Source organism: Macaca thibetana, chromosome 3 (assembly GCF_024542745.1).
Source record: "Macaca thibetana thibetana isolate TM-01 chromosome 3, ASM2454274v1, whole genome shotgun sequence".
In the NCBI taxonomy this organism is placed as follows: Eukaryota; Metazoa; Chordata; class Mammalia; order Primates; family Cercopithecidae; genus Macaca; species Macaca thibetana.
In genome coordinates, this window is record NC_065580.1 from 28,414,508 (window position 1) to 28,674,968 (window position 260,461).

General features: G+C 41.0%; 4 protein-coding genes, 2 long non-coding RNA genes and 1 pseudogene across 12 annotated transcripts; 5 read left to right on the plus strand and 2 right to left on the minus strand.

Annotated features, from left to right (window-relative positions):
* The first annotated feature begins 14,867 nt into the window (after positions 1-14,867).
* Positions 14,868-15,454, plus strand: LOC126949727 (60S ribosomal protein L24-like). Its single transcript, XM_050782510.1, has one exon. The coding sequence runs from the start codon at positions 14,910-14,912 to the stop codon at positions 15,381-15,383; it is 474 nt and encodes a 157-aa protein (XP_050638467.1). The 5' UTR covers positions 14,868-14,909; the 3' UTR covers positions 15,384-15,454.
* A 16,029-nt stretch (positions 15,455-31,483) lies between these two features.
* TSGA13 (testis specific 13) lies at positions 31,484-48,881 on the plus strand. Of its 3 annotated transcripts, none has more exons than XM_050782508.1 (8): positions 31,484-31,787; positions 32,689-32,861; positions 34,400-34,478; positions 37,057-37,128; positions 38,394-38,606; positions 44,566-44,708; positions 45,722-45,849; positions 48,344-48,600. In XM_050782508.1, the coding sequence occupies exons 2-8, from the start codon at positions 32,839-32,841 to the stop codon at positions 48,511-48,513; spliced, it is 828 nt and encodes a 275-aa protein (XP_050638465.1). In that variant the 5' UTR covers positions 31,484-31,787; positions 32,689-32,838; the 3' UTR covers positions 48,514-48,600. The 3 variants fall into 3 exon arrangements, with proteins under 3 accessions (XP_050638465.1, XP_050638464.1, XP_050638466.1); XM_050782507.1 differs by having other exon boundaries at positions 31,485-31,605; positions 48,344-48,881; XM_050782509.1 differs by having other exon boundaries at positions 31,508-31,787; positions 45,722-45,834; positions 48,344-48,881.
* Positions 48,808-214,606, plus strand: COPG2 (COPI coat complex subunit gamma 2). Of its 3 annotated transcripts, none has more exons than XM_050782491.1 (25): positions 48,808-48,895; positions 49,979-50,031; positions 50,589-50,669; positions 55,382-55,453; positions 67,041-67,120; positions 103,504-103,579; positions 106,941-107,033; positions 108,367-108,453; positions 109,487-109,644; positions 148,505-148,537; positions 151,534-151,667; positions 152,574-152,641; positions 154,662-154,850; positions 162,483-162,578; positions 162,891-163,134; positions 165,175-165,250; positions 166,255-166,358; positions 166,950-167,075; positions 168,221-168,283; positions 169,041-169,180; positions 169,739-169,910; positions 212,487-212,584; positions 213,320-213,458; positions 213,757-213,855; positions 214,326-214,606. In XM_050782491.1, the coding sequence occupies exons 1-25, from the start codon at positions 48,859-48,861 to the stop codon at positions 214,454-214,456; spliced, it is 2,649 nt and encodes an 882-aa protein (XP_050638448.1). In that variant the 5' UTR covers positions 48,808-48,858; the 3' UTR covers positions 214,457-214,606. The 3 variants fall into 3 exon arrangements, with proteins under 3 accessions (XP_050638448.1, XP_050638449.1, XP_050638450.1); XM_050782493.1 differs by lacking the exon at positions 48,808-48,895 and adding an exon at positions 49,244-49,320; XM_050782492.1 differs by lacking the exon at positions 148,505-148,537.
* Positions 69,840-84,517, plus strand: LOC126949747 (glutamyl-tRNA(Gln) amidotransferase subunit C, mitochondrial-like; annotated as a pseudogene).
* Positions 177,692-190,259, minus strand: LOC126949728 (uncharacterized). The gene is made up of 2 exons (XR_007723901.1): positions 188,624-190,259; positions 177,692-179,684 (listed from the first exon to the last, which is right to left on the minus strand). It is a non-coding gene; the product is annotated as an uncharacterized LOC126949728 (long non-coding RNA).
* Positions 192,749-199,346, plus strand: LOC126949731 (uncharacterized). The gene is made up of 2 exons (XR_007723952.1): positions 192,749-193,559; positions 197,898-199,346. It is a non-coding gene; the product is annotated as an uncharacterized LOC126949731 (long non-coding RNA).
* MEST (mesoderm specific transcript) lies at positions 209,888-235,358 on the minus strand. 3 transcript variants are annotated; one of them, XM_050782504.1, is made up of 13 exons: positions 229,259-229,505; positions 226,254-226,351; positions 226,000-226,154; positions 224,286-224,365; positions 223,427-223,504; positions 223,167-223,303; positions 222,956-223,014; positions 221,534-221,574; positions 220,609-220,679; positions 220,247-220,348; positions 218,401-218,477; positions 217,119-217,182; positions 209,888-216,180 (listed from the first exon to the last, which is right to left on the minus strand). In XM_050782504.1, exons 3-13 carry the CDS (start codon positions 226,151-226,153, stop codon positions 216,063-216,065), a joined length of 981 nt encoding a protein of 326 aa, XP_050638461.1. In that variant the 5' UTR covers position 226,154; positions 226,254-226,351; positions 229,259-229,505; the 3' UTR covers positions 209,888-216,062. The 3 variants fall into 3 exon arrangements, with proteins under 3 accessions (XP_050638461.1, XP_050638460.1, XP_050638459.1); XM_050782503.1 differs by lacking the exons at positions 226,254-226,351; positions 229,259-229,505 and adding an exon at positions 235,141-235,358; XM_050782502.1 differs by lacking the exon at positions 226,254-226,351 and having other exon boundaries at positions 229,259-229,539.
* Between the last annotated feature and the right edge of the window lie 25,103 nt (positions 235,359-260,461).

Here is a 260,461-nt window from a genome sequence, read left to right on the forward strand (position 1 = left end):
TAAAATTTTTAGGAAATATGGGGGAAGGCAGACATGGTGGCTCATGCCTATAATCCCAGAACTCTGGGAGGCTGAGGTGGCTGGATCATTGAGGTCAGGAGTTTGAGACCAGCCTGGCCAATATGGTGAAACCCCATCTCTACTAAAAACATAAAAATTAAGCTGCGTGTCATGGCACATACCTGTAATCCCAGCTACTTAGGAGGCTGAAGCAGGAGAATCTCTTGAACCCGGGAAGTGGAGGTTGCAGTGAGCCGAGATCATGCCACTGCACTCCAGCCTGGTGAGAGCCAGACTTCATCTCAAAAAAGAAAAAAAAAAAAAAAAAAAAACAAGAAAAGAAAAAGGAAAAGAAATATGGTGGAATGACCCACTGACACTCTTAAAGTAAATCACTAATTGAATCTTACAATTGAAACATACCATTTCTACCTCAGCTGTTTAACTATTGCACTGTAACAAAATAAAATATTCTTTTTTTTTTTTTTTTTTTTTTGAGACAGAGTCTCGCTCTGCCGCCCAGGCTGGAGTGCAGTGGCGTGATCTTGGCTCACTGCAAGCTCCGCCTCCCGGGTTCACGCCATTCTCCTGCCTCAGCCTCCCGAGTAGCTGGGACTACAGGCGCCCGCCATCTCGCCCGGCTAGTTTTTTTGTATTTTTTAGTAGAGACGGGGTTTCACCGTGTCAGCCAGGATGGTCTCGATCTCCTGACCTCGTGATCCGCCCGTCTCGGCCTCCCAAAGTGCTGGGATTACAGGCTTGAGCCACCGCGCCCGGCCACCAAAATAAAATATTCTTACAAGATAATAGTTGCCTAAAGGGTTAGAAGCACAACAAAGAGGGATTTTCCTAGGGATCCCTATCCATTTCTCAAGGGTCTCTTCCTAAGCGGTAGACTTCTGAGAGTGGGGTTACTGCTTTATCCAGCAATGTCAAAAAGAGACACATCCTTCACCTTAATGGTATTGCTTCTTTTCCGTTTTGTTTTTTCTTCCACTAACACACAATAATTCACACATTACATATATTATTCCTATAATTGCAACCACATATTATATTTATTGGCAAAAAGTCCTGTCAGGTAATATAGAAGACAAGAATTGTGTGAAAAGCAAAAAAGTAACCTTGTACTATTTCTTTGAGCAATAAATCGGCTGCCCCCAACACAACAAACATCCCATTTGCTCCAGTGATTTATTTATGCCTCCGTTTACTGGAGGGAGATTCAGATTTCTTCTCTATAAAGGCCTGCTGTGTGTTACAGTGGCCCCTAAGTCACTCAGTTTCTAGTCTCAAACCCTTGATGGGCCATTCATCTTTCCCGAGAAATTTCCAGGTTGGACAGTACAAAGAAAACATCTACCAAGAATTCTGAGGTGTTAAGTTCTGATTTCCAGATCATATACACCATTCTCTTTAGATTGCTAATATCTCGTGATTTCTTTTCCCAGCACCGTTTTAAAGTGTGATTGGAGCATTTTGATCTCCTTTATAACTGGAGTGACTGAGACAGGCTGGCTCTTTTACTTCATTGCGGTGACATTAATGTCCTGCCACAGGCGACCTTGACTTATTGCTTAGGATGCCCAGGACATGTATTCAACCCTGGTCACAGGCCCACTGTGATTGTGCTCACACAGCAGCCTATCCTGATGTAGTTCCTGTGGTACAAAGATGATTTTTGCTCTAAAGTCCCAGAAAATCTACCCTCCCATCTTCCCAGGTATTTGTATAGATAAAGCAAAACACTTTTCACAGATTATAGTTAGCTTAATGGGTTTTTGATCATTGACACAAGGGCATAGTGGTAATCCCAAGGCATATATATCTATTCAGATATCTCTCTCTGTCTCTCTCAATAGATAGATAGATAGATAGATAGATAGATAGATAGATAGATAGATAAATAGATAGATAGATAGATAGATAGATAGATAGATAGATAGATAGATAGATAGATAGATAGACAGATAGAAAAAAATATATATATAGAGAGAGAGAGGGACAGAAAGACAGAGAGAGAGAGAGAGAGAGACAGAGACAGACAGAGAAGAGAGAGTATTGCTCTGTCACCCAGGCTGGAGTGCACTGGTATAATCATGGATTCCAGCACCCTCAACCTCCTGGGCTCAAGCAGTCCTCCCGCCTCAGCCTCCAAGGGCTATTTATGAGATACCTCCTTAGTCCTCACTGTGGGTTGTGTAGATGTGCAGGATTAAAGGGCCTCAGCATCTCTGTTTATACTTTGCTGGAGACACAAGGTACAAGACACTTACTGACCTGGGAGTGGTAGGTCAACCCTCCTGATATTGCCCAGAATACTGGACTCATCGTCCTCAGTCATTCAGATTTCTGTCTCAGATCTTAATTTTATGCAGGTCCCTTTAATCCCTTGAGTATACTTAGGAAAATATGCTACATGAGAGTAAAGGAAAATCATGCCTTAGTTCCATTTAGTACCATTGGTTGGGCAGTTTGGCTCCAAGAAGCCCAGAAAACCTTATTGAAGACTTTCTCTACCTTCCTTAGTTTTGTTAAGCAAATAACTGCAGGATGAGGTTGCAGTTACTGTGGTCACCCAGGACAAAAGTCGTTCTCTTCTCTCTGGACCACCAAGCTACTGAGTATGTGCCCAGACTATGCTGCCCAGACTAACTGCCTCTCTGAGAGGCACCACCCTAATGCACCTCTCCCCAGGGCACTCTTAGCACAGATCACAGATCAAATTTTACTAGGAGTGGTTGCTGTAGGGGAAGGGAGAATCCAGCATCTTAGTCCCATACAGATTTTCCATGGTCCGCAACTTGGAACTTCAGGCAAATTTAAATTGGGTACTAAGGGCCAAGCATGGTGGCTCATGTCTGTAATTCCAGCACTTTGGGAGGCCAAGGTGGGTAGATCACCTGAAGTCAGGAGTTCGAGACCAGCCTGGCCAACACGGTGAAACTCTGTCTCTACTAAAAATACAAAAAAAATTAGCTGGGCACGGTAGGGCACATCAGTAGTCGCAGCTACTCAGGAGGCTGAGGCAGGAGAATCACTTGAACCCAGGAGGCAGAGGTTGCAGTGAGCCAAGATCACACCACTGCACTCCAGCCTGGGTGACAGAGAAAGACTTTGTCTCAAAAAACTTAAATTAAATTAAATTAAATTTAAAAATAAATTGGGTTCTAAGGGTAGAGACCAGCCTTGTTATCTCCCAGTTGGAAAACTGGAGTGTGATTGTTATTGTGTGCCAGCATTTTATACTTAAAACTGTTTGACCTTCATAAAAGAGAGAATGCAGTTCCCTGTCTAGGTCCTATCAGTATTTAGGGTATCCTTGGCCATCTCACACAGCCAACTTAGGATCTGGATCCTGGGTGGGGGAAGATATGAGAAGCTTCTGTCCCCCTAGTGAGAAAGATACATATATTTAAATCCTTTAATTCTGCTAAAGCACCTGTATAAGGTAAAATTGCTTTGGCGGGAAGCAACAGAAAACTGTACAGTAACTTAACAAATAGAGTTTTATTTTTATTATATAACAAGAAATTTGGAGGAAAGTGCTGCTATGATTTGTTCAGTTCACTCTACACAGACAGGGTCAGCATCTCTTAGTCTGCCATATCGCGGCCACAGAACAATAGGGCCAGCTCTAGGCATTTTACACATGTTTAAAGCAGGAAGAAAGGTAAGGTATAAGTTGAGCCACAGTGCACAAGTAATCCCAGCTACTTGGGAAGCTGGGGCGGGAGGGTCACTTGGGCCCAGGAGTTTGAGACCAGCCTGGGCAACATAGCAAGACCCCATCTCAAAAAAAAAAAAAAAAAAAAAAAGGAAAGAAAGCTGGAACCACTGGCATTCTCTCCCTTTTACTCAGAATACGAAAGCTTTCCAGAATTGTTGCCACCCATTCCAAGTGATGAGTGGCATTTTCTTTCACTTCTCAAGGGCCAGTATATGTGCCATCTCTAGCTGCAAGAAAATATGGGAAAATGCTTCAAGGACTGTTGTAATGAACTTAATCTCATTGTGGTCCATATCCTGATGCCTCCCTGTAGAAAACTGAGGTTTGCTTTGCAGAGAATAAAGGGAGGATATATATTTTGGTAGAAAATTGAGAGCATCTGCCATAGCATCCTACTGACCTTTCAGTGTCATGTGCCATCCTGAAATAGTCCTTTACTTTTAAAGCTTGGGGAGTAGACTAGTGACTACCGGTTGGAAAACTTGAGTGTCTACCCCCCAAGCTTTAGGCTTCCATATACCACAGTAAACTACTGACCCACTGAAAAAATATGAATATATCATAAATAAGTAGGGGCAGAGATTCAGCCATTTGATTCCCCAGAATGTTTAATGAATCTATTTTTACATATTTATAATTACTCCAATTACCCTTACAAATTGAAGCCCAGGACTTATTAGAACTGGCAAATCAAACAGGTGATATGCCTGCTATTCGATTATTACAAACATTAGCATCTGGCCTCTCTTTGAAATTGCACATACCAATCATTGCTACAAATATCAAACAACATTGTCTTTTCCCTGCCCACACTCTCCTAAACAAATAAGGAACAGGAGGACAGGAAGGAAGAGAAAATACTTTCCTTATTTTTAGGGGCTTGTGAGTCTTAAATTGTAAGTAGCTGTCCCTGCTTCTGACAGCCTGTCAGTGCTGCCTTGACCTTTAGTAAGAACCTCCTGCTTTGGGGGGCCATATTTTAGACTCTTAGAGCTGAGATTTATTACTTTCTAATTGCTGATTGACACAGGATGATCTTTGACTCATTAAGGTTTGTAAGAAACATTATTTCTCTTGAAGATACTTTCTCTGTCAGAATGTGGCCAGGCGCGGTGGCTCATGCCTGTAATCCCAGCACTTTGGGAGGCCAAGACGGGTAGATCACCCGAGGTCGGGAGTTCGAGACCAGCCCGACCACCACGGAGAAACCTCGTCTCTACTAAAAATACAAAATTAGCTGGGCATAGTGGCACATGCCTGTAATCCCAGCTACTTGGGAGGGTGAGGCAGGAGAATCGCTTGAACCTGGGAGGAGGAGGTTGCGGTGAGCCGAGATCACACCACTGCACTCCAGCCTGGGCAACAGAGCGAGACTCCATCTCGAAAAAAAAAAAAAAAAAAAAAAAAAAACAAGGGGAAAAAGTAAAATTCTTCAGGCCAATCAATGCACCCAAAAGGTGACTAGGCATGGTGTTTTTGACAGTGACAGTTATGAACGCTCTTACCAGCAAGGTTTGGAGGTTACTTAGCTTCAGAATCTGAGGGAGCACAGTGACAGGCAGGAGTCACAAAAACATAGAGCTCAAATTCCCCCTTTGACATAGATTGATGTGCAGAAGAATGCTGGAAGAAACCAAGCCAAAAAGCGGGTAGCCAAATGGGTCTCCACTGTGTGGACAAGAGGCACCACCCAGTGGGCCAGGAAGCTGGTGTGACTGAACAAACCCTTTGACCATGAACAATGCTGAATGCTAGAGGGGTCAACAGGAAGTTCACTGGATACCCTTGCCTCTGGCCCAACGCTGAATAGAGGCAGCAGTGAAATGAAATCCTCGTTACTAGAGGGAAGGTACAGACAGCATGGCACGTAATGAAATGAGATTGCACAACTCTGATGGTATGAAGGGCAGGCACTGTCTGAGAGGGAAAATCAGTATTGAACCCAGAGAAAGAGTCTTCCAGGGACAGTATATTAGTCCCTGTTCTCCAGAGAAAAAGGAACTAATAGGAACAAATAGGGCACGTGTGTGTGTGTGCGTGTATGTGTGCGCGCAGAAAGAGATTTATCATAAGGAATTGGTTTACCATTATAGAAACTGACAAGCCCTAAGATCTGTGGTTGCAAGCTGAAAACCCAGGAGAGCCAATGGTGTAGTTCCAGTCTGAAGGCTGGCAGTCTTGAAACCCAAAGTCTGAGGGCTGGAACAACATGGACGTCCCAGCTTGAAAGCAGCCAGGCTGCAGGAGTTCCTTGCACTTGTAGGAGAGTCAGTCTCTTTATTCTATTCAGGCCTTCAGCTGATTGGATGAGGCCCACCCACATTGCAGAGGGCAACCTGCTTTATTCCATCTACTATTTCAAACGTTAATCACATCCAGAAACACCTTCCCATTCAAACTGAGTCAATGGAGGAGAGTTTAATAGAGGCACTATCTTCAAAGATGTGAGCAGAGATTAAGCAAGGGACAGTTCTGTATCCTAGAGAAGCTAGTAACTTGGAGTGTCATTACCATTCTTAACTTGAAGGAGAGACCTTTGTGGAGAGGGTGGCCTGACAGGTGCAATATTCCTCAGTTAAGGGATAAAGCCAACTATAGGAAGACTGCAAGGGTGGAATCAAGAAAAAAGTTACCCAGATCTCAGTCTCCTCCCTCCCACGGATCTTTTACTCTTGTTCACCATTGGCCGAACCCAATGAAAGCCAGAGAACAAGAGAGCGTTTGCTATGTCAGACTTCAGAGGAAGAAGAGAGGAGGAGAGGAAGGCGGTAAGTGGATCTGGAGAAGTATAAGAAGACATCCAGCAAAATGTCAATAATTGTGGAAGGCTGGAGGTGAAGGAATCACAGTGGTCTTTTTTTTTTTTTTTTTTAAACTTGCTTTGATCACAGAACAAAACGTTTTCTATTCACTCAAAACAGGAGATGTAGACCACACGTTACAGAACCGTATGTCTAAGTTACATCCCCAAGAAGAGCAGTAACTATCATGTGGTTAGCATGCCAACAAGATCAACTTTGAAAAATATTGCCTTTTACAAATTGTAGTGCAATTGTAATGCTCCTTTGTCCTTAGTACTGAGCAAAAGCAATACATTTCCATTGTAGAACATTTATAAATATAGATAAACCAAAAGGAGAAAATAATGTGAACCCATATTCTAGCAATAATCACTGCTAATACTAGGGATGTGTTTTTAAAGTTTCTTGATCATACATTGTGTATTTGTATATTTTTGAACTTTTTATTTTGACATAATTTTAGACTGACACAGACATTGCAATAATAATACACAGGATTCCTACATACCTTTAACAGTGATTCCCAAATTTTAAGCATTTGCCGTATTTGCTTTATCCATCTCTTTCTTTCTGTATGTATGCATGTGTTTATATGTGTATATGCACAAACACAAATATAATTTATATACATAAGCATACACTTTTATTCCTGAATCATTTGAGAGTAATCAACTTTAAAATTTTAACAGAGCCAAAAAAAAGTTTTTAACAGAGGCAAGTTACATCAATATCTGTATACCATCACTATCTCCAATTGTACTGGGCAATCTTCAAAGTTAAGAGTAAGAGATTAATAGCAATAACAGAACCCTTATTAAAACATTTCTGGCTGGGTGTGGTGGCTCATGCCTATAATCCATACACTTTGGGAGGCTGAGGTAGACTGATCACTTGAGTCTAGGAGTTTAAGACCAGCCGGGGCAACACGGCAAAGCCCCATCTCTACAAAAAACTAGCCAGGCATGGTGGTGCATGCCTATATTCCCAGCTACTAGCAGGGCTGAGGTGGGACGGTCGCTTGAGCCCGGGAAGTTGAGGCTGCAGTAAGGCATGAATGTGCCACTTCCCACTGTACTCCAGCCCGGGCGACAGAGCAAGACCCTGTCTAAATAAATAAATAAATAAATAAATAAATAAATAAATAAAATAAAAGAGACTTTCATCAGATCAAAATAGACTTAGCCAGAAAGAGAGCACTCACCCACAGACTTTTGTAAGTTCCCCAGAGTCTTACTGCAATCCTGAGACAGACTGATGGGTCCTGGTTGACAAATATCCAGCCATGCTCTTATTTGTGGGGATGAGATTTTCTAAACTAGGCTAGCCTGAAAGATATTGGGTAACCCTTAGTGGGCTCAGAGAGAGACCTCAGCAAGTTACCTGCAAGGCAGTGTCTGGAGGCACTGCACCAGGTCATGAACAGCAGGTTAAGGGATGCTGGATTTCAAAGATATTGTTGCTTGGCATCCCATCTAATTTAGAATGCAGTAAATCATTTTGGAGAAGTCAGTTCCAGGTGTCCAATTGTAAATGCTTGGTATAGAAGATAGAAGGAACAGGTTTGAAATTAGTCATTCTGGCCAGGGCATAAGCAACCTCCCTACAGTGAAATCACCAGGGAAAGAATAGAAATGAAGGCCTTCTGTTACCTGTCAGGTGTTGATTTAAGCAGAATAATGTGTTGGGATTGGGTTAAATAATTTTTCAGGCATTGCACATCACCTTGAGTCTTGGCATAAAATAAAGCCAGATGCTAAAGTGCCTTCCTGGATTGTTTTCCAGAGTTGGGTTTGTTCCCCAGAGGTGTACAGTTGAGATTTTCAAGTTGTCTATGCTTCCAAAAACCAAACAGGAAAAACCCTTGACAATAAGGCTAAAGCACAACAGAATGACATTGAGCTGTGTGTCAGTAGACAGTGAGCTAAGAGATTGCAACTCAGGCTCATCAAGGAGGAGCACATGCCTATATGATCCCTGACTTGGCCATTTGGCCCTATTTATTTATTTATTTATTTATTTATTTATTTATTTAAGACAGAGTCTTGCTCTGTCACCAGGCTGGAGTGCAGTGGCACAATCTCAGTTCACTGCAACCTCCACCTCCCCGGTTCAAGCGATTCTCCTGCCTCAACCTCCCAAGTAGCTGGGACTACAGGCACTCACCATCATGCCCAGCTAGTTTTTGTATTTTTAGTAGAGGCGGGGTTTCACCGTGTTAGCCAGGATGGTCTCGAACTCCTGACCTTGTGATCCACCCGCCTCAGCCCCCCAAAATGCTGGGATTACAGGTGTAAGCCACCACACCTGGCTGGCCCTGTTTTTAAAGAGAGATTGCATTTATTATTTTCTTATAAACTGCGACTTAACAGGTTTCAATTAATTTGGGAGACTGCCTCTTGACCAAAAAGAGAAAGACTCATTGTTAACATCGTAATTCCTGACAGAGTGATTTTCCTGAAGATTCCTACCAATGCCCTGTAAGGGATGCTGGCAGTTGGCACTCCAAGGGAAGGTCTTCTTAGCCAAAGGACAATTGGGGGACCTGCCCCTGTGCTTTGAGATCAGGAGAAAATTATGGAGAAGAAATTATGTGGCAAGGCTAACGAAGAAGAGAGACAGCCGAGATGACTCCCTCACCAAGTTCCCAGTTTCTGGGAGAAATTGTATGTGGGTTCTCCAAATGCCTGGGTACCCAAGAGTTAGCTGCAGAGGGTGAATGGCATTGGGGGCCACAGGATCTCTCTCTGTCACCCAGGCAGTGGGGTGCCTTCATAGCTCACTGCAGCCTCAAATTCATGGGCTTAGCGATCCTCCCACCTCAGGCTCCCAAGTAGCTGGGAGTATAGGCACGCACCACCGTGCTCAGCTCATTTTAAAATTTTTTTGTAGATATGGGGTCTCACTATGTTGCCAAGACTGGTCTCGAACTCCTGGCTCAAGCTATTCCTCCAGTATGGCTTCCTAACGTGTTGGGATTACAGTTGTGAGCCATCATGCCTAGCCAGGAGTCACAGTCTTGCTGAGACTGCCATAGTGGGGCAAAGATGTACACACATAAGGGGAATGGAACATGAGGCCCTGAAATGAAAGTTAGCCAAGAGGGAGAATTGCTTGTGAGTGAGTCTACTGCAGAGCCTGTTGAAACTAGCACTTTGTCCACACCGTACCCATAGACAACGAGCCAAAGAGATGACCTTAATCTCTCCATGGGCAATCCCAGAAGAAGCATTTTACCTTTGCTGTCCCTCTTCTCCACTCCATCATCAGAAGGGTATGTGCCAGAGGAGAAGAGTGAGAGCCAGACTGTAAGCCAATAAAAACTAGGGTGAATAAGGGGCTTACTGGGAGAGACTTCGAAATTACATATGAGAGGGCTGGGCACGGTTGCTCACACCTGTAATCCCAGCACTTTGGGAGGCTGGGGCGGGCGGATCACAAGGTCATGAGATCGAGACCATCCTGGCCAACATGGTGAAACCTCGTCTCTATTTAAAAACAAAAAACAAAAAATTAGCCGGGCATGGTGGTGGGCACCTGTAGTCCCAGCTACTTGGGAGGCTGAGACAGGAGAATGGCATGAACCCGGGAGGCAGAGCTTGCAGTGAGCCAAAATCATGCCATTGCACTGCATTCCAACCTAGGCGACAGAGCAAGACTCCATCTCGAAAAAATAAAAAAAAAATTACATATGACATTTAAGTTGTGAAATTAACAGCAAGAAGTTGTAAAAACTGAAAATGACCATTCTAATAGTTGAAAGTTACTGAAAATTATTGAATTGCTAGAAAAGGGAGTTTCAAAAGAAAACAGATAATAGCAGTCACTGGGAAAAATATTTCATTTTATACCTAAGAGTTGAGATTTTTCTCTAAGATAATTACATTAGACATTTCAAAATTTATCTCTTCTCCCTCCTAAGACCCTTGGATTACGTTCATACCCCTCCCTACATTCTTGCCCAGTTAGTGCAGTAGCAACCTTACCAAGAATCAAAGGCACACCAGCCAATGTCATAAACTTGTTTCTAGCCTGTTTTCCTAGTGGCATGCAGAGCAGTGTCCAAAATGTCCAGGAGGTGGATCAGCTTCCAGTTCAATGGCACCATTGTAGACTTCCTGGTGGAGGCATTCCTTCCTTTGGTATTAAGAGCTTTAAACAGGCCAGGCATGGTGGCTCACGCCCATAATCCCAGCAGCCAAGGTGGGAGGATCACTTGAGCCCAGAAGTTTGAGAACAGACTGGGCAACATAATGAGACTCCATATCTCCAAAAATTTAAAAATTGGTTGGGCATGGCGATGCACACCTGTAGTAGTCGTAGCTACTTGGGAAGCTGAGATGGGAGGACTGCTTGAGCCCAGGAGTCTGAGGCTGCAGTGAGCTATCATTATGCCACTGCACTCTAGCCTGGGTAACAGAAGGAGACCCTATCTCTTAAATTTTTTTTTTTAAGCTTTAAATAGGAGTGATCTGAGAATAGCACTCCAACATTTATCCTGACCCATGCCTTCTGGTTTTGTGAAAAACAGCACCATATGTAAGTTCTGCTTCAGACCACATGCCCTGCTCATCAGGATTACAATCTTGCAATCTCGCAAGTGTTGTCAGTCAGCTGTCATCAAAACTGAGTCTTCAGAAGGCCTTTTCACCCCTCTACTTCTGGATAACAGAATACATGGTAAAACCAGTAGAAGTTAAACAAGACTTTAATCCAAAATTACCATTGGAAGAAGCAATGAAAGCAACATTTGTAAGAACAGTTTTAGTTGAGTGTTAAGGATGTCAGATGGCTTGAAGTGGGCCTAAAACATGGAAGGAGAAATATTGGAGATAGCAAGTGCAGACAAACCTTTCAAGGAAGGTTGTTATAAAGGAAAGGAGAGAAAATGGTGTGCAGCTAGAAGGGGAAGTGGGTTCAAGAAAACGCTTTTAAAGAAAGGAGAAATTTTCAAAATCTGTTTCCTAAATCTCATTGTCACCTGTCCTCTAATCTGATGCCTTGTCAGTCCCTGGTTATGTGGCCAAACCATTAGGCTCTACCTATAAATCAGTATGAATCTTCCCCTCACGTATTGTTCATAAATCAGCAAGGAGTCTTATGCCAGATCATCTCACCTTCAACAAACAGTAGACAATAAGACAACAGGCCATAATGCTTCAAGTCCTACGCCATGGGAGTATTTTCCTACTCCATTTTCTTTCATGATTATCTCTGATAGGGGTTACAATGCCACTACATTCTGTTTCTGGCCATTATGAAGAGCCATCTATAAACAAGGGTCAATTTTCCCTTCTTAGTCAACTGTTCATTGGGAATTCCTCAAGAAGAAGCAGGTGTGAGCTGAGGTAGTTTCATCAATGTGGTCAAGAAACAAACAAACAAAAAAAGTTGGTCGATTTCCTTAGTCATCAAGGAAATGCCAATAAACACAACCAGACGCTACTGCAAACTCACCAGAATAACTAACATGAATCAAGCAGAAAACACCACAATGTGGAGCAACTGGAACTCTCGTCCACAATGATGAGAGTATAAATGGTACAACCACTATGGAAGATTGTTTGGCAATATTCACTAAAGCCTAACATATACATTACCAGGAATTTCCACTCTTGGATATGTAAGCAATAGAAATGAATACATGTGTTCCCCCAAAAAAATTGAATTAGAATGTTCATAGCAACACATTCTGTAATTGTTCCAGACTAGAAACTATCTAAATGCCTAATCAACAGTAGACTGGATAAATAAGTTGTGCTATATTCTCGCAATAGAATACTCTAAAGCAATGTCAATGGAGAGCATACAACTACATACAAAATATGAATGACTTTCCCCAACATATGGTTGAGCAAAACAAACCAGACACAAATGGATACATACTTCATGACACTGTTTATATAAAATACAAAACCAGACAAAGCTAATCTATGCTGTTTTAAGTCAGGAATAGTGATTTCTCTTGGAGGTGGATAGTAGGGAAAAAAAATACATGAGCTAAGTAGAAAATTCAAGAAGTTGACAGAAGAGTGATAGAGTAAACCCAAAAAATAAGAAGGGAGAAAATAGTAAAGACAGGGTCAGAAATCAATGAGTTAGAGGACAAAACCAAAAGCTGCTTATTCAAAAGCATTAATTACATAAATCTGTGGCAAGAACAATGCAGATAAAAAGACTTGAAAGAGTGTAGTCGCAGTGGCTCACACCTGTAATCTCAGCACTTTGGGAAGCTAAGGTGGGTGGATCACCTGAGGTCAGGAGTTCGAGACCAGCCTGGCCAACATGATGAAACCCCATCTCTACTAAAAATACAAAAACTTAGCGAGGTGTGGTGGTGCACGCCTGTAATCCCAGCTACTTGGGAGACTGAGGTTGCAGTGAGCCAAGACCATGCCACTGCACTCCAGCTTGGGCAACAAAAGTGAAACTCTGCCTCAAAAAAAAACTCTGCCTCACATAAAAGATACAGAACAAAAAAAGGGGAAAATGACTAGAGACATAAAAGATTTTTGATGTATTATAAATGGTTTGTGCATTTATTAATTCCTAGAAATATATAAAAGTCAATATTAGCAGCAGAAAAAATAGAAACCTTGAAGAGATGAGTAAATATTAAACACTTGAAAATGACCCTGCTTTCCCCTCTCCTCCTAAACCCACAAATCCACATGTTATTCATGGCTTATTTCTACCAAAATTTCAAAGAACAGTTAATTTCTGTCCTGCATATGAAACCTAATTTTATGAGGTCATTTTTATAAAAGGATGGGTAAAGTATAGGCTCATTTCATTTATAAACATAAATGTAAATAAAATTAAAAATAGTTCCTTGAATCTAACAGAGAAATTTAAAATAATACATCACAATCAATTAATATTTTTCTCAGAAATTGAGATATTGAGGTATAATACAAAATCTGATATGTTGAAGTATATACAAGAAAATCCATCAACAAAATTTACCTCATGGATTGATTAAAGAAAAAAATGCAGAAAAAGAATTTACAGTAGTAGTAAGTAGTAGTAGGCAGCAAAAATATTACGCTTCAAGACTTACTTATAATTTAAAAAACCTTTCAGAAAACTAAGAATAGAAGAAAATTCTTCGACTTGATAAAGTTTTACATCAAAAACCAATGACAAACATAATTAATGGAAAAACTGTAAATCAGGAGCAAGGCAAGGATGCCCCCATCTCTGCTATTGTTTATACTCAAGGTCCTAGACAGACTTATAAGAAAAGAAAATAGATAGAAGTGGCCGAAGGGAGTGGAAGGGAAGAGATAAAAACTGTCTTTTTCTGTAGATGATATGACCATTGAACTAGAAAAACCAACAGATTCAACAAACTGTTAGAACTAAACCAATAACAACCACGTAGAAGATGTAATAAACATAAAATACTATTCACATTAGCAACAAAAAACATAAAATAGCTAGAAATAAATTTGATCCCAAATGCATACGATGTCTATGAAGAAAAATTTAAAACTTCGATAAAGGATATAAAATATATCTAAAAAAATTTTATGCTCTTAAATGGTGCAACTTGATGGTACAAACTTATTTTGAAGAAAACTTTAATAAAGATATGAAAAAGATCTAAATAGAAAAAAATTATGCTTTTGTATGGTACAATTTTATAATAATATTTTTTCTAAATTAATGTATAATTTTAATGTAATCCAACTCAAAATTAATTACAGCTGGACCTTCAAGGAAGATGATAAACTTACTCTTTTTGGTTTGTTTTTTTCATTTTTATTAGATATTCTTGTATTTTCAATTTTTTTCCACATGTTCTAAAAACTGATGCTTAAATATGAATAAAAGTCAACTTTAAAAACATTAAACCTTAAAAAAAAAGAAGAGTATAGTGAAATTTGCCCTGCCTGATATTAACAGAATTAACATGTGATTTTAGCAGGTTTGGGCTCAAGAACTAACAGACCAGTGGAATAGAATCACTTAGAAACAACCATTTATGTATCAGAATTTAACATATGTTAAAGAAGACACGAAAAATCCACTGAGAAATTAAATATTTTTTCAGTACATAGTGTTGATGAAATTGGCTATGTGGAGCAATATTAACCAGATTATTACCTAATATCATCATTTTGTTGAGAAATGCAAACTAGATCCTTAACTAATATCAAATACAAACGGGGATTCTAGACAAGTTAAAGACTTAAATGTGAAAAAATGTGTCAGTAGAAGCAAAAAACAGAGAATACTTTTATATCCTAGGAGCACAGACAGACTTTTAAACAAGACATAAAAAACACAACCATAAGTCAAAACATTAATTAACCTATTTACATCAAAAAACTTTCCGCTCTCTTCGCCATCTCTTCTCTTCCCGTGAATCCGTCGCCATGAAGGTGGAGCTGTGCAGTTTTAGCGGGTACAAGATCTACCCCGGACACGGGAGGCGCTACGCCAGGACCGACGGGAAGGTTTTCCAGTTTCTTAATGCAAAATGCGAGTCGGCGTTCCTTTCCAAGAGGAATCCTCGGCAGATAAACTGGACTGCCCTCTACAGAAGGAAGCACAAAAAGGGTCAGTCGGAAGAAATTCAAAAGAAAAGAACTCGCCGAGCAGTCAAATTCCAGAGGGCCATTACTGGTGCATCTCTTGCTGATATAATGGCCAAGAGGAATCAGAAACCTGAAGTTAGAAAGGCTCAACGAGAACAAGCTATCAGGGCTGCTAAGGAAGAAAAAAAGGCTAAGCAAGCATCTAAAAAGACTGCCATGGCTGCTGCTAAGGCACCTACAAAGGCAGCACCTAAGCAAAAGATTGTGAAGCCTGTGAAAGTTTCAGCTCCCCGAGTTGGTGGAAAACGCTAAACTGGCAGATTCGATTTTTAAATAAAGATTGCATTATAACTCTAAAAAAAAAAAAAAAAAAAAAAAAAAAAAAACTTTCCAACACCAAGGTACTACTTCACACCCATTAGGATGACTACAAGTGAAAAAAAAAAAACAAAAAACACCAGAAAATAAATGTTTGCAAGGATGTGGAGAAATTGGAACCTCATACATTGCTAGTGGGAATGTAAAATGGTTAGCCATATGATCAAGCATTTACACTCCTAGGTAAATGCTAGCAGTGTATGCCCCAAATAATAAAAACAGGCACTCAAGTAAGTACATATACACACATGTTCATAGAAGGACTATTGATAATAGTCAAAAGGTGGAAACAGTCCAAATGCCTATCAATGGAAGAGTAGATAAACAAATTGCGTTATATTCATAAACATATTTTTCAGTGATAAAAAAAGGATGAAGTACCGTATCTAATACATGCTATAACATGGATGAACCTCAAAAACATTATGTTGAGTGAAAGAAGCCAGACACCAAAGATCACATATTGTGTGATTCCATTTGTATGAAATATCCAGAATAGATAAATTCATAAAGATAGAACACAGATTGGTGGCTGCCTGGTACTGGGGGGTTAGAGAGAAAGGGGAGAAACTGTTTAATGCGCAAAAGGTTTTACTTTAGAGTGATGAAAATGTTTTGAAACTAGATAGAGCTAGTGGTTGCACAAAGCTGCAAATGAACTAAATGTCACTGAATTTAAAATAGTTAATTTAAAAAATCTTGGTGGAGGCACACACACACACAAAAAGCTTTCTATACAGGGAAAAAATTAATGGACAGCTAATAGAATTAAAGAAAATTATTCATGCCATTTAAAGCTGACTATGAGTTGATATCTAGCACATGCAACAAAATCTTGCAAATTCACAAGAAAATGTCAGCAACTTCATTAAAATAATAAGCAAAAGATATGAACCAGCATTTAAAGAAGTAAGGAACCAAAAGTTGATAAATATGAAGAAATGTTTAAACTCATTAATAATCAAAGGAATGCAAATTGAAACAACAGTGAAATAGGAAAAAATTGGAAAATTGAATGATACTAAGTGTGGGTGGGGCAATGTGACTTAGCTCATGTTCGCCAGAAGCCAATCTTGAGACATAGATTTAATTTCAAATAAGTTATTAAGAAAGTTATCCCAGCATAAACTGGTAAGTAAGTTGGGAATGAAGGACAGAAAAATAGAAGAAACTAAAGAAAGATGTACTGTATTTCTTTTTTTTTTTTTTTTTTTTTTTTTTTTTTTTTTTTTTTTTTTTGAGACCGAGTCTCGCTCTGTTACCCAGGCTGGAGTGTAGCGGCACGATCTCGGCTGACTGCAAGCTCTGCCTCCCGGGTTCATGCCATTCTCCTGCCTCAGCCTCCCGAGTAGCTGGGACTACAGGCACCCGCCACCACGCCCAGCTAATTTTTTGTATTTTTAGTAGAGACGGGGTTTCACCATGTTAGTCAGGATGATCTCGATCTCCTGACCTCATGCTCCACCCGTCTCGGCCTCCCAAAGTGCTGGAATTAAAGGCGTGAGCCACTGTGCCCAACCGATGTACTGTATTTCAGACAGTCCTAGCCTTAATCTGATCCTGTAAGGGAGTTCTGGAGAGGAAATTATGCTTCAGCCTGAACGAGTCTAAGGCAAAGGAGCTGGGCTTTCATCTTTATACTGCAGTGGCCCATTGACTAGGGATGTACTGGGGATACCTAATCTCCCAGACACTTCCTATTCTCTGGGCTAGGTGGCTCCAATAGCCCAAGAGCAATCCTTTAAAGCAGATATTTAAAAGAGGCAGCCATTGTGGAGTGCAAAATTTGGCATTTCTCAGACAAATTATATGAAACAAATATATCTTATGACCCAGCATTTTTATTTTTTGGACATATATCCCCCCAAAATATAACACGAGGTTCATAAGGAGAATATTTAGCTGTCCATAGGGCATGGCTTTTTCCACAGAACGCTGCAGGTCACTAATGTGATCCTACCTACTGAGGAGTCACATGGGCTGCTTTCATCATCTTGATCTTTTTGCGTCATTGGATCTACTGAATCATAAGAGCCAAGTGACAGAGCTGCTTGCTTACAGCCTGAACCAGCTGAAGGAACTTTTCTTGCTCTAAGTCCCACTAAATTTGTCGGGTTTTCAAAGTCACCTATTGGATTTGTCAGTGTAACACACCCAAATGTGCCATTGGTTGCCACCAAAAATTGTACATTTTTCTTACTGTTAGGCAGGCCAGTCCACTCAGGAGGAGATAACCTGTATACTCCTAAACGGGGCCCTTTAGAAGACACATTAATGTAAAAGCCCTCGTATTTTCTTCTTCCTGACATTTTGAGTTTTTTTTTTTTTTTTTTTTTTTTTTGAGAGGGAGTCTGGCTCTGTCGCCCAGGCTGGAGTGCAGTGGCCGGATCTCAGCTCACTGCAAGCTCCGCCTCCCGGGTTTACGCCATTCTCCTGCCTCAGCCTCCCGAGTAGCTGGGACTACAGGCGCCCGCCACCTCGCCCGGCTAGTTTTTTTTTTTTTTTTTTTTTTTTTTTTTTTTTTGTATTTTTTAGTAGAGATGGGGTTTCACCGTGTTAGCCAGGATGGTCTTGATCTCCTGACCTCGTGATCTGCCCGTCTCGGCCTCCCAAAGTGCTGGGATTACAGGCTTGAGCCACCGCGCCCGGCCGACATTTTGAGTTTTACCAAAGTTTTTAGGCTATTCCCTGCTTTCTTAGCCCTCTCTGTAGTGGACCAGCATAATTTTCTTCGGAATGGTGAGAGAATCAAGGTTCTTGTTTCAGTCAGAGTCTAATCATAAGGGTGTAAACCACACTAGATATTTTGAAAAAAAAGGGTATTTAATAAAGGGAATTGATTATGCAGATATTGGAACACTGAACAAGCAAAAATGAGAGGTTGAGGCAACCCACAGATTAATCTCTTTAGAAGGTACCACGTTAGACCTGGGGGAACAAAATGGAAGAAGTTATTATTACCAGAACATACAGAAGAGGATACTTTACTTCTAGTGCTCAGACTGCTGAGGGACTGTAGGCTGCATCACTCAAGGGGCTATGGCCAAATGGATAAAAGTGAATGATGGACTTGGCTGCTACTAGTATCTTGATGGGGCATAGTGAGATTACTGCTGGGAATAACAAGCTGAAGGCTGGAATCAAATCATAGCTGTCTGCTGTAGCTGGAGAGTATGCAAACTCAAACTGGAAACTGAAAGACACTACTTCTTACCTCCTCCACTTTATGGTTTTTGGAAGTGCCTCCAATTGGCAGAAGCTAGCTAGCAAGGGACTCTGGAACATGAAGTTTGCAGTGTCTAGTCACAGTATCATAGTGCAGAGTATAGAAAGATAATGGGCAAATATCTGACACACTTTCAGAAAAATGATAAAGGTGTATTGTTGTCCCTGCCAGATGAAAGTGAATAGTTTCTGGTATTTTTTAATCCCAGCCAAAGTAACCCAATACCTCCTAGATTTACTTGGACATCTCCAAGCTGCTATTATTGGCCCTCTTGTTTGGTAGGAGGCTCTTGGATGTCACCTGTAACATAGAGATATGGTAGCCCAGGAGGCAAAGTAGATGGGGGTGAAGAAATTTTTTAAAGAGGAGATAAAGAATGAGAAAAACTCCTAGGGCTATCTTTTTCAGCCATTATGTGTTACTATATTTTTGATGTATCTAGGCAAATAGTACATGGCCATATTTTTAAAATCCACCCTGAGAATGTCTTTCTCATAGGTGAATTTAATCCATTTATGTTTAATGTGATTATTAATTTATTTGAACTTTTCTTTTTTACCATCTTATTTTGTGTCTTCAATTTAACATGATTTTGTTTTTGTTTTTATTCTTATTATTTTTTAACTTGTGCTATATCAGTTTTTAACATTCATTTCTATTTGTTTGAAAATTATAAATATATGTTCAGGCATCTCCCATTTAAGTCAATAATACTTTACTGAAAACCAGATGTTACATATAAAAATGCTAACTAAGGGTGCACTTACTATAATTTTAAATGGAAATCATTATAATGGGCTACATATCAACAAAAGTCCCCCAATCAAGTTCCTAAAACATAACTTAAATGTCCATATATCATTAACAAATTTTCATGTTAGAAAGGAAAATGCTTTAGAGTTGCTTTCTGATGAAAAACAATGAATATAAATGTTAACAAACAGTTGATTTGATGCAATACTTTGGCTTCTCAATACCAGCAACATCTGAAACTCATATGACCCTTTGTCAATACTTGTGCTTTATAAAATGATTACATATGATTTCCATACTCTGCTAATTGTATTTGGAATGTGAATCAAATGATTACTTGCACATCTTTAAAATGCACATTTTTAAAGTGGTATTGAGTTTTAAGGACATGAACATAAACTCTTCTTAGACAAATAGTGGATGAAAAATATTGTATTGAGAAATATATATCTATAAAATTATTATTTTTTAAGATGGAGTCTCACTATGTCACCCAGGATGGAGTGAAGTGGCGTGATCTTGGCTCACTGCAACCTCCGTGTCCGAGGTTCAACTGATTCTCCTGCCTCACCCTCCCAAGTAGCAGGGACTACAGGCACACGCCACCGTGCCTGGCAAATTTATTTATTTATTTATTTATTTATTTATTTATTTATTTATTAGTAGAGACGGGGTTTCACCATGCTGGCCAGGCTGGTCTTTAATTCCTGGCTTTAAGTAATCCACCCACCTCAGCCTCCTAACGTGCTGGGAATACAGGCATAAGCCACCACACTCAGCCTATAAAATTAGTATTTAAAGCAAGAAAGGCTGGGTGCGGTGGCTCATGCCTGTAATCCCAGCACTTTGGGAGGCCCAGGTGGTGGATCACGAGGTCAGGAGTTTGAGACCAGCCTGACCAATGTGGTGAAACCCTGTCTCTACTAAAAATACAAAAAAATTAGCTGGGTGTGGTGGCAGGCGCCTGTAATCCCAGCTACTCAGGAGACTGAGGCAAGAGAATCGCTTGAACCTGGGAAGGGGAAGTTGCAGTGAGCTGAGATCACACCACTGCACTCCAGCCTGGGCAACAGTGCAAGAATCTGTCAAAAAAAAAAAAAAAAAAAAAAAAAAAAAAGCAAGAAAACATTCACAATACTGCATTTTTTTTTTTTTTTTGAGATGGAGACTAGCTCTTGTCACTTAGGCTAGAGTGCAGTGGCACCATCTTGGCTCACTGCAACCTCCGCCTCCCAGGTTCAAGCGATTCTCCTGCCTCAGCCTCCAGAGTAGCTGAGATCACAGGTGCACGCCATCACGCCCAGCTAATTTTTGTATATTTAGTAGAGATGGGGTTTCTCCATGTTGACCAGGCTGGTCTCAAACTCCTGATCTCAAGTGATTCACCCGCCTCAGCCTCTCAAAGTGCTGGGATTACAGGTGTGAGCCACCACATCCAGCCCAAAATGCAATTTTTATAAAGTTAATTTCGGGTGAAAATGGGAGACCTGGGTCAGAGTTTGCCTATAATGGCCTACACCTATTCTGTCGTGTTTCCGTCTGGCTCATGTTGGTGTATCGCATGTCCTTAGAGACCTAACCTTGTACATTACCTTAATGTTCTCCTCGTGGCATGTGCTAGTCATGCTTTCCCACCTACAAAAACCACATCGCCTTGAAACCCACAAGAGAATACCTAGGGCCAGGCGCAGTGGCTCACGCCTGTAATCCCAGCACTTTGGGAGGCCGAGGCAGGTGGATCATGAGGTCAGGAGATGGAGGCCATCCTGGCCAACATGGTGAAACTCCATTTCTACTAAAAATACAAAAATTAGCCAGTCGTGGTGGTGTGCACCTGTAGTCCCAGCTACTCGGGAGGCTGAGGCAGGAGAATCACTTGAACCCAGGAGACAGAGGTTAAGGTGAGCCGAGATTGCACCACTGCACTCTAGCCTGGGTGACAGAGCGAGGCTCCATCAAAAGAAAGAAAGAAAGAAAGAAAGAAAAAGAAAGAAAGAAAGAAAGAAAGAAAAAAGAAAGAAAGAAAGAAAGAAAGAAAGAAAGAAAGAAAGAAAGAAAGAGAGAGAGAAAGGAGGGAGGGAGGGAGGGAGGGAGGGAGGGAAGGAAGGAAGGAAGGAAGGAAGGAAGGAAGGAAGGAAGGAAGGAAGGAAGGAAGGAAGGAAGGAAGGAAGGAAGGAAGGAAGGAGAAAAGAATACCTAAAGTACTCCCAAATCATGTTTCTGGCCTTCTTGTCTTAAACCTAAGTTTTCTGTAACCATCTTGGGGAGTTGTCCCTATCATCAAAGGAATGTCCCCCAATTGTTCTTGTTAAGGAATTTCTATCTGTCACCATCAGAGGGCGACTTTCAATAATTTCCTGGATCTAGGCTCCCTCTTGGGGTATAATTCCAAATTGCTCCTAATATCATTTCATTCCTCTTCCATTAAATCTCTTGGGACCCAGGAATTTTCCCAGGTCCTCCATCATTAAAAGCATGTCCCCAACCCATTTCTAGCCTCGTCCCCAAATGGCAGTTAGGTCCAGATTTAAATTAAAGGGACACCCATATTTTTCTCTTCTATGACTAGCTTTAATGTTTCATATCTCATGTCTTCCCCAATTATCAGTCTCTCTTCATTCATCTGATGATATATCCCCAGTTTGCTTTCTGTCATCTCTAAAGCTATCCTTCTCAAGTCATTGTTTTCTGTTTGTCTGAAAGATAGGTTGGCCTTGACTGCTGATCAAAGCCCTTCCACTGTTTCTGGGCCAGCCTGACTCCATAAGCAAAGGCACGGCAGATGCAGGCTCCCTGAAGTGATTTTTCAATCTTTGGGATGGGGCTGTTTTTTGTTTTGTTTTGTTTCCAGAAGAATCTTCTTTCTCTTCATTTAGCCATTGTTACATTGCTATGGTGGTAACAAGTGTGATTGGGTCATCAATAATGGACATGTCAGGGCCACATTGAGAGCACAGAGCAGAGGGTGAGCAGGTAGGGAAATGCCTCAGAGAGGCTGTGGATACACCATATAAATGATATTGGTTCAATCTGATTTTTCCTTGGATCTAGTATGTCTTCTTTCAGAACAGGATAACAAGAAAGAAAATTTGGGATGAAAATCAAGTCCCACCAACAATGACCAGAACTAATAAATCAAAACCAAAAATCTCACATACTGTACATGGAACCTTTCAGATGAATTTTCAATCACTCATTCAATCAGCAGATATTTGCTGAGTGTCTACCTTGCTTCAGTCACTGGGAGTATAGTAAGCAACCAAGGTCCTTGCCTCATGAGAGGGTACATCTCATGATGGAGATGAATAATAAATAAATATATGAGGGGTAAGTCTAAGGGCTTTAAAAACAATAAAACACAATAGGCTGGGCCTGGTGGCTCATGCCTGTAACCCCAGCACTCTGGGTGACTGAGGCAGGCGAATCACCTGAGATCAGGAGTTCGAAACCAGCCTGGCTAACATGGTGAAGCCCCATCTCTACTACAAAGACAAAAGTTAGTAGGGCATGGTGGTACACACCTGTAGTAGTCCCAGCTACTCGGGAGGCTGAGGCAGGAGGATAGCTTGAACCCAGGAGATGGAGGTTGCACTGAGCCAAGATCAAGCCACTGCAGTCCAGCCTGGGTGACAGAGCAAGACTCCATCTCAAAAAAAAAAAAAAAAAAGCAAACTGAAAACAAAGACCATGAGGAATACTACAGATGGGCCAACTGCCTTTGTCACAGAAATGCTGACAAGAACTAGAAAACCCTAGAAAACCAGGAGGATTTTTTTATTCCTTTTACCCTCAAATCTCCCACTAGCCGTTCCTTTTGCCAGAACCTAACAGGAAGTGCATTGGCCAGAGGATGTGGGGAATGTAGTTTGCATCTCAGAGTGGAGATTAGAATGAGGGGCTTAAAGCTGAGAGACAGTAGGTGAATATCTGTCAGAGGAGGCTACTCGCAAGAAGTACAGAGTCCAACGGGCTCATCTCCACTCTGAATTCAAACCTGAATTTCTCGATTGGGCTGACATACGCAAGAAAGGAGAATGAAGAGAGTGGAGGGTGAGAGCCTGAGCAGAGGAGCAAGTCAAATCCATTTATATGAACTTTGAATATATAGAGACTTCCCCCAAAGAACCAAAGCCCAAATAGTGATAAGAATTTCCCTCTTGAGAGAAAGCAAAGAGGGAGAGTGAGACAGAAGAGATTCCTGAAGAGCTTCCTTCTCACCCCTAATCCCCACCACCCTAACTCTACTGATATGGATGTTGTTAAAGCTTTGGCCAGTATTATAATTCAATGGATAGTCTGCTGTGGAATTTTAATATATGGGAAGATATACAGGGTAGTACAATTATGTATGATCCTGTATTGCTGTTGCTGGCTATCACACCATGTAGAGTCTGGAGTTATTTGGAAAAACTAAAAGGACCAAGAAAATTTAAAAAATGTGAGGATGATGGGTACAAAAACAATAGGTAGAAAGAATGAATAAGATCTTCTGTTTGCTAGCACAACAGGGTGACTATAGTCACTAATAATTTAATTGTACATTTTTAAATAACTAATAATATAATTAGATTGTAACACAAAGGATAAGTGCTTGAGGGGATGGATACCCCATTCCCCGTTATGTGATTACTTACTATGCTTTGCATACCTGTATCAAAACATTTCATGTACCCCGTAAATATATATGCCTACTATGTACCCACAAGAATTAAAAATAAAAAATTTAAAGAAAAAATATGCCAGGCGCGGTGGCTCATACCTGTAATCCCAGCACTTTGGGAGGCCAAGGCAGGTGGATCACGAGGTCAGGAGATTGAGACCATCCTGGCTAACACAGTGAAACCCCATCTCTACTAAAAATACAAAAAATTAGCCAGGTGTGGTGGCAGGCACCTGTAGTCCCAGCTACTCAGGAGGCTGAGGCAGGAGAATGGCGTGAACCCGGGAGGTGGAGCTTGCAGTGAGCCGAGATCGCGCCACTGCACTCCGGCCTGTGCGACAGAGTGAGACTCCGTCACACAAAAAAAATAAAAGTATGAGGCTGGGGAGAAGCTTCAAGATGCCAATAAATTAGTGCTAGATGCTGGGCTCCACCTTTTGTGGGTAGACTCAATTATGGCATTTCAATTGTGACTCAGTTGTCACATCACATGTCCCCTATCAGGGTAGAAACTTGTAATATTAGCAAAGTGCCTTCTTTGTTAGACAGAGGCATCTGAATTGATCATATCTATTTTCCTAAATCAGTCTGTCTTACAATTGAGTCCTTGATACTTGAACTTAAAAGCTAAGAATTTGCTACTTTTTTTCCATATGATTGTTGGCCGGATGAATGTTTTCTTTTGCAAAGTGTCTGTTCATGTCCTTTGTCCACCTTTTTTTTTTTTTTTTTTTTTTTGAGACGGAATCTCCCTCTGTTGCTCTGTTGCCAGGCTGGAGTGCAGTGGCACCATCTCGGCTCACAACCTCCGATTCCCTGGTTCAAGAGATTCTCCTGCCTCAGCCTCCCGAGTAGCTGAGATTACAGGCACGCGCCGCATGCCCAGCTAATGGGATTGTTTGTTTTTTTTCTTGTATATTTAAGTTCCTTATAGATGCTGGGTATTACACCTTTGTCAGATGCATAGTTTGCAAAAATATCTCCCATTCTGTAGGTTGTCTGTTTACTAAACTCAAAATCACTTAGCGTTAGAGAAATCAAATTAAAACCACAATGAGATATCATCTCACACCAGTCAGAATGGTTATTACTAAAAAATCACAAAATAACAGATTCTGGCAAGAGTGTGGAGTAAAAGGAATGCTTATACACTGTTGGTGAAAGTGTAAATTAGTTCAACCATTGTGGAAGACAGTGTGGTGATTCGACAGAAATACCATCTGACCCAGCAATCCCATTACCAGGTATATACCCAAAGGAATATAAATTGTTCTATTATAAAGACACATGCACATACATGTTCATTGCAACACTATTCATAATAGCAAAGACATGGAATCAACCTAAATGCCCATCAATGATAGATTGGATAAAGAAAATGTGGTACATATACACCATGGAATATTATGTAGCCATAAAAAAGAATGGGATCATGTCCTTTGCAGGGAAATGGATGAGGCTGGAGGCCATTATCCTTAGGAAACTAACACAGAAACAGGAAACCAAAAACAGCATGTTCTCACTTATGAGTGGGAGCTAAATGATGAAAACACATGGACATACAGAGGGAAACAACACACACTGGGGCCTATCAAAGGGTGGAAGGTGGGAGAAAGGGGAAGATCAGGAAAAATAACTAATGGATACTAGGCTCAATATCTGGGTGATGAATAATCGGTACAACAAACCCCCATGACACATGTTTACCTATGTAACAAGCCTGCACATCCTGCACATGTATCCCTGAACTTAAAATAAAAGTTGAAAAAAAAAAAAAAAGAGGAGGAGAAGACATGGGATTTCTCTCTGCTGTCTGCAGAGAATGTCTGAATGGGGATGCTTATCCACTGCTCCTTCATATATCATCCTGCCATGTTGGAAACGTTCAGAAATTTGCCATGGTGGGCATCTTCAGTCCCAGAGTTTTTCCTGAGACAACCTTCTATCCCTTACTGTCCATCTCATATATTTAAAACCTCATTTCCCCCCCATTTTTGTTTCTCCTTTGGTCCCATTCTCCTGACACTCCAGTGCTAAACTGAATGGAAGTACTGAGTGGAGAGACAGCCTCCAGTTTTGTAAGCAGATTTCCCCAAATTTTTAATAGGCAGATCTACAAAAAAATTTCATGGCCTTGATTCCTAATTCCCAGATTCCCAGTCTCCTGCTCTTCTCTGTATTCCTCCACTTCTGGCAGTTTCTTAGCTCCCTATTCTTGCCAGAGAAGCTATTGCTGCTGCTATGTTCTACTCCTCAAAAAATGCATTAGCTCTAAAAATCATTTTCCATTCATTCATCTCTGAATAATGCTAGCTTTGTTGAGTCTCGGTGTTGGTCAATACACGAGATGAATGAATTTATAAACTCTGGTCCTGCTTTCTGGACCAGAGTTGGAGGGCAGGTTGCTAGGCAAACCTCCATGCCCAGTGCCCAGTTTCTATCTGGATTTCACTTTTTGCTTTTCTGGGGAGATAACTTTCTTAATTCCTACTTACGTATTCTCTGGTATCTGAGTCTATGTAGAACAGTAAAATTACAGTTGTAACATTCACTGTAGCCAGGATGTTGATTTAGGTTGGTGCAAAAGTAATATTTGAGGTGCAATTACATCTCTTTCCCTTACTGGTTCTGAAGCAGTCAGTAAACACATGCAAAAATCTGGTAAGTTCAAAATGTCAGCTTTTTGCTAGAAGTTGGTTTGGAGACTGGCTGGGGCCTGAACATAAATTGGGCTTCCTAACACATCCCCCTGAACTGGAAAGATTTACCCAGCCACTGATAAATGATAGGCCTCTCCCTAAGAAAGCAAGAGCTTCATGTGTCGCCAGCAGGCTGTTTAAGAAAGAAAGAGTGGGCCAGGCCCGTAGCTCACGCCTGTAATCCCAGCACTTTGGGAGGCTGAGGCGGGCAGGTCACGAGGTCAGGAGATCGAGACCATCCTAGCTAACATGGTGAAACCCTGTATCTACTAAAAAAAAAATACAAAAAATTAGCCAGGCGTGGTAGCAGGTGCCTGTAGTCCCAGCTACTTGGGGGACTGATGCAGGAGAATGGTGTGAACCTGGGAGGCGGAGCTTGCAGTAAGCTGAGATCGCACCACTGCACTCCAGCCTGGGCGACAGAGCGAGACTCCATCAAAAAAAAAAAGAAGGAAGAAAGGAGAGAAAGAAAGAAAGAAAAAAAGAAAGGAAGGAAGGGAGGAAAGAAAGAAGGAAGGAAAGGTGGCTAGGCATAGTAGCTCATGCCTATAATCCCAGCACTTTGGGAGGCTGAGAGAGGAAGATTATTTGAGGCCAGGATTTCAAGACCAGCCTGGGCAACACAGTGAGACCATGTCTCTTTAAAAAAAAAAAAAAAAAAAAAAAAAAAAAACTGGGCACAGTGGTGCATACCTTTAGTCCCAGCTACTCAGGAGGCTGAGGTGGATGGGTTGCCTGAGTCCAGGAGTTTGAAGCTGCAGTGACCTATGATGACGCCACTGCACTTCAGCCTGGGTAACAGAATGAGATGCCGTCTCAAAATGCAAGAAAGAAAGACAGAAAGAGAGAGAGAGAGACAAGAAAGAAGAAAGAGAAGAAGAAAGAAGAAAGAAGAAAGAGGAAAGAAAAGAAAGAAAGAAATAAGCAAGCCAAAAATGGGGCAAACTACCCTTGCTCAGCATTCTGTGCCCCTACCTTTTTTCATACCAATACTTCCATAAAATAGCCATTTTTATTTTATAAACAGTTAGAAATGAGAAAAGAGGACAAAACTGTTCAAAAAAACAGCTCCTCCCATCTTGTGCCCTTCCTCCTGCTCTTTGCTCCTGAGGTCACATCTCTCAGAATGCACTGTGCCACCCTAGCACCCTGTCCTCCCTGCCCAGCTGTCACTGGGGTGTGAAGTCTCCATCTGAATGTGGAAAGTTATGTAGGTGAAGGGATAAGAAGGAGCTGTTCTTAGGCTCTGTCATAGATCAACACCCAAGGAGTAGGAAGGGAGATCACCCTGAGTTTTGATCAATGCAACCCCTGTATCTCTGAAAAAAGAAGACAACCAGTGGGGATTCACATTCTCTTTTACAAGATGGTCTGTTTCTTCAAGCAAATCCTGGCATTTCTATGAACTCAAGTCTTGTGGGTTTTCTTCAGTCTAGATTTATCTGCCTTATAAATGGCAGCATTGTATTGTTTATTAAGCTTTTGGTCATTTTTACAAGTTTTAATCTTTTTCTATACCTTCACAAGTTGCTGCTTGAAGCTAAAGAGTTTGTTTCCTTTTTCATAATAGCATCCCTTCCAATGATATCATCCCACCTGTGACCACTTCCTCCTAGTTCTCTTTCAATCTCTGGCCACTCCTTTGCCGTGTTCTTTACAAAATTCATTTATGATGCTTTTTTTCGGATGTTTGCATAGTCTGGGGCATGGTTCTATGCTTTAGTCTCTTGTTAGTCCACCATTTTTCCTACTTGATCTCATCTAGTTCAATGGCTTCAATTATCACATAATACTTGAGGCTGACTTCCAAATATATAATTCTACCCAAATGGCTTAGTCTGTTCAGGCTGCTATAACAAAATACCATAAACTGGGTGGCTCATAAACAACAGGAATTTATTTCTCAAAGTTCCAGAGGCTGGGAAGTCCAAAATCAAGGTGCTGGCACATTCAGTATCTGGTGAGGGCCTGCTTTTTGCTGTGTCCTCACATGGTAGAAGGGGCAAAGATGTGCTTTTGAAACCTCTTTTATAAGCGCACTAACTGCCCCCACAAAGGCTCCACATCCTAATACTCTCATATTTAGGGACTCAGTATCAACATATGAATTTAGGGAGGCAGGGGACATAAACATTCAATCTATAGTACCAAACCTGTCTCTCCTGAGCTCCAGACCCATATTTTAAACCACTTACTAGACAATATCCTCACCTCTGCCTCATTATCAACTGACCAAAAACAAAATCATCATTTATCTCCCAAACTTGCTCCATTTCCTTTGTTCTCTAATTTAGTAACTTGCCCCTCCATTAACTCAGCTAACCAAGCTAAAAATGTGATTATATTCCTTTTCTCATGTATTCAACTAGTTACCAAGTTCTGTTAATTCTACCCTCCTAACATCTTTCAGGTATCCTTTTTAAACCCTCTTCACTGCCACTACCTCGCTTTAGAGCAAGCTTGTCCAATCCATGACCCACGAGCCACATGTGGCCCAGGATGGTTTTGAATGCAGCCCAATACAAATTCAAAAACTTTCTTAAAACATTATGAGTTTTTTTTGTGATTTGTTTTAGCTCATCAGCTATTGTTTGTGTTAGAGTATTTTGTGTGTGGTCCAACATAATTCTTCCAACGTGGCCCAGGGAAGCCAAAAGATTGGATACCCTGCTTCAGAGCCCATATTAGTTTAAGTGTTGTTTTTTTTTTTTTTTGTCATAAACTGCAGAAATGAACCCTAAGAAAATAAAGGATTTATTTGAAAGAATATTAGGAAAGCTCACAGAACTGAAGGGAAAATTTTATAGTCATGTTTTAGGAAGGACTAGATCAGGGGCAGCTCTGGGGCCCTTAGCAGGTAGAGCTCAGAGCTCAGAGTCTTCTAGCCTGGGACACCACATGAGGTGGCTCAGGTGCAATCATCTTTCAGCTCTGTGTGTCTTTATCAAACTTTCAAATTCTTAGTATAACCTGGTTGGTCACCTTTGAATCTGTCATCCAGGGCTGGGAGACAGGAGTGAATGGCACTAATTTGTGATGGCTATGGACCCTTATAATTTCTCAACCCCTCCTCAGTACTGTCATAGACTTCTCAAGGACCTCTTTTCATCTTTCCAATGTCTAGTTCTTGTGTCTTTCCAATCTATAGTTCACATGCCACTATTTTTGTATTTCTAAAATATATATTGTTCAATAAGGAGATTATATCTCATTTAAAATCTCCTGATAGCTCTTCATTACTCAGAATAATCCACAAACTTCCTATCAGATAGTTCATTTTAGGATTTGGATCCTGTCTACCTCTCTAGTCTCACCTCTTACTACCCTTCCCCTAAATCTTATGTTCCTGGCGTACTGCAATTACAGTATTTTCAATTCCCCTAAATAAGCCAGGCTTTGTTGTATTCTTATGTTTTTGCCTGTGCTTCTCTCTCTTTCTCAAATGTCTGTTCTCTCACCACCTGGTTAATTCACACTCAATCTTCCCCAGCTCAGTTTAGGCAGTAGTTCCAAATCTCTCCCAGTCTCTTCTCAGTCTGGGTTAAGTCCCCTTCCTCATTCCTTCCATAGTACCCTAAACTTAGATCTAATTTGGCATTCCACTCTGTTGCAATCAATCGTTTCTTTTTTCTTTTTTCTTTTTTTTTTTTTTGAGACGGAGTCTCGCTCTGTTGCCCAGGATAGAGTGCAGTGGCCAGATCTCAGCTCACTGCAAGCTCCGCCTCCCCGGTTTATGCCATTCTCCTGTCTCAGCCTCCCGAGTAGCTGGGACTACAGGCGCCTGCCACCTTGCTCGACTAGTTTTTTGTATTTTTCAGTAGAGATGGGGTTTCACCGTGTTAGCAAGGATGGTCTCGATCTCCTGACCTCGTGATCCGCCCATTTTGGCCTCCCAAAGTGCTGGGATTACAGGCTTGAGCCACCGCGCCTGGCCTCAACCGTTTCTTTATCTCTCTTTTTGGCTAAACTGTGAGCTCCTAAAAGAGCTCAAGAATTACATCTGATTTATGTTTTGTTCTCATCACCTAGGAGAGTGTCTAATATGTCATAAATGTTCAGCAAATATATTTAAATAAGCAAATACTAGTTTTGAATGCATAAGATACAAAGCACTTGGTGGGGGGGCAAAAATATGTTTAAATTTTACATTTCCACTTTTAAGGGACTCACAGCTTAAGAGGCAGACAAGACCCACACAAAAGAAAAGTGCAAGTAGAGCTACAAGATACTATACAATGACATGCACAAAACCCAATGACTATAGTCTAGAGATTGGGATTGCATTAATCTAGAAAATCTTCTGTTTAAAGGAGCGACCTGAGTAGTAACATAAAGAAAGAAGATGCAGGGCTTGGCGTGGTGGTTCGCACTCCAATCTGGTGACAGTGCGAGACTCCATCTCAAAAAAAAAAAAAAAAGAAGAAGAAGAAAATTCAAATGGCTGAAGAGATTGGGGACAGCATTTTGAGTATGGGGAATAAGAAAAAATGCTCACTGTTTTTGAAGAATGCAGTGAAAACATTGGCTTAGGTAGAGGTAGATTAAGAGATGGTGAAGGGGTGTGTGTGTGTAGGGAAGTCATAAGCTGGAAAAATAAGAAATTGACAGATTTTGTTTAAGTATGCCTTTAAGTTTTGGCCTTTTCATTCTCTGTCTCCAACACAGAACACCTCAGTATTCTAGATTGCCTATTCATCACAAATTCTCTCTGTCTCCTCCAGAATCCAGAAAAGAATAAGATATTTTCAAAATGGAAAGTTCCCATGCCAAAGATTTTTGCCTTCTTCACCAAACTATGATTTCCTGATGTTCTTAAAGGTAGTGTTCACCAGGTTTTTCCATTCTTATTTTGAATGTAGTTTTTGTGTTTGTGTGACTTGTTTTTCAGCCTGGGCTGCAGACTAACAACCCAGGACTTATACTGCCCAATTTGACAGCTCATTTTTATTTTAGTTTCAACATATACCTGAACTGGACTTACAATTCCAGAAAAATTAAAGGTGAGAAAAGGGTGAAAAGCTTATTAGTCTATTTCCCTAGAAGGGAACTTTAAGTGTTTAGCCCAGTCTTGTCATAAACTCTAGAAATCATCTTTAGGGTTTGTCTAGACAATCAAGTTAGACATAAACCCCTCTCTATGGGCTTTCCACTAAACCTGTGGGCTTCGTAGGAACTTGGGCTGATGTAGGTCTTTTCAAAGTTCTACTTAATTGTCAAGGCCCCTATAATGTGATTCCATTCTACCTACCTGCTTTTATTTCTTCCTACTTAACAACAACAAATAACCTTCCAATTAGACTACTTCATATACCATCCTGCGAGGTTCTGCTCAAGCTCCACATCCTTTAGGAAACATCTCCAAGGCTCATTGACCTTTCTTTTCTCTAAATGGTAGGTTCTACATTATCAGCTTGTATCTTCCATTTCTAATGGTCTATATCAAAAAGCATAGCAATCCTCCCACCCCCAATATATACACACACTTTTCCCAGGTTCTCAGGCCTAATCTATGGATGAGCATGCCTTTGTTGAGAGGAGAAGAAAATTGAAAGATGGCTGCTTCTCCACCTTTAGCCTTCTACAGACACATGTGAATTAATTTTATTCAGATCTTTTTATATTTAAATCTCATCACTATCATGGAATTAGAATGTCACCTTTAAATCATTTAGTTAATACTTTCCGTTCTGCAGATAAGGAAATTGAGACTCCAAGAGATAAAGTGACTTACCTAATATATGAGCATGTATTTGTCATTATTGCTTTACATTAGATAATTGCTTTCTCCCACCTCCCCCCATTTGTCAAATAAACTTAACTTCTAAGAGCAAGCATCACATGTCTTGTGAATTTTCTACATCTACAATAGCACATATTAGTCTTTTCTTATTTCCCATACAGGCTCAAGAATGGGGCTGAGTACACACTGTGTGCTAAGCAAAGAATATTTGGATTGAATTGAACCCCTGCAGAACGTGGACTATTCAGAGACACTGAATTTGGCCTTGGGTGAATACCTGCCTTGGGTTGGCCAACTCGCAGTCAACAGCAATGAGCCAAAAGAGACAAACCAAGTATGTAGTCTTGTTTGCCTAACTAAGTTATAAATACCACTTTATATTAACTTATTGCATAGCCCACAGCACTTTGAATGGGGCTGGTCACAGAGTAGACTATCATTAAACATATTTTAATTGACTGGTTGTTCCTGGATCAAAAACCAGATCTTGGTCTGTACTTCATGCAACAACTAAAGGAGCTTTTATCAAAAAGAAAGCACCAGCTTGTTCCAGATGGACGCTGTTGGGCTAAAGAAGCGCTTTTCATATAGTTCTATGCCTTAAATTGGCCCTGAAGAAGAGTGTCCAAGATTCTGTGCTTCCTTTTAGGTATCAAAGAATCATTTTGAAAAGTGCTACAATAAATATTATATTGTATTACTAATTATTAGATAACAATGCAATAAGACCATTTAAAAGGGCACAAACTTTAAGATGTTAAGTTGGGATAAATTTTGGTCTCTCCATCATGGGTCACCTACTCCACTTGTGACCATTTTTAAGACCTCTGACCTGAGTTTAGGACAACTGGTGGCCAGCAACAGATGGAAGATAGCCATCCTTGAATGGGATTTAATCATGGATTTGGGGATTATTTGTAGCGTGCTATAGCCAGTTGACCTACAAACTACATAGTTTGGCTATTTCTACCTTTATTTTGGTCCTTATTCTGCTATCCTCATTTTTAAAGGAGAGAGGTCTAGTTGAGATAGTTGCATAATTCTTAATTTGAGCTAATTTAACCCCCCAATGGAACTATCTCCAAGGAAGAAGCAGGCCATTCATCTTAATCATTAACCAAATCTTACTGAGGAGTATTTTACATTATGTTCTGGCAGCAAATGGGTTTAAAAAGAATAGCAAAGAATAGAATCTGTTTCACCCTATTTTCTGCAAAGAGAATTGGTATTAGGGTGAGGGTAAAAGAGCAGAGTACAGAAATATTTGCCATTGTTGATTATTTTTACTACTCTAGTTCTAAGAAGAGAAGTCTTCAGAGATGTGGTTAGGAAGACACGAGAGCCAGTAATCCAAGCAAGGTCAACAAGAATTGGAAACTTAGTTGTGTGGTTCTATTAACTATATTCCTTCTCACAGATTCATTGGCTAATCATTGGCCAATCACTGGCAAAAATAGGGCAATTTCCATGTGGAAGAAGAATAGGCAGGTAAATATTCAAAACAGTAGGTGGTTTTTAAGGGTATTGTGAGGATCTAACTGCCCAAAATAATTTCCTTAAGCAGTCTGTTAGAGCACTTCTGTGAAAGGTCTAAAATCCTTATTTTTAGAAGAAACCAACTCAGTGGATGTCATTGAGTCATCCAAAAGGTGCCACTTGTTTAACTCTCTAAACTGAAGTCTTGCTTTTCCCTAGCATGCAGGCTGGATAATGAGTCCAGTTTTTTTACTACTTAGTCAATTAGTGATGTGATCACCTAAATTGGACTTGCCTGAGTCAGGCCTCCAAACTTCGTTGAGGGAGACTGACAAGATGCAGAAGGCCAGGCCTCTGAGCCAGAAAGTGCAACCGGATGTTCTGCCTCTTTTGCAGGTTTCAAAACGGCAAATCAAAGACATCAGAAAATAGCTCAGCTAAACGTGAGAAAGGAATGGTTGTCAATGGCAAAGAGGTAAGGAGTGTTATTAAGTGTTCAATTTTAATTTTTCTTTGGAGTTGCTTAGTGTACTTAGTAAGCTGGGTGTCACAGACTTTCCTATTGAAAAGCAAAAAGGAGTAAAAATGTATGTAGAAAACAAGGTTAACTTGTCAAATGTTATTAAAGACAAATAGAGCACAGAAAAAGAAGGAACAGGACACATCGGCAACAAATTAGGACATAAAACCCAGGAAGCAGAAACCTATCTTAGGGAGTAAGAGCGTGTCAAATCCTAACTTATGCAGACTTTAAACTACCTCTTGTAGCAAAACTCCAATGCATATCTTGGTTGTTTTCCTATGTTTACCACATTCAAGTGAATTTTCCAGGCCAACTTTTATTTAATCAGCCACAGATAGTGAAATTCAACATAACAAAACTAAAAACACATTCCAATTTGGACAATCTTGTGGGTTTAGTCAACTGCTAGAGGCTAATTTGGAACAGACATGCAATACTTCAGAAAACTTCAGGAGTAAAAACATTTTCACCAGGGACTTTCCCCCTAAAATTATTTTTAAAAACAAAACAAAAAACAAAACAAAACAAAAAACCTATAAAGGAAAAGGTCTTCATACCTTTCTCCCAAATAAGTTTTTGCTAATTTCTGTGACTCTAAATATGTCATACATTTCATAGTTGTAAAGCAGGTTTTTCATAATATATTTCTGTTTTCAACAAATGAATTTCAGTTTTCCATAAGGTGGTAAAAATTAAATAATTGAGTCTTTGGATCCATCCCACCATCTCATAGTTCATCCCACCCTCTCTAAAGGAATTTGTGGAGTGGCTTTGCTATGCTTTTTCCTGCTCCTTTTCCAACTGCCAAGAATTGCCAACTTCTGGCCTTTTCTTCCTGGAGCATAGCAGGATCTCCTCTTACCTCACAGTTCTGTCCCATTCTGACTGCTTCCCACTTCTCCATTAGCCCTCTTGCTTTATTCACTTTTCAGTGCATGTTCCCTTTCCTCTGTACACACCTTACCATACTGCCTCCTGATGGGGGAGGTATGACAATCTTTAGAAATGCTGAGCCAGGCTGGGCGTGGTGGCTCACACCTGTAATCCCAGCACTTTGGGAGGTCAAGGTAGGAGGATCACTTGAGCCCAAGAGTTAGTCAACACAGTGAGACCCCCATCTCTACAAAAAATTAAAAAATAGGCCAGGCATGGTGGCTCACGCCTGTAATCTCAGCACTTTGGGAGGCCAAGGCAGGTGGATCACTGGAGGTCAGGAGTTCGAAACCAACCTGGCCAATACAGTGAAACCCCGTCTCTACTAAAAATACAAAAATTAGCCGGGTGTGGTGGTGGGAGCCTGTAATCCCAGGTACTCAGGAGGCTGAGGCAGGAGAATTGCTTGAACCCAGGAGGCAGAGGTTGCAGTGAGCCAAGATCATGCCATTGCACTCCAGCCTGGGCAACAGAGCGAGACTCGGTCTCAAAAAAAGAAAAATAAATAAGCAAATAATAATAATAGCTAGGCATGGTGGCACGTGCCTGTAGACCCATCTATTTGGGAGGCTGAGGCGGGAGGATCACTTAAGCCCAGGCGTTCAAGATTACAGTGACCTATGATTGCACCAATGCACTCCAGCCTGGGGGACAGAGTGAGACCCTGTCTTTAAAAGAAAAAACAAACAAAAAAAGAAAAGAAAACAGAAATGCTGATCCAAACACAGGATTATGAGGCACTCTTCTTTTTTTCTGATTTCTGATTATGCCAAACCAGAAGAAGATAATTCAGAGCTTTTATCTCCTTGTATTCCTATCTCCTTGATTCATCCTTAGACAGGGCTATGCAAGAGGAGAAGCAAGAACGCTAGGTCAGCAGAAAGGGAATGGAAAAGGCTCAGCTCCTCCACTACCAGATATGACACTCAGATAATCCACTAACATCCAGGACTACCACTAGTAAAAAAAAAAAAAAAAAAAAAAAGCAAAGTGCTAGACAGAAGTGTTACCAAAATTCAATTACTTTTTGCAACATTTCTGAAAGAATTTCATACTGCAGAGATGTTCAAAATTGCAACATGCACTGCTCTTCCTTTTTCTGTGAGTAGGCTGGCTGCCAGCTCAGTTGGCAGAGTTGACCCAATGGCCCCCTTGCACCCATAACTTTTAAGTTAATGCCCCTTTGAAACTTGCTTTTCTCCTTAAAGATTTGTCCTCCGTGTTGATTTTCACCTCATTTCACTCCTATAGCTATGGAAAAGGCAAAAAAAAAGAGGTGACTCCTTAGAAAGATTTGTCCCAGTCTGAACTGATGCTGCCCTACTCTACTTCCCCTCCTAACGGCTTTCCCTGACATTTCATAAGGCTGGCCCCATTTCCGCTGACAAACGTCACGGTCAGGAGGTCTTAGAATCCAGGTCTCCTTGCTGGGGCCCTTGTTCTGGAAACCTAGAGTACAAAACCTGAAGCACACTGTACTTCTCACTTAGTGTAAGTTAGAGACCAGTTCTCTAGTGAGACTAAGGTGAGGTAAGGAATGGAATACTGTTTAGGATACGTGCAACTTCAAACCACTAACTTTGATTATCCTCTTTAGATTTATGATGCAGTCGGGCGATCAAAATTTGTTCTAGAAAACCTTCGGCATTACACAGTCCATCCAAATTTGGTAGGTAGGAAAAGCATTCCTCCAAGATCTCTAAGGGGAAGTTTCAGCAGTAGTGCAGATGCCCACTGCGAGTGTCCCTAATGCCTCCAAGTGTCCCCGGCTTCTGTGAGTGGGCATACTCTCAGGACAGGCAGGCAGAGCTGCATTTAGGTTACGATGCCAGAGGCAGGGCTGAGGATTGGGGTGGCAAAGTGGGAGACAAGAACTGGGAAGAAAGTGGGTCCCCACCGCTGATTTGTTTTAAGTTGAGAAAACCTATTTATGACTAGGAAAAAAGGTATTTATAATCCATTTTCTCCCTTTCACTTCCTTCCCCCCTAACCCTCTGCCTTTCTCCTATTGAAAGAAAGGCAAATTTAGTGGGAATGCCCCTTCTTCACCCATACCTTAAGTGACATGCTATCTTTTGTGGCTGCTTTTCCTTTAACATTGTGCTTGTGAGTACATGTCAATGTGGTTGGGCCTGAGAAATGTTGATGTGTGGAAGATGTAAATATGGGAAGGTGTTGCACTTGGCTGTGCCTACTCCTGAGGAATTCCTTGAGCAAGATTTGGTCCTTGGTAGCTTTCCCCCTGTACCTTAGAGAGAGTTGTAGAGACAAGGCCAATTCGGTTTAGCCATGTAGAAACTTCTCTGCTTGTCCCATTATATTGGAAGAATTAAGTTACCTGACTCCTTTTACCATGGAAACCTTTCCATCGCATTGCCCCAGCCCCTTAGTGTATTTTCAGGGGAATGCCCCAAGGAAAGAGAGGGACTGAGAACTTCAGATAGTTTCTGATAAACACATTTTAGGGCTGCGTGTGATGACTCACTCTTGTAATCTCCATACTTTGGGAGGCTGAGATGGGTGCATTGCTTGAGCCCAGGAGTTTGAAACCAGCCTGGGAAACATGGCAAAACTCCATCTCTACAAAACGAAAACAAAAACAAAAACAAACCCACAAAAATCAGCTGGACAGGGTGGCATGTGCTTGTAATCCCAGCTACTTAGGAGGCTGAGGTGGAAGAATCACTTGAGCCTGGGAGGTCTAGGTTGCAGTGAGTCATGATCATGCCACTGTGCTCCAGCCTAGGCACCAGAGTGAGACTCCGTCTCAAACAAAACAAAACAAAAACAAAAACAAAAAACCCCACAAATTTTGCAGCAAGTTTGTCCAACTTCTGTTCTTACCTCACAGAAGCTAAGTATTAGCCAACCGATTTGTTAACCTGCTCTTGGCCTAATCTCTTTTTCTTTCTGGAAACCCTTCTGTCTGTTCAGGCCCAGTACTATAAGCCTCTGAAGGCCACTGCACTGCAGAAATTCCTGGCTCAAAACAGGAAAACCACCAGCTTCATGTTAAAAGTAACAGAGTATGACCAGGATAAGACCTTACTGATTATGACCAACAACCCACCTCCCTGCTCAATCACCCATCAGGACAAGGAGAGTGCACCAAAATACTTTTCCAAGGACTTACTGCTCAAGGTCATGGTAAGCAGAAGCCTCCTGGAACCCGAAATGTGAACCCTGAAGAATTAGGAGTTAGCACTGAGAAGGAAGCTAACTTAACATGAAGAATAGTACTCAGAAAACCAACTCTTAATTTGTTTGTTTGTTTGTTTGAGATAGGGTCTCACTCTGTCACCCAGGCCGGACTGCAGTGGCAAAATCATGGCTCACTGAAACCTCGACCTCTTGGGCTCAAACAATCTTCCCATCTCAGCCTCTTGAGTAGCTGGGGCTACAGGTGTGCACCACCATGCCTGACTACACTTTTTAAAAATTGTTTTTGTAGAGATGGGGGTCTCACTATGTTGCCCAGGCTAGTCTCAAACTCATGGCCTCAAGTGATTCTCCAGCCTCGGCTTCCCAAAGTGCTGGGATTATAGGTGTGAGCCACTGCACTTGGTCTATCCCTTCCTTCTTATTCCTGATCCTATGCTTCACAAAACAGCATCTGGAGAACCTGGGATTCAGAATTCAATAAGCTTGGGTACTGAAACTTCATTGCAGGGAGAAAATGGGGTCTTCATTGGAAAGTGTTCCTCTTTGGTCAAAGATATTTAATTTGTAACTAACAAAAGGTAGACTAGCCACTGACTTTCTAGTTGAGAATAAAGTAGTAAAAGATGAGTCAGGAAATGAGGAATAAAAACGGTGATGAATATGTAAATGGGAAAGGAGTAAAGAATGACGCTTTGGTACACATTACTTTTGGGTTTCAGAGAAGGGAGTTTACCATCACAGTAGTCAAACCTTTGAAACTCCTTTATAGACTAAAGAAGCTCAAATTCCATTCAACAAGCAATTGCTAAGGATACAGTAAGCTAAAAACCAGAATATAAAGATGATTACAGGACAGTTTCTATCTTAAAGGAACTTGGAGTCTAATAGGAGAGAGATCAATAAATGAGATATGTAAAAGTAATAGAAGAATATACAAAATATGGAAGTAATGTAGAATACAGTATTTCTGTTGGGAAAAAGGGAGTGAGTAGGGAAGTGACCCATGACAAAAGAACAGGAAAATATCAAATCAGAGGAAAGTGCAAAGGCATGAAGACATGGGAAAATGAGGTGTATTCAGGAAGATGTAAGAGAGTAAATGGCAGGGCCATGTGCGGTGGCTCACACCTGTAATCCTAGCACTTTGGGAGGCCGAGGTGGGCAGATCACTTGAGATCAGGAGTTTAAGACCAGCTTGGCCAACATGGTGAAACCCCATCTCTCCTAAAAATCCAAAAATTAGCCATGTGTGGTGGTGCATGCCTGTAGTCCCAGCTGCTCAGGAGGCTGAGGGAGGAGAATCGCTTGAACCTGGGAGGTGGAGGTTGCAGTGAGCCGAGATAATGCTATTGCATTCCAGCGTGGGCGACAGGGCGAGACTCCATCTCAAACAAAAAAAAAATAATAAAATAAAAAATTTTAAAAAACAGAGAGTAAATAGCAGGAGACAAAAAGATGTAATCAAACAAATTTGCATTTTAGGAAGACTGTTTTGGAGGTTGAAGAAAGGTGCATTAGTAATTGTGGAGAAGACAAAACCCAGAAAGATAAGTTATGATGTTACTAAAATAGTCAAGGTGAGAGATACTGAAGACTTGAACTACATCATTAGCGAGGAAGTAGAGAAAATTGAATTAAGAAATATTTAAGAATCAAAACCTGGCTGGGCACAGTGGCTCACGCCTGTAATCCCACCACTTTGGGAGGCCGAGGCGGGTGGATCACGAGGTCGGGAGATCCAGACCATCCTGGCTAACATGGTGAAACCCCGTCTCTACTAAAAATACAAAAAAATTAGCTGGGCGTGGTTGCGGGCGCCTGTAGTCCCAGCTACTCGGGAGGCTGAGGCAGGAGAAGCACTTGAACCCAGGAGACGGAGGTTGAGGTGAGCCGAGGTTGCACCACTGCACCCTAACCTGGGTGACAGAGCGAGGCTCCATCTCAAAAAAAAAAAAAAAAAAAAAAAATCAAAATCTAAAAAAGGTCTTGACGGCCCCAAGAGCGGGTCTAATCTAACAAGAATAAATTAAATAAATGAGTTAAGTGAAAGTGCAAACAAAGGATTCTAGCAGAAATTTTATGCTGGGCATGGGATTACCCAAGTGAGACCCTTATAATAAAATGTGGTGAATTTGGGGTTAGTGTTTCCATAGTTGCTAGATGGATGACAGTGAGAGATTCTCCTTCAAGTGGAAGATAAAATGCTAATATCCAATGGCACATACTAACAAAGGAGTTAATGAATTTACTGCATGTGGTCTCTTAGGTCTCAGAATTTGTGCCCTTTTAAGGTAAGCTCAGTGGTAGTTTCTCATGGCAGTGGGTGAACCATACATTGAGAAAGGGATAAATGCCAGGCCAGGATTGCCCTGCTTAATGTGCAGAAGGAAATACAAAGCTATCATGTAAACTGGGTGCAGGAAGAGCTTTCTTCCAATAGCCTGTGCACTCTGTGAACCCTCCAGCTCAGATGCGGAACCTAATCATATTGATGAGGAAATTGTGGTACCAGTTAAATTGTACTAATGGATAGAGTTAAGGCTCAAAGACCAGCACCATGGTACTTTTATGGGGCTATCTGACTGGAACAAGCCCAAGAAGATTGAAACGTCTGATATCTACCATGCCTCTTTAATATTCCTGCAGCATCCTTTCCTTCCCTTGATGGACAAATGTGATAATCTTTTGTAAACCTAGAATCATATACAAGAAAAGCATTCTTTGCTATGCCCAGGTATGCATCCAAAAAGAGAGTGAGTTCTAGTAGGCAAGTTGTGGAATGTACTAGATAGATCTATTACAGTGATTGTTATACTAACAGCCCCTTCTAAGTGAAACTGACCCTACCACAGTCTCCTGAGTAAGGGAACGTCCTAAGAAGTTCTAGTTGGTACAGTATAACCCTGTCCCCACTCCTAGCTGAGACCAGAGGAGAATATGAGACTGAGCAAAGCAAACTTCATAGGCTGGATAGTGACCTGTGATGTGGATTGGTACCCTAAAACCAAAACAAACAAAAAACACATCAAAACAAAAACCAACCAACCTACCAACACCCAGAATCCCCGAGCTAATCAGAGTCTTGTTTCCAGGCCTCTGAATTGAGAAATGAAAAGATTGAAGCAGTAGCAATGAAAGCTGAAAGGACACACAGAGTGGGACTAGAAAAGCCTCAAACCGGCCTGGCGCGGTGGCTCACACCTGTAAGCCCAGCACTTTGGGAGGCCGAGGCGGGCAGATCACGAGGTCAGGAGATTGAGACCATCCTGGCTAACATGGTGAAACACTGTCTCTACTAAAAATACAAAAAATTAGCTGGGCGTGGTGGCACATGCCTGTAGTCCTAGCTACTCGGGAGGCTAAGGCAGCGGAATTGCTTGAACCTGGGAGGTGGAGGTTGCAGTGAGCTGAGATTGCGCCACTGCAGTCCAGCCTGGGCAACAGATTCTGTCTCAAAAAAAAAAAAAAAAAAAAAAAGACTCAAACCATGAGGAAGAAAGGTAGTGAAAAGGCCATGAAGTAGAGTATGGGAAGGCTGAAGTTATAGGGAAGTAGGAAATAGAAGTAAACAAGCAGAAGCTATAGATAGAAAAAAACCACATACATATATATATATTTATTTATGGAGTAAAGGTGAGGAGTGAACAAGGTAGAGGGAGGAGAAGGAAGAAGATGGGAAGAAAGTAGGAGAAACATGTGAGTGATGTTTGCATTAAGACAATGGTCCTTCGCTAGTGTTATCTTGGATTCCAAATAACTTTTCAGTTACTGTTTTTCTGATACGAGGTCCAGCTCTCCTAGAGTTTTGCTCTTCTTCTGGCTGGATAGTTATCTATATCTTAGTTATTAGGCACATGTGCTCTTATGGTAAAACACCTGTTATTTAAGATAACTCAAACGGATTTCTTTCCCTTAAAATTATTAGGTTGGTGCAAAAGTAACTGCAGCTTTTGCTGTTATAATTGCAAAATTGCAATTACTTTTGCACCAACCTAATACAAGAGCTTAAAGAGAGTAAGTTCAGAATTGAAAAGACATGGTTCAGAAGCAGCAAGTGTTAAAGACAAAAAGGCTTTAAGATTCTGATAGCAAAAGCTCAATATGTTAATCAATTAGTTTGGTCATTTATTCATTCAACAAACATCTATTGAATATCTACTATGTGCCAGGTACTATTGGGGTGCTAGGGATATATTAACGGCTAAGACTCAGTCTTTGCTCTAATGAAGCTTAATTCCAGTGACTTAGACCATAAACAAATGATCACACAGATAATGTATAATGTGCTGAATGCCATGACAAAGCAGGATAAGGAGATGGAATGTGACGGATGTGAGTGGCAATGTTAGATAGTGCAGTTAAGAAGGCTCAGCTGGGCATGGTGGCTCACCACCGCCTGTAATCCTAGCGCTTTGGGAGGCCAACGTGGGGAGATCACGAGGTCAGGAGTTCGAGACCAGCCTGGACAACATGGTTAAACCCTGTCTCTACTAAAAATACAAAAATTAGCTGGGCGTGGTGGCATGCACCTGTAATCCTAGCTATTCGGGAGGCTGAGGCAGGAGAACCGCTAGAACCCAGGAGGCAGGGGTTGTAGTGAGCTGAGATCACGCCATTGCACTCCAGCTCTGGGTGACAGAGCAAGACTCTGTCTCAAGAAAAAAAAAAAAAAAAAAAGAAGGCTCTCAGAATTGATGACTTTTGGTGGTTGTTGTTGTTTTATTGAGACAGACTCTCACTCTGTTGCCCAAGCTGGAGTGCAGTGGCGTGATCTTGGCTCACTGCAACCTCCGCCTCCTGGGTTCAAGCAATTCTCTTGCCTCAGCCTCCCGAATAGCTGGGAAAACAGGCACGCGCCACCACGCCCGGCTAATTTTTTTTGTATTTTTAGTAGAGACAGTGTTTCACCATGTTGGTCAGGCTGATCTTGAACTCCTGACCTCAAATGATCCATCACTTTGGTCTCCCAAAGTGCTGGGATTACACGTGTGAGCCACCATTCCCAGTCGACTTTTGAATAGACACTTCCACGGGGTCAGGGGATATGCCATGCAATTACTACACCTGGCATATTGTTTTCATTTCAGATTGCCGCACATCAGTTAGAATATGAATTGTAGCTTTCTCAAATGGGATTAAAAAAGAAAAAGGAACCCAACGCCATGTCATATGAAAAAAAGTTCAAGACATTGGCAATGTTTAGCCTGGAAGAGACAGAGCTTAGGAGGAATGTGATGGATTTCTTCAAAATGTTTAAGGACTCTGTGGAAGAAGGACTAGATTTGCTCCTTCTGGACTATAGGGTAAAAGTTACGGGGAGATATCAATTGGCTGATCAAAGGTGAAATCTTTTTCTTTTTTTAGGTATAGAAAGATTGATCACTTGATAGTGAGATTATGGAGGGGCTAGGAGGGTCAGGCAAACAGACTGGATGACATAAGATTCTTTCTGAAAGACTGATTCTATGACCTTTAGTAATGATATAATTATTACTTCACAACATCCCATTCCATGGCCTTCTCATTAAGGAGAATGGAATGTGGATGAGGTAGCCATCTCCAAGAAAGGAAGGTAAAGTCCCATGGATCTATTTCCCAATTTATTGCCAAATGTTTAGTTTCCCAAGGACTTCACTGGTTGAATCCTTCCCCAAAGCGGGTCACTTTCTCTGCCATTCACTTCCAAGGGCCAGCAGGCAAATTTAATCAATTACTTAGGAAACTGAACAGGCTTTGGACAAGTAATCTGTCCATGAAAAGAGTGTTTTCCCTCCCAGGGAATGGCTTCCTCTGATTCTGGTTTCTGAGTTCCCACTTGCCCCTCTGATAGGTTTTGTTCCATCATTGTAGGGGAATTGGAACTTAGTCCAGGAACTCGGTCCAAACTTAAAATCCCAAGAGACTCAGCTTACTCCCTTACTCTTCTTCCCTCGTTTCCCTACAGGACAGTCATCATCAGCACAAACCCACTGAAGACCTCTGGCTGCCCCGTATGCCTCAGAAAAAAAAGTTAAGATCTAAGTTGAAACCAATCTTCCCTTTGACACTGTCGGACGATCCTACATCCAAGAGAGAACAATGGTTTAGGTGAAATCTTGCTTCTTCTTGTACTCACTTTCTTTCCTATCTTTTCCCTATTCCCGTTTCTGCTCTAAAAGGGAAGTCTGTGTGTCTTAGAGGTATAAAAGTCTCTGGGATTGGGGTAGGGAATGGGGTAGAAGGGGGTAGGGAATGGGGTAGAAGGGGCTTGGAATAAATTTAATGACATACTCTTTGGTTGTACAACTGCATGATAAGATACAACTTCCCCTACATGACCCTAACCTCACTTACACTCGAATCAAAGAGAAACAGTCATGCAAAACCAAGGTTTTGCATTAGCAATGGTTTCGAGATTGAGGGGAAATATTCCAAGGTCTGTGCTTTGAAGAAACAGGAAAAAAAAAAAAAAAAGTACCCTCAGTACAAGTTAGGCGCTATATCACAGGAACAATGTGCTATGAGAACACATTAGACAAAAGAGGTTTTATTTGAAACTACTTACAAGAGCAGCCTATGTGTAGTTTAGAGAGGAGAGAAGAGATTCTGGAGTTCCTCCAAAGGTTTATTTACAGTGCTAAGTTCAGAAGCACCCCTTGCCATGGAACAATACTCCTACTTGGCACCAATCAACAGCCTCCAATCATTGTCTTGTCTTCTCCGAGAATATAGCCAACTTTAAAGTGAAGGCCGGGCACAGTGGCTCATGCCTATAATCTCAGCACTTTGGGAGGCCAAGGTGGGCAGATCACTTGAGCTCAGAAGTTCAAGACCAGCCTGGTCAACATGGTGAAAACCGTCTCTACTAAAAATACAAAAATTAGCCAGGCGTGGTGGCAAGTGCCTGTAATCCCAGCTACTTGGGAGGCTGAGGCAGGAGAATTGCTTGAACCTGGGAGGCAGAGGTTGCAGTGAGCCAAGATCATGCCACTGCACTCCAGCTTGGGTGACAGAACAAGACTCGTGTCTCAAAGTAAATACATAAAATAAAATATAAAGTGAATGGTTCCATGAATCCGCCCGCCCTAGGATCTACTAAACAAAGAACTTTCTTTGTTAAGGTTTTCCACCGACAATGATTTCAAGAGCGAAGGGAAGTATTCAAAAGTCTACGCTTTGAGGATGCAGAAAAAAACGTACCCTCAGCTCACCTTTGCTCCAGTCCATGAGAGAGGTATGAGGAAAGATGGTAAGCTTCTCTCTTCCAAAGCAAAGGCTTACTGGACTGAGATGTGGGCTGGAGATACAATCCATGAGGATTATAGATGTGGCAAACTGGCTTCTCTCGTGGTAGTCCTGGAGACTATTTTTCCCTATAGCATGGAAGCTAATAACAAATAGAGGCTCAAGAGGTGCAAAGCTTCCGACCCTGTTTAAATCCTCAAATTACAAGAAAACTCTAGCAGTGTTTACTAAGCTATATCACCCAGCACTTTAAGAGTTTTTGCCACATTGATGTATTATTTGCTCTGTTAATTTACTTAGCATTTTTCTTCAAAAGGATTTTAAAAAATTCTTGTCCTAATTAATACTGTATCATTGACATCATGGTTTTGATGTACAAATTATATGTTTTTCTGAAACACTTAAGTCAAATTTATAATAATGAAATTTTAGAATGTTTATCTATGTATCACCTAGAACCACCCAGTGGTATGCATATTATACTTTGAAGAAGAAACTGCTCTAAAGGGCCAAAGGATAAGTCTGTGCGTCTTAGAGGTATAAAAGTCTCTGGGATTGGGGTAGGGAATGGGGTAGAAGGGGCCTGGAATAAAGTTGTATGGCAGAGGGTACAATGAGAATCCTCCTCATGTATTATCATTTATTTAACAGTATTTCTAGGGTTCCTACTAAGTGTTAGACATTTATCAAGCACCAACAATAGCACTTTCAATATGTGAAAGAGATGAAACAGATTATAAAAGGCCTTGAGAGGCTGGGGGTGTCTGTAATCCCAGCAGTTTGTGAGGCTGGGGCAGGAGGACTGCTGGAGGCCAGGGGCTTGACACTAGCCTGAGCAACATAGTGAGATCCTGTCTCTACAAAAATTAATTTTAAAAAATTAACAGGGTGTGGTGGCATGCACCTGTAGTCTGAGCTACTTGGGGGGCTGGAGGAAGGAGGATCGCTTGAGCCAAGGAGTTTAAGGTTGCAGTTAGCTGTGATTGTACCATTGCACTCCAGCCTGGGTAACAGAGTAGACCCTGTCTGAAAAACGAACAACAATAACAAAACATAAATAACAAAAATAACAATAACAAAATATCAAAAATACCACAATGCCTTAAATTTATTATTTAAATAAGGGTTTGGACTTTATTCAGTAGGCAGTTTGGACCCAATGAAGAATTTCAGGGCACTGAGTACACATTTGTGATTAGATACATAATTGGTGGGTCCTCAGACTTCACCAGCTCATGGTTTTAAGACAAGGTTCATTTCTCCTACTAGCTTTCTCTCCTCAAGCAATTTCGGAGACTCCCTAAAGTATCCTTGCCTTTCCCACAAAGCCATTGTAGTGATTGCTCAACCCCTTTGCCAGCCATCCTCAGTCCAAATAGTCCTGATACCAAAGACCTGGAGTCATATTATACCATCCCTTAACTGGCTTCTTCAGGCTTCTCTGCTCCTGCTATACCTATTTGCCACCACACCCCACCCCATTTTCACCTACTGCTGCTCTTAATTCCGTAAACACTGCACAGCTAAAACCAACCTGTGGTATTAAACAAAACTTCATAGATACACAGAAAAGCTGAAGAACAGCAGAGAATGATTTATCTTGCTTTACAAGGGGCTAGTCTTAGGGTCAGCTTCAAATGTGAACTCAGGTCCTTCTACTTCCCAGCAGGTCTCCGGGGCATTACCCATTCTTGGGAACCTCTGGGCCTATTATCTACACTGTGTCTGCCTAGGTTCCCAATACTCTTGGGCCAAGGAAGAGGAAGAGGATGTTTCCTTCCCCAAAGCCTATTTATTTTCACCTCCAGAATAAATGCGTGCAGACTTCTATTTCCTTCAAGGAAAACTCCACCTACAAAGTATAACTTGAACTTTACAAGCCATATAAAGCAAACATAGTAGTTAATAATAGTACATTTAGCCAAGCCGGAGGTAAATCTTAAATGATACCATATGTAGGATATCAACAGTTCATCTTAAATCTATATTTAAGGGAAAGAATTTCCCTAGGATGTAGAATGTAATCTAGGTTAGAATTTCTCTAATTTTGCAGGGGCACGATCCTGTTGAGTATAGACTCAATTTACATTTCTAAACAGTAATGCCACTGAAGCCAAAGGCAAAGTTTCTTAGCCACGCTCTTACACAAGAGAACAGAAAGCCAGCATACACTCAGAAAGAGGAACATGAGTTAGGAATGAATGCACGTTAATTTAGAGTTTCTTAAGTGTCAATATGGTGTCAGACGGAATCACTGAAAGAAGTAGGCTTGAACAAAGAAGGCTCTAAACAGGCAGTGTGTTTTACACTGGGTTTTGATGAAATGAAGGAATCCAAAAACTATAAAATAGGTTGGGAATGGTATTACACGGTCCGAAATCTTTAAAGACCAGCCTTTAAAGGTCCCTTCAAGTGGGTCTCCTTCATATCTCACATTAAGCATCCTTCGAGTACTTCTGAAAAGCCACGTTCACCAGGGTGCCTGTGCTTTGTCGTAGCTTCCAAGAAGTCAGCGAGTGAAAGGCCGATTTCCAAGGTGATTCGGGAACCACTGACACTCGCATCGCTCCTGGAAGAGATGCCCACCAGAACCGCGCCCGGGGAGAGCGCCTTCCGCAACGGGAGGGCCCCGCAGTGGATTATCAAAAAGGCCACGGTCATCGGGTGAACACAGAACCCTCAGTCCTCCCGCCTCGCTCTCCTGAGACTGAGGGGTCCGCAGAGGTCGCCAACCAAATAAAACCACATTCCTGCTGCTGCGGGCGTGGGCTCCCGGGTCACGGGCCGGGAGGGTCTGGCCCAAGCCTCCGGCGGCTGCGGAAGCAGGAGAGGGCGTGGTTGCGTCCCCGGGGGACGAGGGAGGCCGGGGAGGGCGGGCCTTGGCCCCGAGTGACGGCGCGGCGGCCCAACCGGCGTGAGAGCGCGGGGCCGGCCTTCCTGCAGCCTCTTCCGCTCTCCGGCTGCGGCGCCTGGGACGGTTGCGGTGGGTCTGGGCGTTGGGAAGTCGTCCAAGATGATTAAAAAATTCGACAAGAAGGACGAGGAGTCTGGTACGCGCGGGGCTTCCGAGGCCCACCCTCAGCCGCGGGACGCCCCTTCCCCCGCCCGCCGCCACCTGCTTTCGGGCCGGCGGGGCTGGGGGCGTGGGCGCCGGCGTGCCAGGGGGCCGGAGCTGGAGCCGGCCCCTCCCCTCCCCTCGCGGCCGCCGGGGGCCTGCCCGTAGCCCCTCCCCCAGGCGCCGGAGCCTCCCTTCGGGCCGCGCGCTCCCGCCCCGGCGCCCGCGCGCGCCCCGCTCCCGCTGCGGCGCATCCGCTCCGAGCCGCCTCCGCCCCTTCGCGCGGGCCCCCGGCGGGGGCGAGAGCGTGCGCGCGTCTCCGCGGCCAGGGGTACTGGTAGGGTCGGACCCCGAGTGGGAGCACCCTGTTCTTGGGGCTGGGGTCGACGGCACAGGGTGTGTGTGTGGAGGAACATTCAGGTGCCTGGTACCTTATCGTTTTCCTGGGACCCCAGGCTCTGTCCGGTTCCCCGGGGGTAAGACTGTGCCTTGGGACACAGCTCGTTGAATGCTCAGGCGTCCAGAAGTGACCTGCGTTTTGATACCCGTCTTTGGTCCAGAGCAAATGGGGAAGATGCCAAGCATCCTCAAAAAGAAAAAAATCCCAGTGTTTGGTAGCATCTCCCACGGTGTGAGAGGGGGTTGGGTTAATCAACCTCCACGACCTCTTGAAGGTTTACGTCTGCGTGATTCTCTGGGAAACTTCGTTTCTGCCTCTCCTTAAGTGTTAGAAACACACAAACTAGTGCTTACCTAAGGAAATCAAAAGCACCCTACCACAATCTCATTAATCTTCGTTGTGGAAATGACACATTTGTAACATTCATGGAAAAAGAGGGCAGGGAAAGAAGACACTCATTTTGGAGAGGGTTGCTGCAAAAGAGAAGTCTCAGCTCTTCGAGTGTGGCAGTGACGGAGCCAGGATCAGAATGATTTCATTTAGTTTGTATGCATATTAGCAATGATTATCACTGTGCCATCCAAGTGTTCACTTACCAAGCATTCAGTACCCTTTTCTGGAAAATACATAAGTTTGTGTAAAACAGCTATTCAGGACATTTTTTTGTTTTATACATAGGTAGTGGCTCAAATCCTTTCCAGCATCTGGAGAAGAGTGCTGTTTTACAGGAGGTATGACTGGGAAGCTTTTTGTGCCTTTTCTTTTCTATTCTGTTTTAGAGTGGTGGGCAGCGAATTCCTGGGCTACTGTGATCACAACACCCAAAATAAGGAACGTAACAGAGTTTAGGGAATATAGATTTAAGGGAAAAGGAAGAGGGGTTACTTGTCACACGAGAATTTAGAGCTTATAGAAATGCAAAGACATGAAGACTGTTACATGTTGGGAATTTTAAATGTAAGAAGGGGTGTTTAGTGCAAGGTTATTGAAATCAGTTATCTGTATTAATGTCATTGTATTAGTATGATACAGATCAGTATTGTGATCCTTATTTAACTGGTATAGCCCGTAAAGTTGAAGTAGTCAACCTAAGGGAATGAGTTAGAAATAAATAGGATGGAAAATCAGGGCCACAAGTAATAATTTATCAGATGCTTTAGTAAATTGAGAACTATAGACCATGTTCTTTGGATACTGTGATTAAAAATAGTCTGTATTAAAGTTGATTTGCTATAATCTATGATAGAAAAGGTAGAAAAATAACAGTGTTTTTTATGTTTTTTCATAGGCTCGTATATTCAATGAAACTCCAATCAATCCAAGAAGATGTTTGCATATTCTTACGAAAATTCTTTACTTACTAAACCAGGTAAATTACTTTTATTTTCCTCAGATAAGTGTGTCCTGGAATACAAATACTGAAGATTCAATGAAATACTTTCTGGAAAGTGTAAATATTTATTTATTTTAAATTCACTTAATTTTAACATATATAACATTTGGTTAACAAAATAATATGTAAGACTTGAGTATGAGGACTATGACATATATAGGTTGAGTATACCTTATTTGCAATGCTCGGAACCAGAAGTGTTTTAGATTTCAGATTTTTTTGGATTTTGGAACATTTGCAGAATACATACTGGCTGTTCCTGCTCTGAGTATCCGAAATCCAAAATGCTCCAATGAGTGTCTCCACTGAGTGTTATACTGGCACTCAAAAAGTTTCTGATTTTGGAGCATTTCAGATTTTGGATTTTGAGATTAGAGATGTTTAACCTGTACTTCTTTTTCATTCTTGAGATCCTAAGGTAGTGATGCACGTAGTAGATTCTCAATAAATCCTTTGGTTTCAGTTTAATGAGTACTAGTTAGAACATATTGTTTACATGTGTTTGGAGATCTTCATGTTTTTCTGAAAATACAGTGCAAGATCAGGCAAATTCCAGGTATTTTCTTTCTTTTGTGTGTAATCATGATGTTTTAAAGCTTTGATTTTTAATATTCAGATTTTATATTTATTATCCCTACCTCACCATTGCTATTAAAATAATTCAGGGCAGTAGCTTAACCATTTTATGTGCCTTGATGTCCTTTTCTCTACATGGGGATTATGATAATACCTGTTACAGAGTTGTAATGACTAAATGAGATCATTAGTGTAAAGCACTGAGAATAGTACTGAACACATAGTAAGCATTCAGGAATAGTTTTCCTTCCATCATTCAGCAAATATTTATTGCATAGCTGCTGTGTCCTGTGCACTGTTTTAGGTGTTGGGGATATAGCAGACAAAACCAGCAAAAAATACTTGCACTCATGAAATACAGATTCTGCTTGCTACTATTGTTATTAATTTTCTTTTTTTTTTTTGCCCCAGACTTTAAAAAAAAAAACTCATGTAATGTCTAGGGCCTTAGAAAATATGATTTTGTTTCATGGATTCATATTCCCTCAATAACAGTGGGGAATTGGTTCCAGGACCTCCATTGGATACTAAAGTCCATAGATGCTCAAGTCCCTCATACAAATGGTGTAGTATTTGCATATAACCTACACATATCCTCCCATATATTTTAAGTCATCTCTGTGATTATAATACCTAGGTTATAATCTCTAGATTATAATACCTGGTACAATGTTAGTGCTGTGTAAATAGTTGTTGTGCTGTATTGTTTAGGGAATAATGACAAGAAGAAGACATCTGTACATGTTCAGTACAAACCCAGTTTTTTTTTTCCTTGAATTTTTTTTTTTCAGGTCTGTTATAACTTTATTGATTTTATTTTTGCTTATCTTTTTTTTATTATTATTATACTTTAAGTTCTAGGGTACATGTGCACAATGTGCAGGTTTGTTACGTATGTATACATGTGCCATGCAGGTGTACTGCACCCATTAACTCGTCATTTACATTAGGTATATCTCCTAATGCTATCCCTCCCCCCTCCCCCCTCCCCCCAATAGGACCCAGTGTGTGATGTTCCCCTTCCTGTGTCCAAGTGATCTCATTGTTCAGTTCCCACCTATGAGTGAGAACATGCAGTGTTTGGTTTTCTGATCTTGCGATAGTTTGCTGAGAATGATGGTTTCCAGCTGTATCCATGTCCCTACAAAGGACACGAACTCATCCTTTTTTATGGCTGCATAGTATTCCATGGTGTATATGTGCCACATTTTCTTAATCCAGTCTGTCACTGATGGACATTTGGGTTGATTCCAAGTCTTTGCTATTGTGAATAGTGCTGCAATAAACATACGTGTGCATGTGTCTTTGTAGTAGCATGATTTATAATCCTTTGGGTATATGCCCAGTAATGGGATAGCTGGGTCAAATGGTATTTCTAGTTCTAGACCCTTGAGGAATCGCCACACTGTTTTCCACAATGGTTCAACTAGTTTACAGTCCCACCAACAGTGTAAAAGTGTTCCCATTTCTCCACATCCTCTCCAGCACCTGTTTCCTGATTTTTTAATGATTGCCATTCTAACTGGTGTTAGATGGTATCTCATTGTGGTTTTGATTTGCATTTCTCTGATGGCGAGTGATGATGAGCATTTTTTCATGTGTCTGTTGGCTGCATAAATGGATCTTCTTTTGAGAAGTGTCTGTTCATATCCTTTGCCCACTTTTTTCCTTTTCAATCTGAGGCTGGTTGAATCCACGGATTCAGAACTCATGGTTATGGAGGGCTGACTGGAGGGCTGACTATATGTGTCTATACACGTATAGAGGGACACATAAAACATACATGTATGCCATATACCTCAGGTGGTTTACATATGGTGCTAGGATAACCATGGTTTCCAATTTGAATTCTAAGAGAATATTTTATCTTTACTTTGTTTTGTGACTGAAGACCTCATTCAGAGATTTAATAAAGTTTTCTTGTTTACAAATGAGGACTAAACAATGAGCACATAGTTTTTTATTTTTTTTATTTTTTTGAGATGGAGTCTCGCTCTGTCACTGGGCTGGAGTGCAGTGGCATGATCTCAGCTCACTACAAGCTCCACCTCCCTGGTTCAAGCGATTCTCCTACTTTAGCCTCCGGAGTAGCTGGGATTACAGGCATGTGCCACCATGCCTGGCTAATTTTTGTATTTTTAGTAGAGACGGGGTTTCACCATATTGGCTAGGTGGGTCTCCAGCTCCTGACCTCAGGTGATCTGCCCACCGCAGCCTCCCAAAGTGCTGGGATTACAGATGTGAGCTACTGTGCCGGATCATCAAGCACATAGTTTTAAATAAAATGTATCTGTTCACAAACAACATAATCCCTCTGTGTTGGCATATAAGAAACATTTAAAGCATAGTCAATTGGGTTTAACTTTTCGTAGCACACATTGTGTCCAAGTTGGCTAAATCCATTGTATAAACAAAAGTTCTGAATGGTCAAAGTTGATTGAGAGTAACATATATTTTTATGTTGGCCATTACCTTTTCGATGAAGCAACTCATGTTGAAACATTTAATTATCTTGATAAGGAAATTACCAAGCACAGCATAAACACAATTAACTATATAAACAAGTTTGGGAACATACATTTTATCTTTGCCTAGTCCTTGGTAGAGCTTTATAGAAAGATACTTTTGAATTTCTGTGAGAGTTGACATATCTATGTGTTTTCTGAGTTTCACGTAAAAAAGTAGGATGTAAGGTTTTCCTATATAACTAAAAAACACACAGACTTCTGGGTATTCAGTAAATAGTTATGAAAGAGAGATAAATCTCTTGCTGATGAGCAGGCTGGATACACTAATTTTTTAAGTAAGTATAAACTTACTGTACTTTATCTTTCATCCTAAACTGTCAGTATTTTTCACCAAAATTTATTCTTATACCTATGGCAAATAGATTGAAGACTAGTTATATTTTATGTGGAATCTGAAGCTCTGAAAAGTGATTGAGTGTAACATATTATTATATAGGATTGCTTTTATTGAAGACATTAAATATTGAAATGGGTAATCTATGATCTGAGATGTTTTGAAATACGTTATCTAACACTTTTTCATTGCTCAGAAAATGTAGTTCCCAGATCAGCAGCATTTGCATCACTTGTTAGAATCACTTGTTAGAAATGTCAAATCTCAGGCCAGGCGCGGTGGCTCACGCCTGTAATCCCAGCACTTTGGGAGGTCAAGGCGGGTGGATCACGAGGTCAGGAGTTCAAGACGAGCCTGGCCAACATGGTGAAACCCCGTCTTTACTAAAGACACAAAAAATTAATCAGGCGTGGTGGTGCATGCCTGTAATCCCAGCTAGTTGGGAGGCTGAGGCAGGAGAATCACTTGAACCCAGGAGGCAGATGTTGCAGTGAGCCAAGATTGCGCCACTGTACTCCAACCTGGGCGACAGGGTGAGACTCCATCTCAAAAAAAAAAGAAATGCAAAATCTCAGGCTTTACCACAGAGCCACTGAATCAGAATCTGCATTTTGGCAAGATCCCAGGATGAATTGTCGTGCACATTAAAGCATTTGAAGCTCTGATCCAAAGCATGTTTTTAGGGGCTTGAGCCAATATTGAGCTACATAGCAGTCCCTTAAGCCTAGTTTTTTTATACGATGAATCTGGTTCCTGCCCTTTTGGTTGGTCCCCTTCTTGCCACTTTGCTGAGATTCCTAATAGATGGTTCCTTACATTTTAATATTTATTATGCTCCTGTGACATGTTAGGCATTGTGCTGGGCATTAGATTATAGACGTGATCTCTGCTCTTAGGCAGTGTAATAATAACGTCCTATTGTGAGTGCTATAATTTTCTGCCTCCTTGTAAACTACAGTACTTCAGGGAGATTTAAAATAGTTTCTACTAAAAGGTTAGAGACTACTATGCTAGAACTTTTAAGCGTGGTATGTGATACTGAATTATTTTAAACAAGGGGGGATAAATGACCATGTGGGTTTATAGATTGAAAGCCAGAAAAATTGCAGAGGCAAAATGTTTACAAAGAGATTCTTTTTTCTTGAGTTCTAAAGGATTTTTGCAGAAATAGAAAATCCTGTGTGTGTATGTGTACATATATATGAATACATATATTTTAAAGTTTAAAAATTGTTTTAAATTTTACTTAGGGTGAACACTTTGGAACAACGGAAGCTACTGAAGCCTTCTTTGCAATGACGCGATTGTTTCAATCTAATGATGTAAGTCTTTTTTATTTTTTTTACGATGAGAAAACTCCTTTTATTTATTTTTCCCAGGGAACTAAGAGTGTTCTAAATTAGGGAGTATTGCTTGAAATGTTTTAAATTATTTGACTGCTTATAAAACTTATAAATGTTCATTATAAGACATGAAAATGGAAGAATTAAAGTATGCAGTTGTAAAACTCTCCCTCTGCAGATCTACTGTGAAGTCATAAAGACTGTTAATACCTAGCTTCTGGCATGACACTGTAAAGGTGGACTGATAAAGAAGTCAGTGCACATAGCTACCACATTTGTCAGTTCTTAGTCAAGTTTCTGGTGGGCCTGGGATTGCTGTTAGTCAGTGGGGCTGGCAGTTGAGAAGAAGAGATGGATGTGGAGTGGGGAAGGGGAATAAGGAATGGAATAAGGAAAAAGAAAAATGAGTGCAAACTAAACCTGCCTCTCATTACCTTAGACCACCCTGACCTTCAGAACATATGTCTGCTGCTTTTTGTCTGTCTTCTAAGTGTGGTGTACATTTTTCTTTTGCCTAGCCCTAAGGTAGAACCATACAGGGAAGGTAATTCTGGAATATCTATTTTCCAGCTTTCCATTAACATAAATTGGCCAAATCTGCCAAATCTTGCAGTTTTTTGTATGTATTGCATATCATCACACGTCACATTTTGCGTCAACCCCCAGAACCTCCTGAGATTTGAGTCTTGTTACAGATCTAAATAATGAGAGGTTTTAGGAGTAGATCTTCAGGAAGATCAGTAGTCCCCTGTAATGCAGCTGTGTCAGGGGAGGCCATTATATACTCTGTAGGCAAAGGGAGACTAATTTCCTCACATATGGGATAAAGGACTGACGCTTCTACTGGCAAAAGATGTGGCAGAATTTAGGAGTTTGGGGTACTTGGCTTCATCAGAGTCTGCCTGTGTATCCTCATTCCACTTTTCAGGGCCCCATTCCTTGCCAGTCAAGGTCCTAACTTTAACATAAGATGTCCTGCAACAGTGTGAATTGAATTTGAATTGTAACTGAGCCACTGCAGGATATGCTTTGTAGAAATCTCAGCCCTGTGGCCACATGATATAAGGCTTTCTTATGAAGGCAGTTAATAGATTTCTGGTCCCTTACCCAGATTTGAGTGGTGCATTTAAAACTCTGAGCTCATCATTTTCTTTTCTTGAGAAAAGAATTCTCCAGTGTACCTAGAAACAACTAATTAACCCATTATACAACTTATTTTTACTAAAATCTTCTATGGCATCATCTACTTAGTTACTCAAAGTTTTGTCTTCTATAGGTCCTTGTCTACAGATGATAATTTTAAATATTTTGCCACTGCATGCCATGGACTACTAGTAGCCCCTTTATCATTGGAAACTGGTCATTAATACCTTCAATCAACTCAGAGAAGCAACTTCAGGTTCATATCTTTAAGGTCTTCTTTCCCTTTAACCACTTCCTGTACCAGAAATTCAGGGTTCAAACAGGGAAACAGAACTACTATGAGTATTGTGGAATTAGGTGTTTATTAGAGGAATTAGACTAGAAAACTAGGCAGGTTGAGCTGCTGGAGTGGGGTTCAGAGGGAGGCTGTTATACAAGTCATGGAAGGCTATTGCCTCTTTTGTGGCTCTGCTTTTGCTGCCAGGTGTCTTCCCAAGGCTGCTGTTACTCAGAGGGCTGGCAGTTGGGAAGAAAAGCTGGACATGTAGTGGAGAAAAGGAAGCAGAGTAAGAAAGAAACAGAACGAGGACAAACTTTTGAAGCCTGTAGCACAGAGGTTTATATTAAGAAGATGTGAAATTTTTTTTGTAGGAAATGGATTAGGGAAATGTAGGATTGTTCGAAGGGACTAATAGCCTGTTGAAGTTAGTGCTCATGAATTTAAAGTATTACCAGGTAGCATGGTGAATGTTTTTCTCCAACTACAGCCTGCAGGTTAAAGCGTTGAAGGCTTAGAGATAGGATTTAATCAGGATTGAAGTTTTGCCAGGTTAGTAAACAGAGGGAGAAGCAAAGAAGTTGAGTGGTTGAAACATCGACTGTGAAATCTTTGGTTAGGAGGGAAGCAAGAACGGGGCTGACAGGGACAGCAAAAAGTTGATAGGATCAGTAGATTGTAGGTCAAGAGAGAGTGAAAAAATTTTGGAGTCAGGAGTGTGAGTGCTTGGAAATGAAATTAGAAAAGGAAGCTGTTACTGTTAGAGGCTGTGGCAGTGGAATTGGGTGATCATTGTAGGGAGGATGGCATCATTGGAGAAGAGGAGGTCAAGGAATGAAGAGGTCAGAGGTTTAGAGATACCATCTGTATGGATATTAAAATCACCAATACTTATTACTGGGATTGTATTGGAGAGACAGTGAAGAAGGTACTGGTATTTTTTAAAAATAGGGGAAGTAACCTGGGTTTAATAGACAACCAGCAATGGTAGCAGGTGACATAATATAAAGGCATAAGCTTCCCCACCTGTAGGCCTCGTGGTATGAGGGTTATGGGAGAGAAAACAGCCGCTGTTTCAGAGGGTTGCCGGAGGATCCCTGGGAGAGAGCCAGGTTTCAGTTAGAGAAAAAGATGGGAACATTCAGAGAAGAGTTTGAGAATATAGGGGATTTTGCTGATGAAAGTGTCAGAGAATATAATGGCGCTGATTAGAAGGATGGAAAATGGAGTGAGACGAGGTGCTATACCCGGATGCAAGGAATAAGTCTGCAGGTTATGAATAATGACCAGAATATTTTAGGCTTTTTGAAGTGACTGAGGTAAGTAGCCATGTACAGCATGATGTGATTAGTTTTAATGGTTCCTTAGGCAAAATATGGAATTGAGGGAGTGATTGTTTTGGGGCAAAGAGAGGTAGAGATTTTGCCAGAAGCATGTGGAGCTCCTTCCATTACCAGCATTCCTTTACCAGAAGGTTGGTATTCTTCTATCGTTGTTTATATTAATACATGAGGATTATGTATGTTTTTTTCTATAATCAATACTTTGCATTTTTGTGTGTCTTTAAGTATAAAAATAACATCTTCATATTATTTTGCAATGTTGTTGTTGTTGTTTTTGAGTTGTCGCCCAGGCTGAAGTGCAGTGGTGTGATTTTGGCTCACTGCAGCCTCCACCTCCTGGGTTCAAGCGATTCTCCTGCCTCAGCCTCCTGAGTAGCTGGGACTACGGGTGCGCGCCATCATGCCTGGCTAATTTTTGTATTTTTAGTAGAGATGGAGTTTCACCATGTTGGCCAGGATGGTCTCAATCTCCTGACCTCGTGATCTGCCCACCTTGGCCTCGCAAAGTACTGGGATTACGGGTGTGAGCCACCACGCCTGGCCTGCAGTGTTTATAATTAATACATTTTTAAGATTTACCTGCTTGTTACATGTAGTTCTACTTTATTTACTTTCACTACTGTATGGAATTCCAATATGTGAATATACAGTAATTCTATTCATCCATTCTCCCATTGGTGGATATAAGTTGTTCCCACATTTTACCTATTACACATGATACTGCACATAATGTTTATGTACAGAGTGAGGCTTTTTCTGGAGTAAATATGTACAAGTGGAATTTCTAGATAATGCTTGTTTTTTGACAGTCATGTCAAATTGATCTGTTAGATTAGAGGTTGTATTAAATTATACAGACACTGCTCCAAATCCTCACCATTTCTTACTGCCAGGCCCAAGTACATGCCATTTGGAAAATATGATATGGCATCTTTTTGTGGTTTTAATTGCATTTTCATGATCATCGCTGAGGTTGAAACTCTTTTCATATGTTTAATAGTCATTTTGCTTTTGTCTCTGAATTGCCTGTTGATATTCTTTGTTTATTAAATTCTTCCCACTGACCTATAGGTTAAAGTTTTTAAAACCTTTATAGTCTTTTTAAAAATAAAATAAGCTCTATTGAATATAACTTATATACAATAAAATTCACCAATTTTAAGTGTACAGTTTAGTGAGTTTTGACCATGTATAGAGTCATGGAACCACTACTACAGTCATGATATAGAAACTTTTCACCATTCCAGAATATGTCCTTATATCCATTAGTTACTTGTTCCCTCACCCGAACTCTAGCACCTGTTCTACTTTCTGACTATGTAGTTTTGCATTTTCTAGAATTTCATTTAAATCTAATCATATAGTATATAGTCTTGTGTGATTTTTATGTCTTGTTTCTTTCACTTAGCTTATGGCTTTTGTGATCCAATTTCTTTTTTTTTTTTTTTTTTTTTTTTTTGAGACGGAGTCTTGCTCTGTTGCCCAGGCTGGAGTGCAGTGGCGCGATCTCGGCTCACTGCAAGCTCTACCTCCCGGGTTCACGCCATTCTCCCGCCTCAGCCTCCGAGTAGCTGGGACTACAGGCGCCCGCCACCACGCCCGGCTAGTTTTTTGTATTTTTAGTAGAGACGGGGTTTCACCATGTTAGCCAGGATGGTCTCGATCTCCTGACCTCGTGATCCACCCGCCTCGGCCTCCCGAAGTGCTGGGATTACAGGCTTGAGCCACCGCGCCCGGCCTTGTGATCCAATTTCTTATATGTATCAGTACTTAGTTCCTTATTATCACTGAATAGTATTCCATTTTATGGAGATCATCTGAGTGATTTATCTGTTTGAAGTATATGGATTTTGGTTTGTTTCCAGTTTATGGCTATTGTGAATAAAGCTGCTAAAAGTATTCCAGTACAAGTCTTTGTGTGAACCTGTTTCCATTTCTCTTTGATTAATATCTAGGAGTGGCATTGTCGGATTTGCATTTCCCTAATGATGAGTATCTTAAGCATATTTTCTTTTCTTTTTTTTTTTTTTTTTTTTGAGACAGAGTCTGGCTCTTTCAGCAGGCTGGAGTGCAGTGGCGCGATCTCGGCTCACCGCAAGCTCCGCTTCTCGGGTTTATGCCATTCTCCTGCCTCAGCCTCTCGAGTAGCTGGGACTACGGGCGCACGCCACCACACCCAGCTAATTTTTGTATTTTTAGTAGAGACGGGGTTTCACCGTGTTGGCCAGGATGGTCTCAATATCTTGACCTCGTGATCTGCCCACTTTGGCCTCCCAAAGTGCTGGGATTGCAGATGTTAAGTCTCAGTGCCCAGCCTAAGCATATTTTCATTTACTTATTTGTCATCTGTATATCTGCTTTGATGAAGTGTCTGTTAAAATTTGGTACCATTAAAAAAATCAAGTTGTCAGCTGGGCGCGGTAGCTCACGCCTGTAATCTTAGCACTTCGGGAGGCCGAGGCGGGCAGATCATGAGGTCAGGAGTTTGAGACTAGCCTGGCCAACATAGTGAAACCTGTCTCTACTAAAAATACAAAAAATTAGCTGGGCGTGCTGGCAGCCACCTGTAATCCCAGCTCCTTGGGAGGCTGGGGCGGGAGAATCCCTTGAACACAGGAGGTAGAGGTTGCAGTGAGCTGAAATCATGCCACTGCACTCCAGTCCAGGTGACAGTGCAAGCCTCTGTCTCAAAAAAAAAAAAAAAAAATCTTGTCATCTTACTGAGTTATAAGTTTCTTTATATATTCTGGATAGAAGTCCTTTATCAGATAGGTGTTTTGTAAGTATTTCCTCCCACTCTGTGGCTTGCCTTTTCATTTACTGGACTGTTATTTTTTTTTTTTAAGTATAGTTTTACATGCAGTAATATTCATCCTTTTGAGGGTATTGTTCTATGAGCTTTGACAAACACATACAGTGGTGGTATCACCACCACAATTGAGATTTAGAGCATTTCCATCTCCTTAAAAAGTTCCCTCATGTTCCCTCTTTATCATCTATTCCTCGTTGCCTCCCTCAGCCCCTGGCAATCCGTTATCTCCTTTCCGTCCTTGTAAATTTGCCTTTTCCAGGAAGTCATATGAATAATATCATATTGTATGAAGCCTTTTGTGAGTTTCTTTTCAGTTACTTAGATGATGCATATGAGATTCATCCATATTATTGTTTGTATCAGTAGTTTATTTTTATTTTGTCATCCTATTCCATTGAATGGATGTACCTGTCTTTATCTGTTTGCCAGTTGAAGGATATTTGGCTTGTTACCAGTTTTTGGAGATTATAAAGAACATTGCTATAAACATTCATGTTTTGATTTTTGTATGAACATACATTTTTATTTCTTTTGGATAAATGCCTGGGAGTGGGATTGCTGGGCCATATGTAGGTGTGGTACATTTAACTTTGTAATAAACTACCAACTCATTTTTCTAAAATGTTTGTAATCATTCCCACAGTCACTGTATGAGAGCTGCAGTTTGCTCTGCGTTCTGGCCAGCACTTTGTATTGTTGTTTTTATTTTTGTTTTTAATTTTAGCCATTCTGATAGGTGTGTAATGGTATCCCTTTGTGTCTTAAATTTGCATTTTTCTAATGGCTGATGATCTCAAACATCTTTTCATTTGTATTTTTACCTTCCATATGTCTTCTGTTGGTGAAGGATTTGTTAATGTCTTTTGCCCATTAAAAAAACTGGATTGTTTATTTTCTTATTGAGTTTTAAGAGGTCTTTATGCATTCTGGATACAAATCCTTTATCAGATATGTTTCACAAATATTGTCTCTCAGTATGTGGCTTATGTTTTTATTTTCTTAAAGTCTTTCAAAGGGCAGAAGTTTTAAATTTTGATGAAGTCCACTTTATCAAATTTTTTTCTGTTACGGATTGTGCTTTTTATGTCATATCATAGAAATCTTTGCTTAACCGAAGGTGACAACGATTTTCTCCTGTGCTTTTTTTCTGGATGTTTGTGGTTTTATATAAATTATCTTATGATCCATTTCATATTAATTTTTTTATATAGTATAAAGTAAAGGTTGATTTATTTTCACCTCATTCCTCTTCCTCCATCCACTCCCTCTTCCTTTTCTTCTTTCTTCATTTTCTCAACACATGGTTCTGGAACATTGCATATTCATATGGAAGGAGAAAGGGGAGGAGGGGGAGGATATGATGAAGGTGATTTTGTTTCATTGACCTATATGTCTATTCTTACTTTAGCTCTATGCTGTCTTGATTAACTATAGGTTTAAAATCTACTATAGTAAGTTTTATAGTGCATATCTTTCTATTTTTCAAAATTGTTTTGGCTCTTTTGGGCCCTTTGCATTTCCATATGGATTTTAAATATAATATCTATGTTATGTATAGATAATATAGAAATATGTAGATATATAAAAATAGACAAATTATATTATATATAATATAATCTTTTTTTTTTTTTTTTTTGAGACTTAGTCTCGCTCTGTCCCCAGGCTGGACTGCAGTGGCACTATCTCGGCTCACTGCAAGCTTCGCCTCCCGGGTTCATGCCATTCTCCAGCCTCAGCCTCTCTAGTAGCTGGGACTACAGGCACCCGCCAACACACCCAGCTAATTTTTTGTATTTTTAGTAGAGACAGGGTTTCACCGTGTTAGCCAGGATGGTCTTGATCTCCTGACCTCGTAATCCACCCACATCAGCCTCCCAAAGTGCTGGGATTACAGGCGTGAGCCACTGTGCCCGGCCTAATATAATCTTTTTATATAGATATAAAAAGCCTGCTGGAACTTTGATGGGGCTTGCATTAGATCTAAAGAGCAATTTTAGGAGAATGGACATTGTAGCACTATTGAGTTTTCTTCTTCACAAACATGGTGTATATCCCTTTTTTCAAGTCTCTCTAACTTCTGCCAGCAGCATTTTACAGTTTTCAGTGTACAAGTCTTGCACATATTTTGTGAAATTTGTCCCTAAAGTAGATAGTATGTTTTGATGCTCTTGTATTTGTATTGTTTATTGGTAGTCTCTAGAAATTAAATGAACTTTTATATATTGACCTTTTTCTTGTGATCTCCTTAAATGTTTGTTAGAGTTCACTATTGAAGCGGTCTTCTTAGTGGGAAGGCTTTTCGGGGTTAATTAACTTCATTAAAAAAATGTATATATGATGCCATTCAGGTTATTTGTTTTCTTGAGTGTGCTCTGGTAGTTTGTATCTTTCAAGGAATTTCAGCTAAATTGTTGTTTGCATAAAGCTCTTCATAATATTCCTCCATTCTTTTAATGTCTGCAGAATCCTTAGTGATGTCTCTTCCTTCATTCCGATATTGGTAAATTGTATCTTCTCTCTTTTATTCCTAGGAAGCTTGTCTAGGGATTTATAAACTTTATTGATCTTGTCATAGAACCAGCTTTCTGTTTCATTGATTTTTTAAAATTATTTTTCTCTTCCAAACTAATTGTGCAAAAAGAAAAAAAAAAAAAAGCTAAAAAACCAAACCAAAAGAAGGCGAAAAAGAGAGGAAGAGAAACATAGATCAAACAGGACAAACAAATCATATAATGACCTGGTAGATATAGACCCAAATATATCATTATCCACATTAAATGTAAATGAAGAGCACAAAGATCATTTATGAAAAGTTGACTGTATATTGAGCCATAAAGCGAGACAACAAATTTCAAAAGATTGAAATCATGTAGACTGTGTTCTTTATTTACAATGGGATAGTGTTAGAAATTAATAATAAAAGAATAAATCAATCGCCGTTTATTTTGATAGTAAGAACATTTTTTTCTGTTTTGTTTATAGCCATGGTAAAGTAAATGGGCTGGATTTACCCTGCTACTATAAATACCTAGAAAATCAAACAAAATTTATGATGTAACATTTTCAGACATTGGATAATAGGTATCCCAGGACTGTGATCTGAAGAAGGGAAACTAGGTCAGTCCTAGGATTGTGCTAGATCATGGCCCGGAAACAGATTACAGGCCTAGCTCTCTCTCAGAGCTGAGAAAACGAATGTAGGTTAGGAGCCAAGAAAGCTCGAGTTTGTGAAGCAGAATACCAAAGAAGCCAAAGAAGAAGGAGCAGGAGAGAAAAAGAGGGCGGGGGAGAGAAGGAAGGAGGAGAGGGAGGGATTCCATGATCTGCTGAGGACTGTCCCTTGAGTCTTTGGTTAAGTAAAAACTGATCTGTGTATGTAAAAAAGGAAACTACTGAAAGCTAAAGAAAGAATCTGAAAAACAGGGCTCCGAATAGTTTGTATTCCCACCAGTGAAAGTGGAAAGACCTTATATTGCGTAAGACATCTGGTATAGTTCTCAAAAGGAAGCCATACATAAGTAATTATTACCTAAGTAATGGGAATATATTATAACCTTACACTAAAACTTTAAAAAGCCCATAAGTAAGCCTCAAAGTGAGGGGGGGGGAAACAAACCGCTAGTCCTGGGTAACCTTCCCTCACGACAGAATAGAGTTCAATACTATGTAAGATCATGCAACAAAATAATAAACTTCACAATGTGCAGCATCTAATAAATTATCAGATATGCAAATAAACAGGAAATATTATCTATAAACAGGTGAAAAATGGATCAGCATACACAAACCCAAAATGATAAAGGTGATGGAATGAGCAGATGATGTCATTAGAACAACTATTAACATGGTCTATATGCTTAAGAGTGTATAGAGAGGCATAACAAAAATAAAGCATAAAATAGGAGAGATACAAAGAGATCCAAATACACTTCCCAAAAATTAAAAAAAAGAAAAGAAATATATAAAATGAAAACTACACTACATGGGGTTAATAGCAAATTAGAGATGTAGGACAAACAAACAAACACACAAACAAAACCCAGGGTTATTGAAGACAGCAGTAGAAGTGGTCCAGAATAAAGCAGAGAGGAAAAAAAGACAGACTAGAAATAAGCAGAGCGTCAGCAACCTGTGAGATAATACTTTGGAAGTTTATTTTATTGTTTATACTCAAAATTGCAGTGGGTTTTTGACTTATCAAAATCGAATACTCATCTCTGTGTTTTCCCTACTCATGGGAAATTCGAGAGTCTTAGGATACTCTGATTCCTTATACATATATATCAACATATGTATGTGTGTATATGCATACACACATGCACATTTACATTCATATATTCTATGCTATCATTTTCTTATGAGTCTTGTTTGTTCATTGTGACTTACTCATGTCTTTAGCACTTTTTAAAAACTCTTCATTCCTTGCTCTATTTCTGAGTTATCTGGGATGATTTTCCTCGTGCTTGAAGAATATAACTTTGAGAATCTTATTTTCCTAGACGTTAGATACTATATCCCACAGAAGTAAGATCCTTCTGTGGCTATGAATGTTTGGTTGTGTTCATTTCTAGCATCTGTGAATTTATCTTAATTTTGTCCTTGGCTACACGTTTAAAATTTTTGTTTCTATTTTATTCAGCATTTCTGTGTATTTGTTTATGCAGTATGTTTTAGTGATTAAGAACACATTTTTTGCCAACATTTTGTATTGTTTGTCTTTTGAATTTTCACCATTTTGGTGGGTGTGAGGTAATTTCTGAAATGTGGTTCTAATTTTTCATTGGATAAGTAATTTTCATTTCCCTGATGACTAATAATGTTCAGCCCCCATTTTTTTGTGTTTTAATGAAATTTTTTTTTTTTGTATCTCTTGTTTTTTTCTGCTTCTCACAGAACTTTTTTTTTCTTTTTTTTTTTTAATTGGGGTGGGATGTTCTTGAAACTTTGATTCTTATTTTTTGTTTTCTTCTCATAGTAGCTTTGATCTGCCCCATGTGTGTGCCCATACTGACTTTCTGTGTGTGTGTGTGTGTGTGTGTGTTTTATTTGTTTGTTTGTTTGTTTTTCTGTGTTTAATCACCGCGAGGATCCTTGCTCTCTTCTCTTTCCTTAATGGGTTCAGTAGTATCAAGGTTTTCTCCATAGCTTGGCCTCTGGAGCTGCGTCTGATGTATTTGGGTTTCTTTGCTTAAAATAAATTTGAGGTTACTCAGTAAGGACAGACTAGAGGAACCTGGCGTCTGACCGCTGCCCATTTATCCGTAGTGTGTGAATAAATCAGAGATCCAGTTGTGTCGGGGAGAGTAGATGGAGCATTGTTAGCTTAGTACTTACTTGGATCCAGGTATTCATCTAAAAATCTCATTTAGGGTTCAGGAGAAAACATTGGTATACACTGAACTGAGGAAAGTGCAGAGTTTGCCCATTTAGCCCTACATATTTTTTAAAAACTTAAAAAATATGTTTTCCAGGAATAAGCCTTTAATTAACACTGTACACTGTCTCTACTGAAAATACAAAAATTAGCCAGGCGTGGTGGCAAGCACGTGTAATCCTGGCTACCTGGGAGGCTGAGGCAGGAGAATTGCTTGAACCCAGGAGGCGGAGGTTGTGGTGAGCCGAGATCGCGCCACTGCACTCCAGCCTAGGCAACAGAGCGTAACTCCATCTCAAAAAAGCAAAACAAGACAAAACAAAAAACCTATGTCTTTGGACTCAAGCTATCAGAGTCTAAGTTTGTATCTCTCTGTGGAAAGATCCATATAATTGAATTTTTAAGTTTTTACCTTTTGTGTCAGTGCATCCGTTGTGTTTAGGAAATACTAGTATTCTGAATATTTTCTCACCCAGATATTAATTTTTTTTTTGGTAGATGAGACTCTTTTAAGAATATCTTTCTAAATATATATCTACTTGGGTTCCTCACTTCAAATAATTTTAAAAACCATTTCCTTATGAATAATCTGTTACCTTTTATAAATAATTTTTCAGCAAACATTGAGGAGAATGTGCTACCTTACCATCAAAGAAATGGCTACCATCTCTGAGGATGTGATAATTGTCACAAGCAGGTATGTGAATGGTCAAAATCTAGGATGAGATACTTATATATTTAGTGAAATATTTGCTGTTTGCTCTCTGTTGATTTTATTTTTTGACCGTAAGCCAATAGGAATTTAAAAGAACATAATATCTTAAAGCATTCTTTTCTAAAATGAAGTTTTCATCATGTGAAAGCCATCCTTATCTGATAAAGCAAAGGAAGAAGTTACAAAAGATAATATTGATAGATTTGAGTGCATAAAAATGTTCATAAAAATAGATAAAACTGGCTGGGCGCGGTGGCTCAAGCCTGTAATCCCAGCACTTTGGGAGGCCGAGACGGGCGGATCGTGAGGTCAGGAGATCGAGACCATCCTGGCTAACACGGTGAAACCCCGTCTCTACTAAAAAATACAAAAAACTAGCCAGGCGAGGTGGCGGGCGCCTGTAGTCCCAGCTACTCAGGAGGCTGAGGCAGGAGAATGGCGTAAACCCGGGAGGCGGAGCTTGCAGTGAGCTGAGATCTGGCCATTGCACTCCAGCCTGGGCAACAGAGTGAGACTCCGTCTCAAAAAAAAAAAAAAATAGATAAAACTAAAAAGTAAGTGATAACATGTACACTGAAATAAAATATTTACAACAGATACATCAAAGGCTAGCATCTGTAATATATAAAGAATTTTTAAAAAGAAACAAGTGATAATTCATCAAATAACCAATAAATATTTGATGATAATTCATCAAAAAGGATCTAAATGTCTTTAGATAGTCTCACTAGTAACCAAAAAACATAAATTAAAAATTCAAGAATGAGGTATAATAGTTTTTATTCATCAAACTGGCAAAAAAGCAAAAAGGCAGTATTCAGTACTTGTAAGGGAGACATACTCTTGTACAAAGGAGACGGAGTAATAAATTGATTCAGTTTTTCTAGAAAGCAGTTTAGCAACATTTGTTGAATAATTGAAAGGTTTTATCCCTTTGACCTAGTAAGGCCATATCTGTGGAACTATCCTTGGAAAATAATCAGACATAACACAGAAAAACTTACATATATTGATGTTTGTTGCAACACCATTTACAGTAGCAAAAAGAACAAAACAACTTATGTGTCTACCATTGATAAAATTATTTAACCATATTGTCATGTTATAAAATATTTTAAATTTTGGAGATATTTTTGAAACATCTGATATTAATAAGTTTTCATAAACTGCTAAATGGAGATTGGAGTCAATCTACGTATTCCATATAGTCTCACTTTAAAGAACATTTTATGTGCCAGATGTGGTGGCTCATGCCTGTAATCCCAGCACTTTGGGAGGCTGACGCAAGTGGATCATCTGAGGTCAGGAGTTCAAGACCAACCTGGCCAACATGGTGAAACCCTATCTCTACTAAAAATACAAAAAAATTAGCCAGGCGTTGGTGGCGTGCTCCTGTAATTCTAGCTACTTGGGAGGCTGAGGCGGGAGAATCGCTGCAGCCTGAGAGGCGGAGGTTGTGTTAAGCCGAGATCGTGCCACTGCACTTCAGCCTGGGTGATAGAGTGAGACTCAGTCTCAGAAAAAAAAAAACGAACATTTTGTGTGTGTGTGTGTGTGTGTGTGTGTGTGTGTGTGTGTGTGTGTGTATATATATATACACACACACATAAAGTATGGATAGAAGTTACACAGACTTTGGATGGTTGGGATTGTGGCTGATACTTGTTTTCTTTAAACTTTTTATAATTTGCAAATGTCCTAGAATAAGTATATATAGTTTATAGTTCTAAGTGTATAATAAACATTATTTTTAAAGTAGTTGCCTTCTTAATTACTATAACTCATTGAAGTGAATCTGGTTTTATATAACAGAATAGATGTTTAGAGGAGGGTGCTTGTGTTTAACCTGTAGTGGTGTGGAATGTAGTTTCAATTAGGAAAACTTTCAGCTGAAAATAACAGAAAAGCAGATGTAAACAGTGACATAAACAGGATGGGAGTTTGTTTTTTCTCATATAACCGTAGGTCTAGAGGCATAGAGTAGCTGGTGTTGGCTCAGTCATTCAGCAATGTCAGGGGTAGTGTCTCTTGAATTCTTTGGACATTCTCCATTATTGCAAAATAGATGCCCGAATTACTGGCAGTATACCACATTCAAGGCTAGAGGGGTACTGGGAAGGAAGCCAGGGAAGGCCACGCCATCTGCCTCTTTTATCAGGAACGCAGTATCTTTTCCCAAGGCAATTTTTAGATTTCACTGGGCACAACTGTGTTATATGACTATCCTTAGGAAGCCAGGAAAGTATTTAGTATTTTATAGCCCAAGTATTAGGGACAGAAAAGGGAGAAGGGGTTGAAAATGGGTGTTATCTAATGGTATCTACCACAAGTAAAACAAACAAACAAACAAAAAAAACAGAAAACCTTCAGTTAGATTGCTAGATTCACTAATATTTTGAAAAATTTTAAATAAATTAGTCATTGAGAGTTTTTTGTTTGTTTCTTTTAGCTGTCAGTACTTCGCTCTGAGTTTTGCTAGGCTACCTTGAATTATGGTGTATTTCTATTAATAGTTCATTTTAAGTGATCAGTAGATGTGGTAGGCAGGATAATAGTGACCCAAAGATGTCCATGTTCCAATTCCTAGGACCTGTGAATATGTACATTACATGGCAAAAGAGAATTATGATTGCTAAACAGCAGATAGAGAAATTATTCTGGATCATTCAGGTGGTCACTTTAAGGACTACACTTCTTGAAAATGAAAGTGGGATGCAGAAGAGGTGTCAGTAAGAAATGTGATGATGGAAACAAGGTCGGAGATGCAGTGTTGCTGTATTTGGAGATGGGGGAAGAGGGCCATGAGTCAAGGAATGTGGTAACTTCTAGAAACTGGAAAAAGCAAGGATTCACCCTTCTAGCCTCCGGAAAGGACTGTAGCCCTACTGATATCTTGATTTTAGCCCAGTGAGACCAGTTTTGGACTTCTAACTTACATAACTGTAAGATAAAGAAATGAATGTTGTATTTTCCTCTAAGTTTGTGGTACTTTGTTACAGCAGCAATAGACGACTAATGCAGATTTTGGTACTGGAAGTGGGGTGCTGCTGTAACAAATACCTGAAAATGTGGAAGTAGTTTTGGAACTATGCAGTGAGCACATCTGGAAGAATTTTGAGGTGCATGATAGAAAAAGCCTAGATTGCCATGACAATAAAAATATGGATGTTAATGACTCTATTAGACTTAGAAAAAAGTGAAGAGCAGAATAGAGAAAACATTTATCATCTTAGAGAATATCTAAATCATTGTGAACAGATGGTGAAAATGCATTAAAGGTGCTGGCTCAGAGGAAAATGTTGGGAATTGAAGGAAAAGGGATCCCTATTATAGTGGCAGAAAGCTCGGTAGGCTTGTGTACTGCAATTAGGTGGAAAGGAGGACTTACAAACAGTGAACTTGGATGTTTAACTGAAGAGATTTCCAAGCAAAGTGTTGAAGGTATGGCCTAGTTTCTTTTTGCCACTAATAGCAAAATTAGAAAGTAGAGACATAAATCAAGAGGAGACCTGTTAAACAAAAAGGAACCAGGACTTGATGATTTTGGAAATTCTTAGTCTACCCAAGTGGCAAAGGGTGCTAAAGTCAGGAGTTTCACTGTCAGGAAAATGTGCTCTAGAGAAAAAGCCAAAGGAGTCACTGCACAACCTTTTGCTGAAACCTCAGAAAGATCAAAAGGTCAGAGCATTCACTCACACGAAAGGCTGAAGAGATCAAGAGGTGTGACTTGTAGATTCCCTTAGCATCTAAGTAGAAGCCAGAAATAGAGATGGGATGATCTAGGCAAGATCTGTGGAGGAGCCTCTTGTCTAATGGAGTGAGTCTCTGTACTTATACAGTAGACCCACAAGGTTTTTGAGAATTCTACGTCAGCAGCAACTCAAAGGGAGAGAGAGAGAGGATGAAGTGAAAGACTCAAAGAGGAGGCAAAATTCGTCTTCATTTGTGGATGTATGGAATTAGAAAAGAAATGAGAGGATGAAGTGAGAGAAGGCTATCAGAGCCCCAAAATTCTACAGGCAGGAAACAAGCCAGTGGAACTACTCAGCTTTAAATACATGCTGGTTACTCTTTTTGAAAAAGGAAGGATGACTCTGAGGGCAAAGGGGCAGTCCTGTAGGGTGGAACTGAGAACTTTACAGAATTCTGCCCATGCGGAGACGTATTCCAGGTTGCCTAACTGGATTTCAAAATTGCTTGGGACCAATGACGTCTTCCCTTTCACTTTCTTTCATTTTGAATGGGAATATCTGTAACTATATTCTACGGCAGTCCCGTCCTTGTATGTTGGGAGCAGGGGATTTCTTTTCTAATTCCATAGGTCCAAAGATGGAGAGGAATTTTGCCTCAGGATGGATTATACCAAGAGTCTCACCCATACCAAATTTAGATTTTGATAATAAGATTGAGGTTTTTGAATCCATGAGATTTAGATGAGACTTTGGACTTTGAATTGATGCTGCAGTGTGTTGAGACTTTGGGAGGATCTTAGAAGGGGGTGAATGAATGTATTTTGCTTGTGAAATGGACACAGCCCTAATGACGCAGTGATTTTAACCCAGTGAGACTTATGTTGGACTTCTGATCTACAGAACTGAAAATAATAAATTCATGTTGTTTTAAGCTACTAATTGTGGTAATTAGTTTCAGCAGGAATAGGAAACTAATGTTATAGATGACCTTTCTGTATGCATAGAAAATTTGTTGGCTTGGCAAGAAACCATGGAGATTAAAAAAACCTGAAGGCACATACTTCACAAATGAATATATGCAAATGGCCAATAAGCACAATGTTCTCAATATTATTAGTCATCAGGAACATGCAAATTAAAAATCTTAATGAGATAGGCTGGGCGCAGTGGCTCATGCATGTAATCCCAGCACTTTGGGAGGCCAAGGTGGGCGGATCACAAGGTCAGGAGAACAAGACTATCCTGGCTAACACGGTGATACCCCATCTTACTAAAAGTACAAAAAATTAACCGGGCGTGGTGGCAGGCGCCTGTAATCCCAGCTACTTGGGAGGCTGAGGCAGGAGAATCGCTTGAACCCGGGAGGCAGAGGTTGCAGGGAGCTGAGATCATACCACTGCACTCCAGCCTGGGCGACAGAGCGAGACTTCGTCTCAAAAAAAAAAAAAAAAAAAAAAAAAATCTAATGATAGCATACCCACTAGAATGGTTAAAACAAAAAAGCTTGACAATACCAACATAAAAAAGCCTATTCCAGTACTGAACATCTGGAACAACTGAAACTCCTATACACTGTAGATAGGAATGTAGAATGATACAACCACCTTGGAAAAGTTTTGGCAGTTTCTTATAAAGCTAATTATATACCTGCCCTGTGACCAGTAATACCCCTTCTAGGTATTTACTCAAGGAAAATGAACACATATATGGCCACAAAAAAGACTGTACAAGAATGTTGTAACAGCCTTATGAGGGTTCTTCAAAAAGTTTATGGGAAATGTGTGTTATGAAAAAATATCCATGGAGTTTATATTAGTCCATTTTCATACTGCTATAAAGATACTACCTGAGGCCGGGCACAGTGCCTCCCACCTGTAACCCCAGCACTTTGGGAGTCCGAGGTGGGGCAGATCACTTTAGGTCAGGAGTTTGAGACTAGCCTGGCCAACATGGGGAAACCCTGTATAAAAATACAAAAATTAGCTGGGTGTGGTGGCGCACGCCTGTAGTGTCAGTTACTCAGGAGGCTGTGACAGGAGAATCGCTTGAACCTGGGAGGCAGAGATTGCAGTGAGCCAAGATCACACCACTGCACACCAGCCTGGGCGACAGAGTGATACTCCATCTTAAAAAAAAAAAAATATATATATATATATATATATATAAAATATACACACACACACACACACACACACACATTATATATATAATCCGAGACTGGGTAATTTATAAAGGAAAGGAGTTTAGTTGACTCATAGTTCCCCGTGGCTGGGAAGGCCTCAGGAAACTTACAATCATGGCAGAAGGGAAAGCAGGCACATCTTACATGGCGACAAGAGAGAAGAGAGTGAAAGCACAGTGAAACTGCCATTTATAAAACTATCAGATCTCATGAGAACTCACTATTACGAAAACAGCATGGGAGAAACTGCCCCCATGATCCGATTATCTACCTCCCTCAACACGTGAGGATTACAATTCGAGATGAGATTTGGGTGGAGACAACAGAGCCAAACCATATCAGAGTTCAAAATTTTTTTGCACTAAAGTATAAACTCATGACTAACTTGTTAATAACATGTCCGAACAGTATCTAGCTTGAGACACTAATACATCTGTTTGAAAAGAATCCATTTCAGAGCAGCATCAATTCTGCTAAAATTGAAGCAAGAACAAACATTACATTTATGGTGAACTTTGGGTAGAAGAATGGTGAAATTATTGACGTGTTACAAAAAAGCATGGCAATAGTGACCCAAAGAACTCAGCAGTTTACAAACGGATAAGTTGTATTGAGAAGGGAAGAGACAGTGTTGACCACGAAGCCCTTCATCTTCAGCAGCAGACCATCTATATCAATTTTTGAAACTGATGATTAACAGCAGCAATAGCCAATGTATAGACACCTCATTTGGTTCAGCCTTACCAAATTCTGACTGATAAAATTAAAGTTGACAAACTATTTAATGGATGTCAAGACTATTGCATCTAGATTGGCTACAGGCAAGAGCAGAGCTTTAAGTGGAAGTTTTAAATAAGTGAGATCAAGATGATGAGGCATTTCCTTGAGGAACTGTAATAGGAGAAGAAATGTGACTAGCAGTCCAATCCTGAAGACAAAGTGTGATCAAAGCAATAGCTACCAAGAGGTGGAAGTGGTGCAGTCAAAGCAAAAGTGGACCTGTCAAAAGCAGAAGCCATGGCAATAGTTTTTGGGGATGCTTGAGGGATTTTGCTTGTTGACTTTCTGGAGGGCCAAAGAATGATAATAGCTTATTATGGGAGTATTTAGAGAAAGTCGGCCAAAGCTTTAGTAGGAAAACACTTGGGAAAGCTTCACCAGAGAGTCCTTCTCCACCACAACAATGTGTCTGTTCATTCCTCTCATCGCACAAGGGCAATTTTGCAAGAGTGTCCATAGGCATCCACCTTAGAGTTCTTATCTGGCTTCTTCTGACTTTCTTTTGCTTCCTAATCTTGAAAAAAATCTCTAAAGGTCACCCATTGTTCTTTAGTTAATAATGGAAAAAGGGTGAGTGTGGGTGTTTGTGCCTGGATGGGTGCCGGGGCTTCACCTCCAAGGCAGATCCTCAGGGCAGTGGCTGGATCATGGCTGAGGTGATTGAGCCCCTGGAGCCTCTAGTGCCTGTGGACTTGGGAAGTCACGAGGCAGTGGTGCAGCTGGAGAAAGCCATCATCTTCGCCCATGGGCTCCACGCTGTGGACACTGACAGGTGGAGCCCATGGAGTCGGTCCTGGAGGGCAGATGTCTGTACCTGAGATCCGACAATGTAGTAGAAGGCAACTGTGCTGAAGAATTACTACAAAACTCCCATTGCGTCGTGAAGGAGTATTTTGTGGCTCCCCAGGTAATATCTCTTTGCCAAAGCTGGATGAACAAGAGGCTTTCTCACACAGCCGAGTAGCTCATTCTGGAAAGGGGGTACTCTGAATACGTGGAAGCATAATGACAACATTTTCTTACCATGAACACTAAATTTTCCTGCTTTTTCCAGTCACTTGAAAAAATGGGTGCTTAAGCATTTCTTTTTTTTTTTTTTTTGAGATGAAGTCTCTCTTGTCCCCCAGGCTGGAGTACGATGGTGCGGTCTCGGCTCACTGCAATCTCTGCCTCCTAGGTTCAAGCAATTCTCCTGCCTCAGCCTCCCTAGTAGCTGGGATTACAGGCACCTGCCACCATGCCCGGCTAATTTTTGTATTTTTAGTAGAGAAGGGGTTTCACCATGTTGACCAGGTTGGTCTTGAACTCCCAACCTCAGGTGATCCGCCCACCTCGGCCTCCCAGAGTGCTGGGATTACAGGTGTGAGCCACTGCGCCTGGCCAGCATTTCTTAATAACAGACTCTTCTGAAGACAGAATTGGGAAATATCTGGCGCCAACAAGGCAATGAGTTCCTGATGCTAACTGAAGTAAAAGGAAAGCAAAAGTCAGCTTCCAAGGAAATAGCTTCCAGGGTATTCAGTTAACAGGCCTGTTCAGTATGGAAGATACTATTTATCCCCCTTTAACTCTCACCAAAGGACTATACCAACTGCATGAAAGTGAACTTTTACATCTATGTAAATGGTAGGCAGAGCATCTTGATCACTATGTGACAACCTTGGCTATCATTTTCAGTTGCTATTTGAATTGATTTGAGTAGCCCTATCTTCACTGAACATACCTGAATTTGTTCCTAGGTACCCACTTTGTTTCTAGAAAAGGGCTAACTTTCCAGTATGGTTTGAAGAGTGTTCAAAGTAGACTAGAGCTTGGAAACTCCTAACCTAGAACCATCTGCCATCCCACAAAGTGATTATATGCAAAAGGGATACTAGTCATACCTAGTGTTTCTCTTTCTGAAAAGAGAACTTATCCTAAAAGTAGCCCTGGGCCTGGGACAGAGTAGCCCTTTCCACCCCCAAAATGATTATTAAATTGACATGAATCCAAGATCGTGGAGTTTTTTTGCTTTTTGTTTTAAAACTCAGATACCAAGGATAAATGAAACCTATTTCGGGATTCATTCTCTAATAGATTCTAAGTAATAGAATCAGAGAGAGACTTTTCCTCTAACCAGACTGCCAAAGTTGGTTTTGGCTAAGAATTTCCCAGTGATCTTTGTGCTGCTGCTCGTTTCTTTTGTTTTTCTGAGACAAGGTCTCTCTCTGTCACCCAGGCTGGAGTGTAGTGCTGTGATCATAGATCACTGCAACCTCCAAACTCCTGGGCTCAAGTGATCCTCCCACCTCAGCCTCCTAAGTACCTGGGACTACAGGTGTGTGTCACCATGTCCAGTTAATTTGTGTGTGTGTGTGTGTTTAAGTAGAGGTGGGGTCTTGTTATGTTGCCTATCTGGTCTTGAACTCCTGGCCTCAAAGGATCCTCTGACATGCCTTGGCCTCCCAAAGTGCTGGGATCACAGGCGTAAGCCACGATGCCTATCTTGTTGCTCATTCTTAAAAGTCTGTGTTTGTTTTTCCTATACCCTTCTTTCATCTGCAGTGCTTCTTTTTTCTTTAAGGCAGCTTAATTTACAAGCCTGGTCTTGAATTAAAAGAGAACCCCGAACCTGCTCTTGGAGTTGAAGTTCTCAAACCAACAGCAGAGCAACTATCTTGATCCCCATACAAACAAAGTTATCTACTCCTGCTCCTTAAAAAAAAAAAAAAATGTAAAAATGACTGCATTGACATGCTTACATTCCCAGCAACTTCAGTTGTTTCGGGATGGACTAAATGACTGGTATCATCACTTTAAAATGTGTCTTGAACTTGATGGAGCTATGTCGATAAATAAAATTTATAGTTTTTAAATTTTTTTATTTTATTTTTATTTTTTTTAGACGGAGTCTCACTCTGTCGTCCAGGCTGGAGTGTGGTGGTGTGATCTCACTGCAAGCTCCACCTCCTGGGTTCACGAAATCCTCCTGCCTTAGCCTCCTGAGTAGCTGGGACTACAGGCACCCGCCACTACACCCGGTTAATTTTTTTAATTTTTTTTAGTAGAGACGGGGTTTCACCGTGTTAGCCAGGATGGTCTCGATGTCCTGACATTGTGATCCGCCCGCCTCAGCCTCCCAAAGTGCTGGGATTACAGGCGAAAGCCACCGCGCCTGGCCTATGGTTTGTTTTTGTTTTGAGATGGAGTCTCATTCTGTCACCCAGGCTGGAGTGGAATGGTGTGCTCTTGGCTCACTGCAGCCTCCGCCTCCCAGGCTTAAGCCTCCCAAGTAGCTGGGATTGCAGCTGTATGCCACTACGCTCAGCTAATTTTTGTATGTTTAGTAAAGATGCATTTCACCGTGTTGGCCAGGCTGGTCTCAAACTCCTGACCTCAAGTGATCTACCCGCCTCAGCCTCCCAAAGTGCTGGGATTACAGGCATGAGCTACTGTGCCCAGCCATTAGGTTTATTTTTTAATTCCATTTTTCCACAAACTTTTTGAAGTCCCCTCATATTTGTGATAGCCCTAAACTGGCAACAACCCAAATGCTCATTAAAGAAGAATGAACACATTGTGGCATATTCATGCAATAAACTATTACTCAGCAATAAAGGGAAAAAATTGCTGATTCAGGCAACAACATGGATAAACTCCTAAAACATTTATGTTGGAAAGAAAACAGATACAAAAGAATATATATGCTGGATGATTCTCTTGGTGTAAACTCCAAGAACAGCCCAAACTCATCTGTGGTGATAGAAATCAGAAGTCTGTTGGGTTAGAGGAAATTGATTGGAAATGGGCATGAGGGAACTTTCTGGGGTAATGGAAATATTCAGTATTTTTGTTTTGGATGGAGGTTACATAGATGATCACAATTGCCAAAACTGATTTAACTTAATATTTAAATTGTACATTTTATTGTATAAATTACAACTCGGTTAAAAAAAAAGAGAGATTTAGTGTCTTAACTAACTAAACGTATATTGACAACCTGATTATACTGTTCTACTCATTACAAGAAGGCAAACCCTTATGTGATGGGACCCATCCAGTGAAAGTCTGTCTCTGAAGCTAGCATAGAATTCTGGAATTGAGTCCTGAGGAATGATCCATCACTCACATGAGGGAGTACTCGGGGGAGTGGGCATCAGTATGTGATAAGTTACATCCTAGTTTCAGAAAATCAAATGAAAAATTCAAAGACCATGGTTTAGAAAGAAAGAAATGGGTTGTAGAAGCTGTTATCAGCTAGGCAGTTTTGAAATCAATTGTGGGGATAATGTGTGGATTTGGGTAGAGGGAGAAAAATATTTTGCGCCTTCTAAGGAAACTAAATGTTAAAAGTTCATCCACTTAGTAAGAAATATACAAGCCTGAAACAGCTTTTCTATTTGAATGGTGCAGCTGTTCCTGAATAATTACTTCTGAAGATTTACTGCCAGGAGGTGGTTTAGAACAAGAGGGGAAATGAGATACTATTATGACTTAACCACCACTGTAGTGAAACTCCTCTCAAAGATTTCCAGTAAATTCTTACTTAGTTAATTTTAAAAGTTAATTTTCTGTCCACATTTTACCTGACCTCTCTCCCAGTTTTAACATGGTTAAATACTTCCTGGAGTTCTACCATCTCTGGCTTTCAGAAACCATAGTCCTGGATTTCCTCTCCTCTTTGATTTTTCCATTTTATTCTATGATACCTCAGAAGTAAATGGCTGGTTTTCTTCTGCCTGTCATCTAAATGTTGGTATTCCCTGGGGTTCATATCAGTGCTGTAGCTCTTTCCCAGACTCATCATGCTCTTTGATACCCTTTATATTTGTACATGCTTCTCCCCGTGCCTGGAATTATTCTGTTTCCTTTTCCACATAGCTCAAATACATGTCATTATAGGTACTGACTTCCTCCTCCTTTCTTTCTTTTTTTTTTTTTTTGAGACGGAGTCTCACTCTGTCGCCCAGGCTGGGGTGCAGTGGTGTGATCTCCACTCACTGCAAGCTCCGCCTCCCGGGTTCACGCCATTCTCCTGCCTCAGCCTCCCGTGTAGCTGGGACTACAGGCGCCCACCACCTCGCCCAGCTAATTTTTGTATTTTTAGTAGAGACGGGGTTTCACCGCATTAGTCAGGATGGTCTCGATCTCCTGACCTCGTGATCCGCCCGTCTCGGCCTCCCAAAGTGCTGGGATTACAGGTGTGAGCCACCGCGCCTGGCCTCCTCCTTCTTTCTTAACAGATTAGTCATTGTCTTCTCTGTTGTTCCTTTTTTTTTTTTTTTTTTAGAGATGGGGTCTTGCTATGTTGATTAGGTTGGTCTTGAACTCCTGACCTCAAACAGTCCTCTCATCTCAGCTCCCAAAGTGCTGAGATTATAGGGGGGAGCCACTACACCCAGCCTCAGTTGTTCTTATAACACTTCTTTTTTTTTTTTAACCTCTTTTCTGTTATTTTAATATATTGTACTATAATTATTTGCATAGTTTTTCTGCCCTGTGAATTATTCATTCCTTGAGAGAAAGAACCACATATAACTTTTTTCATCAATACCTGGAAAAGTGCTTTGTATTATTAGACATGCAATAAAAGTTTGTTGCATGAGTTAAACAAAGGATAATCCATTTTCTGTCTTCAAGCAAGGGAGCTGAAATCAAAAGGTTTATTTATTTCCCTCTCTGCCTTACGAAAGCAGTCACACAGGCAGAAGTGGAGAAAGGTGGGTTAATGCGTGTTGAGAAACCTTTCAGTCTCCTACTTCCCTTCTCTTTTTCCTGCCCAGTTTGCAAGCCAACTTTCCTGATTTATTTGGATTAACACTTATTTTATTTTAAAATGAAATTGTGGCAGACTTTTCAGGAAAGATGATGAAGTGATGCCAAATCATAAAATTTCCTTCTCCAAAGCCTAATGAAATGAACAACAGTGAATAAAAGTGAAAGCCAGGAGACTTCTAATTCTAGCAGAGATAAAATAAGGCTACTGGAGCCCATCTTTCCCAGTGGTTACAAATAATAATAATGATAATAATAAATAACCCCAAACAAAAAAACAAAAACAATTACCTGAGGCCTCCAAACAGTAAATATAGTAGGTGAAATAGGGAGATAAAACAATACCTAATGAGCGACCAGTATAACAACAGTGAGTTTCATGGTTAATTTTCATCTTTATACCTTGAGTTTGACCCAAGGGCAGTCTCAATCAGGGAACTATATAGTAGGTGTGGTCAACAGAGACTCAGAAAGAAGCGCATCTCTCTGGCCTGAGCACAGTTTCCAAATAAAAAAGGTTGGTGGTGACTGCAAGCTGGAGAGCTGGGGGAAAATCCTTGTTTGTTTGTGTTTTTCTCATTTTCTTTCCTACTCCTGTCCTGAGGTCAGCCCTAGTTGTGGGACAACTTTACTAGGATACAACAGCAATATTGTGGGCACTTAAAACCCTGAGAAGAAACTGACCACTGAGAAAAGGGACGGCTGTTAGGTGAAGAGTGGGGGAAAAGCCACATTATTTTTTTCTTTCTATCTTTTCTTGCCTCTTCATCATGAGGGTGGGCCCACTTGCATAGTACAGGGAGCTGAAACTCTGAGAGAACCCCATATTTCTGGCTGACGAGCTGGGAAAGGTGTCTTTGACAGCCAGAGGGTATGGGAGAAATGACATGAGGAGAGACATGGAGGAATGGATACCTTACCAGAGCACTACATGTATGGAATATTCCTAAAGAAGCATAGCAAAAGCTTTGAAGTATGAACTGACATTGGAACCAATATGCACAGAAGGCCAAGCAGAACTTGTAATCTGAAACTAACTGGGTTGATTCCTTGCTAAAACAAAAAAGTCAATAGTCCCCGGAGGCTTTTAATAGGATCCAGAGTCTCATGACCTAATATTCAAAATGTCCAGGATGCAATCCAAAATCAGTCAACCAGGAAAGGAAATTGGTTCCCTTGAACCAGTGTTAATCCCTACAACTGCGTCATTTTGGGGTTGGTATCTATTGATTGGAAAAAACTTGGAAATTTGCAAGGGAAAAGATAATGATACCCCCAAAATGACCCAGTTGTAGGGATTCTTAAATACTTTAAAGTAGCTAGTACAACCATGTACCATAAAGGTGGACACTCTTGAAATAAATGGGAAGAGGAATTCTCAGCAGTGAGCTATATGTAAAAAACTAAATGAAAATTCTAGAAATGACAGACTATAATATGTAAAGTAAAAAAATTCGTTGGCTCAGACGTGGAGGTGTGGCTAGCAAGATGGCCGAATAGGAACAGCTCTGGTCTGCAGCTCCCAGCGAGATCAATGTGGAAGGTGAGTCATTTCTGCGTTTCCAACTGAGGTACCCGGCTCATCTCACTGGGACTGGTTAGACAGCGGGTGCAGCCCCTGGAGGGCAAGTTGAAGCAGGGTGGGGCGTTGCCTCACCCGGGAAGTGCAAGGGGTTGGGGAACTCCCTCCCCTAGCCAAGGGAAGCCATAAGGGACTGTACCTTGAGGAATGGTGCACGCTAGCCCAGATACTATGCTTTGCCCATGGTCTTCAAACCTGCAGACCAGGAGATTCCCTCAGGTGCCTATGCCACCAGGGCCCTGGGTTTCAAGCACAAGACTGGGAAGCCATTTGGGCAGACACTGAGCTAGTTGCAGTTTTTTTTTTTTCATACCTCAGTGACACCTGGAATGCCAGTGAGACAGAACTGTTGACTCTTCTGGAAAGTGGGGTGAAGCCAGGGAGCCAAGTGGTCTAGCTCAGTGGATCCCACCCCCACGGACCCCAGCAAGCTAAGATCCACTGGCTTGAAATTCTTGCTGCCAGCACAGCAGACTGAAGTCAACCTGGTACACTTGAACTTGGTGCAGGGGGAGGGACGTCTGCCATTACTGAGGCTTGAGTAGGTGGTTTGCCCCTCACAGTATAAACAAAGGCACCCAGAAGTTTAAACTGGGCAGAACCCACTGCAGCTTGGCAAAGCCTCTGTAGCCAGACTGCCTCTCTAGATTCCTTGTCTCTGGGCAGGGCATCTCTGAAAGAAAGGCAGCAGCCCCAGTTAGGGGCTTGTGGATAAAACTCCTATCTCCCTGGGACAGAGCACCTTGGGGAAGGGGCGACTGTGGACGCAGCTTCAGCACACTTGAATGTTCTTGCCTGCCAGCTCTGAAGAGAGCAGCAGATCTCCCCGAACAGCACTCAAGCTCTGCTAAGGGTCAGACTACCTCTTCAAGTGGGTCCCTGACCCTTGTGCCTCCTGACTGGGAGACATCTCTCAGCAGGGGTCAACAGACACCTCATACAGGAGAGCTCCAGCTGGCATCTGGTGGGAGCCGCTCTGGGACAAAGCTTCCAGAGGAAGGAACAGGCAGCAATCTTTGCTGTTCTCTGCAGCCTCCACTGGTGATACCCAGACAAACAGGGTCTGGAGTGGACCTCCAGCAAACTCCAGCAGACCTGCAACAGAAGGGCCTGACTGTTAGAAGGAAAACTGACAAACAGAAAGGAATAGCATCAACATCAACAAAAAGGATGTCTACACAGAAACCCCATCTGAAGATCACCAGCGTCAAAGACCAAAGATAGATAAATCCACGAAGATGAGGAAAAACCAGTGCAAAAAGGCTGAAAATTCCAAAAACCAGAATGCCTCTTCTACTCCAAAGGATCATAACTCCTTGCCAGCAAGGGAACAAAACTGGACAGAGAATGAGTTTGAATTGACAGAAGTAGGCTTCACAGGGTGGGTAATAACAAACTCCTCGGAGCTAGAGGAGCATGTTCTAACCCAATGCAAGGAAGCTAAGAACATTGAGAAAAGGTTAGAGGAATTGCTAACTAGAATAACCAGCTTAGAAAGAAAATAAATGACTTGATGGAGCTGAAAAACACAGCACAATAACATCGTGAAGCATACACGAGTATCAATAACCAAATTGATCAAGCAGAAGAAAAGATATCAGAGATTGAATATAAATGTAATGAAATAAAGCGTGAAGATAAGATTAGAGAAAAGGAATGAAAAGGAATGAACAAAGCCTCCAAGAAATACGGGACTATGTGAAAAGACCAAACCTATGTTTGATTGGTATACCTGAAAGTAATGGGGAGAATGGAACCAAGTTGGAAAACACTCTTTAGGGTATTATTCAGGATAACTTCCCCAACCTAGCAAGGCAGGCCAACATTCAAATTCAGGAAATACAGAGGACTCCACAAAGATACTCCTTGAGAAGAGCAACCCCACAACACATAATCATCAGATTCACCAAGGTTGAAATGAAGGAAAAAATGTTAAGGGCAGCCAGAGAGAAAGGTTGGGTTACTCACAAAGGGAAGCCCATCAGACTAATAGCAGATCTCTCTGCAGAAACCCTACAAGCCAGAAGAGAGTGGGGGCCAATATTCAACATTCTTAAAAAAAAGAATTTTCAACCCAGAATTTTATTTACAGACAAACTAAGCTCCATAAGTGAAGGAGAAATAAAATCGTTTACAGAGAGGCAAATCCTGAGAGATTTTGTCATGACCAGGCCTGCCTTTCAAGAGCTCCTGAAGGGAGCACTAAGTATGGAAAGGAAAAACAAGTATCAGCCACTGCAAAAACATACCAAATGGTAACGATCATTGACAGTATGAAGAAACTGCATCAACTAATGGACAAAATAGCCAGCTAGCATCATAATGAAAGGATCAAATTCACACATAACAGTATCAACCTTAAGTGTAAACTGGCTAAATGCCCCAATTAAAAGACACAGACTGGCAAATTGGTTAAAGAGTCAAGACCCATTAGTGTACTGTATTCGGGAGACTGATCTCACATGCAGAGACACACATAGGCTCAAAATAAAGGGATGGAAGAATATTTACCAAACAAATGAAAGCAAAAAAAAAAAAAAAAAAAAAAAAAAAGCAGGGGTTGCAATCTTAGTCTCTGATAAAACAGACTTTAAACCAACAAAGATCAAAAGAGACGAAAAAGGGCATTACATAATGGTAAAGGGATCAATGCAACAAGAGCTAACTATCCTAAATATATGAAATATATATGCACCCAATGCAGGAGCACCCAGATTCATAAAGCAAGTCCTTAGAGATCTACAAAGAGACCTAGACTCTCAATAATGACTCCCACACAATAATAGTGGGAAACTTTAACACCCCACTGTCAGTATTAGATCAATGAGACAGAAAATTACCAAGGATATTCAGGACTTGAACTCAGCTCTGGACCAAGCGGACCTAATAGAAATCTACAGAACTCTCCTCCCCAAATCAACAGAATATACATTCTTCTCCATACCACATTGGACTTATTCTAAAATTGACCACATAATTGGAAGTAAAACACTCCTCAGCAAATGCAGAAGAACAGAAATCATAAGAAACAGTTGCTCAGACCACAGTGTAGTCCTGTTAAAATTCAGGATTAAGAAACTCACTCAAACCACGCAACTACATGGAAACTGACCAACCTGCCCCTGAATGACTACTGGGTAAATAAAGAAATTAAGGCAGAAATAAATAAGTTCTTTGAAACCAATCAGAACAAAGACACTGCATACCATAATCTCTGGGACACAGCTAAAGCAGTGTTTATGGGGAAATTTATAGCACTAAATGCCCATAGGAGAAAGCAGGAAAGATGTAAAATCGACACCCTACCATAACAAAAGAACTGGAGAAGCTAAAGCAAACAAATTCAAAAGCTAGCAGAAGACAAGAAATAACTGAGATCAGAGAAGAAATGAAGGCGATAGAGGCACAAAAGACTCTTCAAAAAATCAATGAATCCAGAGCTGTTTTTTTGAAAAGATTAACAAAATAGATAGACCGCTGGTCAGACTAATAAAGAAGAAAAGAGAGAAGAATCAAATAGACACAATAACAAATGATAAAAGGGATCTGACCACTGATGCCACAGAAATACAAACTACCATAACAGAATACTATGAACATCTCTATGCAAATAAACTAGAAAACCTAGAAGAAATGGTTAAATTCCTGGACACATACACCCTCCCGAAACTAAATCAGGAAGAAGTCAAATCCTGGAATAGACCAAAAACAAGTTCTGAAATTGTGGCAGTAATTAATAGCCTACCAACCAAAAAAAGCCCAGGTCCAGACGGATTCACAGCCGAATTCTACCAGAGGTACAAAAAGGAGCTGGTACCATTCCTTCTGAAACAATTCCAAACAATACAAAAAGAGAGACTCCTCCCTAGCTCATTTTATGAGGCCAACATCATCCTGATACCAAAACCTGGCAGAGACACACCAAAAAAAGAAAATTTCAGGCCAATAACCCTGATGAACATGAATGTAAAAATCCTCAATAAAATACTGGCAAACCGAATCCAGCAGCACATCAAAAAGCTTATCTACCACGATCAAGTTGGCTTCATCCCTGGAATGCAAGGCTGGTTCAGCATACACAAGTCAATAAACGTAATCTATCACATAAACAGAGCCAATGACAAAAACCACATGATTATCTCAATAGATGCAGAAAAGGCCTTTGATAAAATTCAACACCCTTCATGCTAAAACTTTCAAAAAGCAGGTGTTGATGGAACGTATATCAAAACAATAAGAGCTATTTATTACAAACCCACAGCCAATATCATACTGAATGGACAAAAGCTGGCAGCATTGTCTTTGAAAACAGGCACAAGAGAAGGATGCCCTCTCTCACCACTCCTATTTAACATATTATTGGAAATTCTGGCCAGGACTATCAGGCAAGAGAAAGCAATAAAGGGTATTCAGATAGGAAGAGAGGAAGTCAAATTGTCTCTGTTTGCAGATGGCATGATTGTGTATTTAGAAAACCCCATCATCTCAGCCCAAAATCTCCTTAAGCTGATAAGCAACCTCAGCAAAGTCTCAGGATGCAAAATCAGTGTGCAAAAAATCACAGGCATTCCTATATACCAATAATAGACAGAGAGCCAAATAATGAGTGAACTCGCATTCACAATTGCTGCAATTGCTACAAAGAGAATAAAATACCTAGGAATTCAACCTACAAGGGATGGGAAGGACCTCTTCAAGCAGAACTACAAACCACTACGAACCACTTCTCAAGGAAATAAGAGAGGTCACAAACAAATGGAAAAACATTCCATGTTCATGGATAAGAAGAATCAATATTGTGAAAATGGCCATACTGCCCAAAGTAATTTATAGAATCTATAGATGCTATCCCCATCAAGCTCCCATTGCCTTTCTTCACAGAATTAGAAGAAAACTACTTTAAATTTCATATGGAACCAAAAAAGATCCCACATAGCCAAGACAATCCTAAGCAAAATGAACAAAGCTGGAGGCATCACACTACCTGACTTCAAACTATACTACAAGGATACAGTAACCAAAACAGCATGGTACTGGTACCAAAAGAGATATGTAGACCAGTGGAACAGAATGGAGGCCTCAGAAATAACACTGCACATCTACAACCATCTGATCTTTGACAAACCTGACAAAAACAAGCAATAGGGAAAGGATTCCCTATTTAATAAATGATGTTGGGAAAAGTGGCTAGCTGTATGCAGAAAACTCAAACTGGACCCCTTCCTTACACCTTATACAAAAATTAACTCAAGATGGATTAAAGACTTAAACGTAAGACCGAAAACCATAAAAACCCTAGAAGAAAATCTAGGTAATACCATTCAGGACATAGGCACGGGCAAAGACTTCATGACTAAAATACCAAAAGCAATGGCAGCAAAAGACAAAATTGACAAATAGGATCTAATTAAACTAAAGAACTTCTGCACAGCAAAAGAAACTATCATCAGAGTGAACAGGCAACCTCCAGAATGGGAGAAAAATTTTGCAGTCTATCCATCTGACAAAGGGCTAATATCTAGAATCTACAAACAACTTAAACAAATTTTCAAGGAAAAAAACCACCCCATCAAAAAGTGGGCGAAGGATATGAACAGACACTTCTCAAAAGAAGAGATTATGAAATAAAGCTCATCATCACTGGTCATTAGAGAAATGCAAATCAAAACCACAATGAGATACCATCTCACACCAGTTAGAATGGTGATCATTAAAGTCAGGAAACAACAGATGCTGGAGAGGTTGTGGAGAAATAGGAATGCTTTTACACTGTTGGTGGGAGTGTAAATTACTTCAAACATTGTGGAAGATAGTGTGGTGATTCCTCAAGGATCTAGAACCAGAAATACCATTAGACCCAGTAATCCCACTACTGGGTATATACCCAAAGGATTGTAAATCATTCTACTATAAAGACACATACACACGTATGTTTATTGCAGCACTGTTCACAATAGCAAACACTTGGAACCAGCCCAAATGCCCGTAAATGATAGACTGGATACAGAAAATGTGGCACATATACACCATGGAATACTAGGCAGCCATAAAAAAGGATTAGTTCATGTCCTTTGCAGGGACATGGATGAAGCAAGTAAAGACTTGCTCTGTTGTCCAGGCTGGAGTGCAGTGGCATGACTCCTCGTGCTCAAGCAATCTTCCTACCTCAGCCTCCTGAGTAGCTAGGACTACCGGCGCACACTACTATGCCTGACTAATTTTTTATTTTTGTTTTTGTAGAGAGAGGTCTCATTATGATGCTCAGGCTGGTCTTGAACTTCTGGCATCAAGTGATCCTCCTACCTTGGCCTCCCAAAGTGCTGGGATTGCTGGGATGAGCCACTGTGCCCAGCCTAAAGACTTTCTTACACAATAAAATCTGATAATTTATTGGTAGCTGTCTTACTCTGCAAGAAATGTTAAAGGATATTCTTCAGATAGAATACGATACCAAGCAGAAACTTGGAGCTACACAAAAAGAACATTGGAAACAAGCCAAGGCAAAATCACATTCACTTTTTTCTTTTTGAAAAATTATTCTGGACAATATATGTCTAAAACAAAAAATAGTAGTGTAATGTGTTTAAAGCATATGTAAAAGTAAAATATATTAGAACAATTGCACAAAGAATAGAAGGAAAGTATTGGGAATGTACCCTTGTGAGGTTCTTATTCTAGCCACGAAGTGATACTCCGTTAGTTGAAAGTAGACTGATTAAGTAAAGATATAAATTATAAACCCTGGGGCAACAACTAAAAAATAAAGAGGTATTAACAATAAGCTAGTAAAGGAAGTAAAATGGAATAATAAAAATAGTTCGTACCAAAGTTATTAAGAGAAAAAAGTGTTCAGTTAACTGAAACTCAGGCAGAAAGGGGGCGGGGGTAGAGGAGGTGGGCAGAGAAACAAAGACCAGATGGAACAAATATAAAACTAGCAAGACAACAGACTGATTTAGTAATAATAAAACTCTAGTCTCCTGCAGAACAACAACAACAAAAACAAAAAACAAACTAGCAAGACCACAGGTTTCAATCCAGTCATAATCAGTAATTAATAATGAATTGTCTAAACACACCAGCTAAATGACAGATACTGACTTCTAGTTAGTTGAAGACGATGAAGGCTGTATACTAATCAATGACTCAAAATCTCCCTAAATGATAAGGAACAATTTTATAACTACAGTTGTTTTTGGTAAAACTACACCCTCAGAGTTATTTCAATTCAGAGAATACTCAAAAGTACAAAACCTTTTTGAGTAAAAAGAAAAACTGACAAATACCAGTGTGGTAATTCCTCATCCCTCCCCTGAACCGCACCCCCCTGCACCCCCAAAGTCTTTGGGGCAAGCATTGGCCAACCACTAAAGTTGTAGATAGGTAGAAGAGGGAGGTTAGCAACCACCAAGCGTGAACAACAACTAGAAAGATTAAAGTTGTTGCTGTGAGTAGTAACTATCTGAGGCTGGTATCATGAAGACGGTAAAAAAAAATTGACCAAGGCAGGTGTAGGTAAAGAAAGACAGATTCTTTAAAAAAGTGAAAACCTGTTGCTAGGGTGCAATGGCCCAGTCAGCAAGAGCAGAGCTGACTTCAGGGAGACAAAGGCTTGCTGGGGATTTTATAGGATGGTGCTCGTGCTGTGCTGAAGAGGGCTTTGTGCAGTACTGATAACACCAAGGTTGCAGTTAGCTAACTTGCATTTTTCTGTTAGCTGATGGTCTAGTGATAAGTTGGGCACAGGAAGATTGTGAGTTATTTGTGCAGGAGGGCTGTGTGTCCTGGACCATGAAGAAAGGCCAACTTACAGCTTATCTGCGTTCTCTTTTTGCTTTTCCTTGGTCCTGGCAGCCTGACTTTTCCCTGATTAGGACTCCACGGTTGTAATTCAGAAAATACTAAAAAGTTAGTGGGGAAGATAAGATCATTTACTATAAGAAACAGATTTCAAAGTATGCTTGATTTAAAGATTTAAGCACAATAGAAAAGCTTGGGCAACATGGTGAAACCCCATCTCTATTAAATAGGGAAAGTACATAAATTACATGGGCATGGTGGGTGTGCTTGTGGTCCCAGCTACTCAGGAGGTTGAGATGAGAGAATCACTTGAGCCTGGGAGGTGGAGGTTGCCGTGAGCCAGTATCATGCTACTTTACTGCACTCCAGCCTTGGCAACAGAGCGACTCTGTCTCAAAGGCTATACACACAATTTGAAGAGAAATATTCAACATAAAAGAGCAAGTAATTTAAAAAGGCCAGCACAACATAAAGGGACAGTGTTCCAAACATACACTTCTCCAGGAGAAAAAAGGCAAAAAGGAAAAAAGTAGTGCCTTTTGGCAATCAGGTGGTCAACGGGTAAGAGGAGGAAAGGTAGATAGTCAGGGTTCTTCAAGGTCTTAAGTGTAAGAGTTAAAGAAAGAGGAAAGAAACATGAAAAGCAGCTCAACAGTCAAAGACAGGTTTATTTTGGAGAATAAACATGAGAGGGGCTTCTGGCTGATTTTGGTCAGGGGCGCTCTCTCTTACAGACTAAGTATTTATTAGCCAGGCATGGTGGCTCATGCCTGTAATCCCAGCACTTTGGGAGGCCGAGGTGGGTGGATCATGAGGTCAGGTATTCGAGACCATCCTGGCTAACAAAGTAAAACCCCGTCTCCACTAAAAATACAAAAAAAAAAAAAAAGCCAGGTGTGGTGGCAGGCGCCTGTAATCCCAGCTACTCGGGAGGCTGAGGCAGGAGAAACGGTTGAACCTGAGAGGCAGAGGTTGCAGTGAGCCAAGATTACGCCACTGCACACCCATCCAGGCTGGGTGACAGTGCGAGACTCAGTCTCAAAAAAAAAAAAAAATGAGTATTGATTTTTTTTTTTTTTTTAGGGTGAGAGGGCTTATCACAAGCTCTGAGTTTCTTATCATAATTCTTAACACAATGTTTCTGTGTGGGGGAGAAGTTTATGGTAGAGTTGGAATGTCTCTGGTCAGAGGGGAGGTTATCTTGGGGCTGACATCTCTCAGATTAGAGGGGAGGATGTCTCGGGGCTGGCGTGTCTCTGGTCAGGGAGGGGTTTATTTTATGGTTGGAATGTTTCTGGTTGGAGGTGTCATTTGTGATTTTTGGACATGCTGACCTTAGCCGTTAGGCTGATGCCCTTTGGATTTAGGCAGTTTTTGATCAAAGTGAACTTTAAAATGGCAGTGCTTGTCCAAGATGGCGATGCTCCTGCTCTGTCACTGAGAACCACAAAATCAGAGGTTCTTGTAACCCCTTCGCTGTCAATAAAACACATACAAATCCCTCCAAAGGCCTGGATTTCCCTAGGCAAAGAAAAGTGTGCCATTAAACTAAGAAGCTTGAAAATATCCAAGTATTGTAAAAGTGAACCAAAAGAAAAGTCTATAACGATTGCAGAAAACAGGGAAACAAAATTTCACAGAGGTCAGTCCTCCAACCTCCCAAACAAACATGAAGCAGAAAAAAACAGTAAGTTTTCACTCAAAACGGAAATGAATGTGCTCAAATTAGCATTTGAAGATATGAAAAGCAATCTTGAATTTCACACACACAAAAACGGAAAAATGAAAAAGAGTTCATTGAATTCAGGGAGGAAATGGAAGAAAAATAAAAAATTACCTCAGAAATGAAACATAATATGAGATGCACAAGAGAGAATAGATTCAAATGAAAATTTAATAAAGGCCACCAAAGAAAAAACAACCAAAGAGAATGAAAAGGTCCCAAAGAAAGAAGTGATGAGAGGCAGAGAGAAGTAGTGGAAGTGGAAGACGGGAAACAAAGGACTCAGAGTCTCTGAAGAAGAAAAGCAAGAGCTAATATTTAAAGCCATTATCCAGGAAAACTTTCCAGAACTAATGAGAGACCTGCTTCTATACACTGAAAGATTTCATTAGGTAACTGAGAATATTAACCTAGAATAATCAACTCTGAGACATACTGTAGTAAAACTATCAGAATTTAAAGATAAAATTATTAAGACTTTCAGGCAAAAAAAAAAAAAAAAAAAAAAAAAAAAAAAAAGATCAAACAACTTACAAAGGCAGAGGATTCAAACCAGCATCAGACTTTTGAAAAATCAACATACAAAATACGGCAACAATGCAGCAGTATTTTAAAAGTAACCAGTGAGGCTGGGCGCGGTGGCTCATGCCTGTAATCCCAGCACTTTAGGAGGCTGAGGTGGGCGGATCACAAGGTCAGGAGTTCAAGAATAGCCTGGGCAAGATGGTGAAACCCCATCTCTACTAAAAATACAAAAATTAGCCAAGCATGGTGGCAGGCGCCTATAATCCAGCTACTCAGGAGGCTGAGTCAGAGAACTGCTTGAACCCAAGAGGCAGAGGTTGCAGTGAGCTGAGATCACACCACTGCACTCCAGCCGGGGCGATAGAGTGAGACTCCATCTCAAAAAAAAAAAAAAAAAAAAAGTACCCAATGGAAGTGTGAGTGGCTGATTTTTATCTAAGGAAGCTGTCTTTCAAATATAGGGAATTCTGCACCCATTAGCTCTTTCTGAGGAACTTTCTAGAGGATTAGCTTTATCCAGTGAAATGACATCTGGGAAAACTTTATTGAAAAGACTGATGGTAAGTATTGTAAAATATAAAAATGTTTATGTAAGAGCAAAACAGTGGAAATGTTTCTACAGTGGAGTGTGGAAGACTAATGTAAAAATGTTATACACTGACAAATAATATGATGAAAAAATGGGAGGAGAAGGGATAGGAAAAAAGTAAAATGGGAAAACCTTTTATAGTCAACAGGTGGGTGCTACAAAATACTGGGGGAAAAATCCTATTAATCCAGACGTAGTAAAATAAGTGAGAAAATGAGGGAACTAAGGTCATCAAAAAAGATTTAATCACAAAGGAATTCACTAGAAAAACACACAAATCTTCCTAACTACCAAAATTTAAAATATAAAGGCAAATAGCATGTATCTTTTGGAGACAGAAGCTGCAAATATAATATAATACATATCTTTATAGATTATTGTGATAGAGCCAAAATCAAGCGTATCAGTTATAACAATAACCATGAATAGGCTTAATCCATATATTAAAAGAAAAAGTTTCAGTTTGGCTTACAAACAAAACAATACTGTATGCAAGAGACACACTTAAAGTGATACAGAGAGGCAGAAAATAAAGGGATAGACAAAATTATAACAGGAAAATGGAAACAAAAAGAAAGTAAAGTAGATGCCAGGCAAAGTGGAACTCAAGGCTAAAAGCATTAAATGTGACAAAGAAGGATACTTTGTAATGATTAAAGCCACAATCCACAGTGAAAATATATTATTCAGTATATGTGTAAGAGATAACACCACAACAACCTTTATGAAGCAAAAACCATGGAGATGTAGAGAGATATAGCTAGAAACATATGAATAATACATTTTATTAGCTCACTTTTAGTACAAGAGAGATAAAGTAGATAAATAAGTAGGGAATATGCAATCTAAATCACCTATTAATAGAGTAGATCTTTTATATATATGTCAAGTTCTTCACCTTTATAGTAGAGAATACATATTCTGAAGTACCCTGAGCACATTCAGAAAAAATCATTATTAGATGACAAAGTATCAATAACTCCCTTAAAGTAGAAATGTTACAAACCACATCTCTGATCACAGTACAATAAAACTAGAATTTGTTAACAGAAAGAAAAAGACCCTTCCATCAGAAGACTTTAAAATCTTTATTTCTGGGTGAAAGAGGAGATGCAAACTTAAATAACAGAATTTTGGGGAAAAAAGGCAAATCACTTCATAAACTACATATCAATCTATAGACTATATAGCACTGTAAGATGACTGTAGTTAACAATTATTTATTATGTATTTTCAAATAGCTCAGAGAGGATTTTGAATGTTCCCAGTAAAAGAAATGTTAGATGTTTGAGGAGATGGATATGCTAATTACCCTGATTTGATAACTATGCATTGTATGTATCAAGACATCACTGTGTACCCCCTCAGTATATACAATTGTGTGTCAATTAAAAATAAATCTATATGGTGAATTAAAGCAGTGATCAAGGTAAAACTCATTGCAGTGAATACCTTTTATCAATGAAAAGGAAGGAATAAAAAATGAATTAAATTCTTAGCTCAAAAAAACTAGGTAAAGAACAACAAAGTAATTCAAAAGAAAGCACATGATAGAAATTAGTATAGATAAAAACAGAAAATAATGAGGAAAAAATAGAAAAACATCTAATTATTAAATCAAAATCCTAGTTTTGAAAAAATTAACAATATAAATAAACCGTAAGCTAAGTTGATGAAAAAAAGGAGAAAGCATAAATATGCAAAATAAATGACAAGGGGGAAACAGAAGAAATGTCAAAATCAAAAAACAAATTTTTAGTCTTTGAAATAAATTTGAAACCTAGATGTAATGGATAATTTCTTAGGCAAACACAGGTTGTCAAAAATGACCCTATTTTTTTTTTTTAATGGGGAAACACTAGAGGCATTTCCACTAAGATCAGGAACCAAGGCAAGGATGTTCATTATCTTCACTGCTATTCAACGTTGTACTAGAGGTATTTAGCAATGCAGTTAGACAAGAGAAACCAAGTTGAGACATAAGAATGAGTTAACAAAGAAGTAAAGCTGTCTGTTTTTAGATGATGCGATCGAATACCTAGGAACCCCAGATAATCAGTGATAAAATGAGCTCAATAATTTAGTGGGATAGCAGGATATAAAATTCATATATAATAATCAATAGTCTTATTTCTCAAAAGAAGATATACAGATAGCCAACAAACATATGAAAAAATGCCCAACATCACTAATCATCTGGGAAAAGCAAATTAAAACCGCAATGAGATACCGCTTTATTTCTGCCAGAATGGCTGTAATTAAAAAGTCAAAAAACAATAAATGTTGGCATGAATGTGATAAAAGGGGAACACTGTTACACAGCTGATGGAAATGTAAATTAGTACAACCACTATGGAAAACAGTATTGAGATTCTTTAAAGAATTAAAAGTAGAACTGCCATTTGACCCAGCAGTCCCACTGCTGAGTATCTACCCGAAGGAAAAGAAGTCATTATATGAAAAAGACACATGCACATGCATGTTTATAGCAGCACAATTCACAGTTGCAAAGACATGGAACCAACCTAAGTGCCCATTAGTCAACAAGTGGATAAAGAAAATGTGGTGTGTATATACACCATGGAATACAGCCATAAGAAGGAACAAAAGAATGTCTTTCGCAGCAACTTGGGTGGAACTGGAGGCCATTATTCTAAGTCAAGTAACTTGAATGGAAAACCAAGTATCATATGTTTTAACTTATAAGTGGGAGTTAAGCTACATGGACACAAAGGCATAAGAATGACATAATGGACTTTGGGGACTTGGAAGAGGGGAAGGTCAGGAGTGGGTGAAGGATAAAATACTACATATTGAGTACAGTGTATACTGCTTGGGTGATGGGTGCACTTAAATCTCAGAAATCACCACTACAGTACTTATCTATGTAACCAAAAACCACTTGTACCCCAAAAACTATTGAAATAAAAAAGTTAAAAAAAATCATTAGTCTTCATAGAAACAGCACATAGAGAACATAATAGTAGATAGACAGAACCCCATTTACAACAACAAAAAGGATTAAACACTAGGAATAGATTTGACAATAAATGTACAAAACTTAGAAAAAATGTTAAGCCCCTTACTCTTGTCTGAATGTTTGTGTCCCCGCCACCCAAGTATATTTTAAATTTCTAACCCCCAAGTTCATGGTGTTGGGAAGTGGGGCCTTTGCGGGGTAATTAGATTATGAGGATGGAGCCCTTGGGATCGGGATTAGTGCCCTTATGAAAAGACTGCAGAGCACTAGCTAGTCTCTTCTACCATGTGAAGACACAGCTAGAAGAGATGCCATCTGAACCAGGAAACAGGACATTGCCAGTCACCAGATTTACCAGTATCTTGATCTGAGACTTCCTAGACTCCAGAATTGTGGAAAATAAATGTTTATAAGAAACCTAGTCTGTAATATTTTGTTATAGCAGGCCAAATAGACTAAGATACCCCTGAAGGACTCAAAGTATACTTAAACAAATGTAAAGATACCTTGTTTTTTGGAAAAAAAAAAATTGTTTTATTTATCAGTTTTTTTCCTTGAAACAAGGTCTCATTATGTTGCCCAGTCTGTCCTCAAACTCCTGGGCTCAGGCAAACCTCCCATTTCAGCCTTCTGAGTAGCTGGGACTGTAAGCGTGTACCACCATGCCCAGAGTTGTTGCCTGTTTTTTAATAGACCAACTCAACGTTATAAAAATTTTACTCTTCCCTAAACTAATTTATAAATACAGTGGAATCCAATGAAAATACCAACAAATCATATTATGGAGTTAGGCAAGTTGGTACTAAAGTTCACGTGGAAAATATAATGTAAGAATAGCTGGGAAGTCACTGAGAAAGGAAAAAGCATGAGGGATGGGGATAGAGGGGAGAGGAAGCTAGCTCTACTAGTCAGTAAATCTAAGGCCTATACAATTAAAACAGTGTGGTACTGGCACATGAACAGACTAATAGACCGTGGAATAAAATTGTGTGGTGACTTTGTAATGTGGTGACCTTGGTCAGGCTGATCTACGTTTTTCAGATACAATCTGATACAGATGGAAAGTACAGAATTAGACCCAAATACATACGGAATTTAGTGTAGTGACATACTGTTTAACAAGGTGGCATTTCTAATCATTGGGGTAAACGTGTACCTTTTAATACATGATGCTGGAACAGTTAACCATTTGGAAAAAGATAAAATTAGACTCATATTTCCTGTCATACCCATGAGTAAACTCCAAATGGATAAGGCATATAAATTTTTAAAAAATAAAACCATGCACGTAATAGAAGAAAAGATGGATGTATTCCCCTTTAACCTTGGTGTAGAGAAAAGCTTTGTTAATTACGACTACAGTTTTAGAGGCAATCAAAGAAAAGGTTGATACATTTGACTCCATGAAAAAATTTTTTTTAATTACCTGTCAAAATCAACATAAAATGTAAAATGAGCCAGGGGTTTGCAGTAGGTCCAGGTTGTGGTACAAACAGCTATTTTTGATTATTGTAATGGAATCCCACATGACCTTGCCACCTATTTTATTGCAAAAGCAGTGTGGTAGTGAGCTCAGGACTACAAGATCCAACAGTTTTACTATACTATGTTCCACCTAGGAAACATATTGAGTGCTCAGCTGAGGTACTGGGTTGAGGATGGGACCCTGTGAGGTTAGAGAATTTTCCTCTGGAATGCAGCATATGCATTAGATTGATAGCCTGTGTATGGTGCTATCACCAATAAATACAATATGTAGGTCCAGAATTCAAGAGATGGAAGTAGGACTGGCCCCCTTCACTGTCACTCACAGTGACCCACTTGTAGAAACTGTGCATCTGCTATGGTTTGAATGTTTCTATTCTGTCAAAATTCATGTTGAAACTTAATTCCTAATGCAGTAGTATTAAGAGGTAAGGCCTTCAGGAGGTGAGTATGTCATAAAGGCTCTGCCCTCATGAATGAGATTAATGCCCTTATAAGAGACTTCAGAGAGCTCCCTTCCTCCTGCCACCGGAGGATACCTAGATGGCACCATCTGTGAGGAATGGGACCTGCACCAGATACTAAATTTGCTGGCTCCTTGATCTTGAACTTCCCAGCCTCCAGAACTGTGAGCAAATACATTTCTGTTCTTTATAAATTACCCAGTTTAAGGTATTTTGTGATAACAGCTGGAATAGACTTAAGACAACATCCCATCTGTACCCCAAATGTGAATTAGAGACCCTGGTTCCAGGGGCCAGTGTTTTTCAGGGGTGAAAGGACAGAAGCATTTAACTCATTGGCTCTTGATTCCTGTTGGTTGAGGATTATCTTTAGCACAGAAACACCCACACTTCAGGATTATACATGTCTGAGTGACACGTTGGCAACCACAGGCAGCTGATACTCCCATGTCAGAGAAGTCAGGGCCACAAACTGAGCCAGTCTGCATATTTGGAATGATGATCACTGTTAGGTCACTTTGGGTTCTTCATTCTAGTGAAGGTAAGGAAAGTGCTACTATACTTACAGAGGTCATTGACCTTGATTCTTATCAGGAGCTAGGATCATTTCTGTATAATGGTGGCAGAAAGGACTCTGTCTAGAATTCATGGTATTCACTTGAGTGTATTTTGGTGCTTGCTTGCTTGCCTCTGGGAGTGTTGGTAGGGATAGAGAACAACCAGTGGTTCAATCAGGGTACACCCAACACAGGGCTCACATCCTTTGGGATAAAGGTTTGAGTCAACTGTTGGACACGTAGCCAAAACTAGATGAAGTGCGGGCCAGTGGGGAGGGAAATGTAGAATGGGTGGTTTTAGGAAGGAGATGATGAATATCAATTATGGCCTTGGCATTAGTTGTAGCAGCAAGGATTGAACCATGTTCCACTCACCTTCCTTTATTTAGTCTTTTGTAGAAATAGTGATTGCTACCGTGTTGAAGCCTCCATGATAGATTAGACTTAATGGAGGACATGAACAAATTTGAGGGATGGAATGGGTAGCCTGTATTGGATATCTCTTTTGAGCCACTTTGCATGGTCCCAGGCCTTATCTTTGATTCCAGCTGTGGCATGATGAGCAGTTCTTTAGGGGCTCAGCTCACTGGCATTGTTATTGCCTTCAGGTATGCACTGAGTGTTTTTTTGCCTACTCGGATTCACTTCAGCTCACATGTATACTCCCCAGAAGTATGGGGGAGTTAGTACTCTGGGGTTAACATTCAGCCAGGGGCTAACAGTTAGTGGTTCTGAGATGTATTTCATAAGGCTCCTCAGAAGATTGCTCATTAAATAACCAGTTGCCAGCATCAGTGACCCACTCAAGGAAAGGTCTTTATATTGCTTTTACCTCCTTCCCTGTTCATTTCCCTGTCATTCACTTCTCCCTCTGAACACCTTCCTAAATAAACTACCTTTATGCAAGCCTTTGCTGTCAGGACAGCCAAAGCTATGACAGAGGTATAGAACATGGGTTGGCAAGCTATGGTGCATGGCCAAAACCATGTAAATAAAGTTATTTATTTATTTATTTATTTTTGAGATGGAGTCTCGCTCTGTCTCCCAGGCTGGAGTGCAGTGGCATGATCTTGGCTTACTGCAACCTCCACCTCCCGGGTTCCAGTGATTCTCCTGTTTCAGCCTCCTGAGTAGACATGTGCCACCACACCCAGCTAATTTTTTGTATTTTTAGTAGAGATGTGGTTTCATTATGTTGGCCAGGCTGGTCTCGAACTCCTGACCTTGTGATCCACCCACTTTGGCCTCCTAAAGTGCTGGGATTACAGGTGTGAGCCACCGCACCTGGCCAGTTTTTTATATTTTTAGTAGAGACGAGGTTTCACCATGTTGGCCAGGCTGGTCTTGAACTCCTGACCTCAAGTGATCCGCCTGCCTTGGCCTCCCAAAATGCTGGGATTACAGGTGTGAGCCACCATGCCCAGCTGTAAATAAAGTTTTGCTGGAACACAGCCACACTATTTCTTAATGTATTGTATATAACCGCCTTTGTGCTGCAGCTACAGAATTGAGTAGTTGTGAGGAGATCATATAACCTGTAAAGTCTAAAATATTTACAGAATAAGTGTGCCATTCCTGTGCATTGATTTCCCAGTGCTGCTAGAACAAGTTACCACAAACTTAGTAACTTAACAAATCTGGTGACTTAAAACAACACAAATTATTTTACAGTTCTGGAGACTAGAAGTCTAAAATCAGTTTTACTCGGCTGATGTCAGAGGTATAGGCAGAGCAGGTTCCTTCTGCAGGCTCTAGGGGAAAATCTGTTTACTTGCCTTTTCTAGCTTCTGAGGCTACCTGTGTATTCCTCAAATCCTAACTCCCCCTTCCCATCATTCCAGTCTCTTGATTCATTGTGACATATGCTTCCTGTGTCAAATCTCCCTCTGCCTTGTTCTTATGGGGACACTTGTGATTACATTTAGGGCTAACCCAAATAATTCAATATAATCTCCCCATCTCAGTGTCTTTAACTTAATCACGTCTGCAAAGTACCTTTTGCCATATGAGGTACATTTACAGGTTCTAGGGAGTAGGACTTTGATGTCTTTAGGGGCCATTATTTAGCTTACCACAGGCTTCCATCTGGTCCCTAAAGATTTACATTCATCCTACATGCAAAGTGCATTCACTGTATTGCAATAATCTTCCAAAATCTAAACCCCATTGCATTAACTCTGGTCCAAGATGTCATTAAATGTTATAACTCCAGAGTCCCAAATCTCATCATCTAATCATCTAACTCCAGTATAGGTGAGTTTCTGGGTATGATTCATCCCAAGACAGAATTCCTCTTTATCTATGGACCTGTGAAACTAGAAAACAAGTTATATGCTGTGGAAATACTGTGGTGCGACAGGCCTAGAATAACAATTATATACATTCCGATTCAGAAAGGGAGACAATGGGAGGAAAGAAAGGAGTCACTAGCACCAGACAATTTTTAAATTTAATCAGGCAAACTTTTAGGTTTCAAGGGTTGGGAATAATCCCTGTGGCACCCAGCTCTACTCTGTGGGCCAGAGGGTTGTGTATGTATTGTGTATGGCTACTTTCATGTTACAGCAACCAAATCGAGTGGTTGTGGGGTGGTTATATAGCCTGCAGAGCCTGAAATATTTACTAGATTGTTCCCTGTCAGAATGTATGCTTGTTGAGGGCAGGAATCTTTGTCTCTTTTGCTTACTAAAGTATCCTAAGTGTCTGGAGCAGTGTCTGACACTTACTAGACACTCACTGAAACGCTGAACTAAAAGAAAAAAATTTAAGCAATTTAATAGAGATGAGAGGGCAAAACTTTTGACATTGCTGAAGTAGTAACCCTATTTATAGATAAATAAAACATTAAAAAAGAACTCTTAAAAACATAGCTACATATTAAAATAAATCTACATTTTAAAATAGCATACTGTATTCCAACAAAAATTGTAGCAGAATGACTAACACCAACATGCATCTTGGTTAACTTGTACTGTGGAGAGAAATAATTTTTAAGACTTCTGGCAGAAGAAGCTAGCCATTTAAAAGTCAGAAAAACTAAGTCTGACTTCAGCCATTCATGGCAGTTTTCAGTGTCAGAAAAGAATGAGGACAGTGTCTGCAAAGTTTTAAGAAACAGAACATGTGATACAAGAATAATACAGCAAAGCGAATTGTCATTCAAGTACAGGGATAACAAGCAGACTTCCACACTGTAAAGAATTCAGGGGCCATAACACCTGTGAGCTTTTCTTGAAAAATAAAATTAAGCATTAAAGTTATGTTAATCAAAGCATTAAATCAAAAGAGTGAATTCTGTAAGAGGGGCTACAGGAAATGAATTACCAGTGAGCATTGAATTTATTCAATTATAGAAGTAAGGTTAAACTACTATAGAAATTATGATTAAAGATAGAATATAAATGTTATAATCCATGATAATACAAAAAGAATAATACTAACAAAAATTTGGAGATACACGGGAGGGCAGATGAGAGAGGAGAAAGCTCATGAAAGCTTAATTTTTTTGCTTTCATAGCTTAAGTCTTTTATCTAAAGTTTTATGGCAGCAACAAAAAGAACTAGAGTGTAAGTCTTCCATATTTCAGAAAGAAAACACATTCACTTAGAAAACAAAACACACTCTTACATCTGTATTGTCTAATAAGATAGCTATTAGATACATATGGCTGTTATAGTGAACATTAATTGAACTTTTGTAAAATTAAAAATTCAGTTCACTAGCTATATTTCAAGTGCTCATTAGCCGCATGTAGCTTGTGGCTACTATATTGAATGATGTTAGAACATTTTCCATCATTGCATAAAGTTCTATTGGATAACACTGCCTTATAGGAAACAAAGAAAGTGTTAAAAATAGAGATGTAACACAAAACAAATTGACAGAATTAACACCAGACATTGACTATTAAAAGAAATACAGATTAGTTTAAAAATGAAATACAACTAACTATATGCTATATATTGTGATGTATATAAAACAAGGCAAAGCAAAATTTGAATATAAAAGGAGGGGTGAAAGCATATAAGGCAAACACTACTGAAAGGAAGCTTGAGTGAAGGTGTTAATAGTTAGAAAATGGAATTAAATACAGAAAGTTTTGAATGAGACAAGAATGAGGCACTTTATCCAAAATGAGGAGAAAGTGTCATGAATTATTTATTAATATATCACCAAAGTACATAAGCCAAAAATCACAAAAAAATGTAAATAGAAACAAAATAGTATCAGCCCTTGTTTTAAAAAGAAGGAAAAACCTAAGGATATAAAGGATATGAATAATAAACTTGATACAGATTAATTAATACTTATGAAAACCTTACCTTTATAATAGAAAAGTCACCTTTACAGGTATTCATGGAACACTTACAAATTATTCAACATTCAACCCCTGAAAACCCGTTAATTCTAGAATGTGGAAATGTAGTCGAGACTTACTCTGTCATTACAATGCAATCAAAAAATACATTTATTTTGAGAAGAAAATGAACAGATAGTACCCAGATATGTTAAAATGGAAAAATAAAAAGAAAGCCTCAACGTTTGGGCCAGTATATAAGTAAAAATTGAAATTAAAGAATATTTTTAAAATCTAATGATTAAAATCTATGATTTCAACTAAAGCTATGCTCAGAGGAAAATTCATAGCCCTTGGCACTTAAATTACTGGATGAGTGTATTGTTCAGGGCTCCCTGTTGCTAGCAATAGAATCTAGTTCATAGATACTCTTGGAAATCCGGAAAACCAAGCTTGCATCTGATAGAGCCAGAAAGAGTGCGTCAGAGAAAAATGCCCATGCTGCAAAATTTTTTTAAGTACAGGACACTTCCAAAAAAAATGTCTTTTTTTTTTTTTTTTTGAGACAGGGTCTCACTCTGTTACCCAGGTTGGAGTGCAGTGGTGCCATCTCAGCTCACTGCAACATCTGCCTCCTGGGTTCAAGCAGTCCTCCCACCTCAGCCTCCCAAGTAGCTGAGACTTCAGGCACGTGCCACCATGCCAGGCGAATTTTTGTATTATTTGTAGAGACGGGGTTTTGCTATGTTTCCCAGGCTGGTCTTGCATTCCTGAGCTCAAGTGATCCTCCCTCCTTGACCTCCCAAAGTGCTGGGATTACAGACGTGAGCCACTGCACCTGGCCAAATTACTTTTCTAATTGAAAAAGAAATGAAGGACTATCAGTCAAAACTTTTTCCTCTTGGTGTGCTAATGGAGGGAGTCAGAGTTGTAGGTCATTTTGGATTATGTGAGAGGAGTTGAGGTAGTGGGGAGATTGATAGCAGTAGGATAAATGCATGGGGAATTAAGGGAGGGTAAAAGGTTAAAAACCTCTTTAAAGCATGGGCGTGGAATTTTGTAGCTCATTTCACACTTCTGCATGTTTTTGAAGCTCAGCAGAAAGGTCTGAAGCCATTGATAATTTTAGAAAGCCATGCCAAAGAGTGATACCTCATGAGTTAATTATTTTTGTTAATTTATTTTAAAAAGTTATGTCTAGTCTGATGGGATTTTAGGATTTGGGGATATGTCAGACTAGGACTCTTTATACCATTGTCCTTTGTTTGTTTGTTTATTTATTTATTTGAGACGGAGTCGTGCTCTGTCACCCAGGCTGGAGTGCAGTGGTGCGACCTCGGCTCACTGCAAGCTCTGCCTCCCGGGTTCACACCATTCTCCTGCCTCAGCCTCCTGAGTAGCTGGGACTGCAGGTGCCCACCACCCCGCCTGGCTAATTTTTTGTATTTTTAGTAGAGACGGGGTTTCACTGTGTTAGCCAGGATGGTCTCGATCTCCTGACCTCGTGATCCGCCTTCCTCGGCCTCCCAAAGTGCTGGGATTACAGGTGTGAGCCACTGTGCCTGGCCTGTCCTTAGTTTATTTTTTATGCCAATTACCAGTATCTAAAATTATGGGGAAGGGGTTGTTTTGTTTATGTGATTATCTTTCTTCCTCCTAGAATGTAAGTTCCATGAAGGTGAAGGACTTTTTGCCTTTTACTAATTTTGCTCATTGCTTTATTCTTGAATTAGAACAGTTTTCTATGCAGTAGTCTTAGCATATATACAAAGAATATTTATATTACGTAAATGTTTGTTTATGGAATATAAAATAAGTATAAATATTCCTCCATAAATTTGTTGAATCAGTAGCTGCATTAAGATAATTATGGGACAATTGGAAATTGACTAGGGGTGAACTCCATGGGAGAGGTTTTAATTGATCTTATGTTAACCAATTTGATTTTTCTTAGTCTGACTAAAGACATGACTGGAAAAGAAGATGTATACCGAGGCCCGGCCATCAGGGCTCTCTGCAGAATCACTGATGTAAGTTCTCTGTTTTACTGAGTTATCAAATGGAACACTATGTTTATCTGTGGGTAGCCATGTAGATTTCGTAGGATTTCCTAGGCTAACTTTGTGAATCTTCAGTATAAGAGAAACATGATCACCAGAAACACTTTTGTGACTCCAGTCTTTCTTTTTTCTTCAAATTTCTTTCCTTTAATTTATTTATGTTAGTCCATTTTCTCTCTTTATTTGCCCTCTTGAACTGTTGTAGTGAGGGTACATTGCTTGCAGGAAACAAAAACCCATTCAAATTTATCTTAAAAAGCTTTATTATAGGACACAAATCTCTCAGAATTTGAGGTGAAGCTTACAGGTAGACACCAGGGCAAGAAATTGGGCAGCTTTAAGAATTCAACAGAAGATTTTTTTTTCTTTTTCTTTTTTTGAGTTGGAGCCTCGCTCTTTCGCCCAGGCCAGAGTGCAGTGGCATGGTCTCGGGTCACTGCAACCTCTGCCTCCCGGGTTCAAGTGATTCTCCTGCCTCAGCCTCCTGAGTAGCTAGGATTTCAGGCACCCACCACCACACCCGACTAATTTTTTTTTTTTTTGTAGCAGTTTGAACAAACTGAAAACTGTATTCTTCTGTGTGAGCTGAACTCAAGTTTCAGAATAATCATCGCCATGTGGGAGGCTTTTTGTTAAAATGCAGAAGAAATCTCAAAATACTGTATTTATATCCGCCTTCCACTGCTGCCAGTATAGTAAGCATCTCCTACACAATCAACAGTAAACAGCAAATGATGCAGTTCATAGAGTATTTTGCACTTGGGAAAAAATATGTATCTGAATTTTAAAAAGAAATGTTTAGATTTTGTATGTCTTTTTTATTATTATTAAAATACTAAGTGAAACTCCTCAGCCTGGCATCTTTTCCTCTATCTCAATAGCTTATCCCAGAGCCAGAAAAAGCCTTGAGGAGACGATGTCTTCTGGCTTCCAGATAAAACTTACCCAAATTTTTTGGCAACTCATCCCTAATGATTTTAAAATTCGAAAAGGCTTGTCTTTTTGTCTGTCCTTAAAAGCAGTATCAAGTATTATCTCCTAAGGGGGATCTAAGGAGTGGGGAAAATTTATAGTTCCTCCTCACCGCAGTACAGTTCACAACCGCTGGCCAACCCATAGGTGGCTCAGCACCTCCCTAGTCAAGATGTCCCAACTCCAGGAAAGTGCCAGCACTGGGGGTCAGCCAGTGTCATTCTTTGTATACACTCTTGGCCACCAAATAGTATTGTGAAATGCAGATCATTCAGCCGCTACCATCATCACTACTCCTACAGAGCACGAGAAAGCAATCTCCAATCTCTTTTATAAATGAACAGTCCTAACTTCTAGGCTCAGAGATGATAGATAAAACTTAGCTGTTGCAATTGTATAATTCCCTGACATGAAATTTTGTTGGATTTAATATCTACATGATATAGCCATTTAAGAGTATAACTTGAGAAAAAAGGAAAAAATCTACCTGATCAAAAAACATGTTGGGGTGACCTATAAGAATCGTAAACTTCCCCTTTAGCATCTGTATTGAAGATATAGATGAAGTACATTCATTCCATAATTACTAAGCTCCTATTATGTGCCAGGCAGTGAGCACCTGCTCATCAGCTCATTGGCAATAGCCATGCTCAAGATCCATGCTCCTCATGTAACTTTCTGATTATAATTGATCTTCCCAGATAAGATTTCCCCAACAGGAGCGATAATCCAGTTCACTTGGTGGGTATAAGTGTAAAAGAATGCACTGGCATTCTATTATGTACATAACTTCCTATGAGTTTGATTTAATGTGACAAAACGTGAATACCTTTGTGTGGAGTGACAAAATCACACTTCTAGAACTGCAAAGCCAAGGACCGTATCCATGACCTTCACACTACACCAACTTGGAGCCATCCTCTTTGACTTCTCTCATAACTCACTTCTATTCCAAGAACAAGTCTTCCTCCTTACTTCTGGGACATTTGCTTTGGTGTTTCAAAATAATGGATAGTCAGGGACATTGGAGTTTGGATATGCCTTTATTAAGAAGTCTTCCAAGTGGGGTAAATGAAGATTTTCCTAGGGTATGGGAAGACTGCAAGGAATACTTAGGCAATATCCTCAAATCAGTCTGAGAAGAGTTTTAAAGGAATACATTTCCAGATCTCCAACTTCCCTATGAAATATTTTCTAAAACCAGGCCGACGCCAGGCTGATTTTTATATTTTTAGTAGAGACAGGGTTTCACCATGTTGGCCAGGCTATTTACTGTGGTGATCCGTCATGTACTAGACACAGGCCCTCTTGTTCCAATATTTAAGAGAGAGAATCTGATTAGCCAGCAGTAGGCCAGTAGCTTATATCTACCTGTGTCTGAGTCAGGTGTTTAATTTTGATCCAGTTCATTATATCTGGAGGGATGAGATCATGTGGTGTATTTGGCTCTCTCTTTCTGGGAACTCTGAGTAGGAAGGGCAGGCCAGGCATTGCCAAGCAAATTGAATAATAGCTATATACTCATGCTTGGGTATATTTTAGGTGTATGTTTGTAACCTTCTCAAGTTGTAAAGGTTGAGTAGGACCAAATTATATTTTTGATAACTCTGGATCCTAGAAGGAGTAATAGAAATGCTGTAATATTTTTTGGTGCACTGTTGTTTTGTTGTGATTGTTTTAATTTATTTTTAGCATTAAATTGGTAGCAGCATGAGCCTTGACCATGCTAGTGCTAGCAATAAAACTCTTTTTTTCATCTGAATATTGTTCTCAGTCTTTTTACTCATCTTTATCTGCCACCATCTTTCCAGTGCTTTTTCCCAGTTAAAGTTGAAAAGAACTGTATTTCCAGAGGATGTTATATTGAGGGCTCATTATAGTAATATGCTACACATTTAGTTCTTTATGTATCTCAGATAATCAGGGATTACATTTGATTTCTAGGACTTTCTGGGATCTGTATGTAATATGTACCCTTCACATAGAGGAATCTTCATAACTTCAAAAGCAGGCTCCATCTCCATATAGGAATTTCTTTATAACTTTCCTGATGGATTCAGCGTCTACTTCTGTATTTCTTCCAAACTATGATTCTCCATTTTGGGACAGTTTATTTCATTGTTGAACAGTTATTCTTCTTTATATGTAATCTAAAATGTTCTTTCTTAAAGCTTCAACTTCGTTGTTGGGGTTCTGCGCTTTGGGATATTATTACTATATTATCATCCTTTCAGTGCATTCTAAATATTTGCACAGAAACAAATACAAGATTGGTTTTTGAAAATTATTTTGAAGCATAAGAGTGATTTTGCATAAAAATGTTTTTCCTTAACAATTTTTTCTTTTTGAATGTTATTAGGGAACAATGTTGCAAGCCATTGAAAGATACATGAAGCAGGCCATTGTGGATAAAGTTTCCAGTGTATCCAGTTCAGCACTGGTGTCTTCCTTGGTAAGTGAACAAGCAGCTTCCTAGTTCTTATGCATGGTGCAGTTTGGAGTTGCAAAAACAAGGTATCACTAGGATTCTCTCACAAATGAAACAGTTAAAAATATGTATATACCTCTATTACTTTATCCAAGTGTGTTTTATCTAGAGCAGGGGTCCCCACCCCAGGGCTTCAGACCAGTACTGGTCTGTGGCCTGTTAGAAACTGGGCTACACAGCAGGCAGTGAGTGGCAGGCAAGCGAGTATGACGGCCTGAGCTCCGCCTCCTGCCAGATCAGCAGCAGCATTAGATTCTCATAGGAGCTCGAACCCTATTGTGAGCTGCCCATGCAGGGATCTAGGTTGCTGGCCTCATATGAGAATCTAACTAATGCCTGATGATCTGAGGTGGAACAGTTTCATCCAAAAACTATCCCCCTGCCCACTATCCATGGGAAAATTGTCTTCTATAAAACCAATTCCTGGTGCCAAAAAGATTGGAGATTGCTGATCTATAGGATCATTGAGCAATTAAAAACATAACATTTTCATATGTTTGAAAGGTTTTGGAAATCTAAAAGTTATGTTGTACACATAATAAAAGAGGGGTAAGTGTGGGGTATGGGACAGGGAAGAAACCTAGGGCCCTTTTCTTTCATTTAAAATCTTCTTTATGACCTGCCTTTATGACTTCTACTACTTTTCTGTTTGTCCTCTGCTTTTTCTGGTGCCCTTTGTCTACATGTATCCTTCAATCCAAAGTTTCCTGTCCCACTTCTGAATTTCCTCCCAGGAAGTGGTCTTTTTTTAAGTAATATATTTTTCTTTCTGGTTTTCAGCAGAACACAATTTATACATTAAAACCTATCACATTGCATTTGATTAACATCACTTACATAGTGTGAATGTATAAGACATCTAAATACAAGAGTTCCTGATTCTGGAATATAATTGGCTGAGTTTTATAGCAGAGAATAATACACAAGCAGAGAACTTGTGTACTGTCTGTCTTCCAGGGGAGTTTCCCGGAAATAAAGCTTATAATGATGATGTTATTTAAGCACCTTTCTGTTGACTGTCCATCCCCATCCTGTTCTTCCTCTTTCATTACTTCCTTTTACATACCTCTCCCAGCTCACAAACATATACTCACCTTTGTAACAGGTGTGGGAAAAAATACTTCCCGTTTATCAGTTGCTCCAGGAGTAGAGACACAAAATAGACTTATAAGAGCTACATAGTTTTCTTCCTCTTGGGAAATGTCTGTTAGTGATTTTCCAAGAAAACTAACTCATGTTTCTAAGCTTCTAGTGACATGCATTATTTATTCTCATTTTTTTTTTTTTCTGTATTTAGCACATGATGAAGATAAGCTATGATGTGGTTAAGCGCTGGATCAATGAAGCCCAAGAAGCTGCATCAAGTGATAATATTATGGTCCAGGTACTGTCAGTGAATCACATTAGCTTATGTCTCAGGATCAGCATTCTTTAAACCTGTATTGTAGGGGCAGTTTATTGATTCCCTAGATAAACATTAACTAAAGGTAAATTAAGCAGCTACTAGTATATATTCTGAAGTAGGAGTCTCACTAATTATGATTACTGCCATTTGAATACTGCCCTTCAAGTGTTTCGTAGAAGCTCGATGACCCTGTGTAGGGATATTTGGGAAAGATTATAGATTGAGATGCTCATTTCAGTCTTTGAAAAATAATTTGTGTAAAAAGATATTCAGTTCCAAGTTCTGAGGCCTTGATTATAGACGTTAAAAAAATCGTAAGGAGCAGCTTTTACTTTATGAAACTTTGAAACCATTTTGTCAAAAAGAGCTTCTTTTCATATTTATCAGGTTATTCTTTATTAAGAGGAACAAGATTAAATTCTTAACTGGAAATTGTATGTAAAGTACCCCATTTTGTTTGAGAGGGTGTTTAGGCCCTCTTGGTGTTTATAACTTCTAGGGTAGCACATTTAGTTATTAGGAAACAAGAGTAGCCATTTTTCCCTTGGGAAACACTCTCGTTCTGGTGACTCTGATCATGTGGTTTTATACAAAGTGTCAAGATAATGACATTCTTGTAGCATGCTTTAGATTAATCCTTTAATTACTAAGGTGGCCACACATGATGTAAAGCCACTCGTAGAGACAGATAGCACCAGTAAAGCCCTGGGCCTGAGCACGTGTGTACTGAGGATGTGTGAGCCAGTGTTGAGCCTGCTAGAGCCATCTTCAGATTGTATGTCACCTCCTTTATACCTGCCAGTCTGAATTGACAACTTCTGGGGGGTAAATTAGAAACTCTTAATCTTTTTAGTCTTGCCTGTGTTTAGTTCAGTGTGAAAAAGATATTCGTGTACATGTGACCTGGGTATTTAAAAGAAATCTTTAATCTAGTTCCATGTGATTCTATTTTTGTGTAAATATTTTGATGTCTTTCTAATCCATGTGCTGCCTTCTTTTTCGTTTTCTTTAGTACCATGCATTGGGAGTCCTGTATCACCTTAGAAAGAATGATCGACTTGCTGTTTCCAAGATGTTGAATAAGTTTACTAAATCTGGTCTCAAGTCACAGTTTGCTTACTGCATGCTGATCCGAATTGCCAGTCGTTTACTGAAAGAAACTGAGGATGGGTAAGTGTCTTCACCTAAACCTGGGTTATTTTCCATTTGCAAAGTTAATATACCTTAGAGTTTATTTCCTTTATGAATTTTTTTTGGGCAGTGCTGACTTTACAGATGAGTTTGACGTTTTTCAATTTTTTTTAAAAATTATGGAATTTCAAATCACACTTTTTGTTTTTACCTTAATGTATACTCTTGTGTATGTACTTAATTATTAATAGCACATTAACAAACTGATATTGAACAAAAAATATATGCATTGATCCTAAGATATATAGATAATTAAATATGAAAGTTGGAAGGGACATTAAGAATTATCCTATCTATCCCTTTTATTTTTATAAAAGAGAATGTTGAAGTACTGCATGTAGTGATTTGCCCAAGATCATTCCGCAAGTCTGAGGCACATATGTTACCAAAAAAACTTTGAAGGCTAGGGAAGGGCAGGAAAGAGAGATCTTTTGAGGTATAGTAAGCTGGGGATGGATCTAGGGAGCAAAGAAGACCCCTTCCCCAGCCTGAAAGGCTTATGGCTGAACTCCAAAGATTTCTTATGTGGCCTGGGAAACTGAGTTGTAACACAGAGAAAGATCTCTAGAATCTGCCACTACTACTAATGTCCCGCTGAAAGGGGAAGCCTGATTTGTTCCTCAGGTCATTTGTCAATAGCAGATAACTGAATTTAATTAAAGCTGCAGCAAAGTCCTGACCCAGATCAACTATTAGCTACTAAAAATGAAAAAGGACCTGCACTTTTTGTAATGATAAGTATTATTTACATCAGTCTCTACTGCACCTTTATAAGTAGTGTCTAGCAAACAATCAAAAAACACAAAGGCAGGGACATGTAACCCATAAACAAGAGGGAAAAAAGCAGTCAGTAGAAGCTGATTTACAGATGACCCAAATACAGAAATTAGGAGGCAGTGACTTTAGAAATTATTAGGCAGTGACTTTTAAACAACTTTTGTAAAGTGAACACCAAAGGAGTTCTGTAAAGTGAACTTTTTTAACTTTAGTAAGTTATATCTTTTCGATAAAGAGTGGAAAAGATGGACAAAATGTGTAAATGGGTAAGGAATTTAATAGATAAATAGAAACTAGAAAAAAAAAATCTTGAACCAAAAACTGCAATATCAAAAATAAAAATTTATTTGAAGTATAAATTTTTCAAATTTATTTGAAGTACTTGGACACAAGCAGATTGGACACAGTAGAAAAAAAATTGGAGAACTTAAAGACAAGTCAATAGAAATTGTCCAAACTGAAGCATAGGGAGAAAAATAAGAAAAGAAAATAAAAGAATAGAACATCTGAAGCCTAGGGAATATATCAAAAAGTCTAATACTTGTGTAATAAGTCTCAGAAGGAAAGGAAACAGAATGGAGCAGAATAAATCTTTGAAGAGATAATGGATGTATTAGTCCATTTTCATGCTGCTGATAAAGACATACCTGAGACTGGGCAATTTACAAAAGGAAGAAGTTTAATGGACTTACAATTCCACGTGGCTGGGGAAGCCTAACAATCATGGTGGAAGGCAAGGAGGAACAAGTCACATCTTACATGGATGGCAGCAGGCAAAGAGAGAGAGCGCTTGTGCAGGGAAACTCCCATTTTTAAAACCATCAGATCTTATGAGACTTACTATCATGAGAACAGCACAGGAAAGACTTGCCCCCATGATTCAGTTACCTCCCACTGGGTCCCTCCCATAACACGTGGAAATTCAAGATGAGATTTGGGTGGGGACACAGCCAACCCATACCAATGGATGAGAATTTTCCAAAATGAATGAAAGGGGCTGGGTGCGGTGGCTCACAGCTGTAATCCTAGCACTTTGGGAGGCTGAGGCAGGTGGATCACTTGAGCTCAGGAGTTCGAGACAAGCCTGGGCAACATAGTGAAACCCCATCTCTACCAGAAGAAAATACAAAAATTAGCCAGGCATACTGACACAGGCCTGTGGTCCCAGCTACTCAGGAGGCTGAGGTGGGAGGATCAGTTGAGCCTGGGAGGCAGGGAGGCGGAGATTACAGTGACCTGAGATGACACCACTGCACTCCAGCCTGGATGACAGAGTGAGACGCCCATCTCAAAAAATAACAACAAACCCAAAATGAATCCAGGATGGCCAGTGACACTCAAGTAGGATAAATAAAAGCCACACCTAATCATAACCTAGTCATATACATCACAAGTAAAAAGTTGAAAACTAAAAGAGAAAGAATGAAAGAAAAGCTTGAAAGTTGCTTTTTTTAAAAAAGGCACATTAGATTCATTAGATTCAAGGAAACAAAAAATAAGAATGGTTGACTTTTCAGAAAAATAGATACCAGAGGATAATGGACATCTTAAAATTGTTGAAACAAATAACTGTCAATCTAAAGTTCTATACTCTAAAAGTATTCTTCCAAATGAAGGTGAAATTAAAACATTTTCAACCAGGAAAAAACAAAAACCTGAAAAGATTCGTGTCCACATATCTGCATCATGAAGGATGCTAAAAGAAATTTTTCCAGCTAAAAAGAAATGATAGTAGATGGATGCCTGGATCTTCAGGAGGAATGAAGAACAGGAAAAAGGGTAAATATGTAGGTAAATTAAAAGGTAAATATGTAGGTAAATTATAAATATATACAATTTTTACTAAAACCAGCAGCAAATTGTGGGCTTATATATATGTAGAAGTGAAATATATGAAAATAGTAGTATAAAGGGCATGAAGGAGAAAAATGGACATTTGTAAAGTTTTTGTATCATTCATGTAGTAGTATATTATTTGATGATACACTATGATAAGGATGAATATTGTAATCTCTTGATGAATATTGTAACTAACAAAAAATCTTTGTGAAACATATGGATCTTAAATGTCAACAGGGAAGATAAAATGGAGTATTTAAAAATATTCAGTTGAGCTTCCTCCTTCCAATAATGGTGTAGCTTGGCCAGCTTAATCCTCCTTCAAATAATGATTGTCATTAGTACAAAGATATTCCTTCCCCAAACTTCTGGACAGAGTGGTCAAAACAGTTTGAGGTTGGAAGAGTAACTGAAAACTTAGAGTAGAAATCATGGAAAGGAGGGAGCCATAAAGGGAATAAGTCTCAAAATGAATTTTAAACTCTGCAAAAATCACTGGCTGACCACTGAACTACATATATACAGGAGAATACTCTAGGAGACCTGCCGGAAGCAGTAGTTGTAAGATGAAAGAACTGAATGGGGAATCCAGCTGCAACTCACTATGGAGGAAATAAAGTTTGGAGTTTGATCCCAGCCAAGCTTCTTGCTAAAGAAACTCCATAAGTTCTAGAGTCTTTACAGTATATCATTACAATGTTTAACAGATGGTAAAAGTTATCAGTACAAAGAATTTAGAAATGTGACTAGTGGCCAAGAGAAAAAGCAATCAATAGAAACTGACCCTGATGTGATCTAGACATTGGAATTAGCAGACAAAAACTTTGAAGCATCTATTATAAATTTGTCCATGACTTACTTTATTTATTTATTTATTTATTTATTTATTTATTTATTTCAAACAGAGTCTCTCACTCTGTCACGAAGCGTGGAGTGCAGTGGCGTGATCCTGGCTCACTGCAACCTCTGCCTTCCACATTGAGGCAATTCTCTCACCTCAGCCTCCCAAGTAGCTAGGACTACAGGGATGTACCACCACACCTGGCTAATTTTTGTACTTTTTGTAGAGATGGGGTTTTGCTGTGTTGCCCAGGCTGATCTCAAACTCCTGAGCTCAAGCAATCCATCTGCTTCAGCCTCCCAAAGTGCTGGTATTATAGGTGTGCACCACCGCACCCAGCCTTGTCCGTGACTTTAACGGAAAATAGTTATCATGATTGAACAGGGGAAATGGAAACTACAAAAAGAGCTAAGTAGAAATTCTGGAGCTTAAAAGTACTCTGTCAGGATTCAACCAGAGAAATAGAACCTGGAGGATATAAATATGTAGAGATTTATTTATTATGTAATTTGGGGACTAGCTAAGCAAATCTAAAATTCATAGGACAGGCTGTCAGAAAGGGAAGATTGCAGGGAGGCTGGAACTCAGGGGCCCAGGCTGAAGTTGCTCTCCATAGGTGAAATTTATCATTTCACATTTTACTGTAAACAGCAAGATAAAACTGGGTCATATCTTCATTTTTGGAATTTTCTTCAAGTAAATATCCAACTTCATTGTTTACAAGTTCTGCTTCACAAATAACTACAGGGCACAATTTCACTAAGCTGTCTGCCAATACATAACAACAAGGATCTACCTTACTTAAGTTTACATTAATGTGTTTTTCACTTCCTTCTGAGCCCTCACTACAGCATCTTTTAAGTCCAGATTTCTGTAGGCAGTTCATAAGCCCTGACCAGCAGTGTCCTTAAAAACCAGATCTTTCTTTTCTTTTTTCTTTTTTCTTTTCTTTTCCTTTCTTCTTTCTTTCTTTCTTTCTTTTTTTTTTTCTTTCTTTCTTTCTTTCTTTCTTTCTTTCTTTCTTTCTCTCTCTCTTTCTTTCTTTCTTTCCTTTCTTCCTTTCTTTCTTTCCTTTCTTCCTCCTTTCCTTTCCTTTCCTTTTTCCTTTCCTTTCCTTTCCTTTTTCCTTCCCTTTCCTTTCCTTTTTCTTTCCCTTCCCTTCCCTTTTTCCTTTCCTTCCCTTCCCTTCCCTTTTCCTTTCCCCTTTTCCTTCCCGTTTCTTTTCCCCTTTCCCTTCCCTTTCCTTTTCCCTTCCCTTCCCTTCCCTTTTCCCTTCCCTTTCCTTCCCTTTTTCCTTCCCTTTTCCCTTCCCTTCCTTTTTCCCTTCCCTTTTCCCTTCCCTTCCCTTCCCTTTCTTAGATATAGTCTTGCTCTGCTGCCCAGATTGGAGTACAGTGGCACAGTCTCAGCTCACTACAACCTCTGCTTCCTGGGTTCAAGCCATTCGTATGCCTCAGCCTCCTGAATAGCTGGGACTATACACATCCCAGCACTTTGGGATGCTGAGGTGGGTGGATCACTTAAGATCAGATTTCTTATAAGTTTCTTCAAAACTAGGCTTCATCCATCATGCTCCTCAAAAATTCTTCCCAGCTTCCACCCAGTGCCTGATTCCAATCAGTTCTATGATTTGAGGTATTTGTTGCAGTAACACTTCACTTACAGGTGCCAAAATCTGTTAGTTTTTTTTATTGCTGCCATAACTAATTACCATTAAATATAATGGCTTACAACAAGATCCATTTATTATCTCATAGATCTATAGATTAGAAGTCTGATACAGGCCTCATGGGGCTAAAGTGAAGATGTTGGTGGAGTGCTGTTGCTTACTGGAGGCTTTGGGGAAGAATCCACTTCCAGTCTCATTTAAGTCGTTGGCCAAATTCATTTACTTGAGATTGTAGGTTGTAGGTCTCTGTTTCCTTGTTAGCTTTCAGCTGGAGGTTAGTCTGTGCCTCTGGAGGTTGCCTGTATTCCTTCTCATGCTTTCAGTGAGCAACTGAAGGCCTCTGTTGAGTCCCTTGCTTATTGATTCATACGTGTCAGAACCAGTAATGGTGTGTTGAGCTGCACTTTGAATCTCTCTGACTTGCCCTTCTGCCACATTTCTTCTGCCTCCTCTTTCAGCACATCTGTTTTAAAGTGCTCATGTGATTAGATCGCACCTACCTGGGTAATTTAGGTGACAATCTTAATCGTATCAGCACAGTTCCTTTGCCATGTTGTAATGTAACATACTCATCAGTTCTAGGAATGAAGACATAAACATCTTTGGGGAGCCATGCTTCCCCAGCACGTACAATAACTGAATCGGATAATTTGCTGAATGGACTTAACAGCAGATTAGAGATGGCTGATAAGAGAGTCAAAGAGAGTGAATTTGAAGATAGAGCAATAGAAAGTAGCTAATTTGAAGAACAGAGAGAAAACGTATTAAAGAAAGTAAAGAGCCTCAAAGAACTATGGGATAAGATCAAGTGTCCTAACACATATGTAATTGGAATCCAGAAGGAAAGGTGATAGAATGGAGCAAAAAAGATATATGGAGAAATAATGTCAAAATATTTCTCATTATGGGTTTACTCTAGTAGTATAAGGTTGATCTAACAGTAAAACATAGCATAATATACCTCATTTTAAAAATACAAGAGAAGAGTCTTAATGTCTTAATGGGTGCAGAAAAAAGCAGTTGGTACAATTTAATGGCAATTCATGATTGAAATCTCTGCAAACCAGCACTGGAAGGGAACATGATTATTCTGACAACAGTACAAAAAAATTCCACTAAACTTTGTACTTATTGGTGGACTATTAAAAGCTTTCCCCTTGAGAGTGTGAATGAGAGAGATAAAAATGCCTGCTATTTTTATTTTTTAAACAGTATTTTGCTAGAAGGCCTACTTTGTACAGTAAGTGAAGAAAATAAAATATCTAAAAATTTGAAAGGAGGACATAACACTATATGTGGAGACAATATGGCTGTATATTACAGGAAATGCAAAATAATCTGTACATTATCTATTAAAGTTCGTATGTAAATTTACCAGTGTTGCTGGATAAAGGGTCAATATCCAAAGTTGTTTTATTTCTTATTCCAGCAACCCATCAAAAAGATAAAATTTTGAAAAGATGGTATAATTTATAATTATATTGAAATCAAATCCTTGGGAATGTATCTACTAAAATTTGTATATATCTCTACACAGAAAATTATACAATATTATTTAAAGTATGACCTAAGTAAATGAGGTATATACCATTTATGGAATATTCAGTATTGTAAAGATACAATCTTAAATTGACCTATGGATTCCACAAACCCCTAATTACAATCCTAACTGACTTCAAATAAGTCACCAAACAGAAATGCATACATTTGTGTGTTAAAAGACATACAGCTGATCCTTGAACAACATGGGTTTGAACTGTGTAGGTCCACTTACACATGGATTTTCTTCCGCCTCTGCCACCCTTGAGACATCAAGACCCCCTCTTCCACCCCAGCCTACTCAATGTAAGATGATGAGGATGAAGACCTTTATGATGATCCACTTTCACTTAATGAGTAGTTAATATATCTTCCCTTCCTTATGATTTTCTTAATATTTTCTTTTCAGTAGCTTACTTTATTGTGAAAATACAATATATATTACATATAACATAAAACGTGTTAATGACCTATTTTTGTTAACAAGATGATCAATAGTAGGTTATTAGTAGTGATGTTTTGGGGGAGTCAAAAGTTACATGTGAATTTGCAACTACATGGGGGTTGGCACTGTTAATCCCATGTTGTTTGAGGATCACCTGTACAAGATGCCTATAGTACTATTATTCATAATTGTCACACACAAAAAAATTTTTTTTTTTTGAGACTGAGTTTTGCTCCTGTTGCCCAGGCCAGAGTGTAATGGTGCCATCTCGGCTCACTACAACCTCTGCTTCCCAGGTTCAAGTGATTCTCCGGCCTCAGCCTCCCCAGTAGCTGGGATTGCAGGCACACGCCACCACGCCCTGCTAATTTTTTGTATTTTAAGTAGAGACGGGGTGTCACCATGTTGGCCAGGCTGGTTTTGAACTCCTGACCTCAGGTGATCCACCCGCCTCAGCCTCCCAAAGTGCTGCCATTACAGGTGTGAGCCACCATGCCCAAATTGCCGCAAAATGGAAGTAGTCCAAATGTCTGTCAGTGCTAGAATCAAAAAATAAATTGTGGTATATTCATATAGTCAAATAGTATACAATAATGGAAATGAACAATTACTGTTAAATGCAATCACATAGATAAATCTCACCAAGAAGTCATACACAAATGAATACATTTTATATAGTTCCATTTATGTTAATTTTAGACTTAACTAACATAGGTACAACTAACGTATGGTATTGAAAGTTAGTATAGTGATTATCTCTGAGGTAGGAGCACATTAATTTTGTAGTAATTCATTTAACGACTTTCATACTGTCACGTCTAACACCAGATTAAAGGGATAGTAAATATTTATTATATAATTTTTGCAGATCAGGGGTTTGAGAGTGTCTTAGTTGGATGGTTCTTATTTGGGATATAAAAGTTGATAATTCTGAATTGATGTTTAAAAAAAATTTTTTTTTAATTAGTAACAAGCTCTGAAATTCCAGAGGAATTTCATGATAAATTGATAATGGTGATAAATCATTGATAAACATGATAAATAATGGTGTAGAAGGTGGTATTAGTTTATGACCATACCTCCCTAACCAACCCTGATCTCATCTGATCTTGGAAGCTAAGCAAGGTTGGGCCTGGTTAGTACTTGGGTGCGAGGCTATCTGGTAATACCGGATGCTGTAGGCTTTTTTAAAAAAAAGGGAAGTGGTTCGCTGGGTGCAGTGGCTCATGCCTGTAATCCCAGCACTTTGGGAGGCTGAGGCAGGAGGACCACTTGAGGTCAGGAGTTTGAGGCCAGCCTGGCCAACATGGTGAAACCCCTGTCTCTACTAAAAATACAAAACTTACTTGGGTGTGATGGTGCATGCCTTTAGGCCCAGCTATTCCAGAGGCTGAGCAGGAGAACTGCTTGAACCCAGGAGGCAGAGGTTGCAGTCAGCTGAGATTGTGCCACTGCACTCCAACCTGGGCAACAGAGTGATACTCTGTTTCAGAAAAAGTGAAAAAAGGAAAATGATATTAGATGGAAGTAAAAGTATGCTGTGTGTATGTGTTGTCATCTTGTTTAGGAGGAAAATATGGTAATAATATAAAACTTTATTGTAATATTATAAATATAGCTAATATAATATTTAATTATATGAACAATGTAAATTGAATGTAAAGCTTTCAAAAATGGAGTGAGGAAAAGTTGATTGAAAATTGTTAAGGAAAAAATTGATTGAGGTAAAACCTTCAAATAGACAACAGAAAAGAAATCGGATAGAAGTAAGTGTTAATTGTATGTGTTATCTCTTGCTATGTGGTATATTGGACCCAAAATTCACAGCTTATAAGAAATATTTATTATTTCCCAGTTGCTGTGGTCAGGGATCTGAGAAAATCTGTCCAGTTTGGTTCAAGTTCCCTCCTTCGTATGAGTTTATAATCAAGTTGTTGGCCAAGCCTGCAGTCACCTGGGCCTGGAAGATCCACTTAGAATTTTACTCATATAGTTGTTGACAAGCCTCAGTTTCTCCCTGGCTGTTGGCCAGATGCTTTAGTTTTTCACTTTGAGAGCCTTTCTTTCTTTCTCTTCTCTTCTCTTCTCTTCCCTTTTCTTTCTCTCTTTCTTTCTTTCTTTCTCTTTCTTTCTTTCTTTCTTTTTCTTTCTTTCTTCCTTCCTTCCTTCCTTCCTTCCTTCCTTCCTTCCTTCCTTCCTTCCTTCCTTCCTTCCTTCCTTCCTTCCTTCCTTCTTTCCTTCTTTCTTTCTTTCTTTCTTTCTTTCTTTCTTTCTTTCTTTCTTTCTTTCTTTCTTTCTTTCTTTCTTTCTTTCTATTATTATACTTTAAGTTCTGGGGTACATGTGCAGAATGTGTAGAACGTGCAGTTTTGTTACATAGGTATACATGTGCCATAGTGGTTTGCTGCACCCATCAACCTGTCATCTACATTAGGTATTGCTCCTAGTGCTGTCCCTCCCCTAGCTTCCCACCCACCGACAGGCCCTGGTATATGATGTTCCTCTCCCTGTGTCCATGGGTTCTCATTGTTCAACTCCCACTTATGAGTGAGAATGTGTGTGGTGTTTGGTTTTCTGTTCTTGCATTAGTTTGCTGAGAATGATGGTTTCCAGTTTCATCCATGTCCCTGCAAAGGACATGAACTCATCCTTTTTCATGGCTGCATGGTATTCCATGGTGTATATGTGCCACATTTTCTTTAACCAGTCTATCATTGATGGGCATTTGGGTTGGTTCCAAGTCTTTGCTATTGTGAATAGTGCCACAGTAAACATATGTGTGCATGTGTCTTTATGGTAGAATGATTTGGGTATATACCCAGTAATGGGATTGCTTGGTGAAATGGTATTTCTGGTTCTAGATTTTTGAGGAATTGTCACACTGTTTTCCACAATGGTTGAACTAATTCATACTCCCACCAACAGTGTAAAAGCATTCCTGTTTCTCCACATCCTCTCCAGCATCTGTTGTTTCCCGACTTTTTAATGATCGCCATTCTGAGTGGCGTGAGATGGTATCTCATTGTGATTTTGATTTGCATTTGTCTAATGACCAGTGATGATGAGCTTTTTTTCTGCCTGAATGTTCTCACAGCATGGCAGCTGGCTTCTCCCAAAGCGAGGGAATTGAGAGAGAGAGCAAGCCTGATATGGAAGTTGCAGTGTTTTATAACTGAATCTCAAAAGTGACAGGCCATCACCTCTCGTGTATCCTTTGGTCACACAAACTCTGGTATATATAATGTCTACACAAGGATGTGGAATTTTAGAAGTGGATATTTTGGGGGGCCATCTTGGAGGCTGGCTAGAACACAAAATATAACAGTTATCATAATGAATTAATTTATATATTAAAAGAGGCTCAGATTGGGTAAATAAAAGGAAACAAGAGACCTTTATGCCTTTACAAAAGACACTTATAAACAAAATGACAGGAAACATTTAAAATAAATACATAAAAGATATATACTAGCTATATACTCACACACATAAAAAATGCCATGTAACAATATTAATGTAAGCCAGAATAGGAATTTTAGTGTGTAGAGCACTAAAAATGACAAAATGAGCCAGGCGTGGTGGCTCACGCCTGTAATCCTAGAACTTTGGGAGGCAAAGGTGGGTGGATTTCCTGAGTGCAGGGGTTTGAGAGCAGCCTGGGCAACATGGAAAAACTCTGTCTCTACTGAAAATACAAAAAATTAGCCAGGCGCGTGGTGGCATGTGCCTGTAGTCCCAACTACTTGGGAGGCTAAGGCACGAGAATCTCTTGAACCTGGGAGGCGGAGGTTGCAGTGAGCCAAGATTGTGCCACAACACTCCAGCCTGGGCGACAAGAGTCTCTGTCTCAAAAAATAAATAAATAAGTAAAAATGACAAAGTGGAATTTTGTATTTTGACAAAAGTAATGGTCTAAAAAAAATAACAGGAATGAACTTATATACACTTAATATTAACAATATATAGTTTCAAAATATGCAAAGCAAAATCTTAATATAGGAAACTAAGTCCCCTTGATCTCTTCATGGAGACTTCAGCACAACTATCTCAGAAACTGAGAAATCAAGTATAAAAATGTAAGACTGCAACTGATTTGTATGTTACTGATAACAAAATTGACCTCCTATTTAGAACCCTGCATCTGAGAGAGAATATACAGTATTAATTCTTTCTAAAATTTTAAATTGAAAACTGTACTTAGAGAAAACTGCATAAAACATAATAGTTGTGTGACCATTATATACAGTTGCTATGAAATGCCCTTATAATGACCACATGCATTAGGAAGTAGCACATGTCTTTGTACCCCAGAAATGCTTTATGTATCCTCCTTGATCATGATTATTTACCCCCAGAGAAAATTACTATCCTAATTTCATGTCAAATTTTTACCTGGGTATGCATCCCTAAATAGTAAAGTTTAGTTTTGCCTTGTTTTGAACGTTCTGTCAATAGAATCATGTTACATTTTGTGTCTTCTTTTCTTTTTCTAGTGAAAGTATAGAGAATGTACAAACTCAAGAAAGGGGAGTATGGGCATACTCAAGAAAGAGTTCCATACAAGGGGGGTTTGGGGCTGCTACCTTTGTGGGTTGCTTTAACTGGTTAGGGGGTAGAATATTTACGAAAATCTCTAGGAAAGGTGGAGATATCTCTGAACTGTAGTGCCACCCACTCATACCCAATGCGGGTGTTCTTGGAACTGTTATGGCGCCCGTGGGTGTGTGACTCAATATGCTAATGAGCATATAATGAGGTCCTAGGTGAAAACTAGGTCAAATCCAGTGCCATATTGGGTCTGGTTGGTCTTAGCCAGCATGGTTCACATGCTGTTTTTCAGAAACTTACCAGCCCATAGCCTCTAGCATGTGAAACTGCTGCCTGGAGTTTTCTATTCTCAGGTGACCACCCAGTATTATTCCTGTCTCATTTTATCCCTGTCAGAGACTTCCATCCCTTATTCTTAAGGGTTGGTTGATGAGGGAGGAGGACAGTTTTCTATATCTGCTTCCTGCTGATTTAGGGGCGTTGGCCCTGCCTGACACCAGCATGGAAACCTCTGGCTGCCTGCTCTAAGGGTCCCAAGGGTGGGTCATCAGAAGAGTCTGCATCTGAGGCAGGGATTGCTTGGAATCCTTGCATGTTATTGAAAACCCTAAATGCGACATCACATATTTGATTAATAGGCATTTGGGATCCCATAGCTAATTTCTGCGCTTTCCTCCTCATGTTCCTCCTGATGTCAGATGCTGATAGACTAATAAAGTATGTCCTTAGAAAAATTTGGCCAGCATCAATACTGGGGTCAGTGTTAGTATATATTCTTTTAGGACCTTCACAAGCCTCCCCTGGAACACAGCAGGGTTTTCATCTTTTCTTTGAGTTCTTTCCCTTATTTTATCATAGCTCACAGGCTTAGTGGTACATTTTTTTCATTCCTTTCACTAAACAAGTCACCATGTGATTTTTTTTTTTCTTAGATAAGTCTGGCCCTGTTGATAGTTCCAGTTAGGGCCACTGTTAGGCACAGACGTGGCCTCCATAGTATATTGTTTGGGGTCCCAAGCCGACAAGTTGTCAGTATAAGCCTGGACCTGTGCCCAAATACACTGCTTTTCCTCAGGGGTACAACACATGGACAAAGTAATATGAATATGTCCCCAAGTTAACTCAAATGAGAGTGAGAGAGGCCAAAACCCCTCCATAACTTTAGTTAGGTCCTCTGAAAATTGGCCCACCCTCTGTCTGCAGTAGGCTAGATCAGACATCGAAAAAGGTATACGTACCCAGATAGTCCCAGCACCCCCACTGGCCACCTCCCTAAGTGGACATAACTTAGAATGATCAAGAAGGTAGGAAATGTACTGTGGGCAACCCCAGCCGGGCTCTGCTCCTTCTGGAGAGAAGGGTATGAAGGTTGGTAAGGAGATGGACTAGCAGAAGTCTGAGGGTAACTGAGGGTACGTTTCCCAGAAGGGGGATCATGCAGGGTATCTGGTGTCCCGTTTGGTTCCCCTAAAGGGGTGTGAGCATAACGAAGGCAGCAATTCCTGCAAGGTTCAAGATTCTGATAAAGAGCCGTAAAGGCTTGTATTAATACTTATGCTATTTCAGTCCACTTCTGATGTTTACAAAAAAGATTTAATTCCAAGATGGTATTGCATTTTAGGATCCCAGTCTCTAGCCATTGCACCCCATTTTCTAAAAGAGAGTTACCCATAGCCTTGACTTGTTCTCGGCACAACCTGAAAGAGAAAAGAACAGTATAGTTCCCTCACAGAGGGACTAGTTCCAGCATTTACAAAATGCCAGGTGAATGAGCTGGTGGTTCTAACGTGGCTGCCGATGCTCTGGGCTAGGTGGTCATAAAGATGATACTGGTGGGCTGCAGGGGAGTCCCCAAATGCCAGTGGGACCTCATCCCCAGCCAGTGTCCAACTTGACACCACCTCCATTGCCAGGCCAGGGAGACAGTCATCCCTATTCCTTTGGCTGGCTGCCTTGGTGTCCAGGTGTCCCTGGAGCCCTAGTGTTGCCCAGGCATCCATGCCCCCTGGGGCTTTGCTTTCAAGGTTGAGTAGGATAAGTGTGGACTTAATTTGAAAGCAGCGAGCCTGCCAAAATCCATCTGAATATTTATTACCAAGTAAAACTTGGGAGTAGAGATAATTCAGCATAGCCAATTAATAGCGACCTTGAAGGGCCCCCTTAAGAACAATAGGCCTAGAGTTGGCATTCCAGCAGACCTATTTGGCTGTGTCCAGAGTTCACTAAACTTTTGTGTGAAGTATGAGGAAGAAGCATGAGAAGAGAAAACCGCAAAAGCAGGGTTTAAAGAAAGATGGGAAAGGGAAAACAGTTCCCAACCAAGGTCAGTGTCTTAGCGCAACTGGTCCCTTGGGAGAACGGAAGACTTCCCAGGAAAAAGTCATCATGCTCCTTGGCAGCTGTCCAGCACTGGGACATGGGATTTTACCCACCCACTGTCATTAGCCTCTTGTCCAGGAGGACTGTGGCACCTCAGAGCTCAGGTGTAGGTCAGAGCCTTCCCACCTCCGTTTGTCACTGTCAGGGTGAACTGCGTTTTCCAGCGGCTGCGGCGGAGTCAGGCTGTGGGAACAAGGAAGAAAGTAGCAGTAACTCCAGAGAACAAGAAGACTCCAGTTAAGGCCCCAGTGGGTCTTACCAACTGCTGGTGGTTCTAATGTGGTTGATGATGCTCTGGGCTGGATGGCCATAAAGATGATACGGGTAGGCTGGAGGGGGGTCCCCAGATGCTGATGGGACCTCAGCCCCAGCCGGTGTCCAGACTTTTGACACCATCATGAGAAGGAATTCAAGGATGAGTCAGAAAATAGTGAAAATACAGAGATTTTATTCAAAGCAAAAAGTACACACTCAAGAAAAGGGAGTGTGGGCGTACTCAAGAGAATTGCATCTTGTTTTGTTCATTTAGTATTTTCTTGTAAGATTTCACCCTTGTTTTTGCTTATAGCTTTTGTTCACTTAAATTCTATTTTATATTCCCTTGATAATTTCCCAGTTTATTACTTTTGAGATGTAACTCATAAACCATAAAACTCACCTTTTAAACGTATACAGTTAATTTTTAGTATATTCACAAAACTATGTAACCACCAGACATTTTCATCACCTCACAGAGAAAGCCCCCAATCCATTAACAGTCACTCTGCATTCTCCTTTTCCCTCTCCCGCTGGAAAATACAAATCCATTTTTTGTCTTGGATTTGCCTGTTCTGGACATCTCATATAAATGGAATCACATAATATGTGGCCTTTTGTTTCTGGCTTCTTTCATTTAGTATAATGTTTTCAAGATTCATTTATATTGTAGAAGTATCAGTACTTCTCTTTATGGTTGAATAATATTACATTGTATCAATATACCATATTTTATTTATCCATTTATCTATTGAGGGACATTTGGCTCATATCCATTTTTTCCATTTTTTGGCTATTAATGAATAATGCTGCTATAAATGGTCGTGTGATTTTTTATGTGACAATACATTTCAGTTCTTTTGGGTACATACCTAGGAGTAGAACTGCTAGATCATAATATAACTCTGTGTTTAGCTTTTTGAAGGCCTACCAAACTGTTTTTGGGCTGCACCATTTTACATTTTTATCAGCAGTGTTTGAGAGTCCAGTTTCTCCACATCCTCACCAACACTTGTCATTGTCTGTCTTTTTTATTATACCCACCCTAGTAGGTGTAAAGAGGTTGTGTGAATCTAATTGTGGGTTTTGATTTGCATTTCCCTAGTGACCAGTGATGTTGAACATCTTTTCATGTGTTTATTGCCAATCTCCGTATCTTCTTTGGAGAGATGCCTATTTAAAATCTTTGCCCATTTAAAAAATTAGGTTGTCTCATGCACACGTTATGTTTATTGTGGCACTATTCACAATAGCAAAGACTTGGAACCAACTCAAATGTCCATCAATGATAGACTGGATTAAGAAAATGTGGCACGTATATACCATGGAATACTATGCAGCCATAAAAAAGGATGAGTTCATGTCCTGGAAACCATCATTCTCAGCAAACTATCACTAGGACAAAAAAACAAACACCGCATATTCCCACTCGTAGGTAGGAATTGAACACTGAGAACACTTGGACACAGGAAGGGGAACATCACACACTGGGGCCTGTCGTGGGGTGGGGGAAGGGGGAAGGGATAGCATTAGGAGACATATCTAATGTAAATGACGAGTTAATGGGTGCAGCACACCAGCATGGCACATGTATACATATGTAACAAACCTGCACGTTGTGCACATGTGCCCTAGAACTTAAAGTATAATAATTAAAAAAGTGAGGAAAAAAAATTAAAAAATAAAAAATTAGGTTATCTTTTATTGTTGAGTTGTATTCTTTGTATATGTTGGATACTAAACCCTTATCAGATACATAATTTACAAATGTTTCCTCCAATTCTTTGGGTCGTCTTTTCACTTTCTTGATACAGTGTTCTTTCAAACACAGAAATTTTACATTTTGATAAAGTCTAATTTATCTATTTTTTTTTTTGCTTGTGCTTTTGGTATTACACCTAAGAAACCATTGCCTAATTCAAGGTCACAAAGATTTACACCTGTTTTCTTCAAAGAGTTTTGTAGTTTTACATTTTACATTTGGGTCTTTGATCCATTTTGAGATCGTTTTTGTGTATGCCGTGGGATAGGGGTTCAACTTAATTCTTTGCCGTGGCTGTCCAGTTGTCTCAGCACCATTTCATGAAAAACGATTTGTTCTCCATTGAATTGTCTTGGTGTGCTTGTCAAAGAATTGTGATTTTAATTTGCAATTTCCTAATTACTAATGTTTGACAACTTTTTTCTATGTTTACTATCCATTTGGATATCCTTTCTAATGAAATATCTATTTGAGTTTTACCTAGTTTTTAACTCGGTTTTCTGCTTTATTCCCACTGATTTTCTAGGAGTTCTTTATATTTTCTAAACATGAGTCCGACGTTGATTGTATGTGTTGCAAATAGCTTTTCCTGTGCTCTAGCTTGTCTCTTCCCTTTCTTGGTGTCTTTTAATGAACAGAGCTTCGTAAGTGTAAGGTAGTCACATTTATCAGTCTTTTACTTTAGAAATAATGTGTTTGGTGTCTTGCTCAAGAAACATTTTCTTACCTCAAGTTCGCAAGTATATCCTCTGTACTATTTTCCATAAGCATTATAGCTTCAACTTTCATATTTTAGGTTTGTAATTACCTGGAATTGTTTCATTTTGTTTTTCTTTTTTGGATTTGGTATAAGTTAGCAATTTAATTTCTTTCTTTTCCATATGAATACCCAGTCATCTCAGCACCATTTGTTGAAATATGTGTCTTTACCCACTACTGTGCAATATTAGCTTTGTTATAAATCAGGTGTCTTTATATGGATTGGTCTATTTCTGGACTCATATTCACCACTGCTTTTTATTTCCATTTATGTGCCAGCAACACTCCGCCTTATTGTAATAGCTTTCTTTATGTTAGTGTAGATGTACGCTAGAGAAAATCTTCCTCCCTTACTTTTCTGTAAGAGTATTTTCCAGCTCTTGTTTTACATCATTACTTCTCTGTGTGTGTCTATATAATTTCATCAGGGATTACTTAACTTTCCCTTCAGTGAAGTTTACCTCTTCCTAGTGGATTCTCACCAAGGCCATTAATAGCAACCAAGGAGTTCCAACCTGGCCAGTCTTATTTTCCAGATATTTTATTCACTGGGACTTTAGGGCTATTTCCCAATACAGTTAGTGATCAGCCATCCTGATGACTGGGCATGCTGCCAAAATGCCAGAATGAGTCTTTCACCTCTGGTCCTTTGCTTTACAGAAAACTGCAGTAGAAACCTGACCTGATGTCCAATTTTCTGTGACAGTTATTATATAATCAAGCACAAATGGCCAAGCGGAATTCATTCAAAGCCTACTAGAGTAATATTCAGTGGGAAAAACTTATAGAGCCTGGAGTAATACCAGATGCACTTGTCTCCCCATTGCCCATTCTTTCTGTGTTAGTATATAGAAGTCTAATGGCATTTTCATACTGAGACAGGGCTTACATCCTTGGGCTTTATAGTTTTTAAGCTGCATTAAGTACAGAAGCTCCAGCTATTCACTGTTGTGATCAGGTGGGATACAAGAGCAGCATAATGTGGCATAGTTTTGGTGTAAGCCCAATTTTGACAACCTAGCATAAATTTTGAGGGGAAGTAGCCCTTCCCTGGTATAATCAGAGGCTGTGACCCAGATCTTACAGGTATATGACATGGCATGCCAGTAGCAGGAATCTCTGTCACCTTTCACGGTTAAGGAAGTATTTAATATCAGCCCTTCCCTTGGCATGATGAAAAGTCTGGTGTATTTGCTGTATTTTTTTAAAAAGATATCCCTTATCAAATTATGTTATTTTTAATCCTAGTTTATTGATTTTTTTATGATGAATAGATTTTTTTAAATTTTATCATGCTTTTCCTGCCATTATGGAATCATAAGATTTTTCTTCTTTATTATTATAATATTGTTTAATTTTAATCTGTTGATATTATTTTCTAGTTTTGTAGTACCTTGAGAAATTTGGATTCTTACATTCATAAAAATAGGTTATAGATGGGGTAAAGGCTTAAATAAACAGAACCTCAAATTTTCATCTAGTTAAAACTAAACAGAAAAAAACAATATTTTGATAGGAAAAATAATAGAAAATATTGATAGTTTTTGCAACAAAAATTTAACATCTTTTATGATTAAAAAACACATACAGTTAGACAAAAATAGACTGAGAGAAAAATATTTGCTACACATATATTTACTACTCAGGGAGGACTAGTATCCAAATATATAAAGAACTGCTACAAATCAGGAGGAAAGATATCCTGATGGAAAAAATTGAGATTAACAGACAGCTCCAGATGAGGAAATGAACCTGCCACTAAACAAAAAGAAGCACCACCTCACTATTGATTAGAGAAATACAGACTAAAACAAGATGACATGATTTTTTCATCTATCAGGTTGGCAAAATTTTAAATATTTTGTAGTGTCTAATGTTGTCTAGAACATGGGTATTCTCATACCACATTGCTGAGAGTATAAATTGGTAGAAATACTTTGTAAGGTAATTTGGTAGGGTCTATTAAAAAGTAAACATGGCCAGGTGCAGTGGCACACACCTGTAGTTCCAGCTACTGGAGAGGCTGAAGTGGAAGGATTGCATGAGGCCAGGAGTTCAAAACTAGCCTGGTCAACATAGCAAGACCCTGTCTCTAAATTTTTTTTTTTTTTTAAGTTAGCCAGGTGTGGTGGTGAGCACCTATAGTCCCAGCTACTTGGGAGTCTAAGGTGGGGTATCACTGAAGGCCTTCGAGGTTGCAGTGAGCTGTGATCACGCCTGTAAACTGCTACTGCACTCCAGCGTGGGTGACATAGTGAGACCTGACTCTTACAAAAAAGGGGGTAAACCTGTACAGTGTGTGGGATCCAGCAGTTTCTCCCCTGTGTATCTGCTGCAGAGAAGCACTTGTATACTTTCACAAGGAAATGTATACCAAGATTTCAATTCCAGTATTACTTATAATACCAAAATATTGAGAGATGTCTTTAACATCCACTGAATTAACGATTGGACAAAATAGTTGTATTATGGGATGTTATAAAATATTTAATCAGGAATTATTGTTTCATGAAAAAAATGTGAAGTAAATATACAGCCAATGCCATTTCTATAAAAGAAAAAAACTGCACACTGAATATAGTTTCTCCCTGTTTGTATATGTGTGTGGCGGGGGGTAATTATTTTTTTAAAGATCGGTAAAGATAAATAACAAATTCTCATTATAGTGATTGTCTTTAGGGAGCACGGAGGAGAGGACTGCATTGGGGAGGATTGTCAAAGAGGACTGTCCCCATGTTCTAAATTTTAAAAGAGGAATTTAAATTTAAAAATGTAAAGGTGATTATTGTGCAATTAAAATTTTTATTCAAAAGCGAGTATTATGTTTTTATTTGCATTTAATGTTAACAGAATGATTTTTGTAATAACAATATCCAGTTGGATATTGGAAAGCATTTTAGGACTATAGAGAATAGAGCCGTCTGTTACTTTCTTGAATAGTGTTTTCTTTTTTTTCTTTTTTTTTTTTTTGAGATGGAGTCTCACTCTGTCGCCCAGGCTGGAGTGCAGTGGCGCTATCTTGGCCCACTGCAGCCTCTACCTCCCGGGTTCCAGCAATTCTCCTTCCTCAGCCTCCCGGAAAGCTGGGATTACAGGCATGCACCACCATGCCTGGCTAATTTTTGTATTTTCAGTAGAGACGGAGTTTCAATCGTGTTGGTTAGGCTGTCTCAAACTCCTGACCTCAGGCGATCTGCCTGCCTTGGACTCCCAAAGTGCTAGGTTTACACGCATGAGCCACCACGCCCAGCCAAATCGTATTTTTTAATATAGTAGAATTTATGATGGGTTAATATTAAAGTATAGGAATTATATATAATTTATAAACTGTTAAAATGCAAGAGTTTTGTGGTACTGTTAGAGTGTTGGCTAATAACTATGGTTCTAATCAATCATAGTTTGTTGATTGGAATTGAAAGAAGTTACTTTTGGTGCCACTTACAGATAGGAAGGAAAAGATTCATATTTAGGATGCTGTAAATACTTATTTTAAAAAACAATTTTCCATAAGTTAGCCAGGTGTGGTGGCTCACGCCTGTAATCCCAGCACTTTGGGAGGCTGAGGCGGGCAGATCACGAGGTCAGATCGAGACCATCCTGCCTTACATGGTGAAACCCAGTCTCTACTAAAAATACGAAAAATTAGCCGGGTGTGGTGGCAGGCACCTGTAGTCCCAGCTGCTCGGGAGGCTGAGGCAGGAGAATGGCATGAACCCGGGAGGCAGAGCTTGCAGTGAGCCAAGATAGCGCCACTGTACTCCAGCCTGGGTGACACAGTGAGACTCTGTCTCCAAAAAAGGGTTTTTCCCCCATAAGTTGTTGCGGTACAGGTGGTATTTGGTTACATGAATAAGTTCTTTAGTGGTGATTTGTGAGATGTTGGTGCACCCATCACCCGAGCAGTATACACTCCACCATATTTGAAGCCTTTTATCTCTTGCCCCCATCCCACCCTTCCCCCAAGTCCCCAAAGTCCATTGTATCATTCTTATGCCTTTGAGTCCTCATAGCTTAGCTCCTAATTTAAGTGAGAACATACAATGTTTGGTTTTCAATTCCTGAATTACTTCACTTAGAATAATAGTCTCCAGTCTCATCCAGGTCACTGTGAATGCTATTAATTCTATGGTTGAGTAGTATCCCATCATATAAATATACCACAGTTTCCTTACCCACTTGTTGATTGATGGGCATTTGGGTTGGTTCCATGGTTTTGCAATTGCAAATTGTGCTGCTATAAACATGCATGTGAGGCATCTTTTTCATATAATGACATATTTTCCTCTGGATAGATACTGCATAGTGGGATTGCTGGATCAAATGGTAGTTCTACTTTTAGTTCTTTAAGGAATCTCCACATTGTTTTCTATAGTGGTTGTACCAATTTACATTCCCACCAACAGTGTAGCAGTATTCCCTGTTCACTGCATCCATGCCAACATCTACTGTTTTTTAATGTTTTTCATTATGGCCATTCTTGCAGGAGTAAGGTGGTATCACATTGTGATTTTGATTTGCATTTCCCTGATCATTAGTGATGTTGAGCATTTTTTAAATGTTTGTTGTCCATTTGTATATCTTCTTTTGAGAATTGTCTATTCAGTTCCTTAGCCCACTTTTTGATGGAATTGGTTTGTTTTTTTTTTTCTTACTGATTTGTTAGTTTGTTGTAGATTCTGGATATTAGTCCTTTGTCAGATGTATAGATTATGAAGATTTTCTCCCACTCTGCGGGGTTGTCTGTTTACTCTGCTGTTCCTTTTGCCATGCAAAAGCTCTTTAGTTTAGTAAAGTGCCAAGTATTTAATCTCTGTTTTTATTGCATTTGCTTTTAGGTTCTTGGGCATTAAATCCTTGCCTAAGCCAGTGTGTAGAAGGGTTTTTGCAATGTTATCTTCTAGAATTTTTATAGTTTCAGGTCTTAGATTTAAGTCCTTATCCATCTTGAGTTGATTTTTGTATAAGGTGAGAGATAAGGATCCAGTTTTATTCTCCTACATGTGGCTAGCCAGTTATCCCAGCAACATTAGTTGAAATGGGTGTCCTTTCTCAACTTTGTATTTTTGTTTGCTTTGTCAAAGATCAGTTGACTGTAAGTATTTGAGTGTATTTCTGGGTTCTGTATTCTGTTCCATTGGTCTATGCACCTGTTTTTATACCAGTACCATGCTGTTTGGTGACTGTGACCTTATAGTATAATTTGAAATCAGGTAATGTGATGCCTCCGGATTTGTTCTTTTTGCTTAGTCTTGCTTTGGCTATGGGCTCTTTTTTGGTTCCATATGAATTTTAGAATTGTTTTTTCTAGTTCTGTGAAGAATGATGGTGGTATTTTGATGGTTTTGATGGGGATTGCATTGAATTTGTAGATTGCTTTTGACAATATGGTCATTTTCACAGTATTGATTCTACCCATCCATGAGCATGGGATGTGTTTCCATTTGTTTGTGTCATGTGTGATTTCTTTCAGCAGTGTTTTGTAGTTTTCCATGTAGAGGTCTTTCAACTCCTTGGTTAGATATATCCCTAAGTATTTTATTTTCTTTGAAGCTATTGTAAAAGGGGTTGAGTTCTTGATTTGATTCTCTGCTTGGTTGCTATTGGTGTATAGAAGAGCTACTAATTTGTGAACATTAATCTTGCATTCGGAAACTTTGCTGAATTATCAGTTCTATGAGATTTCTGGAGGAGTCTTTAGGGTTTTCAAGGTAAATTATCATATTGTCAGCAAACAGTGACAGTTTGACTTCGTCTTTATCAATTTGGATGCCCTTTAATTCTTGGGCATCCTTGTCTGATTGCTCTGGCTACAACTTCTATGTTGAGGAGGCGTGGTGAGAGTGGGCATCGTTGTCTTGTTCCAGTTCTCAGAGGGAATGCTTTCAGCTTTTCTCCGTTCAGTATTATGTTGACTGTGGGTTTGTTGTAGATGGCTTTTGTTACATTGAGGTATGTCCCTTGTATACCAATTTTGCTGAGAGTTTTAATCATAAACGGATGATGGATTTTGTCAAATGCTTTTTCTGCATCTACTGTGATGATCATGTAATTTTTGTTTTAAATTCTGTTTATGTGGTGTATCACATTTATTGACTTGTGTATGTTAAACCATCCCTGCATCCCTGGTATGAAACCCACTTGATCATGGTGGATTATCCTTTTGATATATTGTTGGATTCGGTTAGCTAGTATTTTGTTAAGGATTGTAGCATGTGTGTTCATTAAGGATATCAGTCTGTAGTTTTCTTTTTTTGTTATATCCTTTCCTGGTTTTGGTATTAGGGCAATGCTGGCTTCATAGAATGAATTTGGGAGGGTTCCTTCTTTCTCTGTCTTGTGGAATAGTTTCAAAAGGATTAGGACCAATTCTTCTTTGAATGTCTGGTAGAATTCTTCTGTGAATCCGTCTGGTCCTGGACATTTTTTTTTTTTTTTTTTTCGATGGAGTCTCACTCTGTTGCCAGGCTGGAGTGCAGTGGTGCAATCTTGGCTCTCGGCAACCTCCGCCTCCCGGGGGTTCAAGTGATTCCCCTGCCTCAGCCTCCCAAGTAGCTGGGACTACAGGTGTGTGCTACCACACCTGGCTAATTTTTTGTATTTTAGTAGAGACGAGGCTTCACCATGTTGGCCAGGATGGTCTTGATCTCCTGAACTCATGATCTGCCCGCCTCAGTTTCCCAAAATGCTGGGATTACAGGCATGAGCCACTGTGCCGGACCTGGACTTTTTTTTTGTTGGTAATTTTTAAATTACCATTTCAGTCTTGCTGCTTGTTATTGGTCTATTCAGGGGATCTAATTCCTCCTGATTTAAGCTAGGAGAGTTATATTTTTCCAGGAATTTATTCATCTCTTCTAAGTTTTCTAGTTTATGTGTGTAAAGGTGTTCATTGTAACCTTGAATGATCATTTGTATTTCAGTGGTGTCAGTTGTAATATCTTCTGTTTTCTTAATGAGGTTATTTGGATTTTCTCTCTTCTTTTCTTGGTTAATCATGCTAATGGTCTGTCAATTTTATTTATCTTTTCAAAGAACCAGCTTTTTGTTTTTACTTACCTTTGGTGTTTTTTGTTTGTTTGTTTATTTGTTTGTTTCAATTTCATTTAGTTCTGCTCTGATCTTAGTTATTTCCTTTCTTCTGCTAGGTTTGGGTTTGGTTTGTTCTTGTTTTTCTAGATCCTTGAGGTGTATCCTTAGAATGTCAGTTTGTGCTCTTTCAGTCTTTTTGATATAGGCACTTGAACTTTTTGAGCTTTTGAACTTTTGAGCTTTTGATGTAGGGCTATGAACTTTCCTCTTAGCATTGCCTTTGCTGTATTCCAGAGGTTCTGATAGGTTGTGTCATTGTTTTTCAGTTCGAAGAATTCTTTGATTTCCATCTTGATTTTGTTTTTGACCCAGTGCTTATTCCGGAGCAGGTTATTTAATTTCCATGTATTTGCATGGTTTTGAAGGTTCCTTCTGGAGTTGACTTCCAGTTTTATTTCACTGTGGTCTCAGAAAGTTCTTGATATAATATCAATTTTCTTAAATTGATTGAGGCTCGTTTTATGGCCTTGTCATATGGCCTGTCTTGGAGAAAGTTCCATACGCTGTTGAATAGAATGTGTATTCTGAGGTTGTTGGATGATATATTCTGTATATTTGTTAAGTCCATTTGTTCCAAGGTATAGTTTAAATCCATTATTTCTTTGTTAACTTTCTGTCTTGATGACCTGTCTAGTGCTGTCAGTGGAGTATTGAAGTCCTCCAGTGTTATATTGTGTTGCCATCTATCTCATTTCTTAGGTCTAGTAATAATTGTTTTATAAATTTGAGAGCTCCAGTATTAGGTGGCTATATGTTTAGGATTGTGGTATTTTCCTGTTGGACAAGGGTTTTTACCATTATCTAATATACCTCTTTGTCTCTTTTAACTACTGTTGCTTTAAAGTTTGTTTTGTCTGATGTAAGAATAGCTACCCTGCTCGCTTTTGGTGTCCATTTGCATGAAATGCCTTTTTCCACCCCTTTGCTTTATGTGAGTCTTTATGTGTTAGATGAGTCTCCTGAAGGCAGCAGATAGTTGGTTGGTGAGTTGTTATCCGTTCTGCAGTTCTGTATCTTTTAAGTGGAGCATTTAGGCTATTTACATTCAATGTTAGTATTGAGATGTGAGGTACTGTTGCATTCATCATGCTATTTGTTGCCTGTGTATTTTGGTTTTTTTGTTTGTTTTTTTTGTTTTTGCTTTTTAACTTGTATTTTTGTTTTATAGGTCCTGTGTGACTTATGCTTTAAAGAGGTTCTGTTTTGATGTGTTTCCAGGATTTGTTTCAAGATTTAGGGCTCTTTTTAGTAGTTCTTGTGGTGGTGGCTTGGTAATGGCAAATTCTCTCAGTATTTTTTTGTCTGAACAAGGCTGTATCTTTCCTTTATATATGATGCTTAGTTTTGCTGGATACAGAGTTCTTGGCTAGTAATTGTTTTGTTTGAGGAGACTGAAGATAGGGCCTGATCCCTTTTAGCTTGTAGGGTTTCTGCTGATAAATCTATTGTTAATCTGATAGGTTTTCCTTGATAGGTAACCTGGTGCTTCTGTCTCACAGCTCTTAAGATTCTTTCCTTTGTCTTAACTTTAGATAGCCTGATGACAGTGTGCCTAGGTGATGATCTTTTTGCAATGAATTTCCCAGGTGTTCTTTGTGCTTCTTGTATTTGGATGTCTAGGTCTCTTGCAAGGCCGGGTAAGTTTTCCTTAATTATTCCCCCAAATGTGTTTTCCAAACTTCTAGATTTCTCTTCTTCCTCAGGAACATTGATTATTCTTAGGTTTGGTCGTTTAACACAATCCCAGACTTCTTGGAGTCTTTGTTCATATTTTCTTACCCTTTTTCTTTGTCTTTGTTGGATTGGGTTAATTCGAAGGCCTTGTCTTTGAGTTCTGAATTTCTTTCTTCTACTTGTTCAATTCTATTGCTGAGATTTCCAGAGCATTTTGCATTTCTATAAGTGTATCCAGTGCTTCCTGAATTTTTTATTGTTTTTTCTTTAAGCAATCTATTTACTTGAATGTTTCTCCCTTCACTTCTTGTATCATTTTTTGGATTTCCTTGCATTGGGCTTCCCCTTTCTCTTGTACCTCTCTGATTAGCTTAATAACTAACCTCCTGAATTCTTTTGCAGGTAAATCAAGGATTTCTTCTTGGCTTATATCCAGTGCTGGTGAACTAGTGTGATTTTCTGGGGGATGTTAAAGAGCCTTGTTTTGTCATATTACCAGAGTTGGTTTTCTGGTTCCTTCTCATTTGGGTAGGCTCTGTCAGAGGGAAGGTCTAAGGCGGGGAAGGCTGTTGTTCTGATTCTTTTGTCTCATGGGGTGTTCCTTGAATGTAGTGCACTCCACCTTTTCCTGTGGATGTGGCTTCCTATGAGCCAAACTGCAGTAATTGTTGTCTCTCTTCTGGGTCTAGCCACCCAGCAAGTCTACCTGGCTCCAGGCTGGTACCAGGGATTGTCTGCAGAGTCCTGTGATGTGAACTCCCGATCTCAGGTAATCCGCCTGCCTCAGAACTTCCAAAGTGCTGGGATTACAGGCATGAGCCACTGCACCTGGCCTCACTTCTTTAACTTTATGCTCTTTCACTTAATATAATATTTTTGAGGTTCACTGTGTTGTAGCATGCATCAGTACTTCATTCCTTTTTGTGACTGAATACTCTTCCATGGTATGGCTAGACCAGATTTTGTTTACTTGTTCATTAATTGATAGGCATTTGGTTTTTTCCCCATTTTTATCTATTATGAATAATGCTGCTGTGAACATTCATATACAAAGCTTTATATGTACATATATTTTTCCATTCTCTTGCAAAGATTTCTATAAATAGAGTAACTGGGTCATATGATAAGTTTATGTTTAATTTTTAAAAAATTTTTTTATTATACTTTAAGTTCTAGGGTACTTTTAAAGAAATTGCCAAACTGTTTTCCAAAATAGCCATACCATTTCTATTATGTATGAGAATTTCGATTTTCTGTGTCTTCACCAACACACTTATACATTGCTGGTGTGAGTGTAAATTAGTTCAACCATTGTGGTTGAACTTACCTATGTAACATATACCATTACCTATGTAACAAACCTTTACATGTACCCCTGAACCTAAAATTAAAAGTTTTTAAAAAATCACACATGGGTGTTAGATTTTGTCAATTGATTTTTATTCATCTATGAAGATGGTTATGTGGTTTTTATCCTTTATATTATTAATGTGTGTTAGATTTTGTCAGTTGATTTTTATTCATCTATGAAGATGATTATGTGGTTTTTGTCCTTTATATTATTAATGTAGTATATAATGTGATTTTCTGATGTTAAACCACCTTTACATTCCTGTGATTAATGCCACTTAATTATGTATATAATTCTTTTTACATATTACTGGATTCAGTTTGCTGATATTTTGTTAAGAATTTTTGTTTTTGGTAGAAGGAATACTGTACTGTAGTTCTCTTGTGAAATGTTTGTCATGCTTTTTTATCTGAGTAGTACTAACTTCATAGAATTAGTTGAGTAGTAAATGTTCTTTTCCCATTTATTTTCTGAAAGAGTTTTGAAGAATTGGTATTATTATATCAAATATCTGATAGAATTAACCAGTGAGGCCATCTGGATCTGTGTTTGTTTTTTTGTGTGTGTGTGTGTGTGTTTTTTTTTTTTGGAGGTATGGTTTTTAATAATTAACTCATTATAAATTATTTAGATTTTCTGTTTCTTTTTGAGTCAGTTTTAGTAGTTTGGTATTTCTAGGAATTTTTCCATTTCATGTAAGTTATCTAATTTGTTGGCATACAGTTGTTCATAATAGTTCCTCATAATTTTTTTCATTAGTGTCAGCAGTGACGTGTTGCCTTTTTCATCCCTGGTTTTGGTAATTTGTGTCTTTCCTCTTTTTTTCTTGGTTAGTTTAGATGAAGGTTTGTGAATTTTGTTGATCTTTTCAAAGAACCAACTTTGGGTGTCACTGATTTTTTTATTACTATTATTTTTCTGTATTCTAGTCAGTTAACCTGTGCTCTAATATTTATTACTTCCTTTCTTCTGCATGCTGCAGGCTTAGTTTACTCTTCCTGATTTCTTCATGTGGAAGCCTAGGTTATTGATTTGAGACCCTTTTTTGTTTTTGGTATAGGTTTCTAAAATAAAATTTTCTCCAAGCATTGCTTTAGTTGAGTCCCATACATTTTGATTTGTTGTGTTTTCATTTTCATTCAACTTCAAATATTTTCTCATTTCCTATTTGATTTCTTCTTGATCCCTGAGTTACTTGGAAGTGTGGTGTTTACTTTCCAAATATTTAAGGATTTCCCTGGTTTCTTTTCTGTTGTTCATTTATAATTTAATTCAGTTGTGATTGAAAAACATACCTTGTATGATTTCTGTCATTTTAAATGTATTGAGATTTGTGACTTGGTATTTAATTCATTCTTGGAAATGATTAGCACTGAAAAAGAATTTGTATTTTTACAGTTACTGGGTTGAATGTTTTCTATAATCAGTTAGCTTGAGTTGGTTGATCATGTTGTTCCAGTCTTCTATATCCTTGATGGTTTTTCTGCTTAGTTGTTTTTATCAATTATTGGGTGGGACTAGACATCTACTACTACTATTTTTATTTTTATTTATTTTATTTTAACAGGCTTTTGAGGAACAGGTTCTGTTTGGTTACATGGATAAGTTCTTTAGAGGTGATTTCTGAGATTTTGGTGTACCCGTCACCCAAGTAGTGTACACTATACCCGATGTGTAATCTTTTATGCCTTACTCCCCTCCCTCACATCCCCCCAAGTCCTGAAAGTCCATTATATCATTCTTATGCCTTTGCGTGCTCATAGCTTAGCTTCCACCTTTAAGTGAGAACATGCGATGTTTGGTTTTTCTTTCCTGAGTTACTTCACTGAGAATCATGTTCTCCAGTACCATGCTATTTTGGTTACTGTAGCCTTGTAGTGTAGTTTGAAGTCAGGTAGCGTGATGCCTCCAGCTTTGTTCTTTTTTGCTTATGATTGTCTTGGGGGCAATGCAGGCTCTTTTTTGGTTCCACATGAACTTTAAAGTAGTTTTTTCCAATTCTGTGAAGAAAGTCATTGATAGCTTGATGGGGATGGCATTGAATCTATAAATTACCTTGGGCATTGTGGCCATTTTCACAATATTGATTCTTCCTATCCATGAGCATGGAATGTTCTTCCATTTGTTTGTGTCCTCTTTTATGTCATTGAGCATAATGACATGGTTTGTAGTTCTCCTTAAAGAGGTCCTTCACATCCCTTGTAAGTTGAATTCTTAGGTACTTTATTCTCTTTGAAGCAATTGTGAATGGGAGTTCACTCATGATTTGGCTCTCTGTTTGTTTTGGGGTTTAAGAGTGCTTGTGATTTTTGCACATTGATTTTGTATCCTGAGACTTTGCTGAAGTTGCTTATCAGCTTAAGGAGATTTGGGGTTGAGATGATGGGGTTTTCTAAATATACAATTATGTCATCTGCAAACAGGGACAATTTGACTTCCCCTTTTCTTAATTGAATACCTTTTATTTCTTTCTCCTGCCCAATTGCCCTGGCCAGAACTTCCAACACTATGTTGAATAGGAGTGGTGAGAAAGGGCATCCCTGTCTTGTGCCAGTTTTCAAAGGGAATGCTTCCAGTTTTTGCCCTTTCAATATGATATTGGCTGTGAGTTTGTCATAAATAGCTCTTATTTTGAGATACATCCCATCAATACCTAGTTTATCGAGTTTTTAGCATGAAGGGCTGTTGAATTTTGTCGAAGGCCCTTTGTGCATCTATTGAGATAATCATGTGGTTTTTGTCTTTGGTTCCGTTTATATGATGGATCATGTTTATTGGTTTGCATATGTTGAACCAGCCTTGCATCCCAGGGATGAAGGCAACTTGATCATGATGGATAAGCTTTTTGATGTGTTGCTGGATTCGGTTTGCTGGTATTTTATTGAGGATTTTTGCATCAATGTTCATCAGGGATATTAGTCTAAAATTCTCTTTTTTTTTTTGTTGTGTCTCTACCAGGCTTTGGTATCAGGATGACGCTGGCCTCATAAAACGATTTAGGGAGGATTCCCTCTTTTTCTGTTGATTGGAATAGTTTCAGAAGGAATGGTACCAGCTCCTCTTTGTTCCTCTGTAGAATTCAGCTGTGAATTCCTCTGGTTCTGGACTTTTTTTGGTTGGTAGGCTATTAATTACTGCCTCAATTTCAGAGCCTGTTATTGGTCTATTCAGGGATTCAACTTCTTCCTGGTTTAGTCTTGGGAGGGTGTATGTGTCCAGGAATTTATCCATTTCTTCTAGATTTTCTAGTTTATTTGCATAGAGGTGTTTATAGCATGCTCTGATGGTAGTTTTTATTTCTGTGGGATCAGTGGTGATATCAGCTTTATCATTTTTTATTGCATCTATTTGATTCTTCTCTCTTTTCTTCTTTATTAGTCTTGCTAGCAGTCTATCTGTTTTGTTGATCTTTTTGAAAAACCGGCTCCTGGATACCAAAACAGATACAGACCAATGGAACAGAACAGAGCCCTCAGAATTAATATAACACATCTACACATCTACAACCATCTGATCTTTGACAAACCTGACAAAAATAAGAAATGGGGAAAAGTTCCCTACTTAATAAAAGGTGCTGGGAAAACTGGCTAGCCATATGTAGAAGGCTGAAACTGGATCCCTTCCTTACACCTTATACAAAAATTAATTCAAGATGGATTAAAGACTTAAATGTTAGTCCTAAAACCGTAAAAACCTAGAAGAAAACCTAGGCAATACCATTCAGGACATAGCCATGGGCAAGGACTTCATGACTAAAACACCAAAAGCAATGGCAGCAAAAGCCAAAATTGACAAATGGGATCTAATTAAACTAAAGAGCTCCTGCAGAGCAAAAGAAACTACCATCAGAGTGAACAGGCAACCTACAGAATGGGAGAAAATTTTTGCAATCTACCCGTGTGACAAAGGGCTAATATCCAGAATCTACAAAGAACTTAAACAAATTTACAAGAAAAAACACCATCAAAAAGTGGGCAAAGGATATGAGCAGACACTTCTCAAAAGAAGACATTTATGCAACCAACAGACACATGAAAAAATGCTTATCATCACTGGCCATCAGAGAAACGCAAATCAAAACCACAGTGAGATACCATCTCACGCCATTTAGAATGGCAATCATTAAAAAGTCAGGAAACAACAGGTGCTGGAGAGGATGTAGAGAAATAGGAACACTTTTACACTGTTGATGGGACTGTAAACTAGTTCATCCATTGTGGAAGTCAGTGTGGTGATTCCTCAAGGATCTAGAACTAGAAATACCATTTGACCCAGCCATCCCATTTCTGGGTATATACCCAAAGGATAAAGACACATGCACATGTATGTTTATTGCAGCACTATTTGCAATAGCAAAGACTTGGAACCAACCCAAATGTCCGTGATTGATAGACTGGGTTAAGAAAATGTGGCACATATACACCATGGAATACTATGCAGCCATAAAAAAGGATGAGTTCATGTCCTTTGTAGGGACATGAGTGAATCTGGAAGCCATCATTCAGAGCAAACTATCGCAAGGACAGAAAACCAAACACCGCATGTTCTCACTCATAGTTGGGAATTGAACAATGAGAACATTTGGACACAGGGTGGGGAACATCACACACTGGGGCCTGACATGGGGTTGGGGGAGGGGGGAGGGATAGCATTAGGAATATATCTAATGTAAATGATGAGTTAATGGGTGCAGCACACCAACATGGCACATGTATATATCTAACAAACCTGCACCTTGTGCACATGTACCCTAGAACTTAAAGTATAATAATTAAAAAAAGAAAGAAATTTATAACACACACACATACAAAGAATAATGGTCTCCAACTGCATCCTGGTTGCTGCAAATGCCATTATTTCTTTCCTTTTAATGGCTGAGGAGAGAGAGAGAGTGCACATTTTCTTTATTCACTATTGATTGATGGGCATTTGGGCTGGTTCCATATTTTTGCAATTGTGAATTGTGCTGCTATAAACATGCGTGTGCAAGTGCCTTTTTCATATAATGACTTTTTTTCCTCTGGGTAGATACCCAGTAGTGGGTTTGCTGGAAAATGGTAAATCTACTTTTAGTTAAGTAATCGCCACACTGTTTTCCATATTGGTTGTACTAGTTCACATTCCCACCAGCAGTGTAGAAGTGTTCCCTTTTCACCACATCCATGCCAACATCTATCTTTTTATTTTTAAATTATGGCCATTCTTGCAGGAGTAAGGTGGTATCACGTTGTGGTTTTAATTTGCATTTCCCTGATCATTAGTGATGTTGAGCATTTTTTTCATATGTTTGTTGGCCATTTGTATATCTTCTTTTAAGAATTGTCTATTCATGTCCTTAACCCACTTTTTTGATGGGATTGTTTGGTTTTTTTCTTGCTGATTTGTTTTAGGTCCTTGTAGGTTCTGGATATCAGTCCTTTATCAGATGCATAGTTTGCAAAGCTTTTCTCCCACTCTGTGAGTTGTCTGTTTACTATGCTGATTATTTCTTTTGCTATACAGAAGCTTTTTAGTTTAATTAAATCCCATCTATTTTATCTTTGCTTTTCTTGCATTTGCTTTTGGGTTCTTGGTCATGAAGTCTTTGCCTAAGCAAATGTGTAGAAGGGTTTTTCCAGTGTTATCTTTTAGAAATTTAATGGTTGCAGGTCTTAGATTTAAGTCTTTGATCCATCTTGAGTTGATTTTTATATAAGGTGAGAGATGAGGATCCAGTTTCATTCTCCTACGTGTGGCTAGCCAATTATCCCAGCATCATTTGTTGAATAGGGTGTCCTTTCCACACTTTATGTTTTGTTTTCTTTGTCGAAGATCAGTTGGCTGTAAATATTTGGGTTTATTTCTGGGTTCTCTATTCTTTTACATTGGTCTGTTTGCCTATTTTTGTACCAGTGCCATGCTGTTGTGGTGACTGTGGCTTTATAGTATAGTTTGAAGTCAGGTAATGTGGTGTCTCCAGATTTGTTCTTTTTGCTTAGTCTTGCTTTGGCTATGTGGGCTCTGTTTTGGTTCCATATGAATTTTAAGATATTTTTGTGTGTGGTTCTGTGAAGAATGATGGTAGTATTTTGATGGAAATTACATTGAATTTGTAGAATTGCTTTTGGCAGTGTGACCATTTTCACAATATTCTTCTCATCCATGAGCATCGGAGGTGTTTTCATTTTTTGTGCCATGTATGATTTCTTTCAGCAGTATTTTGTAGTTTTCTTTGTAGAGGTCTTTCACCTCCTTGGTTAGGTATATTCCTAAGTATTTTATTTTATTGCAGCTGCTGTAAAAGGGGTTGAGTTCTTGATATGATTCTCTGCTTGCTCACTGTTGCTGTATAGCTGTGCTACTGATTTGTGTACATTGATTTTGTAACCTGAATATACTGAATTCATTTATCAGATCTAGGAGCTTTCTGGATGAGTTTTTAGGGTTTTCTAGGTAGACAATCATATCATCAGTGAACAGCAACAGTTTAATTTCCTCTTTACCAATTTGGATGCCCTTTATTTCTTTCTCTTGTCTGATTGCTCTGGCTAGGACTTCCAGCACTCTGTTGAATAGAAGTGATGAAAGTGGGCATCCTTGTCTTGTTCCAGTTCTCGGGAATGCTTTCAGCTTTTTCCTATTTAGTATAATGCCGACTATGGGTTTGTCATAGATGGATTTTATTATTTTAAGGTACATCCCCTCTGTGCTGATTTTGCTAAGGGTTTTAATCATAAAGGTATGCTGGATTTTGTCGAATGCTTTTTTGGGAACCATTGAGATGATGATGTGATTTTTGTTTTTAATTCTGTTTATGTGGTATATCACATTTATAGACATGTGTATGTTAAACCATCCCTGCATCCCTGATATGAAACCCACTTGGTCATGGTGGATTATCTTTTTGATATGCTGTTGAATTTGGTTAGCTATATTTTGTTGAGGATTTTTGCGTCTGTGTTCATCAGGGATATTGGTCTGTAGTTTTCTGTTTTTGTTAAGACCTTTCCTGGTTTCGGTATTAGGGTTATACTGGCTTCTTAGAATCATTTAGGGATGATTCACTCTTTCTCTATCTTTTGGAATAGTTTCAATAGGATTGGTACCAATTATTCTTTGAATGTCTGATATAATTCAGCTGTGAGTTTATCTGGTCCTGGACTTATTTTTATTGGCAACTTTTTTATACCATTTAATCTCGCTGCTTGTTATTGGTCTGTTCAGAGTTTCCATTTCCTCCTGGTTTAATCTAGGAGGGTTTGTATATTTCCAGGAATTTATCCATCACCTCTAGATTTTCCAGTTTGTATGTATAAAGGTGTTCATAGTAGCCTTGAATGATCTTTTGTATTTCTGTAGTATTGGTTTTAGTATCCCCCGACTCCTTTTTAATTGAGCTTACTTGGATCTTCTCTCTTCTTGGTTAATCTTGCTAATGGTCTATCAATTTTGTTTATCTTCAAAGAACTAGCTTTTTGTTTCATATCTCTTTTGTATTTTTGTTGTTGTTGTTGTTTCAGTTTCATTTAATTGTGCTCTGATCTTGGTTCTTTTCTCTTGCTGAGTTTAGGTTTGGTTTGTTCTTGTTTCTCTAATTACTGGAGGTTTGACCTTAGATTATCTACTTGTGCTCTTTCAGACTTTTTGATGTAGGCATTTAGTAGTATGAAATTTTGTCTTTGCACCTTTTTTGCTGTATCTCAGAGGTCTGTATACACTATTATTGTTCAGTTCAAAGGGTTTTTAAATTTCCATCTTGATTTCATTGATGACCCAACAAACATTCAGGAGCAGATTATTTAATTTCCATGTATTTGCATGGTTTTCAAGGTTCCTTTTGGAGTTTATTTCCGATTTTATTCGGCTGTGGTCTGGGAGAGTACTTGGTATAATTTTGACTTTCTTAAATTTATTGAGACTTGTTTTGTGGCCTGTCATATAGTTTATCTTGGAGAATGTTCCATGTGCTAATGAATAGAATGTATATTCTGCAGTTGTTGGGTAGAATGTTCTGTAAATATCTGTTAAGTTAATTTGTTCTAGGGTGTAGTTTAAGTCAATTGTTTCTTTGTTGACTTTCTGTCTTGATGACCTGTCTAGTGCTGTCAGTGGAATATTGAAGTCCCCTACTATTATTGTGTTGCCGTCTGTCTCATTTCTTAGGTCTAGTAGTAATTGTTTTATACATTTGGGAGCTCCAGTGTTAGGTGCATATATATTTAGGATCGTGATATTTTCCTGTTGGACTAGTGCTTTTAACATTATATAATGTCCCTCTTTGCTTTTTAAACTGTTGTTGCTTTAAAGTCCGTTTTGTCTGATATAATAGCTACTCCTGCTCACTTTTGGTGTCCGTTTGCATGGAATACCTTTTTCCACCCCTTTACCTTAAGTTTATGTGAGTCCTTATGTGTTAGGTGAGTCTCTTTAAGACAGCAGACTTGGTTGGTGGATTCTCTTTTTTTTTTTTTTTTTTTTGAGACAGAGTTTCACTCTTGTTGCCCAGGCCGGAGTGCAATAGCACTATCTCAGCTCACCACAACCTCCGTCTCCCGGGTTCAAGTGATTCTCCTGTGTCAGCCTCCCGAGTAGCTGGGACTACAGGCGCCCACCACCATGCCCAGCTAATTTTTGTATTTTTAGTATAGACGAGGTTTCACCATGTTGGCCAGGCTGTTCTCAAACTCCTGACCTCGTGATATGCCCACTTAGGCCTCCCAAAGTGCTGGGATTACAGGCATGAGCCACTACACCCGGCCCTTTTACATTCAGTGTTATTACTGAGATGTGAGTGAGGTACTATTCTATTCATCATGCTAGTTGTACCTTGTTTTTTTATTTTTCATTGTGTTATTGTTTTATAGACCCTGTGAGATTTTTTTCTTTAAGGAGGTTCTATTTTGGTGTATTTCAAGGTTTTGTTTCAAGATTTAGAATTCCTTTTAGCAGTTCTTGTAGTGCTGACTTGGTAATGGTGAATTCTCTCAGCATCTGTTTGTCTGAAAAAAACTTTATCTTTCCTTCATTTATGAAGCTTAGTTTCACTGGATACAAAATTCTTCGCGATAATTATTTTGTTTAAGGAGGTTATCGATAGGACTCCAGTCCCTTCTAGTTTGTAGGGTTTCTGCTGAGAAATCTGCTGTTAATCTGGTAGGTTTTTCTTTATAGCTTACCTGATGCTTGTGCTTCACAGCTCTTAAGATTCTTTCCTTCATCTTGATTTTAAATAATGTGATGACTAAGTGCCTAGGTGATTATCTTTTTGTGATGAATTTTCCGGGTGTTCTTTGAGCTTCTTGTGTTTGGATGTCTAGGTCTCTTGCAAGGCCAGGCAAGTTTTCATTAATTATTCTTTCAAATAAGTTTTCCAAACTTTTAGATTTATCTTCTTCTTTGGGAACACCAGTTATTCTTAGGTTTGGTCATTTAGCATAATCCCAAACTTCTTGGAGGCTTTGTGCATTTGTTTTGTTGTGTGTTTTTTTTTTTTTTTTAATTCTTTTTTCCTTGTCCTTGTTGGATTGGGTTAATTTGAAAGTCTTGTCTTTGAGCTCTGAAGTTTTTTTCTTCTACTTGTTCGATTCTGTTATTGAAACTTTCCAGTGTATTTGTCATTTCTGTAAATGTGTCTTTCATTTCCAGAAGTTGTGAAGGGAGTGAAGAGGACTCTGTGAGGGTCCTTGGTTGTAGTTTTGTTTAGTGTCCTGGTTTTCTTGAATGCTGGTTGTACTAGCAGTAAGGTTGTTATGTGTACTGACTCTGGACCTCTGGGTAGCCAGGATGTTATAGGCGGTTGAATTAGCTGTTTTCTGTTTTCTTGGGTCATGGTTGTTCTTTTATTAGTTGCTGCAGTGGCTTGAATTGATTGGCCTCCAGCCAGGAGGTGGCGCTTTCAAGAGAGCATCAGCTGCAGTAGTATAGAGGGGATACAAGCTTGCTCTGAGGTCACTTGGATACATATTTGGGTTTCTCAAGGAATGGTTGGGGCCATAGAGCTCCCAAGAGATTATGCTTTTTGTCTTCAGCTACCAGGGCAGGTAGGGAAAGACCATCAGCAGGGGGCAGGGTTAGGCATATCTGAGCTCAGACTGTCCTTGTGTGGGGCTTGCTGCAGCTGGTGTGGGAGATGGGGGTATGGTTCTCAGGCCCATGTTATTGTGTGGGGGTGCTTGCTGCAGCTGGTGTGGGAGATGGGGGTATGGTTCTCAGGCCCATGGAGTTATGTTCCCAGGGGGATTATGGTGCTTCTGCTGCAACATACAGGTTACCGTGAAAGTGGAGGAAAGCTGCCAGTGACAGGTCTAACCCAGCTACCACACAGCCAACAAGGCCAGTCTCTTTCCCACCATGCCCCACTAATACCATCGAGTTTATATCCAGGCAGCTGTGAGCAGAGTTGAGATCTTGTCCCTCAACGATTATTTTTATTTATTTATTTTGAGACAGAGTCTCGCTCTGTTGCCCAAACTGGAGTGCAGTGGTGCGATCTCAGCTCACTGCAACCTCCACCTCCCAGGTTCAAGCAATTCTCCTGCCTCTGCCTCCCGAGTAGCTGGGATTACAGGCACATGCCACCATGCCTGGCTAATTTTTGTATTTTTAGTAGAGACAGGGTTTCGCCATGTTGGCCAGGCTGGTCTCGAGCACCTGACCTCAGGTGATCTGCCTGCCTTGCCTCCCAAAGTGCCAGGATTACAGTTGTGAGCCACAGCTCTCGGCCTATTATTTTTAAATTATATACTTCTCGTTCCTTTTGTCAAGTTTTGCTTTATGTATTTTGTGGTTCTATCGCATGAGTTATCATTGTTAAATCTTCCTGATGCATTCATCTCTTTAACATTGTGAAATGTCTCTCCTTGTTGCATAACATTTTTGTCTTAAACTCTTGTCTGCTATTAATATAGGTGTTCATGATCTCTTACAGTTTTGTTTGCATGGCATACATTTTCCTGTCTTTTTAATTTCATCCTATCTGTGTCTTTGAATCTAAAGTGTGTCTGTTAGACATCATGTAGTTGGATCTTGCTTTTTAAACCTGTCTAGCAGTTTGTCTTTTAGTTGGAGTATTTAGACCATTCAAATTTAACATAATTATTGTTGGGTTTACCTTTGCCATTTGGCTATTTGTTCTGTGTAAATCTCCTGTCTTTTTTGTTTCTCTCTTCTTCTTTGCGTTTGAGTTAAAAAATGTTTAGTATATCATTTTAATACCTTCATCAATAATTTAACTTTTAAAAAAAGTTTTTTCATAATTTCTAGGAATGATAGTAAGCATTTTAATTTACCACAATCTACTTCAGATAATACTAACTTAATTTCAGTAAAATTTAAAATCTTTGCTCCAATATAGTTCTGTTCCTTCCCTCCTATTTGCTGTTATTGGCATGTGTGTTATCTGTGTATATGTTAAGAACTCGACAATATAGTGTTATAGTTATTGCTTTATACAATTTTATGTTCTTCAAAGTAGTTAAGAAATGAGAAAAATTGTAGAATCTTTCATACCAATTAATATATTTACACTTTCTGATGCTGTTTATTTCTCCCTGATTATTCATGTCACTGTCTACAGTCTTTCAGTCTGTTCTTCTTTTAGTATTTTTACAAAGCAAGTCTGTTAGCAATGAATTTTCTCAGCCTTTGCTTATCTGGGAATGTCATTTTTAGCTTTCATTTTTGGAGGATAGTTTTGTTGGATTATGGAATTCTTGTTTTTTCATTTTAGCACTTTGAATATGACATTTTACTGTCTCTGTCTTCCATTGTTTCAGATGAGAAATCAGCCATTAATCATACTGATTTTTTTCCCTGTACAGTGTGATAAGTAGTTTTTTTTCTTGCTGCTGTCAAGATTTTACCTTGATCTTATGTTTTCTTTGTTGTTTATATATTTATTTATTATTATTTTTTCTTTCCAACTTTTATTTTAGGTTCGGGGGTGCACATGCAGGTTTGTCATACAGGTAAATTGCATGTCATGGGGGTTTGGTGTATAGATTATTTTGTCACTGAGGTGGTGAGCATAGTACCACCCAGTTGGTAGGTTTTTTATCCTCATCCTTCCCCACCCTACACCCTCAAGTGGGCTCCAGTGCCTATTGTTCCCTTCTTTGTGCCCATGTGCACTCAATGTTTAGCTCCCCTTATAAGTGAAAACATGCAGTATTTGGTTTTCTGTCCCCATGTTAATTTGCTTAGGATAATGGCCTCCAGCTCCATCCATGTTGCTGCAATGGACGTAATCTCATTCTTTTTTATGGCTGCATAGTAGTCCATGGTGTATATGTACTATATTTTCTTCATCCAGTCCACTGTTAATGGGTATCTAGGTTGATTCCATGTCTTTGCTATTGTGTGTAGTGGTGCAATGAACATATGAGGGCATGTGTCTTTATGGTAGAACTGTTAGTCCAAACTGTACCATTTTGTAAGCCCCCTGTCATTTCACAGACCTTGATCAAAGTGAAACATTCCTTGGGGGACTGGGCCGTGAGAAACATCCTGCCCGACTGCCTGACTTTCTTATCACATTCTGCTGGGAAAAAGTCCAAGGAACATCACTGTCTCATCCTGCCAGATCAAGGACCAAACCGCCTCATCATGGGAACATCTTATCAACATCCTCCCGGGCAGCAAGCCATATCCCTCAGACCCCTCCCTCCCAGGCCTAAAATTGCCCCAGCCTGTAAGGAGAGGTGGGCCCTGGCATTAAGTTGGTGCCCTGCCTCTGCAGATCTTATGCTGCACCTAAAACCTGCATTGCTGTAGAGCTGCCAACTCTCTCTCAGTCTTTCTTTAACCCTCGCCTTCACATAAAAACCTAACAAAAGCAATTCATATTCCTTTGGGTTTGTATTTAGTAATGGGATTGCTGGATCAAATGGTAGTTCTGTTTTAAGTTCTTGAGAAATCTCCAAACTGCTTTCCACAGTGGCTGAACTAATTTGCATTCCCAACAGCAGTGTATAAGCATTCTCTTTTATCTGCAACCTCACCAGCATCTGTTATTTTTTGACTTTTTAATAATGGCTATTCTGACTGGTACGAGATGGTATCAAGCATATTAAAAAATGGTCAACATCACTAATCATTAGAGAAATGCAAATCAAAACCACAATGAGATACTATTTCACACCAGTCAGAATGACTATTTTTATGCTTTCAACAGTTTCACTCTGGTGTGTGTATATGTGAATATTTTTGTATTTATTTGGCTTGAGACTTTTTGAGCCTCTTGGGTCCATAAATTAATGGGTTTTTGTTGTTGTTGTTGTTGTTGTTGTTTTTAATCAAACTTGTGAGGTTTTCAGCCATGGTTTCTTCTTATGTTCGTTTTCCCCTTTGTGTCTCTCGTTTCCTATGAAAACTCCTATCATCCAAATGTGGGTACCCTTGATCATGTTACACAGGTCTCCAAAGCACTGTACATTTTTTTTCCTTCTTTTTTTATTTTCATCAGCTGGTTTATCTCAGTAGATCTACAAGTTTTCTTATTTTTTCATCTGTCTGCACAAGTCTGCTATTGAACTTTTCTGGCGAATTTCTCATTCCAGTCATTGCACTTTCCAAATCTAGGATTTTTATTTGGTTTCTTAAATTAAAAAAAATCATTTCTGTCTCTTTATTGGTAGTCTCTCTCGTAAGACATCCTTGTTATACTTCCCTTTAATTTAAATATGATTTCCTTTAGTTTTTTGAACATATTTATATTAGCTGACTTAAAGTTGTTGCCTAGTAAGTTCAACATCTGGGCTTCCTCAGGAATAAATTCTATTGACTACTTTTTTTTCACATAGATGGGTCATACTTAACTATTTCTTTGTGTGTCTCATAATTATTTTGTCAAAAACATTATATTTTAAATATTATAATGTGACAACACTGGTAATCAGACTTTTCCCTTCCCCTATCCCTGGGGTTTGTTGTTTTTGTTGTTGTTTGTGAACTTCCTGGACTATTTCTGTAGTCTTTAATCTGTATCTTGTATAGACACTGAAGTGTTTGTTTGAATGTCTGAGTCACAAATAGTGATTTGACAGATTTTCTTAAATGCTTTAAACCAGCATGTCTCCCATCATTTTCCAAGGGGTGCTGTGTATGTTGGGGCATGCTTTCCATGCCCCAGCAGTTCACAGCTCTGCCTTAGCCTTCACTTCCTGCTTTGTGCAGAGTCTCAGAGTCAAGGAAAAGTTAGAGAGTGGAGCTCTGTCAGGTCTTTAGTGGGTATTTGCTTAGCCCTCCACATGCGCATGGCCTTCTATATCCCCAGTAATATTTTAGAAATTTTCAAAGCCCTCTAAGGACATCTCATTTCCCAAATTTTCCTTTTAAGTTTTTTGGCCAGTCTCTTGTTTGCCTCTGCTAAAATTGCTGCTTCTGGCAGCTGCAAGATTAACCAAATACTACTGATTTTTTTGGACAAACTCCCTGGGCATAGGGCTTTTCACACTGAGTGAGCTCTTGAGTCAGGTGAAATAAAGATTAGCCTGTGAATAGGGCTTTTCTCGGGGCACCAGACAGGTCACATAGTGACAGTTCTCTGGGGATGAGGTTTTGGCCGAGAGCTGCTTTTGTAGCCAGGCTGCTGGCATTCACAGTTACTGTGGTTTTGAGGCTGCTGGTTTCCAAAGCTGCTATGGAACTGGGAAGAGGTACATGGAAATTGAGAATGAGGCAGGTTAAAACACCAGAAAGCTCAGCATTTTTACTAAGATTCAGCTACTTTTCTTAAATAGATGTTCAGGATTGTCAAAAATCTTTGATTAAATTTTGGAGTTCTGAAAAAGTTAATTTTGACAATTTTGCCAGTTGTCTAATTGCTTTGTGGAGAAATGAATTTTTAGAAATCCCTCATCCACCGTTCCAGATGTGCCTCTCAATCTGCCTGTGCTTTTAATCCCTATGCATATTGCCTCTCTATTTGATATCTGTATAATGGCCTATAAATATTTATTGGCAGCCATGAAAGTCCACTGTTTGATTTCATTGAGAGTTGCTTGCGAAATAAACATGAAATGGTTATTTATGAAGCTGCTTCAGCTATCATCCATCTTCCCAACTGCACTGCAAGAGAGTTGGCACCTGCTGTTTCAGGTTTGTTTTATATTTGATGACTGGCTTTTGCTTATGTTCCTAAGTTTTTGCTTTAAGTTTCATAGGTCTGCAGAATAGGTGTTAAGACTGTTTTTTGAATGCTAGCTCTGTGTATATATAGCCTTTGCATTCTGATAGCTTATATGTAAATAGTTTATTTTAGTTGTTCCTTACTTTATTACTTCTTTTTTAAATGTTTCTATTTATGTATATAAAACTTCTGAAAGAATTTTATTTATATGTACATAGTTTATTAATAATAATTCTTTATTGCTTTTTTTTAAAGTTTCTATTTCCTCATATGAAACTTTTGAAAACATTTTACAGTTTTCCTTGGTGTTTAAAAAGCCCATTTGTTTTCAGAACTGTCAATATTTCTACCATTTAAGTTCAAGTATTAATGGGTATGCTAATTTTTTTAAAAAAAGAGCAAACTTTGTTTCCTATTAAAGTTTTTATAAGTGACTAAAAGTGCTTTTTCTTTTTTTTTTTTTTTTTTTTGAGACGGAGTCTCGCTCTGTCGCCAGGCTGGAGTGCAGTGGTGCAATCGCTTGGCTCACTGCGAGCTCCGCCTCCTGGGTTCATTCCATTCTCCTGCCTCAGCCTCCCAAGTAGCTGGGACTACAGGAACCCCAAAAGTGCTTTTTCTATTTTGATAAATTTATATTTTTCATGTAAATTTTTTATGCTGTGATAAAATCTATGCATATTTTGAATGTGATTCATTATGTACTATATTTTCAGCTATATGGTATATGATGAGATGAGGAATATTCACAGCATATATAGGTAATATTCACTATATCTATATCTGTATTTTAGTTCTTCAACTTTTCTGTAGTTCTCCTAAGCCAGGAGTATTCACAGTATGTATATGTAATATTATATATTATTATTATTTTTTAGTTCTTCAGCTTTTCTGTAGTTCTCCTAAGCCAGCCTTGAGATATGCAGCTGTGAGGACCTTGAACAAGGTAGGTGTTTCTTTGCTAACTGTTGACTTACATCAGTATTTAATTGAGAAACATTAAATGTGAAGCATTTGATTTTCTCTCCAAGGTTAGTATATATGATTCATGGGCTTCACCTCTACAATACTTCACTTACATTTGTGGCCTTGGGAATGCCCATTTTTATTATTATTTAGCTGAAGATTATAACTCATTCCTGACTTCTAAGCATTTTATATTCAAAAGCCACACTGTGCAATATGGTGGCCATTAGCGATAAGTGGTATTTCAATTTAAATTAATTAAAATAAAATAAAAAAATCAATCCTCAGTCACATGAGTCACACTTCTTGTACTCACAGCCACATGTGGTCAGTGGCTATTGGACAGTGCAGATCTTGAACATTTCTGTCATTGAAGGAAGTGCTTTTGCACAGTGCTGGCAGTAGCCCTGTCCAGTAGAAACCCAATGTGAATCACATATATAATTTTAAATTTTATAATAACCACATTAAAGTTTTTAAGGTAAAATTAATTTTAATAGTATATTTTATCATATGTCATCTCAACATATAATAGATATTTTTACATATCTCAAGTTTTTGACATCCAGTATATTTACATTTACAGCATACTCAGTTTGGATTAGCCACCTTTCAGATGCTTAGTAGTCACATGTTGCTGTTGGCTACATTATTAGACTGTATAGATTTAGAGGATATAATACAGAAACACAGAATAAATTAAATAAGCATAGAAAATGTAAATGAAAGTTAAATGTAGTAGAAGACTTGTCATAGGCAATACATAATTATAAATTAATTGTGTAAACAATTGAAGAAAAGAGAAGTTTAGAGCAGCCATGGAATAAACCTTTATAGAACAACAATTTAAATTGTTTTTAATTTATTTATTTATTTTGGAGACAGAGTCTCACTTTGTCTCCCAGGCTGGAGTGCAGAGGCGTGATCTCGGCACACTGCAACCTCCACCTCCCAGGTTCAAGCAATTCTCATGCCCCAGCCTCCCAAGTAGCAGGGATCACAGGTACCTGCCACCATGCCCAGCGAATTTTTGTATTTTTAGTAGAGTCAGGGTTTCGCCATGTTGGCCAGGCTGGTCTCAAACTCCTGACCTCAGGTCATCTGCCCACCTCGTCCTCCCAGAGTGCTGGGATTATAGGTGTGAGCCACCAGGGCCTAAATTGTTTTTAAAGAGTTGATACAGGTCCACAATCCCTCATCTCTAATCTTGGGGCCAGATGTGTCTCAGAATTTGCTTTTAGATAAATTTTAGAAAGGTTATATGGTGTTATATCTTATTTACTAACCCTAGTGGGCCTGGGGCAGCATCCCACCATTAAAACACATTAATATTTTTGCACAAAACATATGACTATTCTTGTCAAGTGGTACAAATTAACAATTAAAGAGTTTCACATTAGTTTGGGTCATGTTTTGCTGTTAAATAAATTTTCATCCCAATGCTTTGCTTTCCAGAGTTTTTTCAGATTTTCCAAATTGTGGGTAAGGGATTCTATACCAATACTGGGATAGACAAAAAGATGGAACAACATCAACAAAAACAAGGACACAGGAGAATGGCCGACTATGTAGTAACCATAGATAATGCAGTTTGGCTGGAGTTTGCGTGTTGAAATGCAGAAGTATTTTTTAAGTGCTAAGATATTAACAGTCTTTGTCGAGCACTGTCTACTATGCTAGATCCCGTTCTCAGTGCTCCTAACATCTAATAGACATATATGAACACGTGTACTATAAGGAAATACAGGCCAATTATAATTTTTTAAAAATGGTAATGTTAGAAAGGTTATAGGAACCTAACAAAAGAGAGTACGATGCTATACTCGGGCTGTTGATCATTTATTAAAAGATATACCTTGTTAACTGGAGCCATTCTTTTTGAAACAATGACTTCTAACTTATCCTGTCCTCTTTGGATTGCCAGTTACCTCAATTAAAATTTAAGTTCTGGCCTTTATCAAAAGCAATTTGCGTAATTTTTTTTCTTGCCCTTCCACAAGGTGGCAATGAAGCACCCCTCTGCTGTTACTGCCTGCAATCTGGACTTAGAAAACTTAATCACAGATTCAAACAGAAGCATTGCTACCTTAGCCATTACTACACTCCTCAAAACAGGAAGTGAGAGCAGTGTGGACAGGCTCATGAAGCAGATATCTTCTTTTGTGTCTGAAATCTCAGATGAGTTCAAGGTAAGAGTTTAAACATGATCATGTTTTCTCCCAGTCTGTTGGCTGCCTATTTATTTTCTTAACAGTGTCATTTGAGAAGCAGAAGTTTTAAATTTTTATGAAGTCTAATTTATCAATTTTTTTCTTTCATAGTTATTACTGTTCCCTAAGAAACCTTTATCTACTTATTTTCTCATGCTTTAGGCTAAATGCTTTATGGTTTTAGATTTTACATTTTAGGCGGTGATCCAAGTTGAATTACTGTTTGTTTGGTAAGTTCAGTATTTCTTCCATACCGCTATCTACTGTATTCCACCATAATTTGTTGGAAAGACTTCCTTTTTTCTATTGGAGTGCTTTGGCACCTTTGTCTACAAAGCAAATACCCATATAATTTTAGGTATATTTTTGGGCTTCTTATCATGTTACTGAACCGTTTGTCAATCCAGTACCATTACCACACTAATATTGATTAATGTAGCATTATGGTACCTCTTAAATGTCAAGTAGTGTGGTCTTCCAACTTTTTCTTTTTTAATATTCTGGTTCCTTTGCATTTCCTATGAAATTTAGGACTAGTTTATCAATCTCTACTAAACAAAGCCTACTAGGATTATGACTAGGATTGTGTTGAATCTCTAAATCAATCTGGGGAGAACTGACATCTTAATTTATTATTTTTCTATTTCATGAATATGGTATATCTCTCCCTTTAGACCTTTAATTTCTCTGAGCAGTGTTTTGTAGTGTTTACTCTAGAGGTCTTGCAAGTCTCTTGTTAAATTTATATCTAAATATTTATGCTTTTGATATGTTATTAAAATTTTTTATTGTTTACTACTAATGAAAAACTTTTAAAAAATACTTTTCCATATTAACTTGGTATCCTGTAACCTTGCTGAGTACCTTTACTGGTTCTAGTCATCATTATACACATTCCTTGAGATTATCTATATAATCTATATAAATAATTATGCCATTTGTGAATAGAAACAGTTTTACTTCTTTATATCCAATCCAAATGCCTTTCCTTTATTTTTCTTGGCTAATTAAAAAAGTACTTCCAGAATAGGGTTGTATAGAACTGGTGAGAGTATGTCAGAGATGATAAAAAAAAAAATAAATTTCAGTTAAAAGAATAAAAGTAGAAACATTGTATTGCTTCATTCTTTCTTTATATTCAGTCAAGTAGTATAACTAACCCTATTTACTCTCTACTTAGTATGCATCCAGACTTTCAGAAAACAAACTTTACCTGTATATTCAAGCAGACAGTTTTGTGCATCTGGTGTAGCAGTTGCTTGTTCCAGTTTTTTCAAATTGCTTTTGTAGGAGTGAGTTTTTTCCTAAAGACATATATTTTGTTATTGAGATACCTTGACTTTGATTTTGACTGCCTGTGGTAGTGGGATCTTTGTGTGACCTCTTGAGCAGTACACAGGGTCAGTGGTATCTGATTCCTCAGTGACTTAGGGTACAGGCATTAGTTGAGGTCATGGTGAAATTTAGCTGGGGACCTAGAAACATAGTCTTTGGGCTCCAGTAGTGCCAGCAGTGCACCACGTGTGCCTATTTTTAGGCCCAGCTTACATTGGCTCCAGTGTTGGTGGGTACAAGAGGGCTATCCTTGGGCCTCCACGTGGCTTGCTAGAAACAAATATTGAGAGCAATGAGCCCAGTGTGTGAGTGGGTTCTTCGGCCCTTGGCAGCTGGTGTGGTGTGGGTGATGGGCACTAGTGGTGTTGGAGCAACCCACAGGGTCACAAGCAGTCTGTGTTGGTATTGGTAGAAGCTGCAATGGGTTGGATAGGCTAGGTCCCAGTCCCACAACTGCCTGTAGCAGGGTGGTGAGTATTATGCTAAGTGTGTTTAGGAGAGCTTGTTATCCCCTGTCCCTCCCCCAGTTGGGTGACAGCTGCAGCCACATCATCATCATCTCAAACTCAGCCTGAGGGTGGGGCGTAGCCCAGCTTTAAACTCTCAAAATGATGCCAGCCGTGGGCTTGTGACTAGAAAGGGTGGGGACCCTTCAGGTGAGCAGCATGGGCAAGAAGCTGTGGGGAGTGTGGTCTGCTTGGGGCTTGGTCTCACAGCAGCCCATTGAAGAACATTGGATATTGTCATAACTATGCATGGGGGAACCTGGCTTTCCTAGTCCCTCCTTTGACCAAGTGGTGGCTGCAGCCACATCAACTTGAACTCAACCCAAGGTGGGGCACAGCCAGCATTAAACTCTCAAAATCGTGCCATGGACCAGGGAGCAGAGAGGGAGGGGTCCCTCCCAGGTATGCAGTGTGGGCAAGAAGCTGTGAGAAGTGTGGTCTGGTCACACGTCAGTCTGACAGCTCCCTGCTACAGAGCAGTGAGTATGATCCTAGATATGTATAGGATAGCCTGGTTTCCCTGCCCTCCTTGGCCAAGTAGCAGCTACAACTGCATCAGCCCTAACTCAGGTCGAGGGCAGGGTGCAGCCCAGTGTTAAACTCTCAAAATGGCACCTTGGGGCCGGGACCAGAGAGGGTGTGGCACCTCCCAGGCAACCAGTGTGGGCAAGAAGCGGTGAGGAGAGCAGTCTGCTCACATCTCAGTCTCACGGCATCCTGCTGCAGGGCAGTAGATATTGTCGTAATGATGCATAGGATAGCAGATTTATCCTAATGCATATCCTAATTTATCCTATGTGTATCCTAATGATGCATAGGATAGCATTTTTAGGATAATACCTACTGCCCTGCAGCAGAAGGCTGTGAGACTGAGATCTCCCTGTCCCTCCTTGGCCAGGCAGTGGCTGCAGCTATGCACAAGACTAATTTAAAATGTCAGGCAAAGGAGTTACAAGTTTTGGAGGCAGTCTCAAAATCCCTAGGTTTAAATCCTGATTCTACCACTTATGAGATATGTGACCTCAGGTGAGTCACATAAATTCTTACTGCCTCAGCTTCCTTAGCTGTACAATGGAGATAATAATAGTACTTACCTCATAGAGTTATTGTGAAGTATAAATGAAATAATAAAGAATTAAGAATAATATATGTGTCATTATTATTATTTTATGTATGTGTAGTATGGAAAGAACTGCTAATTCATAATTGATCTTTTAACGTCTGCACACAGAATAGTTGAATATTGACTAAGTGGGTTATTTCTTCCTTGTTTTCAGTGCAGTTATATAAATCTCTTGAAATACAGATAGATTTGTTTCAGTTTGCTTTCGGTTTTATATTTTTCCCCTTCCCATCTTTTTTCTTTTTTTTTTTTTTTTTGAGACAGGATCTCACTGTGTCACCCAGGCTGGAGTACAGTTGCATTATCATAGCTCATTGCGGCCTCAGCCTCCCTGGGCTCAGGTGGTCCTCCTGCCTTAGCCTCCCAAGTAGCTGAGACTACAGGCACAAGCCACCATGCCTGACTAATTTTGCATTTTTTGTAGAGACAGGGTTTCACCATTGGGAGAAAGGTAAAAGGATTGATTGTCCAGGCTGGTCTTGAGCTCCTGAGCTCAAGCTGTTCACCTGCCTCAGCCTCCTAAAGTGCTGGGATTATAGGCATAAGCCACCATGCCCAGCTGCATTTTCCCTATTTTCTATAGGATTTTTAGTCTTTTGTTTCCTTAATTTTTTTGTATATTCAGGATATTAGCTCTTTACCTGTGAAAGATGTTACGAGTATTTTCTACTGGTTTGTCATTTAACTTTTCTTATGATGTCTTTTGTCATGCAAAAGTGTTATTTTTTTTAGGTAGTCATATTTGCCAGCCTTTTATTTTATTTGACTTTGAGTCATAATTAAAAATTTATTCCCTTCAAAGTATAGAGTAATTGACTCATGTTCTCTTCTAATACATTTATAGTTTCGTATTTTACATTTAGATCTCTGGTCCGTTGAATTTTTTTATTATATATGCTATGAACAGATTCAATCTTATCCTTTTCCATTGACTACCCAGTTAGTTGCCCCCCAAAATTTTATTTAAGGCCAGGTGTGGTGGCTCACACCTTGAATCCCAGGACTTTGGGAGGCCGAGGCAGGGGCATGCTTGAGTCCAGGAGTTCAAAACCAGCCTGGGCAACATAGTGAGACCCTGTCGCTACAAAAAAAATACAAAAATTAGTCAGACATGGTGGTGTACACCTATAATCCCAGTTACTTGGGAGGCTGAGGTGGGAGGATGGCTTGAGCCTGGGAGGTTGGGGCTGCAGTGAGCTGTGATGATGCCACTGCACTGTGTCCTGGGCAACAGAGCAAGATCTTGTGTATTAGTCTGTTGTCACACTACTATAAAGAAACACCTGAGACTGGGTAATTTATAAAGAAAAGAGGTTTAATTGGCTCACAGTTCTGCAGGCTGAACAGGAAGCGTGGCAGCGTCTGCTTCTGGGGCAGCCTCAGGGAGATTTTACTCATGGTGGAAGGCAAAACAGGAGCAGATGTCTTACAAGGCAGAAGCATGACCAAGGGGGGTGTGGAGGGGTATCACACACTTTTAAATGACCAGATCTTACAAGAACTTACTATCACGAGAACAGCACAAGCAGGGAAATCTGCCCCCATGATCCAGTCATCTCCCACCAGGCCCCACCTCCAACATTGGCAATTACAATTCAACATGAGATTTGGGTGGGGACACAGATCCAAACCATATTACCTTAACTCAAAAAAAGTTATTTTCATTTTTTCTATAGATAATTAGGGGAAAGCTGAAAGAAAATTTTTAAGACCATCTTTGCCCCAATAATTTGAGACATCATCTTTATCATATGTACCTGAGTTTGTATGTTTATACAAACTCAAAAAAGTTGCATACGTACTTGAGTCTGTTTCTGGAGTGTCTATTCTACTTATATATTGGTCTGTTTATTCATATACCACTGCTACACTCTGTTCTAAATATAGAAGCTTCGTAGGACGCTTAGCTCTCCATCATAGTTCTTTATTTTCATTGTTTTCCTGGCTATTCTTGCATGTTTCTTTTTCTTTTTTCTTTTTTTTTTTTTTTTGAGATGGAGTTTCATTCTTGTTGCCCAGGCTAGAGTGCAATGGCTTGATCTTGGCTAACTGCAACCTCCCCCTCCCAGGTTTAAGGGATTCTCCTTCCTCAGCCTCCCACGTAGCTGGGATTACAGGCACCCACCACCACGCCCAGCTAATTTTTTGTATTTTTAGTGAAGACAGGGTTTCACCATGTTGTCCAGGCTGGTCTCGAGCTCCTGACCTCAGGTGATCCACCCGCCTTGGCCTCCCAAAGTGCTGGGATTACAGGCGTGAGCCACTGTGCCTAGCCACATGTTTATTTTTCTAATGAACTTTAGTATCAAGCTGTCTAGCTTCATAAAAAACCTTGTTGACATTTTCTGTTGGGATCACATTAAATTCATAAGTTAGGGGAGAACACATATCCTGATGATTTTTTAACATCCTAAGAACAAGGATGTCTTTTAATTTGTTCAAATCTGCTTTTATGCCTTTCAAAAATGTTGTTTAAAAAATATTTTTATATTAGTTTTGAATGGTTTTAAAATGCTTATTTCTAAATAACTTACCTTTTTCATTGCTATTATAAATGTTTTTTATTCCATTTTATCTTCTACCTGGCTATCATTTATGTATATAAATATTACTGGTTTTGCATGTTAATTTTATATCCTGCTACCTTGGTGAATTATTGAGTTAGTTTTATTATTCATTCTCTAGGGTTTTCATATATACCATCATGTCATCTAAAAACAAACATATTTTTGTTTGTTTTGTCTTCTGCAATTCTTGTTTCTTTGTTTTCCCTTATCTAATTGCATTGGCTAATATCTCCAGAATAATGCTAAATAATTATGGAGATAGTGGCATCCTTGCATCACTTCTGACCTCAATGGGAATGCCTCTCAGGGTTCCGTATTAAGTAATATGCTGGCATTAAGATTGAAGTATATATGTTTACCTTATGGACATATCTATTCCTTTTTTTTTTTCAAGAATATTTATTAGGAATGGATGTTGGATTTTATCAAAGACTTTTCAGCATTTTGGATATTATCCTCTGACTCATGAATGTGATGTTATTTTATCAATTTTCTAATGCAGAACCATCTTTACATTCTTGATAAACCCCATTTCATCACAGTGCATTATTTCTTTAATGTAGTGTTAGCATCTGTTAACTAATATATTACTTTTAGAATTTTTACATCAATATTTATAAATGATTTTAGTCTGTAATTTTTCTTTCTGTACATATATGCCATCTTTATTAGGCTTAAGTATCATTGCTTCATACAAACATTATGGAGATTTTCTTTGCTCTGAAACTGTATATATGGATTTGGGGTTATCCAATTATTGGTAGACAATTCTGAATTATTCATGCGTCTCTTTTCTGCACATCTTGCAAGTCAGGCACTAACTGCCGTCTGTTTCCTGCTATCACAGCTGTGTTCCCTTCCCATAATATAAGACATCTTCCAGCCTTAGAAGATAGAGATCGTGTCTCCCTCTAAAGGAAAGGGAAGATTTCCTTGCAGCCCCAGAAAATACTAATAGTATTTGGAGCAAAAAGCCCTCTGGAGCAAAAAGCAAACATGTTTATGGTCCAATATAATAATGTTTTTCTTCAGAAAAAAGGACAGGCATGCTTACTCCCCACTGTAAATGTTCAGATTCCATCTTTAGGGTTCTTATCCGGTAATGCAGCCTACTGCAAGACCAGGTATTATCTGGCTCTTTGCATTGCACTTTGGGAATTTTGGGGCTCAGGAAACCCACCCCAAAATGCTCATACTCTGGCTACTGCTACTGCTGTGAGTAGTTAACTGTCTTTCATCGCTGAGCCAGGAGTCTCATGTTTTCTACCAGCATCCATGAAATTGTGACAGGTTAACTTGTTAGCCACAAGTAGGGTAAAATCTCACATTCTTCATGCATCTTGACACAGGTCTGTATTTTTATTTTATTTATTTTTTGAGACAGAGTCTCTCTGTGTCACCCAGGCTGGAGTGCAGTGGTGCATCTCAGCTCACTGCAACCTCCGCCTCCCAGGTTCGAGCAATTCTTATGTCTCAGCCTCCCCAGGTAGCTGGGACTTGCAGGCCCACGCCACCACACCCGGCTAATATTTGTATTTTTTTAGTAGAGACAGTATTTCACCATATTAGTCAGGCTGGTCTTGAACTTCTGACCTTTGGTGATCCACCCACCTTAGCCTCCCTAAGTGCTGGGATTACAGGGCGTGAGCCACCGTGCCTGGCTGACACTGGTCTTTCAAGTTGTGGTAAAATTCCCCTAGAAAGCATTTTGTGAAGTAGTTCCTTGATAGCTTTCTCTGTTTCTTCTATGGAAATCAGTCTGTTCAAGCTTTTTATCTTTATAGTTCACTTTAAAATCTTTGATGTGATTATTTGTCTAAGGCAAAGGGAAGGGATCTCTTGAATGAACTTTATTTTTACATTGCTTTTTATTTTCCTTTGTGGTCTCCTTGGTTATCTTCCATGAAGAACAAGTATTGTCATTTTAGGCAACTACAGTGTCTTCTTAGCTTGCAGTAAGTAAGTAGGAAAGTGTGTTTAGTAGCCAAAGTTATAAAGATGAATGTCTTTTCTGTGCTTGCTTTTGATAGGTGGTGGTTGTACAGTCATAAAAGTGAATATTCTTTTTGTTTTTCTACAGGTGGTGGTTGTACAGGCAATTAGTGCTCTCTGTCAGAAATACCCTCGAAAGCACAGTGTCATGATGACTTTCCTCTCCAACATGCTCCGAGATGATGTAGGTAGACTACTTTTCAATCGTAGGAAGTTGCTCTCTTAAATTCTTAGGATTGCCATGAAATACCATAGTGTTTTAAGGAGATTTCTTTATCATCTCAGTATGCCTCTCAAGTAGTACACTAAGTCTGGTTACTGTCTTATTAATAAACATGCCATTGCTTTACTTTCCCCACTTGGAGAAAAACCACTTTTTTGTTTCAAAAAGGTGGGAAGTGAAATCTGAATTTTATAAGCATGAACCTTGGAGTGTAAGCATTTCTCCAAAACGTGTCCCTAGAATGAATGGCAGTTTTATCTTCTTTTTTGCCAGGGAGGCTTTGAGTACAAGCGGGCCATTGTGGACTGCATAATCAGCATTGTGGAAGAGAACCCTGAGAGTAAAGAAGCAGGCCTAGCCCACCTTTGTGAATTCATTGAGGACTGTGAACACACTGTTCTGGCTACTAAGATTCTACACTTGTTGGGCAAAGAGGGCCCTAGAACGCCTGTCCCCTCCAAATATATCCGCTTTATTTTTAATAGGGTTGTCCTGGAGAATGAGGCTGTCAGAGCTGGTGAGTCATTGGGACACTGATATTGATGATGCTGATCTTTTGAAATACTTAGGAGAGTAATAATGAAATTGAAAAATGAAGTTGCAGGATCTGTTAGATTGTGGGATTTTTAGAGCATGCTTAGGGCCCAGATATCTTTCTATGTACTCAATTTCCATCCTCATTTTTGCCTTAGATTAGAGACAAATAACCCTTCACTTTCAGTATGATAGGAATACTGTGATGGCTCATCCGTTTTTTTCAGTTATAGTCATAATTATGAATGTTTGTAGAATTTGTTTATGTGTTTCTATATGTATATTTTTAAGTGACTTTTCCTCCTTAATCTTTCTTCCCCTTAGCATATGAATAGATCTAAATCTCTTCCATTAAAGATGTAAACTCTCTATAAGCCTTTCACTAGCTACTGACTCTATACTTTCCTTCCCCTCGTAGATAAACTGGAAGTAGCCATTATTAGCTGCCTGCATGAATTCATTATCCGTTTTTCTCTTTAACTCAGTGTGATGTAGCTCTCCTTTAAAAAACCTCTGAAGTAATTTTACTGAAAATTACTTATAAACTAGTTGTAAAATCAAGTTAGATACTTTAATGTTCTTATCTTTGTTTACACTCAGTCCACTTGATGTGCTATTGACTGAACACTTGGTGAAACCCTGTAGCCTTGGTTTCCACAATAGCCTACATGTTTCCATCACTCCTCACTCTTATTTATAGAGCTCTTCTTCCCAGCCCTCTTCTTGAAATATTAGTTCTCTCTAGGGTTTTGACTTCTCAACATCTACATTCTTCTTGGTGATCATTTTCAGAGCTCTACTGATAGGCTATAACATTCCAGTCATGTCTCTTTCCTGAACTTGTTTGTCCAAATAACTTAAAGCACTTCAAATTCAGCCTGAAATTCAAACTAACCTCACATTCATCATCCACTCAGTTATCAAGATAGAATCTTGTTCTGCTGCGTTACAGCCCCTATCTGTTCTGTAGCAAAGTGCTTTCAATTGTGTCTCTTTAATATTTCTTCGTTCTCTCTTCTATTTTCATGGTGCTGATTGAGGCTGTCATCATTTCAGATGCCTGACTATCTGACTGCTTCTAGACTCACATATATCCAGCCTATTCTTTACACCTGCTAAAAAAAAAAGGGGGGGACTTTCAAATATACATATTTATCTCATATTTAATATCCTTTAATAATGAGATTAAACCATACCCTAATTTTGTTTTATTTCCAGTCTCTCCCTTGTCTCTTCTTGCTCTCCAACATGGGTCCTATGCTCAGCCTTCCCCACCTGTCCAGTAATATACCACACTTTCTTCTCTGGGCAGTGGCCATTTGAACTTGTTATTTTCCTCTGCCTCTAATCCTACTCTTATCCTGCCTTTTTCCTCTGGCTAACAGTACTTGTTCTTCAGATTTTAGCTCAAGTAATATGTGTTAGCTCCTTGTCTTAGTTTTCCACCACCAATTCTGATTTAGTTCCTTTCTGTGTATTCACATAGCATCCTGGATATATTTCTTCCATGGACTTACTATGATGTGTCATAATTCTCTCTCTACATACCTATCTTTCCCACTAGAGTATAGCTCCTTGAGATCAGGGACATGTCTTTTATCTGCCCCAGTACCTAGCACAATTCCTGACAAAAGTTTGGTGAACAATGAATCTTTGTTGAATGAGAGGAATTTTAATAATAGAACTTCTTTTTGTGCTTGGGGCTGGTTGTTTGAGATTAAAGCTTAATCACATCAGTGTGATATATAAGGGGTTGTGGTGGGGTGGAGATATAGCTCCTACAGAAAATCTATATGAATCTTTTTCCTCAATTCTTGGAAGATTTTCCTATTCAGAGCTCTCTTGGGCTTGCAGAATTCTATTTCTGCTTAACAGTATCAAAGAAATAAGATCAAGAAACAATAAAACAAGAGGGTTTATCTCCACTAAACATGGGAACATTTTTCTAATTTTTTTTCAAATGGTTATTGGTTAACTCTGAGAAACCAGTATTTATGTAGCATAATTGTATGCTTCATTATAGCTGCTGTGAGTGCTTTGGCTAAATTTGGGGCTCAGAATGAGAGTCTTCTCCCAAGCATCCTTGTACTCTTACAGAGGTAAGTTAAATAATGTCTCTTTTTAAAAAAATAAGAATTCTATATGGTTAAATAGTGAAATCCTCATTGTACCATAGAGCAGATGTACTCTAAGGCCTAAGAGTAGAGCTATTGGAGCAAGTCAGGGGCAAATGGCAGTTCCTTTCTCTTTTTAGTAATTGTGTATACCTCTCAATCAATTTGATGTGCTATTGACTGATCACTTCATCAAAGCCTCTAGCCTTGGTTTACGCAATAGCCTACATGTTTCCATCACTCCTCACTCGTATTTATAGAGCTTCTCTTCCCAGCCCCATTCCCTAAAACATTAGTTCTCCATAGGGTTTTATGTGCTAGGTACGTGTCACGTTAGACTTTGGCTTTCTCTCACTTGATTTTGAGAAAGTGACTTAAATACATATGCCTCAATTTGTACAACAGGCTTACTTAAAAAAGCTATTAGGTAATTCACTATGCAGAGTTGAAAATAATAGTTTTTCATTGTCTTCATGACTCTCTGTTTGATGAGGAAAAGACTTGCTTTAGCAAACTGTGATTGCATCTTATAATTGAAGCAGATAAATTACAAGCCAAAGGTTAGCTAGTTTACATAAATTGTCATTTGAGCAATAACAATGGCTGGATTTTGAATTTATCTTTTTAGTATCCTTGGAAAGTATAATACTCCCATTTCCTAATTACAAAAAAGTCTAAGTCTTCAACAGGGTCATGTGGTTACAGATGGAAGAAAAGACTCCAGACTGCTATTTCATGTTCTTGTGCTCCTCGTTATTTTAATGCCTACTTCTGTAGTGCTTGTGATTCACAATAACAGTATTTCTTTAGTAATTCAGAACAGTACCCAAGATTTGTGGAGACTTTAGGAGCTACTGTTGGCTATTGTTGAGCACTTTTTTAAAGATAGTATCAGATGACGACCTGAGCTGTGTCCTTTAGATTTGGTAGTAGAGCTATTGGAAGTCTTTGGGGTACTGTGACATGACTATTCTGTTTCTCCTGGACAGGTGCATGATGGATACTGATGATGAGGTACGAGACAGAGCTACCTTCTATCTGAATGTGCTGCAGCAGAGGCAGATGGCACTAAATGCCACATATATCTTTAATGGTCAGTGAAAGCCAAGGATGTACACTTTTGTTCCTTGAATGGTGTCTAGGAAGCATATTTCATTATTTGCATATGAACTAACTTCACTAGGCAAATGCTTGGTTTTTGTCTTTGAATGCATTTCCGTTTCTAGAGAAACCTGTGTCTATAGGACAGTTTCTAATTTGGTAATGGTAATTCCTGTGCAACAATCTATAAGAATATAGATTGGGCCCTTACATTTTTTAAGAACGTTGCTCACTTATTCCTGGTTCTCCTTGAACTCCTTCTTGGATGGGTTTACCTTTTTCCTGTTTTCTTATGCTATTGTTGTTCCCATATAGCTAAGTTGCTTTCTTTTCCGGGAGGTACATACATTTTGTTGAAAATGTGTATGCTATGCTCCCATGTTTCCTTGAATGAAATAAGTCAGTTTATAAGTTTATAAGGTAATTTCAAGAATATCCTTTATTTTTATATTTAGGTTATAAAGCTTTTGGTTATATTTTTCTCTTCCTTCAGAAAGCTTTGATAAATATTACAAACCTGGGCCTATTTGGATTTGGGGATTGGCAAGAGGTTATAATGCTGAGATTTCTCTGTGTTTCACAGGTTTGACGGTCTCCGTACCAGGGATGGAAAAAGCCTTACACCAGTACACGTTGGAGCCTTCAGAAAAACCGTTTGACATGAAATCAATTCCTCTTGCTATGGCTCCTGTCTTCGAACAGAAAGCAGGTTAACTCTATTCGTTTTTCTGTGTATAAGTAGTTTTGCAAAACCAAAAAATACTATCTTACTTTCTCTAATACGCATTTAATTGTCACTCTTTTTTTTTTTTTTTTTTTTTGGAGATGGAGTCTCGCTCCCGTCACACGGGCTGGTGTGCAGTGACACGATCTTGGCTCACTGCAACCTCCACCTCCCGGGTTCAAGCGATTCTCCTTCCTCAGTCTTCCGAGTAGCTAGGATTACAGGCATGCCCTACTACGCCTGGCTAATTTTTCTAGTTTTAGTAGAGACTGGATTTCACCATGTTGGCTAGGCTGGTCTTGTACTCCTGACCTCAGGTGATCCACCCGCCTCAGCCTCCCACAGTGCTTGGATTACAGGCGGGGAGCCACTGTGCTCGGCCGATTGTCACCCCTTCTAAATCTTTTAGATTTAAGACCTATTTTTATTAGAGTTTTAAAAAACTCCTGGTTTTTACATAAAAGCAGTAATATGAAATACGCTCCAAGATAAAGGTTTTTTTTTTAATGCAAAGTCTTACAGTATCTGAAGTCAGTTGCCACTGTGCATCTCACTCAGAGCAGTTAATAGTGCTGTTGCCTCCTATTTTTATTTTCCGAAGTTGATAATCTCTAAGTTAATTGATTTTGTTATTGGAGGTTCATCTTAAAAGAATTTATGGGACACAATCATAAAAAATATTCCCAAAGAATATCTAACTTTAAAACTTAAAAACAGAAGACATAAATGTTTAGTGGTTAGAACACAAAACTGGGAAGAAACAATTTTATGCTTATTTTCAACATTTTCAGTTTTTCTGTTGATATAAGTAATTTTTCCTATTTTGATCATGAGAAGATTTTTTAAATAAATTGTTTTTCCTTTTCTGAGTAATTTTTGTACATCCCAGTCCATTTAAAGCAAATTCTATATTTTTAGGGCTTACTTTATGATTCCACAACATATGTTCACTACATACATTTTAATTTGAGTGTCCCCCCATCAGAAGTGACAGATAACCTGTAAGTATGATTTAGTAATAGCTCATTATATATCTGCTAGAAATGTCTGCTCTTTTCTCTTTCTGTCTGCATTGCTAGCTTGATAGTACGGGGAGAAGTTCACTTACTTGCTCATATCTGTCTTTATAGAAATCACATTTGTGGCTACTAAGCCAGAGAAGCTGGCTCCTTCCAGGCAAGACATTTTCCAAGGTATGATGATTTGATGGTTAGACGTAATAATCTCACCCCTTGGCATTGTGAATATAATAAAGTCCACCAGTCTTACTCAATTTGATCAGTTCTCAATATAGGAAATCTTCATGTGGCTGAACACCATAGGGTATAGTTGCTGAGGCTACCCGGAGTCCAGGAACTTTCCAGTTTGTAATTGCTAACTGGGAATGTTTTTCTTTTCTGTATCTCGTTGGTTAACAGGGAACTCATTGTAAAATAAGTATTTAGTTTCTTTTTTTTTTCTTTTGCTTTCATTATTATATAAGCTCACTTACTTAAAAGATTATTTCACTAAAACTTGGGGACATATTAGTTGAATGTTCAACCATTAGTAAGGCTATGGAAACTAAAGCTTTTGTTTTTTTTTTTTTTTGAGACAGAGTCTCACTCTGTCGCCCAGGCTGGAGTGCAGTGGCGCGATCTCGGCTCACTACAAGCTCTGCCTCCCAGGTTCACGCCGTTCTCCTGCCTCAGCCTCCTGAGTAGCTGGGATTACAGGCGCCCTCCACCACGCCCAGCTAATTTTTTTGTATTTTTAGTAGAGACGGGGTTTCACCATGTTAGCCAGGATAGTCTCAATCTCCTGACCTCGTGATCCGCACGCCTTGGCCTCCCAAAGTGCTGGGATTACAGGCGTGAGCCACCGCGCCCGGCCAACTAAAGCATTTTTTAAGCATCCAGAGTAAAGCCTTTCCCTGTCTTCTTCATAGCCTGTGTTCTTTTTTCTTGATAGAACAATTGGCTGCCATTCCTGAGTTTCTGAATATAGGACCCTTGTTCAAGTCTTCTGAGCCTGTTCAACTTACAGAAGCAGAGACAGAATATTTTGTTCGATGTATCAAGCACATGTTTACCAATCACATTGTGTTCCAGGTAAGAGAATGCCCTTAACTCCTGTAGGGATTTAGTATAAACTGGTATGCTTTGAGACAAATATCCTTTACCTATAATTCTAGTTTCTTTTATAGATAATTAATTTGGCAGAATTTCTGGTTTTCTTGCTTAACACCAGAGCTATAGAGATCCCTTCATGTGATGGGCAACTTTTGATGGTTCAAATCTAAAGGACATAAAACTGAAATGTGTGAAGAAGTTGGACAACATGAAGTATAACCAACTTTTTAAAATTATCATTTAACATCAGGGTAGATTAAGTGGGCTAATTCTAAGAACTTAGATTTGACAGCGATCAGACTTCTGCCATCTTGTTTGGTACAGCAGTCTCAGGAAAGAGAAAAAACTGGTGAATAATATAAACAAAAGACCTCAACAATAAGGCTCTCCCTGTTGCCAAAAGAAGAATCTTAGGAGGAGACCTACCCTGCTCTTTAGAGGTAGAAGGTATAGTGGGTTCCAGAGCTGAGTAGTGGGTTATGAGTGGGAAGGATAACTTGTTATCCTTCACAACTTTTCCATTTACTGACTTTTCAGTTTGACTGCACCAACACTCTCAATGACCAGCTGCTGGAAAAAGTGACAGTGCAGATGGAGCCATCAGATTCCTATGAAGTGCTGTGTTGTATCCCAGCCCCCAGCCTTCCTTATAACCAACCAGGAATATGTTACACTCTTGTTCGTTTGCCTGATGATGACCCTACAGCAGGTACTAACCCTTAGAAGGGAGGAGATACTTACGTGATTCAGAATGCATTACCTTGAGAGCGCTTCAACTCTTCCAATGCTCAGTTTAAGAATGTGATGCTTTTCTAGAATTTAATGTAATGATAATGAGTGTGTGTGTGTATGTGTTTGTGTGTGTGTGTGAATATATATATTTATAAAATTGGTTACTGCTGCAGAAATAATTTTAAAACTAAATCTCTGAGTAAAATTTGCTAAACACTTAATCTTAAAAGAGAAACTGAGTGTGTATAGCACAAAAAGGAACTCAAGCTTTCTGTTGGAATAATGTGACCACTTGTGACAGTTCATATACCTGATGTCTCCTATGAAGAATCTTGACCCACTTCTCCTCAAAGTTTCTATCTAGTTAGATTGAACTTGGTTATGTAGTAGATGGTTGACATTTTAAAATATATCATTTTTGAAGGTCCTGTAGCATAAGGCTGGTGTCTGAGAGCATGTCTCAGCCTAGTGAGTGGCTTAGCCAACCATGTGTGTCCACATTAAGAAGGGCTTTTAATTCCCAGCTTGACCCATATGCAGTCTTTGCAGGGGGAAAAACAGCCCCTAAAAGGCAGCCAGCTAGTGTCAGTAGTAGTATTTACTTATTTGGAGACTTGGGAAGGTCTCATGACCTATCTCTTGTGAATGTCAAGTATTTGTTCTACTTGATTCCCCCCACCGCCATTTTCCTCCTTGATTTCTTCTCATATTCATTGCACAATATTCATAACTGTTACCCAATTTTCACAGAAATAAGCACACACATCACATTTATGTTTTGAATAACTTTTACTGCTCATAAGTACAGGAAAAACAGAAGTTAAAAAATTAACAAATACTGGGGAAGTTACAGAGTTACAAGAAATCATAAAAGCACTAGTAAATAGTTATCCCTGGTCATCATTCAGTTACATTTGGGGCTTAACCTGCTTTCTTTTAGCCCCTCTCCAAACTCCCTTCTTAGATGTTGGTTCCTGGGAGCCTCTGTCCAGTCTTATCTGTGTTAGGTGATAGACCAGGCTGCTCAGACTCTAGCGCGAGGTAGATTCAAGTTGGCACCACTGCTGTGTCTGAATCCCAGGTTGTTCCCTCTGGCCCTGGGTGGAACTCTACTTCTATCCTCTAGCCACCCTGGATCCATAACCCCCTGAGTAGGAAGGCACTTTCCTATCTGGCCTCCAGTATTTCTCCTTTGAGCTCAAGATTATCTGGCTTTAACCTTTAATTACCTCCTTTATCCCTTTGTGAGGTTTCTCTAGTTCCATTTCCTTATAACTTCGCTTTCTCTCCTGGTCTGTTTTTCTCTCCAGTTAGATTTGTCTGAAATATGTCCACGAGCCAGTAATTAAGCTGGCTCTACTCTTAAGTAAACCTAGTTTTATTTACCCTTTTCTAAACTAGTATTTGGGCCCAATCTTAATGTAGTCCTGTGGCTTCTACCATTGTCTGGAGAGATTCTGCACTTCGTCAGTTCTTTTCCAGTAGCCATCTTTCCATGTTTCAAAATTCCTCCCGCTATTCTACCTCTCACTATTCTACCTCTCACCAACATCCTGTTTTTTAAGGGATGCTATTACTTTGCCACTTACTTTCAGAGGGAAGTGAAATGCTGAACCCATTGAAGAATCAGTCCCTTGCCAATTGAGAATACTAGCTCTTCCCACTTCCCCAGGTTCATTTTGCTAACTAATAACTCAGGTGGCTCACACCCCAGGAAGTATTCTTAACAGAATCTAAGAAGTACAATTTTATAATACCAAAATACACAAAACAGCAATATAGAAATTACATATAGCATAGGAAAAAACCAACAACAACAACAGAAAACATTTCCACCAAGAGAGAAAAAGAGGAGAGGTTTTCTTGCCCCTGTTCACTAAGGATTTTTAAAACATAGATCTTACAGATTAGCCCAGAGATTTCAACATTTGGTCTGCTGGCTATGGACTCTTTTGCTTGATGGTTTGATTTTTGTTTATAAAAGTTTGGCATTTAGGGAATTGTTTAAAGTTTCGTTAGTACTAAGTTTATATTTGACCCATCATATACCTACTTAAAAACAAACTCCTTTCTATTTAGTTTTTATCAGAATTCTCAAATTTTTAATCCATGGCCAATCTAAAGTCTATGCTATGCAATGAAAGAAGTGAAATACCAGGGCATAGATGGTAATAGGTATCTTCTACCCATTCCTTCCTTTTTGCATTTTCCCATCACAGATAGTCCAAATTTTACCTATCACCTCAAGGTCTTAAACATCAATATGTCTCATTTCAGAAAAATAATGTTTTTCCTTATAATCACAGTGAAAAAACAGAAATTCTTGGTTGTTTCCTTCAACTTGAAAACAGTATAGCATAATAGAAAGAAATATGGGTTTGATAGACAGATGAGGATTTGAATTCTGGCCCTGCTACATACTGACTGTGTGATCTTGGACAAATTATTTGATCTCTTAGAACTGTTATAAGATAAAATGAAATGAAATAATAGGTAAATTGCTTCACATGGTGCCAGACACATAGAACCTTTTAGTGTTTGATTCTAGAATTATCCACTTTCTTCCTTTATCTTCTCTAAAAATGAAGTCTTCTAGAGTTCAAAAGACACGTATCCTCTAATCTCTTCCAGAAAGTTGTTCCATCAGTTATCCTTTCTTTGATCGATCTTTAATCTTTTCTACTCCCCTTACTTTATAAATGTATACAAATCTACCCTATCTGAAAAAATTTGCTGTAACCCAACATCAATATATTACCATAACACCTTCTTGCAAAGGTTGGGCAATTTCTTGAAAGACTAGGGACATGCTAATAATTAGTCCTACTTATTATCTTTCTTCCTCCAAGACCTTGTCCTTTACCTAAAAAGTTTTCGAAAAGCCTTTAAGGCAGCATTCCTTCTAAGCATTCATTCTCTTTCAGCAGCTCTGTTTCCCCTGAATATTTATTGCACCTGTAACAATATATATTATATACACAACATTCTACCAATTGTTCCCCATTTTGGACCTTTTTAATGCCACTACCAACTTAACTTTTTATTCCACTGCCTATTCAGAACCATTCTAATCTTTATATTGCTTTTATCAGGTTTTATTGTATCATATTTCTTATTATCTGGAACATTTCAACAAATATTAATAACTTATTTTAAAACAGTCTTTAATTCTAAGATCAGCTGTAACAGTACATGTATGTGAGTTTATTTTCTCTGATTTTCGTTGGAAATATTGCCTGCCATATAATGATTCATAATTATTTTAATTTCTCGACTTTCTGCCTACACTTCCTTAAAGTGCCATCTTAAGCTACTATACAATCTGATGGATTTCGAGGTCTTCTCTGAATCTGTAGTCGCCCTTCCATTATTTTCTGTTCAGTATTAACCATATTAACTTGGCATTCTGTACTAAAAACACAACTTCAGTTAAGTAAGATTTGCCTCAGAGTTTTTTACTTTTAACACTTCCACTCACCCACTGGGATCCATATTAATGAGGCTCAGTGAAACTGCATTCTTCTAAGCCAAGCATTTAATCTGAATTTTAACTCAAATACTAAAAAAAAAGCAGGATTGGTAGAACATTATGATTCAGCCACCCTTTCCCCTTCCTTTGTCACTAGAATTTGTTTCAGCCTGGCTTTAAAATCAATATTCCTACAGTCTAACCCATTGAAAGACCTGCCAGGATTTTCAGTCTGAGATCTCCTTATTTACCAACTCATTTCTTTTGTACATTCCTCAAACTCACTGAAATTGCCCTAATTTCCTTTCAAGCCATCTTCCTATCCTATTTGGTATCCCTTTTCTACCCCATCATCCTCAATGTCTCTAATTTTTATTGCTGACCTTACTTAAATGATCTTATCTCTACAGAATGCAATTTAATCATGGTATACCCACTCATTTCTGCCTTTTGCCTTAGGGGAAAAACAAAACAAAACCCTGCTCTATTGGTACTGCCCAGTCTTTGTTCATCTGTCCTTTAAATTTCGATTCACAATGTGAATATGTATAAGCTTCCTCCGTGACCCACCTCCAGTGTTCAAAACATTTCCTTCCTGTTCTCTTGGTGTCCAACATACCTGCATCCTTGGCTAGTAGAACTGACTTCTGAGGATTGCTGATGAAGCTCATCCTTCAGACTCCACTTCATAAACCTATCTCTACATGGGACCGTTTATTCTCCTGACTCCAGCATTCATCACGTGTTTCACTCAAGGAGCTTTAAGGCAGCCACCAAATTCTCTAATAACAAGTTCTTTCTATGTACTTTTCCTCTTTGCCATTATTCCATACTTTGGATTAAGGAGCAACAAAACCCACCGTACCAACTCTGACATTCCTAAATCTCAAAGTGATTTAAACTGTATACTGTCCCCTTAATTTCAATCTTGTTAAACAGAGTAATACTTCCTTCTCATTTTGGCTCTGCTGATTTTGTTGGAGACCACATTAAACACATAGTAACCTATGTCCAACCCCCACACTTGCAAATTTTACATTGTTAATGGTTTGCTTTCAAAATCCTGACTTAGTGATTGCCATCACTGCCTTCCATATCGGTTGGGGTTGCTTTACCGTCACCCTCTACAAAGTTTCTTCTTTGTCTGTTTTCCCATTCAATGAAGTAGTTACCATGACAGGTGAAGCGTTGTCACCCCACTTTCTTGTCGTCTAGGATTTCACTTCTATTCCCTAAAATTTTCTTACACTCAGCCATGATACTGAACATACCACTGACTTGTCCCTGAGATTTGTCAGTGCCCCCACTTTGGGAACTCTGCATTCCAACTTCCCCTATTCCATGTCAGCCCTTTTACTGATACTAAGCCCGGCAAAAATTAATAAGGTTATGTCCCCTCATCACACCTCTCCTTCATTCCTCCCTTGGCTTACCCACACCATGCTTTCTCCTCCATGACCTGTGTCAAACACTTTGCCCCTTTTGGGCAAAAAGGAGGATTCTCTACGTTCACACCCACACTCTTGCTCTTGGCATGCCTCCCTTGCTGCAACACATGCCCTGATCCTCTCGTCAAGCTCACCTCTCTAAGCTGCTGGGCTCCATAACCTGCTCCGACTCATTCTTCTTGCCCATTGGGGAACACCTCTCCTCTGTCCCGCTCTCCCATATGCTGCAAACTCACCCTCTGCTCTCGCAGCTCCCAGCTCCTGGGCCCAGGCTGATCGTATCTCCTGCTTTCCTCCTCTACTGCATAGCACGGCACTGTCCCACCTGCACCCTCCTGCGTTCTCTCAGCACCACCTGTGATTCTGCCACTGGCCTAAGTCGTGTTCTCAGGTGTGTCCTCCCTTCTTGACCTGGCCCCACACACACTGCTCCACCAGACGCAGTCCTCTCTGTGTCACACGTCCTGTACTGAATCCACCTGCTCTGCTGTCCATGCTCACGTCCCAGTGGCCCAGGCTCTGAGTCCTTTCCAGGGCCCCACAACCCTGACTCCCCTAAGCCTTCCTGATTCCTTTCACGTTCTTTCTTTTACATTGTGTAAAAACACTCTGGGGAGCCTCTGCCTCTGAATCTCCTACCTTCTACCTTCTTCCTGTCACCACAGCAGTTTTGTCTTTGTCACTCATTCATGTCTCACTCTCTGCCCATCCTCATCCCCCTGGTACAAACACACCCAGTTTCAACCTGACTCTCCTGTCCCACCCTCCTCCCACCTCCTCCCTCCTTAGCGCCCATGTCTTCAAGATGCTCTCCTTCCACGCTGTCTCCATTCCCCTTTGCACCTTCCCTCCTTGTGACAACAGATCCCCTGCTCTCTGCTCTCACCCACACAGCCCACGTCCTCTGTGTCACTGGGCCCTTCTCTGGGCCTGACTCCTCCACCTGAGTCCTCCAGTCTGGGACCGAGGCGTTGGAAACCCCAGCTCCACCACCACGGTCCCGGTGCCTTTTCGGCTACATCCATTTGCTCGCTGTCATCCTTGTCCTGGTCTGTTGGGAGCTGTGTTCCCACACCTGACAGTCTTGACCCTGATGCCTCCATCAGCCCTGCTGCACGTGTGTCTTCCCCTCGCATTCCACATGTCTGCCGGCTCTCCATCCTCCCGCGTCCACCAGTGATTCTCACCCGAGGATGCAGGACCCCAAGGCGGCCTATCAGAAGCATCGTTGGGGCTCGGTTTCCTCTTTTGCTATTGTCTGTGTTCCTTTTAGAGATTGCTTTTTTTTTCCCTCTTACTTTTTCTGAGCTGAACACTGCTCACCCCTCAGATGATTGGATAGGCCTGCCTGGGGGTTCATGCCCCCAGCCCTCCCTCGGGTGGAACCCACCCCCCACCCCAGATAAGAATCACTGATGTGGACGGCCACTGTGACTCCCTGGCATCACTCCCTCATTTCACACCTAGACCATTCTAATGCTTGCCATTAAACTTCCCACTCAACACATCTCATCTTTTGCCTCCCCACCCTCATTAGGCCTGGAACTGTCTGCCTGGAACCACGTCATTCCTTCCCTATTTGCCCTTTAACATACCTCTGACCCCAAACACCAGTCTGTATTGGAAACTTGTTCTTTTAATGCTTCCCCACCCCATAGTTCTTGTCCTCCCACCTGGTAGAACTCTTAGGGACTGTGTCAGTATCTTCGGCCTCAGCCTGTTTCTTATGGGTGCTTACTATTGTCAGTTTTCCTTAATCCCCACTCCTTTTTTCAGATCCCTTACAAGATAGGCCTACAGAAACTTCCCCCTTTGTTTCCCAAGTTCTAAGTTGTTCCCTAAAAACCAGCCATTTACCTTGACCTTTCAACCTACAAGAAACCACTTTCATTTACTTCTTTTGGTGGATTTAGACGTCTTCCCCAGCCTATATTCATCACCCGCAACATTAGATATGTAACCCACCAGCTCAGTTAAATAAGAGTTTCCTCCAATCCAGAACTTGGCTCGATTCTCCCCATCTGGTTCCCTACCTCCTCTCCCACTCACACCCCACTGCTCCCAATCCTTCCCTCCTTTCCAACCCAGTCAATCCCAACCCAAATCCCATCCCAAACCCCATGCCCTGCACCCAACCCACGCTTCCCCACTGCATCCATAGCAAAGAGCCTGGCCCAGGATTCACACTTTTGCAACAAAGTTCAATGCTTTAAGAGCAGCCATTCCTTCCTGCCCGTTGCTGTCCACCCCTTTTACGCTTTCCATTCCCCAAGCTGAACCTTGAAGGCTGCTCTGAGCACTCCAAATTCCTTTGTTCCTACTCTGGGACCTCCCCTTTCACCTTGCTTCACCTGTGGCTGTCCTGCCTATGGCTGTCCTGCCTGTGACTGTCCTGCCCAGTTCCCTTCCACCATACTTTCTGCCCTCCATCCTTCCCTGGGGGCCCCTCCACCCTGTCTGTCTTCTGTAGGTGACTCCCCTGTTGCACTGCCTCATTGTCCCACTTCCACATTCTTTCTTGCAGCCTTTCCCCTTGTGACATATTTCTTCTCTGCTTCCTTGGCCAAAGGAAGACATCTGCCTCTCTGTGGCCTATATTTCTCTCAATCACCGAGGACCTGTCACTTCATCAGACTCAGTCATCTCTTCTCCATAGGGATGTGCTCACTACTTTGACCTGCTTTCACCACTCAAACTCTTCCATCCTCTCTCTATCCCATCTTCTCTTCAAGAACTGTTTTCTGTGGCTCCTCCAGATCTTCCACTGATTCAGGCCAGCACCTCCCCTTAGGCTGCCTTTTCCTTCCCCTCTTCCACTCCAGCCTTGTTTCCTCTTTTCTCTTTCTGTTCCATGAAGTGAGTTCCACAAAACCCTACAGCCAGTCCTGCCACTTCCTCCTCTTCCTCCTTTCTTCATCTCCATTATTTCCATTTACCTTGGATAGGGCCCCGGTGAGCCCATGCACCCCTGCCCATCACGCCTGATCTTGCAGTACTCATTGAAGCCATCTGGATCCACCATTTCTTCTTTGCCTCTTGGCCACACTACCTTTACTATACCCTTGTTTAGAATTTAAGACCTTCTTCTTATACAAGTCCTGCCATCCATCCTGTTCTGCGTTTCCTCCTCTCTGCCCTCTAGAAAAAGTCTCCAAAAATGAAGCCCCCGTATCAGCACCCTATCCAACCTCTGGGCGTATTCCCTCCCACTGTGCCCATTTACTATTAACCTAATCTCCCACTAAATCTAAGATGCTACCTGTGTTTGAAGGCTCCCCTTCCTCCTTCACTGCACCTCTGTAGTAAAGTGTGGTGTAGTGCATATTTTCAGTTGCAAGCTACAGCTCTATCTTCTCAGGCTCCCTTGACAACAGAAGCTCAGACTCAGTGGTCACTGGAAATTGTCTCCTGTCCATTAGTTCCCTCTAACACTTGCAAGCACCTTTCTGCCCACATACTAGACTCATGAGTCCATCCCCAAACCCCCAGCCCCCAAGGTTTACCTGCCAGTAGGTTCCATGCAGGTGCTGTCTGAATGTGCAGTGATGCCCCATTTCCTCCATTTACCCTGAGCGACTTAGGCACTTTCCCTCTACTGTCATTTCCTAAGGATCCACTTCTGAAAAGCCTGGGATTTTGCCTCCCTACCCTAATCCTACGGGTTGGCCTTGATAAGAGGCATGATACCAACTTCTCTGAGATCTGATAAAGCCCCATTTGGGGAACTCTGATTTCCTCCTTCCCCTTTTCTGCATCAGACCCTGTATGGACACTAAGCTCCCCACAAGTTCATGATATTCTTTCCCCTCATGCACCACAAATCTCTCTTTTCCCATCAGCTTCCCTGACCCCACTCACATCACACCACCTCAAATGGCTGCCCCACTCCATTGTCTCACTTTTTCCACACAAGGTTCACATTTAATTCCTACACCACTGTTGCCTCCCACTTTCATCTTCCAGACATGCTCCACCTCCTCTTCAACATCCAGTCCTGCATGCCCTGCCACCTGCAGGTCAATCCACAAACTCAGGAATCTTTCCTGAGCTCTGACCCCTTCCTGCCCTGCCCCCACTGATGCCACCACTGCCAGCTTCCATGTCCTCAACCTGCTGTAATAGGTCCATCTCCTGTCTCAGTTCACCCCTAACCATCCTATATTCTCAGTTCTGCCTCTAAGGAACAGTGGTTTCCTCTCTCTGTTGTGTCCTCTGGCCTTTCATCGTCTCACCATGCCCTTTATTGAGACACTGTCCTCAATGTTTCCAAGGTGCCAGCACCTCTACACCCTGTTTCTGTGGCCTCATCTCACCTCTCCTTCATTCCTCCCTTGGCTTACCCACACCATGCTTTCTCCTCCATGACCTGTGTCAAACACTTTGCCCCTTTTGGGCAAAAAGGAGGATTCTCTACGTTCACACCCACACTCTTGCTCTTGGCATGCCTCCCTTGCTGCAACACATGCCCTGATCCTCTCGTCAAGCTCACCTCTCTAAGCTGCTGGGCTCCATAACCTGCTCCAACTCATTCTTCTTGCCCATTGGGGAACACCTCTCCTCTGTCCCGCTCTCCCATATGCTGCAAACTCACCCTCTGCTCTCGCAGCTCCCAGCTCCTGGGCCCAGGCTGATCGTATCTCCTGCTTTCCTCCTCTACTGCATAGCACGGCACTGTCCCACCTGCACCCTCCTGCGTTCTCTCAGCACCACCTGTGATTCTGCCACTGGCCTAATTCGTGTTCTCAGGTGTGTCCTCCCTTCTTGACCTGGCCCCACACACACTGCTCCACCAGACGCAGTCCTCTCTGTGTCACACGTCCTGTACTGAATCCACCTGCTCTGCTGTCCATGCTCAGAGCCTGGGACTCAGTGGCCCAGGCTCTGAGTCCTTTCCAGGGCCCCACAACCCTGACTCCCCTAAGCCTTCCTGATTCCTTTCACGTTCTTTCTTTTACATTGTGTAAAAACACTCTGGGGAGCCTCTGCCTCTGAATCTCCTACCTTCTTCCTGTCACCACAGCAGTTTTGTCTTTGTCACTCATTCATGTCTCACTCTCTGCCCATCCTCATCCCCCTGGTACAAACACACCCAGTTTCAACCTGACTCTCCTGTCCTGCCTGAGACCCGGCTCCTCCACTCCTCCCGGGTGCTCCTGTCAGTCCCACCCTCCTCCCCCCTCCTCCCTCCTTAGCGCCCATGTCTTCAAGACGCTCTCCTTCCACGCTGTCTCCATTCCCCTTTGCACCTTCCCTCCTTGTGACAACAGATCCCCTGCTCTCTGCTCTCACCCACACAGCCCATGTCCTCTGTGTCACTGGGCCCTTCTCTGGGCCTGACTCCTCCACCTGAGTCTTCCAGTCTGGGACCGAGGCGTTGGAAACCCCAGCTCCACCACCAAGGTCCCGGTGCCTTTTCAGCTACATCCATTTGCTCGCTGTCATCCTTGTCCTGGTCTGTCGGGAACTGTGTTCCCACACCTGACAGTCTTGACCCTGATGCCTCCATCAGCCCCGCCGCACATGCGTCTTCCCCTCGCACTCCACATGTCTGCCGGCTCTCCATCCTCCCGCGTCCACCAGTGATTCTCACCCGAGGATGCAGGACCCCAAGGCGGCCTATCAGAAGCATCGTTGGGGCTCGGTTTCCTCTTTTGCTATTGTCTGTGTTCCTTTTAGAGATTGCTTTTTTTTTCCCCTTACTTTTTCTGAGCTGAACACTGCTCACCCCTCAGATGATTGGATAGGCCTGCCTGGGGGTTCATGCCCCCAGCCCTCCCTCGGGTGGAACCCACCCCCCACCCCAGATAAGAATCACTGATGTGGACGGCCACTGTGACTCCCTGGCATCACTCCCTCATTTCACACCTAGACCATTCTAATGCTTGCCATTTAACTTCCCACTCAACACATCTCATCTTTTGCCTCCCCACCCTCATTAGGCCTGGAACTGTCTGCCTGGAACCACGTCATTCCTTCCCTATTTGCCCTTTAACACACCTCTGACCCCAAACACCAGTCTGTATTGGAAACTTGTTCTTTTAATGCTTCCCCACCCCATACTTCTTGTCCTCCCACCTGATAGAACTCTTAGGGACTGTGTCAGTATCTTCGGCCTCAACCTGTTTCTTATGGGTGCTTACTATTGTCAGTTTTCCTTAATCCCCACTCCTTTTTTCAGATCCCTTACAAGATAGGCCTACAGAAACTTCCCCCTTTGTTTCCCAAGTTCTAAATTGTTTCCTAAAAACCAGCCATTTACCTGACCTTTCAACCTACAAGAAACCACTTTCATTTACTTCTTTTGGTGGATTTAGACGTCTTCCCCAGCCTATATTCATCACCCGCAACATTAGATATGTAACCCACCAGCTCAGTTAAATAAGAGTTTCCTCCAATCCAGAACTTGGCTCGATTCTCCCCATCTGGTTCCCTACCTCCTCTCCCACTCACACCCCACTGCTCCCAATCCTTCCCTCCTTTCCAACCCAGTCAATCCCAACCCAAACCCCATCCCCTGCACCCAACCCACCCTTCCCCACTGCATCCATAGCAAAGAGCCTGGCCCAGGATTCACACTTTTGCAACAAAGTTCAATGCTTTAAGAGCAGCCATTCCTTCCTGCCCGTTGCTGTCCACCCCTTTTACGCTTTCCATTCCCCAAGCTGAACCTTGAAGGCTGCTCTGAGCACTCCAGATTCCTTTGTTCCTACTCTGGGACCTCCCCTTTCACCTTGCTTCACCTGTGGCTGTCCTGCCTATGGCTGTCCTGCCTGTGACTGTCCTGCCCAGTTCCCTTCCACCATACTTTCTGCCCTCCATCCTTCCCTGGGGGCCCCTCCACCCTGTCTGTCTTCTGTAGGTGACTCCCCTGTTGCACTGCCTCATTGTCCCACTTCCACATTCTTTCTTGCAGCCTTTCCCCTTGTGACATATTTCTTCTCTGCTTCCTTGGCCAAAGGAAGACATCTGCCTCTCTGTGGCCCATATTTCTCTCAATCACCGAGGACCTGTCACTTCATCAGACTCAGTCATCTCTTCTCCATAGGGATGTGCTCACTACTTTGACCTGCTTTCACCACTCAAACTCTTCCATCCTCTCTCTATCCCATCTTCTCTTCAAGAACTGTTTTCTGTGGCTCCTCCAGATCTTCCACTGATTCAGTCCAGCACCTCCCCTTAGGCTGCCTTTTCCTTCCCCTCTTCCACTCCAGCCTTGTTTCCTCTTTTCTCTTTCTGTTCCATGAAGTGAGTTCCACAAAACCCTACAGCCAGTCCCGCCACTTCCTCCTGTTCCTCCTTTCTTCATCTCCATTATTTCCATTTACCTTGGATAGGGCCCCGGTGAGCCCATGCACCCCTGCCCATCACGCCTGATCTTGCAGTACTCATTGAAGCCATCTGGATCCACCATTTCTTCTTTGCCTCTTGGCCACACTACCTTTACTATACCCTTGGACCCTTGTTTAGAATTTAAGACCTTCTTCTTATACAAGTCCTGCCATCCATCCTGTTCTGCGTTTCTTCCTCTCTGCCCTCTAGAAAAAGTCTCCAAAAATGAAGCCCCCGTATCAGCACCCTATCCAACCTCTGGGCGTATTCCCTCCCACTGTGCCCATTTACTATTAACCTAATCTCCCACTAAATCTAAGATGCTACCTGTGTTTGAAGGCTCCCCTTCCTCCTTCACTGCACCTCTGTAGTAAAGTGTGGTGTAGTGCATATTTTCAGTTGCAAGCTACAGCTCTATCTTCTCAGGCTCCCTTGACAACAGAAGCTCAGACTCAGTGGTCACTGGAAATTGTCTCCTGTCCATTAGTTCCCTCTAACACTTGCAAGCACCTTTCTGCCCACATACTAGACTCATGAGTCCATCCCCAAACCCCCAGCCCCCAAGGTTTACCTGCCAGTAGGTTCCATGCAGGTGCTGTCTGAATGTGCAGTGATGCCCCATTTCCTCCATTTTACCCTGAGCGACTTAGGCACTTTCCCTCTACTGTCATTTCCTAAGGATCCACTTCTGAAAAGCCTGGGATTTTGCCTCCCTACCCTAATCCTACGGGTTGGCCTTGATAAGAGGCATGATACCAACTTCTCTGAGATCTGATAAAGCCCCATTTGGGGAACTCTGATTTCCTCCTTCCCCTTTTCTGCATCAGACCCTGTATGGACACTAAGCTCCCCACAAGTTCATGATATTCTTTCCCCTCATGCACCACAAATCTCTCTTTTCCCATCAGCTTCCCTGACGCCACTCACATCACACCACCTCAAATGGCTGCCCCACTCCATTGTCTCACTTTTTCCACACAAGGTTCACATTTAATTCCTACACCACTGTTGCCTCCCACTTTCATCTTCCAGACATGCTCCACCTCCTCTTCAACATCCAGTCCTGCATGCCCTGCCACCTGCAGGTCAATCCACAAACTCAGGAATCTTTCCTGAGCTCTGACCCCTTCCTGCCCTGCCCCCACTGATGCCACCACTGCCAGCTTCCATGTCCTCAACCTGCTGTAATAGGTCCATCTCCTGTCTCAGTTCACCCCTAACCATCCTATATTCTCAGTTCTGCCTCTAAGGAACAGTGGTTTCCTCTCTCTGTTGTGTCCTCTGGCCTTTCATCGTCTCACCATGCCCTTTATTGAGACACTGTCCTCAATGTTTCCAAGGTGCCAGCACCTCTACACCCTGTTTCTGTGGCCTCATCTCACCTCTCCTTCATTCCTCCCTTGGCTTACCCACACCATGCTTTCTCCTCCATGACCTGTGTCAAACACTTTGCCCCTTTTGGGCAAAAAGGAGGATTCTCTACGTTCACACCCACACTCTTGCTCTTGGCATGCCTCCCTTGCTGCAACACATGCCCTGATCCTCTCGTCAAGCTCACCTCTCTAAGCTGCTGGGCTCCATAACCTGCTCCGACTCATTCTTCTTGCCCATTGGGGAACACCTCTCCTCTGTCCCGCTCTCCCATATGCTGCAAACTCACCCTCTGCTCTCGCAGCTCCCAGCTCCTGGGCCCAGGCTGATCGTATCTCCTGCTTTCCTCCTCTACTGCATAGCACGGCACTGTCCCACCTGCACCCTCCTGCGTTCTCTCAGCACCACCTGTGATTCTGCCACTGGCCTAATTCGTGTTCTCAGGTGTGTCCTCCCTTCTTGACCTGGCCCCACACACACTGCTCCACCAGACGCAGTCCTCTCTGTGTCACACGTCCTGTACTGAATCCACCTGCTCTGCTGTCCATGCTCACGTCCCAGTGGCCCAGGCTCTGAGTCCTTTCCAGGGCCCCACAACCCTGACTCCCCTAAGCCTTCCTGATTCCTTTCACGTTCTTTCTTTTACATTGTGTAAAAACACTCTGGGGAGCCTCTGCCTCTGAATCTCCTACCTTCTTCCTGTCACCACAGCAGTTTTGTCTTTGTCACTCATTCATGTCTCACTCTCTGCCCATCCTCATCCCCCTGGTACAAACACACCCAGTTTCAACCTGACTCTCCTGTCCTGCCTGAGACCCGGCTCCTCCACTCCTCCCGGGTGCTCCTGTCAGTCCCACCCTCCTCCCCCCTCCTCCCTCCTTAGCGCCCATGTCTTCAAGACGCTCTCCTTCCACGCTGTCTCCATTCCCCTTTGCACCTTCCCTCCTTGTGACAACAGATCCCCTGCTCTCTGCTCTCACCCACACAGCCCACGTCCTCTGTGTCACTGGGCCCTTCTCTGGGCCTGACTCCTCCACCTGAGTCCTCCAGTCTGGGACCGAGGCGTTGGAAACCCCAGCTCCACCATCACGGTCCCGTTGCGTTTTCAGCTACATCCATTTGCTCGCTGTCATCCTTGTCCTGGTCTGTCGGGAACTGTGTTCCCACACCTGACAGTCTTGACCCTGATGCCTCCATCAGCCCCGCCGCACATGCGTCTTCCCCTCGCACTCCACATGTCTGCCGGCTCTCCTTCCTCCCGCGTCCACCAGTGATTCTCACCCGAGGATGCAGGACCCCAAGGCGGCCTATCAGAAGCATCTTTGGGGCTGGGTTTCTTCTTTTGCTGTTACCTGTGTTCCTTTTAGAGATTGCTTTTTTTTCCCTCTTACTTTTTCTGAGCTGAACACTGCTCACCCCTCAGATGATTGGATAGGCCTGCCTGGGGGTCCATGCCCCCAGCCCTCCCTCGGGTGAAACCCACCCCCCACCCCAGATAAGAATCACTGATGTGGACGGCCACCTTGACTCCCTGGCCTTTACTTTCCCATTTCTAGCATTTAGTATTTTGGTAGTTCCAGCTACACTTCCTACTCATAAGACCAGCATTTCCCTCCCCCTGCCCAACAGTCCTGGCACTCTCCACTTGGAATCACCTCATTGTCTTCCCCATTTACCCCTTAACACACACCATGCCCGAAAGCTCAGTCTGCATGACAGAGTTGTGCTTCTGACACCTCCACACCCCACCCTTTATGCCCTAACCCATCTAATTTGACTCCCAGGCACTCAGTTAATACCTTTGGCCTCAATCTAATTTTTGTAGGCCCTTACTACTGACATTTTTCCTTTATCATCCCTCGTCTTTTCAGATCACTGACAAGGTGCTCCCATCGAGACTTGCCATTTTGATGGTCATCGTTCTGTTTGTTTCCCAGAAACCAGCCCTTTACCTTAACCTTTTACCCTTCCTGAGCTACTCTGTGTTTTCTTCTTTTGCTGGACTCAGATGTCTTCTCTAGCCTGTATTCATCAACCTCAACACTCAACATGTAATTGTCCACCAGCTCAGATGAATAACATGGTGTTCTCAATGCCTACAGCTTGGCTCACTTCACCCCACCCCAACCCCTCCCCTAATCCCAGTCCCACTGCCCCTAACCCTGCCCCACCCATTGATCCCCTACCCAAACCCCACCCCAAATCCCACCCCAAACCCCATCCCCTCCACCCAGCCCACCCTTCCCCGCCGGATCCGTAGTAAAGAGCCTGGCCCAAGATTCGCACCTTTGCAACAAAGTTCAATACTTTAAGAGCAGCCATTCCTTCCTGCCCATTGCTGTCCACCCCCCTTACACTTTCCCTTCCCCATGCCGAACCTTGCAGGCTGCTGTGAGCACTCCAGATTCCTTTGTTCCTACTCTGGGACCTGCCCCTTCACCTCACTCCACCTGTGGCTGTCCTCCGTGTGGCTGTCTTGCCTGTGGCTGTCTGCCCAGCTCCCTTCCACCATGGCTGTCTGCCCTCCATCCTTCCCTGGGGGCCCCTCCACCCTGTCTTCTGTAGGTGACTCCCCTGTTGCGCTGCCTCATCGTCCCACTTCCACATTCTTGAAGCCTTTCCCGAAGCCTTTCCCGTTGTGACATATTTCTTCTCTTTTCTTCCTTGGCCAAAGGAAGACATTTGCCTCTCTCTGGCCCATATTTCTCTCAACCACCCAGGGCCTGTCACTTCATCGGACTCAATCATCTCTTCTCCATATGGATGTGCTCACTACTTTGACCTGCTCTCCTCACCGCTCAAACTTTTCCATCCTCTCTCTATCCCACCTTCTCTTCAAGAACTGTTTTCTGTGGCTTCTCCAGATCTTCCACTGATTCAGGCCGGCGCCTTCCCTTAGGCTGCCTTTTCCTTCCCCTCTTCCACTCCAGCCTTGTTTCCTCTTTCGTCTTTCTGTTCCATGAAGTGAGTTCCACAAAACCCTACAGCCAGTCCCGCCACTTCCTCCTCTTCCTCCTTTCTTCATCTCCATTATTTCCATTTACCTTGGATAGGGCCCCAGTGAGCCCATGCACCCCTGCCCATATTGCTTGCTATTGCAGCTGTCCAGATCCACCGTTTCCTCTTTCCCTCTTGGCCACACTACCTTCACTACACCTGTGTTTCAAATGTAAGACCTCCTTCTTACACAGGTTCTGGCCTCCGTCCTGTTATACCTTTCCTCCACTCTTGCCTCCCAAGAAAGAATTACCCTTGCCTCTACCCATCTCCGCCACCCTGACTACCACTGGATTTACTCTGTATTGCTGCATCCCCATTTGCTACCGACCTACTTTTCCCACTAATCCTATGATGCTCCTCTAGGTATGAAGCCTGTGCCCCCCACCCCCATTGGAGCCTCATGACATCTGTGGATATTTTGCTTCACAAGCTGCACCTCCATATCTTTCTCCCACTCTTGGATAGCAAAACCAAGGATTTAGTGATCACTGCAAATTGTCTTCTGTACATTGCTTAGCAGTCCCTCCTCTGCCATTCGTAAGCATCTTTCTGCCCACATACATACTGGACTCAAACCACATGAGTCCATTACCAAGTTCCTGAGTTCCCTGCAAGTGGTTTCTGTGGAGGTGCTGTCTTCATGTGCAGTGATTCCTGATGCCCTCGCTGTATCCCTAGTTACTTTGGCCCTTTCCCCCATTTTCTCCTAAGGGCCTCAATTTGCAAAAATGCCCAGGCTCTTGCTTCTCCAATCTGCTCTGCTCTTACTGTCTGGCTTTAATACTGCTTATTTCAACAATTTGCACTGTGAGGTCTGGCCCAGCCCCCATTTTGGGAATTCTGTGTTCCATCTTCCTGTTTTCCATGTTGGCTCCTCTGGCAGCTCAGCTCTGCCCCACCCTCCTACAAATACATGAGGTTATTTCTCCTCTTATGCCCCTCCTGTCCCTTTCTTTTTCCATCAACATCACTGACCCATCTCACAACCCACATAGTGCCTTCTGACTCCAGACTGGATAAAGTGTGAACCCTTTCACCAGCCGTCCACTGCCTTTTCTTACACTGTTGCCTTTCTGAAAGCCTCTGATTGGTCTTCAGCATCTAGTCCATGTTCCCTACCACCTCAGGGTCAGTCAATGTACTCAAGAGTCTTTTCCTTAAGGTCTGCTCCCAGCCTGACCTGCCCTCACTGCTACTGCCACTGCCAGCTTCTTTGTCCCTAACATGCTGTATTCATTCGTCTGCTGTCTGATTTGAGCTCGGATCATTCTGTCTTCTCCGTTCGGCCACTAGGGAGACACTGGTTTCCTCTCTAAATGGCATCCCCCCGACCTTCCTTCCTCTCACCTTCTCCCTCACTGATACATTGTCCCAACATTTCTGAAGTGCCAAAACCACTGCACCCTCCTTCCACTTTGTTCTCCTCCCACCTCTCCCTCATTCCTTGCTTGTCTTACCTGTACCATGGGCTTCTTCATAGACTTTGTAAAGTTCCTGGATTCCCCGTGTCTCTTCCTCCTTATTGGTCCTTGGCATAGGACCCCCAACCCCAACCCTTGTGCCCCAACCCCTACACCTTGGAGCTTCAGGCTTCTTTCTCCTTGTGAATATTTTGCTTCACAAGCTATACCTCCATTCATTTCTGCCACTCCTGAACAGCAAAACCAAGGATTTTGATACAAATCCTCCTTTGCTGGAACACATTCCCTGATCCTCTCAACAAGCTCACCTCTCTAAGTTGGTCGGCTCCATAAGCTGCTCCAACTCATTCTTCCTGCCCATTGGGAAACACCTCTCCTCTGTCCTGCTTTTCCACGTGCTGCAAACTCACCTCTGTTCTCCCAGCTCCCAGCTCCTAGGCCCAGGTTGGTCGTTTCTCCTGCTTTCCTCCTCTACTGCATAGCACGGCACTGTCCCACCTGCACCCTCCTGCGTTCTCTCAGCACCACCTGTGATTCTCCCACTGGCCTAAGTCGTGTTCTCAGGTGCATCCTCCCTTCTTGACCTGGCCCTTCACCCACTGCTCTGCCAGATGCAGTCATCTCTGCATCCCACATATTGCACCAAATTCACCTGCTCTGCTGTCCATGCTCACGTCCCAGTGGCCCAGGCTATGGGACTTTTCCAGCACCCCACAACCCTGACTCAAGAAGCCTTCCCGATTCTTTTCACACCCCTTTCTCTCACACCATGTGAAAACACTCTGGGGAGCCTCTGCCTCTGAATCCCCTAACTTCTTCCTGTCACCACAGCAGTTCTGTCGTCAGTACTCACTCTTATCTCCCCCTACTCTCCTCCCCACATGCACACAAACACACCCAGTCTCAACCTGACTCTCCTGCCCTGCCTGAGACCCGGCTCCTCCGCTCCTCCTGGGTGCTCCTGTCAGTCCCACCCTCCTCCCGCCTCCTCCCTCCTTAGCACCCATGTCTTCAAGACGCTCTCCTTCCACGCTATCTCCATTCCCCTTTGCACCTTCTCTCCCCGTGACAACAGATCCCCTGCTCTCTGCTCTCACCCACACAGCCCACGTCCTCTGAGTCACTGGGCCCTTCTCTGGGCCTCACTTCTCCACCTGAGTCCTCCAGTCTGGGACCGAGGCGTTGGAAACCCCAGCTCCACCACCATGGTCCCGGTGCCTTTTCGGCTACATCCATTTGCTCGCTGTCATCCTTGTCCTGGTCTGTCGGGAACTGTGTTCCCACACCTGACCGTCTTGACCCTGATGCCTCCATCAGCCCTGCTGCACATGCGTCTTCCCCTCGCGCTCCACATGTCTGCCGGCTCTCCATCCTCCCGCGTCCACCAGTGATTCTCACCCGAGGATGCAGGACCCCAAGGCGGCCTATCAGAAGCATCTTTGGGGCTCGGTTTCCTCTTTTGCTATTGTCTGTGTTCCTTTTAGAGATTGCTTTTTTACCCCCCTTACTTTTTCTGAGCTGAACACTGCTCACCCCTCAGATGATTGGATAGGCCTGCCTGGGGGTCCATGCCCCCAGCCCTCCCTCGGGTGAAACCCACCCCCCACCCCAGATAAGAATCACTGATGTGGACGGCCACTGTGACTCCCTGGCCACCTCGACTCCCTGCAGCCACCTTGGTTCCCTGTACTTCAGTCTCTACAGTTTCAGGCCTGGAGCATTCTAGTGCTTCCCTTTAACTTCTTAATCAAAGATCTCAGCATTTCCTCCTCTGCCCCTCTCAAATAGGCCTGGCACTCTCCACGTGGAACTGCCCCATTCCCTTCCTTCCTTTCTCTCTGAAATACAACATAGGTCGAAGCCCACGCCATGTGAGAGTTGTTTCAATGCCTCCCACCCCACCCTTCGTGCCCCTCCGTGCCACCTGATAGGACTCTCAGGTACTCTGTCCTTACCTTTGGCCTCCACCTGTTCTTCTGAGTATTGACTATTGTCCCTTTTCCTTAATCACCACTTTTATTTTAGATCTGTGGTAAGGTGCCACCCTCCAAGAGACTTCCCTTTTGATCCACGTAATCCTTTTTGTTTGTAAGAATCCAGCCCCTTACCTCGACCTTGCACCTTACCTGAGGCTACTCTCTTTTCTTTTTTCCCTGGATTCAGGGTCTTCCCTAGCCTGAATTCATCACCCTCAACCCTAAACATATATAATCTATCAGTTAAATACAGTGGTGTTCTCAATGCTGGCAGCTTGGCTCAACATACCCCACCCCCCACCCCCCACCCCCCACCCCCCCCGATTCCCTCTCCCCATGCCCTGCCCCACTCCCACCATTCCCAACCCTGCCCACCCATGCAACCCCCACCCAAACCCCATCCCCACCCCAGACCCAAACCCCACCCCGAACCCCATCCCCACCACCCACCCTTCCCCGCCGGATCCGTAGTAAAGAGCCTGGCCCAAGATTCACACCTTTGCAACAAAGTTCAAGGCTTTAAGAACAGCCATTCCTTCCTGTCTATTGCTGTCCACCCCTTTTACGCTTTCCGTTCCCCATGCCGAACCTTGCAGGCTGCTCTGAGCACTCCAGATTCCTTTGTTCCTACTCTGGGACCTGCCCCTTCACCTCACTCCACCTGTGGCTGTCCTGCCTGTGGCTGTCCTGCCCAGCTCCCTTCCACACGCTCTCTGCCCTCCATCCTTCCCTGGGGGCCCCTCCATCCTGTCTTCTGTAGGTGACTCCCCTGTTGTGCTGCCTCATCGTCCCACATCCACATTCTTTCTTGCAGCCTTTCCCCTTGTGACACATTTCTTCTCTTTGCTTCCTTGGCCAAGGGGAGGTACCTGCCTGTCTGTGGCCCATATTTCTCTCAATCACCCAGGGCCTGTCGCTTCATCTGACTCGGTCATCTCTTCTCCATACAGATGTTTTCACTACTTTGACCTGCTCTCCTCACCGCTCAAACTTTTCCATCCTCTCTCTATCCCACCTTCTCTTCAAGAACTATTTTCTGTTGCTCCTCCAGGTCTTCCACTGATTCAGGCCAGTGCCTTCCCTTAGTCTGCCTTTTCCTTACCCTCTTCCACTCCAGCCTTTTCTCCTCCTCTTTCTATTCCATCAAGAAGGTTCCCACAAAACTCCACAGCCAGTCCCGCCACTTCCTTCTCTTCCTCATTTCCTCACCTCCATTATTTCCATTTACCTCGGATATGGCCCCAGTGAGCTGATGCACCCCTGCCATCGTGCCTGCCCATCTGCTACCCATCGAGCCCATCTGGATCCACCATTTCCTCTTGGCCACACTACCTTCACTACACCCATGTTTACAGTTTAAGACTTCTTCTTACACAAGTCCTGCCCTCCATCCTGTTCTACCTTTCCTCCTCTCTTACTCTCTACCTTGAGTCTTCCAAACATGAAGCCCTCATCCCAGCACCCAACACCCTGACCCTCTCCAAACTCGGCATACTCTGTCCCGCTGGGCCCATTTGCTACTGACCTAAACATCTCCCACTTAACTTTTGAAGGCCTTCCTCCTCAGCTTCACTATGAACCTCTGCGTATATTTTGCATTACAAGCTATACCTCCATCCTTTCAGCCATGCTTAAACAGCAGAAACGTGGATGCAGTGATTGTTGCAAATTGTCTCCTTCGCATTGTTTCCTAACAGCTCCTCTGGCCTTTGCAAACACACTTCTACCTACAATCTGGGATCCGTCTGCTTGAGTCCACTGTGAAGTCCCTAAGGTTACCTGTGTGTGGTTTTTACGCAGGTGCCATATTAATGTGCAGTGCTGACCACCTTCCTTTGTTTAACCAGTCACTTTGGCCCTTAACCCACTTTCTCCTAAAGGCTGCCGGAGCTATTGCTTCATTCTGCCTCTGTGGTCTGGTCTTAATACCAGGCATACCATCACCGTGTCCTGAGATGTGCCCACATCCCAGTTTGAGACTCTGAATTCTGCCTCCCCTCTATTCACTCAGCCCCTTTACCAATGTTGAGGCCCTCAAATTCATGAGATTCTCCCCTATTATGCACCTTCTGTCCTTTTTTATGTCCATCAACTCCCTGGACCCATCTTGAGTCTGACATCATGCCTTGAGGACTTGACAGCAGTTTCTGTTTTTCTAGTTAAGATGTACTGCACATCCCCCTACTGTTATTTTCCAGAGACCCTCAGCTTCATCTTCAGCTTCCACTCCCTCCTCTGCCACTTCTAAGTCAATGACTGCACTCTGCAGTCATTTCCTTGATGTCAGCTCCCTTCCTGCCCTGCCCTTGCTGCCAACATTGCCATCCTTTTTATCCACAGTGTGCTGCATTGGATCCATCTGTTATCTTAAGTCACCCTTAACCATCCTACATTTTTGGTTCTACTGTGCTGGAGACAGTTGTTTCCTGTCTCAAAGTCAGTCCACCTGGCCTTCCATCATTTCCTGTGCCCTTCATTGACACTGTGGTCCCCAGCTTTTCCAAGGTGCCAGCATCTTCTAATCCTCCTTGTCTATTGCCATCCTCCCACCTGTCCTTCATTCCTTGCTTGTCTTACCCACACTGTGCTTTGTCATCCATGAACTGTGTCACACACTTTGCCCCATCTGGGGTAAAGTCCCTGGATTCTCTGCATCTGCTCCCTCCCTCTTGGTGCCTGGCGTGCCTCCTTTACTGCAGTGCATCTCTCCTGCTCTCAACAAGCTCTCCTCTCGTTGCTGCTGGGCTCCATTGCCTGCTCCGACTCATTCTTCTTGCCCTTTAGGGAACACCTCTCCCCTGTCCTCCTCTCCCATGTGTTGCAGCCTCATCCCTTCATGTCCCAGCAGTGAGCCCCTGGGGCCCAGGTTGGTCGTTTCTCCTGCTTTCCTCCTCTACTGCATAGCACGGTACCGTCCCACCTGCACCCTCCTGCATTCTCTCAGCACAATCTGTGATTCTCCCACTGGCCTAAGTCGTGTTCTCAGGTGCCTCCTCCCTTCTTGACCTGGCCCCGCACCCACTGCTCCGCCAGATGCAGTCATCTCTGCATCACACATACTGCACTGAATCCACCTGCCCTGCCCAGCTATCAGTGTCCACATCCCAGTGGCCCAGGCTATGGGTACCTTCCAACACCCCACGACCCTGACTCCCCAAAACCTTCTCAGTTCCCTTTGCATCCTTTCTTTCACATTCTTGTGAAAACACTCTGGGGAACATGGGCCTGTGAATTTCCTACCCTCTTCCTGTCACCACAGCAGTTTTGTCATCAGCGCTTACTCCTGTCCCTACTCCACCTGCCCACCCACATCCCCCCCGTCCCACTGGTACAAACGCACCCAGTCTCAACCTGACTCTCCTGCCCTGCCTGAGACCCAGCTCCTCTGCTCCTGGGTGTTCCTGTCAGTCCCAACCTCCTCCCGCCTCCTCCCTCCTTAGCGCCCATGTCTTCAAGATGCTCTCCTTCCACGCTGTCTCTATTCCCCTTTGCACCTTCCCTCCCCGTGACAACAGATTCTCTGCTCTCACCCACACAGCCCACGTCCTCTGTGTCACTGGGCCCTTCTCTGGGCCTCACTCCTCCACCTGAGTCCTCGAGTCTGGGACCGAGGTGTTGGAAACCCCAGCTCCACCACCATGGTCCCGGTGCCTTTTCGGCTACATCCATTTGCTCGCTGTCATCCTTGTCCTGGTCTGTCGGGAACTGTGTTCCCACACCTGACAGTCTTAACCCTGATGCCTCCATCAGCCCCGCTGCACATGCGTCTTCCCCTCGCGCTCCACATGTCTGCCAGCTCTCCATCCTCCCGCGTCCACCAGTGATTCTCACCCGAGGATGCAGGACCCCAAGGCGGCCTATCAGAAGCATCTTTTGGGCTCGGTTTCCTCTTTGCTATTGTCTGTGTTCCTTTTAGAGATTGCTTTTTTTTTCCCCTTACTTTTTCTGAGCTGAACACTGCTCACCCCTCAGATGATTGGATAGGCCTGCCTGGGGGTCCATGCCCCCAGCCCTCCCTCGGGTGAAACCCACCCCCCACCCCAGATAAGAATCACTGATGTGGACGGCCACTGTGACTCCCTGGCCTTTCCTCTGTCATTTCCAGCATTTATTACTTGGTAGTTTTAGTTACACTTCCTACTCAAAGACCTTAGCATTTCCCTCCCTCACCCCCACGTATGCCAGGCACTCTTTGCTTGAAATCACCTTGTTCTCCTCCCCGTCTACTCACTGAAACAAACATGTCTCAAAATCCACTCTATATGAGAGATTTGTTCTTTAAAATCCCTACAGACACACTTGTGGCCATACCTACCCATATGACTGTCAGGTGTTATATCAGTATCTTTGGACTCCATCCGGTCTTTCCAGGGGCTTACTGTTTGCCTGTTTCCCTAATCACTCCACCTATTTGCAGATCCTTAACAGGGTAGTCCTGCAGAGACTTCCCTCTTTGTGTCTCATGTACCTGCTTGTTTCCCAAAAACCATCTCTTCACTTTGAACTTCCACCCTGTCTGAAGCTACTCTACTGAATTCAGAGGCCTTTTCCAGCCAGTATCCATCACCCCCAGTAGTCAACATGTAATAGTCCACCAGCTCACTTAAGTAAGATGGTTTTTCAAATGCTAGAGTTTGGTTTGCCTCCCCCCACCCCCATTCCCACCCCCACCCATCTCCCCACCCGCAATCCCACTGCTCCCAACCCAGCCAACCCCCACCCAACCCCCACCCAAACCCCATCCCCACCCCAGACCCAAACCCCACCCCGAACCCCATCCCCACCACCCACCCTTCCCCGCCGGATCCGTAGTAAAGAGCCTGGCCCAAGATTCACACCTTTGCAACAAAGTTCAAGGCTTTAAGAACAGCCATTCCTTCCTGTCTATTGCTGTCCACCCCTTTTACGCTTTCCGTTCCCCATGCCGAACCTTGCAGGCTGCTCTGAGCACTCCAGATTCCTTTGTTCCTACTCTGGGACCTGCCCCTTCACCTCACTCCACCTGTGGCTGTCCTGCCTGTGGCTGTCCTGCCCAGCTCCCTTCCACACGCTCTCTGCCCTCCATCCTTCCCTGGGGGCCCCTCCATCCTGTCTTCTGTAGGTGACTCCCCTGTTGTGCTGCCTCATCGTCCCACATCCACATTCTTTCTTGCAGCCTTTCCCCTTGTGACACATTTCTTCTCTTTGCTTCCTTGGCCAAGGGGAGGTACCTGCCTGTCTGTGGCCCATATTTCTCTCAATCACCCAGGGCCTGTCGCTTCATCTGACTCGGTCATCTCTTCTCCATACAGATGTTTTCACTACTTTGACCTGCTCTCCTCACCGCTCAAACTTTTCCATCCTCTCTCTATCCCACCTTCTCTTCAAGAACTATTTTCTGTTGCTCCTCCAGGTCTTCCACTGATTCAGGCCAGCGCCTTCCCATAGGCTGCCTTATCCCTCCCCTCTTCCACTCCAGCCCTTTCTCCTCCTCTTTTTTTCTGTTCCATCAGGAAGGCTCCCACAAAACTCCACAGCCAGTCCCGCCACTTCCTTCTCTTCCTCCTTTCTCAATTCCTTTATTTCCATTTACCTCAGATGTGGCCCCAGTGAGCCGATGCATCCCTGCCCATCATATCTACCCTTTCGTTACCCATTCAGGCTGTCCAGATCACTCATTTCTTCTTTCCCTCTTGGTTGCACTACCTTCACAACACCCATGTGTAGAATTTAAGACCTTCTTACATAGGTCCCACTCTCTGTCCTCCTCTGCTTTTCCTCTTGTTTCCTCTAGATGAAGTTTTCCATAAATGAAGTCCACACTCCAGCACCAAACACCCTAGCTCTCTCCAGTCCTCAGCCATACTCTGTCCTGTGTACCCATCTGATACTGATCTAAACTCCCATTACAACTACAAGACCCACTGTGTTTGAGACTCTCCCTTGCCTACTTTATTTCATGTCTATGTACATACTTTCAGCTGTAAGCTGCACCTCTGTCCTTTTAGCCTTCCTTGACAGCAGAAGCTCAGATTCAGTGATCATTCTGAATTGCTTCCTCTGCATTGGTTCCTCACTAGTCCTCCACTATTTGCAAGCATCTTTCTACCCACACAGTAGACTCAAACCACATGAGTCCATTGCCAAGTCCCTGAGGTTACCATGCCCAGTGCCACCTTACCATGCTGTGATGCTATTTCCTTCATTTAACCAGAGTCATTTGTGCCCATCCCCCACATTCTCCTGTGGACCTGCATATTCCTGGGCTCTGGCCTCTGCTCTGATCCTACAGCCTGGCCTTGATGACAGTCATGAAACCAACTTCTCTACCATGAGATCTGTCAATGCCCCAGTTTGAGAACTCTGCATTCCCCTTCACCTTTCCACCTTGGCCCCTTGACCAGCATTCATCACCCCCACATTTGTGAGGTTGTCTCCTGTTACATGCTTCCAGTCTCTTTCTTTTCCTATTCACTTACTTGACCCAACATGCATCCCATACGCCACCTCATGTGGATGCCGCACTACCACATCTCTTTTTCTCCTCAGGATTCACATTAAAACCTTGCATCACTCATCCACGCATTTTCTCCCACTGTTGTCTTCCAGACACCCTCCACTTCGTCTTCGGCATCCAGTCCTTCCTTCCCTGCCCTCACTGCTGCCGCCATTGCCACAGCCTGTTTATCCCCAGCATGCTATACTGAGTCCATCTGCTGTCTGAAACCATCCTACCTTGTCTGTTCCACCATGTTGGACACAGTCCTTTCCTCTGTCCAACTCAATCCACCTGACCTTTTGTCATCTTACCACATCCTTCATTGACATGTAGTCCCCTGTGTTTCCAAGGGGACAGCACTTCTATGCCCTGCTTCTCCCTTGGCCTCCTCCCACCTGTCCTTCATTCCTTGCTTGTCTTACCCACACTATGCTTTGTCATCCATGAACTGTGTCACACACTTTGCCCCATCTGGGGTAAAGTCCCTGGATTCTCTGCATCTGCTCCCTCCCTCTTGGTGCCTGGCGTGCCTCCTTTACTGCAGTGCATCTCTCCTGCTCTCAACAAGCTCTCCTCTCGTTGCTGCTGGGCTCCATTGCCTGCTCCGACTCATTCTTCTTGCCCTTTAGGGAACACCTCTCCCCTGTCCTCCTCTCCCATGTGTTGCAGCCTCATCCCCTCATGTCCCAGCAGTGAGCCCCTGGGGCCCAGGTTGGTCGTTTCTCCTGCTTTCCTCCTCTACTGCATAGCACGGTACCGTCCCACCTGCACCCTCCTGCATTCTCTCAGCACAATCTGTGATTCTCCCACTGGCCTAAGTCGTGTTCTCAGGTGCCTCCTCCCTTCTTGACCTGGCCCCGCACCCACTGCTCCGCCAGATGCAGTCATCTCTGCATCACACATACTGCACTGAATCCACCTGCCCTGCCCAGCTATCAGTGTCCACATCCCAGTGGCCCAGGCTATGGGTACCTTCCAACACCCCACGACCCTGACTCCCCAAAACCTTCTCAGTTCCCTTTGCATCCTTTCTTTCACATTCTTGTGAAAACACTCTGGGGAACATGGGCCTGTGAATTTCCTACCCTCTTCCTGTCACCACAGCAGTTTTGTCATCAGCGCTTACTCCTGTCCCTACTCCACCTGCCCACCCTCATCCCCCCCGTCCCACTGGTACAAACGCACCCAGTCTCAACCTGACTCTCCTGCCCTGCCTGAGACCCAGCTCCTCTGCTCCTGGGTGTTCCTGTCAGTCCCAACCTCCTCCCGCTTCCTCCCTCCTTCAAACTGCTGCTTCAAACACCCATGTCTTCAAACTGCTCTCCTTCCACGCTGTCTCCATTCCCCTTTGCACCTTCCCTCCCCGTGACAACAGATTCTCTGCTCTCACCCACACAGCCCACGTCCTCTGTGTCACTGGGCCCTTCTCTGGGCCTCACTTCTCCACCTGAGTCCTCGAGTCTGGGACTGAGGCGTTGGAAACCCCAGCTCCACCACCATGGTCCCGGTGCCTTTTCGGCTACATCCATTTGCTCGCTGTCATCCTTGTCCTGGTCTGTCGGGAACTGTGTTCCCACACCTGACAGTCTTAACCCTGATGCCTCCATCAGCCCCGCTGCACGTGCGTCTTCCCCTCGCACTCCACATGTCTGCCGGCTCTCCATCCTCCCGCGTCCACCAGTGATTCTCACCCGAGGATGCAGGACCCCAAGGCGGCCTATCAGAAGCATCTTTTGGGCTTGGTTTCCTCTTCTGCTATTGTCTGTGTTCCTTTTAGAGATTGCTTTTTTTTTCCCCTTACTTTTTCTGAGCTGAACACTGCTCACCCCTCAGATGATTGGATAGGCCTGCCTGGGGGTCCATGCCCCCAGCCCTCCCTCGGGTGAAACACACCCCCCACCCCAGATAAGAATCACTGATGTGGACGGCCACCTTGACTCCCTGGCCACCTGACTCCCTGACTCCCATTTTATGCCTGGAGCCTTCTTGTGCTTGCATTTACTATTGAAGATCATTGTTTTGAAGCGCCAGAATGCCCCCTTTCTACCAGTTTTTGTTTGTTCATTTTTTTGCTACTTCTTTCATGTGCTTTTTATACTTATTACTTTGCATTTTTCATGTTTTTCGTATGCTAACTAACCTGGTAGTCTTCCCACGGAAGCACTTTCTTTTGCATCCTTTCTTTTCTTCCTCTGGCATCCTTCCACCCCATTTTTCCCTCCCCTTGTTTCTCTACTCCACAGTCACCCTCTGACTCTTGAAAAGGATTTCTCTTAAAGATCTACATTGAAACTTTTACCCTTCAGTACATGAAAGCGACCTATACTCTAAACCCCCTTCATATCAGCCTGATAGCTTCCATACCCGTACAATATTTTCTGTTCTTATTTTAATATTTTCTATCCTTGAGGTTTACATACTGTGACACAGGTGGCAAGATTCCACCTTTAGGACTGCCTCCAGTTACTCCCTGCTCCTCTTATCCCCATCATGCATTCTTTTTGCTGTACTATAGTATTTTCGTTACCTTCATTCATACTGTTAATCCATGCATCTTTCCTATCGTTTCATTATTATTCAGGATGTTTTCATCTCATTTTTGGATTTTCTTAAAGACTTTCTTAGTCCTACCTTCCTACCTGGAAGCTCATTTGGCAATCTGTTCTGCACCTCTTTTTCTCTTGACACTTTGAAGCCCCTGTGCCACCCATAATTTGTTCACCACTGTCTTTCTGGTGCAGTGAGCAGCCCTTTCTAGATGTGGATGTGCCCCCTTCAATTCCATTTCCTGGTTCCCTTTCCCGTCTCAGCTCGGTTCCTCTTTACTCATTTCTGAACTTCTTTCCTCCTTTTTGGAATCAGATTTAAGTATACTACTCAATGTACCGTGCCTCGCCACCTTTTTTTTTTTTTTTTTTTTTTTTTTGCCTTTTTCTAATATTCTATTCAGATGCATATAGTTGTCTTCTGACTTGCTTCTTTTCTACCTCACCCTTTTTCCCTTCTGTATCTTTGGTTCATCTTTAATCTTATAACTTTTCTTAATGTATGCTCTTGTTCTTCTGACCTCATTATTTCTGGGTCTCCTTATTGTGAAGTGGATTTGCCCTGTGTTTACTTAAGTTACTCTGAAATGTTGCCAAATCCATGCAGTGCTCTTTTTAGTGTCCATCAGGTGTTTTCTTCCTTATTCCATATGATACGATTATAGTAGCAAATCTTGTTTTTTAGTATGTTATCCTCGCATGACTTTTCCCATCCTAAGGTAAATTTTAAATGCCTTTTCCCTTTATTTTGTTGTTTTTCTTTTTCTGCCTTGGAAGAGCACATTGTTATCCACCCATCCACTGTGTGTCACTCCTCTGCATTCACTAAGATCTTGCTGTCAAGCACCTCCTTCTCTTCTCCATTCACTGCTCCATCCCTTTCAGAATTTCTTCTTTCCAGCATACTGTGCTGAACTGCTTTGGTTCTCTGTTTGTTCCTTGATAGGATCCCTGCCACTTGCCTTGTTTTATGTACACTTTACTGAATGTGTCGCTAATCTTTCTGTCAATTGCACTTTTTAATGCAAATGTACTTTCCTGGACACTGTCTCTCTTATGTCCAATTTTTAGTTATTTTATCTCGTCCCTTTCTTTCTCCCTTTAAAAACTAACTACACCGTCGTCTTCTTGACTCAACTTTTTAAGTAAAAGCAATTTTCATTATCCTGTGTGCTTGAATAATAATTTTTGGTAGCAAACAATTATATTGCATTATCTTAAATTTGATAAAGCTCTTATCCATCTCCCTTAAAACAACTCAACCTATTTTCTCAATCATCACTAAAACACTATGATTAAAAAAAAAAAAAAACTTTTAAGTATTTCTCATAATATATGCCATTTTAAAGGATAATGACCTAATTATTTAACATATCATCAGTTCATTAGCAGACATGTTTGTGTGTAGTACAAAATGGTCTCATACTATAATAAAGACTATAATTGCATTTGCCTTTTATACTACAAGGAACAATGGAATGTTTTCAGTATAAATAACAAATGCATTACAATTTTAAATAAAATATATAAACAAGAAGTTTTTTGGAAATACTGACTTACCACCTGATGAGCTGCTTGAATTGCCCCACTCATATTATGGGGAAGATGACAGGAATACTGCACAACACATTTAACATCCTTCAGCATAGGGAATAAGCCTATCGGCACAAGAGCCACAGCAAAAATATGCCATCTCAAGCAGGCTTGGGTGCAAGCTAAAAGTTTTTGTTAGCACAAGAATGCTAACTCACTGCGCCAGATTTTCTAAGTACTTGGTGAGATGTATATATAATGTAAATCTTTTCATATTAACAAGTATTTAGGCTGTATGAACAGATAGCTGGTGATATCTGAATTCCTCATTCTGGTCTCAATAATATTTCCTGTTTCATACCTTGCATATTCCAAACCCAGACTAATTCATACTTTTTTTTTTCTCCAACCAAGCATCTTCTCCTCTCCCTTTTCCTTTCTTCTTTTTTATATATACAAGTCTTCTCAGTTGCTTCTCTTAACTTTCAGCGAATCCTAACATTATTTCTTAACTTCTTGGCCAATTTAACATCATATTTACTGCTATGTCCTTTCATAACTCCCTTTGAATATCTGCCCTGCCATATCGTAAATATTCTACAAATCATTTACCCACTGACTCTAGAATAAATGAATGCTGTATTATTCTCTGGATGTTAACCTTATCATGATTCCCAACCAGTCCTCAACCAATAACATTCATTTGTTCTGCAAAGAAAATCCCGACCTATACCTGACAATCCTCATGTTTTTAAGGTTTCCACCAATGGCTTCTTATCAGGATTTATCTTAATTCATCTCCTTCTAACCTTCCCTAGCAAGCAGTCACTTAAGAAGTAAATTTCCCACTAAGACTTCAAGTGCCAGCGTATCCAACTTCTGTTCTTTTTTAGACTTCTGATCTTTTCTCATTCTGTATTTGGTTCTTCTGCGATCTGACAGTTCTGTTTCTTTAATTTATACTTGATCTGTTTTCTTGTTTTTCCACCTACTCAAAACTGCTTTCTAATTCATACAACGTCCCATTTATTGACTTGCTATCCTCTGTTTATTTTTTCTATCATGAGCTTTGGCTTAAGTATAGAGCAACAGCCATTTTTCCTATTATTATCTGTGACTATTCAAATAATGTCTTTCCATTTACAAACAACCTGAACATTTCCCTTCTACTCCTTTTCTCCTTTTTCTCTTTCTCCTTTGGCTGCAAACTCCTTACATTTTCTCCAGCATTCTTTCTTCATTCAGCTATATCATTTAGTGGATATAACCATCTCTTTTGGATGTTATGTACACTCTTGATATTCAGCACTATTTAACCATCTTCCATCTTCCTTATTTCTCACTTAGTACTTAATCTCTTCTCACCCTCCATTCAGTCTGGACGTCCTGGGATCCCTGCTCTGACCCATTTTAAGTCCATCGCATTAATCATTCTCTAACCTCCCATTCTGTTGACTCCACCAACTGCTTCAAATCTTTTTCCAACACAGCTTTCTGGGCAGCAACGTATACTCCAATTCTTATTTGCTATGTTCTCACTCCCCTCTTTTCTCCCATGGTTGGTATCTAGCTTAACGTACAACTCCACTGAACTTGTAATTCTGATTCTCGGTGCTCCTCATCCTGGCCCTCCTTATACCCTTCCCTGTTTAACATTTTGCAAAATTGCATTGCATGCTCAGCACCCTAACCTAAACCATGCCTTCTCCTTCCTTAATTTTAGCTTCAGTTTTTCTCAAGTTTTTCCTTCTTTACTTTTTTTTTTTTTTTTTTGAGACAGAGTCTTACTCTGTTGCCCAGGCTGGAGTGCAGTGGTGCCATCTTGGCTCACTGCAACCTCCACCTCTGGGGTTCAAGCAATTCTCCTGCCTCAGCCTCCCGAGTAGCTGGGATTACAGGCATGTGCCACCATGCCCAGCTAATTTTTTTGTATTTTTAGTAGAGATGGGGTTTCTCCATGTTGGCCAGCTGGTCTCAAACTCCTGACCTGAGGTGATCCGCCCCCCTCGGCATCCCAGAGTGTTGGGATTACAGGCATGAGCCACTGTGCCCAGGCTGCTCACTCTTTTTTTATACATATATTAATAGTTGCTCTTACAGCCAGTTCTAACATAATATTTCTTTTCTGAGCAAATCTTAACATACTTCAGCAAGTTCTTCCTAATTTCCTTTATTTGCACTGTCATATATATTAACATCAGCTTCCATCGATAATCACAGTGATGGATACACCCTTCTCTCAAGGTATACTCTTGAGGTATACTCCCTCAATGCCATCCACCTGCTCCACACCAAATACAGATCACCTTCTCACCAAATAAAGCACCCACCCATGCTTTCCAGTTGCTCTGTCAAACCAGTGTCTTTCAGGTACTGTCAGTAGCTTTGAATCAAGATTCACCCTGATCTTCCCCCCTAACCTTTCTATCAACCAAGCCCTTTAATTAAAACTTTTCATTCCCCCAAAATTAATACACCCACTTCTTCCTATCTTGATGTTGTATTTGCTTCAGATCTTTTTTAAAGAAATATTGCACATATAGTTGAGACTTCCTCGGTATCACTCCCCAAAATCATTTACCTCTCTCCTTTCCAAGAGAAAATCACTACATGAATCTGATACTTATCCTCATGCCTATTTTCATAATTTTACTACGTATCCATAAATAATACGTAGTGCTGTGTTTGCAGTGCTGTATAAATGTATATGTATGCGTTCTTAATAGAAAAAAAAATTCCCATCAAGACTTGAAGAGCTAGTCTGTTTTCTGACTCCTGCTCGTATTCAGGCCTTCGCTGCTCTTCACCATCTACACCACTCATTGCAATCTTCAACAACACACATTTCACCCATTAGACCCCTTCTGAGATTTGACAGATTTCTCCATTACAGTTCTTATTTGTCTTTTTGCAACTTGACCACTCAGAACCCTGCTGTAATTAACAGTGCTCCCATTACTTAGATGAAAACCCCTTTCTTCTTCTATTATGCTCTATCATATCTTACCCATTTTGGCTACTAGCATTAAATTATCATAGCAACAGATATAGCATTATACTCTTGAGGTTTACTTCCCTCATGATTCCCTACCAGTCCTCAAGAAATACAATTAATTTCCTCTACAGACAAACTACTCACCTACCCTCCCTAAATGGTCAATACCCATGTATTTAAAGGTTGCTAGCAGTGCCTTTTTAGGATAATACATCTTAATAAAACTCCCTTAAACTTTCTTATTAACCAAGTTTTTAACCAAAAATTTCTACCTACAGCATCAAGAGCTAATCTACTAATTCCCATTCCTGCCTGGGTCCCCGAAGCTCTGTTAGATGCACCATTCATTACCATTGGGCCTTCCCACCCAATTTGACCACTTGGGCCCATTTTGAGATCTTAGCAGTTTCCCCTTTTAAAAACACAACTGATCTGCCTAGTTGCCACTCCATCTACTCTTAACTTTTGTCTATTTTATACAATGGTCCTTTACTCAGCCAGCTCTCTCTTCCTTCTTATTCCATCGTAACCTTGGTCCAAAAATGGTTCCTTTACCCACCAGTCAATATCTGCCATTCCTCCAGTCATCCCCTCACATCCGCAGGAACTCACTTTCTTCTTCCATTTCTTTCTTCCTTATTTTACCCCAGACAATCATGCTGCTGATTCTTCTACGTCCCTCCTTCTTTCAGCTATCACCTGTGTGTCATTCTTAGGGACTCCATGGGTTCTTCTGGATACTCCCCTCCCCTTGGGCACTCGCTGCTCAGCACACTGCCCTTGCCACATTCTCCATTGCATTTGCCTGTGCTTTCAGATCTGCCTACACTTTCATAGGATTCTTGCCACTGGCCTGCCCTTTATGCCCATCCCACTTAGCCTCTCTCACCTCTCACCATACTGACCAAACACATTACTTCTAACGTTTTTCCAGCAAAGCTTCCTGGACAGCAAAACCTTATACCCGTGTTCTTACTGTGCCACCTTCTTACCTTACTGTCTTCTTCTTAATACACAACTCTGACAAATTCCCAACTCTCATTTCCTAATGTTCCCATTTAGCCCTCTTTAATGCCCTTCCGTATCTGTTGTTTTTCTACACTGCATGTTCTGCCCCCTACCTCATTCACATGTCCTCTCACCCTATTTAGCATCCAGCCTCCATCTTTTGTTCTCTCCTTCTTTGCGATTTTTGCATACAAGTCTCCTCAGTTGCTTCTCTCACTTTTGGCAAGTCCTAACATTCTTAATTTTTGAGTACATCCTTAATGTCCCTCTCAGAACGTTTCTCCAAATTTCCCTTTGGAGGCTTCCCCTGTATAGCCTAACCTTTCATAGTGATGGATACATATTCTTTTTGAGGTTTCCTCCCCTCATATCCCCACTCTCTCCCTCATTCAAAACCAGTTTTCTACTCTTCAGATAAGCCTTCCCTTCCCCTTAGATAGCATCTAACCTGGCTTCTTTCTTTTCCATCATGACCTTTCGCACAAGTATGGTGCCAAATACCTCCAATTAGTATCATTGACACTTTTTTTGGTCAATACTAAGTGATGCCTTCTCGTCTGGAAGCAATTTTAACTTCACTATTGTACACCTTTTTATTTTGCCTTATTAAAACTATATTCAGCATCCCTCCTTCATTCAGAGACTCTGTGTATGTCATTTCCATAGATTCAGTACTGTCTTTTGGATAAACAGACCCCTCACACTCAACACTCACTGTTCAGACTGCACACTGGATCTGAGGTCCAAAGCTTCCTGAACAGTGACCCCTCATAACCTCAATTCTTACCTAGCCACATTCTCTCCTTCCTCTGTCTTCTTGAGTGGCTGTGACTGGATTAACGTAAAATCACTCTACCAGAGTTGCCACTCTCCCTGTCCCAGTATTCCTCATCCCGTCACACTTCAGTGCCCTTCCTCACTAGCCCACTTACTGTGCTGCAAGTGCAGCCTCCAGCCTCATTTATCCCTTCCCTTTTGTATCCTCCATCACCTCCATTCTTTCCGTCTCTCCTGTCCTTTCATTCAAATCTCTTCAGTTGCTTCTTCTAATTTTCAGCTAACCCTAACATGACAGTTGCTCGAAGAGGCTCTTTATCAGAATTGTTCCTAGCCTGCCTTGTCTAAAGCAGTGGTTCTCCAACTGCAGCTGGTTAAGACAAGCTGCAGGGCCTTACCCCATGATGTGGTTTGGATCTGTGTCCCCACTCAAATCTCATGTCGAATTGTCATCCCCAGTGTTGGAGGTAGGGCCTGGTGGGAGGTGATTGGATCATGAGGCCAGTTTCTCATAGATGGTTTAGCACCATCCCCTTGGCGCTGTTCTTGTGATAGAGTTCTCACACGATCTGATTGTTTTAAGTGTGTGGTACCTCCTCCCATCTCTGTCTTTCTCCTGTGAAGTGCTGGCTCCCCACCATTCACCTGCTGCCATGATTGTGAGTTTCCTGAGGCTTCTTAAGCCATGCTTCCTGTACAGCCTATGGAACCTTGAGCCAATCAGACAGCTTTTCTTTATAAGTTACCCAGTCCCGGGTATTTCTTTATAGCAATGTGAGAACAGATTAATGTACCCTGAGTTTCTGACTGACTAGGTCTGGGGGAGGGGAGAAGAATTCAAATTTCTAACAGATTCCTAGATACTGCCATGTAACACATTCTAAGGAGCACTGCTCTCAACTTCTCCCTCAACCAAGCCCTTTAAAAATCTTCCACTAAGGCATCAAGAGCAAGTCTACTGACTCATTCCTATTCAGGTCTTTCCTTCTCTCCCATATGCTAGTCACTGCAATCTGGCCTTATACCTACTATATTTGGCCAGTTAGGCCCATTCTGAGATCTGGCAGGATTCTCCGGGCATCTTGATGGCGCTGTGGTCTTTCTTATTACCATGCCACCTTTTCAGAATTGTTATCTAGTTTATATAATGCTCCCCTTAGCTTTAACTCCTCTTCATGTCTTTTGGCCCAAATACGGGACTATCTCGCCAGTCAGTCCTGCCATTCTTCAAATGACCGTTTCATCTGGAGGCAACTATGTTTTCTCCTATTCCTTTTTCCCCTGTTACCTGTCTTGCCCTAAAGATGTACGCTATCTTATCTTCAGCCTCCCTTCTTTTAACTGCCATCTATATTTCATTCAGATGGACTCCGTCTCCTCCTGAATGGCACTTCCTAGCCAGATTCTCTCTAGTATCTGCCTCTCATCTGTAGAAAATCTTCACATGACAGAGTAACTTCTAAGAGTAACTTTATTTAATACAGCACTTTCATGATATTCATTTGTTTTTCCCCTTTGGTGATTTGCCCTCCCTTATCTTAATTATATAATTTCATCTACCATCTGTACCTGGAAACAAAGAAGTTTTACCCTTTAGATGGGTTTCCAATGTAATCTCCAGCCACTCCTCTCCCAATATTAGTCATCCATTCTACAAACTACTCAAAGATCTATCCTGGTGTCTTTAAGTGCTGCCCTGTTAGGGGTCATCTTAATCCACCTCCTTCTAATCCTTCTAATTAAACTTCTCACAGAAGCTTCCCATTACTTTCCAAGCACCTCTTCTTCCCATTTTATCTACTACTTTTCAAAGTCTGCAATTAAGAGCCGACATTTGACAAAATAGACCCACATTTAAAGGGTTTACAAGATTTCCCATTCTGGGAAACACTTTTCTCATTTTACCTGTCCATGCCACTCCACCTATGCATACCTACTCTTTGTATAGTTCTCCCTTTACACAGTTTCCAGTCTCTCCTTATTTAATCTTACATTTATGGGGCTGTATCCCTCCTGTCAAAACCTGCCAATCTTCAAATGACTCTATCTATTTTCCCCAGTTGACCCTAGAAAAACAACTGTTACTTAGTCACTTGTTTTTTCAGCTACAATCTTGTGTATCATTCTCATGGATTTAGTCTTTTCTTCCTCGTCACCTCCACACCACTCTGAACACTTGCACTTTCAGTTCATTCCAGACCTTCATAGGGTTCCTGCCACTGCCTATGGCTAGAATCCATCCCATTTCAACTCCTTGACCTTCCACTCTGTTGGGCACACTTGCTGCTTCCAACATCATTCAAGCAAAGATTCCCAGATGGCACTTCCTCAGGACACCAGTTCTTATTTATCTCCTTACTCTGTGCATTCTCTTTTCTTCTTAACTCATATCTCTACTGCATATGCAGCGCTGCCGTCTTCTGGTGTTCCTCATTCTGGCCCTCTTTAATGCCCTTCCCTACCCATACTTTTTTTTTGTTTTTTGTTTTGGAGACAGAATTTCACTCTTGTCACCGAGGCTGGAGTGCAGTGGCCTGATCTCGGCACACTGCAACCTCCACCTCCCGGGCTCAAGTGATTCTACTGCCTCAGCCTCCCAAGTAGCTGGGATCACAGGCACCTACCACCATGCCTGGCTACTTTTTGCATTTTTGGTAGAGACGGGGGTTCACCATGTTGGCCAGGCTGGTCTTGAACTCCTGACCTCAAATGATCCACCTGCCTCAGACCTCCGAAGTGCTAGGATTACAGGCATGAGCCACCGTGCCCAGCCCCTACCCACACTTTATATTCCATACTCCAGCCTAAATCCTACATCTTCTCGTCTTTTAGCTTCCAGCCTCCATCTTCTCTTTCCCTGTGATATTTTCATTCATGTTTCCCTAGGAAATGTCTATCACTTTTAATCAATCCTCACATAGCAGAGTAACTTCTAGGCAACTTCATTGGAACACTGTGCAATAGTTTACAATATCTTAACTGTCAGTCATCCTTTCACTTGCCATCTCTCTTTTCTTTTTTTGAGACAGAGTCTGACTCTGTCACTCAGGTTAGAGTGCAGTGGCGTGATTTTGGCTCACTGAAACCTCCAGGATTACAGGCATGTGCCACTACGCCCGGCTAATTTTTGTATTTTTAGTAGAGACAGTGTTTCATCATCTTGGCCAGGCTGGTTTCAAACTCCTGACCTCAGGAGATCTGCCAGCCTCGGCCTCCCAAAATGCTGGAATTAGAAGCTTGAGCCACTGCACCCGGCCCTACCATCTCTCTACAGAAATAGATATAGACTTTTTTTTAAAACTTCACTCTTCATAATCACCCATTCCCCATCTAGTAGCAGTAATCCATTCTCTGGACAAACTGCCTGTTCACACACTCTTAATAAATCAAGCCTAATATTTCTAAAGTTGCCATCTATAACTTTTTTTTTTTTTTTGGATACAGAATTTTGCTCGTTGCCCAGGCTGGAGTGCAGTGGCACGATCTCGGCTCACTGCAACCTCCGCCTCCTGGGTTCAAGTGATTCTCCTACCTCAGCCTCCCAAGTAGCTGGGATTACAGGCATGCGCCACCACACCTGGCTAATTTTGTATTTTTTTTTTTTTAAATTCAGTAGAGACAGTGTTTCACACTGTTGGCCAGGCTGGTCTTGAACTCCCAACCTCAGGTGATCCACCCGCCTCAGCCTCCCAAAATGCTGAGATTACAGGCTTGAGCCACCGTACCCGGCCCATCTATAGCTTTTTATCAGCATTCACCAGTTAATAACTTTCCTGTCAAGCAAGTCCTTTAATTAGCCATTCCCTCAAAAGCTTCAAGAGCTAGTCTATTGCTTCCTCCTACTGAATTCCTTGCTCCTTACCCTTTCTGTGTATTTCCCATGCAGTCAACCATTTAGACCTAGAAAGGATACCCCATTCTAAATCTTTATTCCACACCTCCTCTGCCAGTTGGCCCTTCCTTATGTAATATTTTCTTTCTTTTGCTTTCAGTCTCTTATTTCTTACTCTCTTATGACTTTTGGCCCAGCAATGCTGTCTTACCTTCCCATTGATGTGTGTCATTCCTTAGTGACTAACTCCTTTTCATCTGAGGACAACTCTAATGTTGCTTTCCTAGTACCATTCCTCCTTCCCTTTCTGAATTTGTCCTAGAGAAAAACCCTCCCACCATTTGTACAGCATTCCCACAGACTCAACACGATTTTCCAGGTAGGTGTGTATTGCTTATTTTGACACTCACTGCCCAACTTTCCTCGATGTCCTACATGCTATACTGCACCCATTCCTTCTCAGTTCAGTCCAGACTGCATAGCCTGCTGCAGTTAGCCTGTACAGATCCATCTCTTTTGCCCTCTTTCTAATCTTTTGCCCTAGTGACATACCCTTTTCTTTAATTATTTTTCTAACAAAGCTTTCTGGAAATGCCTCATAAGTGTCTCTTACTTTGTCATGGTCTCCCCTAGGTGGTTGAGACCTGGCAGCTCCCTCCCACCTTTTCCACTCTGCCCTTTGCCACACTGCGTGTTCTGTACCCTGGCCCAACTCACATATCCCTCTCCTGTCTTAGCTGCCAGCATCCATCTTTTCTATAATTCACTGGGTTCTTTTCTTTCTTTTTTTTTTTTTTTTTGAGCCAGAGTCTCACTCTGTCGCCCAGGCTGGAGTGCAGTGGTGCGATCTCAGCTCACTGCAAGCTCCGCCTCCTGGGTTCATGCCATTCTCCTGCCTCAGCCTCCCGAGTAGCTGGGACCTGTACAGGCACCGCTGGGTTCTTTTCATACAAATCTCCTTAATGGTTGACTGTCATTTTCAGTGAATCCTCACAAGACAAGCCTAATTTCAGAGACCAGTTTTAATGCAGATCTTCAGGGCATTCTTTCCTGATTCCCTTTGGTGTTTGTCTTCCTTTGTTTGTGTAACTCTTATCTTTACATTATGGCAGTGCATTCAGTATTTTCTTGCCATGGAAAGCCCCCCCCCCCCGCCCCGCCTCCTCGCCCCATTTCGTCATCCTCTGTAGCGGCTTCGATAGATTACTACCTGGACTTCCTCGGATCCCTGTAACCTCTCATTGTATCAGTCAAACCATTTAAGTAAAAAATTCCCACCAAGGTTTCAGGAACATTATCTCTACTAACATCATTCGTATTTACTTCCTTAATATCTTTCTCTGTATCAGGTCCTTACATGTAAGTGTCTTCTGTCTTTACCTCCACATAAAACCCAGCCCCTGTGCCCAGTCTGTGATCTACCCTCATACCTGATGTTGTCTCTTTATTCTTCCTCGTTTGCTGTAGCCTCTCTGCTTAATTGGAACCACACTGGGTTGCTATTAGCTATTTGCTTAATGCCTCTCCTGACTCTTCATTCTAACTTAATCATGACCTTTCCCCTACCATATCCTGTATCTCTTTCATTGTTTAAAAAAAAAATGCCTCACCTGACCTATTCTGGCCTTGTGTTAACTTTCACTTCTTTCTTTCTTTCCCCTTCTCCCTGAAGAAAATCCTGTCTTTATTAAAGCACACTTGTTCTTTCCTCAACCCCTAATAGCATTGAAATTGAGTCTGCAGACTTGATAGGTTCATTCTTGCCTGTATGGGGCAACCCACTGCCATCATCTGTTTTCAGCGGATTCTGTTGAATCCATCTGCTCTCTGAATTCAGACCCATTCTTCATAGTCCCCACTAGTGGCTTAAATTAGGCACATCTTGTCTAGCTTATCCCTAACCTTTCAATCTCTTGACTGCCTCAGCTCACCAGAGCCTGTTGGAAAATCATTTGAAATACAAGGTATTTTACAATTTATTCCGAAACAAATTCTCTTCTCAGCACCTAGGCATTAGCTTGCCTCCTACTGTTTCCAACTGCCCCATGGACTTTCTGGCCTCTTTCCTTTTGCTTGTTTGTACATCTTCCTCTGCTTGCCCAAAGCTCTTTTGCATCTTTTGAGAGCCAGTTAAACTACTGTGTCGTTTAACATTTTTTACAGTTTTCCCAGGCTGTTGGTTAATCCTGCACCTTCACATGGCACTCTCTTAAAACTTAAAGGATCTATGGCACTGAGTTGTAATGTCATAGATAGATCGCATACACACAGCCTCACACGCTTACTTAACTCCTAGACAGCTCCTAGAGACAGAGGTCATGTCTCAGTCATCTTTTTATCCAAGTGTCCGGCACATAAGCTTATACCTTTACATGTAATGTCAACATGTATTGACAGTCACTACATGTGTGGATGGATGAATGGATGGAATTTAAAGTCAAGACTGAGCAGATGGAAGTCTTATTACCCAACCTGTCATATATGGTCTTTATATCTGAGCCTGTTCTTTCCTCTCCTCGCCTATCCCCCAAATAACTTTTTAACTGCCCCAATATCTAATATTTTTGTACCTATAAGCTTTTTCCAGACCATAGATAAGATCCTAAATGCCTTTTCTTCATCCCTGCTTGCTAAGCCCCCTCCTTCAAACATTTCAGAAAATCCTGTCTTCTTTATAAAGACTTCACTTTCCAAAAATGTACCCCCACCTCCATTTCTTATTACTTAACACCACTTGTGTGAAAACATACAACTGCCCACTTGCTTTTCCATTTAAGACACTGACTTTACCAATAATAGAAACTCATTACTGACCTCCTCACTTTAGGCTGAAGGTTGACAGATAAAGCAAGTTCTGTCTGGTGATTTGTGGGCCCGCCATCAGTCCACAATCTAAAGATAGTATTGAGGTGCTGATGAGATTGGTCAATGTTAATCTGATGATCTGTATGCTTTTTTTACCATCTTTTTTTTTTTTTTTTTTTTTTCGGTCAGGTCCTACAGCAGTGGTTCACAAAATACTATTTTTCAACATTTAGGCCTCTTTGAGATAGGCATGGCAAAAAGCCCCCAAAAGGACCTCTCTGCTGCTTTCTTCATACCAATAGAGAAACAGTTTGCCCATGTTATCATTCCTGTACTGCTGTAACCCACAGCGTGGAATAGACTTTACATTCATGCTTTGTGAGACTGCCTTTCTGACCCGCTTGCAGGCTGCTTTTGAGAACCACTACCCTAGAAAACAGGGCATGTGTGTTTAACTGGAAAATGTGGAACACAATGCTGAGTACGGGTGGCACTTCCTAAGAAATGATGGAAACTTCTTGCTTGCACTGCCCACTGATGCAGGTTTGCCTGCCTTCTCCTCCAGTTGCAGGCACCTTTAGCTGCACCATGAAGTTTACAGTCCGGGACTGTGACCCTAACACTGGAGTTCCAGATGAGGATGGGTATGATGATGAGTATGTGGTGAGTCTTCCCAGCAGAGAGACTTTCTTTGACACCTTCGCAGCACTAAGTGACTTCTGCCTTGAGAGAACATTTTTCTAGGAGCATCTGACATAAACTTATGGGATTTCTATTCTTCTGAAACAGATGACAACTTAGGAGGACCTGAACTAACCCTCCTCTGTAACTGGACAGCATCAGGCCAGAGATAATTGAGATTTACCACTTCATCATTAAAACAAACTCACCCTTTTTTTTCTTTATAATAGGGATAATTAAGAAATGAAAATAATTACATGATTTTCATTGAGATCAGTTTTATTTAAAATGATTTGGGGTCGGGGGTTGGTTTTGTTTTTTGGTTTTTTGTTTTTGCTTCAGCAACTGTTAGTTTATAGCCAGATCATGGATTAAAAAGCCTTCACAGAATGGAGGGAAAACTTTTAAAAATATCAACCTCTTAGTGAATGATCAGAGGGTACTGTGTGCCCAGAACTCAGTGGTCAAGTGTGGGTACAACATGACTACTCTGTACCTCAGGGCTACAGATGTTGATCTGAATTTGGCTCTTGCCAGATGTTCTGTTTTCTTGCTTTCCTTTGCTAAGGGCTCCAGCATTAGATTTATCCAGACTACAGAACTTAAACTATTTTGGTGGTAGAGTTTTCTCTAGGCTCCAGAGAACTATATTAATTCCTTTATCTTTGCCCTATAACAGAAAGGACTTTTCTTTACTGACTGCTTGTTACCCACTAGCTGGAAGATCTCGAAGTGACTGTGTCTGACCACATTCAGAAAGTACTGAAGCCTAACTTTGCTGCTGCTTGGGAAGAGGTGGGAGATACCTTTGAGAAAGAGGAAACCTTTGCCCTCAGTTCTACCAAAACCCTTGAAGGTGAGACCCATTTTGCTATCAGTATATTGCCTGATAGCAATATAACACCTAATAGGTATATTTGTTACTCCAGAAGAACTCCTTGTAAAAAAAAAAAAAAAACTTCATAAATCTCTTACTTAAAAGGCCAGCACCCTGTCTTCATCATCTAACTGATCAGCCATTTTCTAGTCCAAGTAGCCTCCCTCTACACATCACCAACAGCCCCTTCCACCCCAGCTCCCAGCATAGACTGGTGCAGAGGGAGATCCCTGTGCTTTACTTTCCTAATACTGTCTTATACATCTTCTCAACACAGAGGCTGTCAACAATATCATCACATTTCTGGGCATGCAGCCATGTGAGAGGTCCGATAAAGTACCTGAGAACAAGAATTCCCATTCGCTCTATCTGGCAGGTAAGAAGCTTCCATCAGATTTTCCTTCCATTTTCTTGCAAAGCTTAATAGGATATAGATGGGCATCTTACGCCTTGCTCTTGTCCCATCATCCCATTATATGAGCCACAATGTGAAACCCAGTCAAAATGAATAATTTGTTTTGCATGCTATTCTTAGTTATTCTTTTAAGATGTACATTTGACCTAAAACACTTAAATCTCTCCAACAGATACCAAGGCCACCACCAACATTCCTTTTGAGTACTCCAAATTGATATTTTTGAATACCTTCTATGTATCTGGTTTCATGGGAATATAAAAAATATATATTTGGAATATATATTTGGAATTTATGCGTAGGATTCAATTTCCACAAATCTCTGGAAAACTAAACTAATAGAAAGGAGATGCAGGGAGAGCATGATAAATTTCATTATCCAGTGCTTGTTTTGGGTTCTTAATATGTTTTTCCTCACTTTTTTCTCTCAGGCATATTCAGAGGTGGCTGTGATTTATTGGTGAGGTCCAGGCTGGCCTTAGCCGATGGAGTGACCATGCAGGTGACTGTCAGAAGCAAAGAGAGAACACCTGTAGATGTTATCTTAGCTTCTGTTGGATAAAGGCTTACTGGACAAGAGGAAACTGATGTACACTTCACGGTCAGTGGGCTTTTAGGCTAGTGGCATCAGTTTCCCAGAATCACACTTTTGAAGATGAATGACTTTGGAGAAGCAAATTAAACATTTGGCCCTGAGCCAGCAGATCAAGCAGGTGTCTATCTTTGTGCATGGGTTGTTGTTTTTTTTCTTTTTATTATACTTGGTCAGCTTTGGTACGATAGTGCAGCTTCAGGTGATCTTGAAAATCAAATACTATCCTATACTCCAGCTGCTTAACTTCATTTTATTCTTTAATTTAATGTGTACCTGAAAGCTCCTGGCAATGCTGGAAAATTTTTATCCCAGAGGGGTGGAGGTGAGGGGGAGGGGAAGCCAGAGTCCACTTTTGTCACAATTCATTTTTATTAATAGAAAATAAACACTTATTCCAGTTTCAAAGTTGTTATACTTGAAGTTGCTAATTTTAAAAAATGAATTTTAAATAATCACTTAATCCTGCTTTGACTAAGACAATGAAATGTGGCTTAAAAAAAAAAGTGTTCAGCACCATTTGCTCATAGGTCTTTCAGAGTTTGTTCTTAAAGTTTCTGGAACTTTCCTGTCTGTAAAGTATAGGAATGACTGAGCTACATTGGAAAGCCTCTCTGGGACAGGCAGTGGGGAGTTAAGCAGTCATCATAAAGGAATCAGTGTACATTCAGCATGGTGACTTGGACTACACAACAATCCCTTCCCCTCTACAGTAGCTCAAGAGAAACATGCTTCTAAGTACTGAGGTATGAGGAGTCTCAGACTGTTATTTGCTGTTCGAATTGGTCTTCCCAGCTAATAACAGTAAATATCTGGCACAGATGCTATTGGTCCTTAATGTCCTGTGATTTTAGGTAGTAGTTTGGATTTAGTTCAATTTATTCAGAAATCAAACATGTTTAATTAGCTTCACTATTCTGGCAGAGTAAGGGTATGCTGGTTTAGTGTCTTTATAAAATATATGTAATGTATAGGTAAATCATAGTCTTAAATCAAATACCTAGAATACTATATTATTTAAACCAATATCTATTTTAACAAAATGTTTATAACTAAAAATAGATGATGAAACTAAATCCAAAGGTATGGCAAAGAGGACTCAGCTCTGTGTTGCTTAAAGAACTTTTAAAAGGCATGTGCCCATAACGTCATTCAAGGAGAGGGAAGGAGGCCCCTTCGCCTCCTCCTTACTATAGAATTCCTGTTGGGGCTGGGCCAGAAATGAGCACTTCTAAATATTTCAGAGAAATCCAAAGTGTTAAAAAGTATTTTATGCCAAAGAACGTCTTTCTGCATCAGTGAATAGTAATGCTCATCAGAATTTCCTAATAACACAAAAACAAAGCCAAGATACATTTGATCAGATGTCAAAGTAATGGGAGGTGGACTATTATGTCAACTTTAGTCAGAGCTCCTGCTGGCTTCTTCCTATACACTGTTCACCAATTTGAGTAGTGGACTTTGTGAGAGAATAATGTTTGATGGCCAGGACCTCTCTTGGGCATTTCTTCCTAAGTGGAATACACAACAGATAAGGGAGTAGGGGAGGTAATACAGGGAAGCTACTCTTTCCAGCTCAGAAGGAGTTGATGAAGCCCATATATGCATTCAAGAAGCCCATGGGATCCTCTAGCTGTGGATAGTGGCTAATGTGGTCATCCAGAATCGACACTGTGGACCGCGGCAGCGTTTTCCTAGTGGAAGAGAACAGCACGCAGGTGAACTTGAGGCTGGAGGAGGAGGGATGTAAGCCAGTGGGAAGCCCCAGTAAATGACTCTGTGGACACACTATACTGGAAGGAGCCACCAAAGAGCTTATTCACCTTCTACTCTGAAATTGTATCTTAGGCAGGTAAACTTGCCAATTCCATTTATACAAACTAGTTTTTAAATGTTCATAATCCAACAAACAACAACTTGAAAATATAACACTTTTGCAACAATTGTCAAAGCAAGATGATTTTCAGCTCCTTAGAGAAGGATGAAGCATCAAACAAGTGGATCACACAGCAACTCACTGCCCAAGCAGAGATAACCAAGGATCTTCCCTTAATCCCAGGAGATGAGAGGGGGTATTTTATTTAAAATTATATGCAAGCTGTTTACTACTAGCTTGTATCCAGTAGGCCACAGGAAGGTATGGAACATTCTTATGTGACATAATCAATCAAGATTTCATACTCTGATACCTTCCAAGTAAGTACCTAGAGAGAATAGCAACCAATGAGAAGGCACTTTTCCACAATGAGCTCTTCTCAATCTCTCCTTGCCATCTGCTCAGCCTAAGTCAATGAAATGGCTTTACAATCGGACTAAAACAAACACTTTGTAGGATATATCCACTTTCAACCTTTGACTCACATGAGAGCTTTTTGTACACCAAGGAATATGTAGCAGTCATGACAGTGAAAACAGACTATGTATAAATCAAGAGAATGTATAACTGAATTTCTTGATATTACAATTATGTTAGAATAAGATTCCTCAACTCAATCCTTTTATTGTTTCCTGGATGAACAGCCAGTGAGGTTAGAGACAATGGCTAGAGCCAATAGCCCTCAACAGGTAATTCTGTTTACCACTGTCAGGATGAGATACTAACAAAACATACACCTCTCTCAGGGAGACTCACCTGTACAGCTCCAAAAACTCTGGATAGGGATTTACAGGATCCAATGGCCCATAGATAAAATGAACTAGGAAAAAGAGAAAAGGAATGAAATACTTAACCGCTCTCACATCTGTTTTACTCCCACCCTAAAATTAACTCCTCTCCAAAAAGAAATGTTTTCTTCTCCCTTTTTTTATTATAATAAGCAAGGTCTCTCTCTGTTGCTCAGGCTGGAGTGCAGTGGTGCAGTCATAGCTCACTGTAACCTCCAACTCATTGGCCCAAGTGATCCTCCCACCTCCGCGTCCTCAGTAGCTGAGACTTTATACAGGTGTGCACCACCACACTTGGCTAACTTTTAAATTTATCTGTAGAGAAAAATGTGCGCACTGTGTTGCCCAGAGTGGTGCCAAACTTCTGGGCTCAAGCAGTCCTCTCGCCTCAGCCTCCCAAAGAGCTAGGATTACAGACGTGAGCCGCCTCAGCCAGCCCAAGAAAATATTTTCTATAAATATTTTTTTTTGTGTGATAGAAAACCTAGCTTGTTTTATTAGGTAACCTCTAAAGAGCAGCTAGGAATGCACCAGTTCATTCATTGGATACATCTCCTCCTATAGACAACCAACTGGTCCCTCATCCAACTCTCCTGCACCCTAGACCAAATGGAATATGCCCATCTTTCAACATTCTCTAAGTCCAGGATACTATCATTCTTTAAGTCTCTCTTCAGTTATAACAGACCTTTGACATTTGAAATCAACCGATAATTTCCTGAGCACTAATCACTATGTGTGAAACACTGTAATTTTCTTTTTAAATCTGTAAGAATGAAAAGACAAATAAGTACAAACCACCTATAGCCTCTTAATTAGTAATCCAAACAGCCTTCTGTCCGAGCAATTCAGCATGCAATGTGGCAGTCACTGACAATGCACACCACAGAAATCACTAATACCAACTACCTTTACAGTAATATCTCAGTTTTTTATATACTTCACTCTACACACAAACATCACTGTTCCAGATGTCATGAGTACAGCTGCTAGTAAAATAAAGGATACCCAGATAAATTTGAATTTCAGATGAAAAATGATTTCTTTTTGGTTTAAGTAGGTCCTAAATATTGTACAACACATACTTAAATACTAAAAAAGCATTTGTTGTTTTATCTGAAATTCAAATTTAACTGGGTATCTTAACATTTTTATTTGCTAAATCTGGTAACCCTAATTGTATAAAGGAGTTGCAATCATTTTAACCCTATAGTCCTTCAGCTTCCTATCAATAATATAAAAATACTCACTGGGGATAGTTACAGAGGCAAGAGCTCCCACCCAGCGCCTTCTGAACTTCTTCCGCTGATTGATGTACTGTAAGAGACTATAGGACAGGTAAGTCAGCATGAGCAGAACAAGAAACCTTTACTGTTACAGGGATTCAAGGGCATGACAAGAGCCACAAGGAATACAAGATACAATTTCTTAATCCAGAAGCAGTTTAGCATTCCTGGAAATGTCCCACTTAATTTATCCATTTCTGTTAACCTCTAGAGTTAACCACCATGTAGCTCTAGTAGTGATTATGCCTACTATCAATATAAGAATTAGTGGTTTCGTGTATTTATTAAGCAGGGAATGACATCTAGGAAGGCTGATAGTTGGTTTGGATTTTATGTAACTAAAAAGCCCAGGTCTAAGGTTCCAATTTTGGCTTCACCACTACCTACCTCTCTGACTCAAATATATAACACAGATCTTTCAACTTGGTTTCCTCATTTGTTGGTTTGTTTGTTTTTTAAAAGACAAGGTCTCCCTATGTTACCCAGGCTGGAGTGCAGTGGTTATTCACAGGTGCAATTATAGCTCACTACAGCTATAACTCCTGGCCTCAAGAGATCCTCCCACCTCAGCCTCCCAAGTAGCTGGGAGTACAAACATGTGCCAAAGAACCTGGCTAGCCTCCTCATTTTTAAAATAAGAGGATTGAAACACATGATCTTCTGTGTTGACATCTACTTCTTTTTTTTTTTTTGAGACGGAGTCTCACTCTGTTGCCCAGGCTGAAATGCAGTGGCATGATCTCAGCTCACTGCAACCTCCGCTTCCTGGGCTCAAGCAATTCTTGTGCCTCAGTCTCCTGAGTAGCTGGAATTACAGACGTGCGCCACCACACCTGGCTAATTTTTGTATTTTTAGTAGAGACGGGGTTTCATCATGTTGGCCAGGCTGTTCTTGAATTCCTGACCTCAGGTGATCCGACCACCTTGGCCTCCCAAAGTGCTCAAATTACAGGTGTGAACCACTGCGCCCAGCCGACATCTACTTCAAAATTCTAAGTGTAGATGTTGATGAGCACAAGGCTTCATCTGACCACAGACAAAATGGAGAGAATTCCTCCTTCTCCAGCATAAGACACTACTGCCACATTTTAGAACTCATGTATTCTACTCATTCTGCCTGGCAACTCCAGGACAGTTATTTTTGTGAACCCTCAAATATCTCATCTTAGAAACAGTATATACTTTTTGAAAAGGAAAATATAAGATAATTTTGAAAGTCAGTCTTAATTATTCTTCAGTTTTTTAATACTAAAATGAAATGTTCAGGGATCCTGTGGGGGTTAGGAGAGGGTGGGAGGATTGGCTGCCTCTAACACACAATTCCCAGCAAAGCCATCAGTAAAAACACTGGAAGCTACACTGACCCAGGTGGCTAGAAGACAGAGCCTTATCCCAAGTAGTTACAGCTATCACCACCTCTGGGTCCCCAATGAAAGCGGGTTTGGGTCTACCTTCTCATGTGAACCAAGGCATGGGAATTCTTTGTACAAGACAGAGGAGGATAAGTCTGCCCTCTCACTCCCTGTTGCTGCAGAAAGATAGGCAAAAGGTAGAGCCTTGTACCTTGAGGGAGGCACTAGGCTACTTTCACAACCATGATTCAATACTTTGAAGCATTTAATACTAACAAAAAGTCCAGTTTCACTCTATTTTCTATTTCTTTCTTCATATAGACCATGACTTTTTGGTTTGCCCCATAGGTCATCAGCCTTCCTGTGATAGGGAATAAGCCAGCAAGGAACAGAACAAGCAATCCCCACTCTCCACAAAAACGCTTCTCTGGAAACGAAAGCAAAGGGTAATTTCTTACCTGTCAATGACTAAGTTCCCGTCATTGTTGCGGATCCCTGCCCACATGTCCCACAGCTCACTCTCAGAGGGCCGAGTATACGGCCCAAAGACTGGGGTGAGACTGAAAGAGTCCAAAACGCAGGAAGATAAGTGTGAGGAGAACTCAGAATGTTCAATATGGCTGGAACCTCAGAGGCCATGCAGTCCCGGCCATCAGTCCGACCCATAGGTGATTTATGAATTCCTTCTACTTCCCTGGCAAGCAGCCAACACCTTTGCTTTAAAATATCAAGCCCTAGGATTTGGCCCAGAATTGTAATGGCAGCAACTTTTCACAACATTGTTCCTAGGCCACAGTCAATATTTGACAGTGACACTTACCCTCGAGAGAACACGAAGAAGTTCATCAGTCGTGTGAGGATGGGTGACAGCACACCTCCGTCTTTGAGTAGCTGGAGGGGAATAAGTGGAAGTAAAGCTCAAGAATCCAGAGGAAGACCTTCACCTGGGCAAAGGGTTTTATATTAGGAACTAAATCTTTTTTTTTTTTTTTTTGAGACGGAGTCTCACTCTGTCGCCTAGGCTGGAGTGCAGTGGCCCGATCTTGGCTCACTGCAAGCTCCGCCTCCCAGGTTCATGCCATTCTCCTGCCTCAGCCTCCTGAGTAGCTGGGACTACAGGCACCGGCCACCACGCCCGGCTAGTTTTTTGTATTTTTAGTAGAGACGGGGTTTCACCATGTTAGCCAGGATGGTCTCAATCTCCTGACCTCGTGATCCACCCGCCTCGGCCTCCCAAAGTCCTGGGATTACAAGTGTGAGCCACCGTGCCCGGCAGGAACTAAATCTTTAGCCAAATCTCCTGCTACTGAATGGTTTGGTACTTGGCATTTTGTTTTGCCTACCCACATTCTTCTCTCAAGGAAGACAAATCTATTTCTAATTCCATCTAAGATTACTTTGCTACAATTCACTAAATCCCTAAAACTTTAACTCTGATATATTCAAGTTTAGAGTAGAATCCTAATTTCTTCAAACATCAAGCTTGTGACACAGATCTTTCCATAGCTGTTATTTCTCCAAATATTTGTTGATCTCTTATTCTTAGGATGTGTTTTGGGTTTATGTAGGGGCCACTGCCTCTGCTTTAGTTGCCTACGAAGGGAAAAACTAACTTCATTAAGATAAATTCCCAAGGAAGAGTATTGAACTACTGCCGATCACAGGAACTACGGCCCTTAAAGGTCCCAGCATTATCTACGTCAGTGCAAATCCTCAAACTAAAGTCTGTTAGTGAAGTAGCCAACCTTTTGGAGAAGGAGTGGACGGTGAGTCTCAGGAAAGATACCTGTAGGAGAAGAGACTTATCTTAGTCATTTACCTACAGCTTTAATTTTTTTTTTTTTTTTTTAATAGAGACGGGGTCTCACTGGTCTCAAGCTCAAGCAACCTCTTGCCTCAGTCTCCCAAAGTGCTGGGATTACAGGTGTAAGCCACCTCGCCCAGCCTACCTACATTAAGGTCAAAGGCAAGCCCGTTATCAGAAACTACCCACCCTATTCACCATCACCTCTGCAGCCTTTACTACCAAAACAATTACAAATAAAAATTTAATACTGTCATCTAATTACATCTCCAGGAATTATATGTTTAACTGGTCACAATAAATCCCACTGGAATTACTTTTCCCATCTTAAAGATTGTGAAACGGGGAGAAAATATATGGTCATCCAAAATGCTGATAACCAGGCTCTGACTCCCCTTAGCATTTCCGCCATCACTCAGAACACAAGGGTTAATGATTTGGGCTGCAAGAATAAAACAAGAAGTTTTTAAATAAGTATAGGTCCTTTAAAAAACCTAGAGTTTTTCTTTTCCATTTCTCTTCAGAGTCAGTGGAAGAAAGCCATGAGCATAAGTGATAAGGGAGAGACAGATTTCTCTCCCAGTCTGCTCTTAAGGCATTCAGGAGACATTTGGGTATTCATGGACTTGCAAGCTGGCTGCCCAGAAGGTCTAATCAGGGGTTCGGTATTTTCTAACTGAAACTTGGCAGTGCCAGTTAGGAGTTGGGGAGGCTCATACAGTGAAGTCCTCACTTAACATCAGGATAGGTTCTTAGAAACTTCGGCTTTAAGCAAAATGAGGTACGGCAGGTCCTTGAATAACATCCTTTCTTTAAAACACTGATGAGAAAAAAAATTGGTTCCATTATAACATTTTATTTAAAGTCACAGTTTCCAAGAACCCATTGATGACATTAAGTAAGGATTTTCTACACTAACATCGTAGTAGGATTAGAAACACTTGTGGCTTTTTTCTGTACCTTCAATCCTATACTCTCATAACCTATTGCAGTTGTCACAGATACGGCAGACAGCCTTTACCCTCCCCACTCCTGATACAGCTGTTCCTAGGTCCTCCACTAGATCCTGCTATCTAATGCATTGAAAAAGCACATATGACTATAATGCAGCATTTTACTGACTGTGTAAGTAAAGTCACTATCCTTTGTAATGCTGTTTGTTTATTTAAAAACATTCTGAGAAAGGGTCCGTAAATCCTGTCAGGCCACCAAAGGAGTTGATGGCACAGAAAAGGTAGAGATCTCATAGTTTTAATTATGTCTACTTGCAATATTATCAGATTACCATTTAGGTGCCGCTGTGGTATCTAACGATGGCCCTTCTAGACTACACCCACTTTCTACCTACCGCCAAGACATTTACCTCCATTTGACAGACAGAGACTCTTTATGGTAAGCCGACCAGATCGATTCTGCTTGTACCTAGAAGGGAGATGAGGAAACACACATGTAGCTGAGCAGACTTAAACCAGTGCACCTCTGAAGACAACTCCCAAGAGAGAAAAAGGATGCAAAGAGTCCAGAAACGATGTGCTCTCCTAGCATTATAAGCTGAAGTTTGAAGCTCCACTGACCTGTAGAGAAGCTCCTGAGCAACCGTATCTCCATAGTCATGAGAAAGAAGGTTGATCCTGCGGTTCTGGAGCCCCAGATGCCGCAAAAGTGCTTCCACGATGCTGGCCTGCTCAAATATGGAATAGTGATGTGGTCTCTGAGGAAAGGAAAGCCCACATACACAGGATGAAGTCGTGAGGACAGCTCTCTGCCAGCCGAACCCTCACAGTCTATGTCCGTCCCGACACCCCATCACCAGCCCCAGATAGGTGCCGCTTACCGGTTTGTCACTGAAGCCAAAGCCTAAGAAATCAAGGGCAATCACCCGATGAAACCTCAAGGTCAGACCTTCCCAAATCTACAAAAAAGAAAGGATGATTTGGGCTTTCTGCTCTTGCCCCTCCCTTTCACCAGACTCAACACAGGAGCTTCAGCCCTCTCTTGGCTTAACAGACTTCCATAAAGAGAAAACCCCATGAAACCACCACAGGTCCCACAGATGATCCTCTTGGAAAATGCTTTATTCCTGCTAATTAATCCCTGTTGAGGGAGGATAACTTGGCAGTGATTCCTTCCAGAGTGCCAAGGAGTTTATCATTCCCTTTCAGTATATAAGAAACAGTTCAACATTTAATATTTTTTAGAAGCAATTCAAATGTGCAAGAGCCTTCTAGTGCTGACAACAAAATCCTTTTATTTTAATTTTCATTATTTTAATAAAAATTTTAAATTTTTATTTTAATTTTTATTTTAAAAAATTATTTTTTAAAAATAAATAAAAGGTAATTTTAATTTTTATTTAAAAAAAAATTTTTTTTGAGACAGAGTCTCGCTCTGTCACCCAGGCTGAAGTGCAGTGGTGCGATCTCGGCTCACTGCAACCTCTGCCTCCCGGGTTCAAGCGATTCTCCTGCCTCAGCCTCTCGAGTAGCTGAGATTACAGGCTTGTGCCACCATGCCTGGCTAATTTTTATATTTTTAGTAGAGATGGAGTTTCGCCATGTTGGCCTGGCTGGTCTCAAACTCCTGACCTCAGGTCATCTTCCCACCTCAGCCTCCCAAAGTGCTAGGATTTGAGCCACTGCGCCCGGCCGAGGCTTTTTAAGACATAGTAGGACCTAGAAGTCTGACTTCATTACCTTGTACCAATCGTAGCTGGATGTTGGAAAACCGTGTAAAAGCACAACTATCTCTGGACTTCCAACCACACCCACAGAGTCTAGGAAGAAGGAAAGTACAATCAATCAGGCCAAATCCCTATAAAAATAACCTCGAAGATGTTAAAATCTAAGTAATCTGATACAAAAGACAAGAAACTGACCAAATTGACATTAAAATGACACAATTCTTTTTAAAATGTAAGCTTACTGCGTTAGGTGAGAACAGGCCTTTTCTTTTGATCTGTATATTAAAACACTGTAAAAATCATGCTATGTGAAAATACTTGAAGGCACCTGTTTACTCAACCTAGGTGTTTTTTTAAAAAGCATATCCCCATTTCTCCTTTTGTTTTGTAATATGCACATTTTTTCACGGTGAAAAGTAAAATTTCACAGTTAAAAGCATATGATCCCAACACAAAAACTACAAATTATTTGTACTTTATCATGAATGGCCTCACAGAAATTCTCTAAGAGATAGCAACTATTCCCAAAGAACACCTTTAGCTTATCCTGTTTGCTCAGCACTTTTCATTCAGCAGGAGACCCAATCTAACATCAAAAACATAATAAAACTATTACAAAATCCTGTCAACTACAAAAAGGGCTTAATCAACATAAACATGAACTTTTTAAATGCATATGACAATACGGAAGCATTCAGCATCATCTAAATTAGGTAAACATTTAGACAATATTAACCTTGCTAATAGTATTGGATTAAAACTGGTATATTCATATACTGCCAGTGACATGAAACTTCGGTAATAAGGTTTTCAAAAATAATTTAGAAGCAGTTAAAAATTGTATATACTTTAGCCTAAGAGTTTTTTTCTTGAGAATCTGTGCAAATAAAATCATTCCATTTATACAAGTAGTATAGTTTGAAAATGTTAGGAAAAAATAAACTGCACAGACATGAAGCTTTTCCTTCAACATTAGTTTTTTAAAACAGTAAAACTGGAAATAACCCAACCCAACATAATGAAAATTGTATACTTACTTAATTGAATATAGCAAATGAGAGGAGGTCAGGAGCAATAATGAAAAACGGTTTATGACAAACATTTTTCGTTATTGCTCTTGACCCCCGCTCAAAATAAATCATTTCCAATCTGTTTCTCAGGTTCTTCACCTATAAAATGAGGTTAATGGCACCTATCTCCAAATGCTGTTATAAAGATTAAACAATGAAGGCTGAAAATATAATTCAGTGCCTGACATATGGTAATTACTTGATAAGTAGTGGTCATAATAATAATCATCACTAGCAAATTAATTTATATAATGGTATTAAGACTTAAATCACAGTTACACTACAAATAATCTACAGAAAACGGTAAAATGAAATCAGGGATGGTGAGGAGAGAACCAATGGTGGTTATGTCTATTAATATTTTATATATTACCTGACACTAAAGTTGCCCAATTAAAAAAAAATAATATCAGAATACATATCAAGCTACAAAGAAAACTTATACTAAAAGGTAAGGTCTGCAGGTTGGAATCTCAGTCCCAACCCCCATTCTCCCAGCAGTTTTCTGCGCTTCTCTGCAACCTCACTACACAGAAAGAGAGAGATACTCTCCTCCATCATTAAGGAGCAACAAGAGACCAGCAGACACAAAATAAATACCTCAGCTGGGACTTACATGACCGATACACGCAGGTGTTCCAATAGTCCACTTCTTACCTTGGTAGAAGATACGCAGTCCCTTGTAAGTGAAAAACTTGCCTGAAGACTTCCATGAGTGAAGGGCAGGGGAGAGCTGAGGGGGTGGGATGTGCAGGTACGCAGCAAGCAGGGGCACGGCCAACAGCCCCACCTGGACCCACCACTCCCTCATCCTGTAGGAAAAGCAGAGACCCACTGTAAGCAGTCAGGTAACGTTGTACACTCATCTACAAACCAAAACCTGGTAAGATGGCGTGGGAGACTGCTATTACCAGCAATGATTACGTTGCCCTTCACATAGGCACAAAGCTGACCAAGACTATAATCGAACCTCTGTCTGCCATAGCACTCGCCGTATTTGTTCATCATTCTAATTTTAAGGAAAAAAAATACATTATTTCAACATACAATCTTCCGCCTCTGCTCCCCAACTTTAACCCCTTAGCCCCTACCCTTGTGGTCTTCCCAATACCTGCTGAAGAGGACTTTATATAAATAAAAGGGAGATGACTTAAATCCTGGACACTCTTTCGTTGACTTTTATCAAGGCTTCCTAGGAAAAAAATAACTTCTTATTTACTCCAAAAACTCTACCATCTACCCACTAGCCCCCACGAGTAAAATGTTCAAAATATATATATATGCTTTATCATCATGTCTTAAAAGAGTGTGTGTGTAGTAACTTATCACATGTCCTCAAGCAGAGAGTTGCTCCTGATTTTTAATGCATACTTATCAGCCCTCCTGCCTAAATGAAGCCCCATTTAGTACTCGTTTCTGGGTTTGGGCTGAGAAACTGCTCAGGGTAAACAGTCTGAAAGTAAGATAGCTGCGCTGGGTATTCCAACATAAGCAGCTTTGTTATGACCCTGAATATCTAATCTCTTGAGAGGTCAGGGCAGTAGATTATATTTCTGCTTTTCTTAGCAGACTCTTGAAGTTTCCATTTAATTTTCTAAGACGCTCCCCCACCCCCAGATAAGGCATAACTCATACCCAGCATGTGAGAATTGATTTTGTCTTTGGAAAAAGAGCACTGGTTGGTACACCCAACTGTCCCATGCCCAGGACTTCAAAGGCACAAGTCAGTTTATCCACATTGACAAGGAGTGCCAAACAGGAATTATAAACAGTTCTGTTTCAAGTCTATGACTTCTGATGGTCAACAGATCAAGAATTGTCAGTAGAATGGAAGTTCTCTCAAAACAGCCAGAATGGAAATAATACCCTCCAAAACTAAAATTAGAGTTGTCATAGAGCTAAAATAAATTAATTGCTAAAGCCCTGGGGGAAATGGCTTTCTGTTTATACACACATTCTTCCCTATTACCTGTAATCTACACGTTCACTAACTTCCTCAACTTACAAGATACTCCCCCCGCCACAAAATCCCCGATAGTTTTAGAGATAGAGATAGCTAGCTAAACTCTAAAAACAAACCTGTGGTTTTACAGTGGTAAAATAACCATGTTTCTTAAAGAATCTCAGCTCCTCAGCCTATTTTTTAGGCATTATTAGGGCAGTCATTTCCTTTTTTCTCCAAAGTACCTGTCCGTAAGACGGATAGAACCATTTGGTCCTACTTGTCAAGGTAATACTAGAAATGGTTCAAAAAAAAGTGCCAGAACATGATAGTTATATCACAGTTTTCACCCCACAACAATAGCAGGCTATATCCCAAATACCTCCTTGAAAGGTCAGATGACAAAAAGCATTAAGTTTTGATGATCAGTTGCCCAGCGCTATCTGTCCTTTACTTCAATGCATACATTTTCATGTGCGGATTTCATTACTCCTTTCCCCCAGTGCTTCTCATCGCGCTCCTCCACGGGGTTCCAGCAGCTGAATCTCTGCAGTGACTCAGCAGAGAGCCCCGGGAGGGGCGGCCAGAGCGGCAAATGGGGAGGCTTCCCCGCTGGTGCTTAGGGAAAATGGGGGTTAAAAATCGAGGCGATCGACCAACATACTCCACTCCTGGACACCCCCCTCCACACCCTCCTCCTCTTACTCCAAGAAAGCAAAGCGGCAACCTTTCAAGGAGCCGTTTCTTGTCTCATTACCTCAGTAAAAATGCCCCCATGACCTTTTAGGATTTTTAGAAGTGAAGCAGCCTAGCAGTCAGTAGGCGAAATGGGTTAAGCAAACATTTTTTGGCCAAAATCCCAATTATTTGATGAGCCATGAGCAGAGAAAATAAGCAAACTCCAGTAACTTTCCAGAAATTTCTGGGCCTTGATTTCTTCATCTGGTAAACAGAAAAACACACTCCCGTAATAATATCACCCAACCTGCTGCCCACCTGATGGCGTCGCCGCAAAATGAATGAACCACTTTATAAACCCGCGAAACTAAGGCGAACAATCGCTGCGCAACATGACCGTTTGGTCACATAGCCGTTTTCACTCGCGCTTGTTACTGAAATCTGAAAAATACTTAAGTAGTAACTCTGCGGTGACTCCCGCCACCGTGGTACCTGGGTCTTGAAATCCTAAGGTGCACCGCGGCGATCTCGGCACTGCGATTATCTTGTTTTTGAAATTCTAAGGTGCGCCACAGAGATACTGGGGTTCTAAAAACTCTAAATCGCACCAGGACGATGCTAGGGTCTATCCTTTAGGTCGCACCACGGCAATGGCGGAGCTAAAAATCCTACATCGCACCAGGGCTCTTTGGGGGTCTAGAAATCCTAAATCGCGCCACGGTAATGGCGGGGTCTAAAAATCCTACATCGCACCAGGGCTTTGCCGGGATCTATAAATCCTAAATCGCGCCACGGCAAAGGCGGAGTCTAAGAATCCTGAATCGCACCAGAGGGAAGCCAGAGTCCAAATATCCTAAATCAAATCAGGGCGATGCTAGGGTTTAGAAATCCTAAATCATGCTGCAACAATGACTGAGTATAAAAATCCTAAATCGCGCCAGGGTGATGCCAGGATCTAAAAATCCCAATTCGTATCAGGGTGAGACCAGGGTCATTATGGATCCCAAGTCATATCAAGATAACGCTGGGGTCCAGAAATCCTAAATCTCACCAAGGCAATCCCGGGGTCTAGAAATCCTAACCCAAAGAGGTCCCGCGCTCTGAACATTCCATTGCGTGCAGGAGTGACACCCCCTCCTCAAGTAGGCAGAGCGGGCGCGGAATGCGTGCCGCCTGTCGGTAGAGTTTTCGCCCGAAGGCAGCCCCGGCTCGAGCACGGGCAAGCAGTCCGCCACTCGCCCGCGCCCTAGTCCCAGGGCGGCCAGCCACACCCCCTCGTTCCCGCCGCACACCCACCTGCGGAGGCGATCTCGGCGCACCATGGCCGCGTTATCCCATGCCGCCCGCCGCAGCGTTGCAGAGCACCGGGCGCCGCGGAGCCCGCAGCTGTGCAGGGCCAGCCGGCAGCAGGGGCGCAGCCCGCAGCCCACAGCAGCGCAGGGCGGCGCCGCGCCCGGCAGCTACAGCCACTCTGGCGTGCGCTGCGGCACTGCGCTTGCGAGGCGCAGCTGCCGCAGAGGAGGTGCCGTGGTGTGCTGGTTGCCGCGGCAGCGCGGAGCGAGTGGGCACCGACTTTTAGAGCCCACCCGCGCCCCGCCCCTAGCCCGCCCATCGCCGCAGAACCCCTACCGCCTGCTCCCCCGCTCGCCGCAGAGCCCCTCCCAGCCACTCTGCCACTGCCACGGCCACAGAGATGGGGTGCCCCTCTAACAGTGGCTCCTTTAGGGAGCACCTTCAGGGGTGTCGAGCCCCCTCCCCAAGACCCCGCTGCTCCCTCGTGAACCCCCAACCCTGAGCCCGAGATTCTGCTGCAGAAACCCTCCCCTGACGAGTTAAGGCCACGGGCAAAAACAGCAGACCCCTGAGAGCCCCAACACTTTTCTTAGACCACCCACAAACCCCACAGGCCGCCCACAAGCCCCACAGGAGGATGGCCGCTCGACCTAAGGGGCAGCAGGGCTCGGGGGTGCCGGCCGTGGCGCTTGCTCCCGTCCCTCGTACTGAACCGTGAGAGGTGGCAAGCCACGAGGGCCCTACGCGCCCTAAGTCCCTAACTCCCGGTAACCACCAAGGGCACGAGCAAGCGGCTAGGGAGCGACAAGCTCTGCTGGACCCACCACCAAGCTAGTAAACAGATTCATGGTATGGCCACTATGGCCAAAGTTGCACAAAGTCCGGTTTCTGCCACTCCAGCCACCGCCACCGCGCGGGGCAGGTTTCCTTTACAGCAGCGCGACGTGGTCGGCATGCCAGACTCCCGGCCACAGCAGCGCCCTCGCAGCCCCGCTCCCTGCATGAGCCAGTCCGCGCTGCACAGAAGAGTGGGCACAATTAGGAGAGCAAAGCCCCCTTTATTTACGTAATATAGAATCACAGTGCAAGGGCTCAGTGGCACAAGAAAGAGGGAGGAATTTTTCTAACCATAATCCTTTAAAAGGCATCCCTTACTCCTTTGAAAAGTGTAGAGTATCACGAAGTGTCTGTGTTCATTTTCTGACCATAAACTGAAATACTGGCGAACGCACGCGGGGCGCAAGCTGGTGAGCTGGGCGGCCGGCCGGCCGGCCGGTGCCCGCTGCATCCAGAGGGGGCGCTGCAGGCCTCCCTTCGGTCGCGCACTGCCCAGGCCCTCCGCGACTCTGTAACTCTGCACCCGAAAGGTTCGGCGCTGGCCCGCAGGGCCTCCAACCCGTGACCGAGGGCGACCCACGGACACTGAGGAAACTACCGCCTATGAGCCTGTCATCAGAACCTGTGGCACAACACAGGTACACTTCTGCAGGGGTCTGGTTGCCCCCAGTAAACGCACTCATGAAACAAAAGCTGATTTAGCACCTACAGCGCGCTAAGAACCGGGGATGCGAAATAAATGAGAAATAGCCCCGGCCCGAGAGCAAGACGCAGGCCATCTGGAGGGGCAGACAGACAAGAACTGCCACTTTTTAAAATTTTCCTTGTAATTTCCTAGTGACGTTTGTGGCAGTTGACCCACTCCTTCCTAACATGTAAGGCCCTCAGAGGCCGAGCCCAAGTATTATTCGCCTTTTGTATCCCCAGAGCCCGCCACGGTGCTGGCCCCTAATAAATCCTGCTTGAATAAGTACAAGAATTTGAGGGCGCACAGGGGAGGAAGTAATTAAGGGGAGGGGGGAAGGGTGGTCTTGAATGATGAATAGACATTTACCAGAGAGACAAAGAACATTCCAGCCGGAGGGGACGGCTTTCGCAAAGCACTGGAGGCTCAGGGCCGCGCGTTTGCGGAAAACGGGAAGTCCTTTGAGCCGGGGCACCAACAGGCAAAAAATTAGGCTAGCAAGAGAATTTCATCGTAGGGAATTAGGAATTTGTTCTAGAGAAAATGAGAAGCCACAGATGGATTTAAACTCTTTATGGCCTTAATTGGTTACTTAACAAAATTTAAATTAGTCTCTTTACAAGTCAAAGATTACCTATTTTAATTATCTGTACCTTTTAAAGACTGAATTACTCTTCAAAATCTAAATCGGTTCTTCCAACAAGGTAAAGGCTTTCCTATTTTAATAATAACAATAACAAAAGCCTTTGCGTTATATATTTTTCATACTTATTGTTAATGGAACCTTTGAGTCCTACAAACAATTCCACACTTTCATTCTCACCAGGCCAGAAACACCAGCACCCAAGATGAAGGCAATTTTCTGTTTATGGACTGAGTGCCCCACAAAGGATCTTATTCTGAAGACCATGGAACATATCTACCCACATGGCTCAAGTGGACAGCCTGGAGGAGAAACAGTTTAAAGGCCCTGGGGGAAGCGGGGAGCACCAGGGAGAGCTCCCCAAGACAACAGGAATTCCAAGTCTGACACTCGGGAGAAATCCTCCCTTCAGACATTATTGATGTCTGGCCGAGTAATTAGGAAAAACTTCTTTGAAGGAGGGATTGAGGTTGAGATGGGCATGGAACCCAGATCTTAGGCAGAGAAAGCATATTCCTGTTTGGAAGAACCCTGAGTACAGAAGTCAGCTCAAAGATATCAGCTTGGCCCAACCAGGAATTTGCTATCGGAAGTCTGAGAGAGAAAATGCTGGCCATAATCCCCCAGGAGCCAAAGAGTTAACGAATCTTCTAAATGTGCCTGATTTACTTCCAGAAAGGAGCTTCCTCCACAGGGGAAGAATTTGACCCAAGGTATAAAACACTCAGAGCCCTGAGAAAACACACAGCCGCACATAAATTCAAAGCCTGCTCTGGCTTGCTCGAAGTTGCACCCTTTCAGTTCCTCCAGGCTGATGCTATCCTGGGCCGTGCAGGGTATCTCATGCAGTAGTCTTCCCTCAGCCAGTGGCTTATCACACATTCTTGTCACATTCCAAGTCTAACACAGTTCCGCCTCACAATAAGACCTCAGATTTGTGCAAAAATTCATGTAGAAAGCTCTGCGTTTATTATCTCGCTGATTCACAACAGTGGTATGGGATCTGCAGGGACGGTACCACAGATTCGATAACCGTATTTTTCTAACCCCAGTTTGAGAACCATAATGTGACAAGTGCAGGATATTTATGGAGACAACAAGACACAACTGGGACTGCCACTTTCAAGAGCCATCATTGTAGATTCAAATCAACTAAAACACTTCATAATGGGAGAAACTTGGTTGAACAGAGGAGCACATGTTAACGAAGGGGTTTTGGTTGAGAAACTTACCGAATCAGTAGGACAGGACCCTAAAAAAGGCTACTGTGACTGTAGACTGAGGGGAAGTACCAAAAATAAGCTAATCCTACTCTATTCTGCTAGTTAGAATTCACAGAAAGCATTTTATTCTGTTCTACAGAGCAGATAGATATTGAAACACAGAGACGAATAGGAATGTGTTCAGAGAAGATCAACTAAATGAATTGCAAATTGAAGGTGTAACAGCTCTTGTATTTTAAGCTCCTACCATGAGCATGGATCTTCACCCAACATATCCCTGATCCTCACAGTAGCCTGGCTAGACAAGTATTTTCACTCACAGATTTCAGAGAAAGATACGGCAGCTCAGAACGCTGAGTGTTAGGATGTGAAGGGGCTGGGAATTGAACGCAGATGTGCCTGGCTCCAAAGCTGGCCTTCTTTCCACTACTCCACACTGCCTCCCTGTTTGAAATAGCTGGGCATATTTAGTTTGAAGAAAAGAAGCCTTGTGGAGTAAGTAGAAGAAGGAAATGTGTTAGCGGTCCTCAAATATTTGTGGAAGCAGCATTAGACATTTTATTCTGTATGGCTCCAATGAGTGCAAATTGTAGAGAAACAGATGTCGATTCAACATAAAGAATTTTCCAACAGTAGGGGCTGTCTAGAGGGACTGGGTGGCTCGGCCATTCGGGGATGGGACAAATTCCCTGTCCACTGGTGGCTGGGTAACCCTGTGGCAGGTATGCAAGCTCTGCATATAAGACTGAATGAATGATTTGCAAGGTCTTTTCCCATCTGATGTAAAGTAAGGCTCCAAGATGAACTGGAACTTGGCCAAGGTGATCCTCTACTGAGGGGACAAATCCACAACTCAGTCTTCCCTAGTTATGTCCCTCAGCCCAGAACCCTTGGTATGACATGCTGCTTCATACTGAGGGCAAAACAAATCGAAGACATTATCATCAATAAAATCACATCAACCTCGCTCTCAACCAAATTAACCAACATGGCCGGGCACAGTGGCTCACACCTGTAATCTCAGCACTTTGAGAGGCTGAAGCAGGCGGATCACTTCAGATCAGGAGTTTGAGACCAGCCTGGCCAACATGGTGAAACCCCATCTCTACCAAAAATACAAAAATTAGCCATGTGTGGTGGTGTGTGCCTGTAGTCCCAGCTACTTGGGAGGCTGAGGCAGGAGAATGGCTTGAGCCCCGGAGGTGGAGGTTGCAGTGAGATGAGATGCCGCCACTGCACTCCAGCCTGGGCGACAGAGCGAGACTTCATCTCAAAAACAAAACAAAACAAAAGCAAATTAACCAATATATCCCTGAAGCGACTGGTGTCTTCCTCTTCAGGCCCAATTTTGAGTAAAAGTCTTTGGCTGTAAAAAGCTCAAAAGATGAGTGGTAGACGAAGGAAGCAGTGGAACTGAATAACCTTTTACCCAAATAAGATGACCCTAAATGACAGATGGTTGTTTCTCCAGGTGACAGCGGGCACCCCTAAACTATCTTCACACACCCTCTGCATTACTCCACACATCCCATTATCCCACAGCTGGTACTGCTTCACGAGGTACTCCTACCCCACTATCCCGCACCTAGAGGACATTTTATCCACTCAAACAGATAAACAGGCTGAAGGATTCTAATTAAGTAATAGAATCTTGCATTTTTATAGCTCTTTACCCTTTCACAGATATTATCTCATTTGTCCCTCACCACAGTCCCCTAAGGAAAATAGCTACTTTCTTTCAGGCAGGCAATTTCCTAGCTGCCTGGGGAGGCAAGGGCTTCAGCACAAGCACAGTCGGTCTTTCTCGCTTTTTTTTTTTTTTTTTTTCTGTTACTACTTTCCCACCTTAGATTATGCCTCCAGCCAGAATTAGTCAACCAGGAGCAGGTGCTTCCGTTTTCCTCGATTGCTCTCCTCACCTCACCGGCTGTCCCCCTCCCCGAACCAGGCCTCCAGCCGCGCCACCACTGCCGCTCTCCGCCCTGGTGACCCCAGCGCCTGGATCTGCACCTGCAGCTCCGACCCCGAACGACCGCGCCCTCTACCACTCGGTCACACCCGTGTGCCTGCGACCTTCCCTACCTCCAAGGCTGGCTGTCCCCCAAGTGGGAAGGCGCAGCCTCCCAAGAAATCGCCCAGGAGGGCGGGTGGAGCCAGCTAATTAATGACTAAGCGGGGGTCAAGCCTCGGCGAGGGTTGTGTGACTTTTGTGTTCTCTACGACCCCGAGGTGCTGGGAGACGACGACCGAGGCTCTCGCCCACGTGGTCCTCTTGTGGGCCGGCGGCGGCGCACCTAGTGCGGGGACCCACGCGCCCCGGGAGCCCTCCCCTCGTCAGCACAGCCTCACGCCTCCTGGGCCACGCGCACTTACCTGCCCCCCAGGACTGGTGTGGCCCACGCACACAAGCCACACCCACCAAGGAGCGCTAGTCCCACTCCTGAAGCGGGCTGCTAGGGTGCATGGGGAGATCACTCCTTCCCCGCCCGCCTCTTACCTGATTCAGGTAAGACCTGGGCTACATGACTCCATGTTTGGGAGAACCCGTTGCGCATGCGCTTCCTGAGGCCAGAGGTTCTCGGCCTTCACCCTGTCCCCAGAGAGGACCCGACCACGAATACGCCGCGAATACGCGGCTCGGGGCTAGAGCGTCGCCAGGTCCGCGCAACAGCCCATCGCCCCCGAGCCCAGCATGTGCTGCCGCCTTCTCCCTGCCAGGCGTCAGCGCCACCTACCGCAAAGGGTATGAAATGGCAGGCCGTGGCTTCGACAATAGCCTAAGGCGTTGGATAAAGAGAGTAAAATTGTATTCGGCCTATTACTTTTACATAATAAAAGTGAAGGCCAAAGAAGTGACATTTTGCTAGTTATTAACTACGTAGAGATCTTTGGCGAGCCTTCTGTATTTCAGCCATGCCCCTGATTTCGTAATTACCCTGAAGATGCACAAGTCTCCATCGCCAGCCCTCCCTCTACCCGGTGCTCTAGAGCCTTATATTTGCCTGCTTTCTCCTGTTCACATGGCGAACATAGACATCTCATACTCAACAAGAGCTAGGTGAAATTCACTACCCTTTCTCTACCTCCTCTTTCCCACACTACAAACTGACCCCTGTCCTAAGAACTGATGCTTCCTTCTCTAGTCTGTATCTTGGTTAATGCACTTCCATCCACCCCTGTCTCCCACACACTGTCACCAACCCCTGTGGAACAGTGGAATGAGGCCAAGGGGTCGGGCACCTTTGGATACAGATCTCAACAAGTTCCCTCCTCCCCATCCCTTTCATCTTACCTCCCGAGGGTCTCTTGAATTCGTCTTGCTCCCCTCCATTCCTAATGCCATTTGCTCTTACTCGGGGCATTATTTCTCACCTGGACTACTGCCTCCTAATTGGCTTCCAAGTCTCCACCATCACACCCTTCTGGTCCATCATTCACACCCCTGCCAAAGTGATTTTTCCAAAATGCAAATCTGATCACATCTCTCTTCTAAAACTCTTTACTGACACCCTATTGCTGGTGCTAAATCCAAGCTCTTTAGCTCCGCATGCAAAACACTTCAAAATCTGGTCCTTGCCTTGACTTCCTCTAGAATCTTCTATCTTACCACCCCCATCTTACCCACCCCCACCAAAACCTCATGATCTGACCAAACATTACTAATTATAGTTACTCCCAAAACACCATGTGGTTTCCTTTCTCCGTGCCTTTACACATGTTCTCCACGACCAGCTATGTCCTGTCCCACTTTGGCTACCTAAAAAATTCCTGTTCATTCTTCAAAAATCAACGTAATTTTCACATCCTCTTGCAAGCCTTCCATGAAACTTTCCTATGGAAATGATCCCTCCCTCCTCTGTGCCATCTCTGTCCCTCAGTTGCCTTATCACATTGTTTTGTGATGATGTTTGCAGACCTGTCTTGCCTCTCCTACCACAGAGCTGAGCTTCTTGAGGACAAGGACAGCATTTTATTCATTTCTATGTCCCTTTTGCCAACCCAACATTTTAATTTTCTTTTTATAGACAAGAGATCTCACCCTGTCTCCCAGGTTAGAGAGCAGTGGTACGATCACAGCTTGCTGCAGCCTCAAACTCCTGAACTCAAGAAATCCTCCTGCTTCAGCCTCTCGAATAGCTGGTATTACAGGCATGCACCATCACGCCCAGCTCAACTCAACATTTTATAACAATGATGATAAGAATGAATAACAGCAAACATTTGTTAATCGCTTTGTGCCAGATGCTGTGCTGAATTTCTCATATGTACATTTTTAACTTCTGATGATTACCCTATGAAGAACTATTATTATCCTAATTTTACTAATGAGAAAACAGGCTTTGAAAGATTAAGGAGCTTGCCCATGGTCGCAGAGCTGGTAAATTGTGGAATCAAGATTTAAATCCAGATCTATCTGCTCATGTTTATCTATTCATCAGCTTGGTAGAATTAAAATATTTGAAAAACCACTAGTCATTTTTTAAAGTGTTAATGCTTACAGAGTTAATTTATCTTTTAAAGGGAAAACACATAGCTATTCTACTCTAGTGGATGGAAATAGAGTGTTCTAATTTAAACTAATGGTATAGAAAGCCAAATAAATACTCTTGATGTCAGGCTAACTGAGAAAATGATCATATCTTATCCCATATAATCTGTTCTTATTATATGAATGTTATGAGTATTTTTGCTTAGGGATTGATATATTACAAACCAGTAATAGTAGATTTTTCTTTAAAACTCCTTTTGAAGAAGAGAGATCTAAATTGAAAGACACCATAGAATGTTTAATGAGTTGTGAGAGATGAAGATACCAAGATATTGTGAGGGACGTGTGAGGTCTAAATGAGTTAACATGTATAAAGCACTTGGTGGAGTGCCTGGCACACAGGAAGCACTGTATTATTGCTGCCACTGTTCTTAAGAACTTCAAGTAGCTCGCAATCCAGTGGTAGAGATAAACACATAAGCTGACAACAAGCAATGTGATAAATAATGTAATTCAGCTATGATCAAAATTCTGTGGGCGTTCCAAGGGGACAGGGTCTGCCAGGGAATAGGGAGGTGTCAGGAAAACAAAATGGCACCCAGAGATCCCACAACTGCGGAGTGAGCATGTTGCTAGAACCAGAGCAACACAACCTAACTTTTTCAGAAACACTTTATTTGTCGGCAAATCTTTTCCTACTAAAGGCTTTACTTCTGAGAATCCACAATGTTTAAAGTTTCCACAGTTTCAAGCACTCCTTTGCCTCTGGTGGTTGGGGGAACGGGGTCACTGGGCAGAAGAGCAAGGCTTTCACCAAGATGATATGAGAATGGGGAACAGGGGGAAGAGGTCTCTGAAGCTTATGAAGATGTGGCCCAGTACTCAAAGGAAGTTCTGGCCTCACCTAGAAGTCCAACTAGGGTGTTCAGACTCCAGGAGGGGAAGACACATTCCCATCCCCCAGGCTTCAGTCCCTTTCTAGCAGAGGAGAAACTGTGGAGCACAGACTTGGTGATGTGTACATTGAGCAAGAGGGAAGGGGTAGGCGGTGGAGCTGTGGCCCAACTTGGCGGGCACAGCCCAAAAAAGCCCACCTTTTTCCTCCAAACCCGTGCCAGGTGTCTAGCACACTAACTCAGTGTTTCCTATGCCAAATGACATGGAAGGCTGCTTAAAAGTCTACATTCTTTACTACAGGCCATTAACTTTATGTAGGCAAAACGTATTTATGTTCCTCTGGTTCTTCAATAAGCAGAGTGAAGAAACTTTCTGTGAGTAGTTCACTCTGGACCGGTGAAATGAGGGCAGCTATTCTGATGTGAATAACTAATAAAACATATACAGAGAAAAAAAGTTCAAAATTAAACAGAGGAACACTGTTAGTAGAATTAAATAGATATAACTTTTTGGGAAGGCATTTTGGCAATATTTATCAAACTTGACCCAGCTATTCCACTGTTTCACATTTATCCTATATGTACATTCCCTGACACATGTCTAAGAGCAAACAATGCTGTATTATTTGAAAAAAAAAGATTCAAACTGGAAACAACCTAAATGTCCTCTACAGGGTGCTAGTTATGAGGTTGTCTAACGTGTAAAGCTTCCCAATGTTACATGAAAAAGCAAAGTTCAAAATAGTATGCATATTGTAATCCTAGTTGTCTAACATATATGTACCATGTATCTAAACAGCTATAGTTACATTTATAATATTGATATAGTTGTATATGTATTAGAAATGCCGGCAAGATCTAGGTGGGGCAAATTGGCAGCGCAGGAACAAATTTAATCTGCAGGAAGATTTTTTATTGGTGGTTGTTTTTTCACTTAAATTTGGAATGCCTTTAGGAGAGGCTCCCATACAGTTCCTATTTATTCCTCAATGTATTCCCTGTTATCTTACACTCTCTGCTTCCCTCAGTTGCTTCTGGCCCTCAGAGGCAAATGAGGAAAGAAATAATAGTGGTAGGGGCGGCTGAAGGGATGCTTTAGTCTTTCCTTTCCGTTTCAACATTGTAAGCAAACATTACTTCATAACTTAAGGGAGGGTAGACTAGGAACTGATTGGGAAGTGATCGCTATAGTCTAGATAAGGAGCAAGGAGAGTTCGAACTAGCCAGTGACAGCAAGGATAAATTGTGAAACCCAGGTTTAAAACCTCTTTCTGAATCCCTTCTTGGCCACTGCAGTTAAAGGAATGCACAGGCTCCCTCATCCCTTCTTTCTCCACCATGAAAAATTGCAGCCTGTGGTTGATCACGTGGGCTGCTGGGCAGAACTTGATCACACGGGCTGTTGTGCTGTATGAGAGTCTAACTCTGCCCGTAGCACACCCAGAGAGTCTCATTCTCCTGTCCCTGCAAGTTAAGTTCTCACTCTTCACAGTGCTGGCACCAGCTGTGTAGGAAGCAGGAGCTGTCAGCACCAAAGGTACTATGGAAATCAAACCCAAATGTCCTGGAGCCAAGGTCTACCAGAGAGTCTTGTCCTGGCCCATGTTGTCTACAACATAGGATCAGTGGTTTCCCCAGTTAACATCAAGATAATATTAAAAACTCTACAGTCTGCAAAGTAAAGATTTACCTTAAAAGAACAAGGAACACTTCCAAGTGAAACATTCTTTTGTTTTTGGCAGCAGCTAAAAGTCAGACTGGTGCAAGAGTCCTGGAGGCCATATTTTATCTATGTTATTTACTGAAAATTCTTCAGTTGAATGAAATTAATTAATTAATTATTTTTTGAGACGGAGTCTCGCTCTGTCGCCCAGGCTGGAGTGCAGTGGCGCGATCTCGGCTCACTGCAACCTCTGCCTCCTAGGTTCACGCCATTCTCCTGCCTCAGCCTCCTGAGTAGCTGGGACTACAGGCGCCTGCCACCATGCCCAGCTAATTTTTTGTATTTTTACTAGAGACGGTGTTTCACTGTGTTAGCCCGTATGGTCTTGATTTCCTGACCTCATGATCCACCCGCCTCGGCCTCCCAAAGTGCTGGGATTACAGGCGTGAGCCACCGCGCCTGGCCAAAATTATTTATTTAAAAAGATTTCACTGAATTTAGGCTGGTATTTCAGAGACTTTATCCTCTGTGGTCTAAGCAGTGGGGAATGGAATACAGTAGTAAAGTGGGGAGATTGAACCATGAATAAAGTCAGATCCATGAATTACTCCTCTCTTTGGCCTGTTCATTTCTCAAAAAAAAAGAAAGGAACAAAACCCAGAATTTGTAAAACCACATATGGGGTGGTTTCCCATCTGTAACCCACCTACCCCCATTTCCACTATCTCCATCCTACAACACTCTGCTTATCATAGTTGTTCAAGCACTTTAAGGCAAATCCACTGAGCTCACACAAGCATCCCAAATGTTCACCAACTGATGAAGGGATAAAAATAAAATGTGGTATATCTGTACAATTGAATATTATTAATCAATAAAAGGGATTGAAGGACTAATCAATGCTACAACATGGATGAACCTTGAAAAGTAAAAGAAGCCAGTCACAGAAGAACATATATTGTATGATTCCATTTATATAAAATGTCCAGAATAGGCAAATCTATAAAGACAGAAAGTAGATTAGTGGTTGCCTAGGGCTGGAGGGGGTAGCAGTGAAGATGAGTGATTGCTAATGGGTACAGGGTTTCCTAGGGAGGTGATGAAAATATTCTAAAATTGATAGTCATGATGGTTACACAACTGTAAATAAACAGAAAGCCATAGAATTGTATACTTTAGGTGAGTTATATGGCACGTAAATTATATCTCAATAAAGTTGTTATTAAAAAATAAAGAAAAGATGTATGCCAAGAAAATATTAATTTAAAAAGCTGAAGTAGCATAATTTTGATGCCACTTCAACAATGATACATTCCTTCTTCTAAAAAATGTTTAGAACAAAGATTGTATCATGAGTAAAGAAAGACTTTACAATGGAAAAAGGATCAATTTATCAAAACAATAAAACAACAACAACCCTAAAAGCATATGCATATGATAATAAAGCTTCAAAATAGCTGAAGCAAAAACTAATGGAAATTTGAGGAGAAGTAGACATATCCACAATTATAACTGTGGATAAATACTCCTTTCTCAATAACATAAAGAGGAAGTAGAGAGAAAATCAGTGTATAGTATGTTTGAGCAACATAATAATCAACTGGAACTAATTGCCATAAAGAAAACTTCACACAACAAAAGTAGAACACATTCTTTTCAACTACACATGAAATATTCACCAAGACAGATCACATTATGAACCATAAAATAGGTCTCAACAAATTTTGAATTCATATGACATATGTTCTCTAACCACAGTAGAATTAAATTATAAATCAGTAACAGAAAAATACATGGAAATCCTCAAATATTTGAAAATTAAACAATAGACTTATATGGGTGGGCATGGTGGCCTGTACCTATAATCCCAGCACTTTGCGAAGCCAAGGTGGGTGGATCACTTGGGTCCAGGAGTTTGAGACCAGCCTGGGCAACATGGCAAGACCTCATCTCTACAAAAAATAAACAAAAAAAAAAAGCCAGTCATGGTGGCACATGCCTGTAGTTCCAGCTACTCAGGTAGCTGAGGTGGCAGAATCGTTTGAGCCTGGGAGGTGAAGGCTGAAGTAAGCTGTGATCGCACCACTGCACTCCGGTCTGGGTGACAGAGTGAGACCCTGTTTAAAAAAAAAAACAAAAGAAAAAGAAATCTGCAAGCCTAGATAACTTTACTTGGTAGCTCTTTCAAACATTTCAGGAAAAAATGATCCCAATTTTTCATAAAATCTTCTAGAAATAGAAGAAGGGGGACATTTCCCAACTTATGAGGCCAGCATTATTCATTTGCCAAAAGCAGACAAAGGCATTACAAGAAGAAAAAAACTACACACTAGTATCATCATGAACACAGATTCAGGAATTCTCAGCAAATTTGTGGCAAGTTGAATCTAGCAATATATAAATGGATGACATATTATAAATAAATGGTGTTCATCCCAGGGATCATGAAATTGTTTTAACATTCAAAAATCAATTAATATAGCTCACCACATTAACAGACTGAAAAAGAAAAGCAATCTCAATAGATTCAGGAAAGCATTTGGCAAAATTCAAACTCCATTCTTGATCAAAACTCTCAGGTGATGGGTATACAAAAACCCCAGACTTCACCCCTACACAATATATTCATGGAAGAACACTGCACTTTACCCCCTTTATTTATAAAATTTTTAAAATTTTTTTTAAAGTCTCAGCAAACTAAAAATAGAAGAAACCTTCCTTAACCTGATAAAGGACATGTATTAAAAACTTACAACTAACATTATTCTTGATACCTTCTCCCCTAACACAGAGAACATGGCAAGAGTTGAATCTGAATAGAATCTTCACAATTCTGTTAAGCATTGTATTGGAGGCCCTAGCCAATGGAATAGTGCAATACAAAGAAATAAAAGGCATACGCACTGGAAAGAAAGAAGTAAAACTCCTCCCACTTACATACGACAAGATTGCATATGTTGAAAATCCTAAGGAACTTACAAAAAAGCCACCAGAACCAATAAGTGAGTGGCAAGATTGTAGAACACAAGGTTAATATACAAAATCAATTTTATCTCTATTTACTAACAATGAATAATTAGAAATTGTATTTTAAACAATACCATTTACAATAACATCAAAAAAAATGCAATGCTTATAGAAAAATTAAATAAAATGTTACAAGATCTGTACACTGAGAACATTACTGAGAAAAATCTGGATGATCTAAATAAGTGAAGAGTTATACCATGTTCATGGATTGGAAAGCTCAATACTGTTAAAATATCAGTTCTCTCCAAATTGATCTGTAGATTCAACATAATCACAAAGAAAATCTGGGCAGGCTTTTTTTGTGGAAAATAACAAGCTGATTCTATAGTTTATGTGAAAATGCAAATGAGTAGGTAGGACTACAGGCTCATACCACCATGCCCAGATAATTCTGGACTGACTCTTAATGGCCTTGCTTGGACATATGCCCTTCCCTGAGCACTGGGACTCTAATGACCAGGCCTGGGTCACAGGAACCATCTGTGGAGCTGAGTAGAAACAGGGTGGTATCAGCCCCACATTGAATAGTGGTTTCCAAAAAGAGAGAGGAAAAAAGAAGAAGAAGAAAAGAGGCCCTGATAGAATAAAGGCACTGACAAGCAAACGCAGCTGATGACTATTACAATGTACTACTTTGGGAATCAGGAAAAAAATATTATTTTGTTTTTAATCTTTAGAATAACTGAGCCCAAGGCAACATGCTTTGGTGCTCTTTTAACAGAGCATAACATAAAGGAAGAGAGATGCATTCCTTGGTCCACATATCAGTGTCCTCTGAGATGGACTGGAGAAGAGCTAAGAAGATGCCACCCAAGAGCTAAGAAGAGCTACAAAGATGCCACTCTTTCCTTGCCAAAACAGAACATAACCTGTAGAATGAGGTAGAGGTAAAATTGGGCTTGGAGGGGATTGGTGAAGTCCCTTAAAAGAAATGGCATAGGAAGTTGGCTAAAGATGAGGAAAGGATTTCTGAGCCAAGTCAGACTGCAGGATGGAACCATTCTGGGGCATGACGTTGGCTGAAACTCTTGTGGGGTCACTTTGTGCACCATGAATACTTGAGCTCCTGGATGGACACACTGCGTTTCTGAAGTGGCAGACTCATTTTGCCTGATGGTAAATAATTTTAAACATTTTAATGTCAATAAAAAAGGAATCTATTATGAAGTAGAATGCAAACACTGAATGCATTTTTAAGACAAAATACACATTTCTTGCTTGCAATGATCCCTTCAGACTGCTTTCATTTTCTCCTTTGTGTGTTTTCAGTCTTCTCAGCTGTTAGGAATACTTTGGTGGAAAAAATTTGAGAAATGCCTCTTAAAAAATAACCACTGGGATCAGGGATGTTCTTGAGATTTTTACAGTGTCCAGACACTTTGCCAGAAGAGGAAACCAGGCAACTATTCAGAATGGAACGGTTTGGGATTCTGAGGACAAGGCTAACACCTGGTGGGGTTGGCAGAACTGATGTAAGCCTATGCATGAGGGACTGAGGTTTGGGGGCCGCTCACGCAAACCCTAACAGCAGCTGTGTTCCCAGGGAACATCTCACGTGCAGAGTATGGGATCCTGCCCTGGCTTGAGGTCTGGACTAGCATCCCTTGGTAGGAGTAGGAATCTAGTGTTCTTGGAGAGGCAGATTCATTTCTGGGGTCAGGGGAAGTTCATCTTAAAACCAGCTCTAGTGAGCCAGCTTTTAGTGTTAGAATTGGTGGAAGAGAGAGATAAAACCCACAGGTTTCGAGTTCACAGGTATAATAAAACACAAGAGCTCAAGAAAGGGCCATAAAAATAAAAAGACATTTTAACACCAGAAAAGCGAGAAGGACAAAATAGAAATGACAACCCTTCCCCAGGTGCCAGTGAAAAAGTTCATTCACTGGCACCTGGCCTTATTTTTTTTCCTTTCATTACCGGCCAGAAAAAAACTTCCTCACAGACTACATCATCCGAGGGACCAGGAACCACTGAAGAACAGGCTGGGTGCTCCTCTCATGCATTCTAGAATGATATGAAAATTACCCCAGGATGACTCCATTCAAACATGGGCTGAAAGAACGGTTTCTGGCCATCAGCACGAAACCTGCAGCCTGATCACAAGAGGTCCAAAGACACTCCCATGTCTGTCTCTCCTGTTTGGGGCCCTCTAGAAATTTTAATCAATAAGTCTTGATTATCATAGTGGTTTTTAAAGCACAGAAAATGAGGCAGGTGGAGTGAAGTGGGAAAATTAAATTGGCAATATAGCTTCTTTGACTGAAGTGGTTGAAAAAATTAAATAATTACAATGCCAAAGGCAAAGAAAAAAAAAAAAAAAAGACAATCAGCCTGCACCTGGAGCATTAGGTTCTGAAAATCCAATTTGCACATAAAGAGTCGAAGGGTCTTTGCTGAGGGGGCAGGGGCTGAGGACTCGCTAGCAAGCAGAGGACCGTTGCCCTGGAGACAGTCTTAGCTTGGAAATGGCAAATAGGAAAATTACAAGGGCTTAAGGGAGAAAGAGGGAAAAAAAGGCACTACTTAGAATGGTTGAAATCTTAGAAACCAGACGAGACTACATGAAAGCAATGTACTTAAAAGGACAAATACAGATTTTACTGCTTTAATAAATGAAGATAGGAATGAGGAGGCTATTTTAGTTATTATTTGGTGGTTAAAATGGGTGATCAGGCACTTAAGGGCTTTAACGGAAGACAGAAGGGAAATTTGCTAGGAGCAGAAACCGAAACACACTTGCCTGTTTCCTCGCCTCTACCCAAGAGGCTACTATTGAAATGCACCTTCAGACAGCCACTGATAGAGAAATAAGGGTAAATATTATTTCACAGAGCATCCTCCTTAGTGCCTCTGACAATAACCTGAGGTGGCAGATGCAAGATGGGGGAAGTCTGGAGCTATTAGTGCAAAATGCACTGATATTAATTGGCCAGTTCCAAGGCAAGGCAATGATTGAGGGGGAATGGCTTGGGAAACTATGGCTAAGAGGTTTCAGGGTAAAGACTTTGCAAGAGTTCATCTGGACACCACCCCCTGCAAGGTGGTTAAGGGTTTTGGTACTGAATTTGGATCCCCAAAAAGCCAGAGCTAGAGAAGGGACCCCTGCCTGGGTGACATGGAGCATAAAGAGCCAGCAAGATAGGGTCAAAAGACTCAGAGATAAGAGAAAACCAAGGAGGGCCGGGTGTGGTAATGCCTGTAATCCCAGCACTTCGGGAGGCTGAGGCGGGCAGATTACTTGAGATCAAGACTTTGAGACAGCCTGGCTAACATTTTGAAACCCTGTCTCTATGAAAATTTCAAAAATTAGCTGGGTATGGTGGTGCATGCCTGTAATCCCAGCTAATTGGGAAGCTGAAGCAGGAGAATTGCTTCAACCTGGGAGGCAGAGGCTGCAGTGAGCCAAGATCACGCCACTGCACTCCAGCCTGGGCGACTCTGTCTCAAAAAAAAAATTTAAAGAGAAAACCAAGGAGAACCAAGCCCAAGAGGATGAACACAAAGAACAAACGTGGAGCTAAAAACAGTAGCCAACAACAAAGGAAAAATAAATGGGATCATTGGATAACACATGGAGACAGGCCCTGGACAACTGCTGACTATGGACCAACACAGGGGTTCCCAGTCAGCAGTGCAGGCCTCTGACCTGCAGCATTGGCATCACCTGAGGATTTGGTCATTTGCAAATACTCCATCTTCCCGAATCAGCAACTCTGGGGATGGAGCAATTTGTGTCTCAACAAGCCCTCAAATGATCCCTATGAACACTACAGTTTGAGAACCACCCCAAAAAAGCATCCCTGACGTGCTTCTCATGGCCACTGAGTAGAAGCTTGCTGGGGAGCAGGGCTCCCTTGAAACCACTGAGTCAGCCTAGACAGGTAGACAAATGGCAAGACTCACTCAAGGGGAGACACAAGAAACCAAGTCTGGGTTTCACGGAGGCGTTGGACTGATGGTGGGAGAGATTTTAAGCAAGATTGCCCAGCCCATAGAAGAGAGGTAGACAGGACTGGTTTAAGTAATAAGGCTCTGGGAAGAATCAGAATTCACTGATAATCTCTTCCCTATAGGAAAGCTAGTTCTGGAAAACTACAAGTTTGTAAATGGAAGAATTAGCAAACTCGAGAACAGAAAACAAACAAATGTGACCTTATGATCTTAATATCGAGCATGTCTACAGATCAGAAGGCCCCTAGAAAATGGAAAAGGAACATTTTCAGCTTAGAGAGATCAGATAGTAAAGCAACAAGCAGCTCAGGAACCAAAAACATGCAGACATAGCTGGATGGGGTCAGGGCACTAATGGAGAAGATTGCAAATGACCGTAATTTGCAGAACTGTGAAGCCATAAATTGCTCTGGGAGAGCTGCCTGCTATGAGTACAGCACTCTCCGCTCTCAAGATGAAGCAGCTGAAAGCTGTGGAATTGGTTAAAATGACTCCTGGAAAAAGAAAGAAAATTGTATATGAAGGCTAAGAGGTGGGGCCCAAAGCCGTGAATGTAGGCGCCTGGACCGTGATCAGAGGTGAGACTATCTTCGTGTTTCTGCAGTTCAGGGATGGAGTTTTACAGCTGAAAATTCAAGGGCATTAAAAACCAGCAAACAAACAAACTGTCAATTCTTGCCACCATTAAATTGTTAAAACTGTTATACAGAGACAGTGGAAGGACCTCAGCCTATTAGGTCAGGGACTCTATACAAGATATATAGTCTTGTATATATACAAAAGGGAACAAAAATGTTGCTCTGGAAATGTTCTTAGCTATGGAAATGACCAAAGGCAAACTAGGGACATAACAGGGGCTTAAGAGTAAAGAGACCCAGTACCCTCTCCAAGTTCTAACCCCACAAACTGTTGACACAGCAATAGGAAAAAAAGCGAATATGCATAGCCAAAATGAGGAAGGATAGAGGCACAGGAAAGCCAAAAATGAGAACAAGGCAAGTAGGAGAGGCAGAGATAAATGACTGCCAGAGACCATGTCCACTTAAAGCTGTCCTCAGCCCTCTCTTCATTTTTCATTTTTGGTAAGTTTTTAACAGCTTTATTGAGCTATGACTGATGTACAATAAACCACAGATATTTAAAGTGTGTAATTTCATGAATTCTGATGTATGTGTGTACCCCTGAAATCATCACCATAATCAAGATAATAAACATAGTCGTTACCCACCCCGCAAATTTCTTCATGCTCCTTTGTAATCCATCTCTCCTCCTTTTTCACAACCTGCTATTTGCTACCCCCTTGCCAGGTAATCATGGATCTAATTTCTATCACTATAGGTTAGTTTGTCTTTTCTAGAATTTTATATAAATGGAACCACGCAGTATGTATTGTTTTGATTGGCCTCTTTGACTCAACATGATTTTTGAGATCCATCATGTTGCTGTGTGTATAGATAGTTGATTATTTGTTACTGCTGCGTAGTATTCCTTATATGGAATCAACTATGTAGCCATCAACTACTTATTTATTTATTTCTCTAGTGACTTATAGAAAGACATTTGGGTTGCTTCCGTTTTGGATTGTTATAAATAAAGCTATTATGAACATTTGTGTGCAAAGCTTTGTGTGGACATATTTCTCTTAGGTAAATACTGATGACATACTTTTTATTTTAGTTTTAATTGACATTTAATAACTTTACATATTTATGGCATATAGAGTGATGTTTCAATGCATATCATGTATAGTCATCTGATGAAGGTAATTAGCATATGCATCATCTGAAACATTTATCATTTTTTAATTTTGGGAACATTCAATATCCTCCTCTTAGCTATTTAATACTACATAATAGGCCAGGCACAGTGGCCCATGCCTGTAATCCCAGCACTTTGGGAGCCCGATGCAAGAGAATGGCTTGAGACCAGGAGTTTGAGACTAGCCTGAGCAATATAGTGAGACCCCTGTTTTTACAAAAAAAAAAAAAATTAATTAGCCTGGTATGATGGCATGCACCTGTAGTCCTAACTATTCAGAAAGCTGAGGTGGGAGGATTGTTTGAGCCCAGGAGTTTGAGGCTGCAGTGAGCTATTATCGCACCATGCATTCCAGCCTGGGTGAAAAAGTGAGACTCTATCTCTAAAAAAAAAAAAAAAAAAAAAAAAAAAAAGGGAAGGGAGGGAAAGAGGGAGGGAGGATAAAAACCAACATATTATTGTTAACTATAGTCACCTACAGTGGAATTCAACACTGCAATTTACTCTTTCTGTCTAGCTATAAATTTGTATATTCTTTAACAAATTTCTTCCTATTCCCTCCTTCCACCTGCCCTTCTCAGCCTCTAATATCCTCTGTCCTACTTTTCACTTCTGTGAGATCAACTGTTTTTTAGCTTCCACATATGAGTGAGAACATGTGGTGTTTGACTTTGTGTCTGGCTTACTTCACTTAACATAACGTCCTCCAGTTGCATCCATGTTGCCGTGAGTGACAAGATTTCATTCTCTTTATGGCTGAATAATATTCCATTGTGCATATATACCATGTTTTCTTTTCTTCCTTTTCTTTTTTAACTCCTGGCAAGCTGTGAAACTGCATTTTGTTTATCCATTCATCTATTGCTACACAACTAGGGATGATGATGTATTATGATTTGGGTTTGATTTGTTAAACTTTTGTTAAGATTGTGTCTGTTCATGAAATATATTGGAATATAGTTTTCTTTCTTATAATGCCTTTGTCCAATACTAGTATCAAGGTAACGCTGACCTAACAAGACGAGGTGGGAAATTTTTCTTCCTCTTCCATTTTTCGGAAAAATTTGTATTGCACTGGTGTTATTACTCCCTTAAGTTTTGGTGGGATTTACTGGTGAAGTTATCTTGCCCTGAAAGGATTTGTTTTGTTGGCTAGTTAATGTTATGGGGGAAGAGGGTTTTTAGTCTATAAATCCAATGACTTTAATACATATAGGACAATTCAGGTAAGCGATTTCTTCTTGAGTGAGATGGTGGTTTGTATCATTGTCAAATTTATTGGCATGCATTTTTTCATAAATAGTATTATCTTTTTAATGCCTATAGGTACTGTGGTGATATCCCCATTTTATTGCCTATAATATTTATTCCTGATATTAGTAGTTTGTGCCTTCTCTCTTTTCTTCCTGATTAGTATACTACATATTATCAACTTTATTGATATTCCCAAAGAACCAGCTTTTAGCCATCTAAAAAGAATGAGCTCTTGAAATGCCTGCAGTGGCTTCCTCCTGTAATCCCAGCTACTTGGGAGGCTGAGGTGGGAGGATCACTTGGGCCCAGCAGTTCAAGGCTGCAGTGATCTATGATCAAGCTATTGTACTCCAGCCTGGGCAACAGCAATACCCTAAAAAAAAAAAAAAAAAAAAAAAAAGTTCCAGGACCTTGGACAATTAGCTAATGTCTTATCATGAGATCATTCCAATCTAATGTCTAAAAAGACACAACTATTGGTGCAACTAAAGTATCTCAGGTTGCTAAGGAATTATGCTTGAACATAAATTCACCCTCCATCTGGATATAGGAGTCCCCAGCAGGATCGGCAGGCTGGGCTTCCTGATAACTATAAAATTCAATTTTTCATTGACAATCAAAAACCTGCTGATGTTCTTAGACCAATGCTTGAGTCAACTGTGTCCTTATATAATTTTCTAGGCAAGTTTGTGGCTCCCTGAATGCTGCCCTCTCTGTTGAAAACCAAAGATTAGCACGACTAAAAGAGAAGGAAGGGAGAAGATACCAATTGCCAATATTAGAAATAAAAGGAGAGAGATCTGACAATATTAAAAAGGATACTAAGGCAATGTTACAAACAACTCTATGTCCCCAAATTCAAAAGCTTTGATAAAGTGAACCAATTCCTTAAAAGATACAAACTACAGAAGGAATAGATAAGAATAGTTTTGATAGCCCTATATTTATTAAAGAAATCAAATTTGTAGTTAAAAACTTTCTCAAAAAACTCATGGCAAGATGTTTTTACTGTGAATTCTACTAAATATTTAAGGAAAAAACATCACTAACTCTACACATTCTCTTCCACAAAATAGAAAAGGACAGACCACTTCCTGACTTATTTTATGAGGTCAGCACTACCCTAAATACAAAAATCAGACAACAGAAAACTACAGACTAATATAACTCATAGACACAAAAATCCTTAACCAAATATTAGCACACTTAATTCACCAATACATAAAAAGGACAATACATATGACAAAGTGGGGTTCATATTAGGAATATGTCTATATCAACATTCAAAAATCAATCAATGTAATTCACCATATTAATAGACTAAAGTGAGAAAAACTATATGACCAAATCAGTAGATACAGAAAAAAGCTTCTGATAAAATGTAACATCAATTTATGGTCAAAATTTTTGGCAAACTAGAAATAGAAGAGAATTTCTTTAACCTAATAAATGGTATCTACAAAAAAAAAAAAAAAAAACCCTATTACTAACATCATAATTAATGGTGAGAGATCGAATGCTTTTCCTCTAAGGTCCAGAAAAAGGCAACAATGTCCTCTTTACCATTCCAATTAAACGTTATACTTGAAGTCCTAGTAGTGTAATCAGGTAAGAAAAATAAATAAAAGGTTTGTAGATTAGAATAAATGAAGGTAACTTTCTTTAATCACATGCAATATGATTGCTTATGTAGAAAATCCCAAAGAATCTACACTAACAAATATCTTGGAAGTAATCAATGAGTTTAGCAAGGTTGCAGGATACCAGGTTAACACACAAAATTGTATTCCTATATGCAAGCGATGACCAACTGGAACCTGAAACAAAGAAACAAAAACAATAACCAAATGCCCTTTCCAATAGCACCTCTTGCACTGCAAAAGAAAGAAAAAAAGACTTAGGTATAAGTCTAACAACATATGTCCAAGATCTGTACTTGGAAATCTAAAAAAACATTGATGAAAGCAATAAAAGATCTAAATAAATGGAAAGATATATCATGCTTGTGGGCTGGAAGACTCATATTTTGTTAAGATGTCAGTTCTACCAAATATGATCTATAGATTTAATGCAATACCAATCAAAATCCCAGACAACTTTTTTTTTTTTTTTTTTTTTTTTTTTTTAGACAATCTATCACCCAGGCTGGATGCAGTGGCACGATCTAGGCTTACTGCAACCTCTGCCTCCCGAGTACAAGCAATTTTCCTCCCTCAGCCTCCCGGGTAGCTGGGATTACAGGTGCATACCACCACGCCTAGATAACTTTTTCTATTTTTAGTAGAGACAGGATTTCACCATGTTGGCCAGGCTGACCTCAAGTGATCTGCCCACCTCATTCTCCCAAAGTGCTGGGATTACAGGCATGAGCCGCCACACCCAGCCCCCATCAACTTTTTTGTAGACATTTCCAAGCTTATTCTAAAATTCACAAGGAAAGGCAAAGGAATTAGAATTGCCAAATAATTCTGATAAAGAACATTACCTGATTTCAAGATATACTATTACTATAACACTACAGTAATCATGACAGTGATTATTCATCAAGCAGGATGTCGGGGGAATCCCAGGATAGAATGTAAACTATGACAAATAAATCTAACTTTATTTTGTAATAAAGTTATAACCACACTTAAGGGTGTGGAAGAAAAGGAACTGAATTAAGTAACTTTAGAAAATGCATTTTAAGCGGAAGCTTTAAGGTTAAAGGCAAAAGAAATTGTATATCAACACGGTATTCTAGTTGGTAAATTTGCTTCTCATTGGAGTACAGGTGAACAATTCTGAAATTGCTTTACATGTATATGGGAGATGAGCAATTAAGTAAGTGAAGGGTGAGTGGTGGGAGCCAGGTTCTCACTGTTGGGGAGGAAAATGACAGCAAAGCAAGAAAAATAATCTTTGAGTTAGTATACTTACATATATTACCTAGCTCTGTCTGCTGAGAGGAACTAAGCAATGACATCCTGGTAGTAATGAACAAAACCAGTGCCCAGATTTCGGGTTCTGCCAAAATCTAGGACAATTTGAACAATGAAATAAATAACAGTATTGGATTATAATCCAAATTACAAAGTAAATGTACATAAGTCCCTACTGATATAAATAAGTGATTGAATAAACAATTTAATAAATAAATAAAAGCGAGGAGACAAATCTTTACATCAGAACCAGGTAATATATGTAGATACTCTCCACTCTAGCAGGTAGAATTTAATTCCTTCTTCCTTTACTTAGTGATTTACTTCTAAAGAATAAAATGTGGAAAGGAAGAAATATTAACTATATCATGAGGAAACTTGGCAAATCCTACTTTAACCAAATGGTCAAGGTTAATGTCACCGGTGATGTCCTATAGCCATGATGTACCCCTTATATGATGTGATGAGAAGGGCATTTTACCTCTGTTGGTCTTCATTCCAAAACCCCATACCCCTAATCTAATCATGAGAACAACATTAAAAAAAACCCAAATCGAAGAATGTTTTGTAAAATACCTGACCAGAACTCTTCAAAACTGTCAAGGTCATGCAAAGACCTTACTTGTAAAAAACCTTACATGCGGCCGGGCGCAGTGGCTCAAGCCTGTAATCCCAGCACTTTGGGAGGCCGAGATGGGTAGATCACAAGGTCAGGAGATCGAGACCATCCTGGCTAACATGGTGAGACCCCCGTCTCTACTAAAAATACAAAAAACTAGCCGGGCGAGGTGGTGGGCGCCTGTAGTCCCAGCTACTCGGGAGGCTGAGGCAGGAGAATGGCGTAAACCCGGGAGGCGGAGCTTGCAGTGAGCTGAGATCCGGCCACTGCACTCCAGCCTGGGCGACACAGCGAGACTCCGTCTCAAAAAAAAAAAAAAAAAAAAAAAAAACCTTACATGCAAAGACCTTTACTTACTTGTAAAGTATCATACGTCAAAGAAGACTAAGGATACATGATTTAAAAAAAAAAAAAAAAAAAAAAAAAAAAAGCAATGTGACCCTGGATAGGATCTGGGAACAGAAAGAAAACATTAATGGAAAAACTGCTGAAACTCAAGTAAAATCTGAAGTTCAGTTAATAGAAATGTACCAGTATAGGTTTCTTAGTTTTGACAAACGTCCCATGGTAATGTAAGATGTTAATAATAGGGAAAATGCCGGGCACACTGGCTCACACCTAGTAATCCCAGCACTTTGAGAAGCCGAGGCGGGCAGATCACCTGAGGTCAGGAGTTCAAGACCAGCCTGTCCAACATGGCAAAACCCTGTCTCTACTAAAAATACAAAAATTAGCTGGGCACAACGGCGCGTGACTCTAATCCCAGCTACTCAGGAGGCTGAGGCAAGAGAATCACTTGAACCCGGGAGGCAGAGGTTGTGGTTAGTGAAGATGGCCCTACTGCACTCTAGCCTGGGCGACAGAGCGAGACTCCATCTCAAAAGATAAATAAATAAATAATAGGGAAAATGAAGGACTTATGAGAATTCTGTTATCTTTGCAACTTTTCTGTGAATCTAAATTTATTTCAAAATTAAACGTGTTTTTTAAAAAAATAAAGGTGATATGAAGACATTTTCAGGCCAGGTGCACTGGCTCACATGTGTGACCCCAGCACTTTGAGAGGCCAACGCGGGCAGATCACTTGAGCTCAGGAGTTCAAGACCAGCCTGGGCAACATGGTGAAACCCCGTTTCTACCAAAAATACCCCCCAAAAATTAGCCAGGCATGGTGGTATGCACTTGTAGTCCCAGCTGCTTAGGGGAAGAGGATTGCTTGAGCCCGGGAGGTGGAGGCTGCAGTGAGCCATGTTCATGCTACTGCACTCCAGCCTGGGTGACAAAGCAAGACCCTGTCTGAGAAAAAAAAAAAAAAAAAAAGACTTTCGGATAAACACAAAACTGAAATCATTTGTGTCTAGCACTATTATACTATAAGAAATGTTAATGAGGCCAGGTGCGGTGGCTCACAACTGTAATCCCAGCACTTTGGGAGGCTGAGGCGGGCGGATCACGAGGTCAGGAGATGGAGACCATCCTGGCTAACACGGTGAAACCCCGTCTGTACTAAAAATACAAAAAATTAGCCGGTGTGGTGGCGGGCGCCTGTAGTCCCAGCTGCTCGGGAGGCTGAGGCAAGAGAATGGCATGAACCCCGGAGTTGGAACTTGGCAGTGAGCCGAGATCGTGCCACTGCACTCCAGCCTGGGTGACAGAGCGAGACTCCATCTCAAAAAAATAAATAAATAAAAATAAAAATAAAAGAAGAAATTTTAATGAAATTTTTCAGTCTGAAGGAAAACGATACCTGAAGGAAAATCATTCCTTCTTGAAGAAAGGAAACTTAGATTTCCACCCCTCTACACACACAAATCAGAAATGGTAAATATGTGTGTTAAAATAAATAAAATTTTCTCATTTTTGTAATCCCTTTAAAGTATAATTGTTTAAATACAAATAATAACAATGCATTGTGGGATTTAATATGTAGAAGAAAAATGTCTGGCAAGAGCACAAAGGTCAGGAGGGGAATATAGACAGATACAGTTGCATACTTAATGGGATAGAATACAATTTATATCACGGTGTAATAAGGTAAAGATGAATATTATTATACATAGAACAACCACAGAAAAATCAAACAAAGAGTCATAGCTGGTAACGCAATAGAGGAGATAAAATGAAACACTAAAAAATAAGCAATTAAAACAAAAGAGGGTGAAAAAGGAGAAAAAGAAGAAAAATAAGATGAACAAATAGAAAAGTAATAGCAAAGTGGTAGACACAAGCTAAACCATATACGTAATTAAATATAAAGGAATAAAAATATTCAATTAGAAAGCAGAAATTATCAGAGTGAATAAAAATACCAGACCCAACTCTGTGATGGCTACAAGAAACACACTTGACATAGACAGAAAGAGAGTAAAATAAAAAGATGGAAAGAGAAATAATATGCAAAAGCTAATTATAAGAAATCTAGAGTGACTATATATCAAATTAAGTAAATTTCAGAATGAGGAGTATTGATAGAGATATTGCTGCATAACAAATTACCAAAGCCTAGCAGCTTAAAACAATCGCATGTATTAATTTGTAGTTTTGTATATTACAAGTCCAGTATGGCACGTATCAGCCAGGTTGAATTCTCACCTGGAAGTTCTGGGGGAACATCTGCTTCCAAGTTAGCTCTTGTTCTTGAAAGAATTCAATTACTTGTGGTAGTATGACTGAGTTCCTCTCTCTCTCTCTCTCTCTCTCTCTCTTTTTTTTTTTTTTTTGAACAGGGTCTCACTCCTGTTGCCCAGGCTGGAGCACAGGGATGCAATCATGGCTCACTGCAGCCTCGACTTCCTGGGCTCAGGTGATTCTCCTGCCTCAGCCTCTTGAGTAGCTCCAACTACAGGCATACGCCACCATGCCTGGCTAATTTTTTGTACTTTTAGTAGAGACGGGGTTTTGCCATGTTGCTCAGGCTGGTCTCAAACTCCTGGGGTAACGCAGTCTGCCTGCCTCGGCCTTCCAAAGTGCTGGGATTACAGGCATGAGCCACTGCACCCAGCCAAGTACCTCATTTCTTTGCTGGCTGTCAGGGAGGAGTAACTCTCAGTTCCTAGAGGCTACCAACAATCCTCCACATGTGGTCCCCTCCATCTTCAAGCCATCAACAGGGCATTGAATCCTCAAGCTCCAAATTTGTGACTTGTCTTCTGTGACCAGCTCCAGAAAACTCTCTGCTTTCATATACTTAGGACGGACCTACCCAGATAATTATTTATTTATTTATTTATTTATTTATTTATGTGGGACGGAGTCTCACTCTGTCGCAAAGGCTGGAGTGCAGTGGCGCGATCTCAGCTCACTGCAAGCTCTGCCTCCCAGGTTCACGCCATTCTCCTGCCTCAGCCTCCCGAGTAGCTGGGATTACAGGCATACACCAGCATGCCCAGCTAATTTTTTGTATTTTTAGTAGAGATGGGGTTTCACCGTGTTAGCCAGGATGGTCTCAATCTTCTGACCTCGTGATCTGCCCACCTCGGCCTCCCAAAGAGCTGGGATTACAGGCATGAGCCACTGTGCCCAGCCAATTATCTCAATCTTAAGATCACTAGTGCCCATAAAACGTAACCTAATCCTAGAAGTAAACTCCATCATACTGAAAGTCCTGGAGATTATTCAGTTCATGTACCCTCGAGAGGAAGGACATTTTGTGGGTCACCCTAGAATTCATCCTGCTGAAAGGACATTTCATAATGATAAAATAATCAGTTCATCTAGACACAGCAAAACTGAATGTATTTGCACCTCATAACAGAGCTTCAAGATATATGAAGCAAATACTAATAGAACTAAAAGAATTAGAGAAATTCACAATTATAGTTGGAGATCTCAGCCTTTCTCAGGAATTAATAGAACATATAGACAGAAAATTAGTTAAGATATAAAATACTTGAACAACACTATTAACCAAATTGACCTAATTGACATTTGTAGAACATATTCCCAATTACTCTAGAATGCCTCTTTTTTTTTTCAAGTTCACATGGTACATTCACCACTACAAACTGTATGTTGGGCCACAGAACAAGTTTTGATAAATGTCAAAGGATGGAAATCATACAGAGTGTATTCTGTGACCACAAAGACATTAAAATAGAACTCATAAAACTCTTATTATAGCAATTCTGCATGGCATAGAGACACTCCAATTTTATTCTGTGGTATGATCAAATAAATATGAATTACTCACATAGGAGTAGAAGTCCCAAAGTGAGTGGTGGAGAGGATGGCTCTCTCTGAGACAAAGTCCAGAATACAGACAGAGTGAATAGCAAACATGTAACGGTTTATAAAAAAAAAAAACTCCTGCTACCATGAGATTTAAAGAGGTTCCACCTAGCATGAAATTTCAAAGAGGCAGCAAGAGGGCACATGTGCTTATGGGACCTGAGGGTGAGTGAGATTTATCAGGGTACTGCAGGAGGCAATAAACACAGGCAGGAACTAAGACTTGAAACTATCTAGCACTGAATCAAATGCCAACGAGAGTTCAAGTTTCTTTTGTATAATCTTCATAACACCATATAAAAGGAAATTAAACCACAAACTTATAAACAATTCAGGATCAAGGATAAAATCATGAGGACAATGAAAACACATTTTGAATTAAATGACAAGGAAAATACAATACTGCATATTAAAATTTCTGGGATGCAGCCAAGGTGGTGCTCATAGGGAAGCTTACCCCTCATCCAGAGGAAGAAGATCTGAAATCATTAACCTAAGCTTCCACCTTCAAAAACTGGAGAGAGAAGGGCAAATAAGCTCATAATCCATAAAAGTAAAAAAACAACAAAGAGCAGAAATTAACAAAGGAGAAAAGAAACAGATAATGAAAACAATAAACAAAGTAAAAAGATACTTCATTGAAAGCATCAAAAAACCCAACAAACCCTTAGCTAGATTGATTAAGGGATAAAGAACACATATCACTAATAACTGGAGTGAAGAAGAGTTACCACAACAGATCCCACAGACATTAAAAGGATAATAAAATGACATTATAAGGCCAGGCACGGTGGCTCACGTCTATAATCCCAGCACTTTGGGAGGCTGAAGCAGGCGGATCACTTGAGGCCAGGAGTTCAAGACCAGCCTGGCCAACATAGAGAAACCCCATCTCTACTAAAAATACAAAAATTAGCTGGGTGTAGTGGCATGTGCCTGTAATCCCAGCTACTTGGGAGGCTGAGGTGGGAGAATTGCTTGAACCCAGGAGGCGAAGGTTGCAGTGAGCTGAGATCATGACACTGCACTCCAGCCTGGTGACAGAGTGAGATGCTGTCTCAAAAAAAAAAAAAAAAAAAAAGACATTATGAATAATTTTATGCTGGTAAATTTGAAAACCTAGATGAAATGGAGAAAGTCCTTGAAAAATACAACTTATAATAACTGATACCCCAAAAAAGCAAGTATTCACAACATGTATCAAACAAACGACTTGTATTCAGAATATATGTGGAACTCTTAAACCTCATGAATTATAAAAACAAACTGCCCAATTAAAAATGGCCAAAGGATTTGAAGAGATCTTCACAAAATAGGATACATAGCCAACAAATACACAAAAAGATGTGCAATATCATAAGTCATCAGAGAAATGCAAACTGAAGCCACAATGATTTACTACTACGCACCCACTAGAATGACTACAATTTTTAAAAGTGAGAATACTGAGTGTTGGAGAAGATGTTGAGAAACTGTGGCTCTCATATATTGTGGATGGGAATATAAAAATAGTACAGCCACTTTAGAAAACAGTTTGGCAATTTCTTACAAAGTTAAATGTATACTTACCATATAACCCAACAGTTCTATTCCTATTTACACTAGAGAAATAAAAACATATGTCCACATAAAGACTTGTACATATATATTCATAGTAGCTTTATTAATAGCTAAAATCTGAAGTCAGCCCAATGGTCAATTAATAGGTAACAGATACACAGATTGTAGTATGTCCACACTTAGCAATAAAAAGTAACTAAGTACTAATACCTACAACATGGATAAGTCTTAAAAACAGTATGATGAACCATAATAACCATAGCATATGATTTCATATAAATGAAATTCTAGAAAATACAAGTCTAATCCACAGTGACATAAGCAGATCAGTGGTAGCCTAGGACCAGGGTAATGTATATTGCCTGGACCAGAGCCTAGGGGAACTTATAAGGATGACAGAATTGATTGTAGTTGTGGTTACACGGGTATATACATTTATCAACATTCATTGGATGGTATGCTTAAAATGGGTACAATTTAAGGGTGTAAATTCTCAATAAAGTCAAGTGTCAACAATCTTTCTATAAGAGAAACTCCGGACAAGAGAGAGGTTTCCCTGATTTCTAGTAAATATTCAAGGAAAAAATAATACCAAACTTACACAAATAGTTTCAGAAAACATTCATTTTATGAGACCAACAATACGGTGATACTGAAACCAAAAACATGTCAAGAAAATAAAACTCCAGGCCAATATCACTTACGAACATACATACATAAACATAGACAAAATATTAATAAATTGAATGTGGCAATAAATAAAACTGACCAAGTGGGATGATCCCAAAAATGGAAGATTGGCTTAACATTTTAAAGTCAATTGATGTAATTCAATACATCAATGAAATAAGAGAAAAAAACATAAATGAGGCACACAATTTTGTAGATACTCTGAAAAGACCTTTTAAACAAGTCTCCCTCCAGGTGAATCTAGTTCAGTATAGGCTTATGATGAGCTTGACCCTACCTACTGATTTGCCCCACACCTAATCACAGCTTTTTTTTGAAAGAGCTGTGCACTCATCAACAAAATTCCTGCCTGTCATTGGCCTATGCCTGCATAATTGCATGTGAGGGTGAGAACAGGCATTCACAGGAAAACGTCACCATTGCTTCCTGACTACTTTGTTGAAACATTCCTTTCATCGAAAGGGTTTACATTGCTATGATGATCACACCGGATTCTGGGATTTGTTGTGTTTTATTTTCTCAGTAAGCAACATCTACATATTTGCCCCACAGGTGGAGAATGCTTACCTGGTGTTCCTCTCCTCCAAAAACTTAAGGAAAGCTAGGGAAATGTGCTTCCTGTCTTCAGCCTACCCAAAAGAATTCAAAGAAGGCTCTTGATCATGCCAAATCTTGCATTTAACAGTCACCCTGAATCATTAGAACCTCATCTTCCTAATCTCTAGGTAGCAAGACTTACCTGTTTGTCTCTTTCTGATCA

Coding starts and splice junctions, on each gene's coding strand:
- LOC126949727 (XM_050782510.1), top strand. CDS start 14,910: ATGAAGGTGGAGCTGTGCAGTTTTAGCGGGTACAAGATCTACCCCGGA.
- TSGA13 (XM_050782508.1), top strand. CDS start 32,839: ATGAGCCAAAAGAGACAAACCAA. Junction 37,129..38,393: donor ACACAGTCCATCCAAATTTG/GTAGGTAGGAAA, acceptor CTGTCTGTTCAG/GCCCAGTACTATAAGCCTCT. Junction 45,850..48,343: donor GAGAGGTATGAGGAAAGATG/GTAAGCTTCTCT, acceptor GCTTTGTCGTAG/CTTCCAAGAAGTCAGCGAGT.
- COPG2 (XM_050782491.1), top strand. CDS start 48,859: ATGATTAAAAAATTCGACAAGAAGGACGAGGAGTCTG. Junction 162,579..162,890: donor CCAACATGCTCCGAGATGAT/GTAGGTAGACTA, acceptor CTTTTTTGCCAG/GGAGGCTTTGAGTACAAGCG. Junction 213,459..213,756: donor TTCTACCAAAACCCTTGAAG/GTGAGACCCATT, acceptor TTCTCAACACAG/AGGCTGTCAACAATATCATC.
- MEST (XM_050782502.1), bottom strand. CDS start 229,284: ATGGTGCGCCGAGATCGCCTCCGCAG. Junction 223,015..223,166: donor GCTCAGGAGCTTCTCTACAG/GTCAGTGGAGCT, acceptor TCTCCCTTCTAG/GTACAAGCAGAATCGATCTG. Junction 221,575..222,955: donor TCTCTGTCTGTCAAATGGAG/GTAAATGTCTTG, acceptor CTTCTCCTACAG/GTATCTTTCCTGAGACTCAC.